Source organism: Phaenicophaeus curvirostris, chromosome 2 (genome assembly GCF_032191515.1).
Source record: "Phaenicophaeus curvirostris isolate KB17595 chromosome 2, BPBGC_Pcur_1.0, whole genome shotgun sequence".
NCBI classification, from domain to species: Eukaryota; Metazoa; Chordata; class Aves; order Cuculiformes; family Cuculidae; genus Phaenicophaeus; species Phaenicophaeus curvirostris.
The window spans coordinates 119756031-120044388 of NC_091393.1; the positions used below are offsets into that span (position 1 = coordinate 119756031).

General features: G+C 45.6%; 4 protein-coding genes across 4 annotated transcripts; 1 reads left to right on the plus strand and 3 right to left on the minus strand.

Annotated features, from left to right (window-relative positions):
- Positions 1 to 33897: 33897 nt before the first annotated feature.
- On the minus strand, positions 33898 to 232242 carry XKR6 (XK related 6). Its single transcript, XM_069850662.1, has 3 exons — positions 231470 to 232242; positions 58168 to 58364; positions 33898 to 36726 (listed from the first exon to the last, which is right to left on the minus strand). The coding sequence occupies exons 1-3, from the start codon at positions 232171 to 232173 to the stop codon at positions 35762 to 35764; spliced, it is 1866 nt and encodes a 621-aa protein (XP_069706763.1). The 5' UTR covers positions 232174 to 232242; the 3' UTR covers positions 33898 to 35761.
- Positions 232243 to 265983: 33741 nt separating this feature from the next.
- LOC138717555 (cygnin-like) lies at positions 265984 to 267531 on the minus strand. Its single transcript, XM_069851073.1, has 2 exons — positions 267351 to 267531; positions 265984 to 266217 (listed from the first exon to the last, which is right to left on the minus strand). The coding sequence occupies exons 1-2, from the start codon at positions 267406 to 267408 to the stop codon at positions 266084 to 266086; spliced, it is 192 nt and encodes a 63-aa protein (XP_069707174.1). The 5' UTR covers positions 267409 to 267531; the 3' UTR covers positions 265984 to 266083.
- Positions 267532 to 272666: 5135 nt separating this feature from the next.
- On the plus strand, positions 272667 to 273449 carry DEFB123 (defensin beta 123). The gene is made up of 2 exons (XM_069850915.1): positions 272667 to 272724; positions 273316 to 273449. Exons 1-2 carry the CDS (start codon positions 272667 to 272669, stop codon positions 273447 to 273449), a joined length of 192 nt encoding a protein of 63 aa, XP_069707016.1.
- Positions 273450 to 282327: 8878 nt separating this feature from the next.
- Positions 282328 to 283444, minus strand: LOC138717556 (cygnin-like). The gene is made up of 2 exons (XM_069851074.1): positions 283387 to 283444; positions 282328 to 282461 (listed from the first exon to the last, which is right to left on the minus strand). The coding sequence occupies exons 1-2, from the start codon at positions 283442 to 283444 to the stop codon at positions 282328 to 282330; spliced, it is 192 nt and encodes a 63-aa protein (XP_069707175.1).
- Positions 283445 to 288358: the final 4914 nt, after the last annotated feature.

Here is a 288358-nt window from a genome sequence, read left to right on the forward strand (position 1 = left end):
AGCTCCCATCACATCCGTTGGCCAGACTCACCTCTGCAGAGACAGAGCGAGCTCCTCTTGAATGTGGTGGTTTTGTGCTTCTGGAAAGGAGCATGGAGCTTATTGCAAATGCTGAAAGTTCATTGTGTTTCTCATGGTGGCAAGGGGCTGGTCATCCAAACTCTACTGATGGTAACACCGTTATTTCAGCAACGGCTGCCACTAAAAGCTAAATTTGTCCATTAGAGAGCTGGGAGAAACCCAGAGGATGCCTGCTGTGATCCTGATAAAACACATGCTGCCAAGAGGAAAAAACCCAGCCTTTTTTCGTTAAGGAGGGACCAAATCCTGCCCTCATACCTCTCCTTTCTCAGAGACTGCCAGGCCTGGTGCTGATGTCCTGGTGTCCAACTGGAGCAAGACACTTGGGTCCCCCTCGTCCCAGTGGCACTCGCAGCCTGGCCTCTAGCATCTCCCCACCAGCAAGTAAAGATCCCAAAAGGAAGCAAAACGTGGACTTCACAGCAAATTAAATGGAACGCAACTGAATCACAACTGTGATGCAAAACATCATTTTGCCGGACGAAACGCAGTTTCCACAACCTGGTTTTAAGGAACAGTATTACATATAGATAGATACACTATGCTAGATCTTGAGAAAGAAAGAAATCAATATGCTAAATAAACTAAGACATACAGTATAGGGGATATTCTGATCAACAAACCAATCACCATTAGAATCAAAAAGTAAACCAGCCTTTCACTTAGGACCCTAACAACATTTCTCAATGCACTAAGTACATTTTAAACCATGCAAGTTTACACAAACATCTTAACTAGGTTTTTTTTTTTACTTTTTAAAACACCAACATTATGCATTTCTTTGTTAATTATATTGGTTAAAGTTGCAGCCGTTCACTGCCAAATATCAGATACATCATATACATATTTTTATACAGAATCTGGACAACACAACATTACACAGCCTAAAGAGAGAAAAAAAGATTATTCGTTCCTTTGTTTGTTTGATTTTTTTTTCAGTTTTGTAAAAAACATGAAATGATGATAGGAAGGAGGGAGAAGGTGTGGGAAATCTTCTACCAAATTAAAGGATTATATCAAAATAATTCCCAAATCACAGTACAACAAGAAAAGAAAATGGTTGAAACTCAGCTCCACATTTAAGATTCTCTTATCTAAGAAACAAGACTTTACACACAGAATGTATCAGTATTTAAAAATAGAAAGAATTGCAACACCATGCTGTCTGATTCCAAATACATCTTATTTAAAAAAAAAAAAAAAGAAAGAGTTAAAAAGGGGAAGGAAAAAACCCAATAAACTTAGTGATTGCAAAGTTATCTTGTTGGTTTGGATTTCCTACCTACTCGCAATGCATTGCTGAGTGATGGAGCTGGACAGCCCATGTGGCCAGAACAACACCAGAATAAAGAAACGTCGTACAATCGGGGCAGCCGGAACTCTGAACGGGAACTGAAACCATCCAAATGGTTTGGGGGTCTTTGCTTTTCCTTCTACTTGGCTTGTTCAGGCGCACCTCTCAGAAGAAGAGCTAGAGGGTGACCTACTCGGTTCCCATGGCCGTACCCTGCCCATCAACATGCAGCAATGCACGTGTTTGATTAGACAGAAAGGAAACAGAATGCAGAAATTAACCATGGAGGATGCTATCTCTGACATGGTAAGTATACAAAAATGCTAAAATTTCAGATATAATCAAAGATACAAAATCAGTTCTGACAAGAGGTTGTTTTTTTTTCTTTTTTTTTTTTTTAATAGTAACCATTACAGTGCAAGGTTTTTAAAGTTATTATTACAGTAAAAGGTGTGTATCTGGTTTTACAGTAACTGTATCACTGCTTTTGTTATGTATAGTAGGTCCCTGATGTAAAGTGTATGCACCAGTTTGAGAGAAAACCCCGCACAATAACGGCTCTTTAGCTTTCAATATTATTTTTTTTTCTTTAAACAGATACAAAATAACACATCAATTTCACAAGTTCACAAGCACATACTTTTGCCTTAATAAAAAGCATGAAAACTTTGTTGAAACCCCGACATTTAAAGAAATGTAAAAACCATTCGATGAAGGATGCAACTGTGTGTTTGAGTCACGGCATTCTGCCACCACACTGAGCTCCAAGGAGTTCACAAGGTGATTTTGTGTCGTCAGACGGCTGCTTCTTGCTCACTCACCACTTTCTGGCCAGGCAAACTGGTGGTCAGCTTCCCACAGCTGGGATTTGAGTTTGCGCAATGAACATTATAAATTATCTACTTGTTGCACAGATGAATTCCTTAAAGAAGGATCATCCACACCAGCCCCGTGACTGCAAGCCTCAGATTTATTCAAAGGGGCTCTTTCTTTTTTGAAATTATCAAGATGAGATGCAAATAGCCCTGGCAATAACACACTGCGTGTATCTAACTCAAGGGAGATGCTCAGTTCTTACTCCAAAAAGCCAGCTTCACAACTAAGGAAACAGAATGGACCCCAAAGGAGGCAATTCAGGAAATCCCATGGGTAAAACTGAATTCGACCCCTTGATTCAATGGAGTTAATCCAGAATTATGAAAGTGCAGCTGACTGCCCTTTCTCTGTGGGCTGGAGGAGAGCAGCTGAGGTCCTACAACTTTATCCTTATGTCTGTTCTGAGAGTACAACAAAACATCCCAGTGCTCAGAAAGGAGCCACCACTGTGCTGCTTGTTTTTCATTCATGGTACATTGCTAACAGATCTCTTCCCTGTCTTTGTACATCTCTCTCTCTGGCTTGTCACGTGCCCTAGGCACACACACAACTTAATGGAGACCCTACTGCTCCTCCATCTCTGTCAAAAGGTATAGACAGTTCTCCCGGTCTCCTTTGCAAATAAATTCCTGGTAGAAAGCTTGCTTTTCTCTGCAGTACTTACACAGTAGTCTCCCACTCTCTGTTTTCATTAACAGGAAAGACTAAGCCCTCAGGGAAGCACTGAGTGGATGGACCATCCAGGGTGGACAGCTGGCAGAGGTCACCAAGCACCAGACACAGCAGGTCAGAGTCAAATGCTGTCATGCGAGATGTCTAAGGATTAGATACACCCATCCCACCAAATCAATGCTGTTCAAACATTTGCAGTCAACAAACGGATGGTAAACTCTGTCTGCTTTGCAATTAACAGGCAGAATAGTCACTTCTAGATTATGATTCTTCTCCCTGTCATAGAAGTGGCCAAAACGTGATGAATCACAGATGACAGTGCCTGTTTTGCTCAGTTGGCTATAGGAGGGGTATACACAACAAGTTCAGGTGGAGAAGCCTCTTCTATTGTGTTATGATGAGGTGAGATAAGTCTCTCCATTCCTGATGACCAGGAGGACAAGCCAGTACACCAAATAAAGAACAACAAAACCAAATAGGGTGAAATTAGTACTAGATCTAAGTGCCAAGATGTTCTAGCCCACAGTCACTCATCTCCATGTATCAGGTGTGGTCACACTAGGACTAATGATTTCAAGAGAGGAGCAGGAAGCACATCAGAAATTCCACAGAATAGACAATAAGGCCTTACCACTGCATCTACAAATAGCCAACCAGAAATTAAATGTCTGCGTGGTTGCCTGGGGTCCCTTCTCCCATCCTAAAACAAATAGGAGATGGATCATTTTTCCAGAAGTACTAGTCTTTTCCTGTTAACTGTAGTGGAGATCTAGACAGTTGTGTTAGACTAGACATTTGCACTAGGACAGCTTAAGTTTGGAGTGTCCAGCCCCTCATATTTATTCTAGCAAGAAGAACAATGTCCAAGGTTTAACCCACAACTAGTAAATCCAAAAGAGATTAACTCTGCACCTCTTCCAAGTCATTATCCATGAGCTGCTTTCAGAGCTAGGGACTCTAGAGTATCTTATGCCAGCTTGGTTTCTGCACAGGTTCTCTGGGGCTGGAAGTGTCTCTGTGTGGCACAGATAAGGTCAGTTCTTTATCTTTGATCTCACACAGGAAGAAGGAAGGGCAGCAAAGCCATCAACTTGAATTTTCCCTCCAACATGGTGTTCCTGTCCACTAGACCCAGGACATCAGTTATTGATATATAAACATTGCTGTAAGCTCTCTTATTTGTTAATTGACAATTCCTAGCTCATTATGAAATAGCTGAATTCTGAAAGGAGAACAAGTGATCTGTGAGAAAAAGAAATGGAGCTCGAGCATGTTCTGATCATGGCTGAGCAGTTATTTTTTTAATTAAAATTCAATGCTATTTAGCTCTACTTAGATTTAACAAGAATTACAGGCTTACTGTGACCAGCTTTGGCCTTTATGACCTAAACAAGCTTTAAAATAGTAGAAGCATGGTGATAACTTGCTAATTTAGTCAAACATATTGATTTTACTTTATAACCAACTAGACTTTTACCTAAGCAAGAAAACATGGTAATCATAAAATACTCAGGAAGTCTGCAGGTTAAATCACAGCTCCAAGAAGAGGTATCCAGCTGACTTGATAACCACCTAAAATACAGGCTTACAGGAGAAATGTCCTTTCAAGAGTATTTCAGGAGTTTGTTTAGTGCTTGATTCTGCAATTTCTACCTCCTCAAGTTGCCTTCACTCAGGTAAATCAGATGAGGTTCATCTGAGTTCAAGTTATTCACCAGAAAGTTAGACCCAAAAAAGTGGTGTGAGATACGTGGGATGAATTCCTCTCCAAAGGTGCTGCCTCCTTCCACTGATGGTAGAGGAAGCGGATGCAAAGAGGTTAGACCAGGTACTTTAACTTTTAGAGAGTGAAAGATAAGTGGGATTAATCCCTCTTTCAACTTCTCTCCCCACTCCAAACGGTTAGGTAAGTAAACAGGATACTCAAATGGGAAAGGCTGCAGAATCACTTAGAAGGAATATTTTATACTAAAAGAAAAAGAACCTTATATATTGAAAACAGCATCTGCAATCCTCAGCTAAACAAAGTCCTGGCCAGAGACTAGAGAATCTTGGATCAATATTATGAGCTTAAAGGAGATAAAGACAAATGCTTTTTCAAAGGTCTTCCATCTCTGCCTCCCTTTAGATTTTATCTGGAACATTTGTGAGACTGTAAGAAACACCACGAGTCCAGGGAAAGACTGGGATGCTCTTGGATGCATCAGTGGCCGCACATTAGTTCTGTCAGACACTCCATCTTCCTATCAGACTTGACTCCTGCAGTCAGCTTCACTGCTGCTCCTCAGCTACTCATTGCAAAGCCCCTCCATGTAGGAAACCACTCACAGCACACTTCGATCTTGGCCTGAGGAGTTCCTTCATATAGCAAACCCACCTCAGTTACCTTATTTTTAAAAACTACCTTATTTTTGAGAAGACCCTGACTTTGCTGGTGCAGTCAACCTAATGCTGTGGAAGCTTGTATCGATGTGACTCATGGAAAAGTAAAAACTCTTTATGAAATCCCTCATCAGGAAGAATGCTCATCCCTTTAAAAGGAAAGGTTCAAGAGGAAGACACATTCTCATCACAGTTCTCCTTACCCTGTGCTTCCATTAAATGAGGCATTCCCCTCAAAGCTTGATGAAGCAGTGGAAAAGCAAAGAGAGCATGGAGGCATGCACTAGGAGTCCTGCTACACTGCAAGAGGCATTTATTTAGCTGTGATCATTATTCTAAAGAAAAAATCAATTTAAAAGACAAAGATAAATACAACAAGAAAACCAAAAATCCTTGTAATAGGAAAAGCACAGCTCCTCCCCACTCTAAGTGACAACAAGACAGTGAACCATAAGCCTATCCTAAAACCACTGAAAATTCAGGATGTCCATGAAGTCTTCTTTACTGACTGCCCAGACAACACTCAGGTACATAAAGTACAAGGAAGTGGACAAAATCTAACAAGCCATGTTGCTTGAAATTAGACTTTGTAAAGCTTCAGGAAACGAGACTGTGAGGCTAGTTGAGAGGGGTAGGCTTTGTTATTCTAGGAAGCAACAAGTATCTCTACCATCTACAGTGGTTTTTCCCCTTGGACATTAATGTCTGAACTTCTCTGATGAATCATGGATGGAAGAAGGGCAGCAAGAATGTTGCTTCATTCTTATAAAAAAGGATTTGCTACATGACTTGTGAAAATAGCCTGTGATCTCCACATCATGTTAGAAAATCACCCTCGTCTCTTTTTGTAGCTGCTGGAAAGAAATGGGCAGTTCCAGAGACTGATTCATCTCTCCTACTTCAGATATCTCTGCTAGGAAAGGTGAGTATTATTCCTCAAGAATCAAAGAGAAAGTTGAGCAGCGCTAGCTTGAGTTTGGAAAGTTAACTTTCCGCTATCTAAGTTGGATAAAGTGAATCTTACCAGCAATAGTCATTCTATCCAGGCTCTTAACAATGTGTGGAGCTTTAGATTTTCTAAAATACAGGCACATTCTGATGCTGTTCTATTCCATCTTGAATTTATCAATCTATCTTGGAGCAACAGCTATCTTAATTTTTTGTTCCTTCATTACATGCCAAGGCATCACAGCTTCTTTTTCACAGTAGTTACCAGAACAGTTCCTCCCATGTAAATGCACCTGTAGTTTGTTCTCCCAGTTGAACCACCAATGTGCAACCTTTGACTGTAGTATTAGCCAGTGGCTTTGGGAACTGAATATGTTTTGTTGATTGGGTCACACAAGGACAGTGACCACTAGAGAAGCTCACAGCATCTGGATCCCAGCAAGATATCTACAAAGAAGTCATCAAGATCTGTGCTTTATGGAACACAGGGAATGTCTCAGCATCGGATCCTTGACGTTATTCCATTAAAGCCTCTGGAAGATGAGAACAAATAATGCCATTTGTTCTGCCAGAAAAAGATGTCAGTTTTGTGCAAGAGAGATGGGTCCACTGAAAGATTTCTGCTCTATTTGTAAGGTAGGAGACATTGCAGCCTTTGAACCATACGTATGTTGCAGTAAAATTTTGGAAGAGATGCTAAAGTACCTTATAGTACCCCTTCAGAGGGGCTTGGCAGGCTGATCTTCATTATTTAAAGCTGTGCTACCATGTGCTGCAAGGTTACATGAATTCACAAGCTAAGCAAAATTGACTATGATCAAGTCCAGATAGAAGACACACTGAAAGTGATTCTAGAGTTTCCACAGATGATAATTCCCTACTGAAATGCTGAACTGGGGAAGAAGATAAAAGATAGATTATTTGAAAGCACTACTACACAAATAAGGTGTAAACTGGCCATTTCAATGAGATGTTTTGCAGAAATAGAAATTGTAATATTATCAACTTGACTCATAACATTCAATATGAAAACTTCTTTTCCTTCACACCCAGAGAGACTGTAAGAAACAGATCACCTTGACAGGTAAGCAGCCTGCAGAGTACACTTTAAAAATTGATTTTGATCTTGAGACACAGGATGGCTCATTATCTGAACAAACAGACATTGGTTTTTGTCTTTGATTTAGTATCTTGGACTTGAAAATCAAGACAGGCATAGACATTTCTAGGACATGATTCATCTGACAAATTGCAAGCAACTGCTTTCTGACAGGAATTGCATTCCAGAAGCACACAGTCCATTCTAAATGCTGTAAAAGTGGCCTCCATTCATTAATGGACTCACACATGGTAGCCACACTGTAGATGTCTAAAGACAAGTGAGATGAACCTCACTTTAGATTGCAAAGTTAAGTCATTTTTGCATCTTGTTGCCTCTCAAAGCAACCAGGATATTATGAAGCAAACAGAAAGCTCAAGGGCCTCAAATGGCCTCAAGATCCACCAGGGAAGGTTCAGGCTGGACATCAGGAAAAAATTTTTCATGGAAAGAGTCATTGGGCACTGGAACAGGCTGCCCAGGGAGGTGGTTGCGTCACCTTCCCTGGAGGTGTTTAAAGGATGGATGGATGAGGTGCTGAGGGGCATGGTTTAGTGATTGATAGGAATGGTTGGACTCAATGATCCTGGGGGTCTTTTCCAACCTAGTAATTCTGTGATTGTGTGACTAAGAATCACTTGCATGGAAGAGATCCTACTTCTAATGGGGATCTGTCAAAATCTTAAAACTTCAGGGATCCCTACTGGAGCCCTGTGGGAGACCTTTTCAGTTCTTGCTAGAGAGAAAGAGGAAGAAATAAAATATCTCTGGGAGAATGACTGAGTACCAATATCTTGCCTCGCATGTATTGATATAAGGTACAGAAGTGTGAACAATTGTGATGGTAATGGAGATGAAAGAAACCTTAATAAAGAACAGTAAATAAGCCATGTACTAAAAGCTTCTGTTATTGCTGCTAAGACAAATTTTAAAAAAACCTGAAATGGCAGGGTATTCTCATAGTGTCCTCCTAAATGCTTTCAAAAGCAACCAGCCTAAGATCCTACCATAACACAGCCTGGACACAGCTAGGGGATTAACATCTGACTGCACACTGGGCTGCTATATCTTGCAAGTTTGAAGGACGCATCTTCTGCAACTCCACAAGTAGTTAAATAAACTATAGATGTAGCCATGGGACATGAAAATATCTAGACAGTAATCATTGCTTATGCAGTTTTTCAGATGAGATCAAGTGAAAAGTGTGCGGAGAACAGTTTCTTCAATTACCTGGTGCATCAAATATATCTCAAAACAAGCGGGTTGGAAATGGTGCTTCTAATGAATGGATCAGCAGAGCCAGAATATTTTTTTCCCAGTGTCTCAGTATTCCATCACAAAGGCTGAAGCAAGAGGAACATCTCCATTGGCAATTTCAGCCAAGTAGTTCAATGCAGGGGCAGTCATGACTGAAAGGGTCGTGTCTGAGTAGAGATGTTGTACATCAGCAGTGCAGAGATAACTCCACTAATGTTATCAGCATTCATCTACATTCCACAGTGATGCCAGCCGCTCTTTCCTGCATTGGCTTGAAATTCTCTGTTTTCAAAAATGATGCCACTTGGTATCATTTTTAATACCAGATTTTAATACCATGTAGACCAGACACTTCTTTTCCTGAGAAAGGAAATGTACTGCTCCAATAAACTCTTATGGGTGATCTCAACTGCCTGAATTACCTGCATTTGGCTGATAGGTGGCTTGTGTCATGATAGAAGAAGAGGCAAATGCATTTTTTTCTCCAATAAAGAAGTTTCATATTTATAGAAAAAAAGTAATAATGCAAAAGCATCTGAAGAACTGAAAACAGGACCTGATGGAACAAGTTAATACAAGAAATACAGAGATCTGTGCAGCCATTGGTTTTACCCGACCTATGAACTCTTAGCCCAGCCTCAAGTTGCCAGACCAAACATCTTCCCAGGGCTCACTTGATGCAAATTCCTTCAGCGTTCTTGGTTATGAGTTTTGAAAAAACTCAAGGCTGAGGGAGTATTTTGGGAAGAAGGCAAAGAATTAAATTTTCAATCAGTCTTGGACTCTGGGGTAGTAATCATTCCCCTAGCCTGAAAAACAAGGAATTATTGCAGGAAAATGCAGCCAGCTCTGAAGCTGCTGAATTCTGCTGAAAACTTGCTTGTTGGAGGGAAATGCTCAGAAACAGAGCACATTTTACACCACTAAAACTCATGCAGCACTGTGGAGTCTTTATTTTTTCTTAAAAAAAAGCAAGTGTAACAAGGCCATATGCTGTCCTGGAGGCTCTGTTGGCAGGATAACAAAGGGAAGGCAAAGAGCAAAATAATTCCAGGCTCTTCCTGGAACATACTGATCCCCTCAGCTCCCACAGAAAGCAAGGACGGTATTTTTGGACTTAATACAAAACCTTTGGCACCTTGCAAAGTTGAAGTCTCTTGTTCTTGCTTGTATCCTGGGATAAAACTGCAATGTAGGCCATAAGGATTAAAAGGGCCCAAAAGTTTGTTAATGCTATAGTGACAATGATGAGACAAAATCCTTTGTAAGACATTTCTAAACACTTCCTAGTCACATTTTAGTAGGTGGCATGGTCTAAGGTAATACAGGAGGCATGGTTTAAAGGGGGAGGTATTTTAATAATAAAATATATATTTCTAGTAAAAGATAAGATCTCTCCCTCAAACCTTGTCTCTCCTATTAAGCAGGGACTTGGATGCAAGTTTACTCTAATATTACCTTCTCTTGACTATCACACCATAGTTTGTCATGCCGTTTAACTAGCAGCTAGTGATGTACATGTTAACTATATCTATAATAAACAAAACACTGCCAGGACCCATTTTTTCTCACTTTGACAGTGTCCCTTAGCCTCCAAGACAGGGTGCTCGCAACCAAAGTGCCTGTTGTCTCCAGATCACCTGCTAAATACTCAAGTAGGGGATTGTCCGGGTCAATGCCAGCTATCCTTAACCAGAGCCACGTGGATGATCTCTGGCTTATAATTGAAAAATATTGACAACCAAGTGCCAGTACCAATGCCCAGGTCATGTACTGTTGAATTTATTAGTGTAAACTTAGACAAGGACCCCAACAGGAATGGGATAATAATCTGTGGCTCTGAGCAGTTCTAGAGCTTTTACATCTTCAGAGCACATCCAAATGTTATTCAGCCCCTCACTTTGCATCTCAGTGCAAGAACATGCTAGATCATGAGATGAGACCCCCCCAAGGCAGGTCCACCAGCAAGGTATTTTGGTTGTTCATCTTGAAGACTGAAATCAACTGAGCAGTTCAATGCTTCCCTGGTGCCCAGGCAGATCTGCAAGAAATTCACTGCCAAGTGATGTCATCGGTGTTGAGCTACTGATCCAAAGAGGAACTGGCACCAAGAAGAGCTGAGTGTCCTCACAACTAATGCTATTATCACCTCAGAAAAGTAATTCAAAGTACATCTTTGAGACTCAAACCAGCCTCAGAGATGGGACAGGCCCGTTGGGTAGGGGGAAAGAATATTCTGTCAGCATCTACCGTCCTTACACCTCCTCCTTGTACATCTAGTCATGGTTACAGTCAAGTAGGACTGTGGGCTGGATGGCACGACCATTTTGGTGGTTCCAGGCTAATTCTCTCCAGGTTTAAGATGATTCATCACTTGTTTGAACAACCACTTTTTTTCTGACAATGGAATGGCCGTAACAAGCTTCACAGTTGCCACCTCAGGCATTATGCCCTTAACCCCCTTTGCTGAGTGAGTTCATACTTCAGTAAAGGATTTCAATGGGGTAAAATCAAAGCACTTTTTCTATGTATTTTAAGCTCTTGTATCTTTTGTAGGGTCTTCTGATGGTACACCAGTCTCCCTTTCAGCATATGAGCCTGGGCATGTCCTGATGCCTAACCATACAGCAAATGAGGGCCCCAGATGCCCTCAAACCATGGTTTCACCTTCATACCTTGGACACAAGTCTGTGCCTTAACAGCATCTCCCTCACCTGCTGCCAAACATCTTGACTTGACCTGAGCAGTGAATGAGCTGAGTCTGACTCTGTGCAGGGCACTGTGACTTCAAACCTCAGGAGATAACTGAGAGAAAATCAAACAGTCTTGTCAGTGCCCTGCTGCCTGAACAATCTGAGGAGATCCTTGATCCAAATCAAATCAGTCTTGGTTCCTTTAAGAGCTCCATTGCCAGACCCTGCTCAATCCTTTACACAAATCTTCTCTTTAGTAAGTGAGGCAGCACCAATGCTACTATATCCACTTTCTATAACCCATCTGTCATGCAACAGTCAAGAGAGACACAACTCCCACTCAAATAGCACACCCTTCTCACCAATGCACTCTATACCAGGATAAATATTGAGTCAACTCCACTGAAGCTGGTAAAGCTCTCCTACATTTCCAGAATTGAAGTAAGAGGGAAGTTTTGCTTATGATACAGTTGCCGAAATAAACAGGACCTTTATAGAAATGAACAGTCTCACCACTTTGAAAGAGAGCAGATAGCACAGCAGCGAGCATGAAGCTACAAGAGCCTTTCTTTCCTCCACAGAGTTATTGCACAATGAAAGACACACACAGAGCTTCTCAGTAAAGTAGAATCGGTGCTATGGAATGACATTAAACCTCAAAGTCAGCATCTGCAAAACATCACAATGTGATCACAGTAGCAAAGCAACAAGAAGATGTGACAAGAAAATACTTCCATGGCCAAACCCAAAGGCATCTCACTAGCATCAGTGGAAATACTTGTGGGAGTAAAAGGAGAAAATCTAGGCTAGTTTCACACAAAGGGATGAAGAAAAAGCAATTCTTAAGACTCTCCCATTTCATCAAACAACACATCAGTCCTCTGAACATCTGAGCACACTGTTAATGCTACTTCAGACATTTGCTTCACCCAGCAGCGATGCCCACAGCTGTGGAGTGCAACAAGGATAAACCTGCCCCCTCGTCAATATTTATTAACATGACCAAATCAGATCCACAAGCAATTTGCACAACCTAGTCCTACACAAACCACATTTCACTGCAAACATGATAAAAACCCCGCTGTCTTTTCCGTTTCCTGCATAGATTCTGTCACATAGTTAAAAGGAGACCTCTTTGACTTTACAATAGGTCTTGGAGAGAACAACCACTAAGTACAAAACTAACCCCTATTTTTAAAGCAAATAAAGAACAAAGATGGCCAGGAATTCTGCACATTTTCTGAGCAGTAGTGGAACAGCTGCATCTCTCCCTTTTGCCTAATGCAAGATGATTAATGAACACATAGAGTTATATATTTCATGTCAAAATTTTGGGATTATAATGTTCAGATAGGCAAAGAATGAAATAACATAACGGAACCTCAATAAAATTACAACAGTTTAACGATAATTGTGCTTTTTGGTATCTCAAACCCCTCAACCTTCATGAAGTCTCATTATTTGAAAATAAACCTTTCAAAAACTCAGTAGAATGACAGAATGCTCAAATTCAAACACACACTTTGGAAGCATACTTTTCATAGATATTTTTCTCATTGTTAGTTTGTTTTTTTCTTTTCAAATCAGCTCCAACCTGTAATTCCATCTGCTATACAATTTCATGAACACATCTGTACTTCATTCCAATATAGACAAAATACTACACCATAAAAATAGAAATAGCCGGGAACAGGCAACAAAACCAATAAAAACCAACCAAAAACCAAGCCAGATTTGTACAGACACCAGATCAGAATGAGGAAAAAAAAAATGCTGTTTGTACTGAACAATTGTGCCAATTTAGAGTGAAGACTACGCAGAAGGGGTCTCATGAAAATGAGATATATGTGTTTTGCAGTCCTGTCTTGTGCTTTAGGTGAAACCCAATAGCATTTTCTCCCCTCGGAGTTATTTATGTTTGGGTTTCATTTCCTGCATCTTTCTTTTTTTTTTTTTTTTCTTGATGGAATAGCTGGATTTGAGTTCAGTAGTACTTTTACTCCTTACTTTACAAAAATATGTCATACTCCATTTGTGTCCAACTCTTTCTGGTTGATACTTTTTTGCCTGGTTTGACAAAGCAGTGGGGGAAAATGTTACTTCCCCTGCAGTCTAGTGGAAAGGAATTGGAGAGGATTCGCCTCATTCTGCTCCCAGTAAAGTCAACATGTGAGATCCATGGAAATATTTTCTAATCAAGCATTTGGGGCTTTCTAATTCCAGCCTATGGAGTAGCATGGGGGTTGAAGAAGGTTTGCACTGGGCAGATATGGGTTTTGTCCCCTCGCATTAGCAGTGGGATCAAGCTGTGAGGTCTCGGAAAGGCTTTACTGGGAATAAAAAGATGACAGCACCTGTCCACCTCAACAGTCCTCACTGACAGTCCTCCTCACACATTAGGACTCAGCCAGCATTTCTGTGCCAAATGCTGGTCATTACGGTGTTGCTGGCTGGTCACTGGGTCCAAGGATGTTTTCCACCACACAAGCATATAAGAAGTAGGCAAAGTCCTGCTCACTCTCCCAGGAGTTTCCTCATCCCTCCATTGACAGAGCACAAGGTATCATGTGGTTCTGAAAAATGCACATGACCAAAAATTGAGAGACTTTTCACTTGCCAGGATGATATTTGTGCACTGACGATGTGAGTCCTTCAACTTGCTTCTAGCCCATAATGTTGAAGTGTCTAACACGAGCTCATCTTCTCAGCTTCATCCACAGAGACAGGGAGAGACAGCCATCCTGAAGGAGACACATCCCACAGGCCTTAGCATGGCACAGATTGTCCTAGGGAACTTTTTGTCTCTCTCCATTCCAATAGAAAGGACCTGGATTAGTGCCTCTGGGTCCGTGACTGCCATTAGACACAATTACATTTCAATGGCTGGAGTTAATTCTGATGAGTGTGTTCCCCATGCCACGTTTCAATTATTTCAAAGAATGAATCTCCTCTTCACCCAATTGAAAACAGATGAACATATTTTTCCTTCATTGGTCCTGTTAGCCTCTCTTTTTTTTGCTCTCTCTCCACCTCCTACCAAATTCGACGTTAAGATCAGACAAACCAAAACTAAAAGATCAGGACTGCAAACAATTTCCTTTTGATTTCACTGTTTGACCCCAGTTACAAACAGACTGTATTTGGGGGAAAGAAAAAGTAAACCAATTCATGTTTGACAAGTCTGGTGTCTATCTCACATCTCAAAAATATCACTTAAGTGGAAAAGTAACAGAAATAATAACCATTCATTCATGAACAAAATATTGATTCTAGTGTACAGGAAAATAGGATCCAGACATTTCACAACTAAGAAGGGAACATTACAATAAAGATTATGACATTTTATGAATATTCGTGTTATAGCTTTGAGCTTTATTGCAAAGCAAAAAATATATATTTGTATATATATATATATATTTTTATCTACATATCACCTCTGACATTGTATACAATGCTAAATCACATGAAATCAAAGAAATCATAATGAGGTAGATACAAAACAAAGGGATGTCAAAGAATCCAGCTGCTAAATTTGGCTTAACGCAACTGTCATTAACATATGTATACCCAACATAGCAGTGAGCTTTGATTCACAGCTTAATCAATGGATCCTGCTAACACTGATATCGATATTAGAGCCCATTTAGAAATAATGCCATTTGGAAAGTGTGTGTGAGGGGGAAAGTAAATCAAAAGCTTTTCCTACAAACTAGTCTTCTCCAAGGGAAAAAATTTCCATTGATTTTTCATGACATTTAATGATAATAAAAGGAACTCTGAGAAACAGCCTGAGTTCTAGGGGTACTGGTAGTGCATGACGGCAGACAAAGAGGGAGGATTATACAGCAGGGGATTCTACTGGGGTTGAGCATAAACAAAAGGAAGATAAGCCATTTTCCCTCCCTTTTTGATGGCCAAGTAGAAGCAGCACACCCTGGGAACGCCTGAGGAGGCTACATTCACCAACACCCACTTGTGAATACCAGCTTGGACTTGTTGACGATGGCCAATGAAACAAGCCTTTGGTAGAAGGGCAGCCCCTTGATGTATTTTGTTGCTCTTCTCAGGCAACAGCAGATATGTAGCAAGAAAGATGGTATCACTGAAGTAACTGGGTGTTGGTGTGACTGATGTTGGTACTTGGTAAGATTTGGCTGCTTGGCCTTCACTCCCACAAGGAGGCTTGTTAAGACACCTGGATGACTGGGGCTCTTCAGTTAGTTCTCTGTCTTGGGAGAGATTTGGAATATCCTTGGGCTTCCTGGCTTTTAAATTTAGGTGTCTATCAATCCAGGACAATATATACCTGGTGCTTCCCCAGGAGAAAAGACATGAAGGTGAGAAGCATTAGGTTTATCTATAGCAAGGGGGGGAACCAGGTTGGATACAGGAAAACGTTTTCAATAGGTTGAGCATAGGGATGGTTGGTAAGAAGTCTTTGGGCTACTGGATCATCCTCAACCATTAAGTGGCATATGCAGCAACAAAAGGGCAGGGCACCCTCATATCCCAGGATGCGGGAGCCAGGTATTATCAGGGAGGTAAGGAGCTTTATGTGAAACACAGGCAAAAACAAGTTTGAAGGTCTGGGCCCCTTTGCTGCTGCTCTAACATCTCCAAATCTTCTTGCAAAAGTAGAAAGCAGTGCCCTGGAAGGAGTATGATTCCCCAGCTGTGCTGTAAATGGCAACAATCTGAGCTTCATTCACAAGTCATTTATAATGTCATGGCTGAATTAAAGAAAATGAGGAGAATTGACCAGAACAGCTTGCTAATGAGCAGGAAGAAGACAAAGTGAGTGTTACCAGCTTGCTGTGTGAATCTACTAAACAAGTCACTGTTGTAGCTCAGATTTTACTTTTTGCTTTTCACCTCACCAAAGAATGACATTATCCTTCAGGAGAACATACAGAGGGTTATTGCTTGTACATTAATTTCCAAGGGCTTTTTTTGAACCCAGAAGACTGTCACAGAAAGTGTGTATCACTTAAGAAAATCAAATTCCCACCTCTCTTGAGTGGATCCCACTCTGAATTGCAACCTGATGCCCTTAATCCTGGGAGGGAAATGCCTGCAGCGGATGTTCCACTTTAGCGGGGGCTGCTGAGCAAGCACAGAGCGATGTTGAAGGAGGAAAGAGATAATTTTGCACGTTCATTGGCAGAGCAGAAAGAGGACAAGTCTCATAGTAAGGCATGGTGGGAAAAGTTCTGGAAGCATAGTAATGCCTGTCCACTTTTGGTGGGATCTAACTGAAAACAACTGCTTTAAACTGGAAACCAACTGGACTGAATCCCTACCTGGAGGTATCTTGCTCTCTCTCTTGGGCTTGGAAGGAACCTTGACAATTCATTGGATACCCAGCTTTTCTGGTTAACTTAAGATGATTGGATCTCATGCTCATAGAACAAGCAAGCAAAGTACTTTGGACAAACAACCCCAACCAGGCTCTGTGTGTGTATGTGAAGAAATATGCTCCCTCTTACGATCTGAAAGCTGCAAGTGGTTTTATACGTGTCCACAAAGTGAATTTCTCTTGCTATTTGCCAAACACACTCTTAAAGATCTGTTTTTTCATGTTTCAAGAAAACATTTTTCACTGAAACACGGGTCTGCTTTTATTTTAACTCTGATAGTTAAGTTGCTTTGCTTCAAAGGGGCTAAGTAACTTGAAGAGGAAGAATATATTGCCAAGCATCCTTCATGTATTTCTTTCCTCGAAAAAAAGATTTTCTTGGTAAGTTATGAAATGAAGAAACTTCTGTGAGTTACTCCCTTTAAGAAACTGGAGCATATGAACTTAAAAGATTTTAGCTGCAAGATTATGGACTGAGTCAAACTTGCCCTCTAGGTTCCTCCATTTGCTGAATCTAGCAATTAGAAAAGTATCTTCTTATATTTTTCCTTAAGGCTTTAGTGTAAACTGCTAACTGGGACAGAGGATGACTCCACTCAGAATCCTTAGGTTGGCACCTCTCAGGACTACATTTTCAAGGAAGGAAATAAGGTTTCTGTCTTAAAGTGAGCCTGGGGGAGAAAACAATATCTTTGATTTTTGTGCAGGATTAACTATTAACAAAGCCCACAGATGCCAGCATCCTAAGCAAGGATGGTAAGCTGAAGGGACAAGTGTAGCTCCTCGCAAACACCAGCCACAACCAGAGCCTGAAACCTTTCAGCGCAGGCAGTTGCAAGAGACCAGGTTTGTGCAGGAAGAGCAGATAAATAGATACTTGAGGCAATACAGCTGTGTATACCATCAAATAGACCATATGTAACATATAAGACTGAGCGAGATGTCCTGCAATGAATTATGAATGAGTGTATGCTGCTTTCTAAAGAGCTGAGTTACATGAACCACTCACAGGAGGTTTTGGAGCCCACCTGGATTTATAGAGCAACCAGCTGACTGCCAATAGCAGCAGCCATGAGGTGGTATAAGGTGGGAAGGCTGCCTCCAGCTTTTCCAGTAGAGTTGTTTTAAAAGAAATGAGGCTTTAACTCCAGTAGGAAGGCCAATATGAAGTTCTTGGTAAGGAGTCAAGCCCAAAAGACTGGCTGAAAGAAGTACCTATGCTGCCATGGACTGATGTGGACACTTGTGTTCCCACTGACACAAGAAAGAGGTGCCACAGATCCATTCCTCTCACCCTGCTCACTTCTACTGGCTCCAGTAAGGGCCCTTTCTGTATCCATAGCTGTGCATGATACCCAGCCCAGATGTTCCTTGGTCACTTGGAAGAGCTTCACTAAATCAGGTGAGAAATGGGGTTTCATCTGCATACCTCCAAGAAACTTGAGGTCATAGAATCACAGAATATCTCAAGTTGGAAGGGATCCATAAGGACCAAGACCATCAGTTCTGCGTGTAGTATATGGGGTGAGAGTGGGCTAATGGTAGCAACCCAGGTTTTTACCCTTTGCCAAGTTGGTTTAGTGCCTGGAGGAACCATGGCTGAGGAGAGTCTGATAAAGGGATTTGAAGAGTGTTAGTGTGGTGGGCAGTGGCACTCAAGGATGGGGAACATTGAGTAGAAGGAAGTAGCACAATGGTCTCATTTAAAACATAATGGTGAGGGGTGAAGGTCAAAGCATGGCCCAACAAGGCAGCAGTGGGCGTCCTGAACAGAAGAGAGATGGAGGATGAGGGGTAGGTTGGTGGAGATCTCACCGTAAACTGGCCTGAATCGCCTCCCACTGGTATTGAAGGGGACCCTGCACTATCTGCAGAGAGGGACCATGAGTGCAAAGTGCTTAAAGGCTTGGTAAGCATTAGCAACCCCAGTTTGACAGGCACAGAGAAGTGGGAGTGATGTGCTCTAAGTTGCATGGTGAGTCAGTGGTGGGCAAGGGACATGGCAGCCACATCTTGTGGTCTCGTGGTTTCCTGAGTTCATCACTGGATGACCCTGTTTCCTCACCAACACTTTCCTCGGCACCTGCTGGTAAACTGGGGTGGGGAAAGACAGGTTATAAAGGCTAAATCCCCCCCAGGAATATGCACTGTGAGTAGCAGGGGAGGACACTTTTCTACCTTTCATCTAAGGACAGGGAAGAATTTTACCCATCAGAGCTAGGCTATTTATCATAGCTTGAAAACCCTATGGAAATAAAAAACCTTCTACTTTTATGGAATAGACGGGCATGATCATGTGTTTGGCTGTGTGTATATATTATACACAACCTAACATGGACATCGACTATTATATATTTCTATAATATAGTATATAATACACACACACGTGTGAGATACTCAAACATCTTAACTTCTCTTAATCAAAACTCTCTTCTTTGAAGGTCAGGTAACACTCACTACATTTTCTATATAGACAACTTTGTACATACAAGTCGTAAAGTGCGTTAAAAAGCGCGTAAAATTTTCTATGTAGAAAACTATATACATATAGCACACACATGTACTAAAACACTTGGAGTTAAGCCAAATTTCACCTTCATCTTCACATCCCCAAATAACTACAATAAAAAAAGAAAAGAAGTACATAAGGAAATGAATTTAAAAATAAATTCCTTAAATCGAAGAGAAACAAAACGGAAACAAAATCAAATGCAAAAACAGTGAACAGAAGCCTGGCATGTGTAGAAAACATCAATTCACTTAGAGAACATAAAGAGGGTCATGTCTGAACCTCCTTTTTCTTAAAAACAAAACCAAACCAAACCCCTTTTGTTTGTCTATTTGTTAGCTCTTATTGTTTGAGAAAAGTCACAGTAGCACTCTCACCTTGAACCAGAGTTTGGAACTTTTTGTGTTTCTTTGTACAAAAGAAAAAACGGTTTTAGGTTATGGAAAATAGTTGGGAAATTTGAGGTTGGAGAGAGGAGACAGAGAGAGAAACTGGAAGATTGCATAGTTGTGAACAGTGGCTTCTCATCAAGGTGAAAAAGTGCATCATCTGATAAAATAGCATTTGATTATTATTTTTGTTCGGTTCCGTATGTTTTTTTTTTCCTCAGTCAACTGTACATGTCACACATGAAAAGGTATATACAGCACACACACATGCTAACATTAAACGCCTGACATTGAAACAACCATTCTTTAAATGTTCCATCAGAGATTTTTCCATGCAAATTTGTATTCTTTTTAAATACAATTTTTTGCTACATCCTAATACCACAAACTTGTCTAAGCCCATCTCATGTAATTTTGATCATTAGCAACGTAAAAAGGGGAAAAGCACCAGAATGGCTTGGTTTGATCACCAAACCTCTGCTTTGACTTCTTTCTTTTTTCAATTTTCATCCCTTCATTCACTGCTGGTTGTTTCATTTTTTCTTTTCTTTTTTTTTTTTTTCATTGTTGTCATTTGTTTGCTTGAATTTTCCAGAGATGGGAAAAAACAATTGACTTTTTTTGTAAGCGTTCTTGAGGTAAGAGTTATGCTCAGCACCTGGGGCAAGCGACAAAGCTTTCAAAAGCTTTTGAGAAATGAAGTGTGAGGCCAAACACTGTCACTACTGTTGTAAACTAACAACAAAACAAATTGAGATGAATATTCCAGGTTTCCATGCTAGCTAAACCTCACTACCCTCTTTCCATCCCTCTTTCTTTTTCCCCAAGAAATCACAAAGAGAATTAAAAGGAAATAAAACCAAGTTGGCACATTCCTTCTTGCACCAGCCAAATGAAAAAAGACAGGTGTTGTGCATTAAAATGGATGCTTCAAAAGCTTTTTGTGCTTGCTGCCTGCCTCAAGCGTATTTTAATATATGTCTGATCATTTACATTTATATAGGATAGTCATATTTGTTACACTTTGTACAGGAACACTTCATTTTTGTCCTTTTTGAACCTTTTCACATTTTTTTGTGGGTTTTTTTGGATAAAGAGTTGGTTATAACAATCTACAGTAAGGCTGCACAGGAAGAATTCTGTGTATGTTGTTTTTCTCTAAGAACCAAAGTATATAAAATGAGGTTTGATTCTAGCACCTTTTACAGTATTATTGGTGTTGTTCCCTTTAGTGGAAAGTAGTACCTTCACTCAACATCTGTTCTATCACCTATCTATAGTCTCAGCAATACTTCAAAGGTAACAATAAAGTGAAGATTGACCCAACCCAGCAGCCTCTTGACAAAAATAAGCTCCGCTCCTGAAGTCAGGCAGAACTACTTGTGTGAGCAAAGCAAACCACCTTTGCCAGCTTCCTTCCTCCCTGCCAGCAAGGGCACCAGCGCTCGGCTCGCTTTGGAAACCGAGCATCCAAAGAGAAAAAAAAATACACCAAGTTGCTGGGAAAGAGGAGATGGAGAGGCTCATGAGCACATGGATTCGCCAGTGGGGGAATATCACTGCTTGCCATCCATTGAGTTGCATCACCTCGGTGCAAAGAAAAGGCAAGGCTGCTGCCCTGGAATGCTGCCCCACTGTCCTCCTTTTGTGGCAAGGGGAGACCTCCTCAAACCATGGGACAAAGGTGTCGCATTGCAGCATATGCTGGGGATAGGGAGAGAATTTGGAGAAATTGCTATGGTGCGGAACAGCAGCTTTCACAAAGCGCGTTTTTGAGAGTGGAGAGGAGCAGGGTAGAAGGAGAGAAGGAAGCTGGAAAAATGAAAGTGGGAAAGAGAAGCTCCTTGCCAAGATTGTAATGCTTTACAGGATGTTGAGCTGTTGGTTTCACTTGAGTAGTGTATAAGCCTGCAGAGGAATGGTCCATTCCCCATACAACGGCATCAGAACCTCAATTATATATATATAATCATATCTATAGCAATATATCTATCTGTATTATATACGTATACATTAAAGTCTGTTACTGCACTGGCATGTAATACAGAGGAAACATACTGGCATTGCTGTTTGATGCAAGTGGTTGCCTTGACTGAAGTCCCATGAAGGGTAAGCACCACAAGAAAAGGCACCACAGGGTTTTAAAAATTGAAATGTTGATGCCTTTATATAGCCATTGTCAGCAAACATAAAGGGCTTATTGGAGTTAATGGGGCCAGGCCAAATTCTAGCCTAGCTCATGGAAGAAAAAGCAGAGTGTTCCCAGAAAAAAATAGCGGGGTTCATGAAGAGTGGCTGGTGACTTGGTGAAATCAAGACCAGAATTTGGTCTTTAAAGGGGCACATGGATTTTGTGAGCTCTTATCTAGCACTTTGGACACTTTCAAACAGCCCTCCTAAATTAAAATGGTCACATCTTACCACATACAAAATGCTTGCACAGGTGTGAGGGAAGCTGAATTGAACTTCGAAAGCTTAAAGCATGATCTAACATTAGCAGGGCACAACCTGACGTGGACTCCCTCCTGGGATGGACCAGATGCCTTTAGCTTCCACTAAACCAGGGGAAGTTGAAGCATATAGCAAGTCTGATCTCATCCCTCTGCAGAGCCCTGCCCTGAATATCTCAATCTGTCACTCCCCAGGACTCCAGAGAAGAAATTGTCCTGGGCACAAGACAATGATCTTGATGAATTTACAGAAGTCCCGCCAGAATGAGATGGAAATTAAAATCCACACATCTGGTTTTCTGAGGTCTCAAACCATCCTTCTTAATCAGTCCTCATTCAGTGAAAACCTCCATTGCACTAAACTTTTGGGCTGCCCCTTCCTCTATTCCCTTTGCTCATAAATTCACACTCAAGCACATCCACATCCACACATCTTGCCCTCCAAGACATAGAAATTAGAGGAAGAGCTGGGGAATAAGACAGAGTGCATACTCAGAGCCCTCCTGTGAATCAAGAAGTCGCTGCAAGCACTGTCTATACGCACAGGGCTTCCCATGTGTAAGGTAATTGCTTGGTGATTGAAAAAAGAAAAGAAGAGACTCGCAGGCACTCTATGCCAAGTTAATAGCACCAGTTTTGCATCGTGTTGACACCTGTCAGCCCATCCCATCTAAACCACCCTAGCTCTTCAGACAGCTGCTGACAAGCAGCCTGCCCCTGCTCTCGGTGGCATTGCACCAAATCAAGGGCAACACTACTGAGATCAACAGAAATGCTCTTGCGGTAAGAGGAGGGTCAGGTTTGCCCTCAGCCACTTATCTTGGCCAGCTCAGAGCAGGGTTTGTTGACAGCCCGTGTGTCTCCCAAGAACCACGTATGCGGCTTCCTTGAAAAACTAGAAATGGTGTTGAAACACCACCACGGGGGAGAAAAGGACTTGTCTGTGGCAGGACTGGAAGTAGTCTTTTGTGTTTATTCAGATCTACTTTTTGGGATCTAATTTGGATCCCAGTCTCTCTAGACTGCCAATAAGGATGGTTCAGGTGCAGATGTGACTTAGGAAGAAGGCAGCCTCTCCCAGTCAAACTGGCAGATCCTTGATCTTGACTTGGATGGATGGGCATCTTCACCTGCAAGCCACACTGGGTCAGTATGGCACTGGAAGGACAACTTAATTTATGACCTGGGTCCAGAATGGGCTAAGTTCAATTAATAAGGCAAGATTCAAGGCATGGGCATGACTGAGTTTCAATCTTAGTTCACAAAAAAATATACTTCTTACAAGGAAAGCTTAGACCACTTTTTCTGTCTGATGTGCTTCATCAAGAGGGTCTAGGGTGAGCAGACACTTTCTTTAGAAGTTTTCCAGCCAGGCAGGATTTAGGGTGGGAGAATAAGACACAGGGATGCCTGTGGTATGAGCTCCTGGAAATGCACCTGATGATCCACGTGCTCTTTCCATCTCTGCTTTCTTCAACTGCATGACTCCATGGAACTGTGCTAAATCCCTGGCTTCTCAGCTGACTTCCCCAAACACTTTGCAAAGGGACAGTGGAGTATATCAGGGGATGGAGCAAAGCACTCCTCAAAAACTTAGCGTGGCAACTTCAGTGGGTTGTACTAGCCCTCCTCAAGAAACTCAGTTTCAGATCAGCCTGCCTCTTTCTCTCTGCTGAGCTACATGGAGACAAGGCAAAGGTGACATGATGCAATGTTTTTTTCCTTCTCTGCCCAACAGCACCGCAGTCCTGCCGCACTTTGAATGTTAAGGTCTTGAAGCACTACACTAACACTGACTAAATAATCCTCACATCATCCTTGTGAAGGAGGCTTTACACCTCCCATTTTACAGATGAGGAAGCTGAGGGGCAGAGCAGTTACATGACTTGCTCAAGGTCACACAACCAACCACAGTGAAACCGAAGGCTATTTTGGGGAAGGTCCATATCTCTCTGTCTTTTAGCAAAGTACTTAGCACAAGGGGTTCCCAAGCATGACTGCAGTCCCAGCATGCCTACTGCAAGGCAAATGGACAATATTCCATGATTACACTCAATTGCATCCAAAGGTGTTAGAAAAAAACCAGGAGTCCTGCTTTAATGACTTCTTTTTACCATTTTGTAGTGATTGGGGAAGTCGTTCTCCTTGAATAAATTTTATCTGAGGAATCACGTGCAAGAGTATTTTCTGGGTTTTGAACATTAACAACAAGTTCCAGCAGTGGTTAGTCAAATTTCAGTGTTTATGGGAAAAGTGGCACTTCTGAAATATGAGTATTTAAATTGTGCTATTCTCTATGGCTGAGCCAATTTTCCCACATTATGAAAAATGAGTAGTCAAAATGCTGCTATGATGACAGCTAGTTTTAGAGGATACTGTGAACTTTCAGGATTCCTTTCAAGCAGGAGGTTCCCAAGAGTTTTGCAAGAAGTGTATAACTGGTCTCACTTCCCAGTGATCTTCAAACCCACATTGCAACACCTGGAGTAAGTATGGCAGAGATCCAGGGTCGGAGGTGGGATTGGTGATGGGAGCCAGGTCACAGCCTGACCATTTCCATATCACATGTCCTGGAGAAGAAGCCAGTGGTATCAGGGAATATATTGCATCTGCCAGCAGAGGCAGCCCTAAAACCCCCCTGGATTTCCCAACCAAGAACCTATGGCAGAGATGGAGAGACAACACGTATCTTCAGGCACCATGATTTTAACTTTTGTATGTGACAGTGCATCTAAAAGGGATGACATTTCCTTGCAATCAAAAAGTCATTCAAAGCCGCCAGAATACATAGGCTTTCTGTGAAAATCCTGTTTTTAGGGAACAGGTCCATGACTGGGCATGTTATATCAAGTTCCTAAGCACATCACCATGACAGGGAACATATAGGAGACCATGCAAGGGCTTCACATATTCAAGGGCTTCACATATTATCTCATACTGGTTTCATACTGGGTAATCACGTCAGCTTTACTGGAATGGTCTGAACTTGGCCTGATGACATGAGAGGAAGTCATCAGGGCTATATGAGAAATAGTCCTTCCCTGAGCAATTTAAACACTTCAGAAACTACTTCCAATTCCTCATTGGAACAAAAGGCTGGAATGGTAAAACAGTTTGTAGAGCAGAAACATTAACCAAAACCATTGGGGTTTTTTTTCTGATCAGAAAATGTTTTCCACAAAAGAAAAAAAAAGCATTAGAACCATTTAGGGCGGGGGCACATTCTGCAGCTAATGGCAAATTTGGATGTTCAATGAAAAATCTCTTCCCCCTACATAAAGAAGATGAGGGCCAAGGGATTTGGCTGTGATAACTATTTAGATGCTGATTTAGAAAACACCCATCAGAGCTCTCCTCCAAAGGGCTGCAATTAAATCCATTTTAAGGCTTGTTTAATTGCTTGAGTAGTACCAAGAGTTCTATGGATAAGTGTGAACCAGTCTGCTCCCCTTAATACTTACCTATTGTAAATTTGTTGACTTATACTCAGGCTTCAGTAATAGTAGAAAAAAATAGGTTATATGGTGTGAAACTGGAATAATTTGAGGGGATTGCTTGGGATCACCTGGTGTAAAGTTTCTCTTGCAGCAGTGTCATCTCAGAGCAAGCCCACTGAAGTGGCTTCAACTTCAGGCTACTGAAATTTCTGCAGGTGCGTGTCCCTGTGTGCACTCGTATGCTTACAGAAACTGAAATAAGACCCTACAGTGAACAGATTGCAGGTGTAATCAGCTGGCATTTGTCCTGTATCTTCACTGCTTGGGAAGGAACAGTGTGTGTTTTTAAAGTGAAGGAAAGGGGAGGAAAGATGGGGGTGGCATGCAGGTGGTGTTTAGCTGGGTCTCAGAGAGGGAAGCTCTGGCACTGCCAGTGGGTTTTATTGGTAAATACAGCTACAACAGAAAATATGAGCTGCTTGTCCTTGTGACTGATGAATGGGAATGACATCTGGAAAGAAAACAATAATCATTCCCGTTGAGTGGCATTTGGCATTTGAATTCTAAGGGAATCATAGAATCATAGAATGGTTTGGGTTCGAAGGGACCTTAAAGACCATCCAGTTCCAACCCCCTCCCTGCCATGGACAGGGACACCTTCAACTGGATCAGGGTGCTCAAAGCATCATCCAACCATATGTTGAACACCTCCAGGAATGGGGCACCTAGGAATTCTCTGGGCAGCCTGTACCAGTGCCGCCTCACCACACTCACACTAAAAAATATTTTCCTTATATCTAGGCTTGAAATCAGATTGAGGGGGTGTTGCTGCAAAAGAGGACCCAGTTTGCTGTGAGTTTTAACAAGGCTGTTGCCATTGCAATGGTGATACTAGCAGAAGGGTAAACCTCACCTAAGGCTAGCAACTCCAAAGCACCCGTGTAGGTCAGGGTTGCCACATGCAGATGGATCTGCCTGGAAAGAAACCCTTGATTTGCCTGGATTTTGACAAAATCTACAAGCTCAAACAGGAAATCTGTTGTCACAGGTTAAGAAAAAAAACATCAGGGACCAAACTGGGCTCCCTGGCACCAGCAGAAATGATTATTTTTAGTATGAGGTGTGCAAGTAGGCACCAGGACATCAGTGGAGTTTTACTGATTTACAGTGACACTATTTGGCCGTCATATTTTGTCTGATTTTGGCTTTCAGTTTTCTTAAGAAGTGGAAGATCAGGTGGCATAGCATTTCCTCAGAAGGACTGTAAGCTACTGATGGTCTTTTCTCTCCTTTTTCACCTAACAAAAAAAAATATACAAGGAATATTTATTTCAACCCTGTTTGCAAATCCCAAATTGCTAGCACCTCACATCAGAAACTACCTTGCTCATCTCAAAAAGCCCTTTGGAATTCACAATGTGTTCATATATATTAAAACATATATACTGTTGCAGTAACACGGCATGTATGCTTTTCTATATTTCCACAGGACTGTGTATATAGACACAGACATACATGTTTATTAGTCCCTTTAACCCTGAAAATTCATAGCCACTCACTTCACATCAGGCTAATATATAACTGGAGGAGTTCTCTTTCTCCTCCTGCTTTTTAACCTATGATGCTAATATAGCCATTGCTGCTGAAGTGGGTCAGAGTAAAGCAACCAGGTGCAAGCACAGCCAGGTGTGTTTACTATTGAACACTACATTTTCAGGAAAATTAAAGGGTGATTTATTCATAAAGTGAACTTTTTGTGGGTTTTTTTTTAAAATATACATATATATATATATAATGCCCTCAATACCTTATAGGCTATATCCTATTTACTTCCATGAGGTGGGCGTCAACTAGCTTTGAAAGCAGTCTGCATTTACAATTTGTTTTATCTACTACATACATATAAGACTTTAATTAATTTCAAAACCTCACTTGCCCTCTCTCACCCCTCTCAGTCCATTCCTGTTCAAGACACAGATGTGTGGTGCTTCTTAGGACAAAGAGGGAAACTCTGCTTGTTGGCCAGCATTTGGTTGGGTTGAACAAAGCAGTTAGCATAGCACCGAAGGAGTTACATTGCTGTTTTGTTTTGTTTTTTTTCCCAGCTTCAATCTTTTTGGAACAAAAGTAGTAAAAAGAACTCAGAAGGACTGAGCTGAGAGCTTAAAAAAGGGCAAATAAACAGCTGGGGAGAAGAACGGGGAAGGAGCAGACTCAAAGCCAATGCAGATGAGCAGTGGCCCATCTGCAAGAGTAAGGCTTCTGAATTTGCTCTGCCTCAGCAAGAAGATATACAGCTGCCTTGTTAGTCATGTGGAAGAGCCTGTCCCATATAGCCAGAAGATTTTGAACTACCTCCCCATGGTGGATACGGAAGAGGGACAGGGAAGGTACGTGGCAGATCAAGACAAAGCAGGAGGAGGGTTTCCTAGCTTCATTCTTGCTTCATGCAAGGCAAGTCTTGGGTTATAGAAACAATGGCTGTCTGAAACACTACCTGGTTATCCAGAACAGGCCAGATTTCACAGTCCTTACTCAGGAAAGAAAATGAGACCCAACAACAAAACCCAGGAGTTTTGCCTGAGTAAGGAGTGTATGAGTAGCCTTCAAAAAGTTCTACTGAAAAGGAGCAGGGAGTCTTGCCTCGCATTGCATTTTCAAAAGAGACATAATATAATGGTCAGGACACTTAGACAATAATAACACTTGGCTCAAAACCATAAAAAAACCCAGGCTTTCTATCACATACTTTTTTCTCTTCCACATTTTCTGACCTGTAGCAATATTTGGAGCAACAAATTGGATCCATTCCCTCCATCTAAAGAAAGTTATCCTGGGTTTCACCCGAGTGTCTTGGGGTTCAACCAGGGATGAATCCATCTCGATGGACACATAACTGACAGTCAAAACTCCCGTGGATGGCAAGGGAAGTTTTGCCTGCGGGAGGATGGTGAAGGCAGGCCTGGTCTAGTCTCTTGGGACGTGGCACAGATTTTTCTTCAGGAAAGCAGGTACTTTGAGAAGAGTCGCGCGTGAGCAGCGTTGAGTCTAGTTTATCATTCCATAACCCACTTTTGCCCTTCGCATAAAGAAACAGTTGAAAGAAAAGCTACTGTACAACCAAGTAAACTGCAATTATTGTGCTGTCTTAGGCAGTCAAGAAACTTAAAAGGCAGAAACAAAAAGAAACAAGATTTTCCACATGTTTTTCAGTTGAGACTCTACTTTTCCCATGCCTACAAAAGTCCTCAGCAAACAGTATACCAGCCTTCCAAATAATGTCCAGGCTATTCCAAAACAGCGTGAGCAAATTTTTCACTGTATTCAGATGGAAGCTGATGACTGAAAGATTAGTGCACATTAACCGTGGCTGATGAGAGCAACTTTTAAAGAAATTCAAGTATTCATCAGTAATCTGTTCGGTTCAAAAATACTTTTGTAATCTGTAGTTTCAAGTTTCCAGAAACAGAAAGGAAAAGGGAAAGGTGACCTGTTGTGTAAGAAAATAATATTGCCAACAGTGCTATTACATCTGACCAGGAAAGCAAGGCTATTCAGTTGGCACACAACAATTTTCTCTGTTCCTTGCTTTTGGGGAGAGAAAAGACTTAAGATCGCTTTCTTGACACGTGCACGCACCAGTAGGTTTTCTTTATGCGTGTTGTAACAAACCCCTTTACTGCTCATTCTCGATAACAGCACAAACCCAGCAAGAATGAAATTTTTACGACGCGCTTCCAGCACCTCTCACACGCATTTACTTAAGCCTCACAACACCCCTGTGAGGTAGGTAAATATTATTGTACCCATGTACAGATGGGTATACTGTAGGCACAGAAAGGTTAAATCACTTGCCCAAGGTTACACAGCGACTTTGTGGCAGAGCTGGGGTCAAAACCCAGGAGTACTGTCACCCAAAAATCTGCAATGAGTTTTAGACCGTGGCCACTTCCTACACTTGCTGTAAAAGACCATCTGACAAACACAGCACTGCACAAATCCAAATAACCCCATGTATTAGATGTGCCTGGTTGCCTTGCTGCATGTATCCCAAGGAGCTGAGGGGGGAGTAAAATTTATGCTCTCAAATCATTTGTGTCTACTTGCAATGCTTCGTTTTGTTGTGATTTTTGGTTTGTTTTGGTTTGTTTATTTTATTTTTTTTTTAGTTTTTTAATATACAACAGGAAACTATAGTCCACATTATTTTATCAACAACACCGCTTTCCAACTGGGTGGTCTGTACGTCTAAATGTACATTAAGGTCCAGATGGTTTAAGTAGATTTATCTTGATTGTCACCAATTGCCTCCCTCCTCATCAGTGAAGAGCAAATGGAACACATGCAGCTCTCTGTCATACCACATTCTTTTTTCTCATCATCATACTGTCTGAGCTTCAAGTAAGGAACAAGGGTTGAACACAGGCAATATCTAGCACAGCAGGAAGGCTCCAACCTTTCTTCACATCACACCTCAACAGAAAAGAGTCACCACCCTGTTATTCCCAAGTTCAAACACGACAGAACAATGAAGCGATTCCGAACATGCTCATGAAGAAATAAGTGGACTGCAACAATCTCTGGTGGTACCCAAAGGTCTGGAAATGCATTCTGCACACAGTGAAATGTTTGCCCACGTCTATTTGGGATAGCCTCAAATCCTCTCCATCAAACCAGGCTGAGATTCTCTGCACCAGAATACACCTGAGCTCCAAGGAAAAATAAAAACAGCAATCATCACCCTGGGAAACCACCATCCCCACAGCCCCAGGGCTTTAGACAACTCCCAAAATAACAACATGCAGGCTTCAACATGGGTACACAACAGAGTTCACATCATCCCTGCCATCTAACATCAACTACGTTGGCTTATTTGGGGATTGGCATAGACCACATTTTGTTGTGGGTATTTAGGGTTTTGTTTTCCATTATTTTGCATGGCCACATTCAATCTGAACAGAATCCAGAGAAAAGCCAACCCAGTAAAAGAAAAAAAGATCCTAGAAAAGCCTGTCTTCACAATTTTCCGCTGACTCTGGCAGCTTCCAAATTGTCTTTTGCCCAAGCTGCCCAGCAAGCAGGCACTAAAAGGTTTTGCAAATGCACAGTAGTTAAGTTTTCCTTTTCAAAGCACCTCTGAGCTTCAATGAAATCATGCTGGACGAACCTCAGACCACATTTTCTTCGGGAGGTTTAGTCATGCTGCAGGTATGTGGATGACAGGTGTGTCATGCATTTCTGTGTAGGGACAAGGAGGAAGGATAAATTGTGAAGTGAATCTTGTGTATACAAAGATATACCTGAAGAGCACAGGATGGTTGCTCTCTGAAAGTCAACAGCTATGTTCTCCTTATGAGCAGCACCAGCCAGGTTTTAGCAGACCACTGACTAAAGCTTGAACCTAATTTTGTCCTGTTTCATCTAGTCAGCTTTAAATAAAAATACATGCAAATGACTACTGATTTTTGGCAGGGGCAGAGAAGGACAGGATGAAGCAGACAATTAGCTCCAATCCAAAACACTGAAAATATATGTATTTACACTTGAAATCAGCGGCTTGCTTGCACTTTTCACTTGTAATTATACAACACCGGTTCCTCTTCTGTGGTTCAGGTTGGATATGCTGCAGATGAAAAATGCCTTGTATGGGTGGCAAAGCATGACAAGGACATGGGCAGGGGCCTTGCAATTCCTGTATTTCCATTGTTGATTTGGTCTGGTTTGAATCATTCCTGTCTCCAAATTAGCTGCCTACAGATGTATAACGCTATCACACTAAGCTTGCCAGCCATCTGACATGGATGGAGGAATGGATGGGTTGACATCAGCACAATAAAAGTGACGTTCTTTGCAAAATAACCTCAGCAAAAAGAATGAAGTGAACTGAAAAATACCTTATCCATTGAATCAGGCAGACAAAAAAAAAAAAGAAAAATGCCATATTGGAGCTGATGTACTCCACCAAGTCTTGAATCTCAATCTGTGGCATATAGATATATCTTTAATAGTAAATTAAGCACTGCCAGGATCCATTCTGGCCAAGGAGCCAACCGACAAGTGCCGGCCACATCGATATTACTAAACTCTTTCACTCCCCAGTATGGAGCAGCTGCATCCAAGCTGCGATTCAGGATGGTCCCTGGCCAGTATGTAAAGCTGTGCCTGAGCCCGGGGCTCATTGGAGTGGTTCAAAACCACAGCAGGGAAGGTCTGAACGATATAACAGTGAGGACAGTGGAGCCCTTGTGTCCTGGCTTTGGTCTGGCACAGCACAGTTGGCTAGTTTAGACAATTCCAGGGTGAATCCAGCAGATCAAACGAACCAGATAGGTTTACCACTGATCTTGTGATGTGAATAAATATGGACTCAACCTCCTTCAGGACAGTTTGAAGAACCCCTCATGCAGTATCTTCTGGCAAGAAGGTGTGACATGGTATAATTAAGCTACTAGGGAGAGGCTGAGGAATTAAAAACCAAGTGGAACCAAAACAAGTCATTGACTATCATGCTGAAGCACACACCAAAAATCAAAGAGACCCTGGGCAAAAAAACCCAACAAACCAGGCAGTGAGGGCTAAACGTTTTAGCATTGAGATTAGTACCAATAAAGAGCTGGGGGCAATTTTCCTCCCCGAGCTTTTGGCTTGGCAAAAGGCGCTGTTTGGCAACAAGATCACAGATAACCCCAAGAGGAAAAGGTCACCACACCAATCTGTCCACGATGAACTCATTAGGTGTAGTGGTAGAGCACATGCTTTTACGTTAAGGCTATAATGGAGTCCTTGAAAGAGAAATAGTTCTTTAGGGTTGACACAGGCTCTCACTGTAAATCTTCCACTAAATCAAGATGCCAGTGGATATCATTCAAAGAAAGGACTAATAGCAGAGGCAGAAATTTTATGCAACTAAGTGTAATGAAATAGTCTTAACACGCAGTAGAAGCACCTGCCTTCATTGTTATCCATACTATGAGCCACGAAGAAGGAGGACTTTGGAGCACGGGTGTGTCAAGCCCTTAGTCAAGCTGGTTTGGCTGTGAGAAATTAGCACTGCATCGAAAAGTAAGGTCACTTCTAGAGTGTTTTGCCCCTCTGCTCCCGTAATGGGATGGAGAGGACAACTGTTGGTGTTGTGTTCTGGAGTAAGAGTCCCGTTCCTGAGGGAAGGCAGGCTGCAGATGCTCATGAGAGGCAACACTGAAGGGTCTCCTCCTCAATTTCTGATAAGTGTGCCTTGGCTTGTTGACTCATTTCACTGTTCTGGTGCAAAGCGGCAGGATCTGGCTGTTCAGTGGGGCCAGGGAGTGGGATCACATCTCCGAAACAGTCCTCAAGGTTGACAAGTTCAGAGAAGGGGACATTCTTGTGGTGCTTTTGAAAATGAGGATGCTGTCTCCTGGAGGAGAGGTCTCTGAGGAACAGCAGGGTTGTTTGTCATCCATTCCTTTCTGAATGCTTATGCCAATGAAATGCAGATGTGCAGAGGACAGGTCTTCATGGAAGGACCAAGAAAAGTCTTTACACAGGCCACGAGTCTCAGGGATCTCGATCAAAATAAGTCTATGCTAGTATTAAAGATAAGTCAAAAGGAGAAATCCAGGTCTGTTGCAAGAGGATGGGCACTGATGTGCTTTTATGACTCAGTAGCTGGGGGCAATAAGTTCACTTCACAAATTACCTCTTTTTATGAAGACAGCATACTGATTAGGGAAGAGATGGGTGAAATGTTAGTAAGAAACTTGACAAGGGACTGGTTATGGGACAGAGACAATGGAGAAGGGAAATGAAAGCTTTATACAATTTATGTGTGTTTATACGTATATGTATTTATGTGCATGGTAAACATGGGGCTGGGAACTTAGATAGGGGATGACAAGACAAAATCCCTCCCTTTGCATGAAAATGTGACCATCATATCGTTTGTAATAAGAGCCCAGCAACATTTGCCTGAAATTTGACTGGGAATTACAGTACCAGTGACAATTTGGCTTCTTAGAAACTTTGCCATGTGTCTATAGTTTGGTGTGAATTGAGCCCTGCCCTCCTTAAAAGGGACAGACACCAGTTAAATGTTTTAAATGAAACAGCTGAAGAAACACCAACATTTTCTCAGAACACTGCAAAGGACCACTGACTGAAAAAAATGTTTCTCTTCAGGTATATTCAGGCGAAGAAAGCATTCAGCTTCTTTTAAACTGTTATATAAAATTGGTAACTAGTTTCTTTTAAGACTATTATAATTAAAAAACCCAACCAATTCCTCAAATTAAAAAAAAAATCATAATCATAATTAAAAAATATCCCCCCCATGCTGACCTTCTTTTCAGAACAGGTCAGCATGGGAGTTTTGCACCCTAGACAGTTACAGTATTTCTGGAATAAAAAATTGCAATTGCACACAGAAAATACTACAGCATTCACTTAAAAAGATCTCATGTTGTTGTTGATTTTTTCTTCCCCTCCCAAGTAGAGGGACAGTGGGATTGAAAAGATGCCCTGAAACGGGAATATTCCTTTAAAGGAGCAATACTCTCAAAAAGGAAAAGGGTGTTAGATAGAGGCAAACCCGTGATTTAACTCGAAACAAAGAGATTCCAGCACTGAAACAGAATTCGAGCGATGTGAATGTTCAGACACCGAGCGGGTTATTTGGAAATGTCAAGAAAAACCACACAGCCCTCAGCAGGTGACTGTCTAGGCTTTGCCATCATCGGAGGCGGCAGCATCTCCTTGTGGTTAGAAGGCTAAGCTAAACCATGATGCTCTCACTATGCTCTGAATTTCCTCTGGTGGTGTTTCTCGCCATGTACTTACAGTAGAGGGTGACACAAGACAGTTTTTATCAGCAGTTCCCCACATGTACCAAGTTGAAGAATTCTCAGCTATATCACAACAACAACATCAACAAAAATACAAAGCACCAAATCATCTCAAGACGTGAGTCAGTTTACAGGTTATTACCGTGTGAAGAAGTTTGTTGGTTGTTTTGTTGTTGTTTGGTTGGTTGTTTGTTTTTTTTTTCAATCTCAATTTTCATGTTTTGTTTTCCTTTAAACAAAACAAAGCAAAACAAAACAAAAATCAACCCCCCCCAAAACCCCCAAAATGGAACGAAGGATGCTTTACAATCACTTTAAGGCTCGCACTGAATGAGACGTGACAGGTCTTAACACGAGATTACAAATAATACATGTATGCCTTTCACAGCCTTAAAATGATACAGCAGGTCAAATTATTTTGCCAGTCACTGATCAAGTATTGTGCCTTTAAATTGACTCGCTTTTTGCTACTATGCTGAGTTTTATTATTACTGAAATAGTTATTAGAGATGTGAAAATGCAGTTTAGTATCATGTTTTTGGTATATAATTTCGATGTTTGGCAGACTTCTTCTGCCAAATAAATCAAGGTGGCAGGACTTATTCTGGGCTCAGACGGTTGTTATCGACTCCACTGAAGACAGTGGTGCTTTAGCATGTGCAATTGTTGGAAACAAGATCAGATACTGTATTACTGCATTCACCTGGTGCAAACCAACCATCACACACGGCCCGTTTACACGAGGAAAATGGTTACATGGCATTTATAACATGACTCGGTCGAGGCTCACAGCCTTGGCCAAATGGTGTTATAGATCCATTAGCAAATTGAGTTACAGACCTGATTTTGTCTTTCAACTGTTGGAAAAACCAAACTTCATTGAGGGCGTCTTGGCTTTGCCTTCTTATCGTTAGACATTTTGGGTTTTTTCTGCTAAATCCAATCAGAGCAATGAGATTTTTTTTTCATACATTTCTCTCTTTGTTGTTGTTGTTAATTTTTTTTATTTTCTTTTTTTTATTTTTTTTTTTTATTTTAAGGTTTGTATTTCAGTTGGTTGGGTTTTTCTTTTTCCTGGCATATAATCATCAAAGAGTTTTGCATGAGAAAGGTGACAGTACTTAATGAAACTCAGCACCTAAGGGCATAAGGCAGTTGTAGGTTTGTTTGTTTGTTTTTTTTTTTATTTTTCAATCAGCACCAATCCCATAAATAATGTTCTACACTTGGTGTACGGTATAAAACTGATGTGGAGATGCCTCCTTCTCCACCTGTGAATCCTAGGTGTGGAAGTTGAAATACTGTTTCTTGTGTGTAAAAAACAAAAGAAAAGTTTTTCTTTTTGTTTTTACTTACAAAACATAGAGAATATCTTTTTTTTTTATACATACAGCAACCAGAAAGAAAGCTTATCTGAAGGTTTGTGTTTGTTTCATGATCTGTGTTTACCGTAAACAAAAATAAGGTCCCCTCTTTTTACTTTTGCTTTTAAGGAGCTTTTAAAGTGAAGATTCATATTGTAGCAACTCATATAAGAGAGGTCCATCTCTATACCTAATACCTACAGCTGTGGGGGTGACATACTGGAGGATGTTGATAGTTCTTCTTAACCTCCTGTCTACAAAATGAGCATCCCATGCAGGGTATCTTTTTCTTGGGATGTCAATCTTAATGAGAGGCCCCTCAGGGGGGTAGGGTCGCCCAGATGGAGTAGATGGTACCATTGCTCTCACCTGGAAAACGGGCAAGCAAGTGTCAGCTGTGAGTTCCTCCTGTTGCTCCGTGACCGCTCTGGTGGGCGTAGCCTGGGCCCCCCGGTACCCAGGGGTTTGGGGCGCCATGGGCTCAACATCGGGGGGCAAAGGAATGCCCCAGAGCAGCTCGGCGCAACAGGAGCTGACAAGGATCTTAGCTCTTGGCCCCATGGGATGCAGCACACCATAATATAACAGCATCAAAGCTATCCCAGCAGCAAAGCTAAGAAAGACACAACACAGTGCTGGCACGGCATATGAGTCAGTAGTGTCAGGATCTCTGTAAAAATACCAAAGGAGCGTCAAGGTAGCGTTCTCCGTCAGGACTACCGTGTAATACGCAAACATTCTGTATCGAGTCCGCCCTTCCTTGACATTAAACCAGCAGAAAATGTACACAATCCCTACCACCATGTTGAAGAGGATCTCCTCCCACTTAGACATGCAGAAATCTGTCCCACCATGGATGATCCAGAAAGCCATGGCACACCAATGGACCACTACAAAGATCCCAAAGTAGAGCTGGAAGATGGAAGCAAAGAGAGCAAAAGAAATAACTCGGGATGAGATGGTGAAGAGGCGCCAGAAGAGATGGATGAGGGCCCCTCTGTAGCTCATACTCTTCTTGTCGTCCCTAGAGTCCCGAAGAAGCTTGTGATAGGAGGCTAGCACCCAAGCCAGGGACATCAGGGAGGCCACAGAGGACACACCTGCCGGAAGACACACAGATCCACCGAGTTAGACAGGAGGTTTGGTTGAAAACATCATCTGATCACTAAATTATTGCAGGGGCAGGCTCGGTAGCCCAAAGGTTCAACTCACGTCAGGTTGTCCTTACAGTCTAGAGGAGAGAAATACAGAAATGTCAGTGTGGGAATTGGAAACGATGCTGTATTCAGGAGTTCTCTGGCATAGCACATTATGTTTGTCTTCATGGCTCTGCCGCCCCATCCCAGCTCTTCTTTTCTTACAGGGAACAGCTTCTGTCCCCACCCTGATTAGATCCATATTTGAGAATTTGAAATCCACATTCCATTTAAACACTGCAGACTAAGTCTGAAGGTTGTAGAAAGTAGCCTGTCTTGGAGTGCACCACTGCAAGAGTAGGACACCTACATTCCTTGTAACTGCATGGATCTTTTTTATTATAAAATACTTTCAAAAAAGCAACATTCACACTGATGTGTACTTGGTTTTGACTTAATCGGGAATCCCTGTTTGCATTCACCTTTGGAAAAAATAAGCTGCTGGTCAGGTTTTTTTGTCACCCTGTAGTCCTGTGCAGATGATACATACAGGGGATGATACCTACAGGGGACATCAAGGCTCATCAATATCCTCCAAATGGTCCTGAAACAAAGAATCTGATCCCTCCAGCAACTCCCCTGCCCTGTTTCCAGCATGGACTGAAGACCTTTATGGGAGGTAGCTTATCTCCAGCCTTGTTTTCTGGATGGATCAGAGATCCACAATTAAACTATTTATTTGTTCCAGTGGATAAAATAGTGCCCTGCCACACCTCAGGACCTTGGAAAAATACAATACCATTGATTATCATGACAGTAAACTGAATGATTCATTGAGCAAAGCAACACAATAAAAATTAATTGAAACATTCCTAGGAAAAGAAAAGGCCACTGACATCTCATTCTTTGCTCCCACTGCTGCTCACTTGACAACTGTTTTACAGGTGAGGGAACAGCTGATGAACTAAGATCCATGTTTGGAAAGCTAGACTGGCTGGCCTTTGCCAAAGATCTATCTGGGAGCATTACCTACAAAATCTAAAAGAAAAATGCTAATGTTTTCAAGTAAAACAAACAATAACACAACCCACCCCTCCATCTCTGATGTCCAGCTCTATTTTGCTTTTACTTCTTTAAGAAACCCCAAGGAGCAGCTTGCTGTACCTGCTCAGGATTAAAAAGCTAAAATGCCCGAAAACCCTAACTTCTTTTCTTCTGTTTTTTTTTTTTTTTTTGTTCTTACTTTTTTCTCTGCCCACAAGCACCTGGCTCCCACCGGGATGGAAAGAAGATCCACAAGCTCTTAAGACCTACCTCTAGAGACTTTAATGGAATCATAGAATCATTAAGGTTAGAAAAGACCTCTAAGATCATCAAGTCCAACTGTCAGCCCAACACCACCATGCCTACTGAACCATGTCCCGAAGTGCCACATCTACAAGTTTTTTGAACCCCTCCAGGGATGAAGACTCCACCACTGCACTGGGCAGCCTGTTCCTATGCTTCACCACTCTTTAGGTAAAGAAATTTTTTCTAATATCCAATCTAAACCTCCTGGCACAACTTGAGGCCCCTTCCTCTTGTGCTATCACTTGTTACTTGTGGGAAGAGACCAGCACCCACCTCACTCTGACCTCCTTTCAGATAGTCCTGTCCTCATATGGGAGGTGCTCCAGCCCTCTGATCATCTTTGTGGCCTCCTCTGGACTCGCTCTAACAGCTCCATGTCCTTCCTGTGCTGAGGACTCCAGAACTGCATACAGGACTCCAGGTGAGGTCTCATGAGGGTGGAGTAGAGGAGAATCACTTTTCTAGCCCTGCTTGTCATGCTTCTTTGGATGCAGACCAGGATATGGTGGCTTTCTGGGCTGTGTTATATTTTTGGTACACGTAATAGTTTTGGAAGGCAAAGTAATGTCACAGTTCTTATGGTAAGTGCTGCTATACCTGTAAGCATTATGTCTGATGCAGTATCTTCTAGCTATTCAGTTTAAAAACTTTCTATGAACAACAGAAAAAAAAAAAGTCATGTATTGTCATATTTTAGTACTACTGTACTAGAAACTTGTATGGTGTTAGATATACCTGTATATGGAAACTCAAGTAGCACCAGGCCACAAGAGACAGATGTGTCACAGTGGCTTAAAAACATTCCTGTTGGGTTCATTTATTCTACAATAGAGAGAGGAATAAAATACACGAGAAACAAAAACCTGCTATACCTATAAAGGCTTTTCCCACTGTAACATTTTCAGCGCAGATACCTACATTAATCACAGTCTTTGTTGTAAATTGGACGGAGCTGGCTGAGGGTATGTGTGTTGAGTCACTCATATTGCACAGTACCATGCCTGCTGACAGTCATCTGAACATCTCCTCAAGTCAACAGAGAGAGACAGACACCCCCAGAAAGTGATTCACCCTGTCCTAAGATCCATGTGTGGGACAAGGGGGATTGACTCATGCTTCCAAAGTGTCTTTCTCCATCCCTTGACAGGGGAGGGCAGGGACAGTCAGATGGGATGAGTACTACCCTTACAAAACAGTTTGTTGTCTCCTCATTTGCACTAATATATGAGGGGGAATATGAGGTATCTCTAGGCATTTTGGCATATTCTTGCTGTCGTTTAAAAATTCACAACTCTGTGCTGAATGCAAATTTTGGCATCCTAGTGATAAGCAGGATGTGGACCTGGGTGTAAGGGGGGTGCGATCAGTAGATGCACATCAACAGGAGCCATGGAGCAATATAAAGACTTCTCTGGTACGTCTTACTTTGTTGCAACAGAAATTATTCCCAGCTATTTCATTCTAGTGGAAGGTGTCCCTGCCCATGGTGGGGGTTGGAATTGGATGATCTTTAAGGTCTGTTCCAATCCAAATCATTCTATAATTCTAAGATTTTATGATACAGACCTAAATGACAAAGCATGCCTTGGCTTTTGTAATCTTGACCATGAGTTCCCATCTCTGCTTGTTACTTCTAGCCTGTGACATCTTCATAGACCTTCATAGACTGTGGGATAAACTGTTCCTATCTTTTCCACTTTTCCAAGCCCAATTTCTAAGCAACTACAGACACCTGTCCAAATTATAACTAGAATAAAAATTTCTGGCAAGTTGAATCACATGAGAAGTATGTTTTTATTTTGATTTTGACTTTTGCACGTGGTGACTGATGCAGCTTCATCTAGCACAAGTGGATTTCAACTCCCTTCCAAGGTTTGTTTATCGAAGGGTTGGGGATGGTTTGAAACTGAAGTCACTTCAACAAACCCACTCCCACTCCTCCCACTCTGTGTTTAGTCTTGGGAGTGGAAAACACTCAGCATGCACTGCCGTATCTCTGTGGGCATGCTCAAGCCAGAAGGACATGAGCTCCCATGGGGCTGGAAACCCTGGGGTTGCATCCATGGGATCTGTAACAAGTCAAACTGGCATAGACTGAGGTTATAGAATCATAGAATCAAAGAATCACCAGGTTGGAAAAGACCCATCGGATCATCGAGTCCAACCATTCCTATCAAATACTAAACCATGCCCCTCAGCATCTTCCTACTCTCTACACCAAGCTGTACAACAGCCCTTGAACTCCTCCTATCACCTGCTAAAAGCAATGAGTGACTCACAGGCTGTAGTCAGCACCATTGAGGAGTCAAGCCCATGTGTCTTGAATGACACATCACAAGTATTAGTCCCCCAAATACCTTCAGTAATGTTCCCTGAAGTCCTTACGGTGAGATACCTCCTAACTTACATTCAGTATGGTGAGGCAGAGCTTTATTATGTCCCACTTGACAGAAGAAGCACTAAGGTTTGAAGGATTTCTCAAGGTCTCATATAAAATCCATGCTAAAGCAGGTAATATATCTCTCTCATATCACAGTGCACCTTGCTTTTCAGACAGGACTCAGCTCCTACTGTATGGAGTCACCTCAAGGTGTCCATGGTTGAGTGATATCTCTTACTTTACTTGATGGAGAATTAAGTCTTAGTGCAACCCTCACACATAGGAATCCAGCAACATTTGAGGTGCTACAGGATGTTCCAAACCTCCATGTGGAGCTGGCAGATGTGACAACTCGCATACAGAAGACAAGAGCATTTTTAAGCTGGGAGCTGGAGTGGAAAGGGTACTCAGGTCATCTGAAATGACACTGAGCAAAAGTCAACCAACTTGTTTCTTGACTCATTATAGCTTGTGGAGACAGATCTGTGCTAAGGTGGTTGTTTAGACCCTATGACTGTATTGTCTGCATCTCCATTGAGCATAAGGGAAGCTTAGACACCCCCATCATGTGGAGATACCTTCATCTAAGATACCTTTGTTTAGTTGTCTGAAGCTGGAGCTGAAATAGACCGTTATGTTGAACTGCTTTGATGCTGACCTCTTGGCTTAGTAATTCTTTCTCAGGGGGACTTAACACTCATCAGTGGTAAACAGACATGGCACAAAGACTGAGCAACAATGAACAGTGAAGATAAATGAGAAAGCATCCATATCAAAGGCTAAACTCCCTGAGAAGACCGCTGGACCAAGGAATAGGGTCTCTGAGAAAGGGAAACAAGAGTCATTGCTTGGGATCATCAAAAAATGAGTGGACTAGAGTATAATGCAGATAGTGATCTGATACCAGAGAAGAGGAGCATGAACCACTCTGAGTTCAAGAGACGCTCCTGGAGCCTTGCAGGGGATAGGTCAATTTTCAGCCTATTTCTGTGTTCATTCTCCAGTTCCTACTGATGGCCTAAGAAAAAGCCATCTCAGAAACATAATGAGAGTCACTGAAAAACTCACTTCCAGAAGACAGACTCAAAACAATGACTCCCCTTAAACTGCCATTGCTGGAATCATGTAATGGTTTGGGTTGGAAGGAACCTTAAAGATCATGCAGTTCCAACCCCCCTGCCGTGGGCAGAGACAACTCCCACTGGATCAGGTTGCTCAAAGTCCCATCCAGCCTGGCCTTTAACACCTCCTGGGACAAGGCATCCACGACTTCTCTGGGCAACCTGCGCTAGCGCCTCACAGGAAAAAAATTCTTCCTAATATCTAATTTAAATCTCCCCGGGAATAAAAACGGTGTATGGAAAGCCAAAGACATCCAAGCCTATCTGGCCTATTCATGCTCTGCAGTTACGTATCGTTTTATAGCCAGTCTCATAAAAACTTTGTAGACAAATCATATACACACAAAAGAATATTTAAAATGAACGATGTATCAATTTTTCCCTTACTCACAGTGTTGTTCAGCTGAGGAGAGTGTTTTTTTCACTAGGGATATGTACAATTTCCATCACAAATCCAGCTGCAGGTTATTGGCTGCAAGTAATCTGAATGCAGTTACTGTAGCACAGTCCTTAAGTATTTACTATGGCACCTGCCCCTTGAAACTGTAAAATGATGCCTAACTGGTGCTCTATTTCCTTTTTGACAGTAATTCTCCTGAAGATTCTACAAAAACAAAATGAGGAGATACCAACATTTCTCCTGGGTGAGCTGATACTCAAATACTCAGTGCAACGTGAAACCTTCCACCAGCCCCTGGATAAAAGCAGAGCTTGCTTAATGCCAAGTGCCACATCTCAGTTCCTCCCCATCACTCGCTAGCTGCTCAGGCCACTGTGCTGTGAACCCTGTTATTGTGTTTTCCCCTTTGGGTGGCACGTTCCTCCCTGAAGCTCAGAATGAATCTAGAGGCAGGCTTTCATTTTGATGCACACAGAGTAAAAATGCACTGACATACAAAAGAGATCAAGCTGGATTCTGCTTTTGTAACAACATTGCCTGCAAGTTGCTCCCTCTTCCTTTTTAATCTGTTTTTATTTATTTGCATCAGACTAAAAAGGGTCAGAATCAGACCCCACTTCTGTTTTCATTTGTTCCTGCTGGAGTTCAATGTTTCCCTTTTTCTTTCTTTTCAGAGGTGGGAATCACTTTTGTCTTCTTTCTTTCGTTCTCCCTCTTCATTTTTCACTTTGAACATGCAAAAATATGGATCATCACCTGTATATTAATAATAAAAAGGCTGTACAGACTGGTTTGACCTTCATTTTCCTAATAGGACTTCAGGACACTTCCTCTACCAGTTTCTCCAGTGTGCCACAGTCCATTATGGCAGATGAGCATTATTGCTCTTACGGTGAACATCACTCATAAGTGTGACCCAGGAATGGCCTTCTGACACCTATGTGACACCTCTGTGCTCCACTCAGAGCTGGACTGACCCACAATGAAAAACCAGAGCCTGATAGTGAAAAGAGATGTGACTTGAACATTTCTGCTTGTTACACTGGTGTCCTGTCCTTTGCTCTTTTCCCATGAAAAATATTTTTAGTATCATTGGACAAACGGTGTGTTTCAAATTCTGAGCATCTACTATGGAAACCTTCTTCCAAGGAACATCACAGCCCCACTCTCCCCAAGGTCTGACTCCCACAGGACACAGCTTCACCAGTCTATAAGAAACAGAAAACTGCTGGTGATTGTTTTGGAATCACAGAATCATAGAAACATAGAATCATAGAATCACCAGGCTGGAAGAGACCCACCGGATCATCCAGTCCAACCATTCCTACCAAACACTAAACCATGTCCCTTAGCACCTCGTCCACCCATCCCTTAAACACCTCCAGGGAAGGTGAATCAACCACCTCCCTGGGCAGCCTCTGCCAGTGCCCAATGACCCTGTCTGTGAAAAATTTTTTCCTAATGTCCAGCCTAAATCTCCCCTGATGGAGCTTGAGGCCATTCCCTCTCATCCTGTCCCCTGTCACTTGGGAGAAGAGGCCAGCACCCTCCTCTCCACAACCTCCTTTCAGGTAGTTGTAGAGAGCAATGAGGTCTCCCCTCAGCCTCCTCTTCTCCAGGCCAAACAACCCCAGCTCTCTCAGCCGTTCCTCATAAGGCCTGTTCTCCAGCTTCACCAGCTTCATTGCTCTTCTCTGGACTCGCTCCAGAGCCTCAACATCCTTCTTGTGGTGAGGGGCCCAGAACTGAACACAGGATTCGAGGAGCGGTCTCACCAGTGCCAAGTACAGAGGGAGAAGAACCTCCCTGGACCTGCTGGTCACGCCGTTTCTGATCCAAGCCAAGATGCCATTGGCCTTCTTGGCCACCTGGGCCACTGCTGGCTCATGTTCAGTCGCTGTCAACCAACGCCCCCAGGTCCCTCTCCTCCAGGCAGCTTTCTAGACAGACTTCTCCCTGTCTGTAGCTGCACAGGGTTGTTGTGCCCCAAGTGCAGGACGCAGCATTTGGCCTTGTTAAACCTCATGCCATTGGACTCAGCCCAGCGGTCCAGCCTGTTCAGATCCCTTTGGAGCCTCCCAACCCTCCAGCAGATCGACACTTCCACCCAGCTTAGTGTCGTCCGCAAACTTGCTAAGGGTGCACTCAAGATGGCAAAGGTAAGCAACTCAACTAAAGACATCTTCAAATAGATCTGGACAACAGGAATAGGGTCTTCTACTGCTGAATCCCACTGTGTCTTGCTTGCTTTGAGTAGCTATACAAGGCAGTCCATGCTCAAGGTAGCACAGGGAGGGGTCTTCCACATGAGACCAAAGGAATATCCATGTTCCCAAATGTTTTATTGTGAGTGTGTGAATGTCCATAGCGAGGCAACTTCAGACCAGCTTGCTCACATGGACAGATGCCCTCCCACCCCTTGCCTGTGAAAGGCTGTCTCACAACCTGAAATGTGGATGCATCCTAAAACTTTTTGCTCAATTAAGATGTCCTCACTGACCCCAGAAACACCGGTTCCCTTTTTAGTTTCCCTCCAGCTTTTGCTCTGGCACTGCCTTGAGGAACTGAGGTCCAGAGGTTCACTATGGCTTTCATTTCAAAAGGACTTGCTTTTCTCCCTTTTCATCCTGCTGCCTTTCAGTTTTCCCCAAAGCCCCTTTTCCTCTGCTTCGAGGAGAGATGACTGGCCACATTCGCCTGAACTGTGCTCTCATTATCTCGGCTGCTTCTGTCATGTTTTCTCCTATTTGTCTCCTCTTTGAACTCAGGAGCTGCCAAACGGGCTCAGGCCCTGGGGCCACCCACTCTTGTATCTTCTCCTGGATTCAAGCCAAGGACTGATCCTTCTGCAGGAGGCACAAGCACCCTGGGCCAAGCAGAAATGGCATAATCTGTCCTCTGTTTTGCATTGCCCTTAAATACCCTCAGTGAAGTGTCAAACCCCCTGTTGAAAACTTGGCTACCCCTCACCACATAAGGACTGGCAAAGCTTCCCCCGGTCTTCCCTGCATCCCACCTGAGGAGACCTGTCTGAGACCTGGGATGAGTTGCCCTCTGGAGGTGCCTCTCTGCCTCTCCATTGACTCCACCTGGTGTGTGCATGATCAAACTCAAAAGAGAAAACCAGTGAAAGTGGGTAAGGTGAAAAGTGCTGTAGATAACAGCAGTTTGGTGTCCAGGTGTCCACCAAATCCTTACAAGAGCTCACAGGGGAGCCCAGAGTCCCAGCAGGGTGAGGAGAGCAGAAAGGAGGCTTGGGAAACCTGTTCGTGGCTCCAAGATGAGCAGAATACCTGGCATTGACTTCTGCAGAGTAAAAGTTGCTAGATTTAGCATAAAATGGGCAAATTCAAGTGATGCAACACAACGATTTTATTCTACTGAAGGCCAAGCAAGGGGATTGGACTAGATGGCCTTAAAGGTTCCTTTCAACCCAAACCATTCTATGATTCTATGGAAACAACCCCCCAGATGATGACATAAGGGTGCTGTGACCAGTCATAGGACATGTTTAACTTGCATTTTCTGAACAGCCAGACAAGGTTATCACCATTCTCAGGAAAGCGGCAGCAGAAAGTCACTATCCCCCCACCACATCAACAAGAAGGCGGCTGATCCCGACAGACATATATGCAAATAGTCCTCACTGGCATCTAAGGTCACTATTTGCTTTCTACAATTGCCTTGCCCTGTTCCTAGGATGCTGACCACAAGTATCTCAGGTTTTACCCACTCCAAATATTCAACATATCTGGCAGCACTTTCCTAAAGCTGAAATCTCAGTCCACATAAACCTCATCTCACTTAGCTAACTGAGATCTTTGATCTTGTATAGTAGCTTGCCACCAAATAACCACTTGTAACAGTAGAGAGGAGAAGGGAACCCACAAACCCGGGCCTTGAGAGACCCTGGGTCACCGTGGTGCCACCTAAACTAGCAAATGAGAAACAGAGCTAGAACTACTCACTGACCTTGACCCCAGCTGGCACAGTCTACTATGACCATACTATTAAACTCTCTCAGTAGTTGTATCAAATCTGCCTTTTGGGAACAGTTCCTGGACTATGTGAAACTATTTTCTCATGCTCTGAAAACTTTGGGAAAGGGTGAGCTGGCCAGAACTGTACCAGAGACCATGTTAACAGAATCATTTGAGTGCCAGCACCGTCTGCGTTACAGGTATAGAGACAATATGTGCACAGTCCTCTGCTTATCACAAACTTGGTCATATAATCCCCTTCATCACTTTAAAAATAATGTGAAAGAACTGTGGTTCAACTCCTGGAGGTAGAGTTTCCAGGCTGGCCTTTTGGACAGAGTACATTAGCTCAGGTGGCTGCTGTGTCGAGCCCAGGTGGCTCTGGGGAGTCAGTCATGGCAGCTAGAGCTTAGGTAAGGCATAATTCAGCTTTATGCCAGCAAAACGTTATTTTGGTAGTATAGGTTAATCCTTCTAGGAATCTGGTCTCCGTTATGGTCTCAAAGCTACGTCTGAAGGAAATGCCAGCATGACTCAATTACTATAGCTAGATGGGCAAGCCTTGCCTTGTGGAGAAAAACCCTCCTCTGAAGGTCTGTCCAGCTGGTAGAGTCTCTGATGGAAGCCTGTGGGTAGAGTTGAAGGAAAATAACTTCAAAATCATACTTTTCAGGGGGAGCAATGCACAGCACGTGTCCAAGACCACTCAGGAATCTGGAGAGAGATTGGTCAATAGTTTCAGTCCTAAAGAATCTGGAGGCAACCATTGAGGAAAAGAAGGACATTCAACAAAACTAGTTTTTTCTTTGCAGTCCCTTTTGGTGTGACATTATTATGACATGTAGCTATTTATTTTGAAATTATTCCTCCAATTTGAAACTTCCCCTAAATGTTAAGAAAATTTAAAGAAAGGAATTCACTGTCCCCCTCTGACCAAAACCAAACAGTTTCACTTCAGTAGATGCTATTTTGGGGGTGTTAATATAGAACAGCTCTTTCCTTTGTGAATTTTGGCCAGTAAATCAGTAATCTCATTAATTTTGCTGACGTTTTTTTATGTTGGTGTGGGGCTACATTTGACAGGGTTTCCAACTAGAATAGCTGCTATTACCACTTAAATTGGGGTTTGTGTAGCTTGGTAAACCACACCCCTGCACTGATGACTCAGGCTATCTCACGCAAGTGCCAATATCTCTCTAAGGTCTTCCCACAGTGCCCTGGTGCATCCTCCCCCAGTGCACACTCCAAAAGACATGCTGAATCTTCTGTGGACAGCGTCTCAAGGTTCTTTGAGACACTCAGCACCAACAGCTACGTGCATCCCTGTCTCCTAAAGCCACACATACAGGAAAGAGAGACAGTCTGGTCTGAGCCTGGTCTAAATTTATCCAGATGCCAATCACCTGGGATAAATCTGCAGTAGAAATGTGCTGGGAGAGTGCAGCCAGGGTTTTCTGGACATAGTTTAGGGTGTTTGGGAACAGAGCATGAGAACGCTTATACATGCCTATTTTTGTCAAAGGTTTTATGAATTGCTGCTCTATTCAGAGTCAGATACCTTCTGCACAGTCATCACCGCAATTATAAAACTTCAGCTAAATTCCTGTTAATCTGAATGCTCTTAACCATTGTGTAAGAATCACACTGAAAAAGAACCCCACTTGAATCCCCAAAAGTCAACAGCCACAGAGAAGAGGATCTGAGGCTCCTTGAGAGACCCCAAAAGTTTTCCCTTGAAATGCTCCATCAGGACGTCCTGACAACACCTCCAGCAAGAACAGGTTTTAAATCATGCATGTAGAGCCAAATCCCTCTTTGTAGGCAATGTTACAGAAACCTGGTTCAACCTGTGAGTAGCACAGCCAGCCAATAAGTGTACAAGTGTCTCTATAGACCTCCATTGCTTTTTCCTGGTGCACTCTCTGGTTCTTCTTGTGCTCACTTGCTTCTGACCTCAGTACAGAAATCAGAGTAGCCTGATCAGAGCCTTTTATCTACGTGGTCAAGATACATCCAAATCCTACCAGGCACCTGAGATGGGAGAAAAATCAACCTAATCTACCTCTGTAGTTAATATGAAGAGCTAAGCATCACCATTAGCATGGATCTACCATGGATTTCTAGAGACCAAAGTCACCCAATTATCATTGTGCTGTTCTTGTAGCCTCGGTTAGATGTGCAGTATTGTGTGGCCATTGATTGCTGAGATCTAGGTTTTTTTCCTTCTGCTGTTTAAAATAGTCCTTCCCCAAGCGACAGGAAAAAAAAACCTCGAACATGTGATTACTTTAACTGGGAAAAATAAGATGACACAATCCAAGAAGAGCGACTCTTGAAGGAAAAATCATATTGCGCATTCAACAGCTGGTTCTTTGTGAAGGAAACTTTAGATACAACTTTTAGCGGCCAGTTCTTTGCTCAGATTCTTGAGCATATTGAACATCTTAACAGACTCCAGCTCACAATTTACACTCTGCAAAGATCAGAACAAGCCTCACATACTGAGATTATTTAGACCTAATGATATTTGAAATCTACTGCTAGGAACACTTAGAAGAGAAATGCACTTTATGATATTACTAAAATGCACTGAAAAGGGGAAAACCCCCTTTGTTAAGGAAAAAAAACACATAGCTTGATTTAGAATAAAATCCCCACCCATTTCTGTGTTCAGAGTAAGAGTAGTTGGCATAAAACAACACAACTCTGCAAACATATGCAATAAACTTGCATTTTAACACCGTACGTTTGATATTTGTTACAGCCACTTTGTCCTGGCATTCTGGTTTAATTCAGATGAGAACCACAGTCATTGAGAATAATTTAAATCTGCCTAGCACAAGTTGAAAGGATGTTGTAATCTAGCAGGTGGGTCTAAAATACTCTGAAAAATAAGAGACCACATCAACACTGTAAAGGAAAGCCCTAGGAGTTCTGCTTTTTTCTTCTAGACATAACCCTGATAATCTCTTTTCCATAACACAGGTCGAGGGCAGCGTTTGAAGCTGGGACCCTGCGCCTAGAGATAAGTAACTGAGCAAAGCCTAATTCTATTGACTGCTGTATCTATGTCACTATTCTTTCTCAGCCCTCAAAACAGGGGAGCCCAATCCAGACTGCTTTTTGGGAATCATCCTTGGCCTTTGCTAACACCAGAGCCCAGCCTGGAAATTCTTTGGGTCTGTGCTAGCTGCCATGGATTAAAACTGCCAAGGACTGTGATGATAACTGAACCATGTGGATGACCGAGATCAGGTGGCTGTGCTCATGTTCTGATGTGTTTCAGATTATTAGCATAGATGAAACAGATTCATCACCAGATTGAGGAAGCAACATCTTCTGCCAGGGCTTAGTGAAGGAATTTCCTGCTATAAACACAGCTCCCACAGCCAGTTTCTTGGAGATGAGGAAATATCAGGGCATTGTTTCAAATAGTCTGTGACAGTACCAAACATGGACCCTGCAAACGGCCTCTGGTTAATGGTTTGGTCCGGACACAGAAAGTTTGCAGGCCATGAAAGAAATAAGCCCAGCTCTGGAAATGCTTTTGACCTGATGGGGAAGAGGAAGGAAACCAAACTTTATTCAAACTCACTGGCCAAGGTAAGACGTCTTCATTCAGTGTGTTTAGAGATGTGTCAGCAGTGCACGCTTTGCTAACCTTATAGTTTATAAATCTGTTATTGTGTAGGGGCCATTGTTGTACTTATCTCAGCATAATTGCAGGTGAGGGGATTGGTCATCTGAAAAGAAGGAGCATCTCAACACTTCTGAAGAGTACACAAGGCTGACATCATTAGAGTGAGTATGACAGAGCCCTTCTGTGAGTGACAAAGTGACAAAACCAGATGTGGTACAGCTGGTGCTATTTTGCAGTGGGGTAACTGAAGGCACCAGGGAGACTGACTTCCAAAGATTACAGCAGGAACATGTTTCTTCCTCTGCTTCACATGCTTTGTACACTCTGCAAAGGTCTAAGTGATGTGTAGTAGGCCAGAACGCAATGACATGCCAGCATCCACCGTTTTAATCATGCTTAGGTTGACTTATCTTTCCTGGGTCTTTTTGCCTCCTCAGAAGTTCATGTGTATGCAAGATGAAGTTGAGACTGGCTCTTCAACAAGTTAATGAACATCACCTTCCTCCAGGACAGGCTGAGATGAAACCACGTGTCCGTTCCCCTACTGCAAACATCTGTTTACACCTTCGGGTATATGAGATATGGGATCCTGTGACAGGGAAACGGCTGTGCCTGGTGGACGTCTCCCATTAGCGAGCACCCATGCAAAGACATGAACGTACTGTGGACATTGGGGGCATGAGGTTGATCGAATGCCACTTAGGACAAAAGTCATTTCAGGAGATTTCTATTGACTCAGTGAATCTGCTGCACTCCTGTCCACTCGACTGTCACCCTGAGCTAATCATCTAAAAAAACTGATAGTTTCTGAAACAAGGAAGTTCTTCCCTCAAGACTCAGCAAGTTTGCATCAACCTGAACTACTCCATCTACATCAGGGTTAGAAACACAGAGAAGTCCCTTATCAACACCTGCCCTTCATTTTCCCCAGTTTTTTTTTACAAACCTCAGTGGCTACCTGCCCTCTGTTTATCCAGAATTAGCATGCTCTCCTGAATGGCATCAGAGCTTCAGACTAGAGCAACCTGAAGACAAAAACAGTTGAAGTCCCATATATTTTACTAGCACAGCAGTGCGCAGCCACCTCTACCTGTGCACTAATCATGAGTCTACTGTGAGAAGTACGTCTCCAAGAAAGTCTGCATTATAAAATTGCCTGAAAAAAAAAGCCTTAATTTCCTGCCTGGAATCTGTTTGGCATGAACTTGATCCCCAGGAGCCTTCAGCCTAGAAACCTTAGGCTACTCAAACCTCTCCATCTGTGCCTCAGTTTCCCAGCTGGCCTACAACTCCTAGGAACAGCATGGGCTAATGTTTGTGCAGTGCTCTGATGATGTAACCCCCTCCCAACGATTACCACGGTCCTACAAAGCCTAAAATTGGCAGCACTGGCTATCTGCCAGCGCTGTCCCATGAATGGTGACTCATCTTTATTGGCTGTGGCGTGCCATATGCATGATGGTGGCACGTGATACGAACAGAAGGGGTTTTATCAGCACTCCAAAACAACAGAGTGAGAGCTACGGCAAGGTGGTGGACGGAGAAGCTGCAGGTGGGATGGGCTAAGGGATGAAGTCGCTCTTTGGGCTTGCTCCAAAGCCCATTAGGGAAAAAAAAAAATAGCTATCACTGGCTTCAAAGGCTTCTGGACCTGGTCCTTCCCCGCTGCGCTGGGACAATATGGCTGATGATGGGGCAAGCTTTCCCCGTGGCGCTCAGTGCCAGCAGGCCTCAGGCTCGGCCGGCTCTCAGCATGCCAGAGCAAGACATCCTCAGTGCCCACTGCCAACTGTGGAGATGGCTTTTTGCTGCTGCTGGGAATTGGCCTGGCACCAGCCACTCGCTTCAAGCAGGGCACCAAATTGCTATCTGTCATCCGGCTTTGGTGAGAAGGAGGGGACAGCAGGAACAGAGCCATATGCCCCGGTCTGGCAAAGCATTTGAGTCATATGAGTGGCCTCCCAGGAGAGCTGCTTATGTGTTTGGAGCTACCTGGGCATTCTGCGAGGTGCCTCCTTGGTCTGCTGATGAATATTTAAAGGGAAACTGTGGCTGAATCAGGATGAACTTTCAATGCAGATTTCTGGTTCCTTCCTGACAAGCCCCTTCAGCAAGCACGCAACTGGTAGGGTCCCTTGCACACATGGCAAATGCTTTTCTACTCACACTTCTTCTGTCACAGGGAACCAGGGCCGGGTGATAGATGTTTCTCATTTCTTTCACTCCCCAAGGAATGTCATGAGAGAGAGAGAGGAAGGGAGAATATATCTTCAAACCCATAGGGAAAATTTTAGCATTTTTTTCCCCTTGATCTGTCTCACAGCCCAAGCCAAAGCCCAGACTCTGGTACAATTTTTACCCACCCCATCTCCTGTTACTGAGGTCTCTGTGAGGTAAAGGCTTTTTTACGCATGCATTGCATTTATCGTAGAATCATAGAATGGTTTATGTTGGAAAGGACCTTAAATATCATCCATTTCCACCACCCCTTCCATGGGCAGGGACACCTCCCACTGCATCAGGTTGTTCAAAACCCCATCAATCCTGGCCTTGGACACCTCCAGGGATGGGGCATCCATGACTTCTCTGGGCAAACTGTTCCAGCTGAGTCTTGCTGGATCTAAAGAAAAATACACTGTTCAGAAAAGGGAGGAGGCTTTCTGTTTCTGGATGAAAAGGACTTCACGTAGGCCTTCACTGGTGTCTCACCCAACCCAAACAGAGCGTGTTGATGATATGTTGGTCTTTTTTGTACTGAGCCCTCTCGAATCCGATGCTTGTGTAGAAAGGGCAAACCCCATCTTATTTATAATGGGTAACTCTGACTACGGGACTCTGCACAAACGAGGATAATTTTGTGTAGTGAGGTCATAGAGATTTGAATTTGGAGTTTTGGATTCATGTTTCAGCACTGTTGGAATGTATATATTTAGTTACACCTAACTTGAAAGACATTTGTGGAAAACAGGCACAAATAACCCACAACAAGCACTTTCCCCTATGCATGCTTTTCCATCCACCGTGTCATCTCCCTCCCATAGTCCTCAGTGTCTGCATCTCTTGTAAGAATCAGGTATTTGCAGGGATTGTTCTTCAGCCCTGTGGCCAGCAGGCACACCCTGGCACCATCCACACCCCATCTCTTGCCATCCAAAGGTGGCCACATCCATCAGCCTGTAGATAACGGTCCCTAATTTGTGTTTACTCCCAAGTGGTGCTTGGGGATTTTTTGGCTCAGAGGTAGCTGGTCCAAGCCAAAACCATGTCAGACCCATGCTAACAGGGCAACAGTAGTGATGATGGCTGCCCATTGCTGGTGCCTGTCCAACCAAAACTACTCTCTGATGGATTTATCTGTTCAGCATGAAGGATCTTGAACAGACTTTTAGTGCTCCTTCAAGGTTAGCAGTGCTACCCGAAGGATGAACTTTCAAATCTAATGAGTCTCCTCCACTTTGTGTGGAGATGTGGAAGTTATAGTCTATTCAGCGACATCCAGCCCAGTGTTGATCACATTTGAAAATCCCACCCTTTGGCAAGTGAGGCTGAAGGTTCCCTTTCTGACTTGGTTGCCCCAGCTAAGCAGGTTATTTTGATCTTTGGGGCCTGAGTGGGAAGGGGATTGAGTAAGAAGTAATCCATTCATTTGCTGCCCTTTAGATATTGCCTTGTTTTTAGATCTCAAACCATTCTGTTATGATGCCTTGGGATATTTCCTACCTTATGAATATATCTAAGAGGACAATTCAGACAGTATGTATTTCATAGCACATCCATTATTCACAGCATATTATTGGTTAACTATCAGCCTGTCATTGGGGAAAATCAATGGAGAAATTTATCTCCACATTAGACTTGACTCATTATCACTCACATAGGAAACCTCTCACTCAAGTGCTGAAGTGTTTAACTTGAGGTTAGCTCATCCTGAATCCATTCAGCTCAACGGGGGGTGCCTTCTCTGGGCAGTGAGGACAATGACTAACCCACCCCTGCTGCTCATCCTCCAACGCCCTGCAAAGACCAGCTGAGTCTTCTAAACCAAGTGACAGAGAAAAGCATATTAGTGTGCAAGAAAGGACAACCTTGATTATAAACAGCCTCCAGACATGGAACAGAAAGAGTGAGGACATGGTGAAACAGATAGGACTTCACTTTGGGAGTGACAACAAAATCTGGCTACATCATCTGCAAACTCCACCAGTATAACCCTTCACCCAACACACACCTCTAGCTGAGATGTCTAAAATCCCTTCTATTGCTCAGCTTGTATCACTGTGCTTAAAATGTGATTCCCCAGACACGCTGAAGTTAATGTTGCTTTCTCTTAAATATATGAGCAGCTTCAGACTACTTATTCTGGGCTGCAGAAAGCGCGCACGCCTTGCAAAATGCCAGAGATTTCAACAGGACTTTGCATAATGAAGGCTTACGCTGCAAATCTCTTTCAGATCAACAGCAGGGTTACAGAGGAGACAGGAACAGCACTGGTGAACAGACAGTGCTTTTTTCATAGGAGGAAACCCTGCGCTGAAAACTGCAGCCTCACACAGGCAAATTCCCAGCAAAAGCATTGCGTAAAGCACTCGTGACATGAGTGATGGAGGTTAGAGGTTCGGCTAAATCTCATTAAGTCTTAAAGTAGCCACATGAAAAAATCAAGTAAAAGGAAACCTCTTTAAGAGTAGATTTATGCTGAAAAACTGGAATCCCTCTCACCTCACTGCCTAGAAGTTGGGTGTCCGTTTTAAGCTGGTTATATGTGCTCCTTTCCATTCAGTGCAGAGGAACAGGCACCTCTGCAGGGTGAAGTGGGTTAAGGATGTTTTACTCTGCAAGAAGTGAGGTGGACTATGTGCTAGGAGTGATTATGAAATGAAGATTTGGGACGCTGGGCTTATTTACTTGTCATTAATATTATGTTTTCCCCTGCAAATACGCCATGTTATTTAAATCAGAGGAGTACTCTTGCCAGTGCCATCCAGGAATCTGAGAGAGGTTACCACCTTTCCATACAGAATCACAGAATCACAGAATAACCAGGTTGGAAGAGACCCACCGGATCATCGAGTCCAACCGTTCCCATCAAACACTAAACATACCATCTTCTCCAAAATCTTGTGGACATACAAGGTGAACGAGGGACAGGGCTGCATTCTTTTTGGATTCCTATCACCTTCTTTTGCCTAACCCTAAAGGGTACATACATCACCTAGGTTCTGTCTAAATTCCCTGGAGAAAGGTGCTGCTGGAGGACAAGCCTCTTGTCTTACCTCCTTCATCTGCTCTGGACATGGGCTGATCCATGTTTTGGAGGCGTCCTTTCTTCCTCACCTCCCATTGACTCTGTTTTGGACCCAGACAGCTAGTATTGTAGCAGATGAATCACTCAAAAAGAGCCTGCATACCAGCACTAGCTTCTTCCACATGCATATTCAGGAGCTGATGTCAACCCATTTGTCTCAGAAGCCACAGCACAAAGTACTCCAGCTCAAGCTGTCAGCATGCACCTTCTAGGTCAGATCTGCTCACCCGACAGAGGACTCGAGTTCTTACTTCTTTTCTCTCTGTGCTATTTTCTGCTCTTCCTGAGTCACCAGGTGATGGCAACTAAGCTGGTATCTGGTCTGCCTTGTGATAGGGATATGATGAAGGAATCTTCGTGGAGGGACTTGAAAGTAAGAGGTGTCCCAAGCTTTTCCAAAGCTGGGACTTGACCTCAAATTCCAGCTCCAGCACTTCTGCTGCTGGTCAAGTCAGACTATGCAGGAGATACTAACTCTTGGGTGAGCAGGGACCTATTAGAGAAACTGGTCAACTCTTTGAGCTCCAAAGAAGCAACAAACACAGGTTCCACCCTACACTTTCAAGCTGGTAACTCTCCGACTAAAAATGGTTCTTGCAAGGCATGGTGATTCTTCTCTTTCTCCTGTTCACTCAGTAGATTATAGGAACGAGGAAATTAAGCTTGATGGCAGATCTTTCTGTCACCATGCTCCTAAATATCTCTGGAGGAGATGCTCTGGATCTGAGGAAAAATCTCCAGTGTATTCATTCTTCTCACCTCAACAGCTATGTTAACACTAGGAGAAAAAGGCAAAACTTTCTGGCAGCTACTCTAGTAACTCTCTTTCTACATCTCCTTGAATGGGAGATGGGGATATTAGCTGACCTGTTTGGAGAAGACAGGAACTTGGCTTGGCATTCTGCACTGGGCTTGGCATTGCAGTCTTAATAGCAGGGAGGACTGAAGCTTGGAGAAGGAAAGTATTCCATATAAAATGGTAAACTGACCTGGTTATAGCACTAAATAAACCCATTAGAGACTGTGTGAAGCACATGGAAATAGCTGTAGCCTGGACATTTTAGCACAGTCCGTACCTAGGTTTATAAGCCTGTTTTGCCAGTGTTCATCTGTCAGTGATGCAGCTGATACTGTCCCTGTTTCAAGGCAAAACTGGTCTCTTCCTGTGCCAAGACATGGTCGCATAGACATGATGAGCCATGAGACTTGATTTGATTCTTAAGCACGCTACCCTCCTCACAATATCCATCTTCCTTTGGTTTCTGCCTGCTTTAAGGGAAATCTTTGATGCTCCTTTGCTCCTTTTCATAATGGCTGCTCTCAGCATTTAATTTCCTTTTACGTAATTACATACTGGCCAGGAGGAGGAGGAACAGACAAGCACTAAACAGGCGTAGAGGAGCTCTAGGAAACCTCACACCTGAGTCAGGAGCACTGGGCAAGCTCTGCTGCTTGTACCCATTAGCAGAGCCCCACGCTCAGCACACAGCCCTGAGGTGTGAGACCACATCTCTGACACAGGCAGGGGAGGCAGCAAGAAGAGGGGGCACTGGGGACCCTCTGCTGCTGGAGCGTGGCAGGAGAAGAGCCCTCCAGGGCTCGAGGAGGCAGGCAGGGACGTGCATTGCCTTGGAAGAGAGTGTGGCTTGCTCAGTGTGGTGGAGAAACCGAGGAACTGCATATCTGAAGAAGCAGAAGGGGGGTTGGAAAATGATGCAGCTTGTTCAGTGGATTAAGCAGCCATGCCTGGAAGTGGCAAACTGAAAAAGCTGCAGATTTGAAAGCCTAGAGGGATAATTCAGCTCTGTTGTCTGACTTCCAGCACAACAGAGGCCAGCAAACTTCACCTAGTGCTTTCTGAAGCGAGCCCAACAATCTGCATAACGTCCTGGCAAGCCTCCTATGTTAAGTTTCATACATTTTTAGCAGGGTTAATAATGTCAGAAGCAGCAGGGAAAGGGTGCTGGCAAACGTGAGCACATCTAGCAGGAGTTGTAGAAAAGCATGTTCATCATGTCAGCACTTTGGAGGCCTGGAGAGCTCGTGATGAGAGGTTTCAGAAAAAGCCTGCATAAATAGGAAAAGGGAAGCCTCTATAAACAACTATGATGGGCCTGCTCAAAGTATGGAGGAAGGGGAGAACAGTCGGGCTTATCAATGCTCTAGATAAAGGTGACATTGGTCCAGACAGCAAAATTTAACCCTGAAGAACTGTCCAGCTCCAAGAAACAACTCAGGCCTTCCAGAATTGGCATGATACAAGCAGGCGGTCTTTGGTAAAGCGAGTGTCATCCCTGGTGTATGAGTTGAGCAGGGGCTGAATAACCCATCAGCTCATCAGCTGGTACCACTGTAGGTGTTTGGAAAGGACAATTCTCCCTCAAGCTGGTGATCTTTAGGCAGCCAGCATTCCCATGGGCATGGGCTGGTAGAACTGTTCACCCCAGGGCTGGGACAGGGGCATATGCCTCTCAGTTGTGGTGGATGTCCTGTGTTCAGGACATCACTGCAGCCAAGGACATCAGAACTGGCAAACTCTTCTCTGTGGTTGCTTCCAAGTCTCTCTTCACCTATATACCTTTGCAACGTTACCTGCACGATGACATCTCTCTCCCTATACAGTCCCCTCCCTCCATTGCCTTCTCCTCTTTCTTTTTTTGGACTTCCTGACAACAATAGTACCAATGACTAAACCTGAATTCCTGGGCACTCTTCAGAAAGGGTCCTACAGTGTTTAGCTATTAAGAAATTCTCTTATACTTCACATCATCAGAGCACTGCACAGGCATTGAACCATTTATCTTCACAACACAAATTCTAATCTGGCCATTTTTTTCCTCTTACTTATGTAAGGAAGGAAACTGAGGCAGGGAATGATTGCGTTTGCCCAGATGGCAAATGAATGGTGACACCTGCCTAGCAGCAGAGACTGCCTGCCTTCTCCTCACAACAACATCATTTCCTTAGACTGGACTGGGTGTTGAAGAACTGAATCTCATCTTTTGACTGATCCCGTTGTTTTTTTGTTCTTTTTTTCTCAGCGGAATAAGCAGAAATTTTACCCAGCAAACGCAGCATGGAGCTGGAATGAGATTTGTCCCAAGTGGCAGCCCCTTATACACCAGGTTGCGTAGGGCAGATGGTTAGCAAAAAGTCCATCGGCAGCTGAGCATAGGATCAGAGGGGGAGGCCGGGAGGATGGGGAGGGGAAGACGAGGGGGCCACTTACATGGTAATGTTTCTGCACGGTTCTTTTGGATCATTATGCAGAGCTGTAGCACCAGTTGAGGGGCGCTCTCGAGGAAAGTTTCCAGGAGGCGCAACATATTTACGTCTGCATATTCGTACATCATAGCCCAGTAGAAACGCTGCTGGTGTTCCTTCCGCCTCTGGCTCTGGATCCCCAGATACATAGTTCGGATATACCTGCAGGAAACAGGAGGAAAAGCTGTGTGAGACTCTGGCATGCATTAAAACCTGAGGAGGATGGGGATGTGGGCCAGTTGTTTGAGGAGAAGGAGGTTGTCTGGAGGAAATGGAATCTGAGGTAGACACAGACGTCCATGTAGTTATCATAGAATCATAGAATCAGGAGGTTGGAAAAGACCCACTGGATCATCGAGCCCAACCATCCCTATCAATCACTAAACCATGCCCCTCAGCGCCTCATCCACCCGTCCCTTAAACCCCTCCAGGGAAAGTGACTCAACCCCCTCTCTGGGCAGCCTCTGCCAGTGCCCAATGACCCTTCCTGTGAAAAATTTTTTCCTAATGTCCAGCCTGAACCTCCCCTGGTGGAGCTTGAGGCCATTCCCTCTCGTCCTGTCCCCTGTCACTTGGGAGAAGAGAATCATAGAATCATTAAGGTTGGAAAAGACCTCTACGATCATCAAGTCGAAATGTCATGCCAACACCACCGTGCCTACTAAACCATTCCCTGAAGTGCACAGCTACACATTTTTTTTAACACCTCAAGGAAAGGAGATTCCACCACCTCCCTGGGCAGTTTGTTCCAATATTTGATAACTCCTTCAGTAAACAAATTTTTCCTCATATCCAATCTAAAACTTCCCTTGTCACAACTTGAGGCCATTTCCTCTCATCTTATCACTTGTTACTTGTGAGAAGAGATCAGCACCCACCTCCAGTGCTGGCTGTAACCTTTTGCACTTAAACTTGGGGTGAGAATCATTTCACCTAACACTGACCCTAAAGGTGGTCATCTGAGCCTGTCAATAGAGAGAAATGTCCCCTCCCAGGACTGTTCATCTGTCCTACCTCAAACGCCAGCATGAAGGTAGGATAAAGTGCCTTCTGGAGGCTCTGGGAGGGGCTCACAGCACAAACTGGGGTTTTGCCAGAACAATTAGATCATGCCTCGCCACTCGAGGTGAGATTGCATAGCAAGGAAGAGCAGGGGAAAAAGACGTAAGCCTCGACAGCCTCTGTATCTCCAAATTGCATCCAAGGATGGGGAGGTGGCATATAAGCAAAGGTAGATCTGCAAATCCTGCCCTTTCTCAAACACCTTGTCCTTCCTTTCCATTCGCTGTTCACGAGCACCGAAGTCGAAAAATCCCGAAAGAAGACACAAGGACGTAAAAAATGAAACAGGAATGCCACCAGATGGGGCTCGACACTCGAGAAAACACTATTCCACTCATGCACGACACTGGTGTGACATCCCCAGCAGGGCTTCAGTGACGCTTATGGACCACCTCTTCTCCCATGGACATCAGTATTCATGCCCAAGGCCACCGCCTGTACTCAACATTACCTTGAAAGATCCCAGCCCCAGGAGCTGCAGGATGACACAGGAATCCTGCCTTCCCTTCGCGCATGCAAGAAATTAAATGTAATTTCACAGGAAAGGCAAAGCTGGGGACAGCGAGTTGTAATGGCTCAAGGAGAAAGCAGAGGAAAGATGCATGCAAGTGGTTTTTATAATATCAGTGAACACAGAGCCAGGGGAAACCAAAACCACGGTGGTTCCATAAGGTGTTGCCCACAGGCAAAGGCAGCATCACCTCTGCCAAACTCTTTCCAGAGGCATATTGCATGGCTCTGCTTCCCAGGAACTTCTATTCCTGCCAGTGCATGAAACCCAAACTCCTCTTCTGAGGTATGAGCCACTAATTTATTGTCATCCCAGCCACGGACAAGGGAAAGAATTTATTTATTTTTGCCCTGCAGCAGACTTTTACCTCTTTGCACCCAGTTACCAGATAAACACTCAATCTTCTTTTCTCCAGACTAAAAAAAAACCAGTATTTCTTTCAGTCCCTTCTCACAGCTCACATTTCGTAAACCTCTATTCTTCCCATTCCTGTCCCCACCAGCTTGCTCCAATTTTTGCTTATTTTTAAGGCTGTCTTTATTTTCCAAGCACTCCAGGTCAGCAGATCCAAACCATAACAGTGACATTGAGTCACTCATAAAGATTAAGAAGAAATTAACAGAAGGGACAGAACATCCTGCAATGATTTCTCCTTGATCTCTAAGATTTCACCTCAATCCACACGGTTTAAGCATGAATGTTTCTTATGGGCTGCAGTGAGAAGACCTGCCACCTGCCCATGGAGGCAGAACATGTAAAAGGACATAAAAATGCATTGGATTAATATAATGCCCTGGTTCTGAATCCATCAATGGCCACATCAATGACAATGACAGTAACACCGAATCATCTTTACCGTTTAGCCCACAGCCTTTTGCAAAGGTCAGCCCATGTATTGTGCTCTTTCCATAAATGGGGAAGCTGAGTCATGGAGCACCAAAAGGGCTCTTCCACAGTATTCTGACAGCAGAATCCAGATCTTTTAGTGCTGTTTTCAGCCTCTAACCACCACAACACAAACCCATGAATCATAGAAACATAGAATCACCAGGTTGGAAGACCCACCGGATCATCAAGTCCAACCATTTCCATCAAACACTAAACCATGTTCCTCAGCACCTCATCCACCCGCCCCTTAAACACCTCCAGGGAAGGTGACTCAACCCCCTCCCTGGACAGCCTGTGCCAGTGCCCAATGACCCTTTCTGTGAAAAATTTTTTCTAATGTTCAGCCTGAACCTCCCCTGGTGGAGCTTGAGGCCATTCCCTCTTGTCCTGTCCCCTGTCACTTGGGAGAAGAGCCCAGCTCCCTCCTCTCCACAACTTCCTTCCCGGCAGTTGTAGAGAGCAATGAGGTCTCCCCTCAGCCTCCTCTTCCCCAGGCTAAACAACCCCAGCTCTCTCAGCTGTTCCTCATAAGGCCTGTTCTCCAGCCCCCTCACCAGCTTCGTTGCTCTTCTGTGGAGTAGCACTCTGCCTGCTGTCCTCCACCCCGAGCGGACATACTTTCTTGACAACATAAAGCCCAGCCCTGCCCAATTTGATCTGTACTAGAAGACCCAGCGGGACAAATATGCACCATCCAACTGCCAAATGGGATTGTAACCTCAGGAACCCCTTCACATAATTCTGGCCAGCGAAATGTCACAGCCTCCCAAGTGAACACCACATCAACCAAGCAGTTCCAAGGACCATTAGCAGGAGAAAGGAAATGAACTTCCCTTTGTACTTTCTTTTTTGGTCCATGCAAAAATATGGTGCTTTCTCTTCAGCATCCTTCAGACCCGGATCTGACAAGGAGAGGAAAGAGGGAAGAATGGTTTGGGTTGGAAGGGACCTTAAAGACCATTCAGTTCCATCCCACCTGCCATTGGCAGGGACACCTTCCACTGGATCACATTGCTCAAAGCCTCATCCAACCTGGCCTTGAACGCCCCAAGGGATGGGGCTTCCACAGTTTCGCTGGGCAATCTGTGCCAGTGCCTCACCGCCCTCACAGGAAAATATTTCTTGCTGATACCTCATTTAAATCTCCCCTCTTTCACCTTAAAATTTCTCCCCCTTGACCTATTCCTAATCACGAGACCCTCCTCAGCTTTCCTGTAGGTTGCCTTTAAGTACTCAAAGGCTGCTACAAGGTCTCCCCATAACCTACTCTTCTCCAGACTGGACAACCCAGACTATCTCAGCCTGTGCTTATAGGAGGGGTGCTCCAGTGCTTAGATCATCTTTGTGGCCCCCTCTGGACTTGTTCCAACATATCTATGTCCTTCCTGTGCTGAGGACTCCAGAAGTGAACACAGGACTCCAGGTGAGGTCTCATGAGAGCAGAGTAGAGGGAAAGAACACCCTCACCCTGCCGGTCACGCTTCTTTTGATGCAGCCTAGGATATGGTTGGTTTACCGGGCTGCAAGTCCATGTTGCCAGCTCATGTTGAGGTTCTCACCCACCAGCATCCCCAAGTCCTTCTCTTCAGGGCTACTCTCAATCTACTCTCTGCCCAGCCTATAAATGTGTTTTGGATTGTCCCAACGCAGGTGCAGGACCATGCACTTGGCCTTGTTGGGCTTTAGGAGGTTTATTTTCATTTCATGTACTTGTTTGAGGGATTTTTCCTACCTTTACTAACACAGCTTAAGTGTAGACAGACTCTGAAGGAAAAAAAAAATCAATGTCATTTCACCTGAAATGTGTTGTTCTTGGTCAAGCTGGTAGCAAACAGGTTTCTATAATTAGACTTTCAAATCCTTATTCAGGTCTGATCTTCAATCTTTAGCAACTCGATGCTTCCTCTTATGTCAGTAAAAGCCATTCACTGCTTCTGTGCTTTTGAAAATTAGGCTAATTTATTTATTTAAGAGCTTAATTTTGGATACAGGAGCCTAACTTTTAGCTGTTTATTTTCTGAATGCTGCCTATTTTTATATACGAGTGTGTGTATTTGTGTGTATGCATGTATTTTTAGTTCTAAGTCCCAGGCTTCAAGAGATAGAACTAATTTGGGGCTGGGAGGGGGATTCGGGGTGATTTTCTTTAAATGCACAAAGGATTGGCTATTCCCTCTGTTCTGGCAGGGTTCCCAGAATTCCTGTTGGTATAATTACCCTCACGCTTATTTACTACGTATGTCACAGTAGCACACAAACTGCAAGGGGCAAAATCACTGCTGTTCCTGCGCCAAAGCATTTTTTTAAGAAGCCAAAGGCCATTGGCTTCAGGAACATGGTCAAATAACCTCTGGAGAGAGCCCCAGGATGCCACGAGGAGGGAGAAGAAGAGATCCTCCAACTGTAAACCCCCACACGCCACCCCCCTAAGTACTATGGAAAAAGATGCTTCATGTGGATGACAGCGGCTGCTCAGCTGTCTCAGCAAGGGCCATAGCAGAAAGCTCCAGAGATAGGATTATGGAGTCAGAGGTTCTGTCTATACCATTAAACAAAGCAGAATGGAGACCAGCCTTTGTCCTCAGCCAGTTGGCATGGCTGGACTTCTCGTGGCTACACCTATGCTAGTTGGCCTTGGCCAAAATTGCCAGTGTGTGTGCTGACAATTTAACAGGGTGAACTACTACAGGATGGATTCTGTGCCTTGGCACTCTTCAATTTACAGAGTTGGCTCTGAATATCACCGGCAGAAAGTGTAGGAGGATGCCTCAGCCAACGGGCTGGCTTGAAAGAAAAAGGACACTGATGTGTAAAAGGGTTGCAGGAGCATGGGAGGATATGTCAGCACAGGCTCAGGGTTATGTTTTGAGGAAAGAAGAGTCCTGATGGCCTGTCCCACGCAAACACAAGCTAACCAAGGTCAGGAATCTCAGACTGCATCAACAACAGTCAACAAGGGACAGTGACCTTGTTTAGCCCAGAGAAGAGAAGGATCTGGGGAAACCTTATAGCAGCCATGCAGTTCTTAAGGGGGGCCTACAGGAAAACTGGGGAGAGGCTTTTTATCAGGGATTGCAGGGATAGGATGATGGGGAAAATGGTTTTAAGCTGAAAGAGGGGAGATTTAGATTAGATATTATGAAGAAACGTTTCCCTGCAAAGATAGTGAGGCATGGGCCCAGACTGTCCAGAGAAGTGGTGGCTGCCCCATCCCTGGAGGTGTTCAAGGCCAGGTTGGATGGGGCTTGGTGCAACCTGATCCAGAGGGAGGTGTCCCTACCCATGGCAGGGGGTTGGAACAGGATGATCTTTAAAGGTCCCTTCCAATCCAAACCATTCTATGATTCTATGATTCTGTGATTCTATGATTCTATGACCTGACCACTTCTCCTGAAGCCAAGAGGCCCAGACTGACCACAGAAATTAACTCTCTCATCCTGATTTTGTAATCAGGTAGTACTCAGTACTGGTAACAATCTCTGCCCCTACGAGTCCTGAATCCTGCCAAGGTTATGATTACTTGGGAGAATGTTAGTAAGCCTTGGCCAATATAGTGATTATATTAAGAATTTAGCAGCATGACGAAGTTACTGTGCCCATGTGCTCTGAAATTGCCTAGTTTTCTAGTATAGGTATATGGAAAGAAGGAAAGGAATAGAACTTGAGTTACTCAGACCACTTCCAACTATTCCTGACCAAGCACAGCCAAGCCTATTACTGCTTTCAGAGAAGCAAACCCTGTCTTGAAAAAAGGGAAAGCAAGCTTGAAAAGCCAGAAACACATCTCTAGGGAAAGGAGGAGCTTAGAAAATTAACTCTGCTGAGTAGGTTGCAACTAACAACTGCAGCACCTGACATGCCCCTTTGGATGAGTAGGATTTCATAGAATCACAGAATGCTCTGGGTTGGAAGGGACCTTTACAGATCACCTGGTTCAGCCCCCACTGCAGTGAGCAGGGGCATCTTTAACCAGATCAGGCTGCTCAGAGCCCCGTCCAACCCAACCTTGAATGTTTCCAGCGATGGGGCCTCTAATACCCACCTGGGCAACCTGTGCCAGTGTTTCACCATCTTCATTGTAAAAAATTCCTCTCTTATACCCAGTCTAAATCTATCCTCCCTTAGTTTAAAACCATTACTCCTCATCCTGTCACAACAGGCCTTGCTAAAAGTCCATCTCCATCTTTCCTATAGGCTCTCTTTCAGTACTGGAAGGCTGCTACAAGGTCTCCCCAAAGCCTCCTCTTCTCCAGACTGAATAATCCCAATTCTCTCAGCCCACGGGATCATTTTTGTGGCCTCCTATCGAATTGCTCTAACAGATCCACATCTTTCTTCTGCTAAGGGACCCAGAGCTGGACGCAGTACTCCATGTGAGGTCTCATAGGAGCTGAGTGGAGTAGTTTATCAAGATGAGGAGGGTAACAGATACAAGACCCTTCCCAGCATCTCATTAACCATCTCTGCTTCTCTCTGAACAGCTCAACTTTGCCATGGCACTACAGGACTGTGATTATGTCCTAGATGTCACAGTAGCAACACACACAGTATAGATGCACACCATCTCCCTCACCATCCCATGCACCAACCTGGTGCTCAGTACTGGAAGAAGATGGGTGGAATGGGGTGAGTTATTCAGCTGACGGCTCACGGCTCACTCTCCTGCTGTCTCCTCCCCAAGCACTCCTGCTAATTCTTTCGAGGGGCCATTATCCTGATGCACTAGAGGGTGTTTACAGATTAAAAGCCCACTCCATGGAAGGGAGGAAATGAGGACATGTGTAACTGCTCGACTGGAAGGCTTGCAGCAAAGGCTGCCTGAACATACCCTTAAAATCAGGTTATGTAAGGCCAGATCTCAGCTGGAGCAAGCTGGCAACCACAGGGCTCTAGCAATTTACACCAGCTGCGGCTTTGGCCCGCTTCTTTAATTTTAATGAATTATTTTCATTCTAACAGATATAAAAGGAATATAAGATGTAGCGCTCAAGCAACAGGGGAGCATGAAAGTAAAATGCTGTCTATTAAAAAAATCAAAATCCAACTTACAGTTGCCATCACAATTAACAGGCTCAACATCAACATTTGTTAGCAATTTTTTTTGTTATGATGTTGCAAGTTAGCGATAAGGATTCACAGCTGGGTAATTATTGTTCCTACTTCAAGCATCAAAAGTAGTAACTACGGGGCCCCAACCAGGTGCTGACGTACCACAGCTTCGTCTGGCTGCTTCCACAGTATAAAACTCCTCCAGAACAGCCTGCATCCAAACCATCTCTGTGGAATGGCTTCTGGTCTGGGCTAATCGTTGAAGGATGTACAGGACTGACTTATACCACTGCTAGCTATCTGGGGCCAAAACCATGCTGTGGACCATCGCTAAACTGAGAAAGATCACTTCCCATCTCAAAAGCAAGAAAGAGAACCTTAAATCTTACGGGATTAAGCAAACACTGTACAAATACTTATTTTAATCCAGCATCCTCAGGCATCATCCTAACCACAGATGACTAAATCATCATTTTGATGGTCCTTGATTTTTAGAACTGGGATTCTCAGAGCTTTCTGAAATGTTGCCCCATCGGGCATTTCTTGATACAGTTTCTACATAAGAATGAATAATATGCAGCAAGAAGCGTACTAATCAAGTGTTGCAGTTTCTGCCCTCTCCTGCCCAGTAAACAGGTTCCAGTGTACAACTACCCATTATTTAGTTAATTGCTTCTATCAGCTCCTGTAAAACAATTAATAATCTCCATTCCATGCCTTGTCTTGCTTATTGGAAGAGAATGTTGCTAAACACTAAACAAGCCTATTCTATGTCTCAGAGACACTTAAAAAACTTGAATGTGCAGCATGACACCATTAATGAGTTCTGCTACTAGTTCGCGGAGGACAGTGTCTTTCTTTATTTCAGTGCTGAACCTGTAACTCCAATATGAAAGTTTATCCACTTTATCACAACATCACTGTGATCCAGGATCAGGCTTAGGAGTCACAACAAGATTACACAAGAGTAATTTCATCAAGGTGAGAAAATTGGATTACTTGGCTCATATTAACACTTTTGAGTTAAACTGTATCAGTGCCTGCTTCAACATCTTGTCGCGTCTTCTGGCTTCCAGACATTCCTGTTGGCTTGTTATTTCCTTATCCCTGCTTGAAAAAGTCTCTGTGAGTGGGATCTTCAAAAGCATTAGCCAAGACCTGTTCCCTTTAAAGCCAAAGGGTCAAGTCAAGTCAAACTTTCTGAATACCCCTAGTTCATAGCCGTTATAACCACCACTTCAGGGAAGAGAGTGATCTTTATGTGAATACAAAACTCTATTCTTTAAAAGCATGTATTTGAGAGGGGATACTTGAGTATCCATTTACATTAGAAAGTCTTGCTTTATACAAAATACTATTTGCAACTGAAATATCTACTAGAAAGAATGATAGTCTTCTGCTGCACAGGAGAAACTGTAATGATTTTGCATGCTAAGCCAGTTTAAAGATGTTTTAAAGCACAGGTGGCTTTACTATACACCAACCATGAAAGAGGCATCTGATTTATTTTGTAAACCGTGCATTAGGGAGGATCATATCATAGTGATAGAATAATTTAGGTTGGAAGGGATTTCTAGAGGTCTCTGGAGCAAGCCTCTCCTCTAACCTGAAGTCAGAGAAGGTTGGTCATGGCCTCGTGCAGTCAAATTTTGAAAATCTCCAAGGATGATAATTCCACAACCTCTCTGGGCAACCTGTTCCAGCACTTAACCACAATCATTGCTGAAATGATTTTTGGCCCGAGATGATTTTGACTATTTAAAGAAAGTCTACAAATCAACTGCTTCTTGAAAAGAGTCAATTTGATCATATAGTTAGAAAGAGACAATAAAATAGTGAGGCTGCAGCATTTTAAGGATCCAGTTCCTGTATATTTGATGTTTCCAGGATGATTCAACTTGTAGCTGATAATTTGGAGGCTGACACACAAAACAGGGAGCTGTGATTAATAATGTTCCCAGCTCCTCTGAAATGATTCCTTTAGTTGCAAGGTCACCCAAACGGGACATACATCGCCTCCTCCAGGACATCATCCATGGCCTTTGCTCAATCCCCTTTTTTTTCTGATGGTTTAAGCAGATATTTGGGGCTGTGAGACCACATGGCAGGGCTGCAGGTGCGCATTTCATCCCTCTGGCAGACATGGGGGTCATTACCTCCAACAGATGCATGGGGCAGAAAACTGGAGCAAGGGCATTACTGCAGGTAAAGCTCCAGAGACCAAAAATACACGAGCTGCCTGTACCCATGTTGCTCAGTCTGGGAAGTGTTTCTGGCATTTGTCTTTGTGACTATTCTCCTTTCCTAGCTGACAAGTATTTTCCTCCAACTCACAGACTGAAAGATTGTGGAATCGTAGAATGGTTTGTGTTAGAAGGGACCTTGAAGATCTTTCAGTTCCAACTGGCCCTGCCATGGTCAGGGACACCTTCCACTGGATCAGGTTGCTCAAAGCTTTGTCCAAGCTGGCCTTGAACACCCCCATGGATGGGGCATCCACGACTTCACTAGGCAACCTGTACCAGTGCCTCACCATCCTCATAGGAAAATCTTCCTAATATCTCATCTAAATCTCCCCTCCTTCAGCTTAAAACTGTTCCCCCTCATCCTGCCTCTGCACTGCCTGATAAAGAGCCCCTCCCCAGCTTTCCTGTAGGCTCCTTTTAAGTACTGGATGGTACCCAACTCTCTCAGTGTGTCCTCATATGGGAGGCGCTCCATCCCTCTGAGCATCTTTGTGGCCCTCCACTGGACTCATTCTAATAGATCTATGTCTTTCTTGTGTTGAAGACTCCAGAACTGAACGCAGAACTCCAGGTGAGGATCACAACCAGAAGTAAAGAAAGAGATCATAAGAAAATGCTAGCCCTAAACAACCCTGCTTCCTGGCACTAATTCTTCAAACCTTCCCAAATCTGGGCTGTTACTGAAATATCCATGCTTAGCCAGAACCTGGCCAGTATATTTTATTTGCAAAACCAGTCATGAATGTGTTATTGGCATATTCATTACGACCGAGTTTTGCAAGCAGCTCTGCCCAGGCAACCTCTCCTTGCCTGTGTCCCCATGGGATACAGGGTTTCCCCTGGATATCCAGGCTGCAGAATCCCAATTTCCAGATCTTTGCTCAGTAAAGCAATACAGCATCAGAGATTAGCTTAGTAGCAGGAGCTACAGTTTTGACCCAGACTCATAGAAATACTGTTTATGTTTTTACTTGTCAATTATTTTGTGAGGTGTAGAGTCGTAAAACAGGAAAAGACACAAAGACCTCTTCAGCATCAGGGTATGAATGCCCTTTCTTGCTCTTAATGTGTGAAGTATCTCTGTGCTGTGTAAAGGAGCAGGCAGAGTAACAGGGGCTGCTGGAGAGGGTATCAAAGCCGTGGGTGCTGCACAAACATGGCACAGCATCCATCACACGTTGGATGGTCTCATGTCCTAGCACTGAGCCAAATGCTCTCTTTTATCAGAGACTCCCCTCCCCCAAATTAGTTATGAATACTTAAGCCCCAGTCCCTTTCGTATTTTACACATACTTATTTACTTAAAGTATACTCTGACACCTAGTGCTATCGCCTCCAGCAAAGCCTTCTGTTTTAAATCAAAGCTGTTAAATAGCTTTACACAGAAAGAAAGAAGTTGAACTCACACTGAAATTTCATTTCCAGTGTTTCAGCTAACAGGGTTTAATGTCAGGGCTCTCCTTTTGGAAATAAAACTGGTCCCAGTCCAGTAAGCCTTACAGGAACAGATGCAGCCAAAGGCCTTAAGGTAAGCACAGGTCTTTCGATTGACTTGTCTTGGCTCCAAGCAAGGGAAGTTTCAAGGCAAATGCAGAGAAATGCCTGAGGTTCCCCAAAATATTGAGTATTCAAGGGTATGATGCTACAGGGACACATTAGAGTAGTCACCTTCCCCTTTTTATAGGATGGGCCATGTTACAGTATTTAATACGAATAGTTTTGAGAGGTCATTTGGCATCACATCGACTCACCAGAAGCACAGGATCTCAGGAGAGGAGAAGTTTGCATTGTTCTGGGGGGCCAGTCAAGGACAGGGACACATCTTCATACCCTCAAAGCTCTCTGTAAGCCTCTAAGACCCCATTGTGGGGGATACAGAGCAGCAGAAGAGACAGCAATGGCTTTAACCAGCCCTGAGTCCCCTGGTGACGGAAACATAACGTGGTGGTTCTCTCCTCTAAAGGTTTTCCACTTCCTGAGTGAGTTAACAAACCAGTCTGAGGCAGCAGGTCCAAAGAGCTGAACAGACACAGCAGGTTGCCTGCAGTCTAAACCCTCAAAAAGTGATGTGGACCCCAGGGCCAACAAGGAACATGACTTGGAGCTGTTCTTCACTCAGAGGGCAACATTTCCCATTCCCAGGCTCTGGCTGCTGAGGAAGATGAGGGTGTCGCATCTCCTGCTAGGAGATCAGGGAACTGATACAGGAACCGATACGGATTCTAAGATAATATTCACTCAGTTTACAGTATTTACTCTCTCCCTGTCCATCAAGGTCACTGATTCTGAAGCAGGACCTGAAATCACTAAACAAGACTTTTCGATACAGCAAAGCCTCTCCTACCCCCCATGGATGGTGGCTTTGTACAGCTGAGAAGGGGAAAGTTCCAGAAGAGACTCCTCCAACGAGAGGGATTCTTTTTACTAGCACTCCAAAATGCCAGCCAGGACCAGTTTTAGGAAAAGAGGACCCTGCCTACGAAAAGGGAGGCTGATCCTGAAGGACCTAGTGAGCCTGAAAGAAAGCCCTTGCCTGCTGCAGAGCTGTAGGCTTGCTGCTGGCTGCAGGAGGCTCCGTTTGCTGCTTGCATCCCCTTCCCAGCGCACACATCACTGCAGAGCAAAGCACCAGGCTTCCCCAGGGCTAGCAAATCCTCCAGGTGCCGCTCAGCAGTGACTGGGAACATTGGGGTGCACCCAAGCCTTGCAAGGGACTGTCGCAGACCTGGGACTATACGCTCAGCAGCTCATCTGTGCCACAGGGGTCAAAGGCATCCCTGGCGTAAGGCTCCTGAAGCAGCGGCTTTGCACGAGGGCTGAGACTGTCGCCTTCGCTTTGCCATCCGTTTGAGAAGAAGGAGCTAAAAATTGGGTGAGTGCCTGTGAAATCCTGGAAGAACGGCTTCAGATCCTGGCTATTTTTAGTTTCACAGAAGCTGCGCATACATTAGCAAGGGCCTGCCTGCCTCTCCTGGTGCACACGGCTCTGAGAAATCACACGCTGTCCTTCCAGCCTGCCAGGAAAGAGTTTAACCCTTGTTGTCTAGCTGCAGTCCGCCCCATCCAGCTGTACCTTGATATGGACGCTGATGGGGACCAGAAAAGGGAGTAGAAAGCACTTTATGGCCATTTTGGCTCTAGCCCGGCTGAGGAAATATTGAGGATGCTTGGGGGGGCATACCTTTGCCCTGTGGCACCATTATGTCTGGTGGGAGCAGCACGGATCTTTGCTATCAGCTGAGGACTGGAAGGAAAATCCAGCACAGAAACAGCATCTGACTCCCATCACCATCAGCTTTTGCTGGGAAACAGACACACTACAGGCTGAGAGGGGCAAGGATGAGTTCAGAGCATTTAAAGGGTTCACGTCTCAACTCAAATGGCCTGTCATGACGGGCAAGCTGGATGCTACTCATGAACCACCACATGCCACCTTCAATGCACCCACTGTGTGGTGCTTAATCCTAATCTGCAATCTTCTAGCCGTGCAATCTCCAGGGAAACATGACCTCATCACCACACAGGCTCTTCAGATGCTCAGTATTGCATCTCTTTCCTCCCGCTGGCTGCGTTTCTGCTGGTCCGGACACATCATACCAGAAAAACCATTGCTTGGACCCATAAAAGGGATGAGGCCAGATATGGAGCATGAGATCACAAGTTCACTGAAAGGCACGATGTGTTTCAACACACTATTGACAGAAAATAATTGCAACATTTATTTCTATGCTGCTTTCTTCAAGAAAGGATGAGAAGAAATGCTTGCATGAGATGCACAGAGATGATCTTTGCACCACACACTCGTAGCGCGTGTCAGCTTCGCTGCCTGTGCACTTTAACATTTTCCAACTCTTTAATATTTATTACCTCTGCTGCTTTGTATTACTCATCACCTATTCCTGGCCAGAGAAAATGTACTGGCAGATTCTGAAGTGTGTACGTACTCTGTTCTTTAAGGAGGCTATAAGTACAACAGCAGCCCTGCAAACACACACACTCAGCGCTGCATTTGGGCATCAGAGTCTCCTGAGGCTTTTGAGGCACTGGGTATAAGAGATTCAAAAAAGCCTAACCAACCCCTCGCACTGACTTCTCAAAGGCCACAAGGATGTAGTAAGCTATCAGGAGAGGAGACACAGCACTTTTGGAAGGTATAGGAGCCCTTACGTCAGCCTATTTGTGCTGATCCCTGCAGAAAAACCTCTCTCTCCCCCTTGGCATGCTTAGGAAGTCCACATGAACATCCTTCCCTGCTTTACTGGCATTTTTTTTATATGACTCCTCCCAGTCCCATGATTAACCACCAGCCTGCCAACAGCTTTGCCTACTTGCAGTATTTCTTCCAGCTGCTGGGGGCTCGGGAGCCCCCAGTAAGGGTATAACACAACAAATGAAGTCAAGTTACGTGAGAGCCTATGGGTGACTGTACTTGTGGCTGTTTCATTTCAAAGGTAACTCCTAATTAAGGCTGAATCTAAATAACATGACAAAGAGGTCTACTTTCTAGTGGTCATGTTAAGGAGAAGAAACAGCTCAGGTAAAGTGTTAACCAATATTACAGTAATTTTTCTTTTTTCCTCTTCTACTAATTTAAAAGGAGCTTTCTGCTTGGAGCTTAATAAAAGCGAAGCCACCTGATCGCGTCCTTGCTCCACCACCCTCTGGGTAGAGCTGAGTCTTCTTGCTGCCAGCGGACAGTTTATCCAAGTGACACTAATGTGGTCACAGGAGCTTTCTGCCAGTAAGCAGCATCTGGGCTGTGAGGTACAGGATCCTGCAGCCCAGCCCAAGGGACGGATGTTCATGCATAGTTAGGTGCAGAAATGGAGGCTGAGAGGTTAAGTGTCTGTCCCTGAGCTAGTGGAGGAAAACAGTGGTGGGGGGTGGGGGGTGTGTGTGTGCTTTTTTAACTCGGGAGGTCCTTGTCTCTTTGGATAAGCTCCTTGTCTCCTTTTCAACATGCAAGATACGTGCCTAATACAAAACAATATAAAGCCCTTCATTTTTACACACATCCTTTCGACCTCCTGCTTACTCAAAATGCTTCCCCAGTCCAACTGAATACCTCTTTCATGTCTGATCCATCCAATGCAGCTGCCCTACACTGCGTGGAGGATGTTTGCATTAACATCGACTATTGTAAATGCTTAGACAAGATATATCCCAGACACACCAAAAATTGCTGAATGCATTGATCTAGACATGACTCAGGAGTCACCACTGAATAATCTCTTTAGGCACCTTCCTCTGGCTGAGCTCGGGCAGAGTTTCTGCTCTCATCAGCAAAGCAGTAGAGGTCTCTTCCATCTTGCACTTCTCCAGGGGAAGATCAGCTGAAATGACACGTGGGGGCTATTGATTTCTGGAATAAATTAATGGATTTTCCCCTTCTGCGTTCACACTCCCTTCCCTCTTCTGTGGAATAATTCAGTGCCTCTGTCATGTACTGCCCAAATGCCTCTCTGAATTGCAAACATGCAACCTTTCCCTGCTGGCATTGCATGTTGTCTCCAAAGCCCTGGCTCTGCTCCTCTGTGTTCTCCTGCCTTCTCTGATCTTGCAAAGTGTTGCCTCCTGGAGGGAGGGTTTAACCTCATGCAGTGAGGGGAGGATCCCAGAAATGGAGGACATAGACATTTTAAGGAGGAAGGTGTGAGGCCGAAGCAGTAAACTCAGGCTGTATGTCATCATGTGCTGAAGGACTGGCTGAGAAAGGTGGTGGCAGCTGCCTCTTGGGATGAGCCTGGAAGAGCTTCCTGCACTTCAGGGATCTGCTCTTAAATAAGAGCAGAGCAGATGTCATGGTTGTTGAGCAGCTGAAGGAAATACAGCTGGGGTTTTTGCAGTTATGGGTTGAAGAAAAAGAACCCCTGTGTACCCTGGGATTAGCTGAGAAGCAAAGAGATGTCTTCTTTCAGCTACCAGGAGTCCCACTACTAGCCCAAAATGACCTTTCTCCCTGCCTCCCTCAGCTCCTCCCTACATAACCCCCTCACACCATCTGCTTCTCCCTAGCTGGGTCTCCCTAGCTTATCTGAAGTGCCAGAGGTTGTCCCCTGCTTTTGAGACCCTGCTCTTCTGACAGCCCCATGCTGGAGTGACCTGTCCTCCCTGCAATCTGCTGCCCAGCTGCTGTTTGCCATAGCTTAGGGGAATTACTCTGCGGCTAAGGGATGTGCTGGCTACCTGTGCACGTGTTCAAAAGAGCCCTTTTTGCAGGCACAGTCCATTGATGCAGCCTGACATTTTTAGCCCTCCTGCCTCTACAAGTCCTACCTCGCCCTTGACAGGAGTTAGGACCTCAAACATCATGGGGCATAGCATATGTCATCTGCAGCATCTGCAGAGAAGATGTTGGAGAGACCTGTCATCAGCAACCAGCTTGAACAGGCTCTGAGAGATGTCCTGCCCATAAAACAGAGCTCAGCATCCCACCTGCCACCTTAGGGAGTTAGGATTTGAGATAACCCCTCCATTACAAAATCTGAATCTCTCTCAGGTGGCCCTTTGCCTCCAAAGTCTGGTTAAAAAGTTGTAGCTGACTCTAAGCATCACAGTCCAGGATGCAAAACCCTCAAATCGTGGTCTAAAGCTTAGGTATATGAGTCTCTCAAGCAGGTTAGCTACAGCAGGCAGACACAGGAGGGCCTGTCCAACACCAGTGACAGATCTAGGCAACCAGAAGATTCATGATTTCTTTTTCCATACTCCCCATTCTCCAACACACCATCCCATGTGTTGACCAATGAGGAGGAAGAGTCCCTGTGCCCTCTTCTGCCACCCAGATGGGTGCCCAAGCGGGTTCAGACCTGTTCTTCAAGGCTCAAACCTCCTCTTGTGGGTTCAAATCCCTTCTTTGCTGATGTGAAGGAAGAGCTTGACTGTGGCTATTGAACATCACAGATGAGCACATTAACCATCCCCGATCCAACCAAGGTAACAAAACACTGAGGTTCCTTTGTTGGGGCTGCTGTACAGGATAACTAACACTTAAGCATCTCCTGAGATACGACAGCATGTCAGGAAGAGTCTCACCCATTGGACTGAAGGGTGACCCAGAGAGTAACACTGAGGCTTAATTCCCTGCAGCCTGAAATGCTTCCTCTGCTGCACAAGGTGGTAAGGTACCAGCGGGCTGGGTTACAAACACGGTCTCATGTGGACACTTTGCTGGAAAGAAGATGCTGCAGGCTTGAGTCATCTCCAGGCTACCCCCATGCCTGTATGTTCTGCCTCTTGAGGTGACAGCTAAAAGTAGGACACTGATCCTGTGCCTTTTAAAGTAGCTTTGTGAATGCATCCTTTTTCCTCTTGCTTTCCTCACACAACCCTTTTCTCTGGGCTCTAAGGAATATTTTGTGTTAAATGTTTCACCCCTCTGATTCGCTGAAGCCTCTGGGATGGCCCTAGATGCAGTAGGAGTTTGCTCCGGTTGTTTGTAGCTTTTTGTTGAAGTTCACATGACTAAAAATCTTTTCTGGAGCCACAGAAGTAGACACAAGACTCCTTGAATGGGATTTCCTTTCTTATTTCAGCTGCCTAAAAGTGGGAAAGCTATTTTAAACTCATCATCTTGGTTCCATCTTTTATCAACGGAAAGAGAGATCCCATCCCAAGATAAGTGTCTACAACACCTCCTACAGATTTCCTGTCTCCTTCCCTTGACTATAGAAGGGTCCAGACAACTAGCTGAGATCTGATGGCTGATACTACACGTCTTCTATCTCCCTGGCATCATTTTCTTGCCAGATGCCTCTCAGCTCCTTGCCATCATTTAGGTGTGCTATTTTGAGGACTCACTTGGATGCAGATACTTCCCCACAGAAAAGACATGAGGGACATGGACTCTGGGGCAGTGCCAGGGACCATGATAATAGGTAGGGAAGGAGTTTCCTGTGGGAAGTGAAGTTCACACTAAAACTGAACGCATCCCCATCTGGCAGCTGGAGTAGGAGTTCCCGGAGCTAGCTGGGATATTTTTTGTTCCAGCTATCTCTTAACTTGGCTTTCTTTTTCTTCATGGAGCAAATATACAGTCTTGGGAAGATGACACAGACCATGAATAGCACTCTTCTAGAACAGACCCTGTCTCATAGCTTCCATGTCCTGCCCTACCCACTGGAGTAGTCTTGTCTTTCAATAAAAGTTCCTGTGGAGGAATAACCCCCAGCTGGCTACTCCAAGGCATCCCTGCAGAAGGTGGAGATCATGGGCAAGACTCAGAGGCATCTGGGACTGTTTTAGAGGGTACCAAAGATATCCATGGACTGCTGGTAGGTAGGAAACAAGGTATGTGGAACATCATAGACTCACGGATGGGAGTGCACTGGGACACTCACAGCATCTTTAATGGTGCTGGGTGGCAAGTTTGGACAACTGAACAAGGCTCCTGTGTCTCAGATCAGAGGGACACTATGACAATAGGCCACCAAGCCAGGCAAGCTAACTTCACCCTGCCAGACAAGAAAGTAGACTCTCCTCCACCCCATATATTCATTCATCCATCTGCACTTTGCCAACGGGGAGCCACCCAGTGTACTTGCCTCATGCCTGCGGATTTTACCCTTCCCTGGCCCCTGCTGCCCACTGCACACACCGGCTGGAAAAATCCCTTGCTGTGAGACTGACAGCACAGTCTGCACGTCCCTGCAAGCCACAACTACCAGAATCCTCTGTCCCTGCAACCTCCAGGGCTGCTAGTCCTCCTGCCACCAGCTATGCCCTTTGACAAAGATGTCACTGCTCAGTGCTTAGAGAAGAGAAGCAGCATATAAAAGAGGTTTTGGAGCTCACTCAGTAGGTTTGTAGGAAGAAGAGAGTGCGACATGGGCAGAATACATCTCTCTGAACAGTTTTGTTTATTAAGGCAGCAAATGGAGACCACTGGGAAGCGTGAGGGAGGAGGATAGTCCTGTATGGTCCTGTATGACCAACTTAGTGGCTTTCTATGATGGGGTAACCACAGCAGTGGACACAGGTAAACCAACGATGTGATCGATTTAGACTTCTGTAAAGCCTTTGACACGATCCCTTACCATATCCTCCTCTCTAAACTGGAGAAATATGAATTTGAAGGGTGGATGGTATGGTGGATAGGAAACTGGTTGGAGGGTCGTATTCAGAGAGTAGTGGTCAATGGATCAAAGTCCAGATGGAGATCTGTGATAAGTGGTGTCCCTCAGGGGTCTGTACTGGGACCGGTGCTGTTTAATATCTTCATCAATGACATTGACAGCGAGATTGAGTGCACCCTCAGCAGGTTTGCAGATGACACCAAGCTGAGTGGTGCAGCTGCCACGGCAGAAGGGCAGGATGTCATCCAGAGGGGCCTGGACAGGCTGGAGAAGTGGGGCTGTCAGAACCTCATGGGGTTCAACAGGGCCAAGTGCAAGGTCCTACACCTGGATTGGGGCAATCCCCAATTTCACTACAGGATGGGGGATGATGTGATTTAGAGTAGCCCTGCAGAGAAGGACTTAGGGGTGCTGGTTGATGAGAAGCTCGACATGAGATGGCGATGTGCGCTCACTCAAAGCCCAGCAGGCCAAGTGTGTCCTGGGCATCAAAAGAAGCGTGACCAGCAGCTTGAGGGAGGTGATTCTGCCCCTCTATTCCTCTCTTGTGAGATCTCATCTGGAGTATTGTGTTCAGTTCTGGAATCCTCAACATAAGAAGGATATGGAGATGTTGGAACGGGTCCAGAGAAGGGCTACAAAGATGATCCGAGGGCTGGAGCACCTTCCCTATGAGGACAGGCTGAGAGAGTTGGGTTTGTTTAGCCTGGAGAAGAGAAGGCTCCGAGGAGATCTTACAGCGACATTCCAGTACCTGAAGGGAGCCTACAAGGAAGCTGGAGAGGGGCTATTCATAGAGGCTTGTGGTGATGGCTTGTGGGAATGGATGTAAACTGGAGAAGGGCAGATTTAGACTAGACATTAGGAAAAATTCCTTCACCATGAGAGTGGTGAGACACTGGAACAGGTTGCCAAGGGAAGCTGTGGATGCCCCATCCCTGGAGGTGTTTAAGGCCAGGCTGGATGGGGCTTTGGGTAACCTGATCTAGTGGGATGTTCCTGCCCATGGCAGGGGGGTTGGAACTGGATGATCTTTAAGGTCCCTTCCAACCCAAACTATTCTATGAGTCTATGGTAGCAGTCACACAGTAGAGCCAAGACACCATCCCCAAAGCTGTTGCTCCAGTACTGGATCAGCTCCAGGAGTAAGCGCAACCCCTTTCATTTTGTTTCTTAGGACAACTGATCAGTTCCGTAGGAAGCTAAATCTAATTCACATTAGTTATTCACAACTAGCTATTCAACTCTTGCACTCCATCAAACCTACATTAAAGTTATTCATAGAATCATAGAATCATAGAATCACAGAATGCTTTTTCAGTCAGTCCTTCTGACCCCTATTTTATAGGTGCTTTATTCTAGCAAGGGGTAAAGTCCCTGGCTGCAGTGAAGAGTTGAGAGACTTGGGCACAGAACCCAAGAGTACTGGCTCCCAGGTATTACTGTTATTTATATTGCCGCAATGTTTAAAGGCTTCTGCTGAGATCAGAGTTTGATTGTATTGAGTCCGGTTCATACACATAGTAAGAGACAGTTCTTGCCCTAAAGGATTTACAATCTAAACTGACAAGGACAGAAACACAGCAAAGGAAAGGATGTGTTATTAACAGCAGGAGACTGAGGCACTGAGAGATGCAATAAATTGTCTGCGGTCACAGAAAGAGCTTGTGGAAGAGACAAAACCTGACCCTTGATTTCCCACCAATGTTGTCTTGTCTCAACCATTAGGGAAGGTAACATGCCAGGAAGGTGGGTGAGTCAGGTGAGGCCAAGACTCCTGCCAAAAAAATCCAGCTCAGCACAAATACCTTCTTGCCCCTTCTCCTTCCTTATTTGTGCATGACCAGGAGGAAGAAGAAAAGCCCACTCTGACACACCCCTCACACTGTGTGTGAGAAAGCCTGTGATAACAAACAATTTTACTCTGCCTGCGTAAGCAGAGGATAGTAATCATAGAATCATAGAATTGTCTGGGTTGGAAGGGACCTTAAAACCCATCCAGTTCTAACCCCCTTGCCATGGGGAGGGACACCTTCTTGTAGATCTGGCCTCTGACATCAATGCCTTTCCCATTAGCCTCCCACAGCTGCTTGACTTCCAGTGATGGAGTTGAACCATAGCAGTGATATACTGAACAGCTACTCAGTAGAACTCTTGTATCTGAAGAGTTTAACATTAGGTATGGAAGTATTTGATTTCTGGTCATAAGCACCAGTAAATGTAGGTTTTCATCTTGTCACATCGAGCCCTGTGTCTCATTTACCTACTTGTCAATCTGATCAGTTTTGGCCTTAAAGTGCCAAACTCTGTGTCCAGAAACTGTAACAGTCAGATTGCAGGGTAGTAAAAGGCAAGGAAGAACCATTATGTGGTTGAGGTTTGGACTCTTCAGAAGTGATGAAGACGAATAAAAATACAAATTATGGTGCTAGCAGTTAAAAAGCAGGTAAAGCTGGTTTTTAACAAAAAATAAATGTCAGGTCTTACCAAGACAACTTAGAATTTCAGTTGCTGAGCCACACTGCATGGAAGGGGAAGCAGAAACAGAGAAACACATAGGACTGTATCTGTAAACCGCTTGACTATGTCATAAAATCAGTCATAGAATCATAGAATCACCAGGTTGGAAAAGACCCATCAGATCATTGAGTCCAACCATTCCCATCAATCACTAAACCATGCACCTCAGAACTTCATCCACTTGTCCCTTAAGCACCTCCAGGGAACGTGACTCAACCCCCTCCCTGGGCAGCCTGTTCCAGTGCCCAATGACCCTTTCCATGAAATATTCTTTCCTAATGTTCAGCCTAACCCTCCCCTAGTGGAGCTTGAGGCCATTCCCTCTCGTTCTGTCCCCTGTCACTTGCATACCTGGCCCAAACTGTATGTTTTGTGGCCATTACACTGGTTTCTATTCTGAAGCCGTAATCATCAGGGGTCTACCCCTCAAACAAGCATATTCTATAATGTAGGAATTAAGATGAATTTACCCATGGTCATACGCAGCAAAACTCATATTTCTGAGATTACCCTGCCTCTATTTGGTCATAGCTTTGTCCTGTTGTGTAACTGCTTTTCTTCCCTCGCTGCCCTAGAATCCACACAGGATTAGAAATGGTTATGATATCAATAAATAGCTTACTGCTGTGGGTGCTCTCAACATCTGCATGTAAGCCTTCGTTCGCAGCCACAGCAACGGGGAATTCAAATGATCTGTCTCATTTCATCTTCTCCTTGCAGTGTGCCGTCGTGGGAGCAAACATTCCTATGAATTATTCGTGTCAAATCATAGAGTCCCCGTGTGCTCCTGAGTGCAAACAAGCACTTTCCTTACACGATGTTTATGGAGCAGAAGCATTAGGTGAGGAACAAGCAGCTTTAGGACTCGTGTCATTTATTGGGCCGAGAAAAGGAATTGGTTCTTACACCAAGATTTGTTCTAGGCTCTGGGGCCTCATATAAAATAATTTAATAAACATTTCAGGGTCCTTCTCTGGCCCTGAGGGTAGCAGACAGAATCTGGCCACATCCATGCTACTGAACCTTCCGAGCCTTCCAAGCAGGGTGTGCACATCCAGCACCTGAGGGGAACGGGATGAGCAGGGGGATCCACATAGCAGGGCAGCTACACCATAGCTGCAAGAGCGCAGTGTGTTCTCATAAAACAAGAAGGATGCCTTATGTGGATTTATTGAAAACATTTTATATTGTCAGTCTGCTCCTACAGGGAAGCATCTCTGACTCAGTGAGCTTAAGCCAGTCTGAAATAGCTGTTGCTTCTATAAAGCCTTAGCCCAGCAAGGATCTTGTCCCAGGGCACTGACAGCCAGCTCATTCCTGAACAATCCCCTGAAGAAGGGTAAAGTCTTCAGGATGGGACCCCATAATTCATTACTATGGCCTCAGGAGGGTCCTCAGCTCTAATTTTCTTCATGACATATATTGCTTATTTATGCATTACAGTCCTGATGCATCCCAGCACGGCAAAACATCACCCTAGCTCAAGAAGACTTCGCATTTGGTTTTGCAGTTTGCCCCATCCCTCTTGTTTGGCTTCATCCTCTCTCAGTGAAAGGTGAGCAACCCTTTCCTTTAAGTGAAAGATGGTATTTGTTTGGGAAGCAGCATACTGAGGGCAGCTGTTCCCGCACAGAGGCTGTCACAAGGAAGACACAAGGAAGTCAAAAGGAATATCAAAGGCAAGTCCCCAGGAAGCAGAACTCCTGCTGTTACACCTATTCAGGTCAGAGATCTTGGTGATTGCCACAACACCATCCCCACCACCATAATTTCATGGAATGAGAGAATGGTTTGGGTTGGAAGGGAACTTTAAGTCCATCCAGTTCCAACCCCACTGCCATAGGCAGGGACACATTCCACTGGATCAGGTTGCTCAAAGCCTCATCCAACCTGGTCTTGAACACCTCCAGGGATGGGGCAGCCACGACTTCGCTGAGCAACCTGTGCCAGTGTTTTATGTCAATAAATCACAAAGCAAACTAAGTTAGGGTAACCAATCTTTTCATCATTGAATGGATTGCTCTCCATCAAAGTCTCTTAATAGCACGTTTCCTAACAATACGAGTCCACCTTAATCGTGTCACCAAAGCCTGGCAATAACTCTCAAGAGCCCATGATCTTAAATAACCTCTTTTCCTTCACAACTGTGAAAACAACAGTGCCTTCGCTCATTCTGCTGTATAATGGAAGCGTTTGTGCAAGCTTGCCATGGTTATTTAAAATCAAATTTACTTTTGTATCCCACTATAAATTTTGCTACAGAAATTAATGCTTTAGTAAATCATATAATGTCTGCAAATACAACAAAGCACATTAAATGGTAGCACTGCAAGGCTGTTGTTTTTCAATTAAAAAACCCCAATAGTTACATGTATTATAATTTAAATATGTACTTTTCTAGCACATCAGCTATGAGAAACACAGGGAAGTTAGGTGAATCTAGAATGGACCACTACATCTGCTCAGCAATGGAGAGGAACATGCTCAGACACTTAAGAACAAGGTACACTTTGAGTTATCTTCATTGATTCATAGAATCATAGATGATTTGAGTTGGAAGGGACCTTAAAGTAATCATCCAGTTCCAACCCCCATTGGACTGTAGAAAATCAAGTGATTGTACAACCGGGACTTCTCATACCTTGACTATCACTTGTAATAAATTTAATTTAATGTTTTGCAGGAACTCTATGACTACATCCATGCTAGTAAACTCAGCAGCATGTGGGAATGTAGAAAAGGACTGAAGCCAGACTGTTCACACTTAGATTGTTAGCATGGTCCTGGAACAGTTTTGTGCTAAGAGAATTAGTCCTCTCCAGACAAATCCCAGGCATGGATGACAAATTAGCTGAAGCCAGGGACTATTTACAATATAACATCTGGGGTGTTGCCACATCATTTTGGTGGCAAATATGACTGTGCAAATATGAGCAGATCATGCAGGTTAGTCTCAAGGTCAGAGAACAGTCACTGATTGCTTCCTTGGTTTAAGTATTGCCACAAAATTTGGGCTTCAAGTCCCATTTTTACCTATTTTTTACTTGAAAACCAACAGATAGTGCTTCTTTTTAAAAGGTGTGAAGTTTATTATACTAAAATTCCATGGATTCTAGAAAATGAAGATCTTTATCCATAAACCAAAGAAAGCACATAGCAGACGGAAATGTATCTTTGGGTTTAAAACCAACTTCTCTCTTAATCTTCCAGTGGGTTATATGATAAGGTAATCGGAGACAGTGGTGAGAGATGATATTGTGCCTACTTAGATAGTGGGCAACCCCAAATACAAAAACAGGCTGTGCAGAGAATGGATTGAGACCCGGCTCTGAAGAGGCATTGGCAGTGCTGGTGGATGAGAAGCTCAACATTAGCTGGTAACGTACGCATGCAGCCCAGAAAGCCAAACGTGTCCTGGGCTGCATCAGAAGAAGTGTGGCCATCAGGTCAAGGAATGTGATTGTGCCCCTCTACTCTGCTCTGGTGAGATCCCACCTGGAGCCCTGCATTCAGTTCTGTAGCATGTGAGGGTGGTGAAGCTCTGGAACAGGATGTCCAGAGAAGTGGTGGCTGCCCCATCCATGGAAGTGTTCAAGGCCAGGCTGGATGAGTCTATGAGCAACCTGATCCAGTGGAACGTGTCCCTGCAGGGGGTTCAGGGTTGGATGATCTCTATTGTCCCTTCCAAACCATTCTATGATTAAAAAAAAACCTACTAAAACCCCTATAGTGTTCTTTCTAGTAAAGAGAAGTGTACGGAAGCACTGCATATAACTTTTTTGCTTTTTCAGTTCACTGGTGGAACCAAAGAAGAAACTAAAAGAGAGATGATAGTAGAGGCAGATGGTGAGAGCAGATCCTCATGTGGTAGCCTGTAGTGGGCAAGGGCTGGGGTTCAGATCCCTGCTCAAAAATTGGAATGATGTGGTAGGGATCGATACAGGCCTTGGGGGCAGCATGGGCAGGTCCACCGTTGTCTCCAAACAGCCTGCATATGTGGGCTGGAGGAGGTTAGGAGCCACCTGCACATATGTAACCTCTGAAGGAGCCAGAATGGCCAAGCATCCCCCTGCATGATGGTAGCCAGCCCCATAAACACTGCTGGGGAGGGCATGTTAATGGGTGGAGGTGATAAATTTTATGGCATCCTGGTGCTCTGAAAATCATGTTGGAAATGGTCTGAGCCCAGGCCTTCTGCTGGGTGACCGCTGGCCTCTCCAGTGGATTACAAGGTATGACAGAGGACTCTAATCATCCCCCTGCATTTGGGGAATGATGCTTAAGTCCTCTGGTGACGCCGTCATGGAAGTCAGACCTATCATCTACAGCAAATGAAACACTCCTGCACTTCTGGACTTATGCGTCTGGTTTTCTGCCTGTTTTCCCACTGATGAGTGGAAATTGTAAAACGTATTGGTTACCTCCAGCCCTTTCCACAACCATCATTGAATAAAATATTTGCTAAAAAGAAGAAGAAAAATCACCTATGAGTTCCTCTATTTAAATTGCTACAGCCATTCAAAAGCGATGTGCTTCATGCTGTCCAAACCTCCAGATTACCCAGCCCAGCTCTTTAAAAGCACAGGACAAAAAGAGAAAAAAAAAAAGGCATTAGGCTGGGCCTTCATCTCCTCTCCTGATGATGTCTGCTTTCAGCTCTTGCTGTCAGCAGTCTCCTCCTACCATCAGAAGAATCAAAGGTGAAACTGGCTCTGACATGACAAATAACAAAAGCGCGGCTCCTTGCTCCTGAGCCGCGAGTCATTAGGAAGTTCCTGCCTCTCTCCCAGTTGCACATTAATGAGCAGAGGGAGAGCCAGGGATGGTTTTGCTCTCTGTTTGAGAGACAGCTTGGGAGATGAAACCTGCCGTTCAGTGACTTTCACAGGAAAACTGCTCCCCTCCCAGGTTCTAATAAAACTCATCAAACCTGGCATGCACAGGCAGGCACAGCCTGATCCAAAGGAAGGAGAAGGGCTGGGGATGGATGCCTCCTGCAGAGCTTGGTTGCAGAAAGCCTCTCTGATCAACCCATATGTTGGTCTTGTTTCCTTGGAGGCATTTCGTAGGTGGGGTTGGAATTTCAAGTGCAAGATGACTTTGGAATTAATGCCAAGGATGAACGGTGCAATCAGTGAGTTGACAAGCCAAGGTGGATGTTTAATGTGGACTTGACAAACCTCCTCAGTAGTATGGAGATACTGGATCCACATCAGACAAGAGATCTGGTTTGGCTTCCTTAGTTTGGCAGCATCTCTAAAACAGATGGGTTACAGCTGGGACAGAGAGGCTACGTCTACAAGTGCAAAACTGCCTTCAACCTCTTGGTCCTAATCTTCATCATAAATACCAGGGTATCATAGAATCATAGAATCACCAGGTTGGAAAAGACCCACCGGATCATTGAGTCCAACCATTTCTATCAATCACTAAACCATGCACCTCAGAACCTCACCCACCTGTCCCTTAAACACCTCCAGGGAAGGTGACTCAACCCCCTCCCTGGGCAGCCTGTTCCAGTGCCCAATGACCCTTTCTGTGAAAAATTTTTTCCTAATGTTCAGCCTGAGACACATTCCCATCCCCATATGGACATGCTTAGCAACCGCAGAAGATCAGGTATGGAGCCAGAAGACCATCTTGGATCCAGAATAAAGCCCTTCCCATGACATCTTCCCTACCACCAGTGTCTTCCTACCAGTTGCTTTTGACAAATGACCATCTTCCTTTGGGGACAGTAAGCAGCTTCACCGTAAAAATCTCTCAAATGTGTTATGAAGTATTTTGTCCCAGCACAGGCATGCAGGGACCTCCACCCCCATCATATCAGTTGGTGAATGCATACCATAAGCTAAGAGGTTTGTGCTCTGCAAAGACTCTTTGGACCTCGCAGGGTGTCTCACAGGCTGCCTAGCGTACAGTAAGTCCCGGGAGATCACTCATGCGATGCCGTACCACTACGAGGTTGTTTGGGCAGGCATGTGGAGATGTAAGTACAGTAAAAAAAAAACCCTTCCTTGTTCCATCCTCTATCATCCCAAATCAGTGAGAGGCCGCCAGTGCCTGGGGTGCCACGTCCAAGACAATCACGGCTGACAGTGCCTTCGAGGGATGCTGTCAAAGACTTTTAGGCTCACCGTTCGGTGAGGGAAAGATTTCATGACCAACTTCATGGGAATGAGCCCCTTTGCAGACATGCTAGGAGCGCAACCTGCAGCCGGTGTGGCTTAACCCCTGGTTTCCACAGTCCAACACTGCTGCAGGATGGTACCATCATACTTGAAGGGGAGGGTTGGATCAAAAAGGCAGTAACAGAGGTTGGGTGAGGAGTCAGGCGAGGATGAGGGGGTCTACGTGGAAAGCTCTTATTAGATGGATGATGGCAACATTGTGGTGCAGCCCAGTGGGATGGGGTGATGACCTGCACTTCTCTTTCTGGTCGATGTTTTTCTAGCAGTTTGGGTGCTGCAGGTCACCAGCTTGACATGAAACACTGGCAGCACCTTGGAATTTGTGGTAAGCGGATGTGCAGTGAGTGCTCAGGGCATCAGGTTATTTGTGTCTCCAGGATCAGATGTCTGATGTCAAGCAGGCTTCCTCTGCAGCCAAGGGAGAACAAGGGGCAACTGCAGAGGGTGACTCATCTCACGACACCAGCATCCTGCACTGAGTCATCCTCCAGAGGAACCTCTTTCTTGGATGGAGGGCGCGAGAACAAGGTGGCACAAAAAACTCACGAGCAGAGGAGCAGCAGTGGCTGTCAGGGATTCTGGTGGCTGCAGAGGATGGAGCTACTCCCAGGTGGCAGGCAGGGACACATTATTCACACATCCATTCACGCTGGTAAGGCACAGTGCAAAAGTTGTGTTTTTTCACAGTGAGTGCCATTTGATGTGCTTCAGAGGCCTACTTTAGGCTGAGATGAATGATGAGTTTAATTATGAATTATGTAGCTCATTTGGAATATCTCCATTGCCAAAGCATCCAGTCAGGTGAGGTGAATCCCATCCTTCTGGTCTAATGCTCTGCTATTTAGAAATCATCTACATATTCACCCAATTCCATTTTCCAGCACTAGGCTCTTGCCCCACTTTCATCTTTCCTAGGATTTTGCCCACAAATTTCTTTATGTAATCACTCTGGAATGAATTTTGAAACAGTTCTGATTTTTTTTTTAACTTTATGTGTACCACAGAGGACTGTGTATCCCAAGGAAAAATATATGATGAATAAATAAACCACACATATATAGAATCATAAAATCATAAAACCATAGAATGGTTTGGGTGGAAGAGACCTTAAAGATCATCAAGTTCCAACACCCCTGCCATGGGCAGGGCCACCTTCCACCAAATCAGGTTGCTCAAAGCCTCATCCAACCTGGTCTTGAACATCTCCAGGGATGGGGCAGCCACTACTTCTCTGGACAACCTGGGCCAGTGCCTCACCACCCTCACAGCAAAACATTTCTTCCTAAGATCTCATCCAAATCCCCCTCTCTTTCAACTTTAACTGTTCCCCCTCATCTTATCCCTGTGCTCCCTGCTAAAGAGGCTTTCCTGGAGCCCCTTTTAAGTATTGGAAGGCTGCTAGAAGGTCTCCCTGAAGCCTCCACTTCTCCACACTGAACGAGTCCAAGTCTTTCAGCTCTCCTTGAATGGGAGGTGCTCCAGCCGTCTGATCATCTCTGCAGCCTCCTCTGGACTCACTCGAATAGATCCATGTCCTTCCTGTGCTGAGGACTCCAGAACTGAATATAACTTTATACATACCCTTTAACATAGATATAGGTTCATATATTTGCACAAACCTACATGCATGCATAGCTATAGCTTAATTATTCATTATAGGTGTATATACAAGTGTATACACATATACAGAGAAGTATACGGTAAATATAAATAAGTGAATAAATAAATGGATTTATGACCTATATATTTATATGAATAACTAAACAATATGTGTATATATATCATTTATATGACCACATACATTGTTATTTATATGAATAAATAAACAATATGTGTGTGCATATATCATATGTATAGCCAAGTTTTATTTATTAATATATCCATCTATACAAATAATCTCTTGCTAGTGGAGTACGATAAATCAGGAATTCCTGTCTGATGTAAATATAGGAAATCAGCTTTGAGGTCAAGCTGGAATAAACAAATAAGCATTTTGAAGATTTTGTGTAAAAGACCTTTTGAATGATTTGGGAAAAATCTTTTTGGAAATCTAGGAATTGTCACTACTTGTTTTTTTTTTTTTCCTGGTTCTATTTCACTTTTAATATTAATATTCAGTGTATGTCATCTGCAGTGTGGGAGGGGATGACCCATCAGCATGTAACATATTAGCATGGCAAAAAACTATTTCAAAATAAATAAACTGAATTAAACTAAACTAAACTAAACTAAACTAAACTAAATTAAACTAAACTAAACTAAACTACAGATTGAATCATTGCCTTTGGAAAGGCAAAGGGTTTCTCACTGGTGATCCAAGGAAGCATCTAGTCCTCGGTACCTTGTAGCAGCTAAAGATAAGGAGAAACATCACTTTTTTGGGTTCCTGTTCCACATGGAGGCATCAAGAGACCATGGCAAACCTCTTGTTGTCCTTCCCCTGTCCCCATGCTCTCCAAGGTGTTACATGAGCTGAACTTTGCTCACCATCTGGCGCCTCTTTCAATCCTTCCATTACTCCCCTGCCTTTCTCTGGTTTCCCTCTTGAGCTGCAGACAGTGGGTCTGTACAGATTCTCCTCAGAGTCACTGAGCAGGGATCATATCACTGCTTCTATCTCCTCGGGAAGGATGGAGGAGCCTCTCCAGCTGTGGCCATGCAAAGAGGATTGGTTCTCAGCAGCCACATCCCCGTGTCCCTGAGCTGCAATCTTTTCACCACAAATCCCATCCCCTCATCTTTGTTCTGGGAGGAGTGTCTTTATATCTGAAACAACTCATTTGATGATATACAAACACACACATCATCCCAGCCACACGTGTATATAAAGGAATCTCTTTCACATTAATTCATGCATCAAGCTCAGATGCAGAGCTGGCAAACTCAGTGGTTGCAGAGATGTTTTCCTCCTGCAGCTCCTGCCCCGGGATTTAGTTCAGCTTTTAATAAACTCAAGGGTAGCTGGCCAGAGGGGCTCGTTTATTAATGCCTTTATGTCTGTAGGGGGAAGCAGACACAGAGCACAGTTCTGGACTGAGTGTAAGCCAGGGCAAAGAGGAGCGGCTCTCCACCACAGTGAAGGATGGACATGCCACCCAGGAGAGCCAGGGGATGATGCTGCGAGAAGGGGTGAACACTCGCAGCAGAGGAAAGAGAAGCAGCCTTTTGCCTCTCCTGGAAAATCACTAAAGTAAACAATAGTAATTGGAGAGCTACTTGTAAGCTGGGCATCTTCTCCCCTGCTAAAAGCTTTGCCTATAGCATCGAAGGAACGGCTTGTGATAAAAATATATATATATAATAAAAATATCTGCTCTGACAAGCGTGAAGCTGGAGAGCAGGGAGGGAGGAGAGGAGGTAAAGCAGCTAGGAATCATAAATCAAAATGTTTTGCTGCTTCTAATTAAATCCACCAACCTGTTTGTAATAAAGCCACACTAAATCAATGGGAAGAGATAGGGACAAGAAGCTGCTACTGCCTGATGGCTGCAGTGGCCAACCGCTCCCTTCGTAAAGCTGAACCTCGCACAGGAATACGGTGGCCACGGCGTCTTTACGCTGTGTTTTCAGCTTCAGAAAAACCTCCAACCATCTGTGCCAGGCAGAGAAAGTGGGAGAAGGCAGAACAATCGCAACTAGGCAGAGCGGAGAGGGAGAAAAGCGTTGCAGGCTGCAAAGGGAGGGCTGGAAACCTTCTCACTGCACCGTGTCCTCTCCAGCCAGACAGCTGCAATGTGCTTCTACCAGCCCTGCAGCCACCCCAGCCTGCACAACCCACACAGCCCAGGAATGGGTCAGAGGAGCAAAATCAGATAAAGGGGAGAACTGAGAAAGGAAGAAAATGAACAAGAAATCATGCTACTACTTCACTGTCCTGTGCTGCGTGCTGTATGTTTGTAGTCCCCAGCCATCACCAAAAGGGTGCAGCAGAACTAGAAAAGGCTCAGACAAGAGTAGTGAAGGTGATCAGAAGGATGGAGTCATTTCTATAGAAAAAGCTGCCATACAGACCAAGAACTTTCAGCCCAGAAAGGGGAAAACTGATTTGATATAAGATAAACAGCTGTGAAATCATGACCGTCCTACAATGAAAGATTTTCCTAGCAAGAGGTAGGAGCAGCATATGAAATGGTTCAGTGACAGTCCAAACCTAGCAAAGGAAGGTTGTTTACATTCTACAGAGCAGAGTTATACGGAGCAACTCCTTCTCATGCTGCTAACCATTTAGAAAAAATTAATAGGCAGAATTCAACCACTGAGGATAATTCTGTTATTCATAGAATCATAGTATCATAGAAAGCTTTGGGTTGGAAGAGACCTTTACAGATCATCTGGTCCAACCCCCACTGCAGTGAGCAGGGGCATCTTTAACCAGATCAGGTTGCTCAGAGCACCATCCAACCTGACCTTGAATGTTTTCAGGGATGGGGACTCTACTACCCCCCTAGGCAACCTGTGCCAGTGCTTCACCACCCTCACTGTAAAAAATTTCTTCCTTATATCCAGTCTAAATCTCCCATCCCTTAGTTTAAATGCATTACTCCTTGTCCTGTCACAACAGACCTTGCTAAAAATTTTGTCCTTATCTTTCCTGTTAGGCCTCCTTTCAGTACTGGAAGGCTGCTGTAAGGTCTCTCGGCAGCCTTCTCTTCTTGATAGGAATGGTTGGACTCCATGATCCAGTGGGTCTCTTCCAACCTGGTGATTCTATGATTCTATGATTCTCCAGCAACCCCAACTCTCTCAGCCTGTCCTCATATGGGAGGTTCTCCAGCCCTTGGATCATCTTTGTGGCCTCCTTTGGACCTGCTCCTACAGCTCCATATTACCCCTATGCTGAGGACTCCACAGTTGGACACAGCATTCCAGGTGAGGTCTCATGAGAGCAGAATACAGAAGCACAATCATAATATACATTATTTAATTTATGACACTGCATCTAGCTCAGGAATGCCCTTCAGGAGCATCCTAGGATGCAGCTCTGCGTGCCTGCCTTGTTTGTACACCATCCTTCTGTTGCTCAACCTGTGTTTGGTGGTCTTCAGAGATGGCTAGCCTAGCACAATCATTATTTTTTTCAATGTCAAACTTGCTCATTTCAGGTTTCTCAGCAAATTCCACCCACAAGTTGAGTTAGTACCTGCAGGTCAGGCTCTGCTGAGCCTGCTGCTTGTGATGGCAGCAAAGGTACCCAATGCACTGAAATCCAGGACAGGGATGGCTTTGCCCTGGCTTTCCCAAGGCTCCCTCAGAAGCTGCCCCAGCTGAAGCACTTGAAGCCCCAGAGTTTGTCAGGGAGAAGCTGTGCGGGCTGAACTGTGATTTGTCCACATCCCATCTTCTGCTTGCAAATATCATCATACACTCATTGCACGTTGGGGCCACACCATGGGACAAAGCTGGTCGGGGGCATCAAAACCATTTAATATGGTCTCTTCAGCAGGGAGGTGCAGGTAGTCCAAGATCATATCAACAATCTACAACTCTTTTCACTTTCTGGACCTTTGCTTCCTGCCTTGCACATTGGCTACTGAATGTATTAGAGGATCTTTATTGGAGGCTAATGTTTTTCTAGTGCCTGTATTGACTGTGAGGGGAAATCTGCTGACCTGTTGGAAGGAAAGAAGGAGAAGGTAAAAGAGCAAGCTCCAGAGAAACACACTAGGTTACGACTACTCTTCAATTGCCAGACAGAATAAACACTGAAATTTCCACAGGGTGGTTGAAATGCTGTTAGTGCTAAATACGGCAGTGAAGTGGGCAAAGTGAAAGTGACAATTAAATACTTAATAAATAACTATTTAGGGTTGTTTTTTTTCCCATGAGATGCAGAGTGAGAGGTGCCATAAAAGGACAGCAATGAGCTTCTGGAGTGATTGCCCTTAGAACCTCAGGTAGGGAATTTCTCTCTACAGCTCCCTGAAAGGAGGTTTTAACAAGGTGGGTGCTGGTGTCTTCTCCCAAGTAACAAGGGATAGGATGAGAGGAAATGGCCTCAAGTTGCACGCAGGGAGGCTTAGATTGAATATCAGAAAAATTTCTTTACTGAGTGAGCAGTCAAGCACTGGAAGAGTCTCCCCAGGGCAGTGATGGAGTCACCATCCCTGGAAGCATTCAAAGAGTGTGCAGCCACGGCACTTCAGGACATGTGATAGTAGGCATGGTGGTGTTGGGCTGATGGTTGGACTGCATGATTTTAGAGGTCTTTTCAAACCTTAATGATTCTATGATTCCATGAATTTAACTTGAGAACATCATCAGATCCCTATCCTGGGTTTTGGCTTCTAGAAAGCTATCCAGGTTTGACTTAGCCATGCAAATAATAGAAGAAAACCCTCATGGTCCCTGTTGGTGATTTGTTCCCATTACTACCTACCCACGCTGTTCAAAGATGTGAAACTTGCTTCAAGTTGGAATTTGACTGACATCACTTTCCAAACACAGGAGTCACTAGGTGATTTTATCTCCTACAGTAGATATTGCCTTTCTGAGTGTGAGTAACTAGTGGTGCCTGTTCAAGACATGGCTGTGCTTTTAGAAATCAAACGTTCACCTACTGGGGCTATTCTGACTCAGGAGACAGGAGCCATGGGAACCATTGTTAGCATTTCACAGTAGAGTGGGTTGATATTTTTTAATCAACATTTGCATGCTTTAACTTCACTTCTATTTTATTTTTATCCATTTTCTTTCTCCTCGTATATTCAGAGGACAAAAGGAAAGAAAGAAAGAGAACTTTTTTAATTAAACTTTTGAAGAAAAATATAGTACAAAGCTGTTCTTTATATTACAGGAGATAAATCACTGCAAACACTTTGAAAAGCCCTACCCACCCTACTGTCTGGCACCTTGTGCCAGTGCAATCATAGAATCATAGAACGGTTTGGGTTGGAAGGGACCTTAATGATAACCCAGTTCCAACCCTCCTGCCATGGGCAGGGACACCTTCCACTGGATCAGGTCGCTCATAGCCTCATCCGACCTGGCCCTGAACACCTCCAGGGATGGGGTAAAACACACCTCAGAAGTGACCTGGGATTCAAGTTTGGTTCTAGGTTGAAAGGGGCCCCCAGATGAACTTTGCTGTCACTACCTGCTTACCAGACTTAAGAATTGAGCCAAGACAACGTGATGCTGGACACATCTTGGGTACCTCTGGGAACTGACAAGCATGTCACAACCATCCTATCCTGATAAGCCACACAGGCATGCAATAGACTCTGCATTTGTGCACAAGATCTTCTGGATAAACAGGTTACATCTGCCTTAGCAAACCAAGTTCTTAAGCCTGACACTTTTTCATCTAGTTTTTGCCCACTGTTAAAAATTTTTTGCAAGCTTTAAGAATTAACATGGGCAAGGAGAGCAGTCCTGCTACAGCCACTCTGTTTAGGAGGGTAAAGAGATTGTAATAAAATGGATGTGGCCAAAAGTCTCTGTTTTATTTATTAAGTACATACATAGCCAGAATTTCCTTAACTGCAATTCAACATGGCTGGATTTCTAGGAAATATTTTCCTATAGTGACTGGTAGAAATTTGAATCATACTACGCTTTGAGTTGGAAGGGACCTTTACAGGTCATCTAGTCCAACCCCTACTGCAGGAGCAGGGTCATCATCATGAGGTTTAACAAGGCCAGGTGCCAGGTCCTGCACTTGGGGCACAACAACCCTGTGCAGCTACAGACTAGGAGAAGTCTGTCTAGAAAGCTGCCTGGAGGAGAGGGACCTGGGGGTGTTGGTTGACAGCCGACTGAATATGAGCCAGCAGTGGCCCAGGTGGCCAAGAAGGCCAATGGCATCTTGGCTTCGATCAGAAACGGTGTGACCAGCAGGTCCAGGGAGGTTATTCTCCCTCTGGACTCGGCACTGGTGAGACCACTCCTCGAATCCTGTGCTCAGCTCTGGGCCCCTCACCACAAGAAGGATGTTGAGACTCTGGAGCGAGTCCAGAGAAGAGCAACAAAGCTGGTGAGGGGGCTGGAGAACAGGCCTTATGAGGAACGGCTGAGAGAGCTGGGGTTGTTTAGCCTGGAGAAGAGGAGGCTGAGGGGAGACCTCATTGCTCTCTACAACTACCTGAAAGGAGGTTGTGGAGAGGAGGGTGCTGGCCTCTTCTCCCAAGTGACAGGGGACAGGACAAGAGGGAATGGCCTCAAGCTCCGCCAGGGGAGGTTTAGGCTGGACATTAGGAAAAAATTTTTCATGGAAAGGGTCATTGGGCACTGGAACAGGCTGCCCAGGGAGGGGGTTGAGTCACCTTCCCTGGAGGTGTTTAAGGCACAGGTGGACGAGGTGCTGAGGGATATGGTTTAGTGTTTGGTAGGAATGGTTGGACTTGATGATCCAGTGGGTCTCTTCCAGCCTGGTTATTCTATGATTCTATGATCATCAGGTTGTTCAGAGCCCCATTCAACCTGACCTTGAATGTTTCCAGGAACGGAGCCTCCACTACCTCCTTTTGCAACATTTTTCAGTGCTTCACTACCCTCATTATAAAAGATTTCTTCCTTATACCCAGTCTAAATCTACCTTCCCTTAGTTTAAAACCTTTACTCTTTGTCCTGTCATAAACAGAACTTGCTAAAAAGGCTGAACAACCCCAATTCTCACAGCCCATCCTCGCAGGAGAGGTGCTCTAGTCCTCGGATTATTTGGACTGTAAGAGGAACCAGGAATAGGATACAACTCTCAGTTACTAAAACTACTAAAGGTCTGATAGACATTTTTAAAGGAACATTCAACAGAAAGCTTAAAACCTCGCAGGATTACAGAAATGTTATGATTTTATTATTTTTCTTTTCCCTTGGAGCTGTGATTCAGATATTCCATGTTTTCAGTCTCAACAGGATAAGGTTTCTGGAGAGACTTGCACTTCCAGGACGTGCCAGCCTTCTTCCCTGCATATGAGACTTTATTATAGAGATAAAATCTAGTGTCCTTTCATGAAGATGGCATGGAGACACCTAGAACATGCTTCTACTCCTGGGACACCCAGACTTTGTTGTTTCTGTCTTTGTACCTCCAGAAGCAACTGCCAGGATCGTCATTTTGCAGCTGATCAAAATTCTCGTGGGGAAAACACTGGTCTTGATGTATTTCTTTGTGCAACCAGATGGAACAGTGGCCATGGTCTATCCCCAAGCACAACCCCACACTGTAGTCAAAGGCGAAGAGAAACAGGAAAATGAAGGGATCCTGCAAGAACCTCAGGGGGAAGGTGTGAAGGCAGAGTGCTGCTATGGGAGTGGAGCTGGGCTAGCTTTAACCACACCACCAGCCACTGTCAACCAGAAGGAAGGTCAGACTGGGCCAGCAGTGCAGAAACTTGCTCTGTTGGTGGGTTTCAAAACACACTTCTGTTACACACATGCAAAGGGGCATCTCCCTGAGTAGTCTGAACTGTACACTTTGAGATAGCTTTGAGGGTGCCACCTAGCCTCTTCCTTCTGCTCCAGAAGGACAAGGGGCTCCCACAGGTCCTATATCCAAGCCACCACTCCAACATGGATGTCTCTGAGAATTTCAAGTGATGCTGAGCACCTGCATTCAGGCAAAATGCTGAAGCTCAAAAAGCAGTAAGTAATGAATAACCCAACAAGCTGAACTGAACCTTAGGTGACTAAAATATAAGTGTCTACTTTTCAGTTAGTTGCCCCAGGTCCTTTCTGTAATCAACTGATACATGTAAAGGGGGTCACAGTAACAACTCAGAACTAGATGTCTACATCGTGGAGGTTTTCTTCTGCTTAGATGACTCCTACTATTTGTATCTTCTGCTTTTTCCCAAAGTTAGGTGGCCCTCTGCTCAGTTTATGTTGTTTATCCAAGAATCGCAGTTCCTGAAAGTTGTAGACACCACTGTGTGTATTTCAAAAATATGAATGCCCTGAGATTTTTTTAGAAACACTCAGAAAACTGAAGCCTTGTTCTTGTCCATGTCCGTGGTGGAAGGGATGGGTTACTACACAAGATGAGAAGACATCAGCTATTAATAATGCTTTCCTCTGTATCACTCCTCTCACTAAGGATCATTACTTGGAGCTCCTAATGCTTTTACTCTGCCCTCAGTGATAGGCAAAATCTACATGAGCTGAACCAACGCTACCCAAAACTGGGATAGAGAGCTATAAAGCTCTCTAGATAACAGGGTAATGGGTTTAAGCTGAAAGAGGAGAGATTGAGATCAGATATTTAGAAGGATTTTTTTACAATGAGGGTGGTGAGGCACTGGTAGAGGTTGCCCAGAGAAGCTGTGGATGCCTCATCTCTGGAGGTGCTGAAGGCCAGGATGGATGAGACTATGAGCAACCTAAACAGTGGGAGGTGTCTTTGGCTGTGGCAGGGAGATCAGAACTAGGTGATCTTTAAGGTCCCTCCCAACCCAAACCATTCTATGAAAGATATCAAAGAAGTGTAATTCAGGAGAAAACAACCAAAGGAAAAATAAAAAAAGCCCTCCACTCTAGACTAAATAGTAGACTAATGATAAAGGCTTCCTCAAGCCCTCCTCAGTTGGCTCATTAAACACCACTGAACACAATGAACTGATAAAACACTTCCTCACTAGTGCCAGGGAGGGTCTCGTCATGCTTCCATGGACTTTGGAGCAGCATTTTGGTCATCAGACCCAATTCTCCTGAGCAGTTTGGCAGCAGTAGCCTTGACAGCAGCCAGTCTAACTAATGGGCAAGACAGGGAGGGATGCTCCCCCTCTCCACCCTGGCAAGGAAGATCCTTGGATCTAATGGTTCATATCCTGGCCTGCTCCCCCTTGTGCAGGAGCATTTGCCTGTCAGATTAATAATGCAGTCAATGCAGCTTGTCACCACGCATAAGGTGAGCCGTGATAAGCCCAGCATCCGATAAAGCTGTCTTCAACACTGACAGCTAGTGTAATTTCCCAGACTGTCGGCAGCGAAGGAATAGGAAGAAATTTAATGGGACTCTTCCAAAGTATTTCTTGGGCTTGCTGATCCTGCCACAAGTGGGTGGAACGCAGGCAGGTGAAGACCAGGATCAGTAACAGGGTGCAGTGTTCAATGGCATCCTGAAATCCCCACAACAAAATCCTCCCACCTGTCTTAGCTGAGACACCAGGTTTGGTTGATAAGGAGAACTGAGAAGGACTTCTGTCAAGTACTTGGCTTTGTGTCATGCAATATTCAGATAGATACCACCAATATAACCAGCCCAACACCCCATCAACACAGATCACATTAACTGGCTTCGTGTGGGCTGGTTAACACATCTCTAGCTTGGCTGAGGTTGTGGAGAATCACAGAAACTATGGGTGGAAGAGAAATCTGGAGGTCTCCATCTGACCATCTGCTCAAAGCAGGACTATGTCCACCACCTGATGAGGTCAGCTGTGATGCGGGCTAACCAGGTCCTGTCAGCCTCCAAGGATGGAGATCCCCACACTTTCCTGAACACATCTTCAAGTGCTGCGCAACCTCCTGTGAAAAAGTTTTTCCTGAGGTTCAGGCTGAACCATCGCAAGTTGATCATAAGCCAGTGCACCTTGGCAGCCAAGAGGGCCAACGATGTCCTGGGGTGCATCAAGCACGGCACTGCCAGCTGGTCCAGGGAGGGGATTGTTCTGCTCTGTCCCACAATAGCACGGCCCCACCTTGAGTACTGGGTGCGGTTTTGGGTGCCACAGTAGAAAAAGGTTATCAGCTACTGGGAAGTGTGCAGAGGAGGCCACAAAGTTGGTGAAGCATTTAAAGGGGAAGCTGTATGAGAAGCAGCTAAAGTCACTTGGTCTGTTTAGCCTGGAGACGCGGAGATTGAGAGAAAATCTCATTGTGGTGTACAGCTTCCTCACAAGAGGAGAAGGAGGAGCAGGTGCTCATCCCTACTCTCTGGTGACCAACGATAGGACCAAGGGAATGGCAGGAAGATGTGCCAGGGGAGGTTTAGGCTGGATATCTGAAAAAGGTTCTTTACTCAGAGGATGGTGGAGCACTGGAACAGGCTCCCCAGGGAAGCAGTCATGGCACAAAGCCTGACAATATTCCAGAAGAATTTGGACAGCGCGCTCAGACACTTGGTGTGCACGTTGGGGTTGTCCTATGCAGGGACAGGAGAAAAGAAGGTTCTGGGAAAACATTATAACAGCCTTCCAGTACCCAAAAGGGGCCTACAAGAAAGCTGGGGAGAGACTTTTTACAAGAGCATGTAGTGACAGGACAAGAGGGTATGGCTTTAAATTGGAAGGGGGAAGATTTAGATTAGATCTTAGGAAGAAATTCTTCACAATGAGGGTGATGAGACACTGGCACAGGTTGCCCAGGGAAGTTGTCGATGTCCAATCCCTGGAAGTGTTTAAGGCCAGGTTAGATGGGGCTTTGAGCAGCCTGATCCAGTGGAAGGTGTCCCTGCCCATAGCAGGGGGGTTGGAACTGGATGATCTTTAAGGTTTCTTCCAACCCAAACCATTCTGTGATCCTTGTGAGGGCCCCTTCCAACTCAGGATGCTCTGTGATTCTATGAAGTGATGTATGAATCCTGGCAACAGTTTTGAATTAGTACTAAAAAAGCATCAAAGCAAGAACAGGAAAGTATAAGAATTCTACTCTGACATTTTAAAAATCAAGTGTTTCAATCTCTTATGTCAGCAGTGAGCTCAAAATAAAATGGAAAAATCACCTTGAAACAAAGGAACTTTTTATATATATCCAAAAGCAGAGGGTGAACTGCATTGGGAAAGGCAGGGTCTGTATGTCAAACACAGAGAGATCAAAAACAGGTAGTAAAATCAGAGATGGATCCCCCTTCATTCAATTTTCCTCCTGAATTTCCACCACTGCTTGAATCCACCCACCACCCTTATCTGATATATGGGTGTACCTCTAACCACGCTGCAGCAGACACCTCCTCTGCAACCATGAGTTCAGAGACCACACCAGGCATTATGTCATCCTGCAAGGAGGAGCTGGGCAATTCTGCAATGACTTCTTTCCTAGCCCTTTTATTCAAGCCCTCCTCTAACAGCACTGCTGAAGAACTCGTAAAAAAAAAAAAAAAAGAAGCCTGGCCACAGGGGAAGGGTATTACAAGAGGAGATCCCATGCCAGGAGATCCCGATCAGCATCCCAAAATTAGAAATGCTGCAGTACAGGGCTGAGAGTGGTTAAACTGCCTCCCTGGCTGCTGTTCACCTGCTGCGCGTAAAATCCAGCTCTCTCTCGCTTGCAAGAAAACCCGTGTGCAGCAAAAGGTGATGTCATCCTTTCCCTGCTCCTGAAATCCAGCTCTGTGCTGAATGGAGCTCAGGGCTGGCGTTATTAACAGTCCCTTTTGACACATACTGTGCTCTGATGATTTCATTCTTTCTTTTATTTTTTATTTATTTATTTATTTATTTTCCTCTCCACTTTTCTCTATTTGCTGCACAGTGACCAGGCTCCTGAGAATCAGGTTGATTAAATTTCTCTGCCTCATAGCTTCCCTGGAGTCCACATAATTTATGTAAATACGAGAGATAAGAAACGAGGGGGAATCACAAGAAAAATGGAGCATTAAGCCGCCAAGATCCATTAAATTCTCCATCACCCTTTTCAGAATCTCAATGTTCAGCCGTACCGCCCCCATGTTTTCCCCCTGCCACAGAAGCATGGATCAAATTAGCACTTGTTGGGCTGAGGAAATCCACAGGATCAGTCCTACCTCCTGTCTAACATTTGGATTTAGCCCTGCCTGCAATGAATCAGTGCACAAAATGAGCCCTGTTTGAAAAACAGGTGGTGCAGCTGGTTGCAGCCTTCTTGCCTAGATGCATCATGATGCTGTGCCGAGCAGCTGGAGCTCCATCCAGGCAGAACCGATGCAGGGCACATCCCAATGAAGGTAGGTATTTGTAGGTAAAGCAAGAGTGTAGAATCATAGAATGGTTTGTGTTGGAAAGGAACTTTCCAGCCAGTCCAGCCAGTTCCACCCCTCCTGCCATGGGCAGGGACACTTACCACTGGATCAGGTTGCTCACAGCCCCATCTAACCTGGTTTTGAACACCTCCAGGAATGGGGCAGCCACCACTTCTCTGGGCAACCTGTGCCAGGGCCTCACCACTTTCACAGGTAAAAATGTCTTCCTAATATCTAATCTAAATATCCCTTCTTTCAGCTTAAAACCATTCCTCCTTGTCCTGTCCTTGCACTCCCTGATAAGGAGTCCCTCGCCAGCCTTCCTGTAGGCCCCCGACAGGAGGAAGCCTTCTGCATTTTAGGGCATTTTGGAGACCCTCTGCACTCCTTTGGGGTGTAGTCATGCTGCCAGCTAACAGAGGATTAGTCTGAACCCACTGTCATGACCAGCCCTAGCAGTCCCTGATGTTTGTTCAAAATCAGCTCTTCAACCCCAAACCCTGAAGACCTGTGCTGAGAAAGAAAGGGAATAAAGTCAGCAGGCTGTTGCTCTCCTCCACGCAGGCTCTGCCCTTTCCAAGCCCTTCCTAAACACCTTGCTGAGTTTAAAATCCCTTCTTCAAACCATTCATCTCTTAGTTGTGCAGTTACAGCTTCACAACCAGCAAACATCTCCATGAAATAGTGCCAAGACATTAGCAGTAAAGTTTGGTGGTCCACCTTGTTAAACTGTTCCTAGCACTGTTTTGGCCCACACCAAGAAACAAAGACTACAAATGATTCCCTGAGGATGTTTTGGGAGGTGGCCTGGATGGGAGACAGTTCCCAGTCAGTGGGCTGGATGGAAATACTCTGTTTAGAGAAGGATGCAAGGACAACAGGGATGAGAGACATGGACAAGGGTGTGCCCAGAACGCACCAACTGGCCTCAGGGCCAGAAAACATATCTATAAATCCATTCCTAAGGTGCACAACCACTTGGTAAATACCATCCCAGACATGGGGCAGCTGCCTAGGAGTACACACATGCAGCTAGCCACCACTGCCTGCTCCCAAGCTAGGCTGAGCTCAAGTTGTGGATGAGAGTCGCTATGATGTCCACAATCAACAGTGGTGTTCAAATTGCTCCTGCTTTCACAAGTGGCAGCTGAGACTACTTCTGACAGCACCAGGAACCTTGGGGCTGGCTGTGCCGTCTGGAAGTCACTCCCTGCCAAACACTTTCAGCTGATAGGAAATGGCCTCAAGTTGCGCCAAGGGAGGTTTAGATTGGGTATCAGGAAAAAAATTTTCTACTGAACGAGTGGTGAAGCATTGGAAGAGACTGCCCAGGGAAGTGGTGGAGTTTCCATCCCTTGAGGTGTTCTAAAAAGCTGTTGATGCGTCACTTGGGGACATGGTTTAGTAGGCACAGTGGTGTTGGGCTAATGGCTGGACTTGATAATATTAGAGGTCTTTTTGAACCTTAATGATTCTATGATTCTACCTCCTTTTACACACAGCTTCCTGCTTCCCTGGGATTTTCAGTCCTTCACATAAAATACAGTTAACACCAACCCTTCAAAAATACGTATCTTTCCCTCTCCAAATGGATGATATTATTAATAATAACACAGACTTTTTATTTCATTTTCAAAGTCATGGGCAGCACTTGAATTGCTTTTCTTAACAACACTGACAGAAACATCTCTTCGATGGAAGCAAAGACACTCCAACAACAATATGATTTTAGGATGCTGTAGCTTGAGGAAGAACATTGCAAACCCTGAGTGGTGATGAAGTCTCAAGAGCAGAAGTCATCAGTTCTCACTCAGCCCTGTCCCTAACCTGGATGCTACAGCATTACCTTGGGTGTTTCTGCTCCCAGCACTAACATCAGAGAGGCAATCCCTCCTACCTGTGCCCAGCGCACTATTAACTACTTCAATAATCAAATATCAGCTTATAGATTGTTCAATAGTCATCTAGGATCAAGATCTAATTAAGACTACAAATGAGTTAATCATATGTAATGAAGTCTTCTATGAAAATTCCACCCAAGACATAGATTCTGTCTGAGCTGCAGATACTTTTGACAAACCCCCATAGCAGAGGCAAAAATAATGAAGATTAGATGGAATGATGAAAAGAAAAAGCTGCATAGGTTTCAAAAAAAGGAGGCTACCTATAATCTGCTTGGAGTGCTGAATTATTTGAGACAAATTTGATTTGACTTATTCCCTTGAAATATCCAATAATTTTGCAAATCACTTTGCTCCAGCACCCAGTGGCCAACAATTAAAAGAAGCCTGTTGAGCATCTCCCTTTGCCTGAGCAAAACATGTAGTTTTGAGTTGTGGACACACTCTCAAAACCACCCTTGATCATAGCCGAAAAAGGCCAAGAAAGAGTTGCAAACTGTTTGAACTTCCAAACCAACAATGGAAACAACACAGAGCAGTCTAAAGCTCCCTGTAAATAGTATGCATGCCTGATGTTTAACAGGTTTTGAAAGGTCTGTTCCTTGGCTTCATCCTGTCCCATGGATGCATCATTTGCTGTGCTACCATGCTAAAAATGACTACGGTCATTAGAAATAATTTATGCTTAAGAAAATAATTACCATCATTAATGGGGCCGAAAGCAGACACCATTAGGAAGAAGGAACAGAGTTGTGGCAGCCAACTGTGCATGTGATGTGACTGACGTACCCAGCAGTTATGGTGTTCACATGATTAGGCATCCTGACTAATTTAAGTTAAGGCTCAGAAGGTTGCCAATAAGTGATATGTCCAAAAGATGTCTGAGAAAGGCCATCGAGGTCACAAGACAAGCCATATCAGCGTCTTGGCAAGCCGGCTGGAAACACATCATGGGTGGTAGTCACCAGCAGTCAATACTGACCACCATGGTATACAAACTGTGCCTGCAGTTTCAAGTCTATTAAAAATATTTAGTGAGCGGTGTCAGTCACTCACAAATGAGGTTATATCTGGCTACTGGACCATAACTTCACAGAAACATGATGTCTGCAAAGAGATGCCTTTGCCAGATGCCTAAGTCTTTGAGAATGGCAGAGATGGCTTATCCTCTGGTGTAGATCTCCCACTGGAAAACACTAGTGAAATGAAATCTATGACCATCCAGTTGGGATCACATTTTCAGGGCAGGTCACAGGCTATTACCTAAGGGACACTGGTCTGAAAAACTCAAAAATAATGAGAAAGTGCTACCTGGATTTCTGTAGGCTTTCTCTTTCTGTGAAAGCATGGGACTATCGGCAGTTACTTAATAAACCTCATTTAGATTATCTGGACAGCCTCCTGAAGATTTAATGCATTATTTGACAAAAGAGAGAATTTTGAAAGGATACTAGTGAGTGAAAGTGGATAATGACTGTTATACACAAGTAATACAAATGTCTGTTGTTCTCCTTGGGAGTAACTAGGAAGGAAAGTTTGACCCAGCACGTGGCTATTCATACATAAGGCAATTCAATTGCAACTCAAACACAATAGCCTGAAATCAGCCTTGCTGGGTACCCAGAACATGGATGGCCACAGTTTTGCTCCATGGAGGACAGCAGCGATGTCCCAGACCATTGTGCAAAACTCTAAGCCACTTTCTGATACAATACCCAGCAAGAGTCATGCTCATACAGGTGCTATCCACTTCTTTGCTCACCTCTGGTTCAAAACACCTTCCTCTCCTTTCATTAACTTCAAATTCACAGATCATCTACCCCCTTCAGCATCCAAGTGAGAATCATAGAATGAATCAGAATGGTTTGGGTTGGAAGGGACCAACCAACTTTAAAGCCCATCCAGTTCTAATACCCCGGCCAAGGGCAGGGACACCTCCCACTGGATCACGTTGCTGAAAGCCCCATCCAACCTGGCCTTGAACACCTCCAGGGACAGGGCGGCCACAACTTTGCTGTGACAACAACCTGTGACAGGGCCTCGCCACCCTCACAGGAAAACATCTCTTTCTAATATCTCGTCTGAACCGCCACTTTTTCAGCTTTAAACTGTTCCCCCTCATCCTATCCATGCACTCCCTGATCAAGAGCCCCTTTACTAAAAGGCTCCTTGATTTATCAAGTTAAATTGCAACAAGATCCTTGCTGCTGAATTGGCAAAATTCAGTCTGGAAGTCCATGTAAGACCAGATACTTTCAGGCAACAGAGTTAGAGCCCGGAGCTTGAGCTGGTCTATGTGATTTGTCAGTGCAATGGAGTGGGGGCACAAACATGACCAGTCATTTCTCTATTAAAGGGACAAGACTTTTTCAGTCTATTTACAGAGGAAGCTGTAAAGTTGCTCCCCAAAGAGTATAACTGCTGTGGGAGGGCTCTTTACCTTGGACAGCAAAGAGAGGATGAGCAAAGAGAGGTTTTAGCTGAAAGAGGAAAGATTTAAATGCCACAGCATCAGCCTTCCCAACAACCAGCTGAACTACAACTTCTTCATAGAATCATAGAATCACTAGGTTGGAAAAGACCCATCGGATCATCAAGTCCAACCATTCCTATCAATCACTAAACCATGTCCCTCAGCACCTCATCCACCCGTCCCTTAAACACCTCCAGGGAAGGTGACTCAGCCTGCTCCAGCCTGTTCTTCTCCACACTGAAGCCACAACTTAGATGTTTGGCCAGTCTCACACCAGTTCATGGGACAGAAATAAAACTGTGGTTCTGGGTTGCAGAGGTATGAGGTACAGAACTTCAGTGCAGAGGGAGTAACAGGAGAGAGACAATCGAAAAACGCAACTTTGCTTGCGAGAGCTCACGTGAAGAGTTGCTAAGTTGGACAGTCCTGTCTGAAAAGCACCCATGAGAGGTGGGTTGCCATCAAAGGAAGCTGTATTTCAGCAGTACATCTCTGGAGGGATTTAAAAGACATGTAGATGTGGTGCTTAGGGACATGATTTAGTGGTGAATTTGACAATGTCAGGTTCACGGTTAGACTTGATGACCTCAGAATCATAGAAAATTTGGGTTAAAAGGGACCTTAAAGAACATCAAGTTCCAGCCCCTCTGTCACAGCCAGGGATACCTTCCACTAGATCAGACTGCTCAAAGCCTCATCCAACCAGTCCTTGAACAGCTCCAGGGATGGGGCATCCACAGGTTCTCTGGCCTCACCACTCTCTGGACGCACTTTAACAGATCCATGCACTTCCTGTGATGCTTAAAGATCTTTTCCAATGCAAACAAATCTGTGATTTGCAGTGTGGCTCTTGGGAGAAGATCTGTGGCCTCCCCACCACCTTGGCATGCTCCATGCTCAAACCACCATCCACCACCCAGCAAGCATGGCTCCTCTTCTTGCTGCAGACCTGGCTGAGAAAGCCTGACTAGTGTCTTCACATTAGCATCATCACCATAATCGTTCCCTTAAGGGGCACATCAAGAGGAAGCTAATGTGAAGAGATGGGCCTCACCATCATCTGTTCCAAAAGTGACAAAGATCTCTGGTCATTCTAATCTCTTGAGGATTGAGTCCTACAGCCAAAGGGCAGCTATGCAAAAGGTCTGACCTCACTGCACTTGAGAATTTTACCCAAGGCCTTCCTAGTGCCAGTCTGCCTGGGGAGTTGAGCTGTCTCAGTTGGTCACATCACAGGGGCAGGAAAAAGATGATCTTACAGTAAATTTCCCCTCCCTGGCTTCATATATTTTGTATTTCACTAAACCTGGAGCCTTCCTATTGCCCCAGAGAAACCTGTGTATCACAGCTCCTGCCATTTCACAGAATCACAGAATCACAGAATAACCAGGTTGGAAGAGACCCACCGGATCACCGAGTCCAACCGTTCCTACCAAACACTAAACCATATCCCTCAGCACCTCGTCCACCCGTGCCTTAAACACCTCCAGGGAAGGTGAATCAACCACCTCCCTGGGCAGCCTGTTCCAGTGCCCAATGACCCTTTCTGTAAAGAATTTTTTCCTAACGTCTAGCCTAAACCTCCCCTGTCGGAGCTTGAGGCCATTCCCTCTTGTCCTGTCCCCTGTCACTTGGGAGAAGAGGCCAGCACCCTCCTCTCTACAACGTCCTTTCAGGTAGTTGTAGAGAGCAATGAGGTCACCCCTCAGCCTCCTCTTCTCCAGGCTAAACAACCCCAGCTCTCTCAGCCGCTCCTCATAAGGCCTGTTCTCCAGCCCTTTCACCAGCTTTGTTGCTCTTCTCTGTACTCTCTCCAGAGCCTCAACATCCTTCTTGTGGTGAGGGGCCCAGAACTGAACACAGGATTCGAGGAGCGGTCTCACCAGTGCCGAGTACAGAGGGAGGATAACCTCCCTGGACCTGCTGGTCACGCCGTTTCTGATACAAGCCAAGATGCCATTGGCCTTCTTGGCCACCTGGGCACACTGCTGGCTCATATTCAGTCGGCTGTCAACCAACACCCCCAGGTCCCTCTCCTCCAGGCAGCTTTCTAGACAGACTTCTCCCAGTCTGTAGCACTGCATAGGGTTGTTGTGCCCCAAGTGCAGGACCCGGCATTTGGCCTTGTTAAACCTCATGCCATTGGACTCTGCCCAGCGGTCCAGCCTGTTCAGATCCCTTTGCAGAGCCTCCCGACCCTCCAGCAGATCGACACTTCCACCCAGCTTAGTGTCATCCGCAAACTTGCTAAGGGTGCATTCGATGCCTTCATCCAGGTCATTGATGAAGACATTGAACAGGGCTGGACCCAGCACTGAGCCCTGGGGAACCCCACTTGTCACTGGCCTCCAGCTGGATTTCACACCATTTACCACCACTCTCTGGGCCCGGCCATCCAACCAGTTTTCCACCCAGGAGAGTGTGCGCCTGTCCAGCCCAGAGGCTGACAGTTTCTCAAGCAGAACGCTGTGAGAAACTGTGTCAAAGGCTTTGCTGAAGTCCAGGAAGACCACATCCACAGCCTTTCCCTCATCCAGTAGCCGGGTCACTTTGTCATAGAAGGCGATCAGGTTAGTCTGGCAAGACCTGCCTTTTGTGAACCCATGTTGACTGGGCCTGATCACCCGGTTCTCTTGCATGTGCTTCATGATAGCACTCAAGATCACCTGTTCCATGACTTTCCCTGGCACTGAGGTCAGACTGACAGGCCTGTAGTTTCCTGGGTCCTCCCTGCGGCCCTTTTTGTAGATGGGCACAACATCAGCCAGCCTCCAGTCCAGTGGGACTTCCCCAGTCTTCCAGGACTGTTGGAAGATGATGGAAAGGGGTTTGGCCAGCACATCCGCCAGCTCCTTCAGTACCCTAGGGTGAATCCCGTCCGGCCCCATAGACTTGTGACTGTCCAGTCGGGCTAGCAAGGCTCTGACCACCTCCTCTTGGATCATGGGAGCCTCATTTTGCTCCTCTAGCTCCTGGGTTTGTACACAGGCGGAACGACCCTCCTTACGACTAAAGACTGAGGCAAAGAAGGCATTAAGTACCTCAGCCTTTTCCTCATCCCCTGTTACTGTTGTCCCTTCTGTGTCCAATAGGGACTGTATGGTCTCCCTAGTCCGCCTTTTATTATTTATATATTTGTAGAAAGATTTTTTGTTATCTTTCACTGACTTGGCCAATCCAATTTCTAGCTGAGCCTTAGCCCTTCTGATTTTTTCCCTACACAATCTCACTTCCCTCCTGTAGTCCACCCAAGAGGCCTGTCCCTTCTTCCAGAGGCCATAAACATTTCTTTTCTTCTTGATATCCCTCAAGATCTCTCTATTCAACCAAGCTGGCTTTCTCCCCTGCCGGCTTTTTTTCCGGACCACGGGGATGGCTTTCTCCTGAGCTGCTAGGACCACCCCTTTGAAGAGCTCCCAGCCCTCCTGGGCTCCCTTGCCCTTGAGTACTGTCTCCCATGAGACTTCACCAACCAGCCTGCTGAAGAGATCAAAGTCAGCCCTCTGGAAATTTAATGTTACCGTCTTGCTAACCACCCTCTTCACTTCACCTAGAACAGAAAATTTTATAATCTCATGGTCGCTTAGTCCTAGGCGTCCACCTACCGCCACATCCCCTACAAGGCCTTCTCTGTTCACCAACAGGAGGTCCAGGAGGGCACCTTCCCTGGTTGGTTCATTCACCAACTGTGCAAGGAAGTTATCTCCCACGCACTCCAGGAACCTCCTAGACTGCTTCCTTTCTGCTGTGTTGTACACCCAGCAGATATCAGGCAGATTGAAGTCTCCCACCAGAACGAGAGGCATCGATCTAGAGATTAACCCCAGCTGTTTATAGAAGAGCTCATCAGCTGCTTCTCCTTGGTTGGGTGGTCTGTAACAGACTCCCATCACAAAATCTACCTTCTGGTGGGCTCCTCTGATTTTGACCCACAGGCATTTGTTCAGAGCAAAACCTGTGGGGTTTCAAACCATGAAGAAATCCCTCTCTCTTTGATCTTCCACCTTTAAAGTACCACGTCAGAACTATCCCTGCTCTGTGCTAATTCCAAAAGTGCACCTAGGAACCACTTGGGCCAATGCTATTTGCCCCAAATCATGACCTGGCACCGCCTAATTCATCCATACAGCTGTAGTCCTGAAATGATGGAGCAGTTGACATCTCAAGCGACTTTCCAGCACTTGTAAGACACAGGTCTGATGCACCCTAGCCACATGACTGCTGGGGGTACAACTCTTGACTCCTTGCTGATTTTATCCCATAGTCATTGGAGGCCAGGAGATCTGAAGATAACAGAAATAGACAAGAGCATCTCATTCACAGAGCACCCAAGGGTGGTAAAGTGAAATATCTTAAGGTTGTTAAGAACATAGAAACCACATTTTACACCATCTGGAAAGCTTGCAGGAGCTTGGTAGAAACACAAGCAAGTCCCAATAATTTAGGAAGATCACTCGCTACCAGCCTCAAAGGCAGAGGCGGGTTGCTTTGTGTCTGCTTGTTTCCCTGCCATCGATGCCCCACAGTCCCACTCTCACAGAGTAATTAATATTTCTCTCTTTTCCCCCTTTTTCTGATAGCAGAGATTTTCTTTATGCTGCTCTGGAACCAGACATCTCTGAGGCAGAGCAGGGAGTTCTGTGGTCAAACACTTTGGATTAATTACTGGCAGGACTCCTTCTTCCTCCATGGATAAATCAGGACTCGCAGTCTCCTTCGGGACTGTTCAAAAGGCTGCTTCCTGCGCTCAGGCAGGAATTTGTTTAATTTATGCCAGTGGGGACTTTTTCCAACAAACAATATGACAATCCCATCAAGAAAGCAACATGAAAGGGAAGACTCACTCCCCATGGTGGTTTGGCACACTCCTGAGGTGGATGATGGAGATCACAGGTCCAAGCTGCAGAGTCACTCACCAACATGACATCTGATGCACGGTCAGAGAAAAGAGAGATTCAGCATTGTCCCTTCTGGTTCTGCAAGTGAAATATTCCCAAGAAAACGTGGTTCCACCTTGGATATACACTCTGTGCACGCGATGCTCTGATTTTCTAGAATGATGCCTACACACAGTAGGTGAATTAGCACTGACCCAAACAAGTATTCACCTCTGTGTTCAGTTTTGGGCCCCTCATTACAAGAAGGACATTGAGGTGTGTGTGCAGAGAAGGGCTGAAGGGGCTGGAGGACAGGACTTATGGGGAGAGGCTGAGGAAACTGGGACTGTTTAGTGTGGAGAAGAGGAGGCTGAGGGGAGACCTCATCACTCTTCAGAACTACCTAAAAGGAGGTTGTAGGGAGGTGGGTGCTGATGTCCCTAATAAAAAGTGATAGGATGAGGGGAAATGGCCTCAAGTTGCACCAGGGGAGGTTTAGATTGGATTTTAGGAAAAATTTCTTTACCACGAGTGTGGTCAGCTTTAGAAGAGGCTACCCAGGGAAGTGATAGAGTCCCCACCACTGGAGGTGCTCAGAAACTTGCAGGTGTTGCACTTTGGGACGTAGTTTTTAGTAGGCACAGTGATGTATATTGGACTGATAGTTGGACTTGATTTTAAGAGCTCTTTTCCAACATTAATGACTCTATGAAACTCCTAAATACCATCCCCATCAGAGCTTAGATACCACAAGGTCGCAGCTTATACCAGCCACAAAACATTGCCACTAATAGCTTTCATTTAACAGCTCTCCTGTTGGCTAATGACAGCAGAGTAGGCTCCCTTTATTTTATTTTCACATTTTTCACCCGGATTGGTTCTTAGGATTTGTTCATGGCATCTGGGATGAAATTTCAAATTTAATAATTCTTTAGATACAGAGAAAAAAATTAGCAACAATACAGAATCGCTAAACTAGTGATTCATTAACTCGTAAACCAAGTGTTTGAAGAACTGGTGACTGATCAGCACTACATCCAGAACAAAGCTCTCAACTCTCTCTCAGTCAGGCTACCGATCTATGAAATTTCTCCACAGATTTATTTTCAGGGGAAAAAAAACCCACTCTGATTACAGCAGGGAAGAGTTTTAGAGTAGAAAAGCTATCTCCCAGCAGTGCTGGGGGCTCCTACATTATAGCTCATCGCTGAAAGCTAAAATATCACTGTGCACCAGCTGAGACTTGGTTATTGCTCACGTGTGTGCTTTTCACTCAGAGGCAGGTATTGTTGTGTGACTTTATGCTCCTCTCTGATATGTAAAATTAAGCTGAATTCCTTTGCATTTTCCATGGGCTTCCCTACCTATCCAGTTGGTTACCAAAGCTCAGCTCATCTGTGCTAATTTCTTAACCTGGTTTTGCGGCGGGGTCCCAGGTGGATTGAACTAATTTGGAATAAGGCGTGTCTGATTCTGGAATAAGAGCATCAACACAGGGAATTAATTACGAACCACTAATGTCAAGTTTGTTGTCCAGAGTAAGTCCTTGGATAAATGAGACTTAAGGCCACCTCTAACTTCTCTCAAAAGCAGATTATTTTTTTCCTTGGTTTGTCTCATGATCTATCCATCAGGAAATAGTCACACAGATATTTTGCCTTTGCCTCATTTCAACAGCAGAACCCTCAAGATCATCTCAGTGAATGGGATGCTCAGTGTGCAAAGTCCTTCATACACTTGATCTTGCTCTTCAAGTCTCTAGGCTTATTTTGTCTGAAAGAAGTTACTCAGATCACAATCCCCACCTAATCAGAGTTCCTCGAGCTTTCTTAAAGACTGGCTGTATGGGAACATCCTGAAAAAATGAACCAAACCAATGGAAAGTGTGGTTGTCAAAGCCAGTGAATTATTCTGCATTCAATTTGTCATGTATATTTAATTTCATTTTGATCCTTATAGGGGCCATTTGTTCAGAATATGCTTATATTCAGAGGAAGGCTACAAAGATGATCAGGGCTGGAGCACCTTCCATGTGAGGACAGGCTGAGGGAGTTGGGAGTGCTCAGCCTGGGGAAGAAAAGGCTCTGGGGAGACCTGAGAGCAGCCTTCTGGTACTTAAAGGGGACCTGCAGGGAAGCCAGGGAGGAGTTCTTTATCAGGGAGTGCAAGGATAGGATAAGGGGAAGCTTTAAGCTGAAACTCTGGACTCAGTCCAACAGGTCCATGTCCTTTCTTTTCTAAAGCTTGCGTCACTGTCCCAGCTCAATGGAACCCCCTAGCCCCTAGTGGCTGAGGGACGATGAGCTAGAACAAGACCATGACCCTAAGCAACACCACCAGGCGCTGGTCTCATACAAAGCTGAAGTCACCAGGAATCAGGAGAGCATTCAGCAGACTTAGGTGAAAATTCCTGGAAAGAGATAAATCCTGATTTTGGCTGTGAATTCTCTGATTTAAGAGCTCTGCAAACTTTGGTTTCTCCTGCTTCCCATTAACCCCCAATCTTTTTAAGAATGAAAAAATTGATGGAGCTTAAAAATATGAATTACCTGATCTGCACAGTCAGTGAAGCTCAAATACTTCACAAATGTGACATGAGTTTTAACAGTATTTAATTATATGCATTAATTAATATTTCTTTATAGATGTCAAACATTTGTAGATTTAAAAACTTTATAACTTCCAATAAATTCAGTGGGGCTTACTGAATTCCTCCAGATTTATAGAGCTTCTGAAACATGCTCCATCTCAAACAAATTCATTAATGTGTGCAGTTTTAAAAGAAAGGAAGGAAGAAAGAAAAGGGGGGGGGCGGCAGAGGGGACAGTTTATTAAGTCTTGATTTAACAGGATACAGATGTATTAAATCACTTCAACATTTTCTTATGCTACTTGATTGATTTTTGAGTGGTTCTGTGGGAGAACTCTTGGGTGGAGAGCTCATTGGTTGGGCAGGCACCCCCTGTGAAAACTTTGGGGTCGCTACTTTTAATGTGGGTGGAGATACAGTCTAAACCAGGATTTCATCCCTAAGGAAATGATAGAGACCTGAAATGGTCCAACTGCATCCTAGGAAGCCATGGGGCCAGGGTGGGGGACTGATCAACACTGAGCTGACCTGGGATATATTGACTATCCAAAAGGTGAAAAATCCCACTTGTCAAATGATTTGCCACAAAAAGAATGGTTGTGCTGTGGAACAAACAGGTAGAGGATCTCAACTCCCTTCTCCCAGCCCAAGAAGAAAAGAAGAAATGAGATATTAACATTTACTCTTTGACAAAGTTTGATTTTCTGCCATTCCTGGAAATTTTACTAATTCAGAAGATGGCTTCTTTACGTCTCATTTACCAGAGCAAACTTAATTATTTGTATTATGATAGTAGTTGCACCGCCCTCCTTAGACAAGGGATAACACACAGCAAGAAACAGTCCTCCACAGATGATTTATGGTTATTAGCAAAAGAGTTTCATTTACATCCTCCCATAGCACAGAAGCACTGGAGGTCTCAGCCTAGGTCCTACAAAGGCGTATCTTCTAGCTCTGATCATAAGTGCCCTGTGGTGACTGGGAAGCAATGAATCATGTGAAATGGTGTCAGACCCCAGAAGAAAATCCCAACTCCCTCGTCTCAGCTCTGTGTCTCGGCCTCGAGACTGCTACTCCTCACCAAGCTCCGAAGGTCGCTACGGCTGGTGAGATTTCATTTTCCAACCGGGTGCCTGTCCACAGGGAAGGATCACGTTGTTAAAATCAGCTGTTTTACTGGAATGTTCCCGTCTTCTGAAATATCTGAAATCTTCCGTAATTAAAATAGGAGACTGTCTTTTTCGAATTAGGACTATTAACTTCTAAATGATTGTTTTTATTTTACAGGATGATGTTTTGATTTTTTTTGAATCAGCACGCTGCAATAACAACAACAAAATAGCAGCAAATTGCTGCAAAATGAAGCCAGGATATCAATTAAAATATGTGTATGAATATGTCTCTACATACATCTATGTCTCTATATAGAAGCACAGAATCATAGAATGTGTTGGGCTGGAAAGGACCTTTACAGATCATTCAGTCCAACCCCCCTGGCCAGAGCAGGGGCATCTTCAACCAGATGAGATTGTTCAGAGACCCATCCAACCTGACCTTGAATGTTTCCAGGGATGGGGCCTCCACTGCCTCCCTGGGAAACCTGTTTCAATGTTTCACCACTCACATTACAAAAAAATTCTTTCTTATATCCACTCTAAATCTACTCTTCCTTAATTTAAAACAGTTCTCCCTTGTTTCATCCCTGCACTCCCTGAGACAAAGCCCCTTCCCAGCTTTTCTCTAGCCCCCTTTAAGTACTGGAAGGCTGCTAAAAGGTCTCCCTGGAGCCTTCTCTTCTCCAGGCTGAACCTCGTATCTCAGCCTGTCCTCATATGGGAGGTGCTCCAGCCTTCATGGCCTTCGCTAGACTCTCTCCAACAGCTCCATGTGCTTGCTGTGCTGAGGACTCCAGAGCCGGATGCAGGACTCCAGGTGAGGTCTCACAAAAGCAGAGTAGAGGGGCAGAATCACCTCCCTTGATCTGCTTGGCCACACATTTTGATGCAGCCCAGGATACAGTTGGTCTTCTGGGCTGTGAGTGCATATACGTCTATGTCTCTCCCTATATCTATATCTGAATCTGTATTTGTATCCATATAGTTATGGATACACATACACATGCTTTCTCTAATATATAAATGTTGTTAGAATTATTTCTGAAGCAAACTATTTCAGAAATCCAATTCTGCAAGCATATCCTAAAGGTCGACTTGCTACATCCATTTGGTATGAACACAAAGTCTGGATATTCCAATTCCTCCCTACACCTTTGGTAATTACACATTTTGCAGAAGCTCTTTGCACACAGAGGAAAGCAAAGTGTGAGACAGGGCAGGGGTGAAAGCAGAGCAGCGAAAGGAAAGAGAAAATAACATCCTTATGAGTGAGACACATGTACAGACGGTCTGGGATTTGTCCTAAAACAACTTCCTGAGCTCATGTCAGCAGGAAGACAAGAGGAACTATAAAACCAATGAGTTTAGAGAGGGGAATGAGCCTTTGCTCTGGCTTGTTCAGGGAGTTATTGATTCTCCCATGCGTCTCAGCAGGCTTCTAGTCAAGATCACTCATTCCACTCCTACAACATATTGGATACATAAATCTCAGGGGACGGTCACTGAAATGATGTCCCTGCCTTTACAAAGGCCACTCTGAGGAATAAGCATGTCATGCCACAGGGCACGTTGGCTGCTCTTAGTTGATGGGGCTGGCAAAGGCAACACAGGGGCACACCAAGCCACTGCAGCTTTGATAGAGGGTTGGTGTTGCCTTTTCTCGGTCATAATTGCCTCATGGCAGAATCAAAACAGCCCAAAAATCAGAGCAGAGGCCCCACAAAGATACGGGGGTGGTTATGTATGTCAGGTTCTTCCCACAGATTCACCACCAGGGACCTGCCCATGGTCCCTCAAAGTTTTCCTTTTCTTTCCTCTAATGAGTGTGCATGTCTAGGAAAGAACAAGGAACTGGTTAGGTTTGTACCCAAGAGCTTCTTTTTGAGTGAGCCTTTGGCTTTTCCATAGAAAGGTCTGAGAAGGTTTAAGATCCAGGATGTCTCTGGAGAGAAATGTGTGAAAGCAGGTCTGGACAGAGCCCATAGCAAGCTCTTGTTGGTGTTCAGGGGCTGATTCACACCACAGGACAAACTCTGTTAGGGGAATCCAGGAGCACCTACATGAAAGCTGGGTGTTACAGCAATCCAAGTGCATCTCCTTGTTCCCGCTGTCCTTTGAGAGACTCAGAGAAGATATACACATCATATCTACGATCTACCTGCAGGTCTTTCCTCTCTAGTGGTGACCAGGAGCTGATGCCTAGGAAAGCTTTATAAGGTGGCCTTCTCCTATGCCTACCAGACACTGCAAATGAGCAGCTCAGGGGGCTTCTGAGGTACAGACTGTCTACCAATGGATGTGCCCTCCATGAAGTCCAATCTTTGTTCAAAGAGACTTCCAGTCCAAATCACCACGGAACCCTGCAGTACCAAGTGCTACTATCCAATAACAACCTGCACTACCACGTATGTTTTTGAGGCTTGTTCCTGATCATTTCACCGATTAGCCCTGGTCCTTTCACTATGAACCTTCATGATCTTGGAGAACAGTCTCAGACAACTCTATTCCCTTTGTTCCTTGAGTCATTCCAAATTATCAGAATGGCCCCAAAAGTCTCTTTTAAGGAGATTACTTAGATGTCCATTCTAGATTATTTTAGCTTGTAGCTTTCTCCTCAATGTCCCCACCTTCTCTCTTTTCCCTAGACATCCCCGCGTGGTGGAGAAAGGTCATTCTTCTGTCCCTTATACTGTCCTGGTGTTGGTGACAAATGTGGTCCCCAACCTCTCAACCAGCCCCATTCCCAACATCTTAGGATCTGCTCTTCTCCTGGTTCTGCCCTTCTGTTCCCTCCTCACACCTGCCCTGTCCCCTCTTAAAGTTTGTCCATGCCAGAAAATAAAATGTTTCACTAAGCAGCAAAGAATTTTTTTTGCTGGTTTGGGGGGCTTTTTTCCATTTTTCAGGAAGAATAAATTTTTCAAGTCACGCTTCAAACCAAACCTAAACCTTTGGCATGGCTGTATGCAAGAGATCTTACCCTGGTGTCCAAAAGGGTCCTCTAACTTTGTCTTAAGCTTGTTCAAAATTACTTTAGCAGCATTACTAAGAAGAAATAACCAGCTCCTTTATGACACTTTTTTAAGTGAATGCCAAGCACGCTGTGAGAGTCGTCATCATTAATTAAGCAGAAAAAAGGCCAGCTGAAGCCAACATGCAGGAGTTTGCATAATTTTAAATAAATATATATATGTACATATTTTAGAGCTCTTTATCCAGCTCTGGCCTTAAAACCACTTCTACATCACCAAATCCTCACTCAGCAAAGCAAGGTGGTTGCACTGGAGCTGCCTGTTGGGGATGCCCCCTAGGCTGGGCTGGGTAACTCCCAGACTCACTATAGCAATTGTTGGGGTTGGTCCTATTCAGCCAGGTCAAAGCTGTGTCAGCAACCTTAACATCATTTTGGTGTACAGACTGAGTTCCCTTGCACCCTTTAATTTGCTTAGATAAGTGAGGCTGAAGCTAATCTCCATCTTTCGTATAAGGCAGGAGATGCCAGATGCATTTCAGACCATCAAAGCCCCTTGTTATCACAGATGAAACCACACCTAAGCCTCTTGGCCACGGTTAATGTCTGGTATGATTCGAGTCCAGAGAAAAGCAACGAAGCTGGTGAGGAGGCTGGAGAACAGGCCTTATGAGGAGCGGCTGAGAGAGCTGGGGGTGTTTAGCCTGGAGAAGAGGAGGCTGAGGGGAGACCTCATTGTTCTCTATAAGTACCTGAAAGGAGGTTGTGGAGAGGAGGGTGCTGGCCTCTTCTCCCAAGTGACAGGGGACAGGACAAGAGGGAATGGCCTCAAGCTCCACCAGGGGAGGTTTAGGCTGGACATTAGGAAAAAAATTTTCACGGAAAGGGTCATTGGACACTGGCAGAGGCTGCCCAGGGAGGGGGTTGAGTCACCTTCCCCGGAGGTGTTTAAGGGATGGGTGGACGAGGTGCTGAGGGGCATGGTTTAGTGTTTGATAGGAATGGTTGGATTCGATGATTTGGTGGGTCTTTTCCACCCTGGTGATTCTATGATTCTATGATAGGTTGCTGCCTCCCATTTTGGAAATCACATGCCTGGAATTGCATGGCCTTAGTCAGGCTGAATCTGCCCCAAGGCAGGAAAAATGGGAGAGGAAAGTTGAGCCTTTAGTTGCTGATCCAAATTACTAAGTTCTCGTCTATTCTGAAGGGGCTGGCTGCACCGAGACCACTTCATGGGAACTGTAACATTCCCAGCTCCGTGCCTGGGCATTATGCGGGTAGTGCTTGTTGGTCCTAACCAACCGGTGCCACAACAAATGAGCAGTGCAGACAATTGAATGGCAGACCCTGTGTCAGGGTCCCAGCACTGCTGCATTTACTGGTACAGACACCCTATGGATCTCCCTGCTTTCCTCTGGATGACCCACTGCTCCTCCCTCTCTCACTGTAACCCCAGTTTTTTCTCTCTCAGGACATCCTCCGTTTCAGAAATCTCATTCTCCTTCACTTTGTAAGGATTCAACATTTTATGTAAACCCAGGATATAGGAAGACAAGACACATCCACACAGAGCAAAAGCCTCTATAACTCGGCAAAGAATATTTTTAACATTAACAATAATAACCGGATAGCCTGGCCTACAAAATCCTGCTACAGGGCATCCATCCCAACGTGGCAATGCTCCCAAGTGGCTGCTGGGACTCTCTGAACTAAGTTTAGCTCTGAAATGAGCTCAGACCCCTTGCTGAGGTTTCTGACTCATGGTCTCCTAGCTGAGCCGGTAGAAGAGGTTTGCTGCTTCCTTTTCCACCTTTCGGCGCTGATGACTCCTTTGCCACGGGTGGCTTTCTCTATGCAAGAGCAGAAGACGCAAATGCACCCATGGGATGTGGCATGGACTTAATGTTCCACCCCCGGTGGTGAGAGAACAAGGCTCTGCTTGTGCTGAAAGCTTTGGCTCCAAGGGATCAGCAACTGCCCTGGGTTGCTCCCTGTCCTCTTTTTGCCTTTGTTTTTCTCACTGTTGCTCCTGGTTGCCCATCGAGCACAAAAAACCCAAAAAACAACCCACCAGTGGTCAGAATCTGATGTGAACAGCTTGGGGCTGGGGTTTTGCCTGTTATCACCCACTGAGGATCACAGGATGTCTTTGCCAGCCCCAGCCCAGGAGGAAACGGCCAGGGAAGGGCTTTGGTGTCCTCCAGCAATGCTCCTGGGTGACAGTCCAGCATCACCACAGGAGGGGAGACACCCATACTGCGTTTGTCACCCTGTGGCTGCCCTGGTCAGATTTTCCCCAGGGAGCACCAGCTCCTCCCAGTCCTTCTGCTATATATGCAGTGGTCAGAGCTAAGCTCTGTGCCTGCCGCAAGCCAGGTGCTGACCGGGAGGCCTTCAAGGACATCTTTATGAAATATGACAAGACAGGGATAAGGAATAAATAAAGAATAAATTGGATGGGGGGACACCCCAGGAATCTCACAGCCATTGCTAGGAATAAGCACAGGCGAAGGGGAAGGAGGGGCAGTGAGGAGCGAGCTTGCTATTTTAAGGACAAGCTCCAATAGTAAAGTAATCATCTCCCGAGCAATGCTATTTTCTGGATCTGTGCCCTCAAGTCAGCACGAAGTCACCGTGCTTTCTATTCCAGTCACACCAAACGCTTCTCACCAATCTATCCATCTTAATCTGAGCTCCAGCAGCTGCACAGCCCCACTGGGGCGGAGGGGTGCCCAGGGGTGAGGGGCGCTGAGCTTGGTCTATCCGTGCCAGCCCACCAGCGGGTACCCCAGACCATCCTTGCCTTTGCCTTTCCCCCCAGGCAGGATGCTTCTTTTCATCTGCATCCTCGCTGCTGCTGCTGGTGCTGGACAAAATGCCTCCCACGTAATCAGTTCCCAGCCTCCCTCTCCTCCTCCCCTCCGTCGCTCTCCTCCCTCCATCCCCTCCTCCAGTGCACCACTGCTACAGATAAAGGGATCTTTCCTGCGATGACGGGGTCATTTCAGGAACTGTCGCCGCTGGAATGGCAAATACTTGCACGCATAAAAATCCCGTCCCCACTGCAGCACCGAGAGACAGGGCCAGCTGGCCATGGAGCCAAGGAAATACCAAGATGCTTCACTCAAGTTATGCTCCTGCATCCCTCCCCACAGACACCCTGGCACCATCTCTGGCTGTTTACATGCTGTGTCCCCCATCTCATGGGGTTGAAGAGCCTGGTCTGCCGTCCAAAAGGCACGTGCATCACCTGAACCCCCACTCAGCACGGAGGAACATGCGTGGCACAAAGCCACCTCCACAAGAACCAAGTCCCCTACCTCTCATCTGCTTTTCTCTCTCTACTCCCTTCTCCCACCCAGGGCATCCAACTCCAGCCAGCCCTCAGCATCACGAAAACCTCTTCCTCTCTCTCTTTACAGCAGCGCGAGTGCACTGCCTCTATAATCAGGCAGGAGCTGCACTTCATGCTGCAAGGATTTCCCTGCAAACTTCACCTTCAAAAGCCCAAGTCCCCAGAGCCCTGAGGCACAAGGTTTCCTTCTGTTAAGCGCTTAACAAGTGGTCAGGAGCTTGAAGTTTTTGCATTATATCCTAAATATAACATTTCTTCATAAACCCGAGAGATTTAAAAGCCCAGCTGACTTCTAAAAATGATGTTTATATGGAGCACAAAAGGATCTGGACTTTAAATAAATGTATATACGCGCCCACATACGCAATACACTTATAGAAGGACCTTCCCAGACACAAATTAACCTCAGTTTGTGCTTTGGGAGGAACCTTTCCTATCTACCCAGACAAAACCTAAATACTAATCACTGCAATAAAAAATATACAGCATCAAAAACCCTGATCTACACAGGCAATTTTGGTGTCCTTTGCTCTCAGACACTTCCTTGGATTTAAACCCCATTTTTTCCATCAGAGTGCACAAAAACCCTGAGCTCTAAGACATGCCTCCCTCTGTGCCTCAGTTTCCCCACACGCCTCATAGGCTCAGCACTGAAGTCAGATGGCACTGAAGTTTGTAACATGTTCAAGACCTGTTTCTGCTGAAAGAAATCAACTGAAAATCAAAAAATCAAAGCCAAAAAAAGGCTTAGGGCAAGATGGTTGGGGTTTTTTTATGGGGGAAGAATTTTTTTTAGGGTTTTTTTTGATAATTTTCTAAAAAACTAGATTAAATAAGATCAAAAACCAGCCAGAAACCAGTCACAAGAGATGTAAAGTTTAAAAACATGACCTCATAATTTCTCCCAAATCCACAGACCTGCTCAAATAGGGGCATTAGTCAAGTTCCTTCACCAAGAGCTTTGCAGCCCTTGGGTGATTCCAATCTGATCTTTACATTCATTCTCATATTTGCATCTTTTTCAGCCCACTTCCCACTCCTTTTGTCTCCAGCTGAGCACAGCAAGGCAATGCTCTTGAAATTTATCTATAAATAAATATTTATTTACACATTCAGTAATGAGTTTTAGTGAATGAAGAAGAGGAAGAGAGGATGGGCAAGGATGGCTCTTCCCATGGGGCTGCCTGAGTAGGAGATGCACAAAGGTTAAAGATTTATCAGGTAATATCAGGTCTAGGGTCCCTTCCCTGAGCCCCTTGGCCCCACTGGGCCATATCCAGACTGTTCTCAACTCCTGCCAAAGTCCCTGGGCCAGCTCCTCACCCTGTGAGTGAGAATTTAGATGCCCTAACGGAGTATGTACAGATACGTATACTCGCAAACACTCAAAATGGGAAATTTTCTGGTTCTTCCCCCCCTTAAAAAAGGGGGAGGAGAAACAAAAAATGGCAGAACAACTCCAAACTTCTAAGAAAACAACAAAATACAATCCAGCTATGGAGTCATTCCAGGTCCTCAAGACTAAATTGGAGCTGGTCCCTGGGAGTCACTTGAGCAGCAGAGAAGAGGCAGAGTGCTGCAAGAGCCAGTTATACACCCTGCAGCTGGCACAATAATAATAATAGTAATAATAATAATAAGCCATGTCCAATCAGCCCTAATATCCATCACCATCATCAGGTTCAATGCAGGAGCAAGAACTGGAAGCAAATAAATATTCCTGTTATTTCCCTTGCATTTAAGACTGATTGGAAATCCCAGCAGAGGCATGTTTTCAGCCATGGATGCCTTTCAGCCACTTTGAGCTGAGGCTGCTGTGGCTTTCTCCTGGCCACACTCTTGTTTTCACCGGTTTCTGACCCTACTCCTTTTCCTCATCTCTCACTCGAGTTCTGCTTCGGCTGTAGCTGGGCTCATGCGGGGTCATAGACCAAGCTAGATGGACAAAGCTAACCACCTCATGCATTAACAAAATTAAGGACTTAACTCCACCCTGTGTTAGTGATCCCATTGCCTCAGCTTGGATTTATCCTGTCTAAGTACACGAACACAACTGAGGTTTCAGCTTAACACCTAGTATTTAGTCAATAAACCAGGGCTCATGCTCATGAAATACTTATCCCAAGGCCACATGGGAATTAATTCTTTGAGTTGGTCAAGATTTTGAGTTGACTCCACAACTAAGACTCTACGCTGATCTTTGTGGAGCAGCCAGGAAAATGCAACATTAAATCTCCCAGTGCTCAGGCACCTTCTTCTCCACCCAGTCCCTGTCAGGAGGACTTTTAACCCCACAGTGATACAGTAAGATCATATAATTTCATTTCCTCATGGTAGTCTCATCAACTCTCCTAATAAATGCAATGCCCTCACTTCGCCTTTTGGTAGTCAAAGGTCCACTTGCAGGTTTCAGCAACCTGCCCCCAAAAATTCATAGAAAGCAATCACAGACTCATAGAATCATTAAGGTTGGAAGAAACCTCTAAGACCACCAAGTCCAACTGTCAGCTCAATACCATCACATCTACTATGTCCCAAAAAGCCACATCTAAATAGGAACACCTTCAGCAAAGCAATGTAGGTATGGGAAGATCTGGAAAAGCTGGGCCAAGGGGTAGGATCTCACTGAGAAGAGTGGCATCTACCTGCAGGTACATTCTTTCCCACCCCAGTCACATGGCAAAAGCCACGGTCACCATGGCTTCATCTACAGTCATAAGCTAAACACAGCCATGCCACTGGGACTTAATGATTCCTACCAAAACTGTTAAAAAGGTCCTTGGAACAACTCATACTGGCCCAAACCTACCCAGGGCTCAACCTGGGAATTAGCACAGCCCAGGGGACTCCTCAAAGTCTTGCTCCCATGGTTACACTGCAGCTTTATCATAGAATCATAGAATCATAGAATCATAGAATCATAGAATCATAGAATCATAGACTAACCAGGTTGGAAGAGACCCACCGGATCATCGAGTCCAACCATTCCTATCAAACACTAAACCATGCCCCTTAGCACCTTTCCTTCCACATGCCCCTGTATCCGCATGTGATCCTCAGCTCCTTGGTATCGTCACCCTTGAACTGTCAGTCTTCTCAGGAGAAGCTGGTGAGCATTTGGAGGGCCAACAGAGCTGCAGAGAAGGACAGAAAAGTGATGGAGGCCCCTGCACCAGGGCCATGGCCTGCCTGCCATGCTGGTGGTCCTGCATTACCGGCATGGTGTGCCACCTCTCAGAGCTACCCAATGAAGTGCAAGCTGGGGAGCAGGCTATTTTCTGGGGAAGGCAGAGGAAGAGGTCACTGTGTTTGCCTTAATCCACTCAGGTGTTGATGGATGATGCTGTTACATTGGTGTCTTCCAGGTCCTCGCTGCAATGCAGGAGTCACGGGTATGGTGACACTAGTAATTTAGTGTTGCTCCTCCATACACCTCTAGATTCTCTTTCTTTCCTCACCAAGAGCCTGCTCTTTTCTTTTCTTTTTTTTTTTTCCTTTCTTTTTGTTACAGTGCTACAGGGAGGAATGGGTGGACTCAGAGAAGGAACAGTGCAGACAGATCCATCAACTTCATCCCTGCCAGTGAGGAGAAGCCGAGCCAACAAGCCGCTGAGCCTTGACGAGCAAAGCAGTAGTGAGATATCTCTGCTTCGGGGGGATCTCTTCATTGAGGAATGATGGGAGAGCCCCTCAACCCTGCTGCCTCCCCGAATCCTCTGTACTCTCAGCATCCCTTCCCTGCCTCCACACCAACTCTCTCGTTACCGTGACAACAGTTGGCTCACAGGAGCCTCTCTGCGATGCCGCACTCACCCACCCCGATGCAAAGTACAGCCCGTGTTGCCTGTACATCGTCCATGGAATTTTGCAGGGCTGCCATCAAGACAATGCCCTTGGGCTGGGTGCCTGAAGGAAGCTCCACATTATAATTGAGTCTTGGAGCAGAAAGAAGCCTGCTAGGTTGCGGATCATCTCTTTCACCCAGCTCCTGGGAAAGGCTATCAGAAGAGACGGATGCTGTGAGCAGCTGGGATGCAGGAAAGGCAAAGTGACAAATCCTCGCAGTGCTTGAGGCCAGAGCTGATGCTGAGGTTAACACTCCGCAAGGGAATAAAGCCATGCTGGATCCTGGTTTCCAGCCCTGAGGTCCTGGCCATTCGTAATCTTTCTCATCCTCATAAGCAGGGTGGCTGCATCCCACCCACCTGCTGGGGATGGTCCCAGGCCCATGCCAGCTCAGGAGCTATGCTAGGAATGGTTTGGACAAGTCTGAGCTGGCTAGGGCTGAAATGGCACTAGGGATGATGGTGGGAATATATGGGTAGAGAAGATTGAACCTCAGCTCTTGTGCTTTATTTACAACTTAAAATACTCAATCACTCAGCCATGGCAAAGGCCTGGGCAAACCTGAGTGCATCTTGTGGCTGCTGCCAGTGTTTTTAATTCACCGGTGCCCTGGCTGATGTCAGGGTAGGTGCTTGAAGCAACAGTAGTGACTTTCATCAATGAATGAATTTAGACGGTGATTCACGGAACACCCTTTCAGTTGCTTTCCCTCTGTTCCAGGGGATAGATTCAAATATCAGCTACTTTGACTAAAAAGCCAGGAAGGACATGAAGTCACCTCTACAGACACTGTATGAGCTTTTGCAGCAAGAAAGGGCTATGGCTATGAAAGTGGCTGGACGGTGGGACAAAAGACCAGGGAGGATTTCAGTTACTGCAGGTGGAGAAGTGACCATACAGAAGTGCCCAGGGATAGAGAGGGGACATGTGAGTTGGCTGGAGCAATCACCAGCTCTGCACATCCCTGCTGAGCAGTTGTGAAGCAGGAGTGAGGGCAGGGAGGAGAAAGTAGAGAATACACTCCCTGAAAATAAGTACTTAAGTAATTTAGTTGTATTGCTAATGACTGGGAAACTTGGCAGCCCTGTAAGCTGCAGCACAAGTAAACAGTCAAGGGAACATCCCACTCATGCTGGTCTCCTCCCCATAGAATCATAACATGGTTTGGGTTGGGAGGGACCTTAAAGATCACCCAGTTCCAACTGTTTTGCGGAATCAAACTCTATAACTCTGTTAAGAGTGGAAAAACCTAGGAAAGGAGGTGAGATCCATGACCAGCACAAACACATGGATATAGGAGAGAGTACGATGACTTCTTTTCCTTATTCCCATTAATATGGACAAACCGAATCTGGAGGTAAAATCCCTCTGCTTTCCAGTTAGGGCTCAGGGCTGTTCACCAGCAATAAGGGAGTTATATTGAATCATAGAATCATAGAATAACCAGGTTGGAAGAGACCCACCAGATCATCGAGTCCAACCATTCCTATCAAACACTAAACCATGCCCCTTAGCACCTCGTCCACCCGTGCCTTAAACACCATACTGTTGCCTGCCCTGGCCTATTGAAACAAATCAATGGAGGGGAAAACACAGCTCAGTGTGAATCTTGGACCATTGCAGCTAATTATTGCCACAAGATCAAATGTTTCGTGCTCTTTGGAGAATGCCAACCATTCAAGGGGAAGACAAAGAGGTGGGGAAAGAAAAAGGAAAAAAAAAAGCATCTCACTATTTGCAGCCACTCAAATCTCCTTTTGCCCTCAGCGTACCACACCTGAAGGCTGAGCAGCTTCTAAAAACCGAAAGATGCAACCTCCTCTGTGTCAGCTGCTCCTCATCCTCACTCCTGCCTCCAGCCATTCAGCCCTAAGCAGCCCTTGACCTGACCCTATTGAAAAGACCAGCCAGCTTCCACATCCTCACACTGAGGAACAAATGTTTGCATTGTCTAAAGGCTTTCCAGTTAAACGATTTGCAGTCCTCCTTTGTAGATATCAGACAGCGAACAACCCCAGCATCCTGATAGATGTCGTCTAATAAAAGATAATGACAGGAGTGCTAAGCCGCAGTGGGGCAGAGGGAGGAGCTGCAGTGCTGAAGTCTTAACACTGATATTTTAATCCAATTAGTGCCCCTGTGAGTACCCAGGCAGCAGCTCTTGTGGAAACCTCAGTGTAAAGGCAGCTGGATGGGTAACAGTCAGGCCAGGGGAGGTCTGCAGGTCTTTGGCCACCCTCTCAACACTGTTGGGGGATGATGGGTGGTGGAGAAGGGAATTAAACTGCAAAGCCAGATAGACCTTTTCTAATCATAGAATCATAGAATAACCAGGTTGGAAGAGACCCACCGGATCATCGAGTCCAACAATTCCTATCAAACACTAAACCATGCCCCTTAGCACCTCATCCACCCGTGCCTTAAACACCTCCAGGGAAGGTGACTCAACCCCCTCCCTGGGCAGCCTCTGCCAGTGCCCAATGACCCTTTCCGTGAAAAATTTTTTCCTAATGTTCAGCCTGAACCTCCCCTGGTGGAGCTTGAGGCCATTCCCTCTTGTCCTGTCCCCTGTCACTTGGGAGAAGAGCCCAGCACCCTCCTCTCTACAACCTCCTTTCAGGCTGTTCTCCAGCCCCTTCACCAGCTTTGTTGCTCTTCTCTGGACTCGCTCCAGAGCCTCAACATCCTTCTTGTGGTGAGGGGCCCAGAACTGAACACAGGATTCGAGGAGCGGTCTCACCAGTGCCCAGTACAGAGGGAGAATAACCTCCCTAGACCTGCTGGTCACGCCGTTTCTGATCCAAGCCAAGATGCCATTGGCCTTCTTGGCCACCTGGGCCACTGCTGGCTCATGGTCAGTTGGCTGTCAACCAACACCCCCAGGTCCCTCTCCTCCAGGCAGCTTTCCAGCCAGACTTCTCCTAGTCTGTAGCTGCACAGGGTTGTTGTGCCCCAAGTGCAGGACCCGGCATTTGGCCTTGTTAAACCTCATGCCATTGGACTCAGCCCAGCGGTCCAGCCTGTTCAGATCCCTTTGGAGCCTCCCTACCCTCCAGCAGATCAACACTTCCACCCAGCTTAGTGTCGTCCGCAAACTTGCTAAGGGTGCACTCGATGCCTTCATCCAGGTCATTGATAAAGACATTGAACAGGGCTGGACCCAGCACTGAGCCCTGGGGAACCCCACTTGTCACTGGCCTCCAGCTGGATTTAACACCATTTCCCACCACTAATGGTCCACAGTGAAAAGGAGTTTGCCAAAATACGGACCAGCAGGTAAAAAAATTATTTCATTTGTTTTGGGGCTCCTTGGGGAGTCACTAAACTGGTAGAGATGGTAAAGCAAGATGGTACAGCAAGCCCAAACCCAGTTCAGGAGGCACGATAAGACAGACAGCATTGCCAGAAAGGAAAGAGGTCTGGCCACCCTGATGGATGGGAGACAACAGCAACAGAGACATCATGCTAATGATAAAGCAGGTCCTCGTTTCTCTACTGCCAACAAGCCCACTGCTGCATTTTGAAAGCCCTTTCCCCTCCTTCTCATTCAGGAGATCATGCCTGAGAAAGTGATTTCTCAGGATGCAGATTAAAGCAGAACAGCAGAGAGCCCCCAGTGCAATTATGAAAAGGAAGTCATAAAAATAGTAATTAAAAGTCGTATTTCTGCTTGGTAAATGCCTGGGCAGGGCTGGGAGTCGTTGGAGAGAAAGATGCTGAAAGACAGAGAATGCAGCAGAGGCAGAGCTGGGACAGAACGGCTTTGTCTGTACAGTGAATGAAAACAGGACAGGGATTGCACCATGTCCGCTGTTACTTGTTAGCACAGACACTTGCACAGTTTTAGAATCACAGAATCACAGAATCACAGAATCATAGTTTGGATGGGAAGGTTTTATCACAGAATCACCAGGTTGGAAAAGACCCATCAGATCATCGAGTGCAGCCATTCCTATCAATAACTAAACCATGTGCCTCAGCACCTCGTCCACCCGTCCCTTAAACCCCTCCAGGGAAGGTGATTCAACCCCCTCCCTGGGCAGCCTGCTCCAACACCCAATGACCCTTTCTGTGAAAAATTTATGCAGCATCTATCAGCCTGTTTCAGCCGCAGCGACACGGCGCCAGCCCCAAAGGTAACAGACAGGCCCTGACCATGATGAATCTTTTGGGAAACACTCAAAAATACTCCAGAGCCAACAACCCTAAAGCCCAGCGGGACTCTTTGCCTTCCTGCCCCTGAATCACCAGTGATGCGGGCAGCAGGAATTAAATAGCACAAATAAGAACGGAGCAACAGTAAACGGAGACTGAAAACATGAGCCAGATTAAAAACTTAATGGGTGTAAGCAGGCACCGGGGGAAAGCAGCAGTGGAAGGGAATGCAGCTGAGAGGGAGGGTGGGCTGGTTTTGTCTGACGGGCACAAAAGGTTGTGGGAAGATCAAGCAATCCCACCGCACTCAAAGGAGGGGAACCAGATGCTTGGGGAGCACGAGCTGGAAATGCAGTTACTCTCCCAGAAAAACAGCTGCACTGGGCTCAGTCACATCCAAGAGCTCGAAGGAAATTTGGAGGAACCTGTTGTGCAAGACAAGGCAGCGGTTCATGACCTCCACCATCCCACCCCTGGCTGTAGTCCCCACATGGGGCTTGGGGCACAGACTGGTGGAAGTTACTTGAAGGATGATGGGAAACCATATACATGGAGGATAAAAAGGTTTTTCTGTTCCTGTGTAAATGTTCCGAGGATATAGTGGAGATCTGCTTATGGAAAACAAACTCTTCTATTCTCTCCAGAAAAAAGGAGGATGCTTAAGCCAGCCCAGCATGAGCCTTGTGGATGAGACGTTCATCAGATGTGGAATACTGAGGCTCACATCCCTGCTGCATTTACTTCTCATGACTCTTGGCACTCCAAAATGCTCTACATCAGCTCCCTCGGTTTTCGGGAGCTGGTCTCAGCTTGCAGATCACAGAATCATAGAATGGTTTGGGTTGGAAGGGAACTTGAAATCCACTCAGTTCCAACCCCCCCTGCCACAGGCAGGGACACCTTCCACCAGATCGGATTGCTCAAAGCCTCATCCAGCCTGTCCTTGAACACCTCCAGGGATGCAGCATCCACAACTTCTCTGGGCAACCTGTGCCAGTGCCTCATCACTCTCACAGGAAAACATTTCTTGCTAATATCTTACCTAAATCTCGCCTCTTTCAGCTTAAAACTATTACCCCTCATCCTATCCCTGCAGTCCCTGATAAACAGCCCCTCTTTCAGGTTTCCTGTAGCCCCTTTCAGTACTAGAAGGCCTATAAGGTTTCCCTGGAGCCTTCTCTTCTCCAGGCTGAACAACCCCAACTCTCTCAGCCTGTCCTCATATGGGAACTGCACCAGCCCTCTGATCGTCTTCGTGGCCTCCTCTGGACTCACTCTAACAGCTCCATGTCCTTCCTGTGCTGAGGACTCCAGAACTGCACACAGTACTCCTTAGCGTATGGCATGCACTGAGCATCAGGTTTAGAAGAGCTCCAGCTTGGTCCTCTTGGAGCTGTCTGGCTTTATTAAAGTTCAGAAAGGATGACCAGACATACAGGCTTGGAACCCATCACCTTGCTGTCTTTCTCTTGCTCTATCAGCTGGTGTAATAAAACCATGATCCTTCCCTACAAACTCCCCTTCCAGTACAATTTGTACAACCATACTTTCAGTGTTGTGCATAAATATACTTTAAGTTTCACTCTGCCATCCACAAGAGGTGATTGAAATTGAAGCCATAAACAATCAAGGCAACATCAACTTTACTATTATTACGGCTGTTAGGAAATTTCAATGTTCTTGCAGTACCTCAGGGTTCAAAAAAACCCCTGCCTTTCCCATTTGTTTCCCAAAATGTTTCTTTACATGCTCTAACATGAAATCATCACCAGACACTACCTCTCATTACCTCTCCCTACACTACAATGCAGCTAAGAAAACATATTGCTCTGTGAGGAAAAGAGCAAAGCATAGAATCATAGAATTGTTAAGGTTGGAAAAGACCTCTAAGATCATCAAGCCCAACCACCAACACAATACAACATGCCTACTAAAACAAGTCCTGAAGTGCCACAACTACACATTTTTTGAACATCTCCAGGGAAGGAGACTCAACCACTTCCCTGGGCAGCCTATTCCAAAGCTTCACCACTTTTTCAGTAAATAAATTTTCCCTAATATTCAATCTAAACCTCCCCTGGCACAACTTGAAGCCATTTCCTCTTGTCCTATCAGTGTGTGTTTACTTTTGTGCTCATGTAAGTTTGAGCATGTGCACGTGTGCTCAGGTGTACAGACTAGAATCATAGAATGGTTTGGGTTGGAAGGAAACTTTAAGTCCACTCAGTTCCAACCCCCCCTGCCACCGGCAGGGACACCTCTCACTGGATCAGCTTGCTCAAAGCCCCATCCAACCTGGTCTTGAACACCTCCAGGGATGGGGCATCTATGACTTCCCTTGGCAGCCTGTGCCAGTGCCTCCACACCCTCACAGGAAAACATTTCTTGCTAATATCTTATCTAAATCTCCCCTCTTTCAGCTTAAAACTATTATCCCTCATCCTAGCTCTGCATTCCCTGATAAAGAGCCCCTCCCCAGCTTTCCGGTAGCCCCTTTCAGTACTAGAAGGCCTATAAGGTGTCCCTGCAGCCTTCTCTTCTCCAGGCTGAACAACCCCAACTCTCCCAGCCTGTCCTCATACGGGAGCTGCACCAGCCCTCTGATCATCTTCATGGCCTCCTCTGGACTCACTCTAACAGCTCCATGTCCTTCCCGTGCTGAGAATTCCAGAAAAGAACACCATGCTCCAGGTGAGGTCTCAAGAGAGCAGAGTAGAGGGGGAGAATCACCTCCCTCACCCTGCTGGTCACACTTCTTTTGATGCAGCCCAGGATACACTTCGCTTTCCGGGCTGCAAGCACACGTTGCTGGCTCATGTTGAGCTTCATAGAATCATAGAATAACCAGGTTGGAAGAGACCAACTGGATCATCGAGTCCAACCATTCCTATCAAACACTAAACCATGCCCCTTAGCACCTCATCCACCCGTGCCTTAAACACCTCCAGGGAAGGTGACCCAACCACCTCCCTGGGCAGCCTCTGCCAGTGCCCAATGACCCTTTCTGTGAAGAATTTTTTCCCTAATGTCCAGCCTGAACCTCCCCTGGCGGAGCATGAGGCCATTCCCTCTTGTCCTGTCCCCTGTCACTTGGGAGAAGAGCCCAGCACCCTCCTCTCTACAACCTCCTTTCAGGTAGTTGTAGAGAGCAATGAGGTCTCCCCTCAGCCTCCTCTTCTCCAGGCCAAACACCCCCAGCTCTCTCAGCCGCTCCTCATAAGGCCTGTTCTCCAGCCCCTTCACCAGCTTTGTTGCTCTTCTCTGGACTCGCTCCAGAGCCTCAACATCCTTCTTGTGGTGAGGGGCCCAGAACTGAACACAGGATTCGAGGAGCGGTCTCACCAGTGCCCAGTACAGAGGGAGAATAACCTCCCTGGACCTGCTGGTCACGCCGTTTCTGATACAAGCCAAGATGCCATTGGCCTTCTTGGCCACCTGGGCCACTGCTGGCTCATGTTCAGTCGCTGTCAACCAACACCCCCAGGTCCCTCTCCTCCAGGCAGCTTTCTAGACAGACTTCTCCTACTCTGTAGCTGCTCAGGGTTGTTGTGCCCCAAGTGCAGGACCCGGCATTTGGCCTTGTTAAACCTCATGCCATTGGACTCTGCCCAGCGGTCCAGCCTGTTCAGATCCCTTTGGAGCCACCCGACCCTCCAGCAGATCAACACTTCCACCCAGCTTAGTGTCGTCCACAATCTTGCTCAGGGTGCACTCGATGCCTTCATCCAGGTCATTGATAAAGACATTGAACAGGGCTGGACCCAGCACTGAGCCCTGGGGAACCCCACTTGTCACTGGCCTCCAGCTGGAGTTAAATCCATTTCCCACCACTCTCTGGGCCCTCCAGCCAACCAGTTTTCCACCCAGGAGAGTGTGCGCCTGTCCAGGCCAGAGGTGACAGTTTGTCAAGCAGAATGCTGTGAGAAACTGTGTCAAAGGCTTTACTGAAGTCCAGGAAGATACATCCACAGCCTTTCCCTCCTCCAGCAGCCGAGTCACTTTGTCATAGAAGGCGATCAGGTTAGTTCGGCAAGAGCTTCTTATCCACCAGCACCCCCAAGTCCTTCTCTTCAGGGCTGCTCCCAATCCGAAGTGTGTTAATGCAGACACGTTCATGCACAAGCATGTGCGTGGCTGGTTTTGCACCCGTGCATACGTGTCTGAGTGCACGCAAGCTGTTTTTTCCATGTGTGTGCACAGTGTACTCATGCAGCGACGTATGCACACGCACGTGGACAAATCAGAGGTGTGTTTGTGTACAGTCTTGTGCCTGTGCTCTGAGCATGAAGGGTCTGTTTGCCCTCCACAGCATGCAGCAGTGTCCACGAGTCCGAGGGGATGCACAGCTCTAGGCACAGGCATGTCCAAGGGTGTCCAAGAAACTCCTTCCATGTAGATTCCTGGCTCTCTGCAGGGCTGGGCTGAACATCAGCTGCAGCCAGGGAAGGCTTGACCTGCACTGCGTGAGGTATTAACAAACGGTAACGGGATCTCGCTGTGACTCATCATCACAGATCTGACAAACTGTTGATCCCATTGATAAAAACCCAGAGGGTTCGGGCACCCAGCCAAATCCCTCCACTTCATTCATGGAAAGGAGGGATCTCAGCTGGGCTCAGGTCCAGGGAACAGAAGCACAAGCAGCTCTGGCTATTGCACAGGGCCCTCCATTAGCCATGGATGGAGGCCAGAGGCATGGACAGGAGCCGGGAGCCATACCCATCCCCACAAAACACGGCTCCAGAGAGAAAATAGCAAGGCAGCAGTGTCCTGGCCCAGAAATTCTCCTCAGGGTTGAGGGCGGAAAGGAGCAGACCCTCTGGCAAAGCCCTCTGCCTAGGAAAGGTCCTTTCCTTCTGGAATTAACCCAAGCAGTGCTGGTTTCCTAGCTGGATTTAGAGCCAAGCTCCAGTCCTACATGCCCACAGCAAAAGAGACCCCATTGGTGAGACAAGTAAAGGCAAGGAAGGGGCATCCCACTCATGGGATGCCCATGCTGCAAATATCCATCGTGCAGTCCCTCAAACATTGACATCTTTGTATGTCCCCAAGCTTTCCTAAATGCATCTAGTATTGGAAATAACATGTGACAGTTTCTTGCAGCTTTTCCTAATTGCTGCTGGAGAGGAAGAGACACCTGGAGCAGCCAGCCCATCCACCCCTTAAGAATGAATCCCCCAAGACCTGTCTTTGCAGGGCTGGGTAGTTTATACATAGAAACACAGAATAGTTTCGGTTGGAAAAGACCTTTAAGATCGTCAAGTCCAACCATAAACCTAAAACTGCCACCTTCACCACTAAACCATGTCCCCAGGCACCAAATCTACATATTTCCAGGGATGGTAACTCCACCACTTCCCTGGGCAGCCTGCACCAGTGCTTGACAATCCTTTTTGTGAAGAAATTTTTCCTAATATCCAATCTAAATCCACTGGCACAACTTGAGGCCATCTCCTTTTGTTCTATCACTTGTTATTTGGGAGAAGAGACTGACCCCCACCTTGCTACAACTTCCTTTCAGAGAGCTGCAGAGAGTGATGAGGTTTCCCCTCAGCCTCCTCTTCTCCAGGCTAAACAACCTCAGTTGCCTCAGCTGCTCCTCACAGCCCCTGTGCTCCAGTTCTGCGACCCTTCTCTGGACACGCTCCAGGCCCCCAATGTCTTTCTTTAGTGAGGGGCCCCAAACTGAACACACGATTCGAGGTGTGACCTCACCAGCACTGAGTACAGAGGGATGGCCACTTCCTTGCTCCTGCTGGACACACCATGGCTGATACAAGCCAGGATACTGTTGGCCTTCTTGGCCACCTAGGCACACTGCTGGCTCATGTCCAGCTGCTGTTGGCCAGCACTCCCAGGTCCTCTTCCACCGAGCAGTTTCCAGCCACTCTTCCCCAAGCCTGTAGTGTTGCATGGGGTTCTTGTGACCAAAGCGCAGTACTCAACACTGAGTCTCGTTGAACCCCTTGCAGGTGGCCTTGGCCCATCTCTCCAGCCTGTCCAGGTCCTTCTGCCGAGCCTTCCTTCATTCAAGCAGATCAACACTGCTGCACAGCTTGGTGTCATCTGCAAACTTACTGAGGGAGCACTCAATCGCCTTGTCTGGAACATTTATAAAGATATTAAACAGACCTAGGTCCAACACTGAGCCCTAGGGAATACCACCTGTGATCAGCCACCAAGTGGATTTAACTCTGTTCACCACAACTCTTTGGCCCAGCCATCCAGCCAGTTTTTTACCCAGCGAAGAATATATCCATCCAACCCATGAACCAGTTTTTCCAGGAGAATGCTGTGGGAAACATTGCCGAAGGCTTTACTAAAGTCTATGTAGGCAGCATCCACAGCCTTTCCCTCATCCACTAAGCAGGTCACCTTGTCATAGAAGGGGATCAGTGGAAAAACAGGGCTTGTCTTTCCCAAATCCATGCTGATGGGACCTGATCACCTGGTTATGCTATACATGCCACGCGATGACATTAAGATGATCTAATCTATAATGTTTCCTGGTACTGTGATCAGGTGGACAGGCCTGTAGTTTCCCAGCTCCTCTTTCCAGCTCTTCTTGTAGATGGGCATCACATTCGCTAATCTACAGTCAACTGGGACCTCCCCAGTTAGCCAGGACTGCTGAAAAATAATGGCAAGCGGCTTGGTGAGCACTTCCAGCAGTTCCTTCAGTACTTTTGGGTGAACAACTCCAACTCTTAGCCTGTCCTCATAGCAGAGGTGCTCCAGATCTCTGAAAATCTCCGTGGCCTCCTCTGGACTCGCTCTAACAGCTTCATGTCCTTCCTGTGCTGAGGACTCCAGAACTGAACACAGGGCTCCAGGCGGGGTTTCATGAGAGGAGAGTAGGGGGACAGAATCACCACCCTCGACCCGCTGTTCACACTTCTTTTGATTCAGCTCAGTATCACAGAATCACAGAATCACAGAATAACCAGGTTGGAAGAGACCCACCGGATCATCGAGTCCAACCGTTCCTATCAAACACTAAACCATACCACTCAGCACCTCGTCCACCCGTGCCTTAAACACCTTCAGGGAAGGTGACTCAACCACCTCCCTGGGCAGCCTCTGCCAGTGCCCAATGACCCTTTCTGTAAAGAATTTTTTCCTAACATCCAGCCTAAACCTCCCCTGGCAGAGCTTGAGGCCATTCCCTCTTGTCCTGTCCCCTGTCACTGGGGAGAAGAGAGGTATATACAGATGAACCGCAACATGGGCTACTGGAGTATATTGCACCCATGTGGACACCCATCACAGGGAGAAAACCTATAAACAGCAACCTCTAGATAAGCACCTAGGCAACCAGACTATTATTTCAGAGGGGTTCTTCCTGCTGGAGACTTGACTCCCTGAAAAAACAGTTTTTTTGGCTGAACTGGTGTCTTCCAGCAGGGAAAAGTCTGCCTTGAGAAATTCCTGTTCAGATTTCTCAGGAGATCCAGGAAACAACATGAACAGGGTCACTGAGGGAATGACTCATGCTTCAGTGCAATCTGCTTGGAAAAACACTGAAGAGGCAGGATACTCTCCCAGTTGCCTCAGGTGGTGCTGGTCATGCTGCTCTAACCCATCAACAAGGAGCTAAGGAATTGCTGCTCCAGGTAGAGTTTTACAGGTGCAACTCTGCACAGCTGCTCTCAACCTGCTCTGCTGAAAAGGCTAGTGCAGCTAGATATGCAAGAGAGTTTTGTGATTTTTTTTAAAGCCAGAGCATTTTGACAGTCCAGCCCAGGAGGCTGATCACATGCAGTAATGCTTGAAGACCCAAGAAAACAATCACTTCAAACAGGGATTCTGGTAACTTTGATGGGGGAACCTTTTTCACATCTCAGGTGCAACCAGAAAGAGATCATATCATGTTCCGTGGGCTAAATGCACCATCTTACGTTGATAGCACAGACACTTCTCAATAGGTTTCTTTTCAAGTGTCACTTATAGAGACCCGACAGCCAACCGTATAATATTTTAAGCTGTGGGGATAAGAACTGAACCACAATCCTCTCTCAGAAGGCAACGCACAAAGGGCCCAGGCTTGGACAGGCTGAACACATCCTGCTTTCACCGATAGCATCTTCGGGTCTTATGGATGAACTGCAAAGAGTGACAACCTATCAAGGACAAAAGACTATTCAAAATGACCCCACCTGCACTTTGATCTCTAGCCAAACCTGTTGTAAGAATGAGAGAGATGACTGCTGGTTTGCTTTAAAAGCTGCGGCAGTGGCTTAAGTCAGTCTAGCCACAAGACTAGTGTTGGATTAGTCTCACTCCACTGCTTTAATGTGCCTGTAAAGGTTAAGTGCTGATTCCTGAAGGCGTTAGCAATGCAACTGGGCTGTTCTGGAAGGGTAAGTAGGAATGATAGCCTGAAGGCAAGCAAAAGGGAAATTTAAAGATCCTTCTGAAGACGGGTTGGGCTGTGGCACAGTGTCCAGGAGCAAAGGGGACTCAATCCCACCACTCACTTCATAGAATAAGAATCATAAAATGGTCTGGGTGGGAATGGACCTTAAATCCAAGCCAGTTCCAACCCCCCTGCCACGGGCAGGGACACCCCCCACTGGATCACGTTGCTCAAAGCTCCATCCAAACTGGCCTTGAACACCTCCAGGGATGGGGCAGCCATGACTTCTCTGGGCAATCTGTGCCAGTGCCTCACCACCCTCACAGGAAAGCATTCCTTCCTAATACCCCATCTAAATTTCCCCTCTTTCAGCTTAAAACTGTTACCCCTTATCCTATCCCTGCACTCCCTGAAAAAGAGCCCCTCCCCAGCTTTCCTGTAGCCCCCTTTTAAGTACTGGAAGGTTGTTATAAAGCTTCTCTGGATCCTTCTCTTCTCTAAGCTGAACATGCCCAGCCTGTATGGGAGGTGCTTCAGCCCTCTAATCATCTTCATGGCCCTCCTCTGGACATGCTCTGACAGATCCGTCTATTCCCTGTGTTGAGGACTCCAGAACTGAAGGCAGGACTCCAGGCAAGGTCTCACGAGAGCAGAGTAGAGGGGGAATCATAGAATCATCAGGTTGGAAAAGACCCACTGGATCATCGAGTCCAACCATCCCTATAAAACACTAAACCATGTCCCTCAGCACCTCGTCCACCTGTGCCTTAAACACCTCCAGGGAAGGTGAATCAACCACCTCCCTGGGCAGCCTGTTCCAGTGCTCAATGACCCTTTCTGTGAAAAATTGTTTCCTAATGTCCAGCCTAAATCTCCCCTGGCAGAGCTTGAGGCCATTCCCTGTCACTTGGGAGAAGAGGGAGAATCACCTCCCTTGCCCTGGTGGTTACGTTTCCTTTCATGCAGCCAAGGATGCTTGGTCAGCCCTACTTGGAGCTGACTTCACTAAATCATCAATCTTGTTTGAGTCAGCAAGGTAAAAACTTGACCCTAATGCAAGGCAGATGCGTGACAGCAAGAGTAAAACACCTACAGAGACCCCAATCCCACAACTGAATCCAAGCAAGCAAACCCTCAAAGAGTGATCTACACCATCCCCTCTTATCCTCACAGTACTTCCAAGCCTTGATGCAGAATTCAGGGAAGCACCTGCCTAAGCACTAGTGACTAACCACATCAAGCAGAGAGGAAAATTAATACTGTAGTTGCGTATTATAGCATTAGTCACGAGTTTCTGTGCATGAGGATTGTCGATCCCTTCGTTGTGCTCTACCCACACAAGCAGTCCCATTGAGATCCAGAGTTACTCAAGCGAGGAAAGACAAGCAAAGTGAGGATGTGTGGGTATCTTTCGCAGTGCTTTTAAGGTAACATTTGAGGTTGCCATCCAATTTTTTATCTTGAAATTCACTGAGCAATTTTCTGCCTCTTGTAATGCTTTCTTTTTTTTTCCTTTAAAACCAAATCCACATTCCAGAGAAAAATGGCAAGAAACTGTAATTGTAGAGGAGGGGAGCGAATGCGGAGAAGGGAGAGAAAGCAGCTGTATTGACCATCTGCTATACCGCAAAAAACACCCACTTAAATATCTGTTTACAAATCAAGTTGCCTGTGTTAGTAGAAACACAGGCACTTGCTTCAGAAGTATCAGACGATTGGCTGCAAACACGCTGAGTTTATTAGGTAGCAGACTGGGACTTTGTGAAAATCTGTGGTAGGAGGAATAAAACTAAAAGCTGTTCTTAACAAGGAAATATTGACAGGCACATGTTACAGTGCCTGCAAGGAGCTGCAAAGTGGACTCACCCCTGAGCCAAATGGGGTTTTTAGAGGAATCCTAAGCTAAACATGAGGTGTATCTTAAAAAAAAAATCCTGAAGATGAGGTGCATCTCAAAAAAAATTCCTAAAGATGAACTATAGTATCATAGAATGTCCTGAGTTGGAAGGGACCCACAAGGATCACTGAGTCCAACTCCTGTCCTTGCACAGGACAACCCAAGTACTCACACCATGTGTCTGAGTGCGTTGGTCAGATGCTTATGGAACATTGTCAGGCTTGGCACTGTGACTGTTTTGCAGGGGAGCAGTTCCAGTGCTTCACCACCCTCTGGGTGAAGAACCTTTTCCTAATATCCAACCTAGTCCTCCTCGGGCACATCTTCCTGCCATTCTCTTGGGTTCTATCATTGGTTGCCACAGAGAAGAGATCAGTGCCTGCTCTTCCTTCTTCCCTTGTGAGGAAGCTCTAGACAGTGATGAGGTCTCCCTTTAGTGTCCTCTTCTCCAGGCTGAACAGACCAAGTGACTTTAGCTGCTACTCATACGGCTTCCCCTATAAAGCCTTCACGACCTTTGTGGCCTCCTCTGCCTACTGTGGCACCTAAAACTCACACAATATTCAAGGTGGGACGGCACCAGCGCAGAGCAGAGTGGGACAATCACATCCCTTAACCAGCAGGCAATGCTGTGCTTGATGAATCCCAGGACACGGTTGGCCCTCTTAGCCGCCAGGGCTCACTACTGGATCATGTTCAACTTGCCATTGACCAGAACCCCCAGACCCCTTTCTGTAGGGCTACTCTCCAGCCTCTCACTCCCTAATCTCTATGTATATCCAGGGCTGTTGTTTCCCAGGTGCAATATCCAGCACTTGATGAAGTGTATTACAGAGAAAAAAAAAGAAAGGTAATGATGAATAAACACTCAGCTCCAGCTTTGTCTCTCCTGTTTACCAAGGACCTTGCCCAGGAATGCTGTATCGCCACAGGCACCTCATGGCTGGCTCGCAATACTGTTAGCAAAAGTATTACTCCCTTAAAAAAATGAAGTTCCCAGTTATTCTAACATTTCCTTACATCACTGACTTCTTGGAGAGCTCAGAATCCCTCAGGATTGTGTTATGTAGCATTCAAGATTTTCTCTTAAGAAACTTCCTAGGAACTATTGCCACATCAATGTATCTGTGACGTTTTCTGACTGTTGACATAAGATATGGTCTGATACTTGATGGCATCGAACTAGTCTGTCAGTCTTGATTCCATTCCAGCAAGTGGGCAGAAAGGCTTCTGAAACCATAAGTCTGAATGATCTCAGATTAACAAGCCCAGAAAACAAGGTCCCCTTCTCTTCTTTCCACAGAAGGTCTGATGGTGACCTGAAGACTGGTGTGTGAACACTGTAAAACTGCTGGTGGCTTCAGGGCTGGGCTATCTGATGTCGCCTCAGCTTCAAAAGCTGAGACTTCAAGCACATCATGCAGTTAATTTGTCTTGGATGCTGGATCCCTTCACAGGTGGCAGTGAAAAGCACGCTCCTCCATTCCACGGAGTTCCCATCAATAGCCCTGATTTCAAAACACTTTGGTGGAGATTAAAGGTGGAGCATGACTTTGAACCTCCCACACTAGCCTTATGTGGAATTAAACCGGTGGTTTTAGGAGCACAGGAAAACTGCAAATGAGATCAAGTATATGGGGATGCACAGGCATCTGGGAACAGATGAGTAGAAGACACGTGGCAATGGAGATCAATCTGTACAGCCTGTGGATGTTGGCACACGATCACTCCCTCTAATGTAGAGAAGTCAGATGAACTGAATTCATACAGTGCCCATTCATGCCTGTTGCATACGGAACAGAAGTCTTGCCTAAAGACTATCCAAAGAGGTTCTCTCAGGTGGAAACAAATGTGGGCACTAGCAGCACAGTTCACTTTTTCATACATAGCTGCCTCCTCCCATCTGAGATGTCATAAGGGATGTCTCAGACTCACGCATACCATGCCTTCCTGGAGCAAGACCAAATGGCCAGATTGATCCTAGTGCCAACACAAACCTCTACCAGATACTTAATGGTGGGCAATCACACCAATCCCCAGCGATGACGGTCAGGTCTGAATCCAGAAACCTACATCCATGCAGTAGGTGGCTCCACATAAGCTGTGTGCTCAGGTCTTCACCAAAGTGAAGGATGAGTGGTCAGTGACTCCAGCTGTCCCACCTGCCTCTAGCTGCTGCTCCAGCCTGCCTGATGGTGTATCTAACAGCCTTAGGAGGATGTTCAGATAATCCAGTGTGTCTTTAATGGCAGCAGTTGACAATGAGTGGACAAACACTGCTCCCTTAGTGGCATCATAGCCAAATCAAATAATCCAAGAATCATAAAGGTTGGAAAAGACCTCTAGGATCATCCAGTCCAACACTACCATGCTTACCGAACCATGCCCCAAAGTGTCACATCTATATGTTTTTTAAACACCTCCAGGGACGGTGACTCTAGCATTTCCCTGGGCAGCCTCTTCCAGTGCTTCACTACTCTTTCAGTAAAGAATTTTTTCCTAACATCCAGTCTAAACCTCCACTGGCACAACTCAAGGCCATTTCTTCTCATCTTATCGCTGTTACTTGGGAGAAAAGACCAACACCCACCTCACTACAGCCTCCTTTCAGGGACCTATAGAGAGCAGTAAGGTCTCCCCTCAGTCTCCTCCAGACTAAACAGCCCTGGGCCCCTCAACCAGTCCTCATAAGACTTGTTCTCCAGACCTTTCACCAGCTTTGTTGCCCTTCTCTGGACATGCTCCGGCAGCTCAATTCCCTTCTTGTATTGAGCACTTAGGTGAAGAACCAGAGGAGTGACTTCTTGGTGACACCATCTATTCTGCTGTTCTTCTCCCTTTGGACAGGTGTTGCTAGTCCTTCCCTGCAGAGGAGCTTGAATACCTATCAGGTGGCATTACCTGGAATGTCATATCCATTTCATATAGAAATGTTAGACAAAATGCTCTCAAATACCTTCTAGAGATGTGTTTAACCGCAACAAGGATAATGAAGCATCCTGACCCCTAAGCTGTCAGGTCATTACTCATAAATGACTAATGATGCAAACAGATGTTTTTAAAGATGTATTGCTAATGAATCCATATTTCCATTTTGATCATCACTTGAGAAACAGGTGCAGGAGGACACAGCTGCATTTGGGGAAGTTTGCACACACAGCTGAGAGCCTCAGTTTTGAAAATAAAGGGTTGTGCACTTCTGACACAGCCACTTCTCAGATGATGCCCTTCAGAAACCTAAAGTTTGTTCTCCAGAGGCTATTTTACCATCCCATTCTGTCCTAAAAAGGGGCTTGGGGTAACAGTACTTTTAGAGTAATCCAGCAATGACGTGCTAAAGTTAACTCAACAAAACAAAGCTTTTCTCTGCGTACAGAATTCATGGGATAGGACATAAAAATAGGGAGCAGTGCAGGTAGAGTTGCCTTATGACTAACAGCACATAACTTTCCAAAGATTCTACAAAATCAGAAGCAAGGTACTTGCTGTGTTGGAAATGTACCCAACATGGTCAAAAAGTCCCAGGAGAAAGACAATTCAGGTGCCAAATATCAGTCAATGAACCTTTAAAAGTATTTCCCTGACACCCAGCTTGGCCACTGCTTGGTACGCGTGGTAACAGGTGGAAATAAGACCTAAGATGAGCATTTATTTCATGAAATTGGAGCCATTTGCCTTCTCCTGAGGTGGCTGAGTCGTATGGACGTCTTTGCTTCCTACGTGGTACCATCAAAACTGTCATGTAGTTGCAGCCTTTGACTCTATCTTTTCACCAAAGGGGTTGCAAATGCAGTATCAGTCTGAGTATTTCCACAATTATGAATCAACCAGTAACTGGCAACCACAACTTGATGACCAAGGCAACCACAACTGTTGTAAATTAAAGCTTCTCCATCAAGGTTAATCATTATGTGTTTCTTTACACCCATGGAAGATCTGGCTTGTGCTCCAGCTTAGGCAGAAGCAAGGGTCAAAGTGACACTACGAAAATATTGGTAGGGATACTTAGAAATGTTAAGGCAGATGGCACAGCTTCATCTTAACTCTTGCCCACAGAAGGCCATGGCAAACTTCTTTGAAGTTCTGGCTGACCTGTCTGCAGCAACTGCCCATTTTGGACTATATAAAATCCTGCCAATACGCCAGGGAGCTTCTCTCTGACAAACAGTCCCACCAGCAGCCCATCACACCTCTTCAGGAAAGCCCTATCTGCCCTTCGTCCCTAATCCTCCAATATATAGTAGCTTTTTCTTGTTGAGGAGCCCAAGGAAGAAAAGCCCACACAAATTTGTAAGCTCTAATGATGGCAGAGAGGAGGCCAGCCCTCTCCTGCAGCCCCTGGTAGGCTGGCAAGCCTATGCAATAGCCAGTTCCAGCAGCTACCAGCCATTCATCTCCTGCAGGAGACAATATTCCCTGTCTCTTTGAACAACCGTGTTTTACAAGGGAGTGAAAAGAGCAGACACTGTCAATCAGTTGTTAATGCTCACTCCAAAGATGAAAACATTTAACATGAAATCAGATCTTAGGGGATAGGATTTTTTATTATTATTCTCTCTCCCTTTCTTTTTTTTATTCCCTTTTCTTTTAACTCTCCCCTTTATCTCCCAGGCCTTGATAGTGTCAAGAACTGACTGATGACTACAGTGTTAAGTTGCCTCTGGTTAAATCAAACACCGCTTCAAGCAACGAGTGTCTAGCTAGGAGCAGTTCAGGATGGAAGGGGAGAAAGGGAACGGGCTATGCTCTTTAGATGTGAGGAAGGAACCATGCTCTTATGCTGATGAAGAGAAGAAGAATATGTCCCTGTGCTGGTTATCGTCATCTTTTGGCACAACAGAGCTACCCACAGTGAGGGTTCAGATAATTTGGGCAAGAGACAGGGTCTGTGAGGCTGGTGCAGGACAGGAGAGGATGGTCAGAGGAACAAAGTGACAACACCTTCCACCTGGAGTGAAGAGATGGTCCTGTGCTTCGTCTTCTCAAACCAAAGCCATGCATATGCATAGAAAATAGCCCAATGCCTCCTACTACAGCAAAGCTCTGTGCTACACAGCCTCTCCCTCTGCAGGAAGAAATCACTGGGGATGTTAGGCAGGGGACTCGTTTTGCTTGGCAGCAGCTGCCTCTTCAGAGTGACTGAACCAGCACCATCCAGTTGTGCTCACAGGTGCACGCAGTATAACACCGCTGCAACACCAATACTGAACACACTGTCATTACCGATGCTGAACAGTAATGAGACCGTTTCAAGTTGCTCACAGATGTCCAGATCTGAGCTGAGTTTTCCTCAAGGTCAGTTCCTGCCTTGCTCCCACCAGGTGAAGCTTCCCTGAAAAGCTGGTGTGCTCCTCCCGCTCCCCATTGTGCCATTTTGCATTAGCATCAATGCCACTTAGAGCAGCAAAGCTCTGCTCTTTATTAATTCAGCAGGGCTTTCCATCCACCTTATGCAGATGAACACCAAAAGCATTCTGTGAGCAGCACTGGGAATCGGTCTACCCACTTAAAGAGGAATTTTGGTTAACACAGTAAGCTGAAAAGTCTGGAGAAAGGGGTCATTTTAGGAGCTGTGTGGTCTGCAACACATTAGGTGTGAGCCAGGCTCCCTACAGCGAAGGCTGTATTTATATAGTGTCCTGAGGGACTGAGATTGTCACCTTGGTGGTGAGGTTGAGTTTCCACACAGCTCTGAAGATGCTGTCTCAGGGCTATTATCAGCCTCTTGGAGCCCAAACACTTCTCCTCCCAAGGCTGTGAATAGTCTTTTGTGCACAGTGCATTATAAGTTGTTGTGCTATCATATAATTTAAACGTTCAAAAGACGTCCAAAGTGGGGTCAAAAATCAAAATACCCTTTAAATGCCTAAACTGGATCAAATTGCATAAGATTTCAGAAAGAGTTGGACTCGATGATCTCAAATGACTTTTCCAACCTAAATGACTCTACAAATGCAACTGCTGTGTTGGGTGAGACTTGTCCATTCTGTCTCCAAGAAGAGCCAGTAAGATCCCCAAGGAGAACATAAGAAATGGGTAAGATGTTAGTTTCTCACCATACCCTGAATCTCCAGCAATCTCCATATCAAGTACTACCTATAAGGTTTTTTTCTGGTTTTCTAATTGTAAGGACCTGTCAAGCCATGTAAACCTCCAGCACCCATAACCCTCTTCAGCAATGAGTTCCACAGCTTAACCTACACTCCACCACGTGAGGACAACGCGGTGCAAAGCAGGATGCTGAAGGTAGGTGTCTGAGCTCAAATACAGTGATATTACTACTGTTGACCAGCTCCCAGATCAGGGGTGACTTGCACCTGATAAGTTCAATGCTGGCAGGCAGATCTCCATCCACCCTGGAGGCTCTCATGAGTTCCTGCATGAGAGGAGCTGGCAGGATTGGATGATACCTTCTGAGTCCTGATGTATTAATATTTATGCACCAACCTGGCACCTGACATTGGTTTTACCTTGATTTGCCTTGACCAAACTGTTCATCCACATCCGAACGGTATCTCTTTGGTGGTTGCCTCCAGAGTATGTAGATCCAGTATTTGGATCCTGTGGGATCCAGTAGGTCAGAGTCCCATCCCTGTTTCTCCTGTGTTGTAACTGCAAATCCTCTAGATCTGGAGCTATTTCTGCTTGGGTACACACATAGGAAACTCTGGATGTTGGACTGCATCACGGGTTTCCCAGGGAGGGGTGGCAGCCAGTGGGACTTAGTTTTCTCATTAGCAGTCCCTAAAATTTCCAGACACCTGGCAAAGGACAGCAGCACACAAATCAAATGCCCTCGGGACACAAGTACCATGTCCCTGGTAGGAAATAAAATGGGTCACAGCCAGTTTTCTGAGGGCGAGCAGCATGGCACAGCTCACATCCATATGGCTAAACTCACCCATCCTCCAAAACAGGCTGGCATTGTGCCGTTTGGAAAGTGTCCATGCTAAAGCCTCAAGCATGCCCAGATATTGTCTGGGAGAAGCACAGTTGGTCTGTGCCAAAACCGTACTTGGGACTGTGGTACAGATCATGCCGGACAAGGATTCAGCCTTGTGCCCTTCTCCTGGCTGGTTTATTAGGGCAAACACAGAGACACAGCTCTAGAATCATAGGATCACCAGGTTGGAAAAGACCCACTGGATCATCGAGTCCAATCATTCCCATCAATCACTAAACCATGTCCCTCAGCACCTCGTCCACCCATCCCTTAAACACCTCCAGGGAAGGTGAATCAACTCCCTCCCTGGGCAGCCTCTGCCAGTGCCCAATGACCCTTTCCATGAAAACTTTTTTCCTAACGTCCAGCCTAAACCTCCCCTGGTGGAGTTTGAGGCCATTCCCTCTCATCCTGTCCCCTGTCACTTGGGAGAAGAGGCCAGCACCCTCCTCTCTACAACGTCCTTTCAGGTACTAATAGAGAGCAATGAGGTCTCCCCTCAGCCTCCTTTTCTCCAGGCTAAACACCCCCAGCTCTCTCAGCCGCTCCTCATAAGGCCTGTTCTCCAGCCTCCTCACCAGCTTCGTTGCTTTTCTCTGGACTCGCTCCAGAGCCTCAACATCCTTCTTGTGGTGAGGGGCCCAGAACTGAACACAGGATTCGAGGAGCAATCTCACCAGTGCTGAGTACAGAGTGAGCTCTAGTGAGCTTTCAGCCTGAACACACAGACTGTGCCTGCAAGGACCCACCACCTTGGGCTGGCTCGCTACATCCATGCATGTCAAAGAGTGGAGGTACCTATAAACACAGAATCACAGAATCATTTAGGTTGGAAAAGACTTTCAAGAACATCAAGTCCAACCCTTAACTTATCACTGCCAAGTTCACCACTAAATCATGTCCCTAAGCACCACATCTACATGTCTTTTAAATACCTCCAGGGAGCATTACAGATAACTGACCTCCAGCATCCAGGTTCTGGCAATGATTAATTTGATTGAACAGACTTACCCTCACCTCCTGGGTTACATCCTTCACGTGGCCACCTCCCTGCCTGTTGTTTCCCAAAAAATATCAGAGGAACCAGACTCAGGCTTTCTTGCATCCCACAAGATGCTGAAGGTACAGGCAGCCATGTGATCCACACACATTGGTATGGGGGTTTTCCTGCTCCAAGCTATCCTAATCCTAAAGATTTAAGAAACATGAATACAAGGTGAAAATACCAGTACGAATCCATGACAGAGCTGAAATGTATCCAAAAGCCTGGCTCTGTTAGGCTCCTCTCGAGGCAGCACGCTGCTGCAGGAGGAGACCCACTCTCTGCCATCCCTGTTGCAAAACCCGGTTATCTCATAGGCACAAAAGACTAAAGAGCAGGGAGAGGGGAACAATCCAAAATGTGGGTTTCCATTTCAGCCAAGCAATATTCCTCCCTCTCCTGTTGCCAAAACCAGTTAAAAATATGCCTGAGTCTTAGCCTTCACCATCAAGCTATTTACCATTATCTACAATGCTGTGCCACTTTGTGAATTGGGAGCAGCAAGCTAGTAAGAAGAAGAGAACCTCTCCACAGAGCCAAAATTCTGGAGAGATAAAAATTAATTTGATGGGGTAGGGGGGAATAGCCGGCATCAGCCTGTTATATTGATTTTAGAAATGGGCTTTTGATAGCTCCATTTCATAAGCATGCCCAGCCAAAACAGAAACCCTGCCAGCTTCCAAAGCAAAACCCTGCTATGGTCAAGCCTTCAAGACTCAGTTGTTTCAAGAACACTGGTGATGCAAGATGTGGTACTTTGGTAACTTCCCTGACTCTAACCAGAGCTGAAGGCTCTTACAAGCGTGGCTGCATCTGGAGTCCTCAGCATAGAAAGGAAATGGAAGTGTAAAAGACACGAGGCCACAGTGATGATCAGAAGGCTGGAGCATCTCCCACGTGAGTACAGGCTGGGACAGTTGGGACTGTATAGCCTGGAGAAGAGAAGGGTCCAGGGAGACCTTAGAGCAGCCTCCCAGTACATAAAGGGAGCCTTCAGGGAAAGCTAGGAAGGGGCTCTTTGTCAGGGAGTGCAGGGATAGGACAAGGGGGAACGGTTTTAAGCTGAAAGAGGGAAGATTGAGATGAGCTATTAGGAAGAAATAATAGTAGGTGAGGGTGGTGAAGCACAGGAACAGGTTGCCCAGAGAAGTTGTGGATGCCCAGTCCCTGGAATTATTCAAGATCTGGTTGGATGAGGCTTTGAGCAACCTGATCCAGAGGAAGGTGTCCCTACCCATGGCATAGTGGCTGGAACTGGATGATCTTTAAGGTCAATTCCCATCCAAACCCTTCTATGATTCTATGAAGAAACAGTGGCAACCTTGATCATCACTCAAGCAATCGCATGAATTACAATATCTACAAGCCACTCTCACTCAAGAGGTGGTCTTCATATTGGTGGCTACGTGTACCACTGTACATCAACCAGGAGACACACCATTCCCCCAGTCCAGAGAACTTGCTGCAGTTAAACTGCCCAAGAGCAGAAGGGTCCACCCAAACTTTTCCTTGGGCCATGCGACAGGCCCATGGCTTTTCCTGCCTCCTGATTGTGTCTGGCAACTGTGCTAGCTGGCCTGGGTCAACCCTGTGTGCTTTGAGTTCATTGCTTTCCTTCCCACTGAATAATGCTGTGTGTGCATGTACACAGATGCTCACCTTGTTCTTTGAGGCCAGGAGCAGAACAGCTCCTATGAAACAAAGCATTATTCCGCATGCTTCATCATGCAACTTCTTGCTCACATCCACAGTGGCTCTGCAAGGAGAGCTTCAGTTTTGTGAGTGTTTCTGCTTTAGTTCTGCAGTCTTCTGAACAGGCTCCACAACCCATCTGAAAGGCTTCAAATCAATCCTGAGGGGACATTTATTACTACAGCTTTCACATTTGTATTTTTAACCTCCTTGAAGAGCTCCCAAGGATAGCCAGAGGAGGGATACTATTTTAAGTGCATGAAGCAGATGAAAAAACCCACAAAATTAGTCCTTAGAGCACTTAACAGACTGGCAAGTGGAGTGTTTGATCTCATCCTCAGGTTGGAAAGGGTTGGATTTCCTTGTACAAGAACCAAACGGCATCCTCCTCCAAATCAGATTTCATCCTCCAGTACTACCACCTTGCAGGCTGTGGTTTCAGAGATTGTTTTTGAGCCCCTGTGTTAGATGGACGCACACACACACTGTAGGAGCGCAATTGCACAATTGCATTAGCTTGGTTATGAGCAACGATGCTAGAAAAGCTCCAGTGCATGCTGGTAAAATGTTAGCAATCCAGACTTGCAAAAGCATCTTCCTTAAGGAGCTCAGGGGCAGGCAAACAGCCCATGCAGAAAGGCAATGAGTGATTCCTGCACGTGATCTTTTTCTGGCAGGGTAGTGCTATCAACCCTACGGCACTGGAAATAGCAAAAAGAAGTGAGAACTCTCCCCGAAGACATCTAGGAGGCCTGGCACTGAGCAAGGCATTGAATGCACTCCACCAGGCTTTTCTAAATCAAAGGGCACTGCCTTGTGAGCAATGAAAACTAATGGACATCTAAGTGATGGGAAAAAAACAGTCCCAGGCAAGCTACTTGACAATCTACTGTAAAATGTCTTGTGTTTTCCTCCAATCTAGCTGACAGTGGCTAGGTTGTGACAGAGGGAGGGTTATAAGCCAAGACAGCGTGGGAGGTTGTTTCATATCACCCAATATAACAATTTTCTTCTCAGAGTCTCCTCCGTAGGCAGACCCAGCGCTTGCTGCCAACAGAGCCATTCCTTCTGCTCAGGTGTTTGGGTGCCATGCTGCGGCTTTTCGGTCTGAACTCTTGGAAACAGAGAACACAATTCTCCCTTTCTAAAGGCTTCTCTTAATTTTTAAATCCATGTTGGTGCGATTCCCAAAAGATCTCACAGGAAGGACATGAATCTGTTACAGCAAGTCCAGAGGAGGTCATGATCTGAGGGCTGGAGCACTTCCCATATGAGGACAGGCTGAGACAGTTGGGATTGTTCAGCCTGGAGAAGAGAAGGTTACAGTGAGACCTTATGGCAGTCTTGTAGTACTTAAAGTGGGCCTGAAGGAAAGCTGGGGAGGGGCTCTTTATCAGGGAGTGCAGTGGTAAGATGAGGGGGAACAGTGTTAAGCTGAAAGAGGGGACAGATATTAGGAAGAAATGTTTTCCTGTGAGGGTGGTGAGGCACTAGCACAGGCTGCCTAGAGGCATTGTAGATGTCCCATCCCTGGAGGTGTTCAAGACCAGGCTGGATGAGGCTTTGAGCAACCTAATAACAGTGTGGGGGGGTGGAGCTGAATGATCCTTTAAGGTCCCTTCCCACTCAAACCATTCCATAATTCTATGATCCTGTGCACTATTTGTACACACCACCAAGCAGTCAAGACCAGAGTTTGCAACTTAGCTCCAGACTAGGGTATCTAAATGCAGGTGCGTATCTGTAGACGTCACCATTTTCACCACAGCCATGGGAGACCCAGCCCATACAGTCAGCAAGGCTGGGAGAGTGGATCAGCTCTCCCTAAAGGAGTTGTCTCCTTCAGGACACCTGAATTGCTATCTCCAATCTCCTCTATGCTTGAGTTTCCCTCCCACAGAGAGGCATTTAGCATCAACTGTGATGCTCCAAGGTATTTCTCCTGGCCTTACGCTATTGTTTCAGAGAAGTGCTGCAGTCCCATAGGCTCTAAGTCATGTTTGCCAGTCCTGTACATCTTCCTATGGAAGAATAATCATCTATCAGCTGCAATATTCCTCCAGAGCAGTAATGATCTTGTAAGATGTGCAGCACCTTTGCAGCTTCAGCTGGGGCCTCTGGGTACCACTACAACACCGCTTCTGGGAGGGAGAGCAGGCAAAAATGTGACTGTGGGTCTGCACATGCTGGGGAGCATCAAGGCAGTGTGCAGCGTGTGGGCTGTGCTTTCCTTTTGTTGTTCAGGTTTACTCTTCAGTTGTCGTAGCTCCAGCTGTGATTAATTCTGCGAACCTTTCAGGGATGGTAGCATTTTTCTTATTGTGCTGCTACGTAGGGAAGTTAATTAGTCCCGTCTCTTTCTCAGCTGCTTGGAGGTGGTAGCTGCCCTGGTGTGGTTTTAGCCACCACGTGCTGTGATGAAACAGCGACTGCTGAGAGGGCAGAGCCACAGCCAGTGCCTGCGCACTGGGTCTGGAGCAAGGGAAGCACCAAGTTGAACCCTTGGGTTCAGCCCATCCCAGGTGTTCTTGCAAAACACCAGCAAGGTGCAAGGGAGATCCTGGCTCCCAGTACAGCAATCTCCTTGCTTGTGGCTTCAAACCCATGGGGAAACTCAGGCTGCTTCCAGCTGACACCCCAAATCCCTTCCACTATCCCTCCAACTGATGCATTTGTGATGATCTGGGAACTCCATCTGACCTTGTCCTGTCTTCTGGACTCTGCGCCTGAACTCTGCCCCAACCCAGCCTGGACTCACCTGTGATGTACTGGAGACACAACAAATATGGTCCATCATAGTCTCAAAGACATGATAGGATCAAGCTGGTCTCTACTAGGATCCCTCCTACTTCTGATCCCTCCTCCCTCTTCCACTTCCATGCTACCTTTTCTACCCTGTGTTCACACTTAGGTTTTTTTCTTTCTCGTGCCATTTCTAACACTAGCCTCTGCATCTTGGCAGGAGTTATCGCAGTGAATCCATGGATGTGGGTCCATAAAGACTGACAAGTTGACCGGCTCCGTTCATTGCTCCTCAGGGCAAGCCAGGCTTATCTGATGGCCCTCTACTCCTCTCTCTATATCCATGTTATGGCAGCTCCAGGGTCAGGTCTGCAGACCAATGAAAGGCTTGAGGGGCTAATAGGAACAATTTCATTAATGTGAATTTGCAATAGAATCATAGAATAGTTTGGGTTGGAAAGGAAATTAAAGATCACTCAGTTGCAACCCCCCTGCCATGGGCGGGGATACTTTCCACTGGATCAGGTTGCTCAAACCCTGATCCAACCTGGCCTGGAACACCTCCAGGGATGGGGCAGCCACCACTTCTCTGGGCGACCTGTGGCAGTGCCTCACCACCCTCACAGTGAAACATATCTTCCTATTATCTAATCTAAATCTGCCCTCTTTCAGCTTAAAACTATTCCATGTCTTCCTATCCCTGCACTCCCTGATAAAGAGCCCATCCTCAGCTTTCCTGTAGGCCCCCTTCTTGTACTGCAAGGCTGCTATCGGGTCTCCCCACAGCCTTGTCTTCTCTAGGCTGAACAACTTCCAGCCTGTCCTTGTACGGGAGGTGCTCCAGCCTTCTGATCATCTTCATGGCATCCTCTGGGCTCACTCTACCAGCTCCATGTCCTTTCTGCACTGAGGACTCCAGACATGAATGCAGGACTCCAGATGAGGTCTCACCAGAGCAGAGTAGTTGGGGAGAATCACCTCCTTCGCCCGGCTGGTCACAATTCTTTTGATGCAGCCCAGGATATGGTTGGTTTTCTGGGCAGCAAGCACACATTCCCAGCTCATGCTGAACTTCTCGATCACCAGCACTCCTTCTCTTCAGAGCTGCTCTCAATCCATTCTCTGCTCAGCCTGGAATTGCACTTGGGATTGTCCCAACCCATGTGCAGGACCTTGCACTTGACCTTGTTTAATTTTTCGAGGTTCACACAGGCTCACCTCTCAAGCCTGTCCAGGTCTCTCTGGATGACAGATCAGGGCTTTGTGTGAGGATCCTCCTTCTCTAGCCAGCACATCCTTTTTACCTTATAATACAAATGCTTTTTGCAGCACAACATAGTGATGATGACAATATCTGCAAAAATTGCCCAAGGAGCAAAAAGAGCAGCACCAGCCTCACTGGGAAGTGCCCCATTTCAGTAGTTCTCCTGGGATGGAGAATGTGCTGGTGCCTCCACAGTGGAGTAGGGCCGTAGCCTTCTCTTCTTTGTTCTGTGGGAGTCTCAATTTGTGCAAAGCTTTTTTGTTTCCACTTCTCTCTCCTGGTGAAGCAGGAGTGTTCATCCTTAGATTTGGCAGCATGCAGAATTTCTTAGAAAAAATACGTTTCCCAAGCAAGGATTTTTAGGAAAATGAGATACTTGATGAAAACCTATCCCCTTGCCTTCCCTCACGATTATTTTTTAAGTACTATAGACATGAAATAAAACATTTTTATTAAAATGCCAGCAAGCAAACAAGAAGTCTGAACAGATATTCCCCACCAAAGCCAAAATCAACTCTGAAAAATTGCTAAAGAAGAAAAGTTAACCCCCAGACTGTAATTTCTTTCCTAGGGAGACAGCAAAGCCTCTAGAGCTCTCTGTGCAGAGGGACTACCGCAAGGGCTGGCATTATTTGATTTTATTATTTTCGCTTCACAGTAATAACAGTCCTTCTGTAAGAGAGGGGACTGGATTTGTCCTTATAATATGACCTTTTTGTAGCCTACAAGTAGTGGGAAAAGGACAAACTCTGGCAGCAAATGGACAAGATCTCTGGCTTTCTGTCAGGAGAAAGTCAGTTTTTGTTCAGACTCCGCTCCAAGCTGTGCAGTGATCTCCATTTATCCACTATGATCTGCCATTTCCAGAGCTCCTGCTGTGAACCCAGGCCCAGAGACTGACATTTTTCTGCTTTTCTTGCAGTGGTTAAGCAATCCCTTCTCACTCTCCAGGAGCAGAAAGAGCCCTTTCCCTTGCGAGACCCCTGCGGCAGCCACCCAGCTTTTCTGTAGATGCCCACAGCCTTCCTGCACTTACTATGAGCGGTCCATTCCCATGTCTGTGAAGAGGACTCTTAAGGTAGCATCGTTCCTTCTCCTGTAATCAGATCCACTTCATTCTTCACAAAGAAATGGAGAACATCGTTGCCAAAGATGCTCAGCAGCTTGGTATAATACCTGGCGGCTGTGATCATCCTGAAGGCATCCACAGAAGCAGCAGCTTTCTCATGCATCAAGTTCTTCCTTGTTCCCAGAGCCTTCACAGCAATTTGCCAAGTTAGTATTGGAGGTATATTGATACAAACCAAATCTATGTCCTGGTGCAGCACGACACCATCACTCTGACTCATGTAGAAAGAGATGTTCATTTCTTCTACCAGTTGTTTGGGTTCCTCATCAGTCTTCCCCACAGCACTTCAATGGAGAGCCCTTCTGCTCTTAGCAAGGACACCAGTACCCAGGCAGTGATGCCAGTTCCAAACATAAAATCATAGAATCATAGAATCACCAGGTTGGAAGAGACCCACCGGATCATTGAGTCCAACTATTCCCATCAATCACTAAACCATGTCCCTCAGCACCTCGTCCATCCATCCCTTAAACACCTCCAGGGAAGGTGACTCAACCACCTTCCTGGGCAGCCTGTTCCAGTGACCAATGACCGTTTCTGTGAAATTTTTTTTTCACATGCTCACTCCAGGAAGCATTTGCATTCTGCATTCATTCAAGCATCAGGGTCTACACATACACCTTCAATAAAATGTTCAGCTCCTCAGCTTTCTGTCCCATCCACAGCCCCTACCCCTGGCTGGCAAAGGGGAGCTGCCACTGCCACGTGCCTCCCCCCATGCATCCTCCTGCCGGCTGTGCCTTTGCACCTTGCATATTCAGAAACATGATGGTTTGTTCTCCAAAACCAGAAGGAATCAGAATATACTGGAATATGCTAGTGTTACGGCTCTGGTAAATCTACCAAAGTCCTTCAATTCCTGCAAAGCCCCAACTAGAAAAGCAGTTTCCAGTGAGGGGCTTTCTTGCTCACTCCTCTGATGTGATTTAATTTCTCCCCTAGTCAACTGCTCCTTCACCTCCCCTAAGAAAAGCCCTGGGAACCACGCACTGCCTGTTTCAAAGGGGAAGACGTGATGGAAAACGGTTGTGTACTAAAAAAGGAAGGATAAATTGCTTCCCTGGGTAAACTGGAGCAGGTCAGTGCAGTCTGGTCTACCCCAAACCCCACCCCTCCACACATTGTTAAGGGGATTTTGGGCTTCAGTGGTGGGACTGGCTCATCCCTTAAATACTACTAGTGAGAAAAGATTTACATTTGGTTTTCAGGCACATTTGAGAAGGAAGAATAAGATATCTTTTCAATGGAGAGGGAATGGGTCAAATAAAGCAAACTTGTTTCAGTATGCAGGAACCATGACATTCCCATTCAAACCCACTGAGCCTGACATCATAGAATCACAGAATCATAGAATTGTTTGGTTGGAAAATATCTTTGAGATCATCGAGTCCAACTATACCTGTCTACTACTAAACCAGATCCCTAAGCACCTGCTCTACCTGCCTCTTAAATACCTCCAGGGATGGTGACTCAACCACTTCCCAGGCAAGCCTATTTCAGTGCCCGAGAACTCTGTCAATAAAGAAATTTCTCCTGATATCTAACCTGAACCTCCCCAGTGCAACTTGAGGCCATTTTCTCTCATCCTATCACTTGCTACTTGGGAGAAGACACAAACACCCACCTCACTACAACCTCCTTTAAGGAGTTGTATTGAGCAATAAGGTGTCCTCTCAACCACCTTTTCTCCAGGCTAAACAACCCCAGTTCCCTTAGCCGCCTCTCACAAGGCTTGTTCTCCAGCCCCTTCACCAGCTTCATTGCCCTTCTCTGGAAATGTCAGGCAGATCCTTACTCAAAGAGCGCATCAGTAGGTACATCAATCAGACAAGCTTTTCTTGCAGCATGCACATGAGTGAACACATACTTCAATTATGGCTGTGTGTTTCATTGCACTTGACCTTAAGAGTCCAATGCTTTATACGAAGGAGTTTAATTCAATTAGCACACCCATGGGGTTTGCAGCCAGCCTACTAACTGACCTGCTGATGTAGGACATTTAAAGGTAGCACAGGGCACTGAAGTTCAAATGTACTAGCATAAGTCTTATGAGGAGTGGCTGAGGGAAATGGGGTTGCTCAATCTGGAGAAAGGGGGCTGAGGAGAGACCTCCTTGCACTCTACAGTTGCCTGAAAGGAGCTTGTAGGGAGGTGGGTTTTGGTCTCTTCTCCAGAGTAACAAGTGATAGGACGAGAGAAAATAGCCTCAAGTTGCACCAGGGGAGGTTAAGGTTGGACATTAGGGAAAATTTCTTTACTGAAAGCGTGGTAAAACATTGGAACAGGCTGCCCAGGGAAGTAGTGGAGTCTCCATCCCTGGAGGTGCTCAAAAGATGTGTAGACGTGGCACTTCAAGACATGGTTTAGTAGGCACAGTGGTGTTGGGCTGACCCTTCACCAGCTCCATTGCCCTTCTCTCTGGCTGCCCTTCAAATTGTGGCCAGCATCCTGACATCCTGCCCTGCCATCGACTATCTCAAGTTCTTGACTGCGTAAGTGCCCCTACAGCCAGTCAAAACAGGGCCAAGGCACAGGCTTCACCTCTGGGAAACCAATTGCCATCACTAATGGTTAATAGAGAGTTTGTGACACAGTTTTAGCTCATGGAAACTCACATGGAACCAAACAATTCCCAGGCAGTGACCATTCCAAATAGACATTGACAAATTGCAGCAGTTTGCCTCCCCTCATCCAGCACAGTCTTCCACCACTAGCCCAGGAACTTTCATGTCCCCTGGGAGATGTGCTTCAGCTTCACTCAGACCTTCACTCTGGCAGATTACAAGACAGCTTTCACCTTATTCCACACACAGAACAGAAAAGACCACCAAGATGATGACTACAGCACATCATGGCTACTACTTTATCATAGAATCATAGACTCATAGAATCACAGAATCACGAGGTTGGAAAAGACCCATCGGATCATTGAGTCCAACCATTTCTATCAATCACTAAACCATGCCCCTCAGCACCTCATCCACCCGGCCCTTAAACACCTCCAGGGAAGGTGAAAACACCTCCGTGAAAATTTTTTTCCTAATGTCCAGCCTAAACCTCCCCTGGTGGAGCTCGAGGCCATTCCCTCTTGTCCTGTCAATCATCAAGGAGACCTAGGCCTAGCACTTTGTTGTGCAGATGTGGCCAAGTTTGTGCATTAAAATTTCTGCATCTCTTCTGGGAAGAGGGTGGCAGACCCCACAGTCATGGCGAAATACAAATAAGGTCACTTGAGCACCAGAACATCTGCACAAGGGACACTATCTCTCTCCCTCCAACCCATCAGAGGATGACTTGAGGCAGTAGGCAACATTAATTCTAATTTTGGAACACCAAATTCCACCCTATTTTAAATAAAAATTCTTAAAAATTCCCAAACCCGCATACAGGTGTGTTTTTTCTTGAGATGAGAATATTTCTGACTGGAAGATTTAAGCTGAAAGAGGCGAGATTTAGATATTAGGAAGAATTTTTTTCCTGTGAGAGTGGTGAGGCACTGGTCCAGAGAAGTTGAGAATTCCCCATTCCTGGAGGCATTCCAGGCCAGGCTGGACGAGGCTTTGAGCAACATGATCCAGTGGAAGGTGCCCCTGCCTATGGCAGGAAGGTTCGAATCAGATAATCTTTAATGTCCCTTCCAACCCAAACCATTCCACAATTCAAGGTCAAAAAGTTTTTGAACACCAGTGACACCACAAACTCCATAAAATTGGTGGCTGTGTCCCACCTCTCCTCCATGCAAGACATGGGTGAGGCTGCACCCCTTCTCCTCAGCCATAATATGTCAGCACAAATTTATATGTGGTGTCTTTATGATGTGCACATGCAAGTGGCCAGCAACACCTTTAGTACCTTAACCTTTGTACAGCATCGCATGGGCTGAGCACTGAGGTGGAGAACCGATGGTCGGTGCCCAGGGAGGTCTCTGCTTGCAAGGCTGTGAGCAAGAAGAGGCAGCACAAGGAAGGGGAGATGAGATCTCAGAAAGCACCGAGGAAATTCAAGAAGTGGTGGGAACTGCCGAGGCAGACGTGAGCCGCATACCTAGAGGAATGGGCAGATGGGGGAAAAAACACTGAAGCTTCAAAAACTGGAGGCTGGTTCCCACTGCTTTTGCTCTGAGGATAGCAGGGATGTAGCAGGAGAGCATGCCTGGTGAAGCAAGGGGAGGCAGGGGCACTGACAGCTCTCATCCCTCTCCAGGGTATCTCAGAGCTGCGGTAAAAAGAGGAGAAAAACCATCCAGCGACCTCGCTGAAATTAGAAACTTAACAATGAACACGCTCCACATACAACTTGCCCATCTCCGTAGCCATGGAGACGGTTACAAATCTGTGTCAGCCACAATCCACTCTCCAGTTCCTAAAATTTAAACAAAAAAGGAGGGAGAGAAGGCTGGGAGGCAGGAGAGGGAACGGGGAATTCCTCTGCACTGTTCGGCTTTGATGTGCATCACGTTTAAAGGCACAGGGGATTATCCAAGCCTGATGTCGGATAAAGCAGCGGCTGTGTAGCAGCTGATGTGTCCTGGCCACATTTCCCTCCAGCAGAGCATCTCCCCGGCCTCTGCGATGGGCATGTCGAAACGCCTCAGTGATGCCAGGGATGAACCCAATGCCACAGCGTTCCCCAAAGGCTGCAAAGCTTTGGCTTTCTACTGGAGGCAGCGGGCTGAGGCAGTGTCTCTGAGGGGATGAGAGAACCAGGAGAGCCATGAAAGCAGCATCCAAGGGGTCGGTACTGGGCTTCAGAGAGGAAACACCCAGAAAACACAGCCCAGGTTAGGCAGCGCGTTGGCTGGCTCTGTCTGCAAAGCAGCAGAAGTACAGATGTCTGTATTATTAGACAAGATTTACAGCCTCTTTACCTTGTAAGTAGGTTCACAAATGAGCAGGAGTGGCATATTAAACCTGTGACTATATAAAAAGGTCGTGGAAAGTTGCCTTTTCAGCTAGGCAGGGGTAAAGCCAGTGGATATAAGGAATAATGAACAGCCACTCTGCAGCCCTTCATGGAGAACTTCTCTCCCATCTTGGCAAATAGCAACCAACCAACCAACACTCCCACCCACTCAATCCCAACTGCTAACACTTACTAGGATTTGGGTCATTTTTACCTCTTCCACACTTCCTTTTATGTCTTATTTTGGCTACTTTTGCAGTTTTGGGCTCATTTTTGCTAGCATGCATCTCAATCCTATTTCTACTGCTACACGGAGTTGGAGGCAACATATTGTATGAAACTAAAGGGCTGCAGGAAATACAAAAGTATTAGGAGAGATTAGAGGATTGAAGACTACACCACCAATGCCATCTTATACAATGCTGTCTTCAAACTGCTCTGTGCTGAATATGGATTGTCTATTGAGTTAGAAAGCAGGGAAGAGTTCAGGGCTGTTCTCAGCATTTCGTCTGGCCTCAAGTAGTGCCAGAGGAGGTTTAGGCTAGATATTAGGAAATATTATTTCACCAAAAGGGTTGTCAGGCATTGGAATAGGCTGTCCAGGGAAGTGGTGGAGTCACCGTCCACAGAAGTATTTAAAAGGTGTGAAGATGTGGCGCTTAGGGACATGGTATAGGGGTGGATTTGGCAGTGTTAGGTTAAGGGTTGGGCTCAATGATCTTAAAGGTCCTTTCCAACCTAAACTATTCTGTGATTCTGTCTTCAAAGACTCCTTGGGGAGATGCTGCAGGGTTTCCCATCTAAGTCACTAGGGAAAGCTGGAGGTGTCCATTCAGAAAGGTAAGAGATACGGATTATTCTGAGCAGCTCCATTTGTTTCAAGGGCTAACCCACTATATTACCCCCAGGTGACCAGCGCAGAAGGAGGTTGCAAATTGAAGCTACAATGATGGAGAAAGCAAGCTTTTGATTCCCATCAATTTGTGTATGACTGGAGGGTGCTATTGGCTTCAATTTCAAGATAACCCACCAAAAGCAACCTAATTTCCCCCTGCATTCTTTCCCTGCTTCACCAGGTTCCCACTAATACTACACAAAGATCAAGCAGAGGAAGACACTGTTGGGTTAAGGTGCAAAAGATAAACACGCCTCACAGCAACTGAAACAAGAGAATGGCCTACAACTCTAGTTCATTAACCACTTCTATGGGATACGCCTTATTCCAACACGGGGGAAATTACCCAGCTCACTGCAATACCCTGTCAAACAGGTTACCACTTGATTAAGATCTAAAATGTGCATGGAGGATTTATTGAAATGGTCTCCTTTGCTGCAACGTAATTGATTAGAGACACATTCCCAGCCAGGTATATTTCTAATGCTATCTGATCAGTCTTCAAAAAAGAGAAAGGAAGAAAAAGGGACAAATTTAACTCATTTTAAATCAAGAAATTAAATGCATCCATGTCAGTCCTCTTTCTAGAGCACAGAGGTTCTGCTTTTCCTTTCTAAGAAAAATTCTTTGGAAGGCAGTTTTGCTGAATTTTGGATTTCCTGCATCAGCAAAGTGGAGCTGAAAGCAGTACTTGGAGTGAAAGGCAGAAAGTAAACATGAACACTTGAAGCAGCCTGTTGAACAGAGCTACGTGAAGATCCCACCCCAACTATTTAGCAGGGCTCTACTTGTTCTCTGCACTGCAGTAACTTTTCAATTAATTCGTTCATATCCACAAAGCCATTGAAAGAGGCAAAGCATTAAATATAGATGCTAAATAAAAGGGAATAAATAGTAACTGACACTTAGCTCTCCAGGTTTTCAGGCCCTATCAACAGGGACATTCACTCACTGCCCAGAGCAGACTCCTTAACTAAGAACCGTTAAGTGCATTATTAATTTTTCAGTAGCATCTACCAGACCTAATGAAGACACAGTTATGCTATGCATCCAGGCTCTGCCCAGAACAGCTTTAAATCTCCATCCTCATGGTTGGTTAGGGTCACTGCTGATCTGCATCCCAGTCATAAAATAGTCTGGGCACAGACCAGTAGCCTCTTTGCAGTCCCCAGTTCTTCCACCGCCCATTTTGTGTTCTCAAACCAGCTTCCCCTGCCAGGACGTGGGCGTTGGATGAATCTAACAGCCATTACCCACCCCGGCTCTCCCACAGAATCATAGAATGAGTTGGGTTGGAAGGGACTTCAAAGCCCATCCAGTTCTAAACCCCCTGCCATGGGCAGGGACACCTCCCACTGGATCAGGGTGCTCAAAGCCCCATCCAACCTGATCTTAAACACCTCCCAGTCTGGACTCTTCACTAAATGGCTTTACTTTTACTCTTCTTGCTGCCAATGAGTAAAGACGGTTGCAGCATCAGGAGAAAACTAGAGCCTGGAACCTTTCTACCGCCTGTGCTGTATGACTCTGCTATTAAACAATCCTGGCATCCAGAACAGGGTAGTGACATCCAAACTGCCTCTTGGGAATGGTCCCTGGTCCCAGTAGGGATAAAAACAGGCAGTCTGGCTGTGCCTAGGATTTCTTTGGGATGATAGTGCTACTATAGGCATGGTAAGGAGATGGTATTTGTCCTCAGGATTGCATGATAGATCTCAACACATCCTGGATACTATCTAAAGATCCTGGATGAAGCCAGGCACTGGTGATGAGTAGGAACCTGCAGTTAGTCTTCCTTGACGAAGGTTTTCTGCAAACAGTTGTTTCTAAATCACAAAGTCCTTATTCTGATCCCACTGACATTGATTAAAGAGAAAAAAATAATCCTGAAATCATGGGGAAATGTCTGAACAAAGGATTCAAGACTATCCCAATGGCTCTCAGCAGGCAACAAAGGCCACCCCTACAGCGAGGACACCGCTGGAGATGTCCTCTTGCAGACTAACGTGGAGGGATACCTCTTGCAAAAAAGCATGCCGATAGCTTCCATTTTCAAAAATAAGATGGAATTTCAGCTTGAGCACAGGGGTCTGCATTACTTGCATCTATGGTGAGAAGACAGTAGTAGATGGTTTAACATACCCTGATAGAAAAGTCACCTCTTTTCCTTGTGAATGGCCATCTTCTGCAGCAGCACACGGTTATGGGCTGACCTCCAGAGAAGGTCTCAGCTTCCTGAAATCCATCCCCAGAGTGACTCTCACGAAGGCCAATGGGTTTCCAAACTGGGCTATCCATCCCTCACTGACATCACCCGCTGTTATTTTATCACATATGATGACAGGGAGGGCAGCATTCAAAAAATATCCACTTTGCATGTCACCCCATGACCTCCAAGTGTTGAGGAGACAAGCTTATAATCTGTGCAGTGAGCTGGCATGTTCCCTTGGTTTAGGATTACACCAATTATCCCTATTTTTAGGCTTGAGGGTAAAGTCCTGTAGTCCATAACAGAGGCAAACAACTCCCAAAGAAAAGGTATTAACATATCTTTATATTCCAGTCTTTGTTAAGCTCCATAAGGGATCCATCAAGAACCAGAAACCTACTGATTTCCAAAGCCTGGAGTATTTCCAAGATTAAGTTCTGCTTCAACTCAGCTGTTTTCTTCCCCCTTCTTTTTCCTTCCTTGTTCTCTGTTTTCCACGGGAGTTCATTTGCCTCAGAGTACCCCCTTGTACTCACTGAGCTTGTGCTGTCATTATCTTCCCTGAAGAAATTCTTGTATAGGAGGTTTAAAATGCATGATGTATTTCTTCATTTGTGGTGGCATCCCCGTTGCTATCAGCAGTTCAGAAAACACATCATCTTATTAGAATCTGCTCTCTGATTAAGCCTGTATGCTAACCACCTCCCTGCTGACCTGTCCCCAAGACTTGCCCCAAGACTCCTTGTGCAGATCTCCTGATTTTTCAAGTCATTATAATTCATAGAATCATAGAATCATTAAGGTTGAAAAAGATCTCTAAGATTATCCAGTGCAACTGTCAGCCCAACACCACCGTGCCTACTAAAACATGCCCTGAAATGCCACATCTACATGATTTTTTAACACCTCCAGTGATAGGGACTCTACTACTTCCCTGGGCAGCCTGGTCCAATGCTTCACAACTCTTTCCTAATATCCAATATAAACCTCCCCAGGTGCAACTTGAGTCCCTTTCCAACCTCCCATCTCGCTCCAACCTCCTTTCAGGTAGCTGTAGAGAGCAATAAGGTCTCCCCTCAGCCTCCTCTTCTCCAGGCTAAACAATCCCAGTTCCCTCAGCCACTCCTCATAAGACTTGTTCACCAGACACTTCACCAGGTTCATTGACCTCTGGACATCCTCCAGGTCAATATCTTTCTTGTACTGAAGGTCCCAAAACTGAGCACAGGATCTGAGGTGCAAAATCTGCACGTGCTGTGAACTCTGTGCTGGATGCCACACGATGAAGATGCACTGTGATATAGAAACAGGAGAACACCATGAAGTAGAGGTGAAAAACCTTTGAATAATGCTCTCAACTATCCACATCCTCCTTTTTGATACAGCACTACCAAGACTCGGGATATGGGAATGTGGCAAGGCGGGTTATGCAATTACTTCCTAAACTCAGATGTCAATGTCACAAGGAGCTTTCTCATGCCTTCACCTTTCCTCCATGACATCATTTTGCTTTTCAAGGGCAAAAGGCAAACAAAAGAGGCTTTTGAGCCATTCCATCACCTGGCTGTCCTTGCTTTGTTTCCCAAGCCTGTGTGACAGGACAGCTCACAGCAGAAACAGAACAGCAGCCAGTACAAAGCCGGCACTTCAAGAGCTTTTGGACATCCATTCTCAAATGCTGCACAGGCTGGGAGACTATGACAGGCTGTGAGAGCCCAAAAGCTTTGTTATTTCCATTTTGAGAGAAGCTGCTAAGTAGAAGAGGAGAGCAAGAGGGTCAATGGTTGGAAGGGGCCTGGGACATCTGCCTCAGAATGGGATGATTAGCTCTCTGCAAGTCACTTTCTGTTAAATAAGTCACTTCGGGGAGAGGCTCTTCATCATGGAGTGCAGGGGTAGAATGAAGGGGAATGGTTTGAAGCTGAAAGACGGGAGATTGAGACAAGATCTTAGGGAGAAATATTTTAGATTAGACTACATTAGATTAGATATTACAAATATATTATTTTCCTGTGAGGGTGGTAAAGCATTGGCATAGGTTGCCCAGAAAAGTTGTGGATGTCCCATCCCTGGAGGTGTTCCAGGCCAGGCTGGATGAGGCTTTGAGCAATCTGATTCAGTGGGAGGTGTCCGTGCCTGTGGCAGGGGGATTGGAACTGGATGGGCTTTGAGGTCCTTTCCAACCCAAACCATTCTATGAGTCTATGAAATGTGTGTATAGGTGTGTTCACTAGTGGAGGTGGAACAATGCCGTTTTCTTCTAGGATTGCACCTGATTGAATTCAGGACTGTAGGTTTTAAGTAAAGCAAGGTGACAGGTTCTTTAGGCTGCAGGGCAGTGGCTGCCCAATATCTACCTCTGTGCTTTGCAATTCCACAGCCTCTGAGCATTGAAATGGAGAAAAACCACCACCAGAGTCAACAAATACAAGTTCTATAACAAATACTTGTTGTAATTTAAAATTGAGAAGTGATGTTGAGATTGAGCTTAAGTTTCAGGCATCATATCCATTTGAAATAAATATTTTAATAAAGAAAAGGACAACATATCCTTGCAGTTTATTTTATGTGAGGAAGAACGCCTGACACCACAGCAGTGAGTACTGCATAAGTAAGGAAGCAAAAGAAGACAGGTCAGGACTAGTCTCAAAAGCAACTTTGCTGATGCCAGGGAATTGTCATGTGCAAGCCACCCATCCAAATACATCACATAAAACCCTCCCCATGCTTGGGCCATCACATCCTTGATGTGAACTTCGGTTTGGGACCTCAAAGCTATTCTGGAGTCTACTTTCAAAGAGAACTACCTGCCCAAATGTGTCACCTTTCACACTCAAGATGCCCAGTTCTGCAAGTTCAGAACAGCCTTTTCCCATGTCTCCAGGCAGGACCGTCATCTAGGAGATACTGCAACTGATAAGCCTCATGAAGAGACTCATATGGTAAAGCATTAAAGCATTACAATCCCTCCTGTAAGCACAGGCAGAAGTTGCTATCACAGCTGTTGGGTAGGATTCATCTAAGCCAAATGTGAATGTTTCCAGTGAAGATATGTCACTGAAAATGTCCAACACCAAGACACCAGAGAGAGGCAGTGACAGGGGTGGATAAGGTCGCAGAGCTCCACATCTCCTGTATTATATGAGCCTGAACACAGATAATCCACTGGGTCATACTTCAGAGGGCCAACTGCTTGCTCTTTCCCTTCTATGTCCAAAAACTTGCAGTTATTTAGTTAATCAGTTATTTAACATTGCTATAAAAATAACACCCAGACTGCCCTGCTGTGCCAGACAGAACACAAACATCTAATAGGCAACAGATCCTGTCCCTAAAAACCTAGCAGAAGGTTACTGGATAGCTGAATGCTAGCTCCATACATCCTGGGACCCAGTGAAGTATTTTCTCCTCTATGAAATGCTAACTCTCCCAGCAACATGGAAAAAAGATATTCATGCCCACAAACTAACCTGGCAGGAACTTTAAGTGCAGTAAAGCATAATGCCCAGCCTGACTTTTGCACTTAGACATGAATAATCAAACACTGTACCCAAGCTTCATGAGTGATGCTGTTAAATGGGAAATTAATATAATAACTAAATGCAAAACAGCCCTTTTAGTGGAACTAATTCCTGGAGCATAAGGAAAGCGGAAGCTGCACCATCGCTCAGCTGTCTCTACTCTCATGGCTCCTTTTGAATTCTGAGTTGGTAGAAAAACAGACTCCTATTCAGGTCTTGCTTTCTTCATGTCTCACCAACGCTACAAGGCTCAACAGCGGTTCCTAGGGTCCCAGTTAAGTCTTCCCTGTGCACAGACAATGGGTTACATGTGTTTCTTGCAGGATGCTCCTGGCTCTGCACCAAAAATCATGTTTCAGACACGGCATATCACTCTGTCACCTAAATCCATCATGGGAGGAGCTTTGTGTACGCGACTTCACCAAAGCAAGCCAATCTAATTTCCTGGGAAGGGTCACAGCCCATTGAACTGCAGGTAGACCTCATTGCTCTCTAAAACTACCTGAAAGGAGGTTGTAGAGAGGAGGGAGCTGGGCTCTTCTCCCAAGTGACAGGGGACAGGACAAGAGGGAATGGCCTCAAGCTCCGCCAGGGGAGGTTTAGGCCGGACATTAGGAAAAAGTATTTCATGGAACAGGCTGCCCAGGGAGGTGATTGAGTCACCATCCCTAGAGGTGTTTAAAAGACGGGTGGATGAGGTGCTGAGGGGCATGGTTTAGTGTTTGATAGGAATGGTTGGACTCGATGATCCAGTGGGTCCTTTCTAACCTAGTGATTCTATGACTCTATGACTCTATCCAAGTCCCCTCTCCAGGCTCCTGTTGCAGATAAAACTGCAGGTGTCCATGTCCAAGTCCTCCCTTTAAGCTGCTCCAGAACTTCCCCAGCCTTAAAAAAGTGTGCACACATTGGGCTGCTGGCAAAATTTGAAGTTGTTTTGTCTGCCCATCACCTCCCACTCAACTGCAAGCTCTTATAGGGGCACAGTCTGTCAACTCTTGCAAGCTCAGCTGGAGACTACTAAATCCTAACATAATCCTGAAAGGAATCAAGAGATGTTCCCAAGCTGTGAGCAGAACTTTGGAGCTGCTACTGCTCTCCTCTGAGAAGCTGAATATCCCAACACATCGCTGCCAGGCAGAGAGGAGCCCTGCTGCCGTGGTTTGTCCTGCTCTTCAGCAGACAAGAAGCGCTCGAGTTTTACTACAGGCACTACAGTTGGGATTGGCGTACAGTCTGGACAGCTGTCAGGTCTCTTCTCTTGGCAGCGAGAGACCAAGCAGGTTTTTTCAGCAGTTCCAAGTCCCACATGCTCTCATGTCTTAATCTGCCTGACCAGGGCCATGGGGACTGTGAATCAAAGCAGCTGCACAAGATGACACCAGGAAACATTCCTTTCTGCTACCATGGCTGGTACTCGCTGTTAGTTCTCTCAGATCATAGAATCATAGAATAGTTTGGGAAGGGACCTTAAAGCCTATCCATTTCCAACTCCCTGCAGGGCCACCTCCCACTGGATCAGGTTGCTCAAAGCCTCATCCAATCTGGCTTTGAACACCTCCAGGGACGGGGTATCCATGACTTCTTTGGGCAACCTGGGCCAGTGCCTTACCACCCTCACAGGAAAAAAAAATTCTTCTTAGTATCTCATCTAAATCTCCTCTCTTTCAGCTTTAAATGGTTCCCCTTCATCCTATCCCTGCACTCCCTGATAAACTCCACCTCCCCAGCTTTCCTTCAGGCCTCATGGGTATGCCAGATGCCAGAATCCTATAAGAGTTTCACCCCAGGAATTTGTGTTTATTTATTTATTTGAGAAGGCAGTGCACAGAAAGGCAGGTGGTGGAGAACGGCTGTGTAGACCAGACTCTAGAAGTCCCCAAGCTGTGTCACACATCGCAAGAGGTGCTTCAAGTAGAGCCAAGCAGCTCCCCAATCCGCTCTACATCCTTTGCAGCTCTTGGGCACAACCAGGTGGACTGAGAGCAGGGTATATTTGGAATCCCTGAACACGGGGAAGACCCCAGCTATCATCACAGCTAAGAAAGTAACATGAAGCTTCTTTATCAAGCTGGATCACAGCATTGGTGGCTACATGCAGGCCAGACAATTTCACAACACCATCAGAAGGGACCACCGGTTTGAAGGCTATCTCAAAGCCCAGAAGGATTTTACAAAGAGAAGCCTGCCTGTTTTTGAGAGGAGAGAAATCTTCCTGCCCACACATAAGGAAAAAGTGCTGCAGAATGCTTTGAAAGCTGTTAAACTTCCCTCCTGGGAATTTCTCCCCAGGTTTGAGTTTTTTCCTTTTGAAAATAAAAAGCACATTCTTGTGGCCATGGAATCACACAATAGGACTGTTCACACATCAAAAGGTTTCAAAACACTTAAATACTTAAAAAAGAAGGTTCATTTAATAATCACATTTGCAGTCTGCAAAGCAACTCATCTACAGCGAAGAAAGGAACAACACAGAGCAGAGGACACGCACAGGAGAGTAAGCTTCACGCAGCAGAGGCCAACATCTGCCCTTGATTTTTAACACAGAATCATAGAATGGCTTGGGTTGAAAGGGAACTTAAAGATCACCCAGTTGCAACCCCCTGGACATGGGCAGGGACACCTTCCAGCAAATCAGGTTGCTCAAAGCCCCATCCAACCTGGCCTTGAACACCTCCAGGGATGGGGCATTCATGACTTCTTTGGGCAACCAATGCCAGTGCCTCACCACCCTCACAGCAAAAAATTCTTTCAGCCAATTAAATCTCCCCTCTTTCAGCTTAAAACCATTCCCGCTCGTCCTATCCCTCCACTCCCTGATAAACAGCCACTCCCCAACTTTCCCAGAGGCCCTTTTTAAGTACTGGAAGGCTGCTGCAAGGTCTCCCTGGAGCCTTCTCTTCTCCATACCGAACAATCCCAAGTCTCCCAGCTTGAGATGAGTTGTCCCACCTTTCCCTTTCACAACACCACAATCAGCTTTCTGCAGGCAGAAACTCTCAGCATAAGAGCAACAGCTCCCACCACCACTGCTGACCCTCCATAGGCCCTACAGTCCTCCACCTAAATGATCAGCTCAAACTCTTTTCTGTAAACTATTCATCACACCTCGTGGCACAAAACCTACTTGTGTCTTGAACCAATTATTCTGTGCCGTTAAGGATTAGGTGAGAGTAGACTTGTCTAGCTGAAAAAGATGCACCACCTTTTTGAAGAGCAAGATTTTGTTGTGAACCTACCTTGAGCTCCTGGAGCTGTTAACTCAAGTGCTTCTTCGCACAAATAAACTCTTGAGTCAAATGTAAAGGTGTTTTTAAACTGAGTTGACTGGTAGGGCTGAGGCTTGCAGAGAAAGTAGGGGAAAGCAGCCTATCAATTTGACAAGCTCTGCTCTAGAGTGAGGAAAAGGTAGATGTCAAACCCACATTTCACAGTCCTGCAAGTACCTGCACTGTGCCCCAGCTGATATCAATGTTCAAGTCATGAGATCTTGATAAAAAATCAGTTTCAGGTTGTCTTGAACTCAATCAAGACTTCTACAGCTCCCTCAGCTGAAGCACTTACCTAGCACAAACTCAACCTGATGACTTGAATTTATGAAAGAACATCACAGTTTCATGCCATGTCCACTATCATCATGGACACACAATGCTGACAAAACTACTGCATGCTTGACTAATCTGACTGGAGTAGAAAATTTTTACAGCGAGCATCACCTCTCGAGCTTGGCCAAGTGAAGGAGGGAACCTCAAGCAGAGATGACCCCCAACAGCTCTGCAGGAAAGCCGAGAGATATCAAGCTGACCAAGTGAGGTCACTTCTATCCCCTCCAGGAAGATGCTCCCAGCTCAGTTTCCAAGGGCCCAAGTGCCAACACCACCAAGGGGCAGGTAGCATGATGCATTTTGGCAGATTCTTACCAAACTGCAACAGGGTTTTTGGATGAGACACAACCTCAGGAGGTCCCGCGGGGGGATACAGAAGCCACACGCTGAAATGAACCTCTGAAGATCTTGCACCTTCCAGTGATCAGCATGCTCCAGCCTCTGCTGCTGTAATTCCTCATGCAGCACGTTTGCAAACCCACCTCTCCACCTGTTAAAGCCAAAGAGTTGAGGTATTGCCTCTGACAGAGAGATAGGATACAGCATTGACCACAGCACCTTAAGCCATCACATTTGGTGGCATCGGCCCTTTCCTGTAAGAGTCAAAAGGAACAGGCATCTGGATGGGTAAGTGGCTTCCCGTGAACGTTTCCCAAATAACCAAATTCTTTTCAATGCTAGAAGCTACCACGATTGTTGCATTTTAGATTTTTTTATTCTCCCAAGCCACACCTGTGGCTTAAAGGAAATAAATATCTAAAAGGCAGTGGGGAAACAGCCTTAATCTCAGCACCACAATTTCACAGCATCCCTTTTCTGCTCTGTGGGCCTTCATTTCAGGCAGCATATCCAGTCTGAATTCCAGTGTCTACATATGCTTCTACAACTGCTCTTTCTCATATAGGGTCTGCTATACACTGGATTATTGCTGTAGAAATCAGGCTAGGCAGCTCTAAAAGGCACAGGAGCATATGAAGGAAATGATTACACCTTAAAAGCATGCTACTAACCATGAGAGTCATTCAGTTCAGAGAAGAGGTTCCTAGTGAGGCTGCAGTCGGAGAAAAATTATGTCAAGAGCATGGTTCAAACCACTGCTGTTTAAATAACTTCTTCCAGGCAGCTTTGGTAAACGTAATGCCATAAACGAGCTCTTGTGCTGCCCATGGAGAGACTCTGGAGTCAATCTGACAGCAATTGGTCATCAGGCTCCCCTGCTCCCCTTGTAAAGGGGAGATGCTCAGAGGGAACAAAGCGTGGCTGGTACTCTCGATCCAGAAATGTGCTGCTGCAAATCCCAGACAGGATTCCTCAACAGCTCACTGATGCCATGAATCATTGCTCAGGTCTTACAGAAAAGATGCAATAACCTCTAAGTGATGCTTAGCCCTTACATGCTCTTGGTTCCTTTATTTTTCTTCCCACTCCTTAGCAGAAGGAGCAATAGCCTTAACCAGAAGCTCTACAAGCAGACCTGGATGCGTGCCCTAGTCCCTGTAAAGCACAGCTTTGGTCTCATTAGCTCCAGCATATCATTATTGTTTTAATTGTCTAAACTTGAGTGCCTGAAATACCTTTATTTGATTACACTTGGTTCCCCCCGGCACCAGACGTGACAGCCTGGTTTAACAGGTACAGCGTTGAAATTATGAGTGGCCGATGCCTGCTGTAGCACCAAGCAGCCTTTTTTATTACAGTCTCACTTACTGGAGCTGTCTGAAGATATTTCCTGTTGATCCAAAAGTTCCCATGGCCTGGAGTGATGCTGGAGAAGGGAGATGTTCAGGCTCTGAGCTGTGAACATAGGCACAGCCGAAGAGCTTGCTGCACATCTGCCCCATCCTGGAGGTCTCTTACCTTTGATCCTAGTGATCCTAGTGATCCTTCACTAGAACAGCTGGCAGGAGTATGGGAGACTCCCGAACACACAATTTGCAGCAGCAACTCTTGCTCATCTTGATCTTTACAAGTCAGAGCTCAAACTGAACTGGATTGGACTGCGTGGTGCTATTAAACCACCTCCCCAGCTCGCGCATGCTCCACGTGTGCAGCACGTATTTGGACCCTCAGGGCCAAACGTTCATAGTAGTGAGCTGGTGCCTAAAGGGATTGAAGTGGCATTTAAGGCAAAGTGTTAGAGCCCACACAGGGGAAAACATGGTTTAAAGGCCAGTAGCTTGGTCAACTCATTATTCTATATTCTTAAAACAGAAGAGCAAAAGGGATCCATGCTCACTTCTCAAGTGAGGCAGGACTCTCTCTGGAGGGGCTGGAGCTGTGGACGCATCCTTCACTACCTGCTGGTGCTTAACAAGCCTCCAGGTAAGCTGGGGTGTGCCTCTTTATCAGGGACTGCAGGGACAGGACAAGGAGGAGTGGTTTTATGCTGAAAGAGGGAAGATTTAGATTAGATAATAGGAAGAAATGTTTCACTGTGAGGCTAGAAAGGCATGGGCCCACGTTGCCCAGAGAAGTCGTGGCTGCCCCATCCCCAGAGGTGTTCAAGGCCAGGCTGGAAGGTGTCCCTGCCCATGACAAGGGTGTTAGAACTGGATAGGCTTGGAGGTCCCCTCCAACCCAAACCACTCCATGATTCTGATTCTATGATAACAGCATTGCAATTTTTGAAAGCACTACGGCCTCACTCTCTTCCATAATTGCAATAAACACCATGGTCAGTGTCTATTTTAGAGCGTATTATTCAGTTTTAATACCTTCCAAGACTGGTTTTCCTACTTTTCAATTGCAACTCCACCTTTGGGATTAGTGATTTTATTTTATGATGGGATATTAAGAGTAGGCAGCCAGTTCTTTTTTTTTTTTTCACCAAGACAGTATTCAGGAGGAATAGATTAAATCATTAAATACGCACAAGCACAGGAAACACTGGAAACTCTCACTCATTATCCTACGAAGAGAATGCCAATGCAAACACTGTAATAAAATATTCTTCACTGAAATCAACACTAATTTTCCGAGGCAATCAAATCCATCCCCACGATCCCTCCTCCTAGGGAAACCAGCCAGCACGGCTAAATTCAGATCTATGTGTCTCCATGTTTAAATTTGGCTCAGACACACTGCAAATCAATGACTCCAGAAAGGTTTTCTAAGGAAAAATTCCCAACGGGCAGCATTCGCTACAGCACGTGGCACCTCTCCCAGTACAGCAGCAAACAGTACGATGCTGCATAGATCTGGGGCTCCACATCAAGCTACAAACTTGCTGAGGCCACTCTGACCACCATTTGGAGATAGCTGCATGTCATCCCAGGGAACAGTCTCTAAACAAACCTCAGCCACAAGGAACAACTCCAAACGCTCATGCTTCACCAGCAGCCCAGAACCAGCACCAACCCTTCCACAACATCTCCTCCTTCCTAGTCAACTGACAGAAGAAAGATGTGCTGTTAGAAAGGGCTAGAGCAGGTCTGATCAGTTTACGGTTGGACTCAACAATCTTAAAAGTCTTTTCCAACCTAAATGATTCTGTGATTCTGTAATAACATGGCCATCATCATCAGAGGAAGAGGACACATCATAAAATCATAGAATGGTTTGGGTTGGAAGGGACCTTTAAAGGCCATCCAGTCCAAGCCCCTGCAATAAGCAAGGACATCTTCAACCCAATGAGGTTGCTCAGAACCCTGTCCAGCCTGACGATGAATGTTTCCAGGGTTGGGGCACCAACCACCTTTCTGGGTAACCTGTTCTAGAACTGTCCTTCCCCAAATATCTGCAATCTGTGGACTGCCAGGGCCAAGGGCTGTGTTCATTTTTTCACACAACAGCTACCCCCAAACTTCTGGAAACCTCTTGATACCTCTCTTTGACGTCCCTTAAATCTTCTACAGTAAGACAAAGAATGTATGTTCCAGCCAGGTATTTTACAAAGGGTGCATACCCTCCATTACTTCCTGTTTCTACAGAGGTTGTTACACAATCCTAGAATCATTAAGGTTGGAAAAGACCTTTAAGATCATCAAGTTCAACCATCAGCCCAACACCACCATGCCTACTAAACCATGTCCTGAAATGCCACATCTACATGATTTTTTGAACCCCTCCAGGGATGGAGACTCCACCATTTCCCCGGGTAGCTGGTTCCAATGCTTCACCACTCTTTCAGTAGAGAATTTTTTTCTGTTATCCAATCAAAACCATGGTATAACAGCACCATCCCACTGCATGGACATACCTGACCCATCAGACCAGCACAGGAACCCCTGTACTGTGTTTAAAACACACTCAGCCTTTTTACAGCTGGACACCCCAAACTCTCTCTGAGCAGTGATAGGTGATGGTCTCTTGGCCATGCAGTGAAAGCTGCATCATCAGGCTCAGAAACAGCAAAGCATTTCCGTGACGGAGGCTGAATCATTTCTCCTTTCTGGCTCCATGGCACAGATCAATTAACCTTTGCTATGGCTCCTCCTGTGAATCATTTAAGAGGGGTCATAGTTAAAGTGCTTCATAGGAAGTGGTTTTTAAAATGCCCTGCTCTGCTCTGCTTAAGATGAGAGAGTTTGACACAGAGAAAGGGGGGGGAATTCAAGCATGTTCAGCATCTTATGGATTAATCCTAGGCCCAGAGCCAGGATAATTACTGCCAGAAGGAACAAAAGTAACATAAATATAGGTTAACGCACAAAGGATCCTGTTTGCAAGGTTTTATACATCACCAGCTCAAAAGCGGATTTGTAAATTTAATTATAGAAAGATTATAAAAGCAGGTAATACCCAAAGGGTCGTAAAAATAATTTTACTATAGTGATGAGAACAAAACAAAACAAAAAATAACCCAAACGTTTTAAATTAAGTAGGGCAGCCGATAGATCTCTTGAAGCCCTTCCACAGGATTTGGACCAGACTGCTTGCTGGGGTTGCGCACACAACATCCTGCTAATGCTGCATCCGCCACGATCTTCCAGAAATGCTGTTTCCAAGGGAGAAGAGATAAGTCACCCTGGCAGCCTTGCAACCTTCTAACGCTGGTTTACTTACAAACATCTTAGTTTTTTTATAGACGGTGCTCTTGGTGGTGGGAGCACGTGATGGTCTGGTCAAAGCCATGTTAGGGTGGAAGAGGACATTTTGAAATCCACCTTTTCTGCACGGGTGATGTGAAATCCCTGAATACATCAGGACTAATGGCATTTCTCTACCAAGAACAGCTCTGGGGAAGGACGGCAGTTCATTAAATGCCATGGGGATGGATTTGGTTTCTACCCCACAACTGCGCTGAGTAAGCTGTTGCCAGTAAAGAAAATGGCAATAGCACAGACTGTCCATGAAACTCAGCTCAGAAAAGCAAGAGTATTCTCTGCCATCCAGGCTGCAAGAGTGCATCCCTCACCCTGCTAAAAACGGTTTGAAACACACATCTATTTCCAAGTCTCTGCACACACTAATTCACTGTGATATCATTAAACCTGTAGATGTTTTGGAAAAAAAATCCATCTCAGAGTACGCAGCACAATATTTAGGTTCCCTGTTACATCCACACTCCATCGTCATTCTGCTTGCCCTCTCTCCCTTCTAGAAACACTGCAGGATTTTTTCCTTACAGCGCTGCCTGGACACTTTCAAGAAAAATGAAATAGTACTACAAGGTGTATGCAAAGGATGAAGGCACAGGGCAGGAATGAAGATGAGGATTCAACTCTGGGGTCTTTCAGGCTCACCACTAGAGTACAGATACCCTTAGCAACTGGAAATTTTAACTCTTGACCTATAAAACACATTTTTGTTGTATAAAGCATATTTCTGACTTATCCAGTCCTTTCTACTCTGGAAGGCAGTTCCTAAAACATCCCTGGGACTGATCCGGGTGCTCACCTAACGTGGCTTCAAACAAGCTTTTGTCAGTCCAGCAAAACATGCTGTCATTTCTAAATGCATCGCTTGCTTACTTAAAATAGATCATGCGCTTAAATGCTCTGCTGGTCTGCTCCCACGATGCCTGGTGTGTAAGGAGAAAACGTTCTAAGCACGCTGCCAACACTGAATGCCTGTAAAACAGCACTTCAAAGGATCACAGACGAGTATTTTTCAAGCCTGAAAATACACATTTATTAGAAAGAAAATTTAAGTTATTACAAACTCATCATGCATTAAACACAGTACACTAAAAAAACCCTTCAGGACTGATCATTCAAACCTCCCACTTTGCTGGAAAACAGTAACGTGACCCTCCCCTTTGCCTTGATTAGCAATAGTTTTGCATGCATGGCAATTTTAATGTTTCACGCCAGTTGTTTTCATGCTCTGTGATCCGCTCTGGACCATAAAAGCCCTTTTGTATGTGAATATCATAGAATCATAGTTTAGGGTGGAAAAGACCTTAAAGCCTAGCCAGTTCCAATCCCTTTGCCATGGGCAGGGACACCTCCCACTGGATCAGGTTACTCAGAGCCCCATCCAACCTGACCCTGAACACCTCCAGGGAGGTGGCGTCCACGACTTCTCTGGGCAACCCGTGCCAGTGCCTCACCACCCTCACAGCAAAACATTTCTTCCTAATACCTAATCTACATTCAACTGTTCGAAGACCTATACGCAAGTCATGCACGGTTGTTTTTAAGACTGGAGTTCACGTAGAGTTTGACTCAGCGTGCAGTGATCATATAAAATAGCATGAGCGCAATAATGATCCATATGCCTCTGAAAGCCATATACCACGAAGTAGCAACATTATGTATATGGCACAGGATGAAATGGGATGCAGTAATGGAAATGCGAATTCAATCTCGGTATCAAGTAAAGTACCTCTAAATCAGAGGCTACGCCACACAACTGTTTCACAGAAGAAGTCGTAAGAAGCCCAGCCCCCCGAGACGTGTAAAACTGGATTAGACATGAACTTCAAAACCAGTATGATGTGGAATAATCCTGTGCTGGGAGAAAGGGATCAAAGCTAATCTCTCTAACTTGCTTAAACTTCTGCAGAGATTTCTGAACTCTGGATGCACACCAGGCTGTAAGTTAACAACCTCTCTCCTTTATAACGTTCAACCTCTCTCCTTTATAACGTTCAGCAGTGGCTAACTGAAAACAGAGCAAGGTAAATATCCAAGAGATTTATTTTTAACAGGCTTTTATAAAGGAATCCTATGGCTGGGAACAGCAGGTCTGAGGCAAAAGAAAAGCATTGTTACACAGGTTTGTCTACTTGGTTACTGTCAGGACCTCAAAATCTGAATTGCATCACATCTGACTTCAGTTCAAAAATCCTAGGATGCTTTTATTTTTATGTATATATACATATAAAAATATATTAAAGAATTAAATCCTTTTAATTTTTATTTTTTCCCCCTAATCTGGCTCATGAAATCCCCAAAACGTAACTCATACAGCTCATACAAATAACAGCTCGTAATGACTCTCACACTGTCCTGGCAGAGGACTGTGTGCTCAGGCAGAGGATTTAGTGCTCTGCTGACCGGGGACAGACCTGAACACAGGAGGAAATAAAAATACGTTTCAGTTCTCTGGAAATTCTGAAGCCAGCAGCAAACTGCCCCATTGTGCTGCGTAGTGTTTGGGATCCCACCTGAGGCTTCACAATCTTTGGTGTTGTGAGATCGCACCATTCCAGCAGACGCTGCTTCAGCCTTGCCTGCCAGGCATGGGAGAGAGATTTTGCCCTTCTGCATCGTTCACACCATAGCAGAAATCTTGCTAAATCTTGGGCTAAGGTGAGCTCCAGCTGATGCAGCACTGCTGGTGAAGTAAATCCCTTACATCCCCGTTTCTTATGTGGAAGTGAACTCCTTTGCTAAAAGAAGCTGCATTTCATCCACATGTGTATTCATTGTACTTCTGATATCAACTGAGTTTGGAAAAAACCCTCAGCCAAAGCCTCCCCTTTCCCTCTACTTTCCTCCGTGGCATCTTCTTGGGGTCTTTTTCTGCCCCAGGACGGTTTCATTTGCTCTGTGCACATATTGTGTTGTACGTGTGCCATGGTTTAGCCCAGTCCCAATCTAATTTAGCAGCTAAAACTGAGCAGTTGTGAATACAGTTCTCTTGCCCTCCCAAGGGAAAGGAAAATGAGAAGAAAAAGACTTGTGGGTTGGAAAACATAACTAAAGAAGCTTTAATGAAATAATATTAATAATAATATAGAAAACAGTATTGATAAGAAAATAAATTATATACAAATATACGAGATTGCCCCTTTCACTTACAGGATAAGCCAGCTTGAGAATGGTTTCTATAGGGATAAGTATAAGCAGCTGCCTTTCTGCACACCAATGCCTTATGTTATCATTTCTAGAGAGAAACACCGTCTGAAAAACATGCAGTTACCTTTCAGAAAATGAAGTTACTTATGACAAGACTTTGCTGAAGTTAGAAAACTGATCCTACTTTAGCTCAAACCAAGACAACGTGTTTCCATACGTAAAATACACTTCACTTGGATCTGCTATGCTGACTTATAACCACAGCAATTTAAAAAACCCAACTAAACAACAAAAAAAACCCCACTTCTTCCCAACGTTAAATCAAATGCATTGATCCAAGCACTGGAACATCTCACCACACATAAAAACCTTTCAGACCTAAAAAAAAAGAAAAGAAAAGAATTAAATAAACAGCAATGCTCAAACACTGACTAATCCATTATAAATAAATTATTGCTGAAACGGTGAAATAAAAATGAAAATAATGCTTTAGACCTACAGGAAACTGATCCATCTGACAAAAACCTGCTTCTAAATACAATAGGAATTTTTTTCCACTTGGTGTACTCTTGTGTTCCCATTTATTGGAGGAAAAAAATCAACAGAAGTGGAGTAAGTACAGTATTTTCTTGATAGAATAAAACTAGGGGAATTCTTGGCATCCCAACAACCCCTGGTGAAGGGTTTAGAAGGGAAGTCATTTGAGGAGCAGCTAAAGTCACTTAATATGTTCAGCCTGGAGAAGAGGACACCAAGAGGAGACCTCATAGCAATTTACAGCTTTCTCACAAGGGGAGGAGGAGGAGCAGGTGCTGATATCTCCTCTCTAGCAACCAATGATATACCCCGAGGGAATGGCAGGAAAATGTGCTGGGGAGGTTTAGGTTGGATATTAGGAAAGGTTCTTCACTCAGAGGGTGGTGGAGCACTGGAACAGCTCCCCAGGGAAGCAGGCACAGCACCAAACCTAACAATATTCAAGAAGCATTTGGACAATGCCCTCAGACACACAGTGTGGATGTTGTTGTTGTCCTATGCAGGAACAGGAATTGCACTCGATGGTCCTTGTGGGTCCATTCCAACTCACGACATTCCACAATGCTATGAATACTTGTAGGGGTTTGGCTTCATATTAGATGTGCTATTTTTGAGTGGAACACTACCAAGAGTTTTAATGAGTTTTAATGAGTTTTAGACCAGTCAGCAAGAAGCACAACTGTTCAGAACAGCCATTTCTGGAAACTGAGCACCTTTCAGGTAGTTGTAGGGAGCAATGAGGTCTCCCCTCAGCCTCCTCTTCTCCAGGCTAAACACCCCCGGCTCTCTCAGCCGCTCCTCATACTAGGCACAGTTTTGCAGTTCGCAATGGGATATCACAGCTTACCAAGGAAAGACATTTCAAAGGCATCAGAGGATGCTCAGAGATCAGCTCCAGCTGATGGGAAAGCAGAGTTCATTGCACCAAATGTCAGCTGTCAGAGGTGGTTATCCACTCAAAGCTGGAGGGACGGGATTCACAGAATCACAGAACGGTTTGGTTTGCAAGTGACCTTAAAGATCATCCAGTTTCAACCTGCCATGGGCAGGGACACCTTCCACTAGATCAGATTGCTTAAAGCCTCATCCAACCTGGTCTTGAACACCTCCAGCAATTGCTGGGACAGGACACACTGCAGTGTCAGAACTGCTGACTCAGAGGGAGCCAAGACAAGCAGCTCAGACTGGATGCTGAACTTCTAGACCAATGAAGTGAGCCAAAAACCCAGTTCAAGCCGGGTAAAGTAACCATCCCAAAGCCTTTACCAAACTACATAGTATAGGCAGGTGCAAATATGATGTGATTGAGAGCAGCTCTGCACAGAAGGACTTGGGGGTACAAGTGGACAAAAAGCTGGACATGGGCCAATGATGCACATTTGCAGCTCAGAAAGACAATCCTGTCCTGGACTGCATCAAGAGTAGCGTCATCAGCTCTCATGAGACCTCAGCTGGAGCCTTACATCCAGCTCTGGAGTCCTCAGCACAGGAAAGACATAGACCTGTTAGAGCGAGTCCAGAGGAGGGCCACAAAAATGATCCAAGGGCTACAGCACCTCCCATGTGAGGACAGGCTGAGAGAGTTGGGGTTGTTCAGCCTAGAGAAAACAAGGCTCTGGAGAGACCTTAGAGCAGCCTTCCAGTACTTAAAGGGGCCCTGCAGGAAAGCTGGGGAGGGGCTCTTTGTTAGGGAGTGCAGGGATAGGGCGAGGAGGAACAGTTTTAAACTAAGAGAGGGTAGATTTAGGCTGGATATAAGGAAGACATTTTTTACAATGAGGGTGGGGAAGCACAGGCACAGGTTGTCCAGGGAGGTCATGGATGTCCCACCCCTCAACGTCAGGTTGGATGGGGCTCTAAGCAACATGATCTCGTTGCAGGGGGGTAAAGGTCCCTTCCAACCTAAAGCATTCTATGACTCTAAATAGATCAGTGTAACTATCTGGAACAGGAATAGAGATATCTAGTTTGGGATGAGACATCCTTCCACACTATGTGCACCATTACTAAAGGATACTGCTACTAATAAACCTAAAGTACTCCTAAAGAAATTGTCTGCTTTCAAGTGTAAATCAAGTCTTACAGTGTCATCTAAAAAATATCCTGGTAGATAAAAGGCACAAAAAAATTAAGTACAAAAGTCTAGAACATATCAAATCACAATTAGACATAATCGGATACATTATATCACACACGTATCTCTGCACTGTTGAATATTCATTTAAATGGACACATTTAAAAGGACATATATTTATAATGTGGATAAGCACTTTTGGTTAGAAAAAAGTATCTTTTACTGAGTAAGAAAGGAAGAGCAGCAGAGAAGAGTAAAATGAGGCATTTCATGCAAGGAGCAGTACAAGAATAAGAAATCTACAGTATGGTAAACCAATACATACAGTCTTCTGGTTTGGACAATAAAATTAGATTGAATATTGGGAAAAATTTCTTTACTGAAAGAGTGGTGAAGCACTGGAAGAGACTCCCCAAGGAAGTGGTGAGTCTCCAGCCCTAGAAGTGTTCAAAAAGCATGTAGATGTGGCACATTGTGACATGGTTTAGTTGGCGCAGTGGTGCTGGGCTAATGGTTGGACTTGATGATCTCAGAGGTCTTTTGCAACCTTTATGATTTTATGATTCTATGAAAATTCTCATGTGCATACACTTATATGCACTCAGTATGCCTCTTATAAATTAAATCCTTTTTATAACTCTTTTTTTTAAATTCTGAATTGCATGCTACCTCGTGTGATATATTGCTGCCCTCCAGAATCATACAACTACTCCATTTGAAAAGATGACCCCAGCAAAGATCGAGGAACGCTACACTAAAATATCTGCTCTGTGTGAAAGGAGCACTCCTTAAGCCACAACTCAAACTTGTCAGCGTTAGCTGCACGCGTCACTTCAAAATGTGAATAAAGTTCTTTCAAAAGCTTCACATGCACCCCCTGAATAAATCCTCTGCCAAAACACAGCAAATAAACCAACCTGTAAGGCAATTCTATTTTTTTTTTTGCTTCCAGCTTCAAGGACTACTTGGGCGCACACTCAAACGTGCACTCAATTGTGAAGCGAAATACGGACTTAAGCACATGCCCATGTCATTGATTTACAGGCAAAATTGCTACGTTTGCCAATTATCTGCCCCCCCAAAACTTTAAATTATTCTTAGACTTGCAGGTTTTTGCTCAGCTCACCTTCCCTCTGCTCCCCAAGCAATGGCTTCTGGGGGAGTCACAGGATACCCAGGGCTACACCAAAAAGCCACTGGCACAGAAAAGCGAAGAGAAGTGGTGCAAAGAAGCAGTAGTGGTGTCTGAAGACGAAGAAGCAGAAGGATGACAGCACAACAAAAGCCTTTCTTTTTCTCATTACCATTTTGCTGGAAGTTTTGCAGCATGAAGATCTCCTACAGCACCTTCTGTGATGAAATCAGGTGATGTCAAAATAAATCCAATTCAGCCTTAACGCTTCATGTCTTTCGCTTAAGCTAAAAATAAAGATACACATGGATGATTATGAAATGGTAGACACAAGAAACTGAAAATAATGCTTTTTTCATGATTCTGGATTACCATGAATTGTAAAAAAAAAATTAAAAAAAATCAAGAGACAAAAAATACTTTATACTAAATGACAGATATAATGTATAATGTATTAAAATATATGTACTTGGAACAACAAATGGCTCATGAAGAGCACATAATAGAAATAACGGGTAAAAAGTGTCTCATGTTTCTAACAGATGTGAGGAACAAACAGAAATCTGTTTACAGGAGTGGAAAACACATTTCATGGAATCACAGAATCATGGAATGCTTTGGGCTGGAAGGGATCTCAAAGCCCATCCAGTTCCAGTCCCCTGCCATGGACAATCTTCTTCCAAATCAGGTTGCTCAAAGCCCCATTCAACCTGACCTTCAACACTTTTAGGGATGTGGCTTCCATGACTTCTCTGGGCAGCCAGTGCCTCACCACCCTCACAGGAAAATGTTTCTTCCTAAGATCTAATGTAAATTTGCCACAGTGCATTGCTGATTTAGGATAAAGGCATTTTAACAGTCACAAAGCTACAATTAAGATGACCTCAGGTCACAAACAACATCATTGGAGGTGGATCATTGGTGGCTTATTTGTTGTACTAAATTACCTGTCCTATGTGTGTGCAGATGCACCAGCTGAAAAGTCCAAACAAACCGCCTCCAAGAAAAGTCATCTTGCTTTTCATTGTCCTCAATTTCACGCCCAGGCCAGCAACATGTAATGTACGCATGTCAGCATGAAGCCAGCAGTTTGAGGAATCCACACTGACACGACAAGGACTAATCCTATTATTTCCTTAACGGCATCTGAATAGGCATTTCCCAAGTACTGCTTCTTATTGTAAGTTTAACCCATGTGTTAATTCTCTTACTGAGATCTCAAGCTGCTTTCTCTAGAATCGGGGATTTAAGGGAATCAAATCCCTTCTATTCAATTCCGTACTTAAGAGACAAACCTTTCAAAATTAAGCAGGGGCTTGCAGACTGTTTGCCTTCAAAACATCACTGCTCTTTCCAAGCCATTGGAAAAGATCTCTAAAGCTCATTTTAGCACACAGAAAATAAGTTTTTAGGACATCTCAACTTTAAACCTGACAGCAGTTTGGACAGCTGCCTTTATGTAAGAACCAGAACTGCGGAAATCCAGCATGGAAAAGATCTTCAGAATGATTTTAACGACGATTCGGTGAGTGAACAACCAAGCGGCGCTCCGTTAGAGCGAATTGTTTCCTACAACTGCAATTCTCCTCCAACAAACCGCAATATTCAAAGCGGGAAAAGACTTAGGCACAAAAGATTCCAAGCAGTCCCTTCCCTTGTCTGAAGGAAGTTTGGAGCATATTGCACTCAGGGGATTTTTCCTTTCTGTAATCAAATCTTAAAATATGAAGCAGAATGAAAACAAACATCTTACTCTACACTCACACTCTCTTTCTGTGCTTTCCAGCAAAGCTGCAATAGCAGATTTGCTGTGGGTACACAGGAACTTATAGGTAGTGTATTAAATATTGATTAAAAATAAATCCAAATAATCAGGCTTAGATTTTAATACCCACGTACATTTCTCTATAATTCATCACGAACGGAATTTTGTAAGGTTCCACAAGAGGCTCTGGGTTTAATTTTAATTATGCATTTATTACATAATTCACCAAATTCAGTAATGTGCAATGAGTCTTCCAGCCATTCAAATGAGTAACGAGATTTATCAGCCCAGTTTGTCACACAACAAACAGGATTCAGCACAGTTCTAAGGGCGGGTGATGAAAGACACATGGAGGGAGGGAAGAACCAGCAGCAGCTTTATTTCCATGTAATAATGCTAATAATATGCAAATAATTCCCCATCTTAATGAATACTTTATATGAATGCCGTGTTAAAAACGGAGATTGCACGCTGAAAGCTCGCAGTGAAAGAGGAAACACAGCAGCTCAGCTGCTGAGTTTTCAAAGCTTTTTTGAAGCCACGAGGTTACGACTGCCGGTACCACTGAGCATCCATCCATCTCCACGTGCCTGAGATGATGCTGGCACACAGCAGAAGGCATCTAAGGTCTTCAAGCATGATAAGCACAGATGACTTCCATGGTTGCTACATGGGTATCCCCTTTTGAAAATCCCAACAGATATATATTTTTATGCATGTATACATTTATACATTGTTTTTATATATTTATATATGTATATATTTACACGTATTTTATATGTACCTCTCTATATATTTATCTATATATCTATCCCTTTTTACATTTACTCACATAAAGTTTAATCCAATATTGCAACTCCAGTTTTAAGCGCACAGCATCAACTCTGTTTTTCCCCTAACAGCTGCATTTGCCTTGGAGGCAGCTGCCCAATAAAAGAACAAGCTGGAACACGTAAACTTTGGTTGTCAGACAAGTTGTTTTAATTTTTGTGGTTGCTTTCTTATGGACAGATATCTCATAGAATCACAGAATTATTGAATGGTTTGGGTCAGAAAGGACCTTAAAGTCCATCTAGTCCCATAGGCAAGAACAGCTCCCACTGAATCAGGTTATTCAAAGCCCCATCCAATCTGGCCTTGAACATTCCAGGGATGGGGCATCCACAACTTCTCCAGACAGCCTATGCCAGTGCCTCACCATCCTCACAGGAAAACATTTCTTCTTAAGACCTCATCTCAACCTGCCCTCCTTCAGCTTAAAACTGTTACCGCTTGTCCTGTCACTACAGTCACTGATAAAGAGCCCCTCCCCAGCTTTATTTTATTTATGTGTGCCACATCTGACACAGCAGCAGCAATCTCATGGATAATTTGTGTTTCTAGAGGTTTTATAGAGATAGAGGGAAGAGAAACTGAGTGAGGACAGACTATAGTATGAACCTCTCTTCTCTTAGGCACCAAAGGATCTGCACAAAAGTAAGCCTTATAAATGACAGAAAAACCTCCCACAGGCCTGCAACACCCTCCTGGGGTCCAGAGCATCCGACCGTGAGACACAAGCCCCCAGGATGCAAGGCTTCATTAGATCTGGCACTCTCAGCACTGCTCATGAGAGATCTAAGCTGGAAGACAATGAAAAAGGCCTTTAACAACCACCCTGCTCTCTGCAATCATCAGTATCCACACTATCATATGACTTTACAGTAAAATCAGTGGCCTTTCAAATATTTTGATTATTTTGACTTCAAATACAGAGGCTAATCTGCTGCTTTCACTGTGAGGTGGGACAAGCAGAGACGGGATTTCTTCATCATCTGATCCAGCATCAGCAGAGCTCCCCACTCACTGAATGCACAATACACTTTCTGGTGTGAAAAAAAAAGAAACTCAAAGAATCATAGAATGGTTTGGGTTGGAACGGACCTTAGGGATCATCCAGTTCCAACTCTGCCATGGGCAGAGACACATTCCACTGGATTACACTGCTCAAAGCCCCATCCAGCCTGGCTTTGAACACCTCCAGGGATGGGGCAGCCACGACTTTTCTGGGCAACCTGGGCCAGTGCCTCAACACCCTCACAAAGAAAACATTTCTTTCTAAAATCTAATCTCAATCTCTCCTCTTTCAGCTTAAAACTGTTTCCCCTCATCCTATCACTATACTATCATTCCTCGTCTTTCACCTAAAGGATGCCTTCAGACAGCATATGATAGTGTTCTGTTCATGGGTGTTTACTGCAAAATATCAAAGTGGCTGCAGGAAAGAAGAAATCCTGAGCCAAGAAAGACCCAGAGACCGTATTGCACCCACCAAAATGCAGTTTCCAAAATCAAGATTTGACTGACCTCATAACCCATCCAGCACCCAGTCTATTGGTCTGCAGAATTACTCAGGGAAGATACTGTCTGAGTCTGAAATAACTCAAATGATGCTTCACCATTCCACTTCTACATATGTCATGGGCAACACAAGAGTGAAGAAGAGGTGGCAGCTTCAGCAGCCTCTGAAACAGCCTGTTCTAGAAAAAAATACAGCAGTGCCAACTAGAGCATCATGAAATTCTTCAGACTGCAAGTGATACCACAGATTCCCAGTAACCCATGAAGCCCCTGATTCTTCCTCAAATCACCACTGAATAGATCCACACTCACAAAGGAAACTAAGCAGGACCTTAGCCTAGAGAAGAAAAGGCTCTTGGGAGACCTCAGAACAGCTTTCCAGTACTTAGAGGGGACCTACAGGAAAGCTGAGGAGGGGCTTCTTCTCAGGGAGTGCAGGGAATAGGGTGAAGGGGCACAGTTTTACGCTGAAAGAGGAGAGATTTAAGCCAGATATTAGGAAGATATTTTTTCCCATGGGGGTGGTGAGGCATTGGCACAGGCTGCCCAGAGAAGTCGTGGAAGCCCCATCCCTGCAGGTGCTCAAGACCAGGCTGGATGAGGCTTTGAGCAACATGATCTAGTGGAAGGTGTCCCTGTCCATGGCTGGGCTTGGATGATTTTTAAGGTTCTTTCCAACCCAAAACATTCCATGATTCTATGATTCTAAGTAGGTCTTGAAGGGACTGAATCCACATAAAACAGAGGAAGGAAGTTGAACACAGAAGCAACCGAAGTAGCACGTCTAAGCTACCAGGCAGGCAAACATCACTTAATAAAGAAGTTTTGTGTGCAGTATCAGAGCCGGAAACCTTTATTCCGGCCTCTACAATCACCACTTGAAGCACTCTGTTGACATAACAGAACATGGCTCAATTTCAAGCACCATTGAGGTTGAGTAATTTCAAACATCTATTAATGTTTGTAGATAGTCCAGAGGGAAGTTGGCCGAAAAGATCCCCAAGGCAGCCACATGAAAATAGATACAATACCCTTCAAATCATTACAGTGCCAGGCAGGAGGGAGGAACAGAGACTGAAGAAGGAAAGGGGGAAAGGTGAAGAACCAGACTTCCAGCTAAACTGCTTAAAGCATTTATTTATGTCCACTGCCTCCATTGGACGTTTATAGTATGCCTTGGGGAGTAGTAACAGGTCAATTCCATCAACCCAGCTTGGTACTTCAAAAGTAAGATTTTAGGTGTAATCCATACTCTTCTTTCTTCTCACAGTATGAACACTCACATTAGAGGGAGGTCATTCTCCTGTTTTCTTCTGGGTAGCAAAAATGTTGCATGAGAAATCAGATAAGACATTAATACAGCTGGACTTAACCAGATCATTACACAATGAGGCTCTGCTGCTTTTAATGGAAGCCTGAGAAAGGCTGCTGATAAACCTGAGTTAGAAACAAAGTGTGCCAGTGAAAACAGGCAGATTCATCTACAGATCTTCCCCTAAGCTTGTGAGATCAACGGAGAGACCGTTGAAAGTCTTAATTATACTTACAAAGGACAAAAGTATCTGCTCAGTGTTACAGCTGGTATCACAGCATCTTGTGGAGGGTGATCCAGCAGCAGGACTACCTCGTGCTGAGTGGTGGTCAGGCATGTTAGAATGAAATTGGGGAAAGATACGGGGAAACTGAGGCATGGGAATGTAAAGGACTCCTAGCATATCAGAATCTTATAAATCTAAATCAAGTCTTAAACCAAGTTGTTTGGATAAGCAAAAGTAACCCAAGAGGAGTAAACAGGCCATTCAGATACGACTGGTCAATGAACTCCTCAAATCTTCCCATTTTTGTCCAGTTCATGGGCATTACCTATATATTACTTACATATGACCTATATAGCCTAGAGAAAAGAAGGCTCTGGGGAGACCTTACAGCAGCCTTCCCGTACTTAAAGGGGGCTATGGGAAAGCTGGGAAGGGGCTCTTTATCAGGGAGTGCAGGGACAGGACGAGGGGGAATTGTTTTAAGCTGAAATGTCTCCAAGCTCCCATTATTTCCCAATTTGATGTGGATCCTTACTGCAAACAGAGTCATTGTTGCCCAGCTAACTCTGTCCATCTGACCCAGACACCAGAAGACTGTGACATGTGAACTTTTCCTTCAAAAAATGAGGTCCGCATCTTTGTATCATCCTTCTGGAGTGATCCATTGGTGCCTGAGACGAAAAGATGCTGCCACACAGCACAACCACCCCATGCAGCAGCTCCTCTGACTGACAGCACAGCATCCTCCAACCACCTGTGATACTGCTCAAGCCTTTCCTTACAAACAAACAAAAACCAGACAGAATTCACCTCCTCTGCCCCACAAAGGCCCAAAGATGCCAGACAAATGCTTCATCTTGTACTCAGGCAGCCCTGGCTGTCAACATGCTTAAAATCAAGATGCACTTGATCATTTTGTTGAGGCCACACAGAACCAAACTGAAATCACAGAATCATTAAATCATAGAATATCTTGAGTTGGAAGAGACTCATCAGGATCAAGTCCAGCTCCTGACTCGGCACAGGGAAACCTACAAGCTAAACCATGTATCTAGGAATATTGTCCAAACACTCCTTTAACACCAACAAGTTTGGGGCCATGACCACTTCCCTAGGGAGACTTTTTTGAATGTATGACCACCCTCCCAACTGAGATCACGCTTCAGAAGAACCGTGTGATATTCTTAATAGAACTTGTTTTGAACAATACATTGCTGGCCATAGGTCTGGGTTGGGAGAAAACACACAAAGAACGTGTCCTTCACCCCAGGCACAGTGTTGGTGGACTCCTTAAACCAGGAGCAAATTTCAGAACTCCACTTTATCAGGACATGGTGGAGTCACAGATCAATCTGGCAGGTGGAGAAGCAGTTTTTAAATGCACTGTTAGTGTCAACATCACTGGCAGAGCAGAAAAGGATCTCTCACACGTCTAGGCAAACTTGGGTTCTGCAGCAGCTCTCTATTGCCAGAATGCAAAGTAGTCTCAACAGAATCTCACTAATTCCTTTGAAGGCTCTCTTACACTCACCTCCACAGATTATACAGTAAATACTCTTCAAGAAAGCACTCTCTAACCCCAACAAGGCTATTAAAAAAGTAAGGCTTAACCAGCTGACCTCTGATTATCTTCAGTACTTCACCCATCTGTCTCCAATACACAAATTTCAGCCCCAAACAACACATCCTTAAGGTGTTGCAACCGGATATTAATAACGACAAAGCCATTCCATGGCTTAAATGAGCATCACCCAATCAGAATCTGGTTTACCCTCTGCAAGTCTAATGCTTACACAAGATTAGCCCACATGAAATGAGATTAAACCAAATCTTTAAATGTTAATTAACTCCCATACGATGACTTAAATAAGGAAACTTTCCAGTAACACTGCATTTTGTAGTGACAATGTTTACAAAATTTGGGAGCTGCGAATAAAACTGGAATCGCTCAACAGCAGCTTTCATCAAATAGAGCAGCCTGCAAAACAAGTGAAATTTAACTCACACTAAAAATCAGTGAACTGTTTCCTTACTGGCTCCTCTGGAGGCAATGGTGCTGGCATCTTCCTCCAGCTTCTTTACCCACTCCTACTTCCTTGACACCTCTGTAACTTATCCATCTGTAGCCTGTGGGTTGCAGGAGAACTGGGACCACTCATAAAATCATTAAGGCTGGAAAAGACCTCTAAGATCATCAAGTCCAACTGTCAGCCCAACGCTACCATGCCTACTAAACGATGTCCCAAAGTGCCACATCTACACACTTTTTTAACACCTCCAAGGGTGGTGACTCCACCACTTCCCGTGCAGCCTGTTCCAATGCTTCACCACTCATTCAGTAGAGAAATTTTCCAAATACCCAATCTAAACTTTCCCTTGTGCAACTTGAGGCCATTTCCCTCTCAATCCATTGCTTGTTACTTGAGAGAAGAGACTAACACCCACCTCATTACAACCTACTCTCAGGGAGCTGCAGAGAGTGATGAAGTCTCCCCTCAGGCTCCTCCAGACTAAACAGCCCCAGGTCCCTCAGCCCTTTTCCAGACCCTTCCTCAGCTCTGTTCCCCTCCTCTGGACAGGCTCGAGCCCCTCAGTGTCTTTCTGGGAGCGAGGAGCCCAAAACTGAACATAGGATTCAAGGTGCAGCCTCACCAGTGCTGAGTTGATGGGGACAATCTCTTCCCCATTTCTGCTGGCAACATGATTGCTGATCCAAGCCAGGATGCTGTTGGCCTCCTTGCCCACCTGAGCTCACTGCTGGCTCATGTTCAGCCACTGTCGACCAGCACCCCAAGGTCTTTTTCTGCTAGGCAGGTTTCCAGCTACTCTTCCTCAAGCCTGTAGCACTGCACGGGGCTGTTGTAACTGGGGTGCAGGACCCACTTGGTCTTGTTGAATCTCATACAGTTGACCCATCGAGCCAGCCTGTCCAGATTCTTCTGCCTCCTTACTCTCCAACGGATCAATGCTCCCACCCAATTGGGTGTCATCTGCAAACTGACTGAGGGAGCACTCAACCTCCTCATCCAGATTATCGATAAAGATGCTAAACAAGACTGACGCCAACACTGAGCCCTGGGGAACACCACTTACAACTGGATGCCAGCTGGACTTCATCCAGCAGCAGCAGCACAGTTGATCCGCAAGGGTCATCTCCAACCTACTGGGCTACCAAAACCCTGCCCTTTTGCCTGCCTCTCCCAGGTTATCTTTAAGGCTTGTTCACCTTTAATCGCAGCCAGGAGTTCATTCTGCCACCAAATACACATGAGGAGGTGGTGGGGGCAACAACTCAACGCTTTTCTGATGGTAAGCTTGTTATCCAGTCTTCGGTTTGTTGGGGGTGTGCTGCCAATGCCCAATACAAATGCCTGTGCACAGCACAGCCCTCCTGATGGCTGTAGACTCAGAGAGCAATTCCAGCTGTTACCAGCCTCTAAAAATGGTGTTTCACCCTTTCAGCCTAGTATGCGTGCTACTCAACAGCAAATACAGACACTGTAAGCAGCTTTTGCATTTGAACGCCTTCCACTGAGTGAAGATTACAAGTTATATCTCTTTAGGACAAAACCAGTTTCACTCTGCATTTGAAAGCATCCAGGGAGATTCTGATCCCAGCAGGGCCTGGAGATTGTTTCAATTACAAAAAGAGGGAAATAAAGCCACAAATACATCTTAAAGAAAGGGGAAGATGAAGCAGGAGCCTTCAAAGGAATGCAGCTTTGTTAGAAACAGGAAAAAAAAATCACAGGAAGAAGAAACCACAGAACATCAGTTTGGAAAACAAAAGACCTGCAAGAGGTTTATTATGGCCTTGATTAGCTATCCCTGCTCAGGGCTGGAGCAAAAGAAGCATCAGTGAGCAAAGTGTTCCCTGGGAAGAGGTGTAGCAAGATAGGTGCTGGGACAGGTTGCTGCTTTCCAAGAAGGTGAGCTACAGAGATTCTTCACACATCCGTTATATGGAGGAGAGAGCGTAGAGCATCTTCTTGCCTGTGGAACTGAATCTTGGCTCAGGAGCGAGACAACACTGTTGGAGTCGAGGAAGCACCTACGTGCAATTACACTGCCTTAATGAGTCGAAGAATAGATGAATATTTTATCGGTTTTCACTCTGAATATTTGGAGGGTTTTTCATTTCAGAAGTAAAGGAGGATGCAAATTCACAGCAATGGCACAGTGGGGCATCAAGCTGTTTCAAGAAGAGCTGAGCATCTGGTCTTGAACCTCTGAATCCCAGTGAAGTAGCTGGACCACAGACAGAGCAAACTACGTGAGACATCGCCCTTCAGCCTGAGGCCACCAGCAGCGTAAGGTCAGCTGCAATTTTGAGATCCCTTCTTTTAGGGAGGACGGAACAGAGTGGCATTGGGTGAAGCTGTAGGCATCGCCTGCGTTTAGGCAACAAAATTCTCTGCTCGTGCTCATGCCTGCCCTCCTGCAAAGAAACCAGGCCTGTGCAAACATCGTGAAGATCAACAAGGCCAAGTGCAAGGTCCTTCACCCGGGTCAATCCCAAGCATAATTAGAGTCTGGACAGAGAATGGATTGAGAGCAGCCCTGAAGGGAAGGACTTCGAGGTGCTAGTGGATGAGAAGCTAGCAATGTGCACTTACAGCCCAGAAACCCAACCATGTCCTGGGCTACATCCAAAGAAGTGGGACCAGCAGGTTGAGGGAGAGGATTCTCTCCCTCTACTGCTGTACATAGCAATCAATTTGGGGGCATACACTGATTTACCTGATCTCCCAGGACAAATCTGCTCCCTCCATCTTGAATTAAATCTACGCATGATGCACAAGAAGCTGCGTTTCTGTAGTGATACAGGAAAGCATCTGTAAAGCATCTTAGGATCCTTCAGGAAAAATGTTAAATATCTGTTCAGTAATTCATTGCATGTTAATATATTCACTGCTGATTTTGACTCTCCAATTGCACAGAAAGAACAAGAAAATCAATGCTTGCTGAAATGGTAGGACTCCAGAGGATGAAAATGGTCCAGGGTCTCAGAATATTCAACAACTACTGCACAGGTGCAGAGAGTTACCCCATCCCAGCATAGGCACGGTGCAGGATAAGGAGCAAGCTCTGTGCTCAGGCACGCTGAGTTTGACCTGCAAGCAGCAAAGCCGCAAGACGGATGCTGTTTCACATTTCTGTGGCTGCCAAGATCAAAATCAAAGCCTGCCTCGGCCCTCATACAATGAGGACCTGGGTCCTGCTCCATTCCTCTGCCGCTTACCAGGCGGAGAGACAGGTTAAGCATTCTTTTTGCTTATTTTTCACTGTGTCCTCTTCTAAAAAGCCATACCTGAGGTGCCCATATCCGCCAGCAGCTTTTGCCTGACATGACCTCACGAGGATAGGGCTTCAGACCACAAAGCAAAAGCACTTGCCCTCTTTTTCCATAAATGCACACCATTAATTGCTACTTCTTCCGGACTGTAACATATTTTTGTTCACTGCTTGGAGCAAATCTGAGGACATAACCACCCTCCATTGTTCCTGCTCTTCAAGCGTGGATGCGAATGAGAGAGCCTACTGCTCTTCCAATGTGCTCAAACACAAAGACTCGAAGCATAATCGTATGTTTAACAGACTTAGCGCTATTTTAGTATGTGCTAAATGAGGGGAGTGTTTGAAACACACTCACCTCAGCAATAAGTACTCACACATCACCTGCTTCTACACCTCGAGAAGAAAAAAACACACTGCTGCAGCACATTGCACGCAGGAATACTCTTCCCTACAATCCCCCTTCAATTTTCCCCAAGCACCTGGCAAAAGCTCCACAATCATTTTTCTACCCCAGCATCTCTGGTTTCTCAGTGACCATGTAAGCAAGTCGCTTGCAGACCCCAGCCCTTGTTTTAATTCTCTTCCTGGTTTTGCAGGAGTGCATCCAGAGAAGGGCAACAAAGCTGGTGAAGGGGCTGGAGAACAAGTCTTAAAAGGAGTGGCTGAAGGAACTGTTGTCATTTAGCCTGGAGAAGAGGAGGCTGAGGGGAGACCTTACCGCTCCCTACAACTACCTGTAAAACCACTGGCAGATTTCACGGGAACTGGACACAATCGTTTGAAGTCTTTGAAGACACTGTGCTCAGACAGAAAATGTACGACCAGTGGAAGGTAATGATGCACGTCTGCAACAAGACTGTACAGCGCCAGTAGCTATGCAAAAGCACACACCGCATTCATTCTGCTCTGAAGCAGAGAGGGTATCCATATGTGTGCCACTGACAATGCATCATGGACTTATTTAATTTTAATACACTCCCTGGCAGGGATCCAGCGATAGTTCTGTGACCTTCATTTTCTCATTGCCCAAGTGTGTATTTCACAGCCTAACATGTTATATACCTCCAGGTAATGAAAGCACATTTATAATCTGATAAGTTACTATCCCTAGCTAGGCTCCGATGACAATTTAAGAACTCTAGTGTCACCATTGTTTTGGTTGTTTGGCTTTTTTTTCCTGAATGGAGGATTAAACCAAGAAATCATTGTTTACTCTTTTTTTTTCCCAAGCAACAGTGCATATTGCACAGCGTTCAACAGAAGAGTTTGAAAATCTGAATTCCTGAGAAAACTGAGAAACCTGCCTTAGAATTATGACAGGGTTACAACATAGAATTGCTTGATTGGAAAAGACCTTTGAGGTCATTGAGTCCAACGGCACCCATCTACTAAACCATAAGCCTGAGCACTTCACCTACCCTTCTTTTAAATACCCCCAGGGATGGTGACTCAACCACCTCCCTGGGAAATGTTTCAATACTCATTATTAATGCTGCTCTCAGAAAATGTTTGTAGAATGGCCATTCAGGATCCCACCCTTATTATCTCAATGCACGTAGATTTTTGCCTCATAGTAAATGCAGGGTAGTATTTAGACGCCTTCAAATTTCAAGAATGAAAAGCTGTTTCAATGTGAAGAGCCTTGAGAAGCATAGCAAATCATAACATTTCAAATCGGAGTTGTTTCCGACTCCAGTATTATAGAGCTAAATTACTTGTACCATTACAGAAAAGTAATTCCGCATGTGAGAAACGAGCAGCGGCACTTTGGTGATAAGGACAGAGAGATATTTGTACTAATGAGGAAACGTAAGCTCCATTTTAATGCTGCAGCCATAACTCTGGAGCCGTTAGCAGTGTCTCCTTGGCTTTCCCCAGGGACCAACTCAGTATCACTATCACATCCTTCTTCGAAGTGATGAAAGCACATTATAGGCTGATAAAAGGCCATCCATGGTATTTCTTACAGGCCTCCAAAGATGAGCAATTTATTAAAAAGAGCTTTTCAGGAACCTGGCAAAACCAAAGCTTTTTTTATCAATGCCTCACACCAAATCCATCTTCCCTTAAATAAATTCCTAGAGCCGATGCTCCAAAGTCGCTCTGCCCTAATTGCTGCTATTTCGCATTTGCAAATTACAAGTGGTAATGCCTCTTCGCTTGTCAGCAAAGATTTATCAACCGGGTCCTGTGTCAAAAGGTCACACGAGCAAATCGGAGTTCAAGCAATTTGAGCAGGAACCTCTCCTCTCTGTTTGAACTGTCCCACTGCCACAAGTGCACAAACCCAGGATGACACAACACACAATAAAATAGCCTAAATAATTAAAAACAAAGCTGTAATTATCAAAGTAAAAGAACAAAGCAGCTCTGAGATGTAACAAGCCTTGCTCTTCTTACTCTCCGTTCGCTTATTTGCAACAGGTCTCCCAGGCACTACTGTGAGTTAGAGTAATGAAAAGATGCTCCAGGGTTTGGTTAAAGGCTACTGCATCCAGCTGTGTGCCCTGCATTAGAACAAAAAGAAAACACCCGAAAACTGAGGGTCTGATTCTAACCTACCATTTTAAACCACTCTGGCAGTGTAAATGTAGGAATAAATTAGCCCCACACCTCCTCTAACAGCGGCGTAAATGAGCTGTAATGTAAACAATGATCCATCTTAAGATTTCAAATTAAGAACCAAAGGAAACACGGAGGCCAGATGTTTTGTTGACTCATGCTTTAAACAAATGCTGCTTTCCACATGCAGTGGAGTTGTTCACCTCTTCTTTGAACAGCACCTGGGAACTGCAGCACCACGGAAGGCATGGTAAAAACTAGGCACAGATATCACCGAATTATAGAATGGTTTGGGTTGGAAGGGACCTTAAGGATCATCCAATTCCAACCACCATGCCACGGGCAGGAACTTCTTCAACTGGATCAGGTTGCTCAAAGCTTCATCCAGCCTGGCCTTGAACACCTCCAGGGATGTGGCATCCACAACTTCTCTAGGAAACCTGTGTCAGTGCCTCAACACCCTTACAGGAGAAGATTTCTTCCTAAAGTCTAATCTCAGTCTTCCCTCCTTCAGCTTAAAACCGCTCCCCCTTGCCCTATCCCTGCCCTCCCTGATAAAGAGCCCCTTCCCAGCTGCTCTAAGGTATCCCCAGAGCCTTCTCTCCTCTAGGCTAAACAACCCCAACTCTCTCAGCCTGTCCTCATATGGGATAGTGCTCCAGGCCTCAGATTATCTCCGTGGCCTCCTCTGGACAGATTGCTCTAAAAGCTCCATGTCTTTCTTGAGCTGAGGACTCCAGAACTGGACACAGAATTGCAGGTGAGGTCTCACAAGAGCAGAGTAGAAGGGCAGAATCATCTCCTTTGACTTGCTGAACTGTCCCAAACCCCCTTTTACTGTGTCTGCACCTTCACTGACACAGCCAGCCCACATTCTCCTGTAAAGTGCTTCAATTTACCCTCACAGCTGAGAAAAGCTTTAAGCCAAGCCCCTCTGTGTGAAATTATGTGAAATCAGCTAAATTGTCCAAGTCAAGCAAAACGAACAGGGTCTAGCATTGTGTGTGGGGCACCCTTCTCCTTACCGGTGCATCTTCATTCATCGAGGGTCACAGCACTTGATTTCAGGCATATTATTCCTTTGGCTTCATGAGGGATTCCACAGATTGAACGATAACTCCAGTCATTTGCACTGACCAAGGTCACCACCCCACAATTCATCGCTTGTAGCAATGTGTCATCCTCAAAAGCCCTGAACAAGGGGTGACCCCTATGATGGACTGACAGGGATGCAGGATACAGGGCAAAAGGAGAAGCCTGGAACAAGCACTTTGCTCTTCTCAAAGGAACTCACTCCAGCACCTGGCTGACCCTACCTGCAGCACTAGCATCAGGTTTCCCATTTTGTTACTTATTTAAAGATAGAACACTAAAACCAGGCAATGTACCTGTGCAGCTCAGACGCAACATGCAGACATCTCTCACTCGACCATGTTGTTCAAAGCCTCAACCAATCTGGCCCTGAACACTTCTAAGGACAGGACATCCATAACTTCTCTGGGCAACCTGTGCCAGTGTCTCACCACTCTCGGAGCAAAAATTTTCTTCCTAGTACCTCACCTAACCCCCCCCTCTTTCAGCATAAAACTGTTCCTCCCTTTTCCTATCCCTGCAATCCCTGATAAAGAGCCCCTCTTCAGCTTTCCTGTAGGCTAGTAGGATTCTACCTCGCCACTGATACTCCAGAATACAACACCTCAGTCTCTTATAGCGGACTGAGAGCAGAAAAATGTCAAATTACACATTCCAGGATTCTGCTATCAACCTGGATTGGATGGGGTCAAAATATTTTGGTAGGGAAAGATATTAGATGCTCATCTTTTAAATTACACTGCAGTGCTGAAAGCGAGAAGCACGCAGCATTTCAGTCAAGGCTTGATTCAATTCTACTCTGACACAAAATAAGAAAATGGCACATTAATCCCAAATCTTGTAAACACAGACTTGTAAACACTCCCCACTGTCTCCCTCATCCATACCATGTTTTCAAAGCCTGTGGGAAAGCAGATGGCAGCCACCCAGTTTGGGTTTGATGCAATCTGTTGCTGATGGGGAAAAAATCTTGAGTGCCACTCCTGCAAATGTAAAACCTGGGAAGTTCAGCCCACTTCTTAGTTTTGTTAGATTTTTTGTAACAGTTTTGCCAACAGACCCAGCTATGCTCAGGGAGAACACATGCTTTGCGTTCTCAGCCTCAACTCAGCAGCAAAAAGCCCCTTAGATAATTCTGGGAATGGTTCACTGTATGTCACAGAATCTTGCAACAGTTTGCATTGGAAGGGACCATGAAGGTCACCCAGTCCAAGCCCCCTGCAGTGAGCAGGAACATCTTGAACTTGACCAGGTTGCTCAGAGCCCCATCCAACCTGGCCTTGAATGTTTCCAGGGATGGGGTATCGACCACTTTTCTGGACAACCTATGCCAGTGCGCATCAGCCTCAGCAAAAGAAATTTCATCCTAATATCTAGCCTAAACTCCTCTTTCATTTTAAAACCATTAACCCTTGTTCTATTGCTATAGGCCCTGCTAAAAAGTTTCTCCCCATCTTTCTTATAAGCCCTCTTAAATATTGAAAGGCCTCAATAAGGTCTCCTCAGAGCCTTCTCTTCTCCAAGCTGAACAAGCCCAACTCTCTCAGCCTCTCTTCACAGGGGAGGTGTTCCAGTCCTCTTAAGTGCCACATCTACACATTTTTTGAACATGTCCAAGGATGAAGCCTCCACCACTTCCCTGGGCAGCCAACATCAGCCGCCTCTCTCAGCACCCACAGATGGAGCTCATCAGGTCTCAGGGACCTGCATGTAATCTCTAACTCAGCCTGTATGCACTGCTGATGTTCATTTGAGTCTCAAATCCGTTCACTAATCACAGAGGCCTGGGAGAGCTTACTGGGGAAGATCACAGAAAAGAAGACACCGAGGACCTCAGCCTTAACTGTGTCCACTGCCCCTAAATCATGCGCCTCATTCAGCAACAGGCCACAATGCAAGAGTAAATGATCATCTGCCTTTGACATCCACTTGCAAGCATCAACTCTAGGTGAGCTCTGGCTTTCCTAACTCAAACCCTACATGCCTGGACAATATTTCTAACCTCCAACCTTGTAGCCAGACCCTGCTTCTAACTCCTGCATACAGCTCTTTTTGCATACTGAAAACAAAATGAACCACTCTGCCCTGTTGTGCCTCTAGCAGAGGTCATAACATGATGCCTCAAAGTGAAAAACCTCTACGACCCCACTCAAAACTCAAGGATTTGACAGCTTTTCTCTCCAACAGACAAAAAACTGGCTAATGATGCTAGTGATTAGTTAAGCCTCTTCTCAGCAGGCTGTAAACAACTCTGGCTTGACACAAATGCCAGTGGTCAAAAAGCTTCAAAGTCCTTCTTCAAAACTGAGCAATTTTATTTGACTGGGTTTCTCCATGCAGGAATGAATTTTAGAGATTGATTCTATGTGATACAATCAGGATGTTTTAGTTCCTGGAGATAAGATGACACTTCTCCTCCCACCCACAGCTATAAACTTTAAAAGCGTGACACAGATTTCCCACAAATGTTTGCTTCACTGTTTCAGCAGCCTCAAAGAGCATTAACTGTATTTAAAAGAAAATAAGAATAACTAACCTGAAGTTACAGCATTTCTGTGATCCCTGATGTTTTATAAACAATAAATGAACCTTTCAATGAGCACGTTCGTATCCTCACTAACACAGAGCTGCTTTGCTTTGGTTTTCTCTCCTCAGGGAGAAAAACAGCTCTGAATCCCCCCATGATTAATTGCAAGAATAAAAGCAGGAACTGGACAACCACCTTATAAGTCAGGTTGAGCTGGAAACTTTAGTAGAATGACAAAAAATGTACCAAGACAAGAGACAAAGCTCTACTAGCCATTCCTTTTCTTCATAAAACCACTTATTTAAGTTCCTGTTCACCTTACCTGACCCTCAGGTCAAACAACATTGTTTAACAACTTTGTTGCAGACATGGACAGCAGTTGAGTGCTGGTGGAAGACAAGCTCAACATAAGCCAGCAATGTGTGCCTGCAGACCAGAAAGCCAACTGTACCCTGTGCTGCATTCAAAGAATTGAGACCAGCAGGGTGAGGGCAGAGATTTTGTCTTCCACTGGCAGGGACACCTTCCACTGGATCAGGTTGCTCACAGCCCCATACTACGTGGCCTTGAACACCTCCAGGCATGGGGCATCCATGATTTCTCTGGGCAGCCTGGGCCAGTACCTCACCATTCTCACAGAAAAAAAAAATTCTCCCCAATGTCTAATCTAAATCCACCCTCTTCCAGCTTAAAACTATTCCCCCTCATCCTATCCCTTAACTCCTTGATTAAGAGTCCTTCTCCAGTTTTCCTACAGGCCCCCTGTAAGTACCAAAGGCTGCTACAAGGTCTCCCCAGAGCCTTCTCCAGAGTTAGGCTGAACAAGCCTAACTCTCTCACTGTCCTCGTGTGAGAGGTATTTTAGCTCTCTGATCATCTTCGTGGCCTTTTCTGAACCTGCTCTAACAGATCCATGTCTTTCCTGTGCTGTGGCCTTCAGAACTGAACACAGAGCTCCACGTGAGGTCTCACGAGAGCTGAGTAGAGGGGGAGAATCACTGCCCTTAACCAGCTGGTCAAGGGACTGTTACTGAGTTGCTCCCATGCTAAATGCAAAGCCACAAAGACATTTACATCCACCAAACCACTTAAAGACTTCTCCTCTGCAACTGTTTGTCATACTCCTCAATGAGCAGAACAAGAACATCCTTTCTCAAGCAATCCAAGGGTTTGCATGTTCCAACTGCTTTGCCTTGGAAAAGCTTCTGCGGCTGAACCTCCCCTGACTCTGTGCTGCTGACAAAGCTGTGCCATCGTCCTACAGCCTCAGTCACTGCCACTTGTCCTGGATTAGGAACTTTGGGGGCAGGATCTCAGTCAGCAGCTAGTGCAGATGGGCCATGCCAACATTTAATCGAGGAAGGGTGCCACCAGGTGATGCTGCACCGGTGCCAAACCTTGCTCTGCCAAAACCACTCTGCAGACCGTCTGCAGGATTAATAGCAAGGAAAGAGCTGAACCAGGGTCTGTTTTCTCCTTTGGAGATGGTCTCATTGCTTTTCTTGGTTTGTATGTCATATGTCAGCACTTCAGGGATTGTCCCTAGATGCTGGACTGATGCCCACCCTCAGGGTCCATCCAAGTGCACCAGTTCGGTCCTTGGCCAACCAAACCTGTATTAATCCCAGCGCAGTGTTGTCACTGCACACACTGCAGGCTTGGAATTATGTGCCAGATCTTGACCCATCAGTTCATCTCTTTACAGTATCAAGACCGGGGTCTGAGTTTCAGTGCCCTAGAACCAAGAAAGAGACTCCCCTCTGCCTCTTAACGGTGTAATTTCACAGAATACACCTCTCCAGAAACACTCCTGCTCACTTTAAAGGTTAGACATGGTTTCACGAGATTTATTTTCATGAAATAAGATTTTTGCCCTCCTTCTTACAAATCATCTGATCTCACAGTATACTTCAGCTGTAATACTAACTGTACAAATTTACATGTACCCAGACAAAAATGTCAAACAAAATATTCAAAAACTAGAGAATGGTGTGCGGATGACTGTGAGGGACACAGAAGGATGCTAGGCTTAAGAGCACTACAGCATCTTGCTTAGAACAGAAGACAGGCACATGCCACCATCTTTCATTAATCACAGAATCATAGGATCATTAAGGTTGGAAAAGACCTATCAGACCACCAAGTCCAATTGTCAGATCAACATCATCATGCTTACTGAACCATGTCCTGAAGTGCCACACCTACACACTTTTTGAACACCTCCAGGGAAGGGGAGTTGGGTCTTCTTGCCTACGCACGTGAGCACTTGCCCCATTGCTGCTCACAGTAACGCACTCATGTTAGATCAATAACAAGAGTCACCAGTGATATAACCTAAATGTAAAGCCAAAAATCCTTTCAGTCCTAGACCTAGAAGACTTAGGTTTGCTATTAGATTTTTTCCCCTTTACTCTGCTTCTCATGAGACCTCAACTGGAACCCTGCATTCAGTTCTGGAATCTTAAGCACAAAAGGACATGGAGCTGTAAGAGTGAGTCCAGAGGACGCCACAAACATTATCCGAGGGGTGAAGCACCTCCCATACAAGGACAGCCTAAGATAGTTGTGGTTGTTCATCCTGGAGAACAGAAGGCTCTGGGCCTTCGACCTTAGAGCAGACTTCCAGGAATCAAAGGGGGCCTGTAGGAAAGCTGGGGAGAGGCTCTTTGGCAGGGAGCGTGGAGACAGGATGAGTGGGAACTATTTTAAGCTCAAAAAGGGATTACTGAGACTAGATAGTAGGAAGAATTTTTTTCTGTGAGGGTGGTGAGGCACTGGACACAGGTTTCCCAGAGAAGTCGTGGATGCCCCATGCCTGGAGGTGTTCAAGGCTGGGTTGGGCGAGGCTTTGAGCAACCTGATCCAGTGGCAGGGAGGTTGGAACTGGATGGTCTTTAAGGTTCCTTCCAATCCAAACCATTCTATGATTCTATGAAAGAAAGAAAACTTAAGAATATTGAAGAAGATACTCCTCTTGCACTAAAGTTCAGTGAAAGGGGACAGGTGAAAGGGGACAGGTGACCAGGCAGCCATGGGGCTTTCCTCCTAAGGGCAGATCAAGTTCTCAAATATCTTAAAGCAAAGCAGAGCTCTCCAGGCTTACCCTATTTCCAGTATATCGATCCAAGTACAAAAATTGCAGCCATAATTATTATGGGTTTCAGAAGCAGACATTTTGTTGTAACTTGGATAGAAATTACACGTCAGTGAGCAGCAGGTGAGATATTATTGTACTCCTGACTACGTGGCCTATATAGTAATAAGTCTGTGTGCATCCATAGTGAACCAGGGAAAACCACTGTCGTCTAATAAGAATGCAATCCGCTGCTTGAGAATGCAGTTTTGGCCAGATCTTAATGCTGTGGAAATTACATTTGCTTCAGCAATCAAATCTCCCTCTCATTACCTCACTGCTACCAGGCTTCTGATATAATTGACATGATCACTTGTAACGGTTAGCAAAGTTTTGATTTTCAAACAGCCAATCTTGCCCTTTTTTTCTGTAGTACTTTAGTCTCATCCATTTATACAATCAGACTTTTTTCATTTAAATTCTCCTTTCCAGAGCAAGAAATGTAAACCAGTTTCAATTTCCCAGTAATTAAGAATATAAATAAAGTGAAAGCTGTAGAACCACAGAATGGTTTGGGTTGGAAGGGCTGTTAAAGATCATCCAGCTCCAACCCCGCTGCCATGGGCAGGGACACCTTCCACTGGATCAGGTTGCTCCAAGCCCCATCCAACCCTAAACACTTCCAGGGACGGGGCATCCACAACTTCTCTGGGCACCCTGAGCTAGTGCCTCAGCACCCTCACGGTACAAGATTTCTTCCTACTATCTAATCTCAATCTCCCTTCTTTCAGCTTAAAACTGTTCCCCCTCATCCTATCCCTGCACTCCCTGATAAAGAGCCCCTCCCCAGCTTTCCTGTAGGCTTCCCTTTGAGTACTGGAAGGCTGCTATAAGGTCATCCCTGAGCTTTCTTCTGACTCTGAGGTCCTCTCTGCACAAACCCTTCTTCCACTGAACAGGGATGCTCTTGCTCCAGCAAGCGTTAGACATTCCTCCGTGCTTGCAGGTTCACTCCTATGCCTGTCAAAACCAGGCTGGCTGAAGAGACAGAAGAAAATTTTAAAACAGAAAAAAACCTTTAAAGCTTATACATCTGGCATTTCCTCTTAACACCTCTTCAAGCATTCACCGTTCATTAAGCCTTTCATTTCCTTCTCAAAAAACCTCCCACTGAGTTAAACCAACACAATCAAACAAAATCTCAGTAACCAGGCCAACACATGGAGCTGGCACACATCTACAAAGCACACTGACATCTACCACACACCCTGACACAGCAGCATGCTCTGCGATGTCCTGGATGCCAAGGACTGACTTGTACAAGGGCGATTCTCCTCTAAGGAGGCCAGATCTACAAGCAAAGGGTTCAATGAAGCTCAGAATCATAAAATGGCTTGGGTTGGAAGGGACCTTAAAGATCATCAAGTTCCAAGCCCCTACTGTGGGCAGAGACACCTTGAACTGGATCAGGTTGCTCTAAGCGTCACCCAGCCTGGTCCTGAACACCTCCACCTACAGGGCATCCATCATTTCTCTGGGCAACCTGGGCCAGTACCTCATCACCCTCACAGCAAAAAATTTCTCCCTAATATCTAATCTAAATCTCCCCACTTTCAGCTTAAAACCATTCCCTCTCATCCTATCCCTGCACTCCCTGTTCAAGAGTCCCTTCCCAGCTTTCCTGTAGCTCTCTTTAAGTACTTGAAGGCTGCCCTAAGGTTTCCCCAGAGCCTTTGCTTCTCCAGGCTGAATAACTCCAACTCTCTCAGCCTGCCCTCAGATTAATTTTCTAGCACCCTCTGGACTCACTCTAACAGTTCCATGTTCTTCCTGTGCTGAGGACTCGTGAGCTGGATGCAGGACTCCAGGGGAGGTCTCACAAGAGAGGAACAGAGGGGCAGAATCCCCTCCCTCACCCTGCTGATCACACTACTTCAGATGCAGCACACGACAGGGTTGGCTTTCTGGGCTGCAAGAGCACATTGCCAGCTCACAAAACGCTTCTCATCCACCAGCAGCCCCAAGTCCTTCTCTTCAGGGCTACTTCCAACCCATTCCCTGCCCATTCTGTAGCTGTGCTTGGGGTTGCCCTGATCCAGGTGCAGGACCTGGATTATGGATTGGAATTTCCTCGTGAACTCAGTCCTGGACTCTCCAACACAACATGTGGTGCCTTTTACTCTGTGGAAAAAGTTAAATGTTTGTCTCTCCCCTCCACTCTCATGGGCTCTGCAACAATTTAGCATCTTGAAGATCTACACTGAAAAAACTGGTTGAAATTGCTTGAAATCATAAGTTACTACAGAGATTGCCTCTCTGTCTTCTGCACACACTGAGCATCACAATACGCATCAACTAATTTAAAAACTAAAGATCACACACTTTATGTTGTGCTTTTTCATGATTCAGATTTATTTTCCTCAAAAAAAAAAAGTAATAGCACAAGAAAACAGTCACAGAATCATGAAGGCTGGAAAAGACCTCCAAGATCACCCAGTCCAACTGTCTGCCCAATATTGCTATGCCTACTAAGCCATGTCCCAAAGCACCATGTCTACATGTTTTTTTTAACATCTCCAGAAAAGAAGCTAAAGATCACTTTGGAAAACACTAATGAGGTCTTCTCCTATGTGTTTTAAGTAGGAGCATAAACACAAATATCATTTCTTCTAAACATTTGTCACCCTCTTCTCCAGGTCTCTGAGGAAAAGTAAATAAAATTGGCAAGGACTAGCCTTACTTCTCTCCTTGTACTGGAAGAAAATATGGGTGTACTAAAGCTTTGATGACAGCAGGGTGACACTATCACAGCAGTGACAAAGCTCCCACGAGCTCTAACCAATGTGCTGGGTTCATTTCACACCGCGGCTAACTTTATGCTGGTCACCAGCAGGCTCAGACTGAGTCAGCAGGCGTGTTCTGGCAGCCAACAGGGCAAAGCACACCCTGAGGTGCAGCAAACACAACGTAACCAGCTGGTCAAAAGAGGGGATTATCCCGCTGCATTCAGCATCGGTGCAGCCTCAACTTGAATGTGGTGTGCAGTTCTGTGCTTTACAATCTAAGAAGCATGTGAAGGTCCTTGAACACGTCCAGAGGAGGGCAATAAAGCTGGTAAAAGGGCTGGAGGGAATGTCCTGTGAGGAGGGGTTGAGGACTTTGGGCTTGTCTAGTGTGGAGAAAAGAGGGCTGAGGGGTGACCTCATGGCTCCCTACAGAGGGTTACAGGCAGAGGGAAGTGCTGACCTCCCTGGGATCCAGTGGTAGCGTGTGTGGGATGGTCAAAGCTACACAGGAGGAAGTTTAAACTGGACATTAGGAAACAATCCTTTACTGAGAAGATGGTCAAACCATGGCACAGGCTTCCTAGAGAGGTCATTAATGCCCCAAGCCTGTCAATCTTTAATGGGGCATTTGGGTAATGCCCTTAACAAGATGCTTTAACTTGGTCAGTCCTGAAGTGGTCAGGCCATTGGACAAGATGATCATCACAGGTCCCTTCCAAGTGAAATAGTCTGTTTCGTTCTAATCCTCATTATATATCTATTTTTTTAATGTGACCACAACGCCCTCTTCTTCTGGCCCCTCTGCCACATTCCTCTTTACAGACCCTTTCTGGAATTTGACATCCCAGCCCTTCCACTGCCCCACATCTTGGTCTCAGCTCTGCAATCAATCTTTTCCCAGAGTTTCAGTTTGGTCATGCTTCACCATTTACCTCCTCAGGAACATGATACCTTCAAAGCACTTATTTTAAGCAACTCAAAAGCTGATCTACGCAAAACAACAAGCCAACTCTCTGCTTCACTTTCTGAATCAAACTGGGGCATCCCTGGGCTCCGTGAAAGGAGCACTGGAGACCCCACCCTCTCCTTCACACTCCTCCACCCTTCTCTTGCAGTGCTAGCTTTCTTAAAAACTTGCATGATCAAAGAGAACAAAGCCATGAAGGCTCCCTCCCTGGAGGTGTTCAAGGCCAGGCTGGATGAGGCTTTGAGCAACCTGATCCAGTGGATGGTGTCTCTGCCCACTGGAAGGGGGAGTAGGACTGGATGATCTTTAAAAGTCCCTTCCAACTCAAATCATTCCATGATTCTATGATACCTGTATCACAAGAGCAAAGCACTCTTTCCTCTCCTGCAGTCTTCATGGTGGCAAAGTTAGACATGCACATTTTCTAGTGAAAATTCCTCTGTTTTATACACTAAGCACAAAACCACAGAACACAGGTTGTGCTTGAGGAGCAGGTACAGCCTCTTTGGGAAGGGATGTGATACGAGTGTGATCCCCTCTCCACAAGGATGTTTGGCGATGAAAAGCTCTTCTAAGAACAAGCAAAGTTCACATGCAGCACATCCAGAGACACCAAAGTAACCCTACATCAACATCATTCTTTGAATCACAACGAGCAGACTTTTTTCTCCCGGCACATCAAACCCATATGCAAACTCAGGTATAATTCCAAAATATTACTGCAGGTTTCCCAATTTCCTCCCACTCAATGAAGTCACTGTAGAAGATGGTTAAGTGAAAAAATACTAAATCCACACGAAACCAATTACAACGAGACCCAGCTTTCGTTCTACTGACATAACGATTTCATATTCTGGCTGCAAGGTACACAAGTCTATGGGCTCCAGACTCTGCCAGGGCAACACATGGATATCACAGGGACCCTAACAAAAGCTGACAGCAGACACTTTCCTTATATTCCCTGCCAGATCTTCTGTGTGCCAGAATATTCAATGTCTCAATCCCCATCCCTGAGAAAATACCCCCCAGCTTTGCCTTACCCTCATTGATGGGTGAAATCAATTTGCAGAACACCGATGGACAGAAAGCAGCAGCCCAGGTGACTCTAACCAGCACTGGTGATTATTATTTCCAGGGTTTAGATGCTCTGAAGTCGTTCAGCAGCCATTAGGTACAAAACCTGCAGAGCCTGGCATTCCAAGCTGCATTTCTGCTTTCTCAAAAAGGCAGCAGTTAATGGCATTCAGACTGAATCTAGAATCCTGAAAATATCTTTATTAAGTATGTCAGAAAACGTAGCAAAATGCTGTGTCGAACAATTGGCCGTAGCAATGCTACTCAGTTCTGCAAAGCGAGTCTGTATCACATCTGATGTGTTACATAAAATATGTCAGCATTTTCCTGGCAATAACAATACAGCAGCTTCTGAAAACCTTAACACGCTGCAAATAAAATATTTGCAATGCACTTGGAATTTTGGTCAATATAGCTGAACACACTCAGCTGTATTCTCACGTCTCAATTGCCTGAGAAGAGCTCCGAGTAAGTCCACCTTTTTAAGGAGTAAACACAGTGCTGAGTCTTACATCTTCTTATATATTTCAGGTATAAAATATATATTTTTTTATTTAGTTCTATTTATGTGTTCCTACATATAGGAATACATCCCTTGGGGGAAAAAAAAAAAAAAGGAAGGAAGGAGGGTCAGCATAAGATGGAGACACAAAGTTCTTTTACGAGGCTTGAAAATTGCTGTGATTACTCAAGCTAAGAAAGAAATCATAAAGACTGAGAAAAAGATGGATGCTTCATAGATATTAGGAAGAATTTTTTTCCCGTGAGGGTCATGAGGCACTGGCACAGGTTGCCTAGAGAATTCGTGGATGCCCCATCCTTGAAGGTGTTCAAGGCCAGGTTGGATGAAGCTTTTAAGCAACGTGATCCAGTGGAAGGTGTCCCTCCCCATGGCAGAGGGATTGGAACTGGATGATCTTTAAGGTCCCTTCCCACCCAAACCATTCTATGATTCTATTCTATGATTCTCATGATTCATATAAGGACGGGAAGGAAAACATAGTGAGGGGATGTGGAAATGGTAAAAAAAACCAACAACAAAGCAAACAAAAAAGCAGAGGAGGAAGGACTTTTAAATAAGACTGGAGTCAGAGAAGAGTACCAGGAGCCAGAAACACAGCCTCAGAGTTCATCAAGTATGTGATTTCTGCCTGAAAATCTGTTCAGTTGGGGCATGTGTTGCTGTCTCTTAGCAGGATTTTTCAATTCATACGCTGTGGCACACCCATCAGCACCCATCTCTGCAACATACTTTCACCAAACCAGAAGCTGCTGTCAGCACTTACGTGGATAGAGAAACCCTCCAACTTAAACCAAGCATCGACCAGCAGAGGTTGCTGCCTGTGACTTCTCATCACCCAACTCTATGGGATATTTCCAGTTAACACCATTGTTCCCACGGACTTGAGCAGTGCCACGATTTCACCTCCTGTCACGTCAGGGTCTGAGCTGCACTGGCTCTTCCTGAACCACACAGAGGTGCTGACTCTTCACTGCCAAGCTCTGAGCAGAGACCTCCTCTCTCAAACACACATCACAGAATCATAGAATGAGCTGGGTTGGAAGGGACCTCAAAACTCATCCAGTTCCAAACCCCCTGCCACAGACAGGTACACCTTACACTCCATCAGGATGCTCAAAACCTCATCCAACCTGGCCTGGAACACCTACAGGGATGGGGGATCCACAACTTGTCTGGGCAACCTGTGCCACCGCCTCACTACTCACACAGGAAAAGATTTCTTCCAGTCGTCTAGATCTCCCCTCTTCCAGCTTAAAACCATTTCCCCTCATCCTATCGCAGCATTTCCTGACAAAGAGCCTGCCCACAGCTTTCCTGTAGGCTCCCCTCCAGCCCCACTTGTCTCACAGCCTGAGAGCTTCTCCTGCCAGTCAGCCCAATGGCCAACAGAGATGCTGCACTGTCAGTAAAACACCCTCTGGCACAGCAAAAAAATAAGAACAAAATTCAACTTAACCTGAAAAGGACCACACAGGCACATGGCACTGATTTGGGTTGAACTCAGCATTTCATTTAAGTCAAGAAACAAGAATTTACAACTTTTCACACCACGATATTCCTCAGGGTTGGAACTAGATGATCCTTAAGGTCCCTTGCAACTCAAACATTCTATGCTCTATGATCCTAAGATCATCACATACACAGTGCTGAGCTAAAGCAACTCATAAAGGAAGAGCTATGTGTACATCCAGCCCTGTGATGCTCAAGACCCACAGCACTGACAAGAGCAGGACTGGGTTGATGGCTGCACCGTGTTTCAGCTACCTTTGAAGAGATGGACACCAGCAGAAACACAGCACTTGCTTTTTGGTGAGTGCAGTCATCCCAGGAGAGCACTTCTGAGAGGCTTAGGAAGTCTTTTGATTAGAAGGGAAATTGGAAATCCTAGCTACAGATCCTAGCACACAACAGGCAAAAACCTGCTGTCACCCAAACTACCCATTTAATCTTTTTCTACTGCTCTACCAGAAAATGAGCTACACAGAAACCAGATCAAGGAGAAGGAAGAACAGAAAGGGCTGTTAGCATGGTCTCACTATCACCTCCACAGACGCTCCCTGCCTCAGGAAATTCTAGCCTTATCTAAGCCCACAACAGAGAAACCACCACACTTACCTGTTTTAACTGTGATTTCTCTTTAGAGGTTGCATGGCCGAGTTTTGATTTTGATGCATCTTGACACCTATCAAGGCTCCCAATCCCAGAGTAGTGCAAGGTGCCTTTCCCACCCTTTCCATCTCTGCTGCTTCTTTGAAAAACTGCATCAGACGAGGACCTAGCCCCAAGCCCAACTCCCAGACAAGGATGATATCCACACACATTTGGTGGTAAACATCATTAGTGCTCCTTTACTACTGCTATAAATAAGAAAAAAAACCACCAAGTAACTAGAAAGCTGGACCAGTCTTGAGCCACAACAGCTTGAGCGCCTGACCCATCTCCCCAGGTCCTCCACCTGCAAGGCTCTGCAGTGTGAGGAACAGCATCCACACTATGGAGAGGCTGGCATGTTAGTAAATCATCTTGTACAAAGGGAAGAGTGGTTTCCAGGCCTGTTTGTAGCATCCTGGGCAGAGACTCAGCTCATCCTGGGATCTGGTAGACCAGGTGAGGACAGCAGTGGGTTCTAGAGGCAGAGAAACTCTCTAGGAGCAGGAGGTCTAGGAGATCTGGCAGGCCCACTGGACAGGCAAATTTGCTTTACTTACATTATTTAGGGTCTGCCCCTAAAACTTCCTTGGCCCTGCCTTGTCTAACGCTGGCCCTGCCAGAGACACTAATTTTCCCTGCCCCATCTGTTTGGATTTGCTCACTTACTAATTTATACAGTGTCTAGCTCCATGGTGGCTAAGCATTTTAATCACAGTGATTAACACACTGAGCAAGAACAAAACAAAAATGGTTAATCAAAGGCTATTAGCAGTGTTTGAATGTCTACGCACTGCTTTCACACATGAATGCTGGTTAACGATCATCTCCCCGTAACATTCATATGGTAAGCACTGCAGTTTGCCACAACCACATCAGGGATTTTGACCCATTTGGCACCAGCACTGCTGCAGGAAACACTCAGTGTTTTTCAGCCTGCCTGAAGTGCTTGGTGCCATGAGCAAGAGAAAAACCTTATGAGAACAAGCATACTCTGTGTCAGAACACCAGTGCGCTGGAGGTGCAACCAACACTGTGATGGACCAAACTCCGCATGCCTCCAACATAGAGGACCGTTCCCCAGTTGAGGAGTAGGACAGATCTAAAGCAACAAGAAATACCAAGAACTGTCATTATTTGATGCACTATCTCCTAGTGTTTGCCACAGGAGTTTTTATTTATACAAGTACAAATGGAGTTTGGTGTTAATATAAGCCTCGGCTTGCTCCTACAATTATGCAGCTGGCATCTCACCTCCAGGGTACAGTGCTCACGACCCCCAAAATTACTGCCAGCATCAAAATGGATATCAGCGTCCAACTGGGAATCGGAGCTCCCTGGGTGAAGCAATGTATATACAAAAAAACCCAGGCTCAGGCTTAAGGAACACTCACAAATGCCAGGCAGAAGGATCACAAGGAAGCGAGGGGATGCCCTAACGGAGTCGTGGAATGGTTTGGGTTGGATGGGACCTTAACGCTCACCCAGTTCCAAATCCCCTGCCATGGGCAGGGACACCTTCCTCTGAATCCAGTTGCTTAAAGCCCCATCCAACCTGGCCTTGAACACCTCCAGGGATGGGGCAGCCACGAATTCTCTAGGCAACCTGTGCCAGTGCCTCACCACCCTCAGAGCAAAAGTTTTCACAAAAAGAGTCACAAAAGTCAGAAGCCACAAAAAGAATTCCTAAAATACCTGGACAAAGTACTAACTTGGAAAGCCTGAGTCTCTTAAGAATGAGTTACCTGGGCAGGGAAAGCATGTCTTATCTGTGTTTGTAAAGCTCTGTGTAAATTAACAGCCTTACACAAACAGGATTTAAAACAAAAATACAAGCACAACTACAGGGTTTATTGCTTTAAATACATCTCTAGTGGTTTACACAGTGAACACAGAGCTGAATGGCTTCATTTACGAGTCAAGGCAGCCTAAGGTAAAGCATAAATATAGGTTTGTTTTGGGGCTTCTTTAATAGTTAATAAAACTAAAAGCAGCCAAAAAATTTAGGTCACTTCCATGCTGTCAATCCAGCTGCCTTCATTCCTGCCTCATATGTCTTTCTGAAGCCCCTGTGGCTAAATGATGAGTTTTATTTTTCTTATGAAAAAGGGCACCAAGGCTACAGAATCGGGCTCTGGGGTGGTTCTGGTTTCAAAACCCTCCAGTTAAAGCTGAATGTTGGGTAAATGTCCATGATAACCAGTAAAGTCAGGAAAGCTATACAATCCCATGCCCGTGCACAGGCATTTGTTTCTCTCTTGTGAGAACAAAAGGTCTACTCAGAGGTAAACTAGAAGGAAATACCTTCGTTCTGCTCTGTTTTTACCTCCATTTTCCAACAAATCACCACTTCAGGGATATTAATAATCTTAGAAATATCTTTGCTTCCTTAGAAGAAGTGTACGATTACAGCAAAACATCAGTTTTGAGGTTTTTATCTCTGGGTGAAATCCTGTGGAGACAGGTACCAAAAGTCACAGTGCTGTGTAACAGAGAGGAAGAGCTCCAGGAGGACCTTGTAGCAGCCTTCCAGTACTTCAAAGGGGCCTGCAAAAAAGATGGGGAGTGGATCTTCATCAGGGAGAGCAGGGATGGGACAAGTGGGAACAGTTTTAAGCTGAAAGAGGAGAAATTTACATTACATTTTAGGAGGAAACATTTTCTTGAGAGGGTGGTGAGGCACTGGCACAGGTTGCCCAGGGAAGTCGTGGTTGCCCCATCCCCGGGAGATGTTCCAGGCCAGACTGTATGAGGCTTTAAGCAACCTGATCCAGTGGGAGGTGTCTTTGACCATGGCAAGGTAGGTGGAACTGGATGATCCTTGGGGCCCTTTCCCACCCAAACCACCCTATGATTCTAAGACACCCATCTCAAGATGGATCTCCATTAGCTCAGTCAAGATACATCTTCATTCACTCAGGTCCCTTAATAGAGCGATACCAGCCTCACACTGAGCGTGCACAATGACCATACTGAATGTGACCAATAACCATACTGAATCTGCACATTATTAACTTTAAAAGGCTGGCTGGTAGAACCTTATATTGTCTGTCCCAGCTTTTCACCAGTTCCTTCACCATCGATTGTTTATTTATTATTTACTATCTAGGTGTTTCTGGGACAACTTAATACAGCCAGACAGTCTCTCATCTCTTCCCTGCTAATGAATGTAATAAATAACTACAGTAAGCATTATAATCAATATTACGCTCTGCTCACATCCCAGAGAACACGAGGTCTGTGGCATACAGTCCTGCTGGAGATGAAAAGTCTCCATGCGATGTAGATCTGTTCAGTGGTCAGACACAGCAGGTGAATTAGCAGTGTAAATCTCAGCAAAGAATCCTACAGATTCACTTCCATTTTCAGAAACTAAAGTATTGTAATAGTAAATTACTGTTAATTGAACAGTAAGAACAGGCTGGAGCTACTTGGAATTTTCCTTCCTATAAGGCAGGATCATGGAAAGCTCTCAAGATTCCGAATTCAACTGCTTTTTCACTTTGTTTCCTGCTCTTATGAATTCACAAGAATCATACACAAGATTTCATACTGCCACGTGCTGAAGCAATGATATTCTTCAATTCTTCCACCAGCCCTTCATCTTCTTCCTAACCCATTCCTGCGCTGACAGCTCCAAGGCATGAGCCAAACCACATCAACCAGAAGCTAAAATCAGAAACAAGCTTTTCTTTTTAAAACTATCACCTTTCAGATTAGTTATTACAGCACTTTGTAGCCTCTCAGAAAGTATTTACCCAACACATCATTCGGCAATGCCTATGCTCCCTTCTTGGTTCTTGCTGTCTCCCAGGATTTTTCTTCCAAAGAAACTGTACATTTTGAATCTCGGATCATAACCTGATGCAGCGAAATCAGCAGGGACCCAGTTCTTGCTAAACCTTATGGCAAGTACTCCAAAAGGCAAAAAAAAAGAGAAAATGGTGGAAACCGCAGCATAACAACTCGGCGAAGAACACATCTCTACTGCTCAAGCTATTTCTGGTTTCATGCCAGGGCATCTGTGAAAAAATCACTCCAAGTACCCGTTCATTGAGTGGTTTGGGTTGGAAAGGACCTTAAAGCCCATCCAGTTTCAACCCTTTGCCACGGGCAGGGACACCTCCCACTAGATCAAGTTATTCAAAGCCCCATCCTACCTGGCTTTGAAAATCCTCAGGGAGGGGGCAGCCATGAATTCTCTGGGCAACCTGTGCCAATGCCTCACCTCTCTTACAGAAAATCATTTCTTCCTAATAGCTGAACTAAATCCGCACTCTTTCAGTCTGAAACCACTCTCCCTCATTCTATCCCTGCACTCCCTAATAAAGAGACCCTCAACACATTTTCCTGCAGGCCCCTTTAGGTACTAGAAGGCTGCTAGAGGGTCTCCCTGGAGCCTTCTCTTCTCCAAGCTGAACAGCCCCAACTCTCTCAGCCTATTCTCGTATAGGTGCTGCAACCCTTGGATCATCTTTGTGACCCTCTCTGTGACTCGTTCTAACAGATTCATGTCCTTCCTGTGCTGAGGACTCCAGAACTGAACACAGGACTTCATGTGAGGTCTCATGACAGCAGACCAGGGAGAATCCCCTCCCTCACCCTGCTGGTCCCACTTGGATGCAGCCCAGGTTATGGTTGGCTTCCTGGACTGCAAGCCCACCTTGCTGGCTCATGTCGAGCTTCTCATGCACCAGCACCCTCGAGTCCTTCTCCTCAGGGCTGCTCTCAGTCTCTCTAACCAAAACAGCAAGAAGACACCAGTGCAGCAAAATTTTCTAAACGGTGCTGAAGAAAATTCTGCCAAACTTCAAAAACCCTTAAAGGTCTGAAGTATACATCATGGGCTATTAAACCTATGCCACCTCCTGCTCAGGAGCATTCTAAGCCACAAATGCCAGCTGACGGCAGGATAACCTGGAGGAAAATCAGCTGCCTGGATCCAACGCCTTTTCCTAAGCCACCTGTGCGCTTTTCTGTTCGCCATCAGAAACACGATAATGAGCTGCACGGTGCTTTGGCCTGAGATCTCTGAAGATACTAACACTTTGGTTGCACTTTCCTATGCTCCCAGAAAAGCTCTTTCAAGCATTGTGAACTGTTTTCAATAACTATTTTACGCTGAAATTGGAACTCTGTTAAAAACACCAAACACTGATTCTTCTTTTGTGGCTTCTTCCTTTAATTCAGGCAGTCATTAGAGATCACATGGAGCTCTGCACAAGGCAACTGTCCCCCAGAGCCCTGACCCATTCAGGACACAGAGTTATTGCTTTAATTCACCAAAGGCATGATCGAATGGCTGCAGGACACCCCAGGAACAGCCCTCATCAAAGCCAACACAGAGCAAGAAAACCCAGTACCCAGTTGGGAAGGACAGGGTAGCAAACAGGCTCATTTAGCTAATCCTGCTGGTTTGACCCAAGGCGATACAATCTCATCAAACAACAGAACTCCTGCAGGGGGGAAACAAAGCAGGAGATTATAAACTGCCTTTGCTGACTGGACCCAGAGGTTTCAGATGTATCTTAACTCTTCGCATCAGCTCCATCGCTGCGGTCTGTGCAGCTGTGGAGATACACAGAACATGAAACAGTGTACAGAGGAAAGTAACAGCTACGCCACAGAGTTGGGTAAACAGCCTGATTTAAAGCAGAAATTTATTTTTATAATTCTACTCATAAGATTAGGAAGAGTAATCTATATCCTTCAGTGGGCAAATAAAGTCATTTCAGCGTTATCATTAGAATCATCAAGCAAAGGATGCATGAGTAAATTTTATGTTTGGGATGGTAAATTTTCATGGTCATTCCCTGCTCCTACAAATACGCTTTTCTGGAGTCTAATATAGCATAGAACAGCACTTTCAGCAAAACCAGCCTTAATTTGTCAGGCTTTTAAGTTGCACTTATATTATCAACCCTCTTTTTTGCTGCTCTCTTAGCTAGTTCCTTATTACTGGTAGGAAGATGACCCTAAATGACCTGTAGAACCATAGAATCATTAAGGTTGGAAAAGACCTCTAAGATCATCCAGTCCAACACCACCATGTCTACTAAACCATGTCCCAAAGCGCCACATCTACATATATTTTGAACACCTCCAGGGATGGAGACTCCACCATTTCCCTAGGCAGACTTCTCCTACAATTACTGTCTCTTTAACTTAAATGATTATTAGCTTCTCAGCCTCCGATCCTTCTCAGAATTTATCACCTGTAAAGTTACATTCCCCCAGCTCTGGCTTAATGTTAAGGGCTCCAAGTAGGAAGGCTGCCTGCTGAATACCCAAGCCGGGACTAGCTACGGTGGAAAGGTCTCGCTAGCCAGTCTGCATCACAGTCTGCTGCTGTTTGAATCTCAGAGTTTGAAGACTCCTTGGCTAAGAGAATGATTTGGTTTTTTTTCTTTCAATTACCACTAGGTCTCACCCATTAACATTTTCAAGGCCAGGTTGGAAGGGGCTTTGAGCATCCTGATCCAGTGGCAGGTTCCTCTGCCCATGGAGGGGAGGGCAGAACTGTACAGGCTTTAAGGTCCCTTCCAACCTAAACCATTCTATGATTCAATGATTATGTCTGGCTGTCTGCTGGAGGAGCTGTCTGGGCTCAGGTGGGCTAACGGGGTGCAGGCATCTGCCAGGTGCTGCCTCTGCATTGAAGGCAAATCAGGTGAAGGTGCCCAAAAACTTGTAACTTCACTGGGGTCAATGGCTGGATGTAAGCCCAGGAGATGATGCTCAAGGAGCAGGCAGAGTAAGCCTGGAGCTCCTGGCATATTTCTTAGGTGACCCAAATCTGCATGGAACAAAGGAAATACTGCAACTTAAAAACAAACCCCAAAAGTTGCTGGTTTCTGCCAGTCAGTCAAAAAACACAGCAAGTAGCCCAACCCTGGAGACGCTTAGTTTGAAAAAAAATAATGACTGCATCAATTCAGTGCACTGATTACAAAGAAAGCTTAGGTTTGGGAACAGATGAGAGTCCAAATAAAACATTTCCACCTACCTTAACAGCACTGCTGAAGAAAACAACAATACCTTCCAAGCCAAAAGTTGAATACGCTCCCACAGAAGGCAAAACATAAAATGGTTTGGGTTGGAAGGACCTTAAAGATCATCTAGTTCCAACCCCGATGGGTAAAAAGCACTAAACAGAAGACAACCAATGCCAAGGGTGGAGGAGAACATGGTTCATTTCTGAGCTCTTGACAGATACCGCAGCACTGTGTCCACTGTGCAAACACGAATGCAAACTTGCAGTTACAGTTAACTCAGATAAAGACTCCTACTGAACGATTTCCTCTTGGAAAAAGGATTGGAAGAAAAATAAGTTGCTTTAAAGGTGATTTCTCTTTAAGCCTAATCAGTAAAAATGACGGTGAAGTTACTCCCAAGACTTCAGGCTTCTATTTTGAGTGACTAACAGATGTTTTCACTGAGGATTTAGGACAGGGAAAATACAAATGCAACGATAATGGCAGCCTAATGAAGTTTAGTCTTCAGTTAATTCACACAACCAATTAACACTATACCCAGTGGAAAGTGTTACCAAGGCAAGAACCCTTTCGTTGACCAGAGGGGTGAAAAAGTGGTGAAGCACTGGAACTACCTGCCCAGGGAAGTGGTGGAATCTCCACCCCTGGAGGTGTTCAGAAAATGTGTAGATGTGGGACTTTGGGACATGGTTTAGTAGCCGTGGCGATGTTGGACTGATGGTTGGACTTCATGGTCTTAGAGGTCTTTTCCAACCTTGATGATTCTATGATTCTACAGGCCAATGCTGGGCACAATATCTATTCTAAATACATACATTTTAACTTTTTATTCAGAAAGATTAAGTGTGCTGTTAGGGGGCTGCAGTCCTTCATGAGCAGTGACTTCACCGTAGTGCGTAAGACCCTGGCACTGGATCCCAGCCAGAAATGCTGTCCTGATCACAGTCCAGCTCCTGCAGCAGCCAGGAGGCTTCAACAGCTTTCTATTCAAGCAAGCCCAACTTTCCATGTGGGAAATGGCACTAACTAGTGGATTTTCAATTGGTACATCCTTGTTCATTAATTCCTATGTTGAATACTTCAACAGCTCCCCTCCAAAGCACAAGAAGGATTTCACCTTTCCTCTCCATTTCCCCCCAAAAGGGCTTTCAGCACCATAAAAGCAAATCATTCAAAGCAAAGGGGAGAGATGTGACCTTCCCAGGAGTGCTGGTGTACAAATCCCCTAATCCCCTGAAAGAAAGGGGAAAATAATCCAGTTCCAGGCAAAGAAGTCAGCAAAGCCATCAGAAATCAAACCTAAACCCTGAACTCAAACTCCCTGCTGCAGTTCCGTAGCTCCTAATAATTGTAGTAGCTTTTTTTTTTCTCTGAGAAAACAGTTAAAAACCAACAAGAAAAATAAAAAGGTCAGAAATAATTTGTCCTCACTGCTAAAAAATTGGTCACTGCCCAGAAACTACAAAGAGCTGGTTCTTGGTTAAAGGAGCAGCAGGGAATTACAGTGAGATCTGCGTGTTCAAACAGAAAATTCAGTGGTTTGTTCCAGGCAGGGCTTGATCACAACAAGGAGAAATAATGAGAGCCTTTAACTAAGCTCTAATTGTGCAACAAGCCGTACCAGAAGGAAAAAAAAAAAAAAATTATAAATGGAATTGTTGAACTCCAGAGCTGTAAAACAAAGACTAAAATCACGCTCTGCACAAATGGTAATAAAGCATCAATTTAGGTGATGTTTTGAAGCACAGCAACGGAAGGATTATTCAGGTAAATGCTAGGTTACCCAGGCAGAGTTTTAGTATTGAAAAAGCAGTGTTTACTCTTGCTGTTTGCTCTACTGAATTCTTGGAAGGAAAATTTCCCTGATGCGGTGGAAGGCATCTCTGTTCATCACAAGGGTTTGGAACTGCATGACGTTTAAAGTTCCTTCTAAACCAAGCCGTTTGATGATTCTAGGATTCCCCTTATTTAGAGTCAATTTTTATTTTCTTATGAGATCCCCGCTTTTTTTTTTTTCAGTCTACCTTTGCAGACTCTCCTGCGTGTTCTGAGATTATGGAGCATCATCAGAAAGGACCGAGCAGTAAGACCAGCCCTACAGGATTCATTTGTCTCTGGTGTTCATTATGCAACAAAGACTACAAATAAGCGTTCGCATCCCGATCAGGGAAGCCACATCAACTGCCCAGAATCATAGAATCATTAAGGTTGGAAATGACCTCCAAGATCATCCAGTCCAACCATCAACACACCACCAACGTACCTACTAAACCATGTCCTGAAGCGCCACACCTGCATATTTTTTGAACACCTCCAGGGGTGGTAACTCCACCACTTCCCTGGGCAGCCTGTTCCAATGCTTCACTACTCTTATAGTAAAGATATTTTTCCAAATATCCAATCTAAACCTCCCCTGGCACAGCTTGAGGCCATTTCATCTCATCCTATTGTTTGTTACTTGGGAGAAGAGACCAGCACTCACTTCACTACAACCTGCTTTGAGGTAGTTGTAGAAAGCAAGAGTTGCTGAGGAAACACTCAAGAACATCTGAACTCAGGGATGCCAAACTCTTCACAGGATAAAACTGTGGCAGATCAACCATCATTTTTGTACAAAATTGTAAATGACACCTGAAGCCCTGGATGTATTTATATACTGAAAGATAATAAAGTTGCAAATCTACAATTACTTCTAATCTTAAATAACTGATAGGATTTTAACTGCCAGCATACAGTAGCTAAGATGTGATATCACTGGGAGCTTTTTGAAACCAATCAATAACTATTAAAGCTGGATCCCATCTGTTCCCACCAGGCATTAGCCACTTTCTCAATATTTCAAGGATTCAGTTATTCTTGGGTACAGTTAAAGTAGTAAAATGAAGTGGTCTCATACTGACGCTGCGATAAATATGAGATTAAATATAGAACAAATTTATTACTCCCTTAAGTCCCACTGAGCGTCCTGATTTTCCTGTATCCACAACAGTATGGTTTACTTTGATGTTTTATTATCCCAGATCTAAAGCTCACGATTGAAAAGCAAAGCGTGTGCTGGTACAAAGACCTAACCCAGCTCTGCCATTTACTTCATTCCCACCAAACCTGAACCTGCAGGTCATGGTGATCATCCTCTGACATCTGTCATGCCCTGCTCCAAACCAGTGGCACGATGCACAATGGATTTGTGCCATCGTGCACCCATGGGGTGCCTGAGGGCTGCAAAAGGCACATGCCTGCAGGAGACGACTTTCCTAATACCTCGTGCTTTGAAGAAAGCGGAATAATCAACCCACTTCTAAACCACTGGTTTTAAGGGCTCTGAGGAGTTTTAAAGTAAATCAGCTAATTACTCAGCTTGCTTTAAAATAAAAATTAACCCACAAATTGAGTTCAGCTGGATCTGACTGAAGATGAACGAGCCCAGAAGTGCACACTTCTGGCTTTCCGCCTGTCCTGCATTCCCAGGATTGTCCCAGATAACCCCACCAGGTCCTCCCTGTGGAACAACACACGCTGAAGGAAGCTGCAGAAAGACAAGCCACATCCTCCTCCATCAGCATGTGGGCTGGACGGGTTCACATGGTGATGAATATCTGGGTCTCAGCTAGGAGGATATGCCTAAGCAATTTTTCTTTATCCACTGTTCACCTGGACTTCATCCTTAAGCATTATAAATACAAATCTCCCAAAGGTGATATCTAACCCAAAGAAGGGATCAAGGCTCCATACTTGAGCACACACATGGGCCACAAAATAAATTCAGAACCAAACAGGCAAATCATGTGGCCGCAGCCAAAAGCCAGCAGTGGATTTTCATAGAATCACAGAATGATCTGAGTGGAAAGTGACCTTGAAAGCCCACCCAGTCCAATCCCTGTGATGGTAAGGGACATCTTCACCCAGGTCAGGGTGCTCAGAGCCCCATCCAGCCTGGTCTTGAATAGTTGCCAGGGATGGGGCATCAACCACCTCTCCGGACAACCTGTTGCAGTGTTTAACCAAGTTGCTAGAGACTCATTTAGGGTGGATGCACCTTTACAAGCTGGGAAAAAACCCCCACAAACCACATATTCTTATAAGATAATAAAGATTAACCCTAAGTAAGGAGAATATTTTCCTTCCAAAACTATTACGTCTTTCTGGGTTCCTTCTGGTACATTAGGATGCTGCTGCCTCTACAGCTCAACCACCATAGGACCGTCCCGGGCACAATTTTAGCCTGAACCTACCAGCCCTCACCCCAGCAGCTCCTCAGCACCGCTACAGAGTTGGCACAGCATCTGGAAGCAGTCACCCTCCCCCGAAAGCTAAAAAAACTTAACGTGACAGAAATGGCCACACCGTGCTAACCCATCTCAGGGCCAGAGGACAAATCCTGCCACTTGCAAGTGGAGACACAGCCATCGAGGGTGAGTTCCAGGCAGGTGAGATGAAGAAGGATCTACACTTGATAAGCGCACATGATAGGATTTTTTAGGACAGTTATTCGAGCGAGCAGATGAAAGCAACAGGACAGACTCACAGAGAGGCTCCTATATCATCCACAAGCAGGCTGTACCAGATGTTGGGCGGGAGCTTTTCCTGACGTCAGTGGTACAATGTGTTTACGTCAACGCGTGACGATGGAACAGGACTGACAAGGACTAAGGTAAGATTAAGTGTTCGGGAGAAAAGCATGTCCTTCACAAAAACAAGGACACAGAAGTCTGTTACGCTGCCTTTCAACGCAGCCACATGCTGATGAGAAAGCCTCAACCGCCCCCTCCCGCTCTGGGTCTGATGCACGTGACTTGGCAAGGCACCACTGCAGCTTTCCCCAAAGAAACTGTTTCTTCCCCAGCCCCTTTCTAACAAACGCTGAGGAACAAAGCTTCGCAGCAACCTCTTCACTGTATCACCAAGTCAACTTGTCAGCAGGACTTCACACCCCGACATGACTTCACATCTTGCCCCATAGCCATAAGTCTCCCACAAAGAAGAAACAGATGCATTTCTGCAGTCAGTGCTTCAGGAGTTGTAGGTGCATACTGTTACAAATTATTTCTATTGCTAATTAATATTCATAAATGAACCACAACATTGCGCCTTCAATCAGCTGTCACACACCACCCACGCGAGATGAAAGGACAACTACATGAGATAAGCAGTTTATTGGATCAAAAGTCCCCTTTAAGACAGTTATTGCAGCAGCGTAACACTGATCGCATCCCATCACGGGTGTACGTGTGGAGGACGTATCAGCAAATCTCCCTCTTTAAACCAGATATTCAGTACAGAGAATGCACAACACAATTATTATGTTAATTTATCTGTATCTTTCTGCCTGCTTGAGGCTTGAGCTGGAGGTAGGAACTTATGTTTAAAAAGCTGGTGTTTTGTGGCACCAGAAATGGCTACTTCAAAAACCAGAATTGACACCCAACTATCCCACCAGCAATTCCTGTTTAATTCCCCAGCAACGTTGTCCCACTAGACAAGGACGCTGCCCTTCAGCTTTTACTTCTACCTGCTACCTACTTGCTCAAACTAGATCCCTAGAGTCTTCTTCCTTATCCTCCTTCACAAAGTCAACCTAGGTGGCAGAAATCAAGGATCTCGTCCTCCCACACAGAACACGGCCTGGGGATAAAAGACTGGATACATCTGTCGAGCACTAGCCCTGTGTGAACAATAAATTAATTAAAAAGACACCTGACAAAATCACGTCAAGCACAGGTACAGTGATGGAAAACAATCTGTAACACCACATTCCCCTCTCCACTACATGGGAAAATAGTACTTCCCAGTGATAATGGCAAGGTGATTAAAACAACCACAGAAGTATTTATTGTCCCAACATGGGCTGGTAACGTGTGCTTGCTGCCCAGAAAACCAACCATATCCTGGGCTGCATCAAAAGAAGCGTGACCACTTCTTTTGATGGGAGTGGATTCTGTCCCTCTGCTCTGGTGATACCTCACCTTAAGTATTGTGTTCAGTTCTGGACTCCTCAGCACATGAAGGACATGGACCTGTTAGAGCCACCAAGATGATCCAAGGGCTGGAGCACCTCCTATATGAGGACAGGCTGAGAGCTGGGCTTGTTCAGCCTGGAGAAGAGAAGGCTCCAGAGAGCAGCCTCCCAGTACTTCAAGGGGACCTACAAGAAAGCTGGAGAGAGGCTCTTCATCAGTGAGTGCAGGGATAGGATGAGGGGTAACGGTTCTAAGCTGAAAGAGGGGAGATTTAGATGAAGTATTAGGAAGATATTTTTTTCCTGTGAGGGTGGTGAGGCCCTGACACAGGCTGCCCAGTGAAGTTGTGGATGCCACATCCCTGGGGGTGTTCAAGACTAGGCTGGATGAGGCTTTTAGCAACCTGAGTGAAAGGTGTCCCTGCCCATGGCAAAGAACTGGATGGTCTTCAAGGTCCCTTCCAACACAAATAATTCTATTTTTCTATGATTCCCCAGCCACAAGGGACTGAAACTGTCTGCCCACGAAAAAGTGTACATACACCCATTGCCAGAATGGGAAAGTATAAATATTTCCAAAGCTTTATGAAGGCTAGTACTTACAGTCATGCTTTGAAAGGGAAAGAATAAAGCAAAATATTCAATTAGAAAAAATTACTATAATTGCAGGTTCTATTTTATCCCTCCATTAAAGCAATAAAGTGCCTCGAAATATTGCTGAGCTGGGATACAGAGCTTAGTGCTACTTAACATTTTAATACACATCTGGGGGTCTAATTTAATCTAGATCTGCATGAGGGTCTCCTTTCCTCCCTGGACCATACCGCCTCTCCCTACACTTAAAACATGCCTGGATATAAACTCATCTTTCTCCCCCACGCCAAGGAATGGAGACGCGAGAGCAGAGGCTGGATGTGAATTCCGACACGTGGTAGCACGCCTCCAAAGCCAGAGGCCGCCAAGTCCACACACACGCACAGCTCCAGCTAAAGTGTGTTTGTCTGCAGGCATTTTAATCCCATGGGAAGCGATTTGCTATTGAAAGTCACTGAGCAAGCAACGACCGAGGCTGAAGAAGGAGCTCTTCCTCCCAGCGTTGGCTCTCACCACCCTTTCTCCGCACCACAACGCTACAAGCCACGGTTTTCCGAATATAACCTTGTCCCTCCCTGCGACAGAAGATAAGCGATTCTTATTTTAGGGAGCCCTACATCCTTTTAATTAAACAAATTAATATCACTTGTCCATATCTCATAGCCTCTATTATCTTTTGTGAACTCCTACAATTCTGTTGTAAAGATATACTGAAAAAGCACTAATTGAGATAATCTCTGGAATTCAAGAGTTGGTGTATTTTTAGCCATGTTTTAAAACTATTTTCCCTTTGTTTCTGGAATGCCTCCCATCCCTCCTCCCCTGCCAGACTGTTTACATTATTTAAATGCCTTCTGCTTATACCACTCTTTACAATTTTCACTTCAACAACATCGGCCTCCATTGCTCTTTTTTCCCTTGCTTAGACATAACTGGGATGAATTCCAATCCCAAACTCAAAACCACTCCTGGTGCTTTACGCCCGTCTTCTGCGTTCTGCACATGAGACAGTGCATTACTGCCAACCCTATCATCCAGGACTGTCTGTGTAGGAGAACCAAGCCCGAAGAGTTAAACTGTTCTTCTTATACAAAAGAAACTGGGGAAACGGTGATTTTCCCAGGCACCGGAATTCTCTGCAGACTTACAGGGATACCTGTCATCCTCCTGCTTAAGCAGACAAGCCTGAGCCACCCTGCTGAATGGACCCTGCAGCCCATTGCTCCTCTAGTTTTGTGGAGAGCTGTGAAGCTCAGCACCCACTGTGCAAGCAGAAGCACAGCTTATCAGCCCTGCCCCACAGAAAACCCTACTGAGCAAGACTCACGAGCTAAAGGAGGCTCCGGCAGGCAGCCACACTCCTCTGTCGCTTGGGTTTGATTTGCCTTTTCCACAGGTTTAATTAGGAAGGTGATAAAGGCAGCTCCAGGTGCCAGATGCCCTTTGCATCATGGCTCCTGAAGAGTTTTTAATAAGAGCCCTGCCAAATTGGTGGGGGCTTTAAAGCAAATTTTTCCCACAATCAAAACGACCTGCAAAGGTGGAAAGGGTGATAAAGCACATCAACCTACTGAGTTTTTCCAGCGTAAGTGCAGACCTCTGCAGTGTTAATCTACTCCTGTTTACAACAGGCTTCTCTCTTTCAGGGCCCATTCGCAGACCATCTAAGGCACATTCGTGATGCACTTCAGACTTAGTCCAATTTCCCAGGGGAGTTTTGGGACAAGTGAGAATATGCACAGGAAGAACACGAATCTGTTAGAGCAAGTCCAGAAGTGGCCACAAAGGTGATCTGAGGGCTGGAGCATCTCCCATATGAGGACAGGCTGAGAGAGTTGGGCTTGTTCAGCCTAGAGAACAGAAGGCTCTATGGAGACCTTACAGCAGCCTTCCAGTACTTAAAGGGGGGCTACAGGAAAGCTGGGAAGGGGCTCTTTGTCAGGGAATGCAGAGATAGGATGAGGGGAATGGTTTGAAGCTGAAAGAGGGGAGATTTAGTTTAGATATTAGGAAGAAATGTATTCCTGTGAGGGTGGTGAGGCACTGGCACAGGTTGCCCAGAGAAGCTGTGGAAGTCCCATCCCTGAAGGTGTTCAGGGCCAGGTTGGATGGCGCTTTCAGCAAATGATTCAGTGGAAGATGTCCCTGCCCATGACAGGGGGCTTGGAACTGGATGGGCTTTAAGGTCCTTTCCGACCCAAACCGTTCTATGATTCTGTGATTCTAAGCCTATCCCCTCAACACATCCTGTGCAAGAGGGAATACAATACACAGGTATTCATTTGGGATGCAAAGATTCGCAACTGCCTCTGCATCAGGGAAACCAAATCCTCCTAGCGTGCAACCATGCAGAGGAAGAAGAGGTCTTGGTGAGAAAGGCTCTGAACTTGAAAACAGGAGGTTTCAGCAAAGCTGCCAATTCTGCACAGGAACTTCTGTGCAGCTGAAGGCAGTTAAGGACATACTGTGAATATTTCATACGTGAACCTGAGCTCTCACAGAGTTCAGAAGAAAGGAGACGTGAGGAGAAGCACAGTCTTCACGTCCCGTTATGGTTTTGGGGACACATCTAAGATTGCCTTTTGCTCTATTTTTTGTCTCTTGGCCAAGATCCGATTTTGCTCTAACAGGGCTGCTGATTCAGCTAGGGCTTCTAGACACTGATGGAAGGAATAACACATCCATTTATACCAAAATAATGGAAGCAGACAGACACATGCTATCTGAGCGTGTGTGTACTTGAAAGGGAGTACTCAGTCCGTGGGTCAGACCAGCAAGGTAAAGGTGACTCCTATGCTACAGCAGTTACATATAACCAACCATAGGCTAAAACAGGAACACAGGATGGTGGGCAATATGAATTCCTGCAGTGGAAGGAGTTTCAAAAAAACAAAAAAATCAAAGCCCAGCTACAGTAATCTGCAGTGGGCTGCTCCCAGCCACACCGGGACAGGGCATTTGGCTCTGTCCCACAAGCCAAGGAGACGTTCGAAGCATCCTTGACACCGCAGGCATCACCAGTTGCCAAGGACATTGGACATGCCTGCGGATGTGCCTTGCAAAGATTGTGTTGTTCAGCTCCACAGAGCTAGTAATGCAAGTTGTTCCTCCCACCAGAGACTGCTGCCAGGTTTGAAGATTTTCTAAAGATCCTTCTCCCTAGGAAAGCTCTTCCCACATTTTTTTGGGATCCCATTTGGAAAAGCATCTCAGTGCTGGAAGGCAGTCATAGCAGACTAGGGTATCAATCTAGCACAGCAGCAGAGAGTGGGTCAATGAAGTAGCAATATTCGGCTCATGTTCTTTGCTTACACCTCCTTTAATTACAACTTAATTTTATCTCTAGCTATAGCAAAGCATAACTCCAATTCATCGCTCCTCCTGCCTAAAAGCTTTCAGGCGTTAAAACACTGGCTTACACTACCACTGATTTTCATGAGGTGCTAAAAATCAAGTCAGGATTCAGGGGAAATAAAGCAAAATAAAAGATATAGGGAGAAGTTCTGCGAGGGATCCAGACTTCTCCATAGGCCCACCTTCATTCCCCAAGGAAAATTACATGTTTGACGTCCAATTTCTGTTCCTTACAGTCTCAAGACAGCGAAAGCGGCTCTCCTCCAAAGAGATGCTTTATCACCATCAGTTCTACCTCCATCCTTTTCATTAAAGGAAATGCTCCCTGAACAACCTACATTTTTTTCTGAGAGGAGAACCACTGCAAAGAATAAAGCTAGCTCAATGCAGCTAAAAGCAAAATGGAAGTGTCTAGAAAGGTGGAAAAGAGAGAGCTTATAATTTCAACATTAAAAAAACCAGATGAACCATCTTTTCTCCTTCTCTTGACACCCTGCCTCCCCTCCACCAGGATGAGGGCTTTCAGGTTGCCACTGGCATCAGAGATAAAGCTGTAGGGCACATGGAAAAACAGGCAAGACTGGCTTTCCTAGAGTTCAGTGTGAAGCCTGAGCAACTGGAAGGGGTCAAAAGCCAAGCAGGTGGTAGCATTTAGGAAAGCAGCCTGCAGTCCAACCTCAAAGCAGCCACCTTCCCTTGTAGTTTTCAGACTCCTGGAGATGGTCTCTTGAAAATACCTCACACTGGTGTCCCTGTCTTGAAAGCCATGGCAACTTTATGCTGGTTCCACTAAGAACAAAGCCAGGCCACCAAAGGATTTTTGCTTCTACTTCCTCCTCCCCAAATACCATGGCAGCTGTCGTCACCACAGGATCACTTCACCCACACAGCATCTTGTGCCCACCTGGGTCCTCCTCAACAGCATCCCCACTTCCAAGAGGAAACCAAATTCCAGTTTCTCCTCAAAATCCCACTCACCCACCTTCCCAAGCCATGCTGTGGCTGCAGAAACACTGAATTGCATGGGAAGGTGAGTTCCCACCACATCAGGGCAGCACATTATTTGTCTGAAGTCAAGGTTTGGAGAAAACTCTGCCCTCCCAAGGCTGGCAGAGCAGATCTGCTTCAACATCTGTGGTTTGACCCCCTCTAGTGGGTAGCAGTCAACAAGACATGGAGCCTCACCACCACCCCGCAAGCAATGGAGACCCTACTCAAGTGATACAGCTTTTTTTTGTGATTATTATAATGATGATTATTTTTACACACACACAACCTACCTGCCTTGCACTTCATATTCAATGTCTTCAGACCTCTACACCCACAGCACTTACAGAGATCCCACAGAAAACTCTCAGAAACAGGGGCAGAATGGGTAAGGTTTTCAGAAGGAAATATCACCTCGCTGGAAAAAAAACCCACCCAATCTTACATCCCAGACGTGATTTTGTAGGGAGAACATATTTATCATCTATCCCAGTATGTCTTCTCTCTGCCAACTTGTCAAAAGCTGACAAAACTCCATACTATAAAAGCAAGCTGTTAAAACTTGGCTAAAGGGAAGAACTTAGCTGCCAGACAAGCTAACCAGAAAAAAAAAGCTGAAAAAAAAATATTTGCGCGTGCCAGGACAGGCAGTAAATTCACAGAAAGGCTCTACAGAGCTGAACATCGGACTCGATGATCCGGTGGGTCTCTTCCAACCTGGTGATTCTATGATTCTATGATCCCAAACTGAGACAGTGAGGCAGCATTAGGTCGGCAGCTCTCTGTTCATCTCCCATTTCAAGAGACTTAGGCAGAGCTGTAGCTGCCTGGATAGCTAAACTATCCAAAGTTGCATGTTGTCCAACTCACAGTTCATCCCAAAACAAAGTATTTTAGTACAGCCTAAACACACTCATCACATTGTCATTAAATAACACATATTCCATTTAAATCATTGATTCATCCTTCCACCTCCAGGCATGCCAAAAGATGAACAACTCATAGATCTGGTCTTTCCACTAATAAACACAATGTCAAGCCTTTGCCTAAATATTAGGAATTTTTCTTTTAATCACACACGTACACAAGGTGGTTTTAATGTCAAAACAGTGACAAGGGTAGTTCTGGTTTGTTTGTTTTTTTTACAGAATGTTTTGCTTCTAAATATGCATTCAAATCAGTTTCAAAACCAAAACCCACTAACAGATTACATTCAAGTCACGAAACTTACCCTTACTGACAGTTTCACAGACACGAGAGCAATTTCCAGCTGATCAGCATTCATTTAGCTCAAAATCCACATACTGTTAATCCAATGGAATCCAATAAGGATTTCCTTATAGCGTTCGACCACATGAAGGATTGTACTTTATGTTCTGAACCTCCAGGACAGCAATCATGACCCACTAACCCACTTATAACTGAGGTTAACCAAAGGTACATCAGACACAGAAGTTATACTCTTAATTGCCATTATTACAACTTATGCAACTCTTCAAGATAAGAAAACTTGAAGTCAAAATTGCTTCTCTTGAACTCACACAGCTGAATGGCTTCAGCAAAAGCAACAGCTCTGGCAAGCTCTGATGCTAACTTGCCTTCAGCCCATTTCCAGCAAAACCACAGCACAGCAATGTCCCTCCTCAATGAAAAACCCTTCTGCAGCATGAAGCACAGCAGCTCAGTAGAGAGCAGAATAGGACCCAACTGGCATCCTTCACTTTTTGGACAGCCTGGCTGAATCGTTCTAGCTTTCAAGATAGTCTAGGAGATTTGAGATGAAAGGTAAAAACTGTAGATTCATAAAGATTAAAAAACCCAGAATCTGAGATTTACCAGATCACATTTGAGATCATACCACTTAAAGTAGCAATTAAATACACATATATCAAAATTCACACACACACGTATCTTTAAAATGTGTATGTATACTTTATTTCCAGCAGCCACTACAGGCAGGCAGCGTTAACACAGCCTTAAGTTCTCAGCTGAGCCAAAATCAACCACAAAACCCCAGAAATATCACTAAGCACACACATACCCCCTCCCCCCGCCAAGTACCAGCACTGCCCCCTCCCAGCATTCCTGGCTGGTCACGACTCTATCTGAACAGGACAACAGAGGACATGGACAGAAGGCAAATCTCCCACTAGATTGCTCAGAAACAATCGGCTACTTCTCCCACAATCCTGACAAAATGAACAATCTTGCTAAAATAAGAGCCCGATGTAGGTTTATATTTCTGCCATAAAATGTTATTGATTCATCCCCTTATTGGCAAAACTTCCCAATATTTAGGAGAAGTCATCCTTCCAGGAACTGTATAACCCCCCAAATCAAAACCCAGACTGCCTAACACTCACCAAGCAGCAAGCCCTTGGCAATTCGGGATGAGGATTTCTGTACAACTCTAACCTGCCCCCTCTATTCTCTAAAATTTTGCTTCCAGCTGCTGAGCAATAGCCCCAAACATCCTCTACACAACCTACAATCCCGATGTTGCCACAGGCAGTCGCAGCGCGTATCCGTGAGCGTGCAGGAAATCACGCTTGGTGCATTATGCACTGAACTTAAGACTGTCCTAGGTCTTCCTCCTTCATCCCCACATACAAACTTCTTAACAGCATGAAGCAATTTAGCTACAGGCAAGCAGCGCTAAAACAGCGCCTTCCAGCATTAGTCCCATCACCACATTCAAGATTAATTTTAATGGCATTTGCAATAGCTATAGTGGGAATGAGAAAAGACACCCTTGTGGAGGACAGCCCACCAATCCCAGGAAGTTAATTCCTTGAAGTTAATTCCTGCTCCGGTCAGATATTGGGAGCCAGCTCCACGCCGACCAGACTGTTCGGCGTGTTTTAAGAAGCAGGAGCTGTTTGCTAGTGAGACTGGTGATGAACAGGAAAGCTCCCTCCTTTCACCTAACGAGATCCGCTCTGCAGAGCTCCTTTTCGGTCCCTTCTGGCAGTCTCAGCCCTGCATAACCTCGGAAGCAAACATTTTTCTCTGCATTAACAAAGTCTGGGCAACCTGAGCTTTGCTTCTTCATATTACGGGAGAAAATCCCCCCTCCAGATGCCCGGCATCTGTCTCTGCGGGCATCGCTTCAGTGTCCCCACCGTGTGCAGGGGTACGGGGTGGTTTTGCAAATGCCGGCTCTCACCACAGCTAACACACAATCATTTATTTCTGCTTGGAAGGGAAAAAATCCCAGCCTGACAGAGGAGCATCTGCATGGAGAACTGGAGATCAGGACTCAGGAGCAGCAGGGAAAGCAAGAGAAAGGGTCGCGTTCCAATTCATCATCGCGTTCCAATTCATCATCCTCACACGCATCACCCGCAGACATCCCCCAGCCCAAATCTCGACTGCAAAATAATAATAATAACAAGCCCCTCAGCAGAAGTGCTTTCAGCACCACACAAATGACATTGAAGATGCAGAAGAAATATGTATTTGCAGTCCCTCTGCACGATTCCATGGGCTCGTTTCCTGGGTAGAGGTTTCAGGCACCCTTCCCACGCAGATCCCCTCCCCTCCCTCGGCTTCTTTAAAGATAAACAAACTATCTTTGATGTGTGTATTCGTTTTATCCGGAGAGAGGGGTGTCCTCGGCAGAGGTGTCAAGGCCCTCCCCTGCCTCCACCCCCGCACCCCATCCCCCAGGCTCAACCACGCTGGCTCCATCTTAACTCCAGCCACTTCTTCCCCGGTTTCAGTAGGCAGCAGGGTTAACCCCTTCGGCTTCCCAGACGAGGGAGGGGGGGAGAAAGGACCTCCCCATCAATCACCAGTTTCTGCCTCCCCCTTCATCTTTTTTCTCATCCATATTCTCCCGCCCCCCCAAAAAAAAGACTCCTGCAATCCACCGGGGAGGTTATTTTAGCCCCATTAATTCATCTAGGAAATGCCAACGCAGAGATATTAACCCTTCCTGCAAGCTCCTCCAGGGCTTCTCCATGACGTAACATCTTCCCCCCCCCCCCGCCTTAAAACAATTCACCGTCTTCTCCCTATTTTAGATGCCATAACCCCCAACCAGCCCCATCTGCAGCCTCTTCCCTTCAGTCTAACCCATCCATGGGGTAGAGGGGTGCATCCATCACCCTGTGACACAACCCGGAGACTTCCCTCCACCATCCGCACTTCATGCCCCTTCCATGTCATTATGAACCATCTCGGAGGACCCTGAGCCACAGCCGGGTCTTTCCAGTTGTCCTTACAACACCCCCTTCCGTAAGAACCGACATCTCTCTGCAAGTGTTAGCATCTACAGGCTTTTCATCCTGGAGCATCCCTCCCTGCCTCCTCCTCCTCCATCTCTTTTGGGGTAGCATTAATGCAATTTCCAGCTCGCTCTGGCGGATGCTTTTTTATTCCCACCGAGCCGGGGGTCACCTCCCAGAATGTTCCCTGTCCAGTATCTCCCTTGCCCCAGAACCTCCACCACTGGGGCGGCACAGTCCCCATCCCTGACCTTCAGTCTCACACCTGCAACCCCAACGCTGTCCCCACTCTCCCCAGAAGAAGGCTTCTTCTGTCGCCAAAGCCACAGCCCAGGCATCACGCTGCAGTTTTCCACTCCCACAACCTGCTCCTTCTGTACGGGCTGGGGGGCAGCGAGCTGGGGGGTTCCTCCTCCGCCAGGTGAGGAGATGCTCTCGGGGACGGATGCGACCCTCACCCCCTCATCATCTGCAAGGGATTCGATACATGCCAGGAGGACACCAGCCGTCTGGAAACAGCACATCCCAGCACTCAGCAGCTGAGGGTCTGCCGTCCACCCCTCTGCAGACCCTCTCTGGAGCAGCTCCCCGCTTTCTGTGGGATTTTTCCTTTGCCTTCCCCAGCACCAGAAGGGAAGCCGTGGGGTAAGACCTGCCCAGGGCCACAGGACTTCCTTGCTCAGTGCTGCTGGTGCAAGGGTCACCCCCAGTCCTGCCTCCACACTGTCACCCACCAGGGGTCCCCTCCACCAGCTCCTGCCCCCCCAGCCCATCCTACCCCACGTGTGTGGGGAAAGCCTACCCCATCCCTTGAGGCACCATCTATAGCCCCATGGAGCTGGAACCACTTCCAGTTCCAGCTCTCTTAGGGGCACCAATCCGTGTCCCTTCCAGGCTATGAGGTGACAGCAGCCCCCATTCCTCTCTCCCCAGCCCCACAGACTCATTTTGGGGGGCATCTCTCCTCCCTTCAGGACTCCCCTCAGTGAAACGGTGCTCACTCCATATATCCACATGGAGAGCGCCAACCCAACATCTTGCTTGAACCAATGTACCCCACTCCTCCCACCTCAGCCCCACAGCCACATTTTGGGGAACTTCTCTTCACCTTAAAGACTACAAGATGCCACTGATTCACGTCTATCTCAGACCATGAGCTGACAGCAATCCCCATCCATCCCATCTCAGCCACAGGACAGTGAGCCAGCTTCACCTCAAAGCATGAGGTGACACTGACCCACGTCCATCTCAGACCACGAGGTGAAACTGACTTCCACTGCCCCACTTCAGCCAGGGGACAGTGACCCACATCAAAACATGACAGGACACCGAAGAATGTCCATCTCAGATCATGAGGTGACACTGATCCACAACCACCTCATCCAAGGGACAGTGACCCATCTCCACTTCAGACCGCAAGGTGACACAGACCCACATCCACCTCAGACCACAAGTGACCCTTGTCCACCTCAAACCATGACGTGACACTGACCCACAGCCATCTCAAACCAGGAGGTGACAATGACCCACATCCACCTCAGACCCCAAGATTGACACTGATACATGCACACCTTGGACCTGGCAATGGCCCACTGCCACCTCAAACCAAGAGGTGACACAGCCCCGCATCCATCCCCAACTAGGAGATAACACTGAGCCATGTCCACCCCACCTCAGCCAGAGGACATCAACGCACATCCACTTCTAACCATGAGGTGACACTGACCCATGTCCACCTCAAAGCACAAGGTGACACTGCCCCACATCCCTCTCAAATCAAGAGGTGACACTGACCCGCAGCTGTCTTAAACCACGAGGTGACACTGACCCATGTCCACCTTTAACCACAAGGTGACAACAACCCACGTCCCCCTCAAGCCAGAAGGGACTCTGCCCCACGTCCCTCTCGAACCAGGAGGTGACACTGCCCCACATCCACCTTTAGCCAGGAGGTGATACTGCCCCACGTCCATCTTTAACCACGAAGGGACAATGACTCACGTCTCCCTTGAACCAGGAAGGTCCGTGCCCCACGTCCCCTTCTAACCAGGAGGGTCCTTGCCCCGTGCCCCCTCGAACCAGGAGGTGACATTAACCCACGTGCCCCTGGCACCAGGAGGTGAACTGCCCCATGTCCCCTTGAACCAGGAGGTGAACTGCCCCACGTCCCCTCGAACCAGCGGGTGACACTGCCCCACATCCCTGTGGAGCCAAATGACCCTGCCCCGCGTCCCTCTGGAGCCAAGTGACCCTGCCCCACGTCCCCCTCTAACCAGCAGGCGACACTGCCTCGCATCCCCCTGGCACCAGGAGGGTCCCTGCCCCGCGTCCCCCTCTATCCAGGAGGGACCCTGCCCTGCGTCCCCCTCTAACCAGGAGGTGACATTGCCTCGCATCCCCCTCTAACCAGGAGGCGACATTGCCTCGCATCCCCCTGGCACCTGGAGGGTCCCTGCCCCGCGTCCCCCTCTAACCAGGAGGGTCCCTGCTCCGCATCCCCCTGGCACCAGGAGGGTCCCTGCCCCGCGTCCCCCTCTATCCAGGAGGGTCCCTGCTCCGCATCCCCCTGGCACCAGGAGGGTCCCTGCCCCGCGTCCCCCTCTACCCCGGAGGGTCCCGCCCGCGCCGCCGCTCACCTCCAGACCTGCCCCATCTGCAGCAGGTGGATGACGGACTGCCAGACCCAGACGGAGATCCTGCAGAGGCGCTGCGCCCCGGGGGTGGCGGGTGCCCCGCGGCGGCCGACGGCTCCCATCATGGGCGGCCCGCGGCTGCTCAGCCCCTGCACGGCGCCCAGCCCGCCGCCCGTGTAGTCCTGCACGAACCATCGGAAGCTGAGGATCTGCACCAGCACCGAGGGCAGCAGGACGAAGGCCAGCGTCAGCCCGCACCACACGTAGTCCCGCCGCCCGTAGTGGTGCAGCGCCAGCCACAGGTCCGTGCCCACGTCCCCCAGCAGCACCAGCAGCGCCAGCACGATCCACAGGCAGTCCAGCCACGGCCGCTCGGCCCCCGCAACGACCTGCGGACCCTCGGCGGCGGGAGCGGGAGCGGGGGGGCGCGGGGCCAGCGGCTCGGCGGCGGCGGCGGCGGCCGCCCGCCCGAAGAGGCTGCGCAGGCAGGCGCTCCGGCAGCCCCAGTAGCAGGACGACGTGTTGCAGCAGTGGCAGATGTGCAAGGAGCTGCTGCCGCCCGGCTCCTCCGCACCCTCGGCCGCCGCTGCCCCGACGCCGCCGCAGACGCCCGCCGCCGCCGCCGCCGCCGCCGCCTCGTCCAGGTTGTGCAGCTGGGCGAAACCCACGCCGCCGCCGCCGCCGCCGCCATCCGACTTGGCCGCCATCTTGCCGCCGCCGCGACTCCGGCCCCTTCGCCGGGCGCGCTCGCTCGCTCTGCCCCCCCCCCGTCCCCGCTCCCGGCGCCCCCCCCAGCCCCGCCGCCTGCCCGCCCGCCTGCCCGCCCGCCGCTTCCGGGGGCGGCGCCTCCTCCGCCGGCCCCTCCGCCCGGCCCCCTCCGCCCGGCCCCCTCCGCCCGGCCCCCTCCGCCGGCCCCTCCGCCCGGCCCCCTCCGCCGGCCGCCTGGCGGCAGCCCCGGATCCCCGCCGAGGCTGAGCCCGCCGGCCGGAGCCGCTGCACCACTGCCCGCCGCGCCGCTCCCACCGCACCGGCCCCCGTTGCTGCTCATTGCACCAGCACCCATCGCACCGGCTCCCGTTGCACCAGTTCCCACTGCTGCCCATTGCACCAGTGCCCATCGCACCGGCTCCCATTGCATCAGTTCCCATTGGACTGATTCCCTTTCCACCAGTTCCCATTGCACCAGCACCCATTGCACCAGTTCCCATTGCATTGCACCGGCTCCCACTGATGCCCATTGCACTGGCTCCCGTTGCACCAGTTCCCGTCGCACCAGCTCCCGTTGCACTGGTACCCATTCCATCAATTCCCATTGCACTAGTGCCCATTGCACTAGTTCCCATCGCACTGGCTCCCGTTGCACCAGTTCCCACTGCACTGATTCCAATTGCACTAGTACCCATTGCACAGGTACCCATTGCACCAGTTCCCGTTGCACCAGTTCCCACTAATGCCCATTGCACTGGCTCCCGTTGCACCATTTCCCACTGCTGCCTGTTGCACCAGTGCCCATTGCACCAGCTCCCATTGCATCAGTTCCCATTGGACTGATTCCCTTTCCACCAGTTCCCATTGCACCGGCTCCCATTGCTGCTCATTGCACCAGCACCCGTTGCACCAGCTCCCGTTGCGCTGGTAGCTATTCCATCGGTTCCCATTGCACCAGTGCCCATTGCACTAGTTACCATCGCACTGGCTCCCATTGCTGCCCATTGCACCAGTGCCCAATGCACCGGCTCCCATTGTGCCAGTTCCCACTGCACTGATTCGAATTGCAGTGGTATCCAATTGCACTGGTACCCATTGCACCAGTGCCTGTTGCACTGCTGCCCATTGCACCAGCTCCCATTGCTGCCCATTGCACCAGTGCCCATGGCACCAGGTCCCATTGCTGCCCATTGCACCAGCACCCATTGCACCAGTTCCCATTGCTTCCCATCGCACCGGTGCCCAATGCACCGGCTCCCATTGCACCAGTTCCCACTGCACTGATTCCAATTGCACTGGTACCCATTCCACCAGTGCCCATTGCACCAGCGCCCAATACACCGGCTCCCATTGCTGCCCATTGCACCGGGGCCCATTGCACCAGTGCCATTGCTGCCCATCACACCGGCTCCCATTACTGCTCATTGCACCAGCACCCACTGCCGCCCATTGCCGCAGTTCCTGTTGCACTGTCACTTCCTGCTACCCTCCTCTTTGTTCCCACTGCACTGGCACCCCCTGCTTCCCACTGCACCAGTTCCCACTGCACCAGCACCCACTAGTGCTCTCCATCCTACTCCCACTGAACCAGCACACGCTGCTGCCATTGCACCAGTCCGCATTGCACAGGCAACCAGCAGTGCCCGTTGCCCCACTGGCACTGCAGAAGCTCCCATTGAAGCAGAACCAACTGCTGCCTGTTGCACCACACCTCATTCCACCAGAACCCACTGCTGCCCTCCGCCCTATTCCCATTGCATTGGTACCCACTGGTGCTTTCTGCACCACTCCCATTGCACTGGCATGGTGTCCTCTGCTCCATTCCCATTGCACCAGCACCCACTGCTGCAATTCCTGTTGCCCCGGCACGCTCTGCTGCCCTCCTCCTTGTTCCCACTGCTGCTCGCTGCACCAGTTGCCACTGCAGCACTTCCCACTGCACCAGCATTCACTGCCCTTCTCCCTCTCCCCTCTCTCTCACCACCCATAGGATCCATTATGCTTCTTCCACGAACCCCCATGCACTGACACCAGCGTCCTCCAGACCATCCTCAACTGGGTCTCCTTCTGCTGGCCCCATCCCACTCCCAGATCTGCTCCCTGGCCCAGCCTCTGTCCTGCAGTGCCACCTCCCTGTCCCTGTGCCCTGCTCACCCTCAAATCCCAGGGCCACCACTCACTCTGCCCACTCAGCTAGACTGCCTCCCCCTTCCCACCACCAGCTGCTCCCTGGTACATGCTGGATCCTGGCTCTCCTCTGAGTTTCTCTTCACGTTTTCCCTTCCTTACAGGGTGAAGCGAACCGTCCAGCTCCCCTGCATGGGCCCAACTGCCTGCTGGGGGAAACAAACCTCTGACAAGCTGAGGAAGCAGCTCCCAGATCTGGTTTTAGGATCTGCATGGGGCTAAGCTGCACCCCAGGCACATGTTTCATCGACGACCTGCTGGCAAGCTGAGAAAACGCAGGGTAATAGTATGATAGAATGGTTTGGGTCAAAAGCCCATCCTGTTTGTTTCCCCCTGCCATGGGTAGGGACACCTTCCGCTGGATCAGGCTCATAGCCTCATCCAACCTGGCCTTGAACGTCTCCAGGGATGGGGCAGCCACACCTTCTCTGGGCAACCTGGGCCAGCGCCTCACCACCCTCACAGGAAAACATTTCTTCCAAATACCTCATCTCAATCTCCCCTCTTTCAGTTGAAAACCACCCCCCTTGTCCTATCCCTGCACTCCCTGACAAAGAGACCCTCCCCAGCTTTCCTGTTGGCAAAGGAAACCAAATTCAAGGACCTTCTCCCCTGCTTCCCTTTCCACCCATTCATGTTTGTTCATTCATGTCTCTGTCTTTTCTTTGCTGTCTCGTGCTGTCCTCTGTAGGTTACAATCTCCCCTCTTTTCTGCTGGGTTTTTTTTTTTCCCTGTCAGATAAGTGTCCTTCTTCCAGATGCTCCTTCTCCAACTCTCTTACTCTCCCACGGGCTCTTGCTTCTGCCTCTTGCTGTGGGAGCTTGAATTTGGCACTTTCTTTTCTTTTTTGGGGCTCCAGAACTAGCTGCCAAAGTTGCTGCTTTGCAGAGTCTAAATTTCAACAGGGAAAAAAACACTCAAGCAGGTAGAAAGGTGCACGAATGCAGATAAAATACTTCCAGGGAGGGAAAACTAATTTTGTTTTGAGAAGAGTGGGAGGACTTGCGTATGGGAAATAAGCTGTCTGGGAAGCATGTGGTTGGCCTTTCTGAGTGATGTCGGAGGAGTTCAAAAGTTTTGCACAGTCTGAAAGACGCTGTTGGGTTTGAAATGGTTGGATCCTCTTATAGCAGTGAAACAGAAGAAAGGAAGCAGAAAACAAAGCTTTGTGCATTGTCCAGATGAATTCTGATGGATCCCTGTGTGACCAAATCAAAGCTATTTGCAGTGCGTGAAACTTTGGCACAAAGTTCTTCAAAAGGGGAAAACTGGTATTATAAATGCAATGGGATTGGAGAGGACGTGATCCCATGGATACCTGTATGTTGAATTCAAATCTTGCAAAAAGTCCCTTATTTTCTGCTGACTTATGCTCTGCAAGAAATATGAATAAGGAGATAAAGGAGACGAATGCCATGAATATATTTAGTCTAGGAATCAGAAGATCCTTCCAGTAGGAGTAACAGAGACTAAAAAAAGACACAAACTCAACTTGACCAAAATGTGCATGGAGCATGGTTAATAATATAGATGTAATATAAAATTACTCTCCAGTTTGGCACTTCAAAATCTAAGCAGCAAATACACGTGTTATTTCTCACAGCACTAAGAAATAAGGACTCTGGGACCTGTATTCTTGGCTGAGAGGCACCCATATTAAGCTTAAACTTTCATTTTGCAGTGCAATGAGATATAAATGGAAGCATTCCTCATTCGTTCAAAGTTTTCCATGCAGCAGATTTGCTACATAAGATTTGAAAACAAAAGGAAAAAAAAAGAAAAAAGAAAAAAAACCAACAAACCAGCACAGAAGAAATGAAACTATTTAGTCTTATTATTTAAATACAAGTGTAGGTGCACGCTGCACTTCATCAACCAATAAAGGGGCAGAAGAGTCATCTGTTTTGATACAAAAACAACCCAAACTTGTGTGATGAGCCATATGGGTGGGAGAAAACAGAAGTTAAAGATTTTAGTGTTGGCATGCTAGATGAGAAAAACAGTGGCTTGGGAATTAGATAGCATGATACAATGCGTGTTGAGACTGCCTCTGGATTTCCTGGTGCTGGTGTGGCCACCTGTGTCTTAGAAGGATGAATTCAGGCTGGAATACGTGCTGGGAAGAACCAGGAATCGATCAGAGATCAGGACAGCCTCCCTTCCTACTCTGGACTGAAAGAATTTGGCTTCTGTTGTTTAGTGAAATGAGACTGGAGAGGGAATAAGATTTTCTGTCTATAAATACATCCCAGGAAGTAAATTCGAGCCAAGGGAAAGGCGTTGTGACTCTGAACAGCAGCAGCAGAAGAGTAAATGAGTAGGAACTGGCCATGAATATATTTAGTCTAGGAATCGGAAGATCCTTCCAGTAGGAGTAACAGAGACTAAAAAAAGACACAAACTAGCTTTAACACATAGCTTGATATACATATACATACATATACAAATTTGAAACGATAAACAGTTGGGATCAAAGCCCTTGAAAAGTTTTCCAGCCCAGATCATCTCTCCTTGGAAAGATCTTGTCCATTTTGGCGTATGGTGCACTACATTCCTTCCTGCATCAGGCAATGAGTCACGGATACATGACTCCGTGGGTGGCCAGAAGTGATATCTCCACCGCTTATATCTCAATTCCTGATTATCCAATGATGTTCTCCAACTCCTGCTCACTCTTCACACAGCAGAGATGCGGCTTTGATCAAAGCAGCCCATCAACCGCTCATTTACCTGGTACCCACAGCCAATGCTGCTTGGTCACTTCAGTCATGGACATGGGAAAGATCCTTTGCCCCTTCAGCCAAGAGCTGCAGTCATAGAATCACAGAGTGGTTTGGGCTGGAAGGGACATTTAAGATCATCCGGCCCTATCAGAAAGAAGATACATTAGTCAGAGCCTGTTTCTTTTATTAGCCAACACTCTATATTTTTAAGGGCTTTTTGGAAGTGGTGAATGTCAATGTCTCTTAAATCATATGTTTGAGAGGAGAAATCTTTTCTTTGTGCTAAGTGTTGACCCATGCTTCCATCATGCTGGAGGCACCTGTGTCCAGTGGTCTGGATAGACTCCAGGTGAGCCTTAATACTTCAGGTATTTATAAAACATGGATCTGTCTATGCCGTGAACTTCATTTTTTTTTTTCTGTTCTTCAGAAGCATCAGAGAGACACCAGAAACGGGGTGCGTGTTTGCTACTCCAGCAGCACCCTGCCACCCAAGGCATGGGATCGTAAACTTCTTCTGCTGGTTGGTTAAAAGGCTTTTCTTTGTCCTGATCAATATACTAATTGAGCTGTGTGGCCTTCCATCTTCCAGGCATTTATTCAGATCAGAGGAACAAACACTATTTATAGAGAGGAGCGTAAGCCAGAATCAGAGTTGTGTAAATCTGGAACTACCTCATTTGAATAACTGGGGGGCGGATCCAGCTGAATGTTTGGTGTATGTGGAGTAGTCTGCTACCAGCACCGATAATTACTATTAATGGGGATTTACTTTGAGCAAAGTAGGTCAGAAAAATGACATCTTATTTTGTCATTAGTTTCCATCAATTACTTCCATGTTGTTTGCTCAGTTCCCAAGTCAAATGAGTGTGGGCTGACAGCATTGCAAGCTCAACTTGGTATTGTCTCTAAAAATCAAACTGCATTATTTCTGCCTCATGCATCATCACTAACGATAAAGCATCCACCGTTGGAATATAGCAGGTGGCTTTGTTATTCATGCATGAGGCAGAAAAAAACTCCAGCTTCCCTTGCCATGACATTAATGTCTCCACAGCATCAGAAGTTGGATGTGTTGGTGAAGTTACTAGTTATTGCGTGAGCTTGACTTAGAAGACACTTTGGTCAGTCCTTCCGTCAATTAACTTCTGTACTTCTGTTAGACTTCTTGAATGCTATGTGTATAGAACTTTCCCATCCCTGGAGATATTCAAGACCAGGTTGGGTGAGGCTATGAGCAACCTCACCTAATTGTGTTCCTGTGATTTCTCTCCCTGTGACAACACTTTATGACATCAGGCTCTCTAGGAAAGCTGCAGAAGGTGCCGACTGTTATGCAGTGAAAAGCCAGCTCACAATCACCCTAAGAAATACCTCTAAGAGAGCCTGAGAAATGTTCTAGCTCTCCGTTTTGAGCTTTCAGTTTAGCAATGCAATCAACTGATCAGTGTTGTCAGTGACCATCAATAATCACGTTTTTGGTCTTGATTGATACCTTGACGCAACTCAACGTGACGTGTTCACACAGCTGGACCAGGTGCTTGACTTCCACTCCCAGTTCCTTACATCGCTATAATTTCACAGCAACCAAGTAGTTTTGAATGGCTTTTACACTTTCCAGGAGGTGCTGGGAGGCGTGGTTTAGTGACTGGTGGGAATGGTTGGACTCGATGATCTAGTGGCTGGATAAGCCTTCGAGAAACCTGATCCAGTGGAAAGGCATCCTTGCCCATGGTAGAGGGGCTGGAACTGCATGGGCTTTAAGATCCCTTCCTGCCCAAACCATTCTATGATGATTGTGTGATAAATATATAATTACATGAATCACAAACTTCTCTCTGTTGCACAGTAATATTATATTTAAATCACTTTATACCTCCTGAGAAATTTAAGAATTAGTATGGTCTTTGGAGGTGTCCATTAGCAAACTTAATACTTCCTGTTATCTAGACCTTACCTGCAATTATATGGTTTATTCAGCAGGTTATATCGTTTATTCAGCTCTCCTCGGGCTTTAATCTTCTGGGAGCTGCAACTATTTTCATTTATTCCTGTGTATCAAAAGAAACCTCTCTCTCCTCTTTCAGAAACACACCTTCGCAGGACACATTTTAGATGAAATCAGCTAACCCCGTGATGTTGGATGCATGATCATAGGTCCACGTGGGGACTGGCCCGTGCGGAAGAGAGTAACTACAAGAAGCTTTCTGACTGCCTGCCTTCTCTTTGCAAAGCCTGGCTGTACTTGCAGCTCTCCTGTTAAACCAACCACAAGATAATCCTCTCGGTCATGCTCTTCAAGACACTGGTTACCCATCAGGAAGAAGTGACATGACTTCATCAGCCAAAAAAGGTGATGAGCAGTACAGGGAACTGTATGTTTCTCTCCTTGGAAAAGCATTAACAACTAAGACCTCCAGTCTGATGGACTTGCTTGGTGCTCTTCCAAGCTGGGATTTAGGAAAAGCAGCTACACAGCATTTCCTACTTCCCCCCATGGGGCTCCAATGATTTAATTGGCTATGAAGGGCAGGGACGTATCTCATAGAGTAGCTGGCTGCTGTTGTCAGCGTGCCACACTGCTCTTTGGAGCTCAGTGAAAAATAAAGTTATCAGGCAATGCTTCCCCTTCTGAACTGGATGCACGGGGAGCCTGGCCGCTGTGCCAATAAGAACTGTGTGTAGCACGTACCTTTTCTGTTCTCCTGGGTCACTGGGAAAGCCAGTGAAAAGTCATGGATCATGGGAGGAAGCGAAGCTGTATTTCACACCTTAACTAAGGTAAAGTGTATTCCCTGTAACATGATCTCCCTTTCCAAACACAGTCCTTGATGCTCTTTTTAGTACCTGAAAATGCTGTAAACCTTCTCCAAACCCATGCATGTACTAAAATGAAGTATTTTCTTGTATTTAATACTGTCACAACAGAGTTGTTAATTAAATGCATGACATTTTTTATCAAATCAAATAAATACAGGATGTTGCACTAATCCCAACCTGCCTGGGTTTCCCCTTGGAGAGCAAAAAGGAAAAGGCCACTGGTGATAGCCACTCTGTTGACTGTAGCTTCTTCCATCTCCCTGTAGCTGAAACATCAGCCCAAGCATTGCCTGTTTCTAATGTGGGCTACACCACCTTGGTGTCTGTGCTTCCTCTAGTCAAGGTACTGCAGGGGAATCGTCTTCCTCTGATTTCCCACTGACCTTGTGAGATCCTCCTTAGACAATTTTTCCTAAAGCTCTACTCACCCCAAGTCTCCTTGCTTTTCCATTCTTTCTTTTCTCAAGGATGGAATTTCCATTCCCATTTTATTGCTACTGTTTATGTTGGTGGGACCTTTGCAGCCCTTCTCACCATGAAACATGTGGATTTTCTTGCTTATTTGTCTTTTTGCACTCAGTAAATCTTCTGTCCCATGCCTTGGCTCCACTGCAGCCACCATTTCTGCCAACTTCATCCTGAATAAAACTCCTTGATCTGATAGAACCCCATTTCTAAATCAGTGGGAGCCTAGATTCAGTTCCAAACCAAGACATCTAAGTGTATGCCTCCGTGAGTGAGTTGTCTGAGTTCCCACCAGGGTCAAGAAGGAGCTCACCAATGGCTCTGTTCAGTTGCCCACATGCAGACATCTGGTGATATTTGGAAGGTCACAGGCAGTCTCACCTGGTTTCTTGCTGATGCTCCAAAAGAGTATGGGTCTCCTATATCTCCTGCATCTTGGAGCAGGATGCTCCAGCCACCTTAGGGAATCTCAGCTGGCAGTAGATATTCAGAAATCACTTCTAATCCCGAGCATTCTGCTATAACTTTTGGCAGGAGCAGGGTTAGGTGCCCAGTGCACATGCACATATACCTAACTGATGTTGGTTCTAGGCACAAACAAGACCTGTTCTCCCTAAAAGCGATCAGCTTTTCTCAGTAGTAGCAGAAGTAACAAGCTTGCTTCTCCAGGGATTTTCCCACTCTGTGCCCTTGTCCTCTCCTTACTCATCCTCTCTTGGAAGGAGCAGACTCTAGTTTCAGACAGCAGCATGGGCTCTTATATCTGTTTTGAAGAGAACAACACATCTGGCTTTGCCACTTGGCATTAAGTGATATAAGGAGATGGGGCATAAATACTGTTTATTCTATGACTGAGCAAAGACCTCTTTTGTAGGATAACAGAAACACTTTATTTCTTCCTTTTATTCTCTCACCATATTAAAAGCATCACCATTTCCCTTTCTCTATTTTTAAATGCGTTTAATTAGTTTGGCTTCACACAGGTCATTTAAGATCTCAGGGGACAGATTTGCCCAGCTTGAAATGGACACTTAAGGTCTTATCTGTATGGCAAAAATGATCACGTGTCTATTTCAGACACCATCTGAAAAATAAGTATTTGTTATTCTGAAGTCTTGGTTCAGGCACACACTGTGCTTTCTGATGTGTGCACATCACCAGCGCATCCAGTTTTGGCAAGTGCTCTTATCATTTCTTCCATCTGCCAGCGCACAAAATATTTCTGAATCTGTTAATTAAGGAACTAAAGTTTTGCCCTAAGATACCAGAGTAACTGGTTTAGTTTCTTTGCAGCAAAAACTAATGCCTGCCTTGTCCATAATTACAAAAATTGTTGAGAAAAAATGATTCTGCTTTCATGTGGATTCACTTTTGTAATTTCATTGCTGAGGCTAAGTGTGGCACCCATTTAAATTATCTCCAACTCTCATTTGACTCAAGACATGCTATTTGCTAACAAAGATTCAATATGGAAAAATGGGAAGGTGAAAACTACCTCCTTCATCAACGCAAATTACAATAATCTCCTCTCTCCCACCACGTAAAAATAAACATTGAATCATCCCGGACTGCAATACCCTTCTGCAGTTAGAAATATGGATATGGAAAGGCAACACCTGCTCTCGTTTACTTAGTCGTAAAACCAAAGTTTATCTAGTGATTCCATGGCAAATACTTCAGAAGACCAACAGCAGTGTGGACTCAGACTGAAAGCATCTCTAGGAATATGCCCATCCTTAACTCTTTGGTTATACTCACACTTGAAAATAGAAGCTTGATTTTTGTACCTATTAAATAATTGAAAATATTTATACTAGAAATCTTCCCATACAGCAACTGCTATAAAATCATGCTTTTGATTGTTCTCTGATACTTTTACCACCCTCTTTGTAGCTTCTAAAACAACATTAAACCTGCCACAAGTGATTACCTCTTGCAATAAATGCTGTTGGGCGTGCAGAGACTTGTGGTGAGAATGGGCCCAGGGTGATGGTCCAGTAGAAAGACTTTGGTTGGACACTCAGCTGCTGGGAAGAGCACAAAGAAACCTTCATGATCACTTTTAGATGTGCAGTTCTGAGAGTCAGTAGTCATCAGAACTTGAGCTGTCTCTTTGGAAACACTTACTTGAAGGGTTCTTCATTGGCTTTGTGATATCCTCTGTGGCTAATGCCAAAAATGCATCTTCTCCCATTCCTGCTTCCCAGAAGTGTATCTTCATATGCTAACATGGACCACAGTAATCACTTTGTGGTTTGAAATGGAAGGGCCATGTACAACTCTATGTGTTCCTTTTGCAGAACATGGGAGAATTTACTCTTGAGAACACAAAAGGGAGGTTTTTTAATCTCACGTTTGATTAAAAAGAAAACCATTTTCAAGATTTTAAATCCTGACCAGTGCTAGACTCTGCAGTCATAACCTGAGAGAGCAAATGGCTATGTGTCTTCAGAGAGCAGGACGAGTCAGCAGAGGTTCAGATGTGATAGTACGGTCACCAACATGAGGGTGTTCAAGCAGATGAAAGTTTGTAAAGAACTTGGAATTCTGCATGATAAATTGTGGTGTGATTGTTAGTGTCATGACTTAACCCCAGCCGGCAACTAAGAACTGAGCAGCTGCTCACTCGCTCCCCTACTCCCTACTGGGATGGAGAGGAGAATGGAATAAGGCAAAACTCGTGAGTTAAGTACAGTTTAGTAGGACAGGAAAAGGGATATGATGGTAGTAGCAGCAGAAGTAGTAGAAGTAGCAGTAGTAGGAGTAGTGCTAATAGACTATACAAAACAAGTGATGCACAATACGAGTGCTTACCACCGAATGACTGATGCCCATCCCATTCCTAAGCAGCAGTCAGTAATCCTCCTTCTCCCAGCCAACTTCCCAGTTTAAATACTGAGCATGACATTAAATGGAATTACACAGACCCCTTGGTCAGCTTGGGTCAGCTGTCCTGGTTGTGCTCCCTCCCAGCTTCTTGTGCGCCTCCTCACTGGCAGAGCATGGGAAGTTGAAAAGTTTTTGACTTATTACAGATGCTACTGTGATTCTATAATTCTACTTAGCAACAACTAAAACATCAGAAAATTGCATTGGGATGGATTTGGCTGCATTGTGCCATAACCCAGCAAAGCAGAACAGAGGGGGAACTCCTGGAAAGTTATTCACTTTTGGAAGGGCCAAAAGCTTTTTCCATAAGAATCTCTAAAGTAGCTGCATAAAATAACACCATGCTTCTTCTCAGCAATTATCTCCATCTTAAGATGGATAAGAACAAGTCTTATGAGGAGCAGCTGAGGGAACTGGGATTGTTTAGCTTGTAGAGGAAGAGGCTGAAAGTTGACATCATTGCTACCTACAACTATCCAAAAGAGGCTGTAGCCAGGTGGGTGCTGGTCTCTTCTCCCAAGTGAAAAGTGATAGGATGAAAGGAAATGGCTTCAAGTTGCGCCAGGGGAGGTTTAGTTTGGGTATTAGGAAAAAGCACTTTACTGAAGGAGTGGTCAAACATTGGAAAAAGTTGCCAAGAGAAGTGATGGAGTCACCGCCTCTGGAGGTATTCAAAAACCATGTAGATGTGGTCCTTCAGGACATGGTTTAGTAGGCACAGTGGTGTTGGGTTGACATTTGGGCTTGATGATCTTAGAGGTCTTCTCTAACAATTCTATGATTCTGTCTTGATAAAGCAAATAATATTTATCATATTTTGGAAGCTGGGGGGTTTTGTAAGATTTTTTTTGGTCAGATTTTGTGGACATGACTCCAGCAGGCCAGCTGGGGCCAGAAGAAGATCCTGGTGCTGTTGGGTTTGCAATAGTTCTGCTGTGCGTGCCAGATCTGGGAGGTTCCTGGGGGCAGCCGTGCACAGGCAGCATGAGCAGAACCGGCGGCTCCTTCTGCATTGCTCCCCTCTGTACTGGTTTTCAGCCTCGTTGCAAATATGAGACATATCGTGCCACTGTTTCCCAAACACAGCTAATAAATAAAACCCACACACAGCTCCATGAAACTTGCACAGAAGAAAAAGTAACTACTCCAAAGGCAACCCTTCTCTCACCCCATTGAAAACACAAGCTTTCTAGGCTTCGCTGACTTCTTGGCTTCTGTTTTGGTTTCTCCTTGTGCTTTCAGCCGTTCTTTTCTCTGCAAGGATGGGTGTTTAGATGCTTGCCTTCTAATCAGCTGCAATTAAAGCCTTTTCCAGTATTTTCTGTTGCCAAATTGGAGGGGGAAAAAAGAGAAAAGTTTTTTTTTCAAAAAGAGAGGGAGACTAATGCTTGAAAAGACATATGTGTTTAGTGTTGTTGGCAGATTTGTAAACTTATTAGTGCCTCCACACACCATGTAATTAAGATCTACTGGTAATTAGTCAATAGTTAAAAATAGGGGTTGGTGTTGCGCTACTGAAAACGCCTACAAAATAATGTGTTCTCTGTGCTCAAGATGCAGTTAGTGTCTCTAAAAAATGTTAATTTAAAAAACATGTATTTGTCTTAGAGCCAGATTTTTTAGCAAAGTAGATTTCAATGTGTGTTATGTGTGTTCAACTTATTTATCTTCGTGCATTTATGCATCTTTGTATGATGTCCAAAGAGACTGACAGCATATTTTGTCTTGGATAAAAATGTTAAGCTCTAAAACTGCAGACTCGACATAGCCATGAAGGGAACGGGAGCCTTTCTCATTTGTAGATTTCCATTGAAATAAACCTGCTCATCAAAAGAAATTGTTCAGAAATCCACGGGAATGGCAGATGTGCAGCACTATGGGGCAGATGTCTGATGTTTGGAGAGTCGTGCATGTATTTTCTAAATATTCAGGGATTACCACAGTCTATGGATATAATCCTTTAGTAACCTGAAATGTCAAAGGCAATGGAAAAGCTCTAATGCCTTGTAGCAGACGTTTGGCCAAACTGCTCTGTAAGAGCAGGCATTCCCATGCACATTTGAAGTCATTTGTCCTTTATCCTGTGAAAGAAGACCCTAAAGAGGTGATGCGGTTTTTAAATTTCCTAACTCCTGCTTTAGAACGTGGTCCGGAGCTGTGTGAGAATTGCTGGGTGATGTTCTGAAAGGACGTCTCATTTGGCTGTCATAAGCAATCTGCAATGATTTGTTGTGCAGACAGGCATTTGTCTCCAGTAATCCAAAGGGCTTATTTTGATTGCTTGATAGATCCAAGGAACGCATAGTCGACTCAATGGGGGATTCATTTATTATGCTCCCAAACTACTCCTAAATCTTTTCTTGTGTCATGTCAATGGATTTGTCAGGCCACTCTCACACAGCAGTAATGTACTGGTGGGGGAAATTTACCCTTGCCAAAGAGAGTTAGTTGCTACATTTATAGACCACTTTGTGAAATACCAGTGGTGACTGGAATTCTGCTGCAGGAAATAAACTGGACTTTGTTTCGTGCCCTTGAGAGAAGCATCTTCTGTTGAGTTTAGGAGAAAAAAAACTCTACTCCAAAACCATAGTGAAGCAGAAAAGACTAAGCCTAGAGCATCCTAGCGAGGGCCAACAAAGTTATTTCATAGGTTATTCAGGATACAGACATGAGTTAACATCTAGAAAACCCTCTGAGGATGCCTGCTACACAGACATGAGGTATTGCTGCCTTTCAGTTCATGGTAGGATTTATAGTAATGTTTCTTTTATGCTGAAAGTGAATTTCAATTTCATTATATTCAACTTTGGAATTTATAGAGTGAGGGGTTTGTGCGAACACCTCAATAGCCATTGAAACTGATTTTCAAATAACATTTTCAGGTATAAATGTGTCCTTTCTCCAGCCTGTTCCAATGTCCTGTTCCTCAGCTGATTAAGCTGATTAGGTATGGTAGTTAACCATACTTTGGGAATGTCATAAAGTTAGTTACATTGAACCCACAACCAGAGCAATAATATATGATGGTAATTAAAATGTATGTATGCATATACTGATGCTGATTAGTTTTAACCAAACAAAATTACTGATTGGGGAAATAAATCCAAACAAATAAAGTGAAAAAAAAGTCTTTGAATAACAAGTAGTTTTAAGAATCCTCTCCCTTCTGAGCTGTGCCTGTCATCTGTAGCTGTGACTGGGAGGAGACGTTAATAGGATGTCTCTCCTCTCCTTGGGATCATGTAGAAGCTGGCCAAGGGATGGAGGAGTTTTTGGAGGGAGTAGCAATGATAAGGGCACAGAAAACCAGAGATGGACACTCTGAGGATGCAATTTCCCAAGCCTTGTTTCCTCAAGAAACCAGAAAGACATAAAAGAGTCTTTATTCCCTTTGCTCTTTCCTGCTTCACTGCTTCAAGCTCTTTTATAAATCACCATTCTTAAGTCTCACTGTCCAGCTTGGGCTCACCTGGGACTCGAGGTCAACATATTTCTTTCAGAGAAAAGCTACATTCTTCAGCTGATCAGTTATCACTGGGGACCAGCAGTTGATCACTGGTCATGCCTGCGCTTGGAAAAAAGTCACTGCATGCAAAACTGCTGGAGCATGAGAACCTCTGGGACACCCAGACATCGAGGTTGAACAGTGACAAACTTCTCCAGTGGGACTCCTGACATGTTCTGCATGGAATGAACCAGATGTCTGTGGGGCAGAGGCTGCAAAATCCTGGAGGACTGGAGAATCGTGAATAGGGACCAACTGTTAACTGTCTCTTCCAGAATGAGAACTAGGAAGAACAGCCCATTGGAGAATCATACAGTGGTTTGGGTTGGAAGGGACCCTAAAGATTATCTGGTTCCAAACCCCCTGCCACAGGCAGAGACACCTTCCACTGAATCACGTTGCTTAAAGCCTCATCCAACCTCCCGGGATGCGGCTTCCGTGACTTCTCTGGGTAACCTATGCCAGTGCCTCACCACCCTCACAGGAAAAGTTCTTCCTAATATCTCATCTCAATCTCCCCTCTCTTATCTTAAAACTATTCCACCTTGTCCTATCCCTGCACTCCCTGATAAAGAGCCTGATAAACAATAAGGACTAACTGTTAACTGTCTCTTCCAGAATGAGAAGTAGGAAGAACAGCCCATTTGAGACAAGTAGCAACAGGTTCACAAATCCTGTGAGCTGATAATGACCCAGAAGTGGGAAATTAGCAAGGGCATTATACATGCTTCCCCTGTTCTTACTTTTTTCTTAGGTTCCTGCTGTGGCCGACACTGGAGAGAAAACACGAGGTGACTCCTTGGTTTGAACCAGTCCAGCTGTTTTACTACTGTTGGGACAGACTGCTCCCCAGGATGATGAATTGCCACAAGCCCATCCATTTGTCCCACTGTGAGGCAAGGCTGGAGCAAACTGCATGCTACTGTCTCTGCAATATATAACCCCACACATTGCTTCACAGTGATGTCTCTTCGTTTCAGTTAAAAGTTTTGCTTTGAAAGGCAATTCTGATGACTCTGATTTACAATGACAGCAACTTCAGTGGCATTTAAAGAGACTGGAAGGAAGAGATAAATAAACCTGAAGATTGCTTCATAAAGCAATGGAAGAAGCATAAAAGCTCTTGTATCAATTCTTCTTCCCTGTAAGGTTCCTAAATACTAAGCCAGGCATGGGAATTAGTCTCATCTTCTTTTAGCCTGGTAAAAGTTGGATGTCTTGTTCAAGCTGGTCCTTCAGAGTCTCTCTGCAGGACCTGGAGAGGATAACAGCACATCTAGAAGGCAATTCCTCTCCCAAAGCATGTGCTTTGGGACAGGATGAACCATGCTCTGGAGATGCCTGTCCTCTTTCTGCTGACTGCACAAGAAACTTAACTTTTGGATGGCTGAAGTTAAACAAGAGGAACAAAGACTACGCAGAGTGAGTGAAAACATGTTCAGAGATAGAGCTGTGTCCCAATAACTCTAAGTGCTTTGATCAGTTGACACTTCCAGTCTTAATTCCTGGGTTACCGCTGCCTGAGAGCCATGAATCTCGTGCTTGGTGTTTGGGTGGTACAAGTGTCACAAAGCTTCTGTAGGAAGCCCAGACAGAGAAACCTGCCTTCTGCTCTGCTCAAGGGATGGTCAATGCGATACAGAGGGAAATATGAAGAGGTCAAACAAAGCAGAATAGCACGGACTTCTCAAAGACAAGCATGAGGAACTCAGTTATCTGCTAGCTAGGCTGATAAAAAGGGGCACGGGGGATTCGGCAGCACAAATGCTTAGGTTGAATCTCTGAGAGGATAACAAGCTCTGGCATTTTTAGGCCAGAATGAGGAAAAAAAAAAAAAGAAGCTGAAACAGCAGCAAACAATAATTCTTGATCTAAATCTTCCAGATCACTGTTCTTGCAATGAATCCAATGGGGCAACCATCCAGGTAAGGACTGTAAAACTAGGCCTGTTGAATGTGACCTACCTTGACCCAAAAAGCTCTTAATTGTCCTTCCAGCTCGAGCTGAGATTGTTCAGCCTTGACTAGTGACTCCTCAGCCCCTTTAGTATTTCACCTGGAAAAGAGGGAAGAATTCCCATTCCTCTGAGACAGAAAGAGAGACTTAATTCATAGACCTGAACTCTAAAAGCCACTCTGCTGATCCTGCATAAGACAGGTCAGAAAATCCCACCAAGGAATCTACAATCGAGGAAACCCTTCATGAGGAATGACATTCATGGTGCTTTCAAGTAGCCGCTGCTTACTGCTCTGCATGGTGCTGTGAAGATGCAGTGCGTCTGTTGTGCTAGCTGTAAATTAATTAAGATTCAAGAGAGAAGCCGCCGGTTCCACTTGTGCTAGCAAGTTGCTCTCGGTGCAGTGTGCTGCAGCTCACGGCTGCCAGGGACTTCCATGCAAGACAGCAGCTGGGCTGGGCTGGCTGGAGGCAAGACAGCAGAACGTTATTTCAGGAACTGGTTTAGTGTCATGACACACCAGGGACTAGGACACACATACTGGCAGACACCGTCCCTTGCCCCACATTCCTCTCGGGAATTTTAGTACCATCCCATTGCTTGCATGTGCTTTCAGTACATAAACGTCCACCACTGTTTCCACCTTTTTGTCAGCAACTTTTTTATCAGGTCTTGATTAAACAAAATGTTTATATCATAGAATCATAGAATGGTTTGTGTTGGAAGAGACCATGAAGATCATCTAGTTCCAACCTCCCTGCCATGGGCAGGAACACCTTCCACTAGGTCAGGTTGTCTGTTCTTGAACACTTCCAGTGATGAGGCATCCATGACTTCTCTAGGCAACCTGTGACAATGCCTCACCACCCTCACACGAAAACATTTCTTCCTAATATCCCCTCTTTCAGCTTAAAACCGTTCCCACCCATCCTGTCACTAGACTCCCCAGCCTTCCTGTAGACCCTTTTCAGTACTGGAAGACTGCTATAAGGTCTTCCCAGAGCCTTCTCTTCTCCAGGCTGAACAACTCCAACTCTCTCAGCCTGTCATCGTAGTGGAGGTGCTCCAGCCCTCTGATCATCTTTGTGACACTCCTCTGGACTTACTCCAGCAGATCCATGTCCTTCTTGTGTTTGAAATCTTTGAATCCTTATCCCTACTTAAGCATGAGCCTGAGACATGCCTGTGTCACACAATATTTAAATACTAGCGTTTAAATACTAGCTTTCAGTGCCACTTTGAGGAGCACAGACAGGCTTCAGATTAATTTTGATTGTAATGCTTTGCTGAATCACAACCTCACCTTTCCTAGTGCAAAGGACAACCACCTAGGTACAGAGAAGTGCAGTGCAGTAAGGCATCCCACTTCTTGCATGCAACACAGGCTAATACTGTCTTTGCAGGAGAAAATGTAGGTGGAAGGACCTCACAGGTTCTTCCTAATATTCAAGTCTTATCTTGAATTGGTTATTAGAGATTATGGTAAAGGGCGACTTGGTAGTTGGACCTCACTCGAGAGTCAAAGTCATGCATATACGCAACTTTAGAAGAGATCTCAGTGCTTCCAGTCCTGGGACACATGTATTTTCCATCCCTGTTGTTCGTTCAGTTAGGTTGTGTATTGGCCTCAGCACATCTGCTCTGGATTTTTCCTGATGGATGGAGTTGTATTCATCACTGGCTTTCCTGTCCAAAACACATGAAACAGAGCTTGGATCTCAACAGACAAGCATGTAGACTCTGCCACACACTCCCTCAGGGGTACCACCACTGGGAAAAAAGGATGAGTGCTCTCCCACCCAGCCCACTACTGATGTCTGCTGAAGACTGACCTCTTAAAGAGTGTGAAGAATGTAGAGCTCTGCTGTGACAAGGCTTTAAATAAGCAGGGACCTTGGTGTAGGTTCTTGCAGCTTCTTCACAGCAATGGGGACACAGATCAGTTGAAACCAAGGAAACATCATTGAGAGAATCCTGAGGTCTGATGATCTCCAGATCTTCCCTTCACTGGGACAAGATGGGTCCATCTGATGCCTCCTTGATCAAGTTCAACTTGTTGTTCAGCATTTGGGAAATATTATTGAGTAATCTGTGGCTTTCCAACCATTTCCCAGGACCTTATCTTTTCTTCTTCATAAAAGCTTGGATGCATCAATAGAAAACTGACACCGGGGAAGGATGCTGGACTGAGTAGGCTGTATGGGCTCTGCGAACAGAAGTGATCAGTGAATATCGCAGCTGACTGCCAGCACTGCAGCAAAGCTTGTTTTCTTTAGAGCTGTGTGTACTTTAACCCCGTGCTCAGTGAAAGGCGAAGCCGAGTGCGTTTGACAGTGTGAAGGCAGCGTAACAGTCTGGCGGCTGGTACCCCAGTGGGAAATCCTGTGCCTGGCTCGCGTTGGTTCACTACGTCAGGGAGCTGCAGTCATGACCAGAGGTGATAACTTCATTTTCAGGTGCAACTGCTCTTTCAGCTATTTGCCTTCCAAAATCACTCTTTATTGCTATGTGTGAAAACCTTCACCACTGTGCAAAATTACTGTGTATCAGATGGGAACAGTTTCCTGGTGCTGGTTTTCAGTAGAATATTTCACAGCTCTCTGCTTGCTGGGAAACATCCATTTCTACTCCAGTTTGTGCTGACCCACAGAAGTTGCAGGATTTCACAGCCTCCTGAAGCAGACCTTGGATGCTTGTAATCGAGAGCACAGCTATTCAGGTTTGAACCTAGGTTTGAAGAACATTAATTGAGTGTCCCCTGTACCAGCCACAGTTGGCATTTTTATCTGACCTGTGTTCACACTACTGGATGATGCCATTTTCTCCAAGATGCTGCTTGTCTGTACTGTCCTCTTACCTTCAAACATCCCAAATCCGCAGTGCCTTGTCCTCATTGCAGTATCAAAGAGTTATCTTATTGCCACATTACTTTTTTTTTTTTTCCTCTGGCATATGGTGGAAAGTTTAGTTGAGGCAGGCCTGCGTGGATTCTGATGTCCAAGATTTATCCATGTAAACCACAATCTTTGATACTCAGCATGATACCTACTTGGGTGTTATGTTTCTTCTCTGATTTGTGGTAGTTGTAGAACAGTGGCTGGCCTTCTAATTGACATTAATACCAATGGCTTGTCATAAAATCATAGAATGGTTTGGATTGGAAAGTACATTTACAGATCATCTAGTCCAATCCCTCTGAAGGAACAGGGACACCGTTAATCAGATCAGGTTTCTCAAGGTGCCATGCAACCGGACCATGAATGTTCATAGGGATGGAGCCTCCACTACCTCCCCAGGCAACCTGTACTAGTATTTCACCACCCTCATTGTAAACAATTTTTTCCTTATATCCAGGCTAAATCTACCCTCCCTTACTTTAAAGCCATTGCTGCTGTCCTGTCACAACAGACCTTGCTAAGAAGTCTGTCTCCATCTTTCCCGTAGCCCCTTTCAGAACTGGAAGATGCTCTAAGGTCTCCCAACTGACTCCTCTTCTCCAGACTGACAACCCCAACTCTCTCACCCTGTCTTCATATGGGAGGTGCTCCTGCCCTCAGATCATCTTCGTGGCTTCCTCTGGACTCACTCCAACAGCTCTATGACCATCCTGTGCTGAGGACCTCAGGGCTGGATGCAGGACTCCAGGTGAGGTCCCAGGAGAGCCAAGTAGAGTGGCAGAATGCCCTCCCTCACCTGCTGGCCATGCTGCTTTGATGCAGCTCAGGATATGTCTGACTTTCTGGGTTGCAAGCGTGCGTTGTTGGCTCATGTCCAGCTTTTCAACCCACAAGTCCTTCTTGGCAGGGCAGCTCTCAATCACATCATCCCTCAGCCTGTATTGAAACTGTGGATTGCCCCAATCCAGATATAGGACCTTACACTTGGCCTTGTTGAACCTCATAAGGTTCACATGGGCTCATTTTTGAGCTTGTCTAAGTCCCTCTGGATAACATCCCTTCTTTCTGGTGTGTCAACTGCACCACTCAGCTTGGTGTCACCTGCAGATTTGCTAAGGGTGCACTTGATCTTGCTTTCTATATTGTTGATGAAAATATTAAGCAACACTAGTCCCCATATAGGCCCCTGTGGTTCAACACTCACCACTAATCTCCATTTGGGCATTGAGGGATGGGAAGAAGGTTATCGAGGTCATGGGAGGGAGGTTCAGTGTTTTAGTGTGCTCTGAGAACTGAGGGCTTCTTTATCAGTCCTCATTCTAAAACTGGGCAAAGTGCCACTTGCAGTCTCTGAGGATATTTCAGACTCCATTGCTTAAGTGCCCTCTGGTCCTTTCTCGATGTTTCAGACTACGATTTGCTGTTGAGGATGCCTCCTGAACTGCATAGATTACCAAATGTGGCAGCAAAATGGCTCACTGTAGCACATTAATCGCACATTTCCCCTTTCGTGATCTCCCCAGTTCTTGTATAGGAATTGCCATACCCAGTTAGACCACCGGCTCATCAAATCTTGCTTTCTGCCTCCAGCAATGGCCAAAACCTGAGGCTTCAGAGGTTACCTCCATAGCACACCAAACGAACTGCACAGCTCCGGGTGTGCGGGTGGAAAACCTCTTCCCTGGCTGCCGCAGAAGATCCACTTATGCACTGAAGCATGAGATTTGATTACCTTTATTACAGGATCTTTGCATGCAGAGCTACAAATGTTCCTGGTCATGCAATTATCCAGTCACAGCAGTTGACTCCATGACCTTCTTTGGCAGTGAAGTCCATAAATTGACTAATATACAGTGGAGGAACCTCTGGTTTGCTGCACCTCCACCGAACTTTACTTTCAACAAATGACATCCAGTTACTTATATTATACATGGCAGGGTAAAATAGAAAGAGTTTTGGACCTGTGGTTCCCTTTTTTGCTCAAATATCCTCAAAACATCTTCTTTTTTCTTTACAAAATGTTCCTGGGTTTTTTGATTATTTTGACCACTTTCTTTCCTCAAACTTTAGGCTTTTCCAGCACACTGGAACAAAAGTGGATACCACCCATGAAATGTCCAACATATCCTTTGGCTTCTCTGGGTAAAGATCTTAGGTCTGTTTGGGAAGAGAACACGGCTATTGTATAAACACAAGAAGGAAGGTCTCCCAGGGGCTGACACTATGTGAGACCCAGCAGAAGAGGAAGGATGATGAGTGCACCCAGATGAACTTTTGGGGGAAATTTATAGACAAGAGGAGGTCAACGAGGCTGGTGAGGGGTCTGGAGCACAAGCCTTATCAAGAGTGGCTGAGGGAACTAGGATTGTTTAGCCTGGAGAAGAGGAAGCTCAGGGGTGACCTTACTGTTCTCTGAAACTACATAAAAGGAGGTTGTCGTGAGATGGGTGCTGGTCTCTTTACCCAAGTAACAAGGCATACAATGAGAGGAAATGGCCTCAAGTTGTGCCAGGGTTTAGATTGGGTATTAGGAAAAATTTCTTTACTGAAAGAGCAGTAGAGCATTGGAAGAGGCTGCCCAGGGAGTCACCATCCCCAGAGGTGTTAAAAAATCACGTAGTTTTGAGGCTTCAGGACGTGGATTAGTAGGTATGTTGATATTGTGTTGATGGTTGGACTTGATGATTTTATATGTCTTTTCCAACCTTAATGATTCTATGAAAAGAAAGTCAGAGATTCAGAGTATAATTTGGCCATGAGTCACATTTCTCAATGAAAATATACCAGGTATCACAAGCAACAGGAGGAACCAGCAATGAGGGAAAAGGAAAAAAGTTAGTTTTAAGCAAAACAATGCCACAAAAAAAGCATTTAGCATCTCTTCAAGCACATGCTACAGCAGCCTTGAGTGCAGGGAACTGTAAAAGTGATTAAAGCAAGAGTCTCAAGAGCGGATTGCTCAAGTGAAAGGAAGCTGGAATGAAATGCCAGCCAGCCCCGTCGGTCCCTCATTCTGTGCTGCTCAGAAATGCCTGATGCTTTCTGACTGGATAGCCAGGGCTGGAGTAATTACTCAGTTACAGCAGTTTTTGCTTTTACAGGGAAAAGGAGGCTTCTTTTATTTGCATGAGTTGCAATTTTGCTTCATAATTTATGAGATTAAACTGTTCATAAAGGTCTTGGCTATACAGACCTTCTGGTTTGCTCCTGTCCTGGTCATCACAGCCACACGGACGCTGTCCTGCTCTACCATACTTGAAGTAGCTCAGGCTGTTATCCCCCAGGGTAGCTTGCACGGTGGGATCTGAGAATATTGGAACCCCTCGTCTGGACATCATCATCCTGAGCTCCCTCTGTAGTCAACAAATACCTGCAAAGGGAGATCAACCTCCAGGATAGGGACTGGAAGCCTGACTGACCCCTCCAAGAGTAGAGCAGGACATGGAGATAGGTGAACCCAGTACCAGACAGCCCACACCAAACTCAAGGCAAATGCTGGAAGGGCTGTTCCAAGGATGCTGGAAAAGCCTTTCCAAGGATCCTGGAAGGGCTGGGAGATTTCCCCGAGGTGTGCAGTGCATGGATGTCACAAGAGCATGGTGGGGACAGCAGTAGTGCCTGTAACACAGCTATGAACAGGCCCGTCCCAGCAGGCCTGGGATTCCCACCACAGAGAGGTACTTAGTGAGCAATGAACAGGTCTGTGCTGAGCCACATCTTCCATGAGACTGAGCCTTGGAGCTGGTGGACCCTTGCTTACCCAGGGTACATCTGCCTTCCTGAGCAGTTTGGGATACGCTTCATATCTTTTTTGATTCTCTAGGCAATGCTAGACTCTCCCTTTCCAGTGAAACACCAAACCAGACCTGCCTCCAGAACCACCTCTAAGTCCCCTTGATCATACAGTCAATGGATGAAGTTCTGTCACTCCCTGACACCATTCCTCCCTCCATTTTTGCCCTTCTTCAAGTCACAGGGTCCAGCACCTCCCCAGCCATTCCCTGTGACAAATCCTGAGATGCTTATGAAGCCATCACATCACATTGGTTAATGTAACCTCTCTGTTTCTGGTCTCTGGTGATGTTCTGTACCTGAAACTCCTCCTGCCTGCATATCTCCCACCTCTTGCTAGCTATCCTGCTTCCCCTCCCTCCTCCGTGTCTCCCTTATGCTCCTTCCTATGGACCCATCTGCTCTCACCTGTCCTTTGCAGCACTACGAGCGGTGGGAGCTGAAATACTGGACTCTAATGTTACTACCTGCAGAGCACCCTTCCCTTGGGATGCCCTGCACAAGATGGGCACTCTGTGTCCTAGCTGAAAAGCAGAACCTATTTCTGAGCAATGGCATCACTCTGCCTCTTTTTCACCTTCCTGGGCAGCTCATGAGTCCTTTCTTCCTACTAGACCACTCTCTTCTGAAGAGGATCAGAGCCTCCAACCCCCATTATACTCTAAAATCTGGCAATGCTAATCTATTTCCCATTCTTCCATTCCAGCCACTTCCCCCCTACTTTCCTTCTCTAATCCTCAAGGAGCCATGGCTTAGGAGCCCTAGCTTAGCATCGCATGATGCGTGCGTGTCATTGTCCCCTTCTAATAGCATAAGCCTTGCATGAATCCCCATGATTTTAGGGCACAGAGCGTTGCTAGAATTCCTTGCCTTGTTTCTAGTGCTTTTAGTTCTGTATTGGGTTTTTTCTATTATTTCTTTGCTGTGTAGTCAGAGCCTGGTGAGATGCACTATTCTTTAGATTTTTGAGGCAGTATTTGCTTTCAATATAGATAATAAAGCAGTGATGCAGCACAGGGACAGTGGTCTATATCATGCATCCACTAGAGGTAAGATTTGGGCAACAGGTTAAAGTTATCAAGATCAAAAGTTCCCCTGGAAAAATAATCCCAACTCTTACTCTCTGGGACAGATACTCCTACAATCATTCAGCTCCATCACCTTTCCATGCTGCATGCAGTCAAAAAGAGAGGCTGATCTAGCTCTGGGGTACTCTCACTTTATTTGGATTTGGTGCTTTTTGAGGGAGCTTCCTGAAGGTTTCAGTTTGGTCAGAGATGGCACGGGAGGTCAAACAGTGGAGATGTAGAACTGCCAGGCTTGTAGGGGTGGAAAATCATGGAAGCAAATAGATATTTTGACTCTGATTTGATTTGGGTTTTGTCAGGCATATAAAAAACTCATGCATCGATAGATCCTGAACCATTGTTAGTGTTTGATAGGAATGGTTGGACTCAGTGATCCAGTGGGTCTCTTCCAACCTGGTGATTCTATGATTCTATCATTGTGGTTTTGGCTTGCAAGATGAAGACAGTGTGGGACTGGGGGGAGAGGCTTGCACTGGGATATCCCAGAGAGATGGGACAGGGTGGAAAAGGGATACAGGCTTGAAGAGTCTCTTTGGCCACAAGGGCAAAAGCAGTGAGACAGGCCACCTCCCTTTGTCCACAATGGGGCAGATTCTTCACTCCTTCACGAGCCGACTAGATGCACAAAAGGGAACGAAAACAGATGACGCATCCATAAGAAATTCTTTGGTGTAGGGGCACAGCAGTGGTCCCAGCAGGGAACCATTTGTTCTTAGGGCACTCACAAAGGGGCTTTGCCCAAGACATATTTAAGCAGCTTATGGCCATTAGATGAATGTTTAATCTGCAGGAAATTGGGCCACCAGGCAGGCAGGTGCTCCCATGCTTTTAAGTCCATGGAGCAGCTGAGCCTGTGAGAGGGAGCACTGGAAAGGACCCAGAGGACGGATTGTTACAGGAGTGTAGGACTGAGTTGGTTGGTGTCAAAGCTTACACCTCAAGGGCTGAGAAAGTATAGTAATTGCAAATGCCAAAAAGGTTTTTGTGGAAAGATAAAAATCACCTAACAGCAGCAGGAATAGGCAGAGAGCCCCAAAACTGATTTACCAAGCTTAGTTGCCCTTCCACGTGCAATCTCCGTGTTGTTTGCGAGACCTGAGCCAGCCAGGTGGAAGGTGGCTTGGCTATTGCTCTCCCAATTCTGTCACTGCCGATGCAGCCACTGCTGAAGGGCATGAAAGCCAGATAGAAAATCTGCCAGATAATTTCCAGATCTGATCCTAGATTGCCCTAAATAAGGAGCTGGATAGGCCTGTGGGAGGCGAGACAGGAGCAGGAATAACTTCAGTTGTCTGTGGCTGCAACTTGTCCTCCAAGAGAAAGGCTTGAGCTGACATCTCTCGGGTCTGTGAGCAGCGTGTCCTAAGCAGGTGCCGTTATTTTGCTGTCATCCAAAAGATGGCAGCCTTCCCCAAATCTTTTTCCTTGCCTGCTGCCTGGACTCTGACTACGAGACACGTGTCTCACCTTGGCTATTGACACTGCAAGCGGCACAGCCCCTGGAGACAGAGCTCAGAAGGTCCAGAGAGCTGGTAAAAGCCATGTCCCTTGGCATCTTGCTAGTGCTGGTCTCTGCCTGGTAAAGTGATCATACCTGCCTCTTCCCGGAAGAGGGATTTGCATTTCCTCTTCATAGAATCACAGAATCATAAAATCACCAGGTTGGAAAAGACCCACCGGATCATCAAGTCCAACCATTCCCATCAAACACTAAACCATGTCCCTCAGCACCTCGTCCACCCGTCCCTTAAACACCTCCAGGGAAGGTGAATCAACCCCCTCCCTGGGCAGCCTCTGCCAGTGCCCAATGACCCTTTCCGTGAAAAAGTTTTTCCTAATGTCCAGCCTGAACCTCCCCTGGCGGAGCTTGAGGCCATTCCCTCTTGTCCTGTCCCCTGTCACTTGGGAGAAGAGCCCAGCTCCCTCCTCTCCACAACCTCCTTTCAGGTAGTTGTAGAGAGCAATGAGGTCTCCCCTCAGCCTCCTCTTCTCCAGGCTAAACACCCCCAGCTCTCTCAGCCGTTCCTCGTAAGGCCTGTTCTCCAGCCCCCTCACCAGCTTTGTTGCTCTTCTCTGGACTCGCTCCAGAGCCTCAACATCCTTCTTGTGGTGAGGGGCCCAGAACTGAACACAGGATTCGAGGAGCAGTCTCACCAGTGCCGAGTCCAGAGGGAGAAGAACCTCCCTGGACCTGCTGCTCACTCCGTTTCTTGGTTGTCTGGGAGCCAAATTGCCTTTATGCTGGCAGACCAAGCAGCTCGTGTTGCTCCTGCAGCATTTCCTCACCATCCATGGTGCCCAGAGCAGCTTCTTTGGGAGGCAATGGGTGGATTAGGAATCCAAGGAGGAAGAGGCTGTAGGAGCCAGGAATACTCTGGCTTGTGGTCTTAGCATTATGTGTTCTCTGTTCCCAAATTGTCCTTCCTTGCAGAAAGACACAATAAGATGGTCAGATGAGTTCTACCACTAGGTGCCTTCACCATGTGGCACAACATACCGTTCTGCCAGTCACCCATTCATAAAAGACCGTTGTGTCCCCTCAGCAAACCCCCACCTCATTTCCCAGAGCTTTCCTCTGCCTCAGTTTCCATTTCAGGAGCTCATCAGAACTGGAAACAAGGTCTCCTACATGTCCCCATTCCATATATCTCTGTTCTTCAGGCTTTGTCTTTGGAAATGGAAGACTGGGAACACAAACTTAAAATCCTTTATTTTCATAGAATCATAGAATTGTTTGGGTTGAAAGGGACTTTAAAGATCATCCAGTTCCAACCCCCGTGCCATGGGCAGGGACAAATTCCACTAGGTTAGGTTGCTCCAAGCCCCATCCAACCTGGCCTTGAACACCTCCAGGGATAGGGCAGCCACAGCTTCTCTGGGTAACCTGGGCCAGGGCCTCATCACCCTCACAACAAAACATTTCTTCCTAAGATCTCACCTAAATCTCCCCTCTTTCTCCTTCAATCTTCTTCCAGCTTTTCCAAGCATTCCTTTTATCAGGTCACCCTTATCTCCACATTGTCTTTGCAACCTATGAAAATCTGCAGACAGACCCAGACACAAAACAACAATCGCAGTTCCATTTCCCCCACTTCTATTGCTTCGAGCTCACCAGTCCATGGGAAATAAGCAATGCAGCACCTTCCTGGCTCTGTTCCTGTGGCCTTGGACATGCTGGTGACATCTCTTCCAGTCAATTAAACGGTGCCAGGGCCTTTTTTCTGACCAGAGGCCAACTGGCACTACCTGGCCATGTCCAGGCTACGACTGCTGTGTGAGCGATTCTCCACCCCGCCGCCGTCCCCATCCCTCACTGCTGGGCATTACTTTGTTCTTGTCCTCACCTGGCCCTTGGGCCCTCCATGCCAGACAGGAGATGTCTCTTGCTGAGCAACCAGAGAGCATTTCTTTCCTGCAAACAGGCAGCTAGCTGTAGGCTTAAAATTTTGGAGATAAGTATAACTTCTGAAAATAAAATAATTCATTTTCTGCTGAGCTGGCTTTGGGGATGAAGACTGTAAGTCTTCAGCTTTTGATAACTTTTTGATAACTTCTGCTGTCTCCTGATCCCTCATTGTCCAGCCCCCAGTGTAACAAGGGCAAAGGGATGAGAACCATTTCTAAGAGCTCCCACAGTGATAAAAGCAATAACTGCAGTAATGTTTAGCCTGGAGAAGAGGAGGCTGAGGGGAGACCTTATTGCTCTCTACAACTACCTGAAAGGAGGTTGTGGAGAGGAGGGAGCTGGGCTCTTCTCCCAAGTGACAGGGGACAGGACGAGAGGGAATGGCCTAAGCTCCACCAGGGGAGGTTCAGGCTGGACATCAGGAAAAAATATTTCATGGAAAGGGTCACTGGGCACTGGAACAGGCTGCCCAGGGAGGTGGTTGAGTCCCCTTCCCTGGAGGTGCTTAAGGGACGGGTGGACAAGGTGCTGAGGGGCATGGTTTAGTGATTCATAGGAATGGTTGGACTTGATGATCTGGTGGGTCTCTTCCAACCTGGTGATTCTATGATTCTGTATTTGTGAAAACCCTAGAAATAAGCACTGACTACAGGCAGCTGCAGCACCTGGCCTGTGTGGTGGTCAGGACATGTGGGGAATCCTACTGAGGGGGATTCACCAACACTTGGCAGGCTGTAAATGGCCTTCATGAGCATCCCTGGTATTTTAAAAGAGCAAAGTGAACTGGCACATCTCAGACAATGAGAAAAATACATCACTATTACCTGCAGCCAGGTTAGACCTGCAATAGGTTCTGTTGGCCCCTGTTGATTGCAGCCTCACTAAAAGATGGAATTTTCTTAATCTTCTGTGTATTTCATGTTGCCTCAAGGAACATTGGAAGCAAGATCCAGTAAACTGGGCAATACGCAAGCAGATGGTGCGTCCCCCACTCAGAGAGCACTGAGTACATGTTCCTGCCCTCCTGAAAAGATTTCACTACAGCACCAGAAATCCAGAGGGCAACAAATGACAACAAGAGAGCAACGTGACAATGTGATAGCAGTATTACTGACATTTTTTTATAAGCATGTTTCCGTAGAAATAAAAGAATTTGTTTGAATAAATATCTCATAAGGTGAGATTGGGATTGGTAGAGGACAGCCGTGGAAGGGAAAATATTTGGGTTCAGCTGAAGTGTTTTGTCAGATAAGGTGAAGAGTGGTGAGGCACTGGCCCAGGTTGCCCAGAGAAGTCATGGATGTCCCATCCCTTCCCTGGAGATGTTCTAGACCAGAGTGGGTGAGGCTTTGAGCAACCTGATCCAGTGGAAGATGTCCCTGCTCATGTCAGCGGGGTTGAAACTGGATAGACTTTAAGGTCCCTTCCACCCCAAACTGTTCTGTAATTCTGTGATACAGTTCTGGTGATCCATTTTTATTTTGAGCTTTTAAATCTTTTACCTTGCTGTACATTAAAATTGAGGAAACCCATGATTTCTTTCCTCTCAAAGAGAAACAGGGGAGACTGGTTCCAACTGTGCTTAGGGTAGCTCCTCTGTGCCCTGTAGAAGGTGACACTGGAGTCCACAGTTGAGGAGACTGATGGTAGTAAAAGGAAAAAAATGCCTCAGACATCTGCAGAAAGCAATACCCTGAGCTGCAGTGAATTACTCTCCAGAAAAACCACTCAGTCTCTCCGTGAACCCAGATGAAGTTTCACCATCTACAATACCCTGCAGCAGGAATTTCTGAGTGGGGACGTTGCCTGGGAAGGAAAGGAAATCACAGTGAAGGATGGGAGCTGGGGTCAGCAATGCATGAAGCTGATTTGAGCTGTTTTATGCTTTACCTTACAGGAGCAAAGAAGAGACCGGGATATTTCCTTCTCTTCTAGCTTGTGTGCTCTGCTTCCTGCTGCAGCACTTGTGCGTGTCCCTGTTCTCCAAATTGGAGCAAGGCATACAGTAGATTTTCTGACTCAGTGGCAAGCCCCAAGAATTGAAAGATAATTGACTTTGATCAGAAAAGAAATGAAGTTTTTTTCCTTTTCAGTTTGTCCAAAAAAAAAGGAAGAAGAAAGGATTCTTTTGAGATCAGACAAAATGTTTCTTTTCGCGTCTGGGCATTTTAAATTGTTCTTTAAATAAAAGCACAGGACAAAAAGAGGAAGGCAAGAGGCCGTGAGGAGGAATGCCTGATTCATCCAGATCAGTCCCACAGCAATGAGTCTGGATAATTCACAGGGAACATGTGAGACAGGAGGAAGCCCTGCTGCTTTGACGTGGGAGGGAAAAGCTGAAAGACACTGCAGAGGATGCCCAGGATGTGCCTTGTGGGAGGCAGGTTCAAGCCATTGCATTCCCTGCACATTCCTGGTTGGATTTCTTCGGCAGGATGAGATGTAAATGAGCATTGGGAAGGCAAGTGCCTGAGGGCTGTCATTTAGCATCTTGGTAACACATGCCTAACCCATGGTGAGACCCTCCAAAATTTTTTCCAAACAGCCTATTTCTGGGATCTTCTTCTTGGAAGGCAGCAAACAACACAGCACACTTTAAGGTGAGAAATGGTCTTTTTTAATGTGAGAAGCAAACTCCATTTCCATCAAACAAGAAGAAACTAATGCAAACACCACTGTTTCCCACCTCCTCTCAGCACTAAGTCTCTACTTCTTTTTCCTGTGTGTCAGGCAGCAGCACATCCTGCAGTCTTCAGTATGTTCCTCCTTCTCTCTTTTAGCACATATCCTGGAACAACACCCACTACACCTCTTTTTTGACTGGCTTTTGCCTGTAGAAAGGAAAAAAAGAGAGCTATATCTGCATTGACTAATTCATCGTGATTAACAGCGCAGAAATCCCACCACCACACAGTAAACTCTTTCCTTAAGACGACATCCACACTGATACTCAAGAATGGACCCTGGTTACTGTCAGCCCTTATCTCAGGCATGATTTGAGTCCATTCGATTTGGTCAAGAGCAAAACAGAGCCAGTGACAGTGCTGACAATTAAATGTCACAGAAGTCTTCATTCAAAGGTCAAGCTGAGACCTCAGTCCTGGTACTGCTGAATTCATCAGCATAGTCACACCCTGGGTATTTAGCTTGAGATGAACTGAATTGCTCTAATTCTACTGACTAGTGCCCAATGACCACAATGGGACTCAGTTTACATGAAGACTCCTAGATGACCGATGTCTAAATCTAGGATGGTGTGATTATGAAGCTGAACTCTACCCCAAAGGTCTAGTGAGCCAAACCAAACTAAAATCTCTATACAAGACTCATCACCCATACCTACTTTCCTGGAAAAGTCTTTTTTTTAAACCTTAATTCCTTTATGGTTCACTATTATCTCTCATTTCAGCTTAACATAACTTGTCACCTTACCTGGGGTGGCCATCAAGGCCATTAGAAAAACAACAAACACAACATAGATGAACCTCATGACCGGGTTTTCCACCAGGATGACAGCAGGTGTGGGATGCAGCCTTGCAGAGAGATCTTGAATCAATTGCTAAGAATAAGCCTGGAGATACTAATATTTATAGTAATTTCTTGACAGAGAGGACAGTGTTAAGGAGGAGTATGACTTCACTGTTGTCCAAGGACTCATTGTTTTCTGCTTAGCAGGATATTATGTCACTCCAACCCAGTGGCCATCTGACAAAGAGACATCCACTCTGTGCCTGTTTAACACTGGCTTTCTGAAGACATCTCATGTGGCCTGTACAGGCACATCTCCCTTGGGATCTGTCCTCCTCCCAGTCTAGATGCCAGAGTTTTTAGCATAGATAACTGGGACAGTCAGTCTCTGGTCAGGGGACTTGGTTTTGGCTTGTAGGAATGGTTATGGTGGACAGCATTACAGCAAAAAAGTTTGAGAACCCTTGTTTATCCCTTGCAAAAGAGAGACCTGAGGGGACTGGTATTACACTGGCCAATGCATCATGTGCATTCTGAACTGTATGTCAAGACCTAGACCCTCTACTAGGATGCAAAGTGCTGTGACAATGGGCATGCAAGTTATGCTGTTGAAATATCTTTCCTTCAAACAACCTATGGCTAATCATCTAGGACTCAATTCAGCTGGCTGAATGCAGGCAGCATCCTTTGAGACCTCCTGAAAATTTGCAAGTTTCTCCTTCTCATGAGCCATGTCCAAGAGATTTGGAAGCCACTTTCTGCAGATAGGATGAATAGCAACTCCGTTCCAGTTTCCGAGTGTTGAACTTTGTAAACATAAATGTATAGAATATAGCCAAGAACCATATGCAGAGGTGACCAAAGAAGAGTGGCAAGTAGCTTATGCTTCTATTGCCTCCCTTGAAGTATCCTTCACTACAAGCTGGGAAGAAATCCTAATACTTACATTTACATTTACATCAGCTTGTGATTAATATGTTTTTTCCCTCATTTCCTTCTCCCTTGAGGAGAAGCAAAGAAAGAGCTACCACAGCACCTCCAGTCCAAGAAGAAACTGAACCCAAGCAGAGATTCTGTAGGTTGTGTTCCCTGGCAATAAGCTAATGTTTCAGACTGAACAATACTGGCACTGCATTATATCTTTCCCTTCAGAACTGACAGAAAGCAGGTTGGGGCTGCCTGCCCTGGAGAGCAAAAGTTGCAGAAGAACTTGCTCCAAGTCTGTCCATTCTAAGTGGGATTAATTTCTAGATGAATGCTCCTTCATGTTGAGCTCACATGTGGATGTCTCCTTTTGTTCTAGATGTCTACATTCCTTTGATAGTCATTGGAGATCTACTCAATATAATCCACAGAGCTGGGAAAGTCACTTGGATTATTAGCCTGGAGGTTTTTATTTAGGGTGAATTGAAAGATGCTCTCAAGTCTCTCAAAACCATTGACTGGACTAACTATTCCCAGTGACTCAGGTACCTTAGGTGCATAGTTGAGATGTCCTGCTTGGTCTTCAGCAGTGTTTCTAGAGGATAGTCTCCCATAGCCCCCATATCATACTTGCCAGACACATATAGATGTCACAGATGGCACTAGACATCTTCATTTAGGCAAATCAGCCTCTAGCATGTCTATAGAGCCTTCTATGTAAATACCTCAGTTTAGCTCGCCCAAATCTCCATTTTAATCTCAAACAGAGACTTGCAGAAGGGCATAAACACAAAAGGGCTGGGACCAAGCAGGTTCTTTCCTCTCTGTCCTTCACATCCAACCTGGACAGCACAGGTCTAAGATGCTGAGCAGATCCCAGTCCCTGCGGCCCATATGTAGTTGTTCTCCTTTCTGCACTGAGCACGTCCATTGCATTGTATGGTAAGAAATCAGGACACAAGCAGAGGAGAAGATGAGGCAGAAGAAGGATTAAACTGCACCAGATTTCCCCAGTGGATCCCTCTAGCTGACTTCTTTCTAGAAGTTAAATTATCACTCAGTCCCTACAGATCTTCTGGTCCCTGACTTGTTTACTAGTAACAACCACTGTATCCAACGGATAGATTAGTGATGCCTGATATTAACTCAGAACAAGTGACCACCTGAGGAACCTGAATACATGTAAGTCTATGGGACCTGATGGGATGCATCCCAGGGCTCTGAGGGAATTGGCCGATGGAGTTGCCAAACCACTCTCCATGATATTTGAAAAGTCATGGCAGTCAGGTGAAGCCCCCAGTAACTGGGAAAGGGGTAATAGGGCACCTATTTTTACAAAGGCAGAAAGGCAGATCCTGAGAGCTACCTGTGAGTCTCACCTCTGTGCCAGAAAACCTATAAGCCTGAAAAAGAGTAAGGAATGTAGAGATTCTCTCTTGTCTCTAGAGGGCTATGTTCAGTGCCATGGAGAAAGCAAGAGGTAAAATGATACCCTTTCTTCTCAAATTCATGCCCCATAAGACCACTGGCAGCTCTGCAGCTTGTTGTTGGTGGATTTTCAGGCTTTCTTGGTGCTGACAAAGTTTTGGGCTGGGCCTGGAGTCTCTGTTTTAATGTGGGACCATGGGGACACAAATAACAACACCGCACACACCAGAGTTACATCTTTTTTTTCTCTTTTTAATTATCTAGAGGAGGGGATGGCAATTGGGTGAGACAGTTGAGAAGCTGCTTCCAAAGCCACCGTGGTGCCTCCTCTTCCCCAGGTGCTTCCTCTTGGGCTCCTATTTCCCCTTCCAGCCGGGTGGGAGGCAGCAGTAGTGCCTGCAGTCAGCAGAGGTGGACCACGTATACGCCTTGCGGCACTTGGGGGAGCAGGTCCCCTCCTTGGGGCAGTGCTTCCTCACCTGCCCATAGCCTGCAAGAGGAGACAGAGGGAGAGTGGTTGGATTTGGATAGATGCTTCTGTGCCCTATTCTTATGCCCTCCAATCACCCCCGGGTACAAATGTGGCAGCGGTCAGAAGGATGAGACCCTGCATCTAGGTTGATCCTCATCCATCCTCCCATGCATTCAAGCTCCTACCCAAGCCCAACACCAAAGCAGGAAGGGACCTTGAAGTGCACAACCCTGAGAAACTCCCTGTGCATCCCTCTCCCCTCAGATGGTGGCTACAGGGGCAGCTGATGACACAGGGGCAGACTGGGAAAGAGATGCTCCCAGGGAGAGCAGATTCACTGTTGGCATTGAGAGACACCCCAAAAGCAAAATTCATAAAGATGCTTATCTATGCACATGTGTGTTTCCTTGTCTTTTACTTTTCCTTGAGGACCAGGACAGATCCTCTAAGAACAAACCAGAAAAAGTAACATTAAGCTGATCTCAAAAACTTAGATGTCCACTCAGGTCCCTGTAGTTATATCACGGTTTTTAAAATTGCCCCCTTACTGAAAAGCTGAAAAGCTGCTGCAAGTTTCTTGAAATGGGCCTTACAGCAGAAGCAAATATTTATCATGGTGGTTCCAATCAGACCAAGTCAAAGATCTTGCCTAAATGGACAAGAGTCAATATCTGAAGGGGAGTTCTAATGCCTGTCTGGAGAGATCTTAGTCCCGAATCCCCTTTTGACTGTAAGAAGGACCAGAAAGCCCTGGAGTCATGGAAATAAGTGTTAGTAGCAATAGCTGTGTCACATAAGTAAATGAAACATATCCATAGCCTTGAGATAGAAATTTAATTGCACAGAAAATTCCCCTCTAGTACTGTGAAACTCAGACCCCAAGAGAAGTGGCCACATCCAGGCTCTTATTTGGCTGTTATACAGCCTTGGTTCAGTCTCAAACTGGATGCTGAAGTTTTACCCTCAGTTATTCATGCCCCAGTCTCTCTGAGATAGTCCTTAGTTCACTGTCCCTTGAAAAAAGTCATTAAAGTACACAGCCACGTTATAGCAATCACCACAGATGGTAATCACTCTGTTTTCAAGAGCTAAAGTTACTTTAAGAGAATCCTAGCTAATGTCAGCTCATCTCACTCTGTTTGCCATCTTACCTGGAGCGGCCAGGGATACCAGCAGAAAGACAGCAAAGACAAGGTAGAGGAACTTCATGGCTGGAGTTGAGCTGGGATCTGAGCAAGGCTGGAGAGAGGAGTCTTGGAGAGAGCTCGGAGGGAGGAGGTGGTATGCTGGGAGGCTGTGACTGCTGGTTTTTATAGAGCATTTCCCTGCAGAGCTGAGGATGCTGGGGAGACATGGGAATTCATCCAAGTGTTGTTTGTGGCTGGACATGTAGTCGTGGCACCAGCAGCAGAATTTCCCATGTTCACCCAAGTGTGCGGGCAGCCACGTCCTTCCCGCATATCTGGTTGCTCAATATCAGATACAATTTCAGCACAGACTTTGATGAGAGTACAAGCAAATAGGGGATGTCAATAGTAGAGTTGTTAGGACTGGGCTAGTGGGTCAGAGGGACCTGATGGAGATCTATGGGTATAATGGTAAGGGGAGAACAAGATCAGTATCGCAGGGTTTCAAGTCTTTCCCAACCTCTGGCAGAGATACAACTGCATGTGATAGGGCTGAATTGTGGCCTTGATGCACTGATAATTCCCTCTCCATTGTCCAAACCAGTCGCCATCTGGGTCTGTTGCCTTGGAAAGGACCAATGTTCCCATTTTCACCTGTGAAGGGAACAATGTTTGCAAAATCTCTATGATAAATTTAGCAAACATCATGTTCCATGTAGTCTCTTTTTGTTGTCCCTTCTCACCCCTCTGATGGATGGGCTGAAGCACTGGGGCTGAGAGCTCCCATGAGCCTGGATGAGCCGATCACTTGCAGACACTTTGATCATCATCTCTTCCTCACAAACCCTCCAGACAGATCTCGGGTTTCAAATATGAGCAGAGCTCTGCAAAGGAGCATTTCTAACCCCAGTTCACTGCGCCATTTAATAGCTTTATAAACAGCCAGGGAAAAAAGTCGACTGGTGAAGGGACAGAAGATGCTGCTGGTACAAAATTACTGAATACCATCAAACGGGCAGCAGCAGGATCTTACAACACTGAGTAATAGAGCAGAAAAATGTAAAATGCTGAATCAGTGTCAGTTGACAAGGTTTAAGGTTGTGAATTTGGAAAAATATATAATCTGTGTTTAAATGATAGGTCTGAATTACCTAAAGCCAGTTAGGAAGAAGATTTGGGGGTTCTTGAAGAGATTGCTCTTAAAACATCAGACAAGAAACAAAAAGTGGATAATTGTACATCAGGACTTGTTTAAGGCAGTTATTAAGGCAAAAGAAAACATCACATCACTGCATCGGTCTGTGGGTTATTGTGCTGTGGTGTGTGCACTGTTCATATCCCCATCCCTCGTGGCCTGCAGTAGGGCAAGAAGAGGTTAAAAGAAAGGACTAATTTTCCATAAAATTAAATATACTGTTATACTGGCAGTCTTCAGCTCAGGAACAAACACTTATTGGAGGTGCATCACAAGGCTGTAAAAATGTTAGTGTCCTAAGGAAGAGAGAATCCGGTTTTCATAACCTAAGCAATAGATGAAATGAAATGGTATATAATCCATTTATTGAAAAAGTATCAAAAAAAGTCCTCTTTCACACTTAACACAGCTGAAATGTGGCACTTGCCCCAAGTTGTTCGAGAGGTCAAAATGACAATTGTAATGAAAAAACATTTTATAAATTAATGAAGGAAATACAAAATAAAAAAATAAGATATAAAATCTTCTTGAGAAAGCCACTAAATTTCATGTTACTGGAAGGTGAAGATCTGTACTGAGTGAAAACATGTTCTTGGACTCCTTCCCAGATACTTGCTTCTACTTGAACCAGGCTTTCTGCTATGATTTGGCTCAGCCTTATGTTTCCCTTTGTGATCTTATTTGAGTACATAAGCTGGGTAAAAGTCAATGAGAGGGGACTGTGCTCATCATTTGTTTTCCCATCACTATTTCTAGGTGTTGTTCTCAGTAGTTTGTCCATTTTTTTCTGTAAGACCATCAGTGATGGTGTTTCCACACTTCCCCCATCCAATCCTTTCTGTTGCTGTACAATGCTGTCATTACAAAGTTTTCCTCTATTTCAAGTGAGGACCTCTTGCTGCAACTGGAATCACTGGCTTCTCATCCCGACCACCAACTGCAGATCACTCCTTTCCAATGTCTTGCCTTTTCTGGATTTGAAGTCTGTATTGTTTTCAATGTCTTCTCTTTCCTGATCAATGTTATTCCACTTGCTTCAGGTTAATCTTACGGATCACATCTTCCTGATCTCTTGCCATGCTCTGAGCTCCCATCAGCCCTTTCACTGCTTTCTTGAAGCACGATGTGCAAAACTGCATGGATGCACTTCCCAAGGAGTGCACAGTGCAAAGGGTGCATCCTGTGTTTTACAAACTTAGCTTGTATTTAATCAGAGAATAGTTTGGGTTGGAAGGATCCTTGAAGATCATCCAGTTCCAATGCCCCTGCCCCTTCCACTAGACCAAGTTGCTCAAAGCTTCATCCAACCTGGCCTTGTCTTGCTGGACAGTTGGTGCTGGTTTCCTAAAACCGCAACATTGCTTATTTGTGCCTATCTATAATCCACTGCAACCCAAACTTTCCCTGCAGATCTATCATACAGCCAAAACCTCCTTGTTCTGAATTCTCCAGCTAATTATTCTTGTCTGTATAGACAGGGTAATTTCCCCTATTACATAATTATATTGGTTTTTATTCTCTCTTTAGCATGAGAAGATCCACTGGAATGCTAATCCTGTCCTTTAATGCTTTGCAGTCCTTTTCAACCTCTTATTTATCAATTTAGTAAGCACACTCTCTAGACAAATGTGAAAATTATTGCGTAGGATAGCATAGGACTCACAACAGATTTCTGATCAGATGCGGTGTGACAATTCATTACTTTAGCTTCATTTACATATTTGCCTACATATACTTTAATCAACATTACAGTCCTTTTTGAAAGATTTAGGGCAAAATACTCAAATAGGTCTTGGGTCAAATGATTGTGTTGAAAATCCAGCCAAGTGTGAGATCCTGCACCTGGGTCAGGGCAACCCGTGATATCGATACAGGTTGGTGGATGAGTTTGAGAGCAGCCCTGCTGAGCAGTGCTTGTGGGTACTGATGGATGAAAAGTTGGACATGAGCTGGCAAAGTGTATTTGCAGCCCAGAAGACCAACCGTGTCCTGGGCTGCATCAAAAGCAGTGTGGTCAGCAGGTTGAGGGAGGTGATTCTGCTCCTCTCCACTGCTCTTGTGAGACCTCATCCGGAGCCCTGTGTTCAGTTCTGGAGTCCTCAGCACAGGAAGGACATGGAGCTATTGGGGTGGGTCTAGAGGAGGGGCACAAAAATGATCAGAGGGATAGAATACCTCTACTATGAAGAAAGGCTGAGAGAGTTGGTGTTACTCAGCCCAGAAAAGAGAAGGTTCCAGGGAGACCTTATTGCAGCCTTTCATTACTTAAGGGGGACTGATAAGAAGATCATAGAATCATAGAATAACCAGGTTGGAAGAGACCCACCAGATCATCGAGTCCAACCATTCCTATCAAACACAAAACCATGCCCCTTAGCACCTCATCCACCTGTCCCTTAAACACCTCCAGGGAAGGTGACTCAACCACCTCCCTGAGCAGCCTGTTCCAGTGCCCAAAGACCCTTTCTGTGAAGAACTTTTTCCTAATGTCCAGCCTAAATCTCCCCTGGTGGAGCTTGAGGCCATTTCCTCTTGTCCTGTCCCCTGTCACTTGGGAGAAGAGGCCAGCTCCCTCCTCTCTACAACATCCTTTCAGGTAGTTGTAGAGAACAATGAGGTCTCCCCTCAGCCTCCTCTTCTCCAGGCTAAACAACCCCAGCTCTCTCAGCCACTCCTCATAAGGCTTGTTTTCCAGCCCCCTCACCAGCTTTGTTGCTCTTCTCTGGACTCGTTCCAGAGCCTCAACATCCTTCTTGTGGTGAGGGGCCCAGAACTGAACACAGGATTCGAGGAGTGGTCTCACCAGTGCTGAGTACGGAGGGAGAAGAACCTCCCTGGACCTGCTGGTCACGCTGTTTCTGATCCAAGCCAAGATGCCATTGGCCTTCTTGGCCGCCTGGGCCACTGCTGGCTCATGGTCAGTCGCTGTCAACCAACACCCCCAGGTCCTTCTCCTCCAGGCAGCTTTCTAGACAGACTTCTCCTAGTCTGTAGCTGCATAGGGTTGTTGTGCCCCAAGTGCAGGACCCGGCATTTGGCCTTGTTAAACCTCATGCCATTGGTCTCAGCCCAGCGGTCCAGCCTGTTCAGATCCCTTTGGAGCCTCCTGACCCTCCAGCAGATCGACACTTCCACCCAGCTTAGTGTCATCCGCAAACTTGCTAAGGGAGCACTCAATGCCTTCATCCAGGTCATTGATAAAGACATTGAACAGGGCTGGACCCAGCACTGAGCTCAGCAAGATGGGACAGACTTTTTAGCAGGGCCTGCAGTGACAGGACAAGGGGTAATGATTTTAAACTAAAAGAGAGGAGATTCAGACTAGATATAAGGAAGAGGTTTTTTTATGCTGAGGGTGGTGAGGCATTGGAAGGGGCTGCCCAGAGAGGTGGTCAATGCTCCATCCCTGGAAGCATCCAAGGTCAGGTTGGATGGGGTTCTGAGCGACCTGGTCCGGTTGAAGATGTCTGCTCAGCGCAGAGGGGTTGCACTCAATGGCCTTTGAAGGCCCCTTCCGACTCAAACCATGCTATGATTCTATGACAATGTTGTATAGTTTGCACATTTAGGTGAGACCCATGAGGAACCTCATTGCAGCGCATGAGTCAGGGGATAGATGCACCCTGAAAACTCTTCCCCCTCACTGATTTGATGCCCAAGTGTTGTGCATTGTATTTGTGCCTTGAAGGTGGTGTCAGAGCTTATCAGAACAACACTCAGACTTTATTAAAACTCTGGGGAGCAGCTCTGCTGTCACCAGCCCCAGCTGGCTCAGGGTCAAGCAGAGTTCTGCCCAGCAGCTCCATGTGGTTGTGGAGTCCTGGCAGCTGTACCTGGGGGAGGAGGAATCGTCCCTGTGTGTCAGGGTTGGTGAAAGTGGCCGGTGAACAGTGAAGAGAAGCCCACTGGAGCATGGATCTGGCTGCCACATGCCTTTGTGAGTGGGACCAATGGGTCGGGGTGACATTGCACATGCCGGCAAGCAAACAACATCTCTTTGGAGATGGTCTTGCTCAAGTTTCTCCTCCTGCTGTGCTGCTTGTGGCAGAAGTCCCTCTATAAAACCCCGGGCCTTCAAGGTCCCCTAACGTGGTCATCTCAGGCCTGCTTTGCTCTCAGTGTGTTGAGATCTCTGGACTCCAGGCATGAGGGTGCTCTGTGTGGTCTTTTCTGTGCTCCTACTTTTCTCCTTGGCCATCCCAGGTAAGACAGCAATGCATGGAGGGAAGAAAGTGGGGCTGACCCCTGAGGCTGGGAATATGCGTGGCTGTCTCATCTCCAGCCTTTATGCCTTGAGGTGGAGAGAGGTGGTTCATCTGAGGGACATGGTTCAATAAATGATAGGAATAGTTGGACTCGATGATCCGGTGGGTCTTTTCCAACCTGGTGATTCTATGATTCTATGATCTCATTCAGCTTCAGCAGCGAGATCAGCTTCGTGCAACTGGTTCTGACTAATGATTTGATTACTAACTTGCACAGCTGGTTTGAGATGAGATGAATGCTGCACTGTAAATGCTGTCTCTTGTGCTTATGCAAAGGGATCGTGTCAGCAAACTGCAGTATTAACAGACACAGAGAAGTGATCTTTAAGAGTTTAGTGATCCCCAGCTCAATGGGGACAGAAAGCATGGGACCCATCTCATGTGAGTTTAAGCCTAAATGTACCTTGTGCATCTGTACCACCTTGTGTACCTGTACCACCCTAGAGCCAGCAAGGAGATAACTTCGGGGGCTCTGCACTCCAATGGTGTCTGACTTTTTCTCTTATAACCCATCTCTTTCCCATTGCAGGTGGGTGCATGCCTAAGGGTATATGTAGTGGGTACTGTTCCTACACGTGTGCAAAAAGGGATGAGTGGAGTTTGAGGCACTCCTGCGGGAAGAAGAAGTATTGCTGCATCCCTCTACCCAAAAAGGGAAAGTGATTGTGGAAGAATCCAGCCCCAGAGGAAGAGCAGCACTTATGGTGGGGCTCCTGGTGCTGTCTTCACAGTGCAATAGAGACGGTGTTCACTGCTTTGGAGTAAAGATGCATGGATATGATTTCTGTGCGGTGTGTGGCTCATTTATCCCTGGGAAGGTCAGTGCCAGGAGAGGTTCTGCAGTGAGATCTCCCTGGACCGTGATCATGACACGCCTCAACAGCCCCAGACACTTCTGGCAGTCCCAGGCCTGTGACACCAAAGTGGCACATTGGAAAATAAGAGGCTTTGAGATCTTTCCATTGCTTCAGAGAAGAGTGGTCACAAAGATTGGGAGAGGACAGATTGCCTAATATCATATCTCACTCCTCCACAAGTTGAATCCCAGTTTAGTTTTAGGGGGCACAACAGCCCCTACGTCCCCATCAGTCCCATTCAGCCTCTACACTGGGGACCTAAGTCCCATTGTGTGGGTGGAGACCAGAGGCAAATAGCCACTGCCTTCCCCTTGCACCCCCAAAATCCCTCTCCTGAGATGCCTCTAGAGCATCCTTAGCCCGGTGCAGCCACTCAGGTTTTGTGATCCTATGGCTGTCCTGGACACTAGCATAAAGCAGGTGACTTCTCAATGTAGCCTATAACTAGATTATTCCCTTTGGGGTCACCATTGATGGATGAAAAGACAAGGTGTATTTTTTCAGTGTCCCCTTCCCTGCCCCTCCGTTGCATGATAAACCATTCACTCCAGGCTTTCTGCAGGGGGACAGGGGATGTTGTGGCATTGAATGGCTCAGAGCAGCCAGCCAAGCCTCAGGAGCAATATTGGAGGGTGAGATGTTTGTTTCAAAAAAAGGGTCAACTTCCTGACTGGCTCATGGGACAGAATTGTTCCTCTGAAACAGCCTTGTTCCTCTGAAATCCTTGAGGAAAAATAAAACCTTGCCATTCGTGGAGCTTTTCAAACCCAGACGAGGGCTACTGCACTGCTCTTTTCAGACTGAAGGATCCTGCAAGAGAAAAGAAGAGATATAGACCTCTCCCTTGCAGGAAGATTGTTTAACTTCTGCAGGGGGAAGGTCTGTGTCTCCTCTCTTCTGCATCCTCCTCCAAGGTCAGCAGAGATCCTGGCATTACAGCTGGTACATGGAGTTGTGGAAAAAGGAAAGGGATTCATACCACAACTGCTAGCATTTGGCTGCCAATCAAGCCGTGTGGGGCTAAGCCGTGACACTTCCTAAGGCTGAATTCTCTATTTGTTCATACTCCTCTGAGTACCAGGGTAGTCTGAACACATGGTACCTGCAGGATGTCTCCGCTTCCAGCCAGAGAGGTGAATTCTAGCTTTGTGTCCATACATGCATCGCAAGCTGCTCCAAGGGGCTTGCTACAAACCACTGGGGTCCAAATGCGTAGCAGACAATTTTGGGGCAAACAGAAATAACCTCGTAAGAAGCCTCATGCTCTGTTATTCTATTCTTAGGACATGAGATAAATTTCCAGTCCTGAAAGGGGGCCTCCAGGAAAGCTGGGGAGGGGCTCTTTATCAGGGAGTGCAGGGATAGGACAAAGGGGAACGTTTTACAGCTGGAAGAGGAGAGATTTAAATTAGATATTAGAAGGAAATATTTTCCTGTGAGGGTGGTGAGGCCCTGGCACAGGTTAACCCAGAGAAGTGGTGGCTGCCCCATCTCTAGAGGTGTTCAAGGCTAGGTTGGATGGGGCTTGGAGCGACCTGAATTGGTGGAAGGTGTCCCCACCCATGGCACAGAGGGTGGATTTGGGTGACCTTTAAGGTCCTTTCCAACACAAACAATCCCGTGATTCTATGAGTCTATTAAATGTGAAACCTTCTAACTTTAAAAAAAAGTATCAGTTTAAAGACTGACCAAGGATTCAGGAATCCTAACACAGCTGTGGCAGTAGTGGAATTTCTTAGGATATCTTTTGTGGTAAGAGTAATAAATCTCTTTCTAAAGTAGATGTATACTGTAAGATACTCAGCATGGGGGAGTTAATATATAATCCATGGGGGATGAGATGAGGCAGGGATAGGCAGCAGGTAAAGGTTCACTCGATACAGGATGGCCCATCAAGAGACATAGACTGTTGTCTTCGAAGCAGTAACCTGTAAAACTCCACCTGGCCTCAGACAACAGAATATGCAAGAAAGAAAAGTCACCTACAATGACCACGTGCAGGCGAGAAGACTGCATAGACACAGCAATTTGAATGTTTGATAAAATAATAACAATTTCAAAAGGTATCTTTGAGCAGTAAAAAAACCCAAACCAACCAACATTTACAGTTTCTTTCATATTTTTCCTCCAAGAAAAAATAAGGCTGGTGTGAGGAGTGTGAAAAGAAAACCCACATGAGAGTGAATGAACTGCAAAATGTGTTTTTGAAGTGGTATCTCTTGCTTTGCTGCATCTCCAGCTTCCCTAATGTTTTGTGCACCTAAAGGAAGTAATTTTTTTCCAATTTCTGTTATAGGAGAATGACTGTTACCACCCCACACCCCTGGCCCTGTTACTGCCTCTGTCATCTGCAGCTCTGTAACCTCCTGGGGCACCTTGCTGCAGCTTCTTGGGGAGCAGAGAGACCCTCCAACTGCATTAAACAACAGGTCGGAAGGCATGGATCCTGTTTGGAGGGTTTCAGCCTGGAATTTGACATGAGTGTGATGTGAGGAGGGAGGGAGGCAGGCTTCCTGCATCATCAGATCCCACCTCTTCTGTTGGCAGAAGGCTGGACCTGGGATCCCCAAGAGGAACCCAGAGCTCCCTGTAGTAGAGAAGCTCTCAACACACAAAATGTGGGAATTTTACTAAAAAAATTAAAAATGCAGAAAGAAATTGCCTGGCCTCTCCTGCCCAGGTACCCTAAATGCAGAATAGCATTTCCCAGCCACAGGAGCTGCACATGTGGCAATTTAGGGGTTCACCCACTGCAAATGGCTCTTTTGTCCTTAAGTGGTGAATGCAGATGGGACGCAGCTCCCAAAAATACCAACAAAACAGTTGGTATTTCATACTCACACACCTTGTGCTTATGTTAAATATGAAGAAAAGGAGGCTGAGGAGAGATTTCATTGCTCCCTGCAGCTCCCTGAAAGGAAGTTGGAGTGAAGTAGGTGCTGGTCTCTTCTCCCAAGTAATAAGTGATATAATGAGAAGAAATGGCCTCAAGTTGCACCCAAGAGCACTTGAACCAGCCTTACTTACACACACTGGAAGGAGGGAGGAGAGAGGTGCTGGTAATGACAGGTATGAGAGACAAAAAGAAAGCCAAAACGGCAAGGATTGTGATGTGGTGTATGAGAAATCGGTAATAAGAGACTGGCATTTATGGCTGGACTTCAAGGTGTTTTCCAATCTAAACAGTTCTGATTTGATGATTTCTTGGACAAAGGTATCCAGGTGTGAACAGATGTTGAAGAAAAAGAGAAAACATATCTTCCCTAGTGGGATGAGTCACTGTTACTGCTAAAAAAAAGTCTCTTTCTAGTTTCAATCTATTCATATTATAAATTCTAGCAATGCCAAGAAGCAGATCTATGTATTGAAAAGCACTTTTTTATTGAAGAAGTACTTGAATATTTACAGCTTAGGAAGCCAGTATCAATAAATTAAAGGATTCTAGGGTTTTCATGTATTTATAGGGAGGAAACTTCAGCTACAGGCTCACTGACCTATCAGTAGGAGGCAAAGGCATAATAAATGATTTCTCAGTACTGCCTTTGGTACACTAAGGAACAGAGAAACAGCACTTGGTTCTGACTAACATATTGGGCTTAGTTCAAAGTTTTACCCTGGGAGAGCTACTCTGCAGCACAGATCATAAGTACTTAGCACTCCACATCTTTCCAGGGGTAACAAGGGATGAAGGGTCCACTAGTTTTGTGCTTAATTTCAATAAGAGAGCTACATAAAAATGGCAAAATTGTTAAAAAGAAGACAAAAGGGACAGCTAAAAGAGTTAAATTCTTGCAAATAGATTCTTTGCAAGCACTGTGGGAGCTGTTTAAGTCCACTATATTGGAAGCTCAGAGAAAATGTACAACATCTATTAAAAAAAAGTCCTGAGAAAGTGTGAAACGAAAAGGTCATAGCAGAACAGTGGGATGAGGGAGGTTGTTAGAAAGAAGCAGCTGAAATTGTGTCCAAGCATGGAAAAGAGAAAAGAATATAGAGTGTGCCTGACAAAGTGTAAAACACAATAAGGCAACTCAGCAGAGAACTGCAGGAAGAATTTGCAAAAGGCAAAGAAACACCTTAAAATAAGTCCTTTTATCCAAACACATCAGGAACAGGAATCCTGATGATGAGCGTGTAGGGCAGGAGATGGTCAGAGCAGCGAAGTTAGTAAAAGCTAAGGCCACTCCATGGAAGCTTAATGAAATATTTGCAGCTGCATTCAACTTGCAAGAAAGAAGGGAGGTCTTCATGCTGAACTCTCTTTTGTAGGGACTCATCAAAGGACTTGTCTTAACTGTAAAGGAGGTGGAAGAGAGGAAATAGGCACCAATAAATCACCAGCACCCAGATCTTTTTCCCCCACAAAGTCCTAAGAGAATTCAAGGATGAAAAAACTGCCCTCATGACTGCAGCCTGTGATCTATTGCTTAAAAAAGATTTACTGTGTGAAGATGAGGACATGCTAAAAAACAACTTAAAAGGACCTAGAGAATTGTAAGCCAGGATTGCATCAGTCATAAATATAATAACATGGGAAAAAAAAACAGGCAAAAATCCTGTCCTAAAAATCTGCTAGAGCTCCCTGAAGGAGGCAGAGGGTTTGAGGACTGGAGAGATTGGGATGCGGGAGGCAGCGACCAGAGCCAGGGGGCTCTACTTGCAGGAGATGGAGTTCACGGGGAATCATACAATCATAGAAATGCTAAGGTTGGAAAAGACCTCTAAGATCACCAAGTCTAACTATCCCACCAACACCACTGTTCCTACAAAACCATGTCCTGAAGTGCCACAGCTATGTGGTTTTTGAATACTTCCAGGGATGGTGACTCCATCACTTCCCCAGGCAGCCTCTGACAGAGCTTCACAACTCGTTCAGTAAAGAAATTTTTCATTTTTCCTAATACCCAATCTAAACCTCCCCTAGCACAACTTGAGACTATTTCCTCTCACCCTAGCACTTGTTACTTGGGAGAGGAGAACAACACCCACCTTGCTGCAGCCTCATTTCAGGGAGCTGCAGAGAGTGATTAGGGGTCTCCTCAACCTCTTCTTCTCCCAGCTAAACAATCCCAGGTCCCTCAGCCACACCCCATAATCCCTGTGCTCCAAACCCTTCCCCAGCTCTGTTTTCCTTCTCTGGTCATGCTCCAGCCCCTAAATGTCTTTCTTGGAGCGAGGGGCCCAAAACTGAACCCAGGATTCGAGGTGCATCCTCACCAGCACTGAGTACAGGGAGACAATCCCTTTCCCACTTCTGCTGGCCACCCCATGGCTGATCCAAGCCAGGATGCTGGTGGCCTTCTTGGCCACCTGGACACACTGCTGGCTCATGTTCAGCCACTGCAGACCAGCATCCCCAGGTCCTTTTCTACCGGGCAGCTTTCCAGCTGCTCTTCTGCAAGGAAACACTGCGGTGCGGTCACTGTGCGGCTACAGTGGTACATTTGATAATAAAAGATCTAGAAAAGCAGTTGAATGGAAAAATGGCAAAATTTGCTACTGGTGCTGCGTTGTTCAGGGTATTGAAGGTTATGGCTGCGGACCTCACTGGTTTGAGTGACTGGCTCTTAAACTGGCTGATGGAACTCAGTACAGATTGATGTAGAGTGATGCACAAAGGAAAAATTAAACTGATTTCATATGTCGAATAAATGGCTTTCTGTTGGTTATTTCATTGCTCAGTAGAGACCAGGAATGCAAGTAATTAGGAGAGGAAGAGAGAACAGGGAACAGTAGCATTATGCTCTTACTTGATAAATCTTGGGAATTTTAGGCAGAAATTTGGGACCTTTTATTGCTTTTTGACTTTCCTGTTCCAGGGAGAAAGTGTTTAACTCCTTTTAATGACAGCTAATATCCCTGTGCAAGAACAGGGAAGCATTGGAGGCAACAAGACTCATGTATGCAGTTCAGAGAGTAAAATCTGGGATCTGGAGAGCCCTCAGCCCCTTTCTTATCGGGGAAGCATTAACTAGAAAGAGTCCTGACGAGTCGTCACTTTGCTATTTACACAAAGTGCACCCAACCAGAAAGGTCCGTGTTCTGATGCAAAGAAAGACAGAGCAGACTCTGCCCTGATTGCTTCCTGCGATTACATGCAGGTACGAGTGAGAGAGAAACAGATGGGCGTATTAACATGAATCATTGGACCAGACGTTCTCATTATGCCTGGTGTTCCTCTTTCTTCCAGGGCAGATGTACTGACTGTCACTGCAAGAAAAGACAGATCTTTAAAATGTATAGCACCAGACAATATGGTAACTCCAGATTTGTGTGGAAAGTGTTTTTTTCTGCTTTATGCAGCTTGTTTCCTTTAAAACATTTCTGCAGAAGTCATTGTATTTCACGGAAAATAAGATACAGAGGAAAGCAGTGAGGAAAAAAAGAAAACCAAGCAGGATGCGCTCTATTATCACCCTGCAGCTTCCAGAAGCAGGCTCAGAAAAACATCCTTTCTTTTGGAGCTGCAATTGATGTTGCTGTTTTAATTGCCACTTATCATAATTTCTCAAGTTATTCTAGTTGTCAGATACAAAAGACAAAGAGTTTTTCTCCCCCAGATACCTGTCCTTTTAAGATGTGGGACACCGTGAAAACTTCATGTGAGAGGGATGAAGAAACAGGAAGGGGCTTTTTATCAAGGAGTGCAGGGATAGGATGGGAGGGGAATGTTTTTAAGCTGAAAGTGGGGAGATTGGAATAGATATTAGGAAGAAATTGTTTACTGTGAGGGTGGTGAGACACTGGCACAAGTTGTCCAGAGAAGTAGAATGGAAATACAAGATGATGACTGGGGAAGGATCCTTTGCAGTAATACTGAGAATTTCCGCAGTGGCTTCAGTGCACCAAGACACATGGGTGATTCAAGACTTGTAAAATATTTGTATTCATATACACCAAATCAAGTCCTGGATCAGTGGCATAGACAACATCTTAAAAGAGATTATTAACAGTGGATAAATTTTACAACATAGAGAATTACTCTTTTCTACACTACTTGAGGAGGTATTTTGACAACACCAAACTTTTTTGGGAGGTCAGAGCTCATGCTATAGATATGTGTTATGTTCCCCAAATGATTCCTTTTCTAAGAATGATCAAGTGGGCAAACAAAACAGGCACCTTACAGTCCCTTCTCTAATCTGCTGCTGAGATTTTGTTTGTGCTACTCTTCACCTTTCCATTTATCCATTCCCCATCTCGGGGCCTCAGAGGTCAGCAGAAATGGTATTGGCTTTATTCAAGCTCACTATGTATTTACTGGAAGCAAAGGAGGTGGAAGCCTACCATGAGCCAGTGTGGGTTTATCATGCTTGCAGGTAGCTACTTGAATGCCTTCAGCAATTGCTGGTGGTCACTTGGTGCTCTCTCCATGCTCTCTTTTAGTTGCCTCTACCTACATTTTTCGCTTTCATCTATCTCTGCTTTGTTTCACTGAATTTCCTTATAATTCTTGGATTTCTGCACCCTGTGGCCCTTTCTCCTCACAATCCAGGGACACCTTCAGATGCTACAGGATTTCAGGATACCTGCACATTACGAGCACTCATAAACCCACACCTAGGACACAGGAACATGAGACAGGACATCATTAAAAGCACATGCAGACAATGATTCTATTCTCTATATGGACGGTACCTATGGTGACTCCATTGGCTGAGACAGATGAGGATGGACATAATCACTGTAGCAGAAAAGGCTGCTGCAAATAGCCCTGCTGGGGCTGCTGTGTGCTCACAGCAGGTACCTGTGAATGCTCTTGTAGGTGGCCTCAGCAGAGAAGCCTTTGGGAGCCAGAGGGCAGGAATGATGTTCTTCTGAAGATCCTTCTAGAGAAGGTCTCTGGAAGATTCTGAAGGGAGTGTGAAATTCTGCACCAATCCCTTCCTACTCATTACTCAGTCATGGAAAAAACAGTCTCACCAGAATCTCAGTTGGATGCTGATTGTTTTGAGCCTCAGGACTGAACCAGACTCTCTCCCATTAATGAAACCCATTTTGCTATGAGGATCAGTAGGGAAAGAGTCACCCAGGAGAGTGTTATTTAAACCAGACCTTTTTCACTTACTGTTGACTGACTTCAATGTGGGAAACAGAGAGGAAAACTCCATATTTTTATCACTTATGTTATGAATTTTGTTCAAAAAGAACAATGAAATGTGCTGTTAATGGGACTTTTAGTCTGAACTTGGAGAACCTCTCCTAATGCTTTAACATGGGACCACAGGGACATGTGGAGAGGAGGGAGCTGGCCTCTTCTCCCAAGTGACAGGGGACAGGACGAGAGGGAATGGCCTCAAGCTCCGCCAGGGGAAGTTTAGGCTGGTCATTAGGAAAAAACTTTTCACGGAAAGGGTCATTGGGCACTGGAACAGGCTGCCCAGGGAGGGGGTTGAGTCACCTTCCCTGGAGGTGTTTAAGGGACGGGTGGACGAGGTGCTGAGGGACATGGTTTAGTGATTGATGGGAATGGTTGGACTTGATGATCCGGTGGGTCTTTTCCAACTTGGTGATTCTATGATTCTATGATTCTAAATAACAACACCGCACACACCAGAGTTACATCTTTTTTTCCTCTTTTTAATTATCTAGAGGAGCGGATGGTAATTGGGTGAGACAGTTGAGAAGCTGCTTCCAAAGCCACCGTGGTGCCTCCTCTTTCCTGGGTGCTTCCTCTTGGGCTCCTATTTCCCCTTCCAGCTGGGTGGGAGGCAGCAGTAGTACCTGCAGTCAGCAGAGGTGGACCACGTATACGCCTTGCCGCACTTGGGGGAGCAGGTCCCCTCCTTGGGGCAGTGCTTCCTCACCTGCCCATAGCCTGCAAGGGGAGACAGAGGGAGAGTGGTTGGTGCACATATAAAGATGCTTATATATGCACGAATGCACAGATGTCTTACACCTCTCATAAGAGACAGGATCAGCGTTCTCAGAGTAAAATACCAAAAGCAATGCCAAAATAATCTTGAAAAACTGAGTTGGTCTTCCAGAAAATACAGAGGGTTTCACAGGTGGCAGTTTCTGTGGTAAACAGAAATCTGACCTGCATGTGTCAAAATAGATTCAAGTGCCAAATAGTAGGCACCAGAGTGGGAGATTATTGGCATAAAATAGTTCAGAAATTATGTTCAGAGTAGATGGATATTGGAGTGGGAATTATTTTGAGCCCCAAATCTCCTCTGCATTCATTGAAGGTGGAGGTGAGACCCAGAACTAGAGGGATACCTCTCAGCGCTGCATACTAAAAATGAAATGGAACTGGACAATGAGAATATACTCAGGACTGGTTTAACAAAAAAGATGGTGTCATCTGAGCAGAGGGGACATCCAGGAGGCTGGTGTATCTGAAAAAGACACACAGCACTCACTTAGTACTCCATGGCTAAAATAGTTACACCAGGACACAGCTCACCTTGACCTAGAACGTGTCAAAAAATGTCTAAACCATCCCAAAGGTGCCCCTTACAGTACATCAAGGTGGCTTTTTATTTAAAGACTCGCTTGTTTGCACATGAACGTAGAGCCCGTTTAAAACAATCTGGATAAGCAGGTCATCTGCACATTTGCAGGAGACCAGCACTGATTCGCATACCCAAAGGACTAGACACATTTACGTGGGCAACAAAATCACAGTCTTTAAAGCCAATAGAGACTATTTGTTCAAGCTGGAACTCTGACCCTCATCACTCTGATTCTCCCACTCTTGTACAGAGAGGCTCACCTCCCAATACAATTCACTCTCTTACCTGGGACAGCCAAGGAGACCAGTAGGAAGACAGCAAAGACAAGGTAGAGGAACCTCATGTCTGGAGTTGAGCTGAGATCTGAGCAACGCTGGAGAGAGAAGACCCAGAGAGAGCCTGAGCTGAGCGCTGCTGAGTGGTGAGGCTGGGGATCCTCGTATTTATAGTGTGTTTCTGAGCAGACAGTAAAGTTCTGGGGGAGGTCCTGTTGCTCACAGGACCTCTCATGGATCACCGCACAGCACAACGTCTGTCACCTCCATCATGTACCTGGGTGTGTTGGCAAAACTCTGCTCTCCCCAGATCTCGTATCAATAAAATCTGGTTCAAATAAAAACCAGTGAGTGTGACAGGAGTGACTGATGAGTAGATGGAACAGATCTGCTGGAGCAGAGGGACCTGATAGGAAACAAGATCAATATCAGAGGGCTTCAGGCCTTTCTCAGTCTTTGGCAAGGATGCAATAAGGATGAGCTGTGACCACGATGCACTGATAAATCTCCTGGTGTTGCCTAAGCCTGTCAGTGTGTGGGGCTGGACAAGCTAAGAGGGGCCCTGATATGAGCAGACTTGGCTTGGGAAGCACCATGTATCACCGTCTTGGGAACCATAACTGCAAAATACCTCTAATAAATTCAGAAAACACTGTGTTCAATGTGCCTGTTCTGCTGTCTCCTCTCACCCCACTGACAGGCAGGAGGACTGAGGCTGGGAGGCTTTTCCCAGGAGCCTGGATGAGCAGATCACTTGCAGAAACTTGGATCATCATCTTTTCCTCACAAACCCTCCCAACAGAGGTTTAAAGTGTGCTTGATTTCTGAGATGCAGAGCCCTGATCCCTGTTGCTGGTGGAGCTCTGATGGTGACAGGAGGTAGTTATTCAGGACACTGAAACAAAAGCTGACTGCAAGAAGTCTGCAAGGCAGGAGGGAGCACTGAGTGGCAGCGTAGGAAGATGGCACATGAGACTTAATGACAGTTAAACTTCCTTTCACCTTCCAGGAAATAAATGATTCCAAAGACCACTTGAGGAGAAAAGTTACCTCAGCATCTGAAGGCAGTGAGAAAAAAAAAATTGAGTGTTAGGATTTCCTAGAACAGGCAATGGTAAACATCAGTGTGCCCCTGTAACAGCTTTGAGGGTACTTCATGCTGCACGTGGTGCACGCTGCTGGTGTCCCTGTCTCTGCACATGTGCAGCAGGACAAGAAGAGGTCCAAAGGATGGTAACAAGGAAGGTGAAAGCTGGGGACTTATTTTTGAGACAGTAATCATACTGGGACTCTTCCAGTATAGGAGGAGATGAGTACTTGGGGACACATAACAGCAGTGTCAAAACTGTAAGTGCCCTACAAAGACAGAACTATGCTTTTCCATTTCATAAGCAGGAGATGACATAGAAAAGTATGATGCACTGAACAAAGAAATTCTTCTGTCACACTGCAAACAATGGGATGGTGCAACTCATTGCCATGAATATTGTGGAGGAAGAAATTGTAAATGTTTTCAGAAAGCAAGTAGGGCAGTCAATCTAACTTTGAACATGCTACTGTATTTTTTTTTACGTTTTTCCACTCTTCTGAGCACCAGTTATTCACCACTGAGACTGAAGACACTTGGCTAGACAGGTCCCTGCTGCACAGGAAGGAACAAAGCTGGTGAAGGGTCCAGAGAACAAGTCCAGTAAGGAGCAGCTGAGGGAAGAGGTGTTGTTCAATCTGAAGAAAAGGAGGCGGAGGAGAGACTATCACTCCCTACAACTACCTGTAAGGGGATTGTAGTGAGGCAAATGTTGGTGTTTTCTCCCAGGCTACAAGTGATAGGAAATTTCCTCAACTTGCACCAGGAGAAGTTTGGATTGGATATTAGGAAAAGTTTCTTCACTGAAAGGGCTGTCAAGCATTGGAAAAGGATGCCCAGTGCAGCGGTTGAGTCACCATCCCTGAACATATTTAAAAGATATGTAGATGTGCTGCTTAGGGACATAGTTTAGTGGTGGATTTCACAGTGTGAGGTATATGATTGACCTGGATAACCTTAAAGATCTTTTCCAATCTAAAAGTTTCTATGATTTTATAACATAGTTTACACTTCTGTAGCTGACTTATACAAATAAATAAACAGTGCTGAAGTCTGATGCAACAAGCTGGGTGTGCCTGTTGGTAAATCTTTGGCACAGCCCTGTCCGTTTATTTCTGAGGCCACTTGATGCTTTGCCAAACACATACCCCACGGCACTTTATGTGTCTCCATGAGACAGGTATGATTTCCAACATGACTGGGATGTGGTCGTCCTACTTGAGTAGAAGAGAGTTTAACCCCATGGGTGTGGCCAGGGAACTCCCGCTGGCCTCAAGACCATAGACTGGGACCTGATACTCTTCAGTTTACCAACAAAGAGGCAACCATAATGATTTATTGTGTGTTCTTACCAAAAATACATGGAACTATAGATGTTCCGGGAGTCACCATTCCACATCCACCTGGCAGAACTACTTAAAACCTTAAACCATCCCTCTCAGAAAGCTATCAAGCCTCTTTGTTACTACCACCACCAACTAGCCTCCCCTATATTATTTCTGCTCCTTCAAGACACTGTTTTCCATACCTCTGGAAATGCTAGCCTATATACAACACTGAACTGTCATTGCTGCAGTTTCAGCCCACTGTTTTTCACCTGGACCACTCTAGTGAAGGGGAACACATTATTACTTTCCTACATGCTCTTTATTCAAAATTTATGGCACATCATGGCTCTTGCATTTTTTTTCTCATCATCATAGAATTATAAAATTATTTGGGTTGCAAGGAATCTTAAAGATTATCCTGTTCCAACCTCCCTACTTAGAACAGGGACACTGAATTCAATTCTTCCAGATATTTGTTATAGATCATATTTCCTTGATCCCTTAACCATCTCACCTCTAGGCTCTCTGCACCTCAACTTGAAGTACAGTGCCCTAAGCATACTACCTGAAAGTCTAGCAAGCTGGAGTAATAAATGGGTTAATTCAAGTGCCTGGCATGTGTTAACAGTGTTGGCTTTTTTCTAGAAAAAATGATTCCTGCCTTTTCCGTAACAAGATGACATTGTACCTTTACAGGCACCTTTTTGCCCCCTGCAGCCCCACACCTCTCCTACAGAACTGCTGCATTGACAGATGCTGCTTGTTTCACCTTCTCCACCAGTTCTTCCTGTCTTTTGCACAAAACCCATCAATCTCCAGCGTCCAGTGTCCTCCAACATGCTACAGTCCCTTTCATGCTGCTATTTGCAAATTCAGTAAGCAAAGTCTTTATTCCATTATGTAATTTGTTAATGAAGACCCTGGATAGTTCAGGACTCAGAACAGCCTTCTGAGATGTCCTTCCACCATCTCCATGGCAACTGGAAATTTATTAACTCCTGTTCATAAACCATTTTTTTTCATTTCCTTTAGGCCACTATCAATACTGGGGGGAAAAAATAAACAACCAACCAACACTGAGACAAAATACCCAGCCAAATGAATGAGAGGAAGATCATAGAATCATAGAATGGTTTTGGTTGAAAGGGACCTTAAAGATCACAGCATCACAGAATGGTCAGTGTTGGAAGGGACCTCTGGAGATCATCCAGTCCAAATCCCTGCTAAAGCAAGTCCACCTAGAGCAGATTGCACAGGAATATGTGCAGGAGGGGTTTGAGTATCTCCAGAGAAGGAGATTCCACACACTCCGTGGGCCACCTCTTCCAGTGATCTGCCAGAGGAAGTGAGGGTGACCTCACACTAAAGAGTTTTTTCTTCACGTTGAGGAGGAACTTCCCATGCTCCAGTTTGTGCCTGTTGCCCCTTGTCCTGTTGCTGAGCACCACTGAAAAGAGTCTGGCCCCATCATCTTGACACCCACCCTTTAGATACTTATAATCATTGATAAAGTCCCCTCCCAGTCTTCTCTTCACCAGACTAAAGAGACCCAGGCCTCTCAGCCTTTCCTCATATGAGAGATGCTCCAGTCCTCATCATCTTCATGGCCCTCTGCTGGACTCTTCAGTAGTTTCTTGGTTTATTTGATCTGGGGAGCCTAGAACTGGACACAAGACTCCAGATGTGGTCTCACTAGGGTAGAGTAGAGGAGGAGGATACCCTCCCTCAACCTGCTAGCCACACGTTTCTTAATGCACCCCAGGATACCATTGGCTGCCTTGGCCACGAGGGCGCATTGCTGTCTTGTGGTTAACTAATTGTACACCAGGACTCTCAGGTCCTTTGCCATAAAGCTAGTTCCAAACTACTTGCCATGGGCAGGGACACCTTCCACTACATCTGGTTGCTCAGATCCCCATCCAGCCTTGCCTTGAACGCTTACAGGGATGGAGAATACGCCCATGACTTCTCTGGGCAACCTGTTCCATTGCCTCTCCACTGTCAAGGTGAAGATTTTTTCCTCTTATCTAATCTAAATCTACCCTCTTTCAGTTTAAAGCCATTACCCCTTGTCCTTTCACTACAGGCCCTGCTAAAAAGTCCCCCTCCAACTTTCCCGTAGGGCCCCTTTAGGTACTGGAAGGCTGCCAGAAGGCTTTCCTGTAGCCTTCTCTTCTCCAAGCTGAACAAACTCCTTTAGTCTATTTTCATAGGAGAGGTGCCCCAGCCCCTGACCGTCTCCATGTCTCTCCTCTGGACTCGCTCCAACAGATCCATGTGTTTCTTAAGCTGGATTTCCCAGAGCTGGATGCAGTAGTCCAGGTGGGATCTCACAAGAGTACAGATCTCACTCCCTTGTTAAGTCATCCAAAATGTTCTAGAGTACCACATTTAGAGAAGACCCTTGAGAAATCTCTGAAAATGCACCAGTTGAAGATGAATGTACCCTGAAAACTATTCCCCATGATGGATCTAATGCCATCATTGTGTCTGTGCCTTGCAGACAGTGCCCAGAGCTTATCAGAACCTCACTGCAGTGCGTAGGTCAGGGATGGATGCACCCTGAA

Coding starts and splice junctions, on each gene's coding strand:
- XKR6 (XM_069850662.1), bottom strand. CDS start 232,173: ATGGCGGCCAAGTCGGATGGCGGCGGCGGCGGCGGCGGCGTGGGTTTC. Junction 58,365..231,469: donor CAGATGGGGCAGGTCTGGAG/GTGAGCGGCGGC, acceptor TGTTTCCTGCAG/GTATATCCGAACTATGTATC. Junction 36,727..58,167: donor CCGTGCAGAAACATTACCAT/GTAAGTGGCCCC, acceptor GTCTTCCGGCAG/GTGTGTCCTCTGTGGCCTCC.
- LOC138717555 (XM_069851073.1), bottom strand. CDS start 267,408: ATGAAGTTCCTCTACCTTGTCTTTGCTGTCTTTCTGCTGGTATCCCTG. Junction 266,218..267,350: donor GGTATCCCTGGCCGCTCCAG/GTAAGATGGCAA, acceptor CTCCTCTTGCAG/GCTATGGGCAGGTGAGGAAG.
- DEFB123 (XM_069850915.1), top strand. CDS start 272,667: ATGAGGGTGCTCTGTGTGGTCTTTTCTGTGCTCCTACTTTTCTCCTTG. Junction 272,725..273,315: donor TTTCTCCTTGGCCATCCCAG/GTAAGACAGCAA, acceptor TTCCCATTGCAG/GTGGGTGCATGCCTAAGGGT.
- LOC138717556 (XM_069851074.1), bottom strand. CDS start 283,444: ATGAGGTTCCTCTACCTTGTCTTTGCTGTCTTCCTACTGGTCTCCTTG. Junction 282,462..283,386: donor GGTCTCCTTGGCTGTCCCAG/GTAAGAGAGTGA, acceptor CTCCCCTTGCAG/GCTATGGGCAGGTGAGGAAG.